Raw genomic sequence first — 261944 nt, 5'->3', positions numbered from 1 at the left:
GGGAGACACGACCTGCCATGCAGATATCAGCCCTGCTTGCAGTTAAATTTAAACCACCCTCCCTTCTGACACTGCTGCCCTCCCTCTCCAGCACACACACACACACACACACACACACACACACACACACACACACACACACACACACACACACACACACACACACACACACACACACTTGGACGTCAGTACACACAGAGCTGTGACGGAACCATATGGCCCTTGACAGAAGACTGAGCCCCGAGGAGTCCGATACTGTCCCTGAGAGGAAGAGAGAGGGAGCAGGGGGTGGGGTGGCAGATTTGGATATTCGTCGTCAGTGAGGAAATATAATGAAAAATTGCACTAAAACGTTGTGATTTTACGTGAGTGAGTATTTATATATTTGTGAGAATGTATGAGATCTGAGAATAGACTTAGACGATTACACCCCATTGTGACGTCAAATTTCAAGAGGGCCGTGAAGTTGTGAGTAGAATAGGTAAACCCCCCCTATGAAACCCCCCTATGAAATGGAGAGTAGGCATGAGTGGTGGTGGTACTGAGAAGAAAAGAATGCTGAAGATCTGGATGTGATGAGGACTTCTGGTGAGCCCAACATGGGCAGTGTGTAGTGACCAGAGAAGGTGAATAGGGTTAAGGAGGGCGTGACGAATGACGATGAATGACAGCTGACAGGAGCAGAGTTTGACAGCAGCGACATGATTGGCTGATGGAGGCACAATTTGGTTGGTTTAACTAAAAGAGTAAACACCCATAAGAAGCGGGAAGATGTAGATAGTGAGAAAGAGCAGAGATTGAAAAACGTAATAAACCAGCTAACATGATTCATGTGATTTTCTAAGGGATGCATCAAGGTTATGTTCTTGGTCTTCGTGGATTTTTCTTGATATAAAAAAGAGTACTATAACAATTTAGCATGGGATCATTGTCAACATCGCGATGGACAGTTTAAAACAAAACACAACCAGAGACACTGTCAAAATCAGGTGCCTCTACCCAGGGCCGGCCCTTGGCATCGGCAGTATAGGCGAATGCTAAGGGCGCATCAAGCCAGGGGGGCGCCGAAAATTGGGGGAAATATATATATATATTTTTTTTTTAAATGTAATTGTGATTTTTTTTTATTTAAATAAAACAATTTCCCGATTTTGGATCAACAAAGTACATCTTATTATCTTATCTTAACAGAACTACGTCTATATTGCGTACAGAGCCCATACACTATGGCGCCCCCCCCCCCCCCCCCCTTAATTCAGGTAAGTTGAACTGCCCCAGCCCCGCAGGCTGTTTATGTCCTCAAGGAGCGAGGGGGGCGGGTCAAGTGTCACTGACTGACACTTGACCTGCCGCCTTTGACCTGCTGTGACTCTGGAGAAGAAAACAAAGACGGTAATTAGCATGTCGAAAAGAAGAAAGTTATCTGGTGCCCAGGGAAGAAAGAAAAGAAAAGAGGAGGAGGACAAACGGGAGAAAGACAAAGGTACAGTAACGTTAATGTGATGATGATTAAACAAAGTCAAACAATTGATTGTAGTTACCGTTGATGGAACAGTTTTAACTTGCTAGCTTACTTTTAGACGATAGCAAGGTCGTTTGTTTGCTAATCAATAGTTACATTTAGAGTTAACGTCAATTATTACCGTTACTCCCACCTTAAAATCAGGGACATTTAGAAAGAGTTACATCACCTGCTATATATCATCTACTATATCTGTTGAGGTGAGCCAATGTTTGCCCTGCTTGTAGTAATAGCCTAATAATGATAGTCATTAAAATGCTATTCCTTTTACATCCCCTCAATAATTTATAGTTGTAGGCCTTTAATTGTATTGCCTTACAGTTTATGCTGTCTAAAGTATGTTCAATAATCAATAGTGTAACGTTTACATCAGTGTTAAAATGCTTGTCACTACTGTAAATACTGCATACCTTAGCCTTTATCTTTAATATGCTATATTACAATGTATGTAGCTGCTTCTTTGCCATCTGGTAAGTCGCAGAATATGCAGGTGCATCTAAAAGAATAACTATATCATAGAACTGTTTTTCTTTAATTTAATAAAACAAATTAATCATATATTCTAGATTCATTATGCATGAAGTGAAATATTTCAAACCTTTTTTGTTTAAATTGTGATTATTACAGCTTACAGATCATGAAAATCAATAATTCTGTATCTAGTATAATATTAGATAAGGATTTATAATACAGATATTTCGATCTTCTGAAAAGTTTATTCAAATATGTACTCAGTACTTGGTCGGGGCTCCTTTTGCAGAGATAAATGCATCAATTCTACATGGAGGCAATATATTCCATGATATTCTAATTATTTTGTGAGCTGCTCCTGTTTTCTGATTTCTATAATATAATTTGGTCTAGCAAATATAATGCATCTCTTGATGGTCACATATACTTCTCTTCTCTCTCCAGATGCACTATTGACGTTTTTTGGGCCTCATACCACCTCAGCAGAGCCCAGCCCTGCAGCATCAAGCGCTCCTGTCCCTTCCACCTCAGCAGAGCCCAGTGATACAGCATCAAGCGCTCCTGTCCCCTCCACCTCAGCAGAGTCCAGTGATACAACATCAAGCGCTCCTGTCCCCTCCACCTCAGCAGAGCCCAGTGATACTGTTAGGATCTGTCTGTGTTGTTGTTTTGTCTTGTCTTTTTCTATCTTTGGGTTTCCTGTTTTATTTTGTAAAGTGTTCACCCCCGTTTCCTGCCTGTTGCTTTCTGTCTGTTTTCCCTCCCTGATTACCCGATTGTGTTCACCTGGTGCCTCTGTGTTTTCTCCTACCTCCTCACCTGTCTCGTGTTTGTTTGATTAGTCCTGGGTGTATTTAAGTTCTGGTTTTTCTGTCTGTCTTTGTCGGTTCGTCTTGTGTTTTGAGTAATTCTGCGGTGAGTGTTCTGTTCTGTGTCTAGATATTATAGCCTTGAAATAAAGGAATTCTTTTTGTCACTTAAGTCTGCATTTGGGTCCTGTTTCCTACACAAACCGTGACAGAACGAACCGACCAGAAATGGACCCAGCAGATGCAGTGGCGTTTTCTCCCGGAGGCCAAGGGAAGCCAGGCTTCCCCTGTTTTTTCGGATTGTAGTTATAATTTAAATAAATAAATACAAACACTTTGTTTTGTTTCGATAATTCTCCTTTGCTGTGTGTTGCTGCCGGCCCGGCTCTCCCCCATTCTCATTGAGTATTTTACAAAGAGTGAAACAAACAGCGCCCCTCTAGATGTTATGGTGAAACAGTAGATTGCACTCACTGTTGCGAGAGGAGGCCAGCCGAATCTAGCTTCCCTTGGTGAAAAAAAATGGAGGGATTGACCAATCAGATGAGGCCCACGTGATGCCCCTGCCAACCTGTGATTGGTCAGGGCCATGCCAAGGGAAGCTAGCCGCCTCTTGCTTCCCTTCAGAGGCGGCTGGCGGCTGGCGATTTGATTGGACACTGCCATCCAATCAAATCACATCAACATCAGTTTTAATACTGTAACTGTCATCACCGCCGTTAGAAATTATCAAGCAAATGAAGCATTATGGAGGGTGGAGATTTGGCGTACTTAATCAAACATAACTTTACTAAACTTCCGCTACAGCAGCAACTAAAAATTAAATCAGATGACAGGCAAATGCCCGCACTCGAGCTGTGTGTACGCAGAGGAAAAAGGGAGAGAATCGGACGTTCAATGAGGACAATTATGTCCGCACGGAGTGGCTAACTGGAAGCGCTAAACTTCAGCGTCTAATTTGCTGGCCATGTCTTCTTTTTGACAAGGATTCGTGCTCCCTGAACAATCCTTGGGCAACTTCAGGATTCATCGACCTTGCCAACCTGTCACGGGCAATTGAGAGGCACGGTAAATCCAAAAATCACATAGATTGTGTGATTGTCTGCATACATTAATAAGTAAAATGCTTAAATTAATAAGGAGAGAGTTTCAGCTGGAGAGTGCGTGCGGACCTGTCGGTTAGATAACAGGCGTGTGCAAGTCCTGCATCTGTGTGATACCAATGTGTGTAAAATGATACCGGGCGCTGTAATCACTCATCTGGTTACGTTATTGACCACCCCCCGACCCAAAAAATGGGCTTCCCCTACATTTTCCCCCACGCCACGCTACTGAGCAGATGATCAATTTGAGGTGGAGCTACAGCATTTTTCCTTTTGTTTGGCTTGCTGCTGTGATTGGTGGAGTGGAGCGTCCAGTGTTCGGCAGAGGGAGGCCGCTCTGGTAGAGGCGCACCGGTTGGCTATGGAGAAACCAGACTTGGTGAAGTTCTTGCCTGGCTGGATTTTGAACTTCCTCTGGGTGTGTGATTTCCAGCCTGCTGACTACAAACGTCTCGGTGTGGTCCGTCTGGAGTCAGCCAGTGCTTCTGCCCCAGTTCCTGCTCCTGTCCAGGAGTCGTATGCTGGAACTCGTCTGGCTTATGGAGGTCCACGGAGCTTTCCGGCGGCTGCTAAGAGAAGGAGGCGCAAAGCCAAGCTAGCAGCCATGCCTCCATGCTCCAGTACCGGCCCACGCAGCTTTGCGTCCATACTGGATTACCTGGCTTACACAGCCAGGGTCCAGGCTTCCGCGCCGGACCCAGCAGCCATGATTCTGGCTTCAATTCCGGCTCCAGAGCCGGCCCATTCAGCCATGTTTCCGGCTCCAGAACCGGACCTTACAGCCATGTTTCCGGCTCCAGAACCGGACCTTACAGCCATGTTTCCGGCTCCAGAACCGGACCTTACAGCCATGTTTCCGGCTCCAGAACCGGACCTTACAGCCATGTTTCCGGCTCCAGAACCGGACCTTACAGCCATGTTTCCGGCTCCAGAACCGGCCATTACAGCCATGATTCTGGCTTCAATTCCGACCCCCGCAGCCATGGTTCCGGCCCCAGCAGCCATGGTTCCGGCTTCAGTACCGGCCCCGGAAGCCATGGGCTCGACTCCAGTTTCGGCTACAGGGCTGGCTCCCCAGCCGACGCCAGCTCCCCGAGTCTTGTCGGCGTACCGGCCGACTCCAGCACCTCGTCTTCTGCTGGCTCCCCAGCCGACGCCAGCTCCCCGAGTCTTGTCGGCGTACCGGCCGACTCCAGCACCTCGTCTCCTGCTGGCACCCCAGCCGACGCCAGCTCCCCGAGTCTTGTCGGTGTACCGGCCGACTCCAGCACCTCGTCTCCTGCTGGCTCCCCAGCCGACGCCAGCTCCCCGAGTCTTGTCGGCGTACCGGCCGACTCCAGCACCTTGTCTCCTGCTGGCTCCCCAGACGACGCCAGCTCCCCGTGTCCTGTCGGCGTACCGACCGACACAAGTCCCCTCTCCCGTTCCTACCCGAGTCCCCTCTCCAGTTCCTACCCGAGTCCCCTCTCGAGTCCCCTCTCCAGTTCCCTCTCGGGTCCCCTCTCGAGTTCCCTCTCGGGTCCCCTCTCGAGTTCCCTCTCGGGTCCCCTCTCGGGTCCCCTCTCGAGTTCCCTCTCGGGTCCCCTCTCGAGTTCCCTCTCGAGTTCCCTCTCGAGTTCCCTCTCGGGTCCCCTCTCGGGTCCCCTCTCTAGTCCCCTCTCCGGTCTCCTCGCAAATCCCTTCTCTAGTCCCCTCTCTAGTCCCTTCTCCAGTCTCCTCTCAAATCCCTTCTCGAGTCCCCTCTCCAGTTCCCTCTCGAGTTCCCTCTCCAGTTCCCTCTCCAGTTCCCTCCTCTAGTCCCTCCTTTAGTCCCTCCTCTAGTCCCTGCTCTAGTCCTTCCTCGAGTCCCTGCTCTAGTCCTTCCTCGAGTCCCCTCTCTAGTTCCCCTCGCGAGTCCCCTCTCGAGTTCCCTTCTCTAGTTCCTCCTCTAGTCCCTCCTCTAGTCCCCTCTCTAGTTCCCCTCTCGAGTCCCCTCTCGAGTCCCCCTCTCGAGTTCCCCCTTGGTTCCCCTCTCGAGTCTCCTCTCGAGTCCCCTCTCGAGTCACATCTCGAGTTCCCCCTTGGTTCCCCTCTCGAGTCTCCTCTCGAGTCCCCTCTCGAGTCACGTCTCAAGTCCCTACCCAATGTCCTGGTCCGTTGGAGGTTCCGCTGGGGGTCCTGCCAACTCCATGTCCTGTCCCGTTGGAGGCCCCGTCGACTACTCCTCTGCCGGGGGTCCTACCAATCGTATGTCTGTCCCGTTGGAGGTCCCGCCGTCTACTCTCCTGCCGGGGGTCCTGCCAGCTCCTTGTCCTGTCTCGTTGGAGGTCCTGCCGACTACTCTCCTGCCGGGGGCCCTGCCAACCCTTTGTCCTGTGCCGTTGGAGGCCCCGCCGACTACTCTCCTGCCGGGGGTCCTGCCTACCCTTTGTCCTGTCCCGTTGGAGGTCCCGCCGTCTACTCTCCTGCCGGGGGTCCTGCCAACCCTTTGTCCTGTCCCGTTGGAGGGCCCGCCGTCTACTCTCCTGCCAACCCTTTGTCCTGTCTCGTTGGAGGTCCCGCCGTCTACTCTCCTGCCGTGGGTCCTGCCAACCCTTTGTCCTGTGCCGTTGGAGGCCCCGCCGACTACTCTCCTGCCGGGGGTCCTGCCAACCCTTTGTCCTTTCCCCTTGGAGGTCCCACTGACTACTCTCCTGCCGGGGGTCCTGCCAACCCTTTGTCCTGTGCTGTTGGAGGCCCCGCCGACTACTCTCCTGCCGGGGGTCCTGCCAACCCTTTGTCCTGTCTCGTTGGAGGTCCCGCCGTCTACTCTCCTGCCGGGTGTCCTGCCAACCCTTTGTCCTTTCCCCTTGGAGGTCCCACCGACTACTCTCCTGCCGGGGGTCCTGCCAACCCTTTGTCCTGTGCTGTTGGAGGCCCCGCCGACTACTCTCCTGCCGGGGGTCCTGCCAACCCTTTGTCCTGTCTCGTTGGAGGTCCCGCCATCTACTCTCCTGCCGGGGGTCCTGCCAATCCTATGTCCTGTGCCGTTGGAGGCCCCGCCGACTGCTCTCCTGCCGGGGGTCCTGCAAATCCCGTGTCCTGGCCCTCTTCCGTGGGGGATCCTGCCGAGGCCTGTCCCACCAGCTCCGACACCGGGTCCTGCCCGGTCTCCGGCACCGTCCAGTCAGCGCCTTCCTGCCCGGCCTCCGGAGCTGTCTGGTCTTCACCCTCGAGCCCGGCCCTCTGAGAGCCGCAGTCTTCGCCCTCGAGCCCGGCCCCCTGAGAGCCGCGGTCTTCACCCTCGAGCCCGGCCCCCTGAGAGCCGCGGTCTTCGCCCTCGGGCCCGGTCCACTGACTCTTCCTGCCGTTGCCTTCGCCCTCGGGCCCCGCCCGAGACCCCTTCCTGGTCCTCTGCCTTGCCCCCTGGCCGTCCGCCCGAGACCCCTTCCTGGTCCTCTGCCGTGCCCCTGGGCTGTCAGCAGCAGGACAGAGTTTGTTCAGAGTGGACCATATCAAATGAAACCTAGTTTTATCTTTCCCAAACAAAAAGACGGGAGAAGGTGTCAGCAAGACTATTTTAACAGAGTCTTAATCAACAGAGAAAAAATCAAAAGAAGCTGGTTGATGTATTCAAAAAAGAATGATAGCTTGCACTGCTTCTGCTGCAAAATGTTTTCACAGAGAAATTACATACTCAATAGGGAAGGACTAAAGGACTGGAAAAATGCAAGTCACTTGTTCAAGGTACATGAAGAAAGCAAGGAGCACAACACAAACATGGCAACATGGAAGGAGTTAGACGTCCGTCTTGCCAGGGGGCTTACAATAGATATGCAAGAGATGGCCCTTGCTCAGGCTGAGAGAAATAGGTGGCGCGACGTTCTCACCCGATTCGTGGCAATAATTCAGTCCTTAGCAGAGAGAAACCTGGCTCTGAGGGGGTCCACAGACACATTAAACCAACCAGACAATGGCAACTTTTTAAAAGAAGTGGAGCTTATGGCCAAATTCGATCCAGTCATAAAGCAGCATGTTGGTAGGGTGGCAAGTGGAGGTGGCAGTCACACACATTATATGGGCAAAATAATTCAAAATGAACTGATTGACTCAATCAGCTCTAAAATACTGGACACAATTGTGGAAGAGATAAAAACGTGTAAGTATTTCTCCATCATTTTGGATTGCACTCCTGATCTGAGTCATAAAGAACAACTCTCTGTTATTGTCAGGATAGTATCGCTAGAAGACAAACCACAGGTTAAAGAACATTTCCTGGGCTTTCTTGTGGCAGAGCAGTCAACAGGGGAAAGTTTGACATTGCTCATTCTCAAAAGGCTGGAGGAACTTAACATCCCCTTTGAGGACTGCAGAGGACAGTCGTATGACAACGGTGCCAACATGAAGGGTAAGAATAAAGGTGTTCAGGCTAGGTTGCTTCAGCAGAACCCAAGATCTTTTTTTGTCCCTTGTGGTGCTCACACCTTAAATCTGGTGGTAGCTGATGCTGCAAAGAGCTCACCAGATGCTATAGGCTACTTTGGCTATTTAACAAAGTTGTACAAACTCTTCTCTGCCTCCACGCATAGATGGGACATCCTGCTGAAACATGTCAAAACAACCCTGAAATCGTGGTCAGAGACCAGATGGGAAAGCAGGATAAAAAGCGTTGAGGCAGTAATGTACCAGGCTGGGCAAATCAGAGAGGCTCTTCTGGAGGTGAGGGAAACAACTGCAGACCCTGTGGTGAGAGTTGAAGCCCAGTCTTTGGCTGAGGAGATTGGATCTTACCGTTTTATCATTTGCACAACCATATGGTATGACATCCTCTACAAGATCCAGCATGTGAGCAAACTGATGCAGTCACCCTCCATGCAGTTAGATGTGGCTGTCGACCTGCTGAAGAAAACAGGAGATTCCCTCACCTGCTACAGAAGGACTGGATTGTCTGATGCACAGACAACTGCAAAGGAGATGTGTGAGGAGATGAACGTGGAGTCTGTTCTCAAACAAAAGCGGTTGAGATCCACAAAACGGCAGTTTGGTTATGAGTCTCCATTGATGATGCACTTAAAAAAATGGAAATCACATTTTTGAATGTGGTTGTGGATACAGCCCTCTCTTCACTTGATGAGAGATTTCAGCACCTTGAAGAGGTAAATGACAAGTTTGGAGTGCTCATCAACTTTCCCACCACATCAAACGAAGAACTGCCAAAGCACTGTCAAACCCTGAGCTCTGCTCTGACCCATGATGGACAACCAGACATTGATGGCAGGGAACTTGCTGCAGAAATGCAAAATGTTCCACATTTGCCATCAAAGAAGATGACAAACATGGAACTATTGACCTTCCTTCATGAGAAGAAGCTGACAGAAATGTACCCCAATTTGTGGGTTGCTCTGAGAATCTCTGCCACTCTTCCTGTTACAGTGGCTGCTGCTGAAAGAAGCTTCTCAAAGCTCAAACTGGTCAAAACTTACCTGAGAGCTTCTATGGGACAAGAACGTCTCAGTGGACTATCCATCATAAGCATGTGGTCTCAAAACAGCTGTCTTATGATGATGTCATAGATAATTTTGCTTCAAGAAAGGCAAGGAGAGTCAGGCTAAGGTAAGGTGTTGAGGTGTGAGATTGAGGCCTGTAGTATTTTAATGGTTGGATTTTGGCTAAATCTTGCTTTTAACCAAGACTGAAGTGATTGATAGCAAATATTTCGGTACCCAGAAGTAGTATGTTTAAGTGTTCAGCAAAGCAGCTTTTGTTTTAAATTAGTAAATGTTTCTGGGTTGTACTTCTTACACATCCAGCTCTTAAGGTGAGGCAATTAGTCTCTCACGGACTGTATATCAGTACAGGTGGATTGTGTGCCTGTCAGCAGAGGAGCAACTTGTTGCCCTGTCTGACCTCAGCAGGGAGCAAGTGGAGGGGCCATGTGTGAATAGGCCTTTAGAAAGCACTGGTGTGTTGGCGAGGCTGCTGACTGCAATTATAGGTTTTAATGTTGTATTTGTGTTAAAATAAAAAAATCTCCCAAAAAACGTATACAGCTTCTGTGTGATTTTATTAACATTGGAATTTATTTTTTTTGGGGGGGGGGGGCGCGATCTAAAATCTCGCCTAGGGCGGCAAATTGGTCAGGGCCGGCCCTGCCTCTACCACCCATAATGCATCTCAAAGTTTCCTCTGAGATGTTTTTTGCTATTAGCTGGTAATGTAGCCTTGAGCATCTAGCATGCAGCAGAGATGAGTTGCTACTTGCTACAGCTAATTTCTTCCACACTCCACTACCCCAGATTGTTTTATGTTTGATCTATGGCTCTGACTTAATGACTCAATTGAAATCCCTTGGGGGAATTTGGTAAATGTACTAATCAGGCACATACATCAACAACACCTAGGCTCTGTAGTCCAAACCAAGAAGCTAAAGCTACAACTCCTATCTCCTCATATGTTCACATTTGGTCGACACCGGTGCGAAAAGTTCCTATGTCCCTAACAGATGAATAATCAATGTAGTTTCCCTTTAACACGTTTTTTGTTGTTGCTTAAGAGCGGGGTGTGTGTGGTCATTAAGCAAACACTCCTTTACACATTTTAAACTCAACTAATAGAACATGTGATGCGTCGTATATGACCAAATTCAGTTTGTTGTTATATATGACCAAGAAACATTTGGGATTTTTGCTAATTTTAAGTACAAAGACAATTTAACAGAAACCTCTTTTGGACAAGAGTTTGCAAAACTATATATAGATATATATATATATATGTATAGATTTGCATTTTCCTTTGATAATAAGAGGAGATTCCAGGAAATATATAACAATTACTAGAGCTCCTAAAATGAACAATAAGCATCTTTGAGCACCAGGAAAAGTGCTATAAAAATTAAATGTATTATTATTATTATTATTATTATTAATGGAGGAGCACTTTTCTAGTACAAGAAGTGTGGGGAAGAGTCTTACTTACTTACTTTCAATGTGAAACTGTTTTACAATTTTACTTTTGAATCACCACGTACATTTTTTTCAGAGAGGAGGAGACCTCTGTGGATAAGATAAGATAAGATAGTACTTTATTGATCCCCCGTTTGAAATCTCCTGAACAATGAACACTGACGTAATCCTGCTGGTGAAAACAACAGCTCCCATGATGCCACGGGACTTCCCCACACTTCAAAACTCCATAGCTTTGATTTAGAGACCCCTAGAGGCAGAAAATTACATATTGTGTGTTTAATGAGAAATCACATGTTGGTTGTCTTTAAGTATAATATACTGCTTTACAATCATTGTCTGGGTGTAAACTATTACATGTCTTTGTATTTGTATAATATACGAGCATACATAGCTGGCATTCCTCTGGATAATGTTTACACCTTGGTGATACATTTCATTAGCAGCTATGGCAAGCATTTAAAAAGCTACGTGAAATATTGTGGGAGGCTGTGGCTCAGTGGGAATAGTGCGCTGAACTTTGAATCAGGGGATAGCAAGTTCGAGTCCCACTGCAGTCAGCATGTCGTTGTGTCCCTGGGCAAGACACTTCACCTGTGGGGATTGTCCACAGTACTGAATAAGTACTAAGTAAGTCGCTTTGGATCAAATCGTCTTAACAAGTGACATGTAATGTAAGTATGTATTAACTGAAACATAATGCATTCAAACAGGACAATGTGTGTGGGAACATTGGTTTGGGAGAAGGGAGATTGACCACACATTTATTTCATTGTATTTGAGTCCAGACATTTCACAGGGCTAAGTCCAGGCTGATCTGAGTAATGCTGTAACCTCACACTGGTCACTAATCACAAACATCACAAAATTAACCGCACTGACAGCTCTGAGAGACACACAACAGAAAGTTCAGGCCCCGAAGTGTCCAACTAGCCGCCTCTCATCGCCCGAGGCTCATGTGTGCGTGTGTTTTTATCATTTGGAAAACATGTGTGCACATGTGCGTATCCCGTTACTTCACTCTCATTCTTTTCATTCACTTCCATATTCAGTCATATAGTTTGTTAAAATATCGAAACTATGTAATGTTGGCTAACTGAAACAGGAGATCAAATTCATTTTTGACATCGAGAAAAAAAACACTGTTTCATAAAAGCCCTTGCACTACATCTTGTTTTCTGAGAAACATTGGTTATTTAAAGTTTATGACGTAATAGCTTGTGGTGTTGTGTAGCAAAGAAAAACTAGAGAATGCAATTCCTGAAGAAATTGCTAGTGGGAATGCTTTATGCTGAAAAGCTGACGCTAAACTGCTATGCTGAAATGTAATGTGTAAGAAGAAAGTGAATCATTTAGATCAAAATGAAATGTGTAAGAAGAAAGTGAATCATTTAGTTTGAAATTAAATGTGTAAGAAGAAATTCAAGAATTTAGATTGAAATGATACATGAACACTGGGGGCTTGAATGTGTGATGAGAGAAGAAAAGAAAGTAAAAAGGCTTGGAAAAGCAGCAGAATATTTAAACCGCAAACTTCTGAACTAAGTTGATGGCGAACGATCTGTCGCCATGGCAACGGCATTTGATGACACCCCATAATACGCTTAGATGCGTTGATGGCTGCATCGTTACCAAACCTGTGAAGTCTTGGGCTGTTTGGAGTATTTTCACTGAAGTTATGAGATAACCGTGTTTCCAGGCGAGCATTTTGTTGCCATGGTAACGGCAATTGAAGAAATCTCAAAACTGTCCCGTAGATTTCTTCAAGGCTGGACTGTTAGCACACTTGAGCACTTTTTGAACATTTTCATAGGAGTTATAGCGACATCATGTTTTATGGCGAGGGATGTGTTTCCATGGAAACGGCATATGGTGAGATCTCAGATTTGGCGTAGAGCTCTTGAGGCATGGACCGGTGCTATACAAGTGAAGATTGGGGGACGATTGGACCGTGTCCATTGGACTTACAGCGACATCCTGTTTCATGGCGAGTGATCTGTCGCCATGGCAACGGCATTTGATGACACCCCATAATACGATTAGATGCGTTGATGGCTGCATCGTTACCAGACCTGGGAAGTTTTGGGCTGTTTGGAGTATTTTCACTGAAGTTATGAGAAAACCGTGTTTCATGGCGAGCATTGTGTTGCCATGCCAACGGCATTTGAAGAATTCTCAAAACTGTCACGAAGATGTCTTCACGGCTGGACTGTTAGCACACTGCTATCTGAAGTCTGCTGCTCTGAGCATGTCAGTTGGAGCGATGACATCATCGTGTTCCATTACACAGGTGTTTATAGTTGAGCTAACGAGGTGTGCAGAGATCAGAGGTTTCCATTGTTCTGAATGAGAGATAAACCTCTTACATGTGAACGTTTTGTGGAAGAACCGTAACAGATGTCTGTGAAATTTCAAAACGTGAAGCATGTCAAGGAAGTTGAGTGTCTGAAGTGTAATTTTTGTGTACTTTCGGGTTAATAATGTGGCCTTTTTGGCAGTTTAACTAAAGGTGTGCGGCTGCTACCGTGAGGAAATATCTGCCTGAAATTACAATGGGCTTCAATGGAGGAATTTTGAACGTTTTTGTCACTTCATGCCCTCAAGAGGCATTTTGTTTAATTATTTTTGCTTAATTATTTGTCATTTTTCAAGCTACGAGATGTTTTCCTACGTTTGTCATGAAAAATTATGTCTCAGCAATGTAGGGTTTGGGAATTATGGCAGTTTTAAAAAAATATATGAAGGCAAATGTCAAGATTCACTACCCTTAGCTGTGACATCACGCACTCTAGTTAATGTTAAAATCTGAATAAAACCTCTAAAACAAGGTCTGAACAATGTTTAATATTTCTAAAAGTAAAAATCAGATTTAAAAGTTGCTTTAGACGAATAATGTCAGAAAGATGTGTAACATTTTAAAGTTGGAATGAGGTTTCTGAGTGAAAGTATGAATGAACAGTTAGCAGTTGAAGTCGCATGAAGATTTGTTGAGTTCATTGACTTCAATTTTAAAAATGTGATGTATTAGGGGATGTATCTCTGGAATTATGAATGAGAAAAGTAATAGCCATCGATTCCCGACCGAGCTGAACATTTTGATGTTTGAACGGAGTTTCTGCGATGTTCAATGCGGGAGTAGAAGAGGGCCAAAATAAGTCGGCGGAATAATACAAATGTTGTCCGTAGAAGAACAGATAGTGGGAATGCTGTTAACTTAAATAAACTTAAATAACTTCCTATCACAGGAAAACAGAAGACTTGAAATGATTGAAACACGGCCATTTTGAGCTTCCATATTGAAGTTAGAAGGCTATATGGTACAATAGCCTGCACTATTTTGTGTCAATTAAATTCAAATACTTTGACCCTCCAAAATAGATCTACATCAGAATAATTTAGTTGAAAGTGTTGGTCCAATCAGCAGTTGTCCTGGAGCCCCAACACTTTCATCAGTCCAACGCCAGCTCTCGGTATTGAGCTGTATTAAATGACATCATTCTTTTGTTTCCCGGGGCAAACAGCTCTCTGTCTATCTCCCAGCAGTGGCACTAACCAACCCATGTTCCATAAGTCTCTCAGTAGGACACCTGTCTCTGTCCACACTGTCCCTGTCTCACATCCCAAGGCTCCAGGGTGCTGTTTTATCCGTCCCTTTACGACCCCTTTGCTCTGCCTGCTGCCCAATATGTTACATGTCTGAGCAGCTGTAAATGGCTTTTATGGGACAGGAGAGCTTTCACAGGACTGTAGATTTGTTACATGCTGTGTGCTGAGAGTGTGTGATGGTCTTAATGATGTCTGGGAGGATGTCGTTGGAAGTCTGTTTGTACGTGTGCCTGTACTGCAAATGGGGTTTAGGGGTCATTTACTTTTTGCATTGGTATCTATTCTCTCTCTAATACAAATGGATAAACAAACAAATAGAAATGAACACAAAAAAGGTGATGTAGTACATTTTTAAAAAGGTATCTTGTCTTTCTTCACTTCCACTTTAAAGACACAACAAGTGTTGAAAGACAGCAGCGTTACAGTGTACCCCCCGCTGTACATTTCCTCCCTGCAAACACACACTCATGGAAGAGACACTTACACCAGCGAGGAATGGTCGACGAAGATGAGAAAATACTTTTAAATCTGATTTGTATTGAGGAATGATTTGTCGCTGCAACGTAAAACCAATCTTAATGTTTTCCACTCCGTGTTGCCAAGTGAGTGTCATAATGCACCAGTTTATCCCACACAGCAGCACACACGCTGTTCGACCTCTTCCTCCCTCCCTCGGCATTATGGGAGCGGGCCGTTTAAAAACAGAGCTATTTACGACTCAGCACTCTCCTCTAGATTTCCTGGAGTGTGACACCGGCAGCTCAGTTTAAAGATAGACGCACTTTTGGTTGGCTATCCGTCTATTTTGTACCGGGTCCATCTGTCTGTCTGCACACCTGCCTGCCTGTGAAACTTACTCAGCATGACCGTAATAAAGAAAATCACACTCACAAGCTTCTGCTATAGAATTCCAATGTATCATAAATGCTGCTTCTAACATATAATAAACAATGTATATACTTAATGTTAATTCTAACTTTGTATGGAATTTAAGATAATTCTTCATATAAAGATAAGGTAAGATAAACACCTACAGTACATTAGAATACATTTGTCCGTTTTGCCTGCCGTGTCTTGTTTTTAGCAACCTTTAGTACTAAATGTACTCTTTCCACCACTGGCATTGAATTGTAATATATTTGTCATTCAATTGTCATCAATTCCAGTTCCTTTCTGCTCTACATACAATGGTTAGCCGCTTAGGAGTTATAGTATAAGTGCAGGGGGTCATTATTCACTATTAATATAATGTTAAAAACATTGTTTTTAATGTTGGCCTTACATCAAATGAGAAATATCTCAAGTTAAAAAGAAAATCTTCCTGTGCTGCAAAACTAAAAGCATCTGTCGCCCTCTGGCGGTCAAAGCAATACATAGCAGACTGAGACACAGGTGAAAACAATGAATCAGTGATTATAAAGACACACTCACTGCAGGTCACTAGTTCAAACTAAAGGGAGTGAGGAGGAGGAAGACACAGCAGTACTCTACCAAACAATTCTAAAGACCCAGCAGCTTTTGTTACTGGTTTCTTTTTAAGTCTTATTTGAAGTAGTGAAGAGAAACTCAGACATGTCAGACAGATGTGTTGAAATCATGAGAGACAGCCGTCAGTCGTGGAATGATATCCCAGCAGGAAGACAGCTTCTCAGAACTCCTCCTATGACCGTTGTGAAGCAACAATTACATTTTTGTAATGAAGATTCAAGTGAGGAGCAGGTGGAGCCCCAGCTGGATATGGAGGTACATTATTTAACTGCACTCTTTATCAAACTATCTTATGGAATTGCATGTAAGTTAATCTGTTGTGCTTTTACCCAACAGGCAGATACTGCAGTTGAAGATGGCAATGACCAAAATGCGACATTCAACGCAATTGTACCAAAAACAGGTACGAAGAAATGTGGCGTATATGGCACAATCTGTCAAATGTTGAGATGCTGTTTTCCTTGTTTTATCTTTTATTGCATTTCAGAACCAGAAGAACCTAACACCATGCTGAAAGGAATGAAGGGCTGTCAGCTGACGCAGAATGACTTGGAGTTTATGGAAAAGATTAAAGAAGATAAACTTATTAAACAGCTGCAGGTAAGTGTGGCTTCCTCGCTACCTGCTGTTGATTGGAACCGTGTTATTCGGTCAGATTGCAATCATTGTTGTATAGTTTGATTTCTACCAAGGTGCTGATTAATTGTTTTCTTGCTTTGATTGTCCTCAGGGTGATTTGAAAGAGGTGCAGAGGTTGGTCAGTAAAGAACTGATGCAATTAGAGCTGGCGTTAGCTTCCAGGGAGAAAGCACAGGCTGATCTAAAGATGAGTGACGAGAAGCTTATTATCTTGCGTGTGTGGCGGGGTGGTGTGTTTGTAAATATTAATAGTATAAAATAGGGGGGCTTGCACCGAAGGATATAGACACAATCATTCAGGACACAGGTTCGTTAACTGAGGGGCGGAGACGTGTTTCAAAGTCATGACCCACTTACTCAAGATTAATACAAAGGGCTTGTTTTGAGCAGATTCAGGAAGGAACTACTTTCTTTCTATTGAACTACACCAGCTTGAAAAGGAATGGCGTTCTTCTCTGCTGAGCTGTAACTAGCTAGATTCAGGATCAAATCTAGTCCATAAGAACATGCACACGTCCTTCCGTGCAGAGATGCAATAACAAGAAAATGGTTCCTTTGGAGCTTCGAGGACAACAAGCTAAGTTCCAAGGCTTTGAATTGTTTGTAGTTCTGTATTTGACCCTGTCTGACCTTTTTTTTTTTTACCATCACTATAACGCTCTCCAAATGTTCAAGCTTATGTCGGCTAAAGACATTTTTACAATCCTTTTTATATTGACCCTAAAATAGCACTGTTTTCCAAAGAATGTCTTTCCCCCCCCCCCCCCCCCCCCCCCCCCCCCCCCCCCTCCTTTAAGAGTGTATAAATGTGAAAGATGATGGATCCTTTGAGATCATTCCATTGGCATTTACAGTCTCACATTTTGATAAAAAGCTTCAAACACAAACCCGCTGAGGTCATTGTATTTTCTACTTGTGTGAACTTTAAGTTGAATTCCTCCTGTTGTTTCCCTTCAGCACCCGTCCTGTGAAGACCTCATGGAGTGGGTAAAGAAGGTCCTCAGCATGACGTCACCATCCACCCAATTGGCAGACCTGGACCTCGATTGTTTCCTGGACACGGTGACGAAAGAAACCGTCCAAAAAGCCACGGAGGAGAAGCGGATTGAGATCCCTCGGATGGAGAACATGGTGGCAAACAAGTAAATAATAGCTCGATTAAATTACCTTTTTTAATGGAGGTGTGTCTTCTATTCTGGTGAATGTATGTGCTTGTGGGACAGCTCAAACATACACAACTCTAAAGGTACTTAAACTGACATGTAATGTAATGCTTAAAAACAAAGGAAGAAGAGGGAAGCGAAAGAGAGAGGGCAGCTTGAACAAAATGTGGCCAGTCAACAGGTAAGAGACGCTCCAACTTGTGTAAAAGAAAATTAAGTGATTTCTATATAACATTTGTTTGTATCTGATTTCAGCTGAAGGTACATGGATTAATGAGCCAAATGTCAAACCTGATATGTGAACTTTCACAAGAAGAGGTGAGAATCTGATTTGATGTTCTTATAAACAACCATTTGTGGGTGGATTTACTGTTCTTTAAAGACAATATCTTGTTTAACAGGACGCATATAAGGCTCTTGAAATCCGGATGAACACTCAAGAAGCAGCAGCAGGAATGGAAGCAGATAAAGTTGTCGTCAAAGAGGAACCACAAGATCCTAAAGTGCAAGCCAAAACTCGTGGAAAGGGAAGACTGAAGGCTGTTACGTTTCAAGATCAAGCAAAGATCAAAACTAAATCCAGGCGCAAGCTCGCAGACGGTAAAACTGAGAGTGGGAAACATGATAAAGAGAAGCCAACGAAGGCTGTTAAAGAATCCAAAGGGCCACAAAAGAGAGTCCAGAAGCAAGAGGCAAGTTCCCAAGAGGCTTTGCAGTCTGTAGGAGGGAGGAGAAAGAAACCTGCAGCTACAAAACCAAAAAGTGGTGTGAAAACTGAGGAAGCTCCGTCCACGACCCGACGGGAAGCTCCGTCCACGACCCGACGGGAAGCTCCGTCCACGACCCGAGGGGATGCTCCGTCCACGACCCGACGGGAAGCTCCGTCCACGACCCGACGGGAAGCTCCGTCCACGACCCGACGGGAAGCTCCGTCCACGACCCGACGGGAATCTCCGTCCACGACCCGAGGGGATGCTCCGTCCACGACCCGACGGGAAGCTCCGTCCACGACCCGACTGGAAGCTCCGTCCACGCCCCAACAGGAAGCTCCCCCCCAGGGCAGGAAGGAGGAGACCACTGTTCTGAGGAGGTCCAAGAGGATCGCCAGCAAGTCTCACTGACACCACACCTGTTTTAATAATGGTGGATGTCGTGCCCTACAAAATCAAACACAAAAAACCTGGTGAACCCCGCTACAATTAGTATTGGACTGTAACACCCTTGACTTAGTCTTGTTGCTAAGTCACTTTCAGTAATGGGTTTGACATTAAGTTGTATTCTATTACATGTCATTTTAAGAATCTGTTTAATTTGTAATATGAAAATAAAGTGGTGATTTCATGAGACTAGTTTCACACCTGAATGTTCATTGTTGGGGGGGGAAAACGTTTTCACTTGCAGTAAAGTAAAAAAAGATAAACCTTATGATGGCTTTAATGAGAATATTGATTTCAAATGTAAAACTGACTGAAGGACAGTCTGCAAAGGGAGGAAAAACGTCATTAGTACTGAAGCCTATTCAATGTTTGTTCAATGACACTTCATATGATTGAATGCTTGTCAGCACAGGGGCCTGAAGTCAAGTTGAACTGCTATATGCACAAAAGTACACACGTTCTTTGTTTATTGATGGCTTGCATATTGGCAATTTGTTTATTATTTGCTGTGAATGATTTAAGAAGATTTGGTTAGAAATGAGTCACTAGCGCTGCTGAATCACTCCCATTTCCCTCTTAGTGATTTTTGGATGTCAGAGCGGCACTTTGGGTGTAACAATGTTCGTTTTACATTAACTCCCAATCAATGGGGAGGAAGGAAAAACAGCTCTCTTCGTCGTGGGTCTGGAGTGGGAAAACATTGTGCTGACAGCTGGAATGTTTCAAGGCACCTTCTTAAGTTACAAATGAAGTTTGAACCGACGGTCAGATTTGTCCATCATTTCTGCAGTCTTAGAGGAACATCTCTCTTACAGCTACAGTTCTGATATGTTTTCCCACCTAGCTCTTGATCCTCCTGCAATCTGGTTGGCTCGTTCTCAGTCTGACTGTAATCCCCAGAACCTGACGAGGGATTTCCCTTTCACCCCTCCAAAATATGCATCCACAGATCCCTGATTGGGGCGATGTTTAAAGGTCCAGTACAGACCAAAGTAATACAAGCACAGGGCAGGAATCATGGCTCCATATCCTGTTAAGTTGAATAGTCTACTCCAAATAAAGTCAATTTACCAGCAAACTAATCACAAGCAATTCGTTTTTTCTAGTGTGGTTTAGTTTTGGCTGCCTTTTCCCCTGTTATTTCTTCGCTTTGTCTCGGCGTTCCTCCCAGTTTCTCTGCTTGTGTTTGCCAAACCTGAAGCACTTAACTGTTTTTTTTTTTAGAATCGAGGCATGGGAACGTTACCTCAAATACGTCAAATTTGGAAATCAGATCTTGTTTACGGAAGGAGTCCAAGCAGACCGGATCCTGGCCCAAGGAATTGTGGGTCATGGATTATATACAACTGTCTTTCACCTTGTGGCGGGATAAACTTCCCTCTCTATTTAGGCACTTCTCTAAATGTTTAACTTATTTGCAAATTGGCTTTAACAGTAGCTATTGTTTGAGTAGACTCATTCATTTATTGGGTGGTGCCATAATGTACCACAATATACTGTAACTATAATAATCGTGGTACATTGCAGGTATATTAAAATATGTTTTTCCAGTGTTACGGACATTGACCCCTTGACCTTCCATTTGGAGATATGTCAACTCTTTTATTTAAATATCTGAAGGAATTTTTTGTTCATTTGTATATGTGATATTTGTGTACTAGACTTAAGTGTTCTGTCCTCCTAATTATACTAATATCAGAGGAAAGTGTTTTACTCCAATATAAATATTTTTTATTTGGTTTAGAAACGTTAAAGATGGCTGCAGTCATGAACATGTTGTATTGAATCATTTTTCAAGTGTCTGAAACTAAATAATATGGTTACCATGGAAGGAAATTAGTAGTGAGTCATAACTGCGTCCAAGACCCTTGTTACTGTAGTAGTTTGTTTGGCTCCATTGTGTAAAATCCCCCAGGATAGTAGAAGACAGGACGGAAGGAAGTCTTGTAAGTGTTGGGAAACAAACTGAAAAATACAATTCTATAGACTAAACATTTTTGACAAAGCCTGCACAGGGAGGAACTTGCTGCATTATTATCACATTAAAGGAATCATTAACCACGTCATCTATCATCAGTTTGTAGGACTTGTGATAGTTCATCAGAGAGGTTTACTCGGGCATGACCAAGGCATTGTCAGTGAGGCATACATTGGAATAATTTAGATTGAATTTGATGGGTTTTTAATATCCGTAGAAAAAGGACTTTAAAGTGTTACTTAGTAACCAGCTTCTATTTTACAGTAAATAGATCTTTGTAATTCAAAGAGACAGCAAAGAAATGAAGGCCCTGTTTGGTGCATCAAGGCAAGCTGTTTCCAGGCGTTGTGCTAAGCTAAGCTAATCAGGTTTTAGTGGTAGCTTCATATGTACCCATTGACTGTGTGAAGTGGACTTCATACATACATGTTCAGAGTCAGAGGCTGCTGCTTGTGTTTACAGTACAGTTTAGAACATGATGGAGACCTCAATGTCTGTGAATCCACCACATGAGCTTTATTGCTCAGGGTTGTGTGCACTTAAATGTTGACATCCTTGGTGGTCTGAATGAGGCACATGCTACAGCATGTGCCTCATTCAGACCACCAAGGACATTAACTGAGAGACATTAACATATACTCAATAGGCCAGCACTTTCAGAACAGCTCATGTGAAAAATGCTATAAATACCAGTAGCCCAAAAAAGGAGGCAAAGCGCCTCCACCCACACCTGCAGTCAATTAGTCCCTCGGTCCGCTGTATCTCATGTAACAGACTCCATTAGCTGAGCATGGAGTCTCACAACCTGCTGTCAAATCCTACTGAGGAGGATATTTATTGAAGTATTGTTTTGGAGTATAGTTATGGAGTTTTAAAAAATGAACAGGAAACTATTTGTTCCATCTGTTTGAGTGAGTAGTGAAGCCCATGTTTCTAAAACAGGCAGACAAACTTATGGCCCTTTGGATTTTCGCGTCTATAAACGTCCATCGTGGGTTCTTAACATCGTCTCTCTCAGTCAACACAGACGGTGTGTAATCTCTCTCCATGGAACTCAATCGAGCCAATAACAACTTGTTCTCCTGGCAAATGAAAAGAGGGCGCTCAGTCTGTTGAAGCTGGACAAACAGGGCCCAGAACATAGACCCACTGTAAAAACCAACAGGAGTATTCTGCCTTTCCTTTTTTCTGGTCTGGCTATGTTTTTATTCCGTCTCTGTTTTGAGATTAACACATCAATTCAACAAAAAATAGGACTTGTTTCTTCTTTCCCACAGACATTCTCATTTTAATGACGAGTACAATTACTAAGCATTAACCTTAGCACACTTTAACAAAGCACAATATTTATGGAATCAAGCTCGTTTTGGGTATTAGTTGGAGTCTATTAGGCATCAATGATTCAGCCTGTGTGCGTGAAGAAGGCCAGGGTGAGTTTACCCTGCTCTTCAGAGGAATGCTGGGAATTGTTTGCACTGCCAGACAGCTCAGTTTAGCTGTTTCTGGAAGCACAAACTCCTTTATTTTGCCTGTCAATATATGCATTAGAGTGTTATGTTCCACCCTGTAAAGAGCACAGTGGCCCTGGTATTATGGCTGCGGCCTTTTTGCGTTAATGGTGTTTGGGAAGCCTTTGATGGAAGTTGAAATGGATTACGTGTCTGAGTGTGTGCTTTTAAACCCGTGATAGACAGAATCTGGGATCGACATTCGGTCTCTCATGCTAGCGGACATGTGTCAACGTCTGCATGGGCCAGGCAAAAAAAGTGAGCCTGTTTTTGAAGATATTAATGCAAATATTTTGCCAGGAGCAGAAATAAAACAGGGCTACCTCTGACATGTAAGCAGGAAGGAATTCAGCTCTTTGCCTCACAAAAAAAAAGCATTGCTGTTCAACATCACACTGCAGCTTTTGACAAAGGTTCATGAAAACACACGACAAGACTCTCTAATGATACTTTGGCGTGGAAATACCTGTGGTTTGGTGTTCCTCGTAGTTCAAAGCGTGTGCTGGAGGAAGTGGCTGTAAATGCTCACCCTCCCACTACAGCGTGACCTACAGAATAGGTGGAAGGAGAGGAATCCATCATTTGTGTGAAAATGATCCCCTAAAGGAGTCTGGACACATCTAACAGCCATGGTTCATGGAAAAGAAACAAGGTTTTGGTTCTTTGTCAATTATTTCAGGCTATTATATTTCATACCTTTTCTTCCAGTGGCATGCCCGCAGACAGCTGCCATTCCAGACTCCAGAGCATTAATATAAGCGTATTCATGTGATCAATTCAAAGGAAGTGCGCACAAACCCAAATATTCGGACTAATAAAGTAATAACTGTGCTTGGTCCCACACATAGACTGTATATAAGAAGATGTAATCCCATTGGTCTGTGGACTACGGTTTTGGCACCTGGAGTTTGGCAATTTGGCGGTTGCCTTCGTTTTCTTTGGAACCAAGACATGAGAGGGTTAAGCGAACTCTGAACAAGACATTTCTAGGCACCAACCTGTCAATCACAACATTAACTCATTTGGAAATTGTTTACTTAGGTAATAAATCATGTGAGAAGTAGGCTCATTTTTTCGTAGACTTCAACACAATAGGCTCCTTTCTGCAACCAGTGAAGTTTGGTGATGTTTTAAGTAGTTTGCGACTCACTAGTTAGCTTTGTTTCTGGCAAATGAAAGAGGAATATATATATACTTCTGGATGGTGTCTCAAAGTGTGTGTGTTAGCTTCTAAACTAGCAGAACGTTCAGAACTAGAAGTAATATCTAATTTATTTATTTTTGAACATGTTTTGCTGCTGGTCAGAATTGGATGAATATAACGTGGAACATACAGTATGTGTGTTAGTTGTTGAGTTGACTCGGGACAAATGTGTTTGTCTGTAAAGCTCTAATGTGAAGTTGAAAAAAGGCCAGAACAGCTGATCCTCACATTATTAGACCTTTCAACAGAATGTAGGCTCAATGAGCCAAAGCGTCTACGAGACATATGCTGTTATCCGTCTTATTTTTAGACTTATAAGGGTGTGGGAATGCAGAGTTTAGCACTGGTATGGGGTTCAAAGCAAACATTTAGTCGATCCCCTGGACTTCTTGTTGAAGGCTAACTCCTGAGTCCACACGGTACCCCTCCCACAGAGACTGCTATTAAACCCATATTTATGTTCTGTTTGCCGTCTGGTTCCTTTTATAAGTGATTGCAAAAAAAATAGCATTAGGGTGAAAGAATCCCAACTTTTTGTTGAGAAATGTAATAATAAACACCTTTCTGTGTCCGGCTTATTATGTGTCAAATATGTTATAATACTCTTGTTTTATTTTAACAGTGTGGGCAAATACACTAAATGAATGTACTTTACATATTAACCCAAGCTATTATCTGATATATAATATTCCTATACAAGCAAAAGTCCTGCAATGAAAATGTTACTTAACTAAAGGTATGTAAAGATAATCAGGAAAATGCACCCACATGTAAAAGTACTCATTAATAACTATGATGCTAGCCTATTTAATACAAATCTGATATTTTAATTGTGCATACAAAGCAGGATTTGATTGTAGTTGGTTGAGGTTTAACTCCTTTGAAATGAAGTGGAAGTACAAAGTGGCATGGAAAGAAAAGGCTCAAGTAAGGGACTGCAAATTGTAGTAACTATAGTACTTGAGTAAATGGTTGCTGGGTGGGTGTGGGGGGGCCATGGAGAGACTTGCCTGGTCTTGGTCAAACAGCATTTCCATGAGAAACTGAACATGGGCCCCCGACATGTCTGTCTGAAGAACCTGCAGGAGAATTGCAAGTAAAGACGAAGCAGCTGAATCAGACGTCCCCATGTGTTCACAAATGTTTTGATACCTAGAAAAGAAGTTTACATAAGAAGAAGAAAGTGGAAACATTTTCCACTTTGAGCTCAAACCTAGTGTGCAAAGACTTTGGCCAGACTGCACACTACATGAACAGACAATGACTCAGGGCTTTTCAAACTGTGAGCAGGCTCTATTTTTTTGGATCCACCTAAATTTGATTAATTTACTTCCCACCATCAAACAGCAGGGGTTTCCAGTCCACAAATATTTGGCCCCCGTTCCAAGGGCAAATCAGGAATGAAATGCAAACCAAAGCGTTTGGCTCTTACTTCCAGCCAAATAAATATAACATTTGAGAGGGAGGCTCTTAGAGCTGCGGTACTTTCTCGTATACATGCAGTAATCTTGACAGATATTACCTTCGCGTCCAAGGCCTCAGAGTCGGATGACAACTTAGTTGACATAATGTGGATGAAATATGGAAAATGAGTGCAAAAGGTCTCCCTTTTAACGCCAGATATTATAAGGCAACAAGAACATCCTGTTTTATTCACAAGTTAAAAGAGCATATTCTGGTATAAGTACACAGTGAGGCGTTATACTAAGAGTGACACATTTCCCCCGTTCTTTTAATCAAATTACTGTCTACTCCAGTCCAATTTATTTCTAAAGGGTTTTGGCAAGTGTTTTCAGAGGTGTGCATTTGTGTGAGTGGATATAAGAAAGGAGTTGGTTGCTGACTGACCGCAAATAAGTAGAACAAGTAAACATTTATGCATTATGTTTGCTACTTTTCATAATGCAAGTAGTCTAATCCTGTTAGACTCCTGCCTAGAAACACAGGGACATTAGACTTTGCACAGAAGCTCTATTGATTAAGAATGTTGGAATACCTGAATGTGGTTACTTTCCCTTTTATAAAGTCTTTGTGGACAAGAAAGGTTCACTGAGTTGCATTTTGGGAAATGTAGAATGCTGGCACCCTGGAGCTTGGATTATACTAAGGAATAAAAGTCAATATATATATATTTTAGCTTCTGCAGCTTTAACTCTGCGCTGTTTTTTGAGTATGTCTCTTCATGTTGGTAGGAAGTACATTTTGCTGGTACACTTAGCATTTCTGTCGCAGTTTTGTTTTTATTTCCACTCATTTTTGGTTAAATATTGATGACCTGACACTAGAGATAGATACTCCAGTTTATCCTTATTGTAGAACAAAGCTTTTTGTATACATTTATTAGATTTGAATGTTTTAGTGATTGTCTATCAGAGAAACAAGCTAAACACATGTTCGAGGTAGACTGCTGTATTTAGAGTTTTTTAAGGTTGTACTCACCGTCAGAAAACCTTAGCGTTGATTAATGAAGGGATACTAACTGTGGTTAGCTGACTCAATGACAAACTCCCATGATGCCACTTGTTTTTGGTGTTGCATAATGGAAAATGTTGGATGCCAACAATAACGTTGCTAGAAAAGGGATAAAAGTTGATAACGACACATGTGGAAACATTTTACCTTTCAAACTGACCATATCTAGTATAACTGTTGCCCTGTAAATGTCATCAAATCGAAGCTAATCCAACCAATTAACTTCAGCCAGCAAATTGGTGTATAATCATGTATTATTCCCGGTCTGCTGAACCTAGACGATGGCGTCACTCTAAGGAAAACATCCACTCTGGGATGCATACACACACCACACCTCGACATACTGTATGTCCAGTAGTGACAGACAAAGCAGGAAAGGTGATTGGCCCTGTACACCTCTGCTGTTTCTGTCCACACATCAGCCTTCATGTTGGTAGAGGCGGTCAGCGTCTAATGATCCTTTTCCTGTGATATCACGGGGGGCTGGCGTGCTTTGGTTTGCTCTAAATTGGCCTGAAAACACGCAGTAACCAAATGAATGAACAGTATACTGCTGCGCTACTTCTGTTATGTATTAGGTTGCTGTCCCACGTCGCATGCCACAGTGAATGGCTTACTCACTGTGACATTTATTTGATAATAATATTTGAACTTCTGAGTACTTCAAATGTTTCTTAGCACAGGATTGATGTTTGTGAGGGTTCTATATTTTCTTTAAAAGTTCACCATTCAAAAATGAAACAGCTAAAGTGCAGCTCCAGTGGCACGTTTGCATGTATTTGATGTGCAGAGTAGAGTCTGTATTAGTTTGTGTTCAATTAAAGTGACAATAGAGTTCTCCAAGCTCCTTTCTTGTGTAGCGTGTTGCTGTGCCAGCAGAGAAATACATGTTGATATTACGAGCACATGTGTAGCATGGGTTACCGTCTATCCAAAACAGATTTCTTGTGATTTAATTAAATGCATATTCTTGGAAATGTTCGCAGAGCAGTAAGTCAGCTGTGGCACTGTCTCTGAACTGATTCAGAGACAGATGATGCTCCCATAACTCAAGTGCACATAGTTAGACGGTTAGACTACTTTAATGTAAGTTAAAACCTTGACTTTAAGACATCAACAAATGAAAGAATAATTTTGAACCTTGCCTCTAAAATGTGTGCCAAAAAGATCATTTAAAACAATATAAATATTATTTTAAAATGCTATCCTTTAATTGGTGTCAGGTAGCTCTCTTTATAAGGCTTATTCAAAAAACATATTGTGTAGTTACAGCTCAGTTTGATTGGTTGAGTTTAAATCAGCTGTGTTTAGTATTCTGAGCATACAGGGACACCTGATTGGTCGGGGGGGGAAAGCACATGTGATACTAATAACATTAACGACTTGTGTTATTGTTATTTCTTTGTTGTTTTCCTCTTGTTTTTGCTTCACTCATCCCTTCATTTTCAAAGTAAAAGCCAAGTTTGACAAGCACAAGTTTCCTATTGAGGTAAATGTCGGTACATTCTTGGGTTAACCTGTAACACGTTTGCGCTATAGTCAACCAATTAAGCTGTTTCTGCCTCCTCTATCTGTCAGAAAAACACATTCAAAGAAAAAGGCCAAATTATTTTTTGAAGACATCAGTGTTAGACCTTGGGCATTTCACACCGCCTGCTGGCTTTGATGAAGGGATGAAGGCAATCTGTCGTCTCCAGAATCTTTTGTATCCGGCTGCCAAACTCTCAAACCATCCACCAAAAATGGAGAGGAACATTGGAGTCGCAGAACGGATTCAAAGCGCCTCTGAGACGAAAGGATTTACAGCCAGACAGAAATATTCAGGGGTGGTCGTGAAAAGAGAAAGTCGTCACTGCACAAAGTAACTGGCTCCAGCTTGTTTCACTGTGGAAGCACTGCAGACCGTGTTGAATAATGCATAACATTTCACCGTATATCAACTGGGAACATATATACAGTTTTGCCTCATTGCATTAGGACTAATAGTCTTCTTGCCCCAAAGCTGTAACTGTTTGCATTGTTTCATTTAATGACATCCTGTAAGTCCAGGACCTGCATTTGTCAAGTTGTTTTGAGCCAAAAACCTTACAAAAGTGCTCTGCAAAGGACACAAAACAGTTAAGGTGGCTTGACAGGAATCATGAGGAAAAAGGTGCTATCAGACTTGATACATCAAACATTTAAAAAAGGTATTATTTTTGAATAGTTTAGTGTACAGACTGGGATTCAACTCACTAAGTGCAAAGAGAGAAAACCCTCTTCACCACTATTCCTTTTGCCAGGTCCGTGGTCACATTATAGAACCAGACTGATGTGAAGATTTTAATTGCTTTGCTTGTGAAATAGTTGGCTCTATTCTGAATCCTCACACTTTCCCAGGTTTTAATGAAATGCCAGCCACAGTCTTAAAACTCTCAATTATTTCCTTTCTTTAGCAAATAATCAAGGGGTGAACTGGAGGAAGGGGAACGTCTGCAGACGGCTAAGTCTAAGTCGTTAGGTGGCTTTATGACGAGGGGTCCCATTACCAGACAAAATGGACAGATGTAGGTCTACTAAGATCTGAGGGACACCCAGATCACCAATCCCTTTGTTATAATATCAATACGCTTGGTAACGTCCCATGAAAAAATCACCATGAAATACAAAAATGACTCCTTAAACCTTTGGTGGCATGAGGTAAATAACTAAAGTAAATAGGACATGCCTCTGACTATGTTCCCGTACCCCATATGTCAGAGAAAAAGGCCAGGAAAATAAATTAAAAGTGAACCCACGAAGACTCTCAGTTCTTTCCCCACTGGTTTGTTGGTTTTGGAGCATTAACACATTGCTATTTTTTTTACCAAATGGTAGATGAAAGCCATGCCCACGAATGAATTATATTTATGATGACTGGATTCGTCACATTTTATTCAATCACATAGATCAAATAGCATTAGGAAAATATGTGTGTGATGCCCATGAATAGCACCAACTTTTTTAAGATCAAAATAATGTGAACCAAGTAAAACGTTAGACAAAAACATCACATGGATTTGTTACTAACTGCTGTGGTAACAGAGCATCCACCTGTAAGCATTACTAATGAGTGCCAATCCCCCAGATGAAAGCAGGCTGATCGAGGAACAGGAAACAGTTATTTGAGCGGCTGCCAAGGTTCTCTCTGCTCATCACGTTGCCCTGGCAACTTGGCCTTGAGATCTGAGTCACAGGTAAATAACTACATGAACAGGAAGTGTGCTTGCAGACAGGAATGAGGTCAGTATTTGATCTGATTGTTGATCTCTCCGGTGAATGTTGAGAAAACAGTCTGCTGATCAAATCCAACGGACCTTGTGAATGGATAGTGTTGTCAGCGTTGGCCCTCTATCTGTGTGCATGAAAAGAAAGCAGCGACAGTCACACAGGAGTCTTCCTCCTGTCGCTCATTGTGTCCTGTCTCTAATAACTTCTAACACTGCAAACATGCTGTTCCAGTAGTGTTCCCCCCCCTCACACACATCCTCTCCCCTGCTTCTCCCTCCTTCTCATGCGTCTCCTCTCCTCTCTTGCAGCTCCACCCACCTGCAGATAAAAGCCAAACCCCTGAGCAGAGCTGCTGTTCAGCGTCTGTCCCAAACTCCTCAAAGCTCTGTGATACTTTCACCCTGCAGCAGCACACAGAGGTAAGTGATGCGTCACCGCGGACATGTTTTGGTTGGCATGCTGCTGTGCTTATAGGCCGTTTGGTGCACATTCATTAGGTTCTATGTGTTTGTCTTGCATGGTTGTCTGATTGCACTGCCTTGACTGGATCAGTTTCCCTTTTTCTCCTGGGAAAATATGACAAAATCACGCCCTTTTTGAATTCCTGAAACAATAGAGTAGCTTTTGGGATGGCACGTGAGGAAGAAGATCTCTGAGGTAGAGAGACAAAGTGTGTTTTCAGAAGACGTCCAGCTCTCCGCTGTCTCTGCAGATAACGTCTGACAGTTTTCCAAATGAAAACAATATCCAAAAGAGACACCTGGGAAGAATAACTCAGGCTTTAGCTTGTTAAAATAAATGCACGGTGCAGCATCTTGACAGGATTTAGCAGCAGTTAATGGAATTTCTTGACATTTTGGAGATTTTAGGCTGCACCTCTTTCAGGGAAAATGAAGGCATGGACGAAATGCTACGGTTATTCTGCTTTGAGGGCTATTGCACATAAATAAAAGAAAACAGGATTTAAGTCAGATTTAGAAAATGGCTCAGAGAATTCTATGCAAGTTGGAAAGTTCGGGGTTTAATAAATCTTTGAGCCAACTTTCTTTTAAGCTAAACCAGAAGTGTTTTAAACCTTTGGTATTTAGCCTGGGTCCGGTTTTTGACTGCTTCTAAAGACACATTTTCCACAGACCAATCAGATTTATAAAAGTTGACAATGCGGCGGTAAGACGATGATCACAGAATATGTGAGTGTTCACCTGCCAGGAAACAGTTGGGGAACCCTGTTTCACACCGGATGTGGATTTATGACAGCGTTTAACAAGGTGAAGCTGTTCCTGGTTTCCGCTGCGAGGACGGTGGGAATGTTTTCTGATCGCTGATACAACTTGCATGACAGCAGATTGTTTGCACTAGTGGAAAAGCTAATGAGCTTCCCAGGCCTGGTGGGGTGATAAGTGCCTTAATACAATATAAGACACCACAATGGTTGAATTGATAGAACTGAGAGGTTAGTTTTTTTGCAGCTGCTTCTAACTTTCAGCCCTTTATTGCCATTGAAAGCGATGATGTTTTTCCTTTCTTTGAGAGAAAAACACTTTTAATTAGGGGAAAATGTGGTGGGCTCACATAATTGAGGTTAAAGAAGTAGCTCAATTAAGTTGCTGATGGTTTTTGATTACCGTAAAACAGTCGTAGTGTAATCCTGGGTGCTCGGAGAGGATTGTTGGCATCAGCAGAATGTGGCAGCAGCAGCGCGGTGGAAACACACAAAACACCGTTCTGCAGACGGGAGGAAGTCACGGAAGCTTAAATGAAGAAAATGTAGAGCTTTGTGATTGTGGGCAATACATTTGGCGAATGTTTGATTGTCCTGAGAGAGGTTGTGGGTGGCTTACCCGCGGTGCTATCAACAGCCAGGATGCATGCTTGCATTTTGGGGGAGGTTGCATGCTTTTCCATACTAGAAAGAAGAAGAAAAAAAAGATTCCCCAACTTGAGAAAAACAGTAAGTTAAGGGTCTGAGGTCATTGGGTTTAGGGCTGTCACAAAATCAGACTTAACTTCACGATTATTGTAGCGAAAATATTATATATATGTCTATGCGTGTATTTTGTCTCTTTAATGGGAAATGAATTCACTCGAATACACTTTAAGTATGTGGAGAGAGAATCTGTCAACTTACGAAAGTGAACAAATAGAGCAAATAAACATCTGGATGATAACATCTGGAACATTAACGTACATTTGTTTTTGTAATATCATGATATGATTTTTTTATTCAATTGTACTATATTTTTATACAATTACCTGAATTTCTTTACGTCAGAGGATTTGACTCACAAACACGGCCACTTCTGTGTGTGTGTGTGTGTGTGTGTGTGTGTGTGTGTGTGTGTGTGTGTGTGTGTGTGTGTGTGTGTGTGTGTGTGTGTGTGTGTGTGTGTGTGTGTGTGTGTGTGTGTGTGTGTGTGTGTGTGTGTGTGTGTGTGTGTACTTGAAGCTATAATAGAGGATGTTAATGTTTCTTTCACAGTTTGTAGTGCTTGCTTTTGTTTGTGTTGAACTTGTGAAAATGTGCTTTGAGCAAAGTGTGAAGGTTACAGAAGCAGAAGCTGCCAGTGTGAGTCCCCGGTGTGTGCAGGGAGTAATCCAGAAGCTTCTGTCAGGCCAGCAGGCTGTGACTTTAAATATTTGTCACTCTGTTAATGTCTCCTGACATCCTGTTTTCCCTCTCTCTCTCAGACTCCCTCACAATTGTCACCTACTGAACAGGAAGTGTTTATGTAGCTCAGAGGGAATGTGTGTGTTGATCTGCAGCTGCAGCACTGTGACTTAAAGCCATGTGTCCAAACACACTACCACTGCTGCCTGAAAAATTGCTCCAAATATACATTCTAACTGCAATTGTGGCACTAAGGCGTTGTTATTCATATCCAAGTTTATGTAGCCATTAATCTCTCCTATTAGCTGCGGGAGTAAATATCTTAAATCATGCAGATTGACTGTAAAGTATCTCCTACCTAAACTCCCGAGTCGTAGCTCTTATTATCCCTCGTAAATACTCCAGTGCGAAACATCTGGACAGTAGGAAAGGGAGGATCATATTTGTGCCCTGAGTGGCATATTTAACGGTGGGACTGTATAACGCATTAGGCTTCCCTGGACTGTCGTCATATCCCATTACTGTCACCAGTCAGAAGACGCATGCTTGTTGCAGCACGCACTACATCATGGGTCGGCAACAGGTGGCCCGCGGGCCATTATTGGCCCGCCAGCAATACTATTTGGCCCGTAATTTTGAGAATCAAAAATAAAAAAATTTTTTTTTTTTTTTTTTAACAACATAGGACCGAGAGTCACACATCAGGGTTTCTGTTAGCCGGTAAATACCGGTTTTTATCTGGTAAAATTCATTAAAAACCGGTACATTAAAAACCTGCTGGTCAAAATGTCTGGTAATAATTAGGGATGCTCCAATCGATCGGCCGCCAGTCATTATCGGCTGATATTCACTCTTAATAGTTTGATCGGTGCTCTCTATAAAGAGAGCTGGATCTGATCGATATGGACATAAACGCGAGGGAAGTATAACCGGACCTGAGAGAGAGATCAGATCAGCTGCTGCATAATCACCTGAAGCCCCGCCCACTGTTTAGCGCGCTGCATGAGGAACTGTCAGCGGAGGGAGGGAAGCGGCGCTGTGGAAGAGCAGGGTGGCGACTGGCTAGGGAGAGCTGTCATCTTCCCTTTATAAGCTTCAAACATGTATTTATCGTGTGATTTTGGAAATAAAAGTTTCATATTCTGAAAGCCAAGACTTTGTTTATTTAAAATCAAACAAAACACCCGAACCCCGAAAAACAATTTGTTTACGCAAATCCACGTTTATTTTGAAATGAGCCGTTGCGACTTCCGACTGATTTCGATAGAGCGGGTCACATATGGCAAATGTGTGGTTGTGGGGAACCAGGTCAATTAAAGTACTTATTTAACTATTAAATACATTGAGTTTGAGTAAAATACTTGGTTACTGATTAATTTAGGTTATAATATATTAAATTGCGAAGCAAAACATGCTGTAATTTATTTATTTTGTCCTTTGATATTTTTTAAAGGTTTTCAACCTGAAAGAATCCTAATGTGTCCTTGAAAAGTTGAAATAAAGAAAAGGAAAAAGGATTCCAGTTGTCCATGCGTCCTCTGTTGCCCCTCAAGCCTCTCAAATGTGGGGAAACACTCAAATAAATGCCAAAAACCCAGAGAACTTGACAATACTTATCAGAATAAAAGTATGTTAAATAACACTGCTACCTAGTTAATAACTCTACTTTACTCAGTGGAGGCTCGTCCATTGAGGAAAGGGAGGACCATCCTCCCTAACATTTCAGAGAAAAATTAACTTTGAAGAGAACAATAAATACACCTCAATTTAAAAGATAAGTCTGTTAAAATACAGATAATAGCCCTGGCTTTGGGACTGAAATGGGGCTAGAGAGGACGAGCCTCTCTTTGGGCGGGTCTAGCCAGAGGCTCTGGATTGGGCGCCTATATCATCAGTGAACCAATCAGCGGATCTGACTGCGCATCAGAGTGTTGATGGGGAGGGTTATCAGCGATAGAGTTTTTTCGGAACCGGGGAACAGGGGCGCTGCGCCCTCTTACCAAAATCAATTCCTTGAATTAGGCTTTTATTATGTTCTGGCCCGCCATCTTGTGGCTCAGCAAACAATTGGCCCAAGGCCAAACTTACTTGCATACCCCTGCACTATATTATCCTAGGCCATTTTATCATGTCGATAAATCCTAACGTTTGCAAATGCAGACAACCGACAAGCCCCTGGAGTAGTCAGTGCATTACAGAGAGAGATACACTCCTCTGGGGAAACCATCATCAGAGTGAAACTGCTGGTTCTAAGAAACCTTGTCTTAAAGCAAACCTATAATCATCACCAGGTCTCTGCCCTCACCCTCCACACTTCACCAATTACTACTCCTCCTGAAGGTTTCATTTGCCTGCTTGTACTTTGTGTTCATGCGCTGTGTGTTTGAATTGCAAAAGCATCAATCATTGTGGTCAATTTGAGTTGGGGCTTTTTTGACCTTTCAAATCAGATTGATTCGCACTGAGTAAATATTCATGTTTCATACAGGAACACTCGACTGCAAGTAAATGCTCCGTATTCTACCAAATGTACTCTAGGTTAAAAACATCAGATTAATTCTCTAGCTAACTTTGTATTTATACAAATGTTTACATGTTGCTTTTTTATTCTTAATAGTAAAAGCCACCAGTAAACTTTCAGATTACTGTTTTGGAGTAAAATCTACAATATTTCCACTTTAATGTATGGAATCCCTTAAAGGCATAAGCAAAGGAAAAGTTCATTCTTGTTCTAGGTCTGATCTACCGGTAAATTATTTTCTCACTGTGTTTATTATTTTCAAACAGAAACATGTTTTATTGTCAGGGTGATCTTTCTAAATTCCTTAATTTCTTCTGTTAGACTATTATTATAAATATTACAGCAGAAAACACTTCTGCATCACCTGAATTGTTTTCCTCGCTTGCATTTCAGGGCTTCCATATAAATGTAGTATGTATAAGTACACCATGGTGTAAAATGGAAAAGTTGGGTGCAAGTACTTGAAAATGATTAATTGGAAAGGGTCAAAACTAAAGACGGGAGACAACTTGTGGTCTCCTGCACATTGTGTCCGGTTTTACACGGTATATCAAATATATTTATGCAGCTGCAAACTGCAGAATTCCCCACTGGAATCTGTGGTGTGAGCATAGTATCAGCGATCGGATCTGATTATTGGCCAAACGTTGTTATTGCCTATAAAAATAATCATTCACTGGAGTGTCCCTTCGAGAGCCAGAGCAAATATCAGAGCGAGCAAGAAAGAAAAAGTGTCAAAACCATACAAAGCTCAGGCGAACACTTGGAGTCAGTTTGGAACCGTCTGAAAGGCCTGTTTCCTTCCTGCTGTGCACGATAGTGGAACATGGCCGGTAAAACAAACTCTCTTCAGGGTACATTTTCAGACTGAGAAATGCATCCTTGTTTGTCATTGTGTTTCCTCTCTAAACACACAAACGACTTCTGTAAAAGTATGTAAAGACCTACTATGAAATGCTGTCCACTGACACCAGATACTCTGTTTTGACAGAACTCACAGCAAATCGGAAAATAATTCACCCCCCCCCCCCCCACTCCAATTTTTTGCCTGAAATGAAAATTGTGGGCCAGACATTGGGTGATTTGTGGTTCCCAGAGCTGTAGGAGAGGGATAATCTGTCAATGAGTGTGTGTGTATGTGTGTGTGTGTGTGTGTGTGTGTGTGTGTGTGTGTGTGTGTGTGTGTGTGTGTGTGTGTGTGTGTGTGTGTGTGTGTGTGTGTGTGTGTGTGTGTGTGTGTGTGTGTGTGTGTGTGTGTGTGTGTGTGTGTGTGTGTGTGTGTGTGTGTGTGTGTGTGTGTGTGTCTGTGTGTGTGTGTCCTAGCATTACTATACTTGTGGGGACCTACATCTGTTTACACAGTCATGTGTGGGGACTCGCCTCCCTTATGGGGACAAATTGGAGGTCCCCATAAGGGGAATCATTAATTTTAGGGTGAAGACTTGGTTAGGTTTAGGATTAGGGTTAGGGTAAGGGTTAGGGTTAGGGTTAGGCATGTGTTGGTTATGGTTAAGGTTAGGATAAGTCTCCAGGACATGCATGTAAGTCAATGTAATGTCCCCTGAAGTGATGTGTGTGTGTGTGTGTGTGTGTGTGTGTGTGTGTGTGTGTGTGTGTGTGTGTGTGTGTGTGTGTGTGTGTGTGTGTGTGTGTGTGTGTGTGTGTGTGTGTGTGTGTGTGTGTGTGTGTGTGTGTGTGTGTGTGTGTGTGTGTGTGTGTGTGTGTGTGTGTGTGTGTGTGCGTGCGCGCGCGGCGTAGGTGCAATTATGTGCTGTACGTACGTGTATGTCAGAGGTTCGAGAAGCAGTAAGCAAACACTGCGGTTGCCAATTTGAAAGTCATCCGGATGCTACTTTCTCCCTCCGTGGTTATTTGGACCATCAGTTTGAAATAAGGCTGTAAAAGTCAGCTGACCCCGCGTCTGCCTCATCGAGAACGAGGCGGTAGACGTCTCCGAAAGGCGACTCCGGCCTTCGCCCTGCAAAGAGATCAAGTAGGTGTGAAGGAATGCTGTGGAAGAGATAAATAAATTGGAGAAGGACCAAGATATTACCTTCCCATCGAAATTAGCTTTGTGGTGGAAACAGAAAGGTTACTCTTTGATTGAGGTGGGATGAATCACCTGTTGGAGACAGAAAGAGCAGCAGAAAAGAAAAACAGCTTCAGGCCCATAATGTTCTCAGACTTGTGGTTCGTGAGAATAATGCAGCATGAGACTAAGAAAACAAACACATCTGATTTAACAAAAGTCTGGGAACAAAAAGATCCGACTTTTATTTCCACTTGTGATTTTATAATCGAGCTGTATTTCTCAATGTTTCGTCCTATGATTGGTTTGTGCGCATGTATATCCCAGAATACCACAATTTGACATGATTTTTGGTATAAAACCTGATTCTTCATCAGCAGTGATTGAAAAACTAGGTCATATTGAGGACTCATACATATTTCAGATGTATCTTGAATTATATTACATGAAACAAGAAATATTCCAGCTCTGTTTAAAAACATTATTATTATTGCTGGATGGAAAATGTATAAAGTACTCTTTTTAATGCTCCACATGCAGTGAGAGCAGGAGAGTCACAGTTGTTGAGTGTTTCGCTATTACAAGTTATGTAACAACAGCAACAACTCACACACACATGCAAATAGTCACACACACATACAGGTGCATCCACAGATGTTGACTTGGCGCTTCTAATGCTTCTGTCAGCTGATCGTTGCATTCCTTTGTGTGTGTGTATGTGTGTGTGTGTGTACACGTTTTCGCACTGCTCTGAAAAGTGTATATTACATGATTTCAAACTGCTGTAGTTGCTGAAAAAATACAGGTTTTACGGGCCACTGTGAATCATGAATAACACACAATTCGTCAGCCATATGAATAGTGCGTCTTCATATAGGTACAATAGTGGTATGCTTTTCTGTTATTGTGAAAGAAAGACCCTCTGAAATAAAATACAGAAAGCCAGACGTGACCACAGGCAATTAAGACTGGCACCCGTATCTGTAAGCAATGACATGCCTCTGTTCCTCATCGTTTGTTTATCGAGAGCGAGAGTCCCGCATCTGGAATCAGTCAGAGGAACACAGAGGAGAAATGGAAATTTGATTATTTTTCAAAGCCAAGCTGGAGGTGATAAAAGACTTGTGGCTCATCACCAAGCGGGGCCCGCTATGGTTGTAAGTGTTGGCAGTGAGCTTCACTGCATCCATTCTGGAGGATGACAGTCTTTGTTGCATGGGATTGTCATCAAGCGAAGGGGCTAAGGAGGTGTCTACAAAAGTGAATGCACAAAATGAAAGAAAGAAAACAAGCAGGAAAGGATTCTTGCTCCGTCTTTGTTTTTGAGATTCAAGGACGTCACGTCGTGTAGATATTTATCGCGGAACCATCTGAATACATATACAGCCGGATGGAATTCTTTCAGTAACATGCTGCATCAATAACACAAAGCCAAAGTCAAAGGGCTGTATAACGTGCAAATATGCAGCGGTACAACTCTCCAGTGAATTGCAATGCGTTATCTTGCAACCAATGATGCCAAATCGATATGGATTTCATCCCGTGAGCAGCAGTGTTGTCTCACGAATGCCAGACTTTTGTACATTGAAGTTATGTGCTTTTGTTTGCAATTCAATTGAATTACCTTCATTGCTGGGGGATGTGTCGGCATCTGGCCGAGAAATTGCATTGATATGAGGTGTCAATGTGTGGATTGCTGAGGTGCTACTATGCAGATTAGACTGCAATCAATCATCTCGTTTAACTTTGGCATAGAATGGAAAAGTGTTGATGAGGCTACACACAGAAATTGTTGTGAGAAGAAGTTTAGGAGCTGAAAAAAAGTTGTTAACATTGTCTGGTGAAGCTGACCCAGTGGACCATTTTCACAGCAATGTTTTTTACTGCAGGAAAACATGGCCTGGATCTGTTTTTGTGTCTCGGTTCTGTTGTAGGTGACAAATCAAATAGCTTCTGATTTGCGTCACCTTGACGTCACCAAATCAATGGAATGAATGCAACTTTATTGGACATCCTCACAATTCTGCGCCGGAACGACTCACTCAGTGAACATGAAAAGCAATGGAGGTAAAGGGACAGGGAGGTGTTCGACCTCATAGTTTTGGGGTGACACTTCTGATGTGATTGAAATGCTACACTGGTTATGGCAAGGGATGAGAACAACAGACCAGGTGTGTGGTAGCCTCCCTCCCAGCTGTGCCCATGTTGATACTTTGTATCATCACTTACTAGAAGTATATTCCTGGTGTTTAGTTCAGACCTCCCTTAAGAGGAATGCAGCGGCCATTAAAGTGATCAAATACACCTGTGCTTTCCTGCGGTAAATGTCATACTTCTGAATGTTAAAAAACATCAGAGAGGAATCACTTTTCATCTGAAGCTTTGGTCTGAATATCTGAAAGTTCCGGTCATTATACACTCTCATTTCCCAACGTCATGAGCTCTAGATGTAGTTCCTGGATGATATCTTAGACTAAACTCCCCTATTTGCAAGGGAAATTCTGGTTGGAGTTATTTTGTAAGAAACATTGGCTGTACCTCAAGCATTCAATGGAATTTCAGCTCCACAGGGCCTTTACTTTAAAATAACTCAACAAATCTTGTCCCATCAGCGCACACTTGTTGTAATTGAAAGCTCATGTTGTGCTGGAGAATGTTCTTTGTGGAAATTACCTGTGACAAGGGTTGAAGGAGTCAGGTGATGGACTTCGGAAAATACTTCATTTGGGTCAAAACTTTAGCTGAACAGGGTTTTCAAACGTGTAGTATCCTTATAATTCAACCATAATTCTGTGGGTAAACAATGGCTCAGTTCCCTTAAGTGTTCCTACTCCAGGACCTTCCCTATGTGGAATGCAGCCATCATCAGACTGTGAAGTTGAAAGACAGAAATCATTCCCAGTACACTGTCTCTTTCTTCAAAGAAATACAGTACAGTTGACTACATTTCGTTTTGCTATGGAGACAGAAGGCAGCATAACACCAGATGTAATAAGTAAAATAGTTGTTTAACTTACAAGAAACCTATGGGTTTCCATGTGTAATTCAGCCAATTGCATGTATGAATTTGAACCACATGTCAAACGTGGACAAAGTGTCCTTCCATTCGCTTATATTGTCCTTAACCCATGTGTGTCTTAGACATAAGTTCACCGCTGATGAAGCTCTGAAGCTGCATCCAACTTCCAATATGATCCCTGCTACTCATGCATCTCCAGTGAATGGATCCGATGTGTTTTGTCTGCTTAATAAAGACCTGACGTATCCTTGGAAGTCAGAGGGAACATGTGTTTCAAAGCAGAGCTCTGTCCTCCTTGTTTTTTTTAACGGTGGTCGTCTCATTTCCTCGCCAAGCATATGTTCCCTTTTCCTTGTGGGAGTATAAGGGATTTTGACCTTAGAAATTATCAGCTTGAAATCCACATGTTTGAAATCATGTTCAATTAAGAAGATCAATGCTTGTGGGTTGGATCCATCCAGTGCTGGTTTTATATCTGAAAGAGATGTTTTGCTCTAGTTCTGCCTTACTAAAAATGCTGTTTAGTCTGGGCATTGAAGCACTTAAACAACTAGTTTCAGTCAGTTTACCAGATTTGTTTCAATGTAATCGTGTTCCTGTCATTTGATTGCCCAATGTTCCAGACATTAAAACCATCTCGACAACAGCTTTTAAATGTATAGTACATTTGCAATGTGATTCTGCTGGTGTTTGGATTCAGATTCTATGGGATGTTATGAAATGTGTGACCAGCGGATCAGTTGAGTCTCACAGGTAGACAGGCTCTGTCCATGGTGCTGGATCTATACATTCTTTCACTTTGAAAGTGCACTGACATTAGTGGGATGGGTGTGATGAGGCACACTGCCAAAACATTTAAAATTGACTAGTTATCATCTTAAAAGTTGAACATTGTAGCAGAACATGTTATGTATTATTACCTAGTGTCTTTACAGGATACAAAGATATAGATTTGTAATTTTAAAGTTCAGTTACATTTATTTTGATACAACCCTCCCTACATTCCTCAAGGAACGAGGTGTGTCTCAGCATTACTGTATCAAGGCCCAAATATGTCTACCAGGTGGAGATGGCAGCTTAGTGCTACAAACCCCAGGCCGCTGCGAAAGGTCACCATCTGACATCCATCGAAGTTGACATTCATATTTTCACAGGGCCAGCAGGACTGCAGCTAACACCTGGCTGCTCCCCCCGTGCATGGCCGCCGTCCTACTCGCGCCCTGGAAAAGAACCGTAAAAACGACCTAAAGTGAGGAGAAGGAGAGGAGAAACCGGACGCTGGAGGATATCTGAACGTAAGAGAATTTGACGTTTTGCACAACTGAACCATAAGAGGTCCGATTAGGACAAACTGATTCCTACTATTTGGTTTAAAGTAGATTTTTTGATGCGACCTATGTTACACACTTATTGCACTGGTGAACTAAACGCATTAGGCCTGGCACTATAGTTTGCTTTTTTAGCGATTGCCCGGAAAAATGTGAGCGAGTCTTACTTCCAAAAACCTTCATCTCTTGGTACTGTTTCAGGGCACACAAACAGCACAGCGCAGGAAAACATACATTCAACCATCCCTGTTTATTTTCACACTGTGCTCTTGGCAGCACTTTTCCAATCTCTTTAGCACAGACATGTTTAAAGGATTAAGGATTATGTTCAGTGCTGACCACCTCCCCTGTGGGGCCCCTTAATTACGATATATGTTTTAGCAGCAAGCGCTTTGTGTAATTCACCTCAAGGATATGAGACTCTGAGGCTTTTACAAAGTGTGTTTGAATAGATGTGTAAACAAGGGGAGAGCAGGAGCAAAGGAGGGTTTCATTATTTCTGACTCAGCTGTGTGATGGAGAGCACCGCCTGCTGGTGGGGGGCTTACATGGAGGCAGCTCTTAAGTTAAACTGTATATATCCAGCTTATTGCTTCTTCCCCATCTCTTATTACTTTCTGCCTAGAGAATAAATGTAACTTCAGTGAGTGGGAAGACAAAAGAATCCCTACCCATATAAAGGGAGACATCAACAATTTCTAGTTAAACTCTAAAATGTGTGAAAACACTATCCTGTTGCATTATTGGAAGTAAATTAGAATCTGAATAAATGCTTTTTTTCCCGTTGTATTATTTCAGAGCTGCATAAAAACCTTATTCACTGTGTTGCAATTGATTACTTTTACTTTCTTCTCCACTGCAGAAAAATGGCAGCTGTACCTCTCCACACTTTCTATGTAACAATCACAGTGTTCCAGCTGTGCTTATTACACCTGGCCAACGGAGGGGCTTATTACGGACCTAAGCAGCCCCCCCCGCGGCCCCAGCCCCCGCCCTTGCCACAGTATAACGATGGGTTTCCTCAGCAGCAGTTTTTGGGGAACGAGATGCCACACCTGCCTTATGGCAATGAAGGGCCATTACTGCCTCAGTATGGAAAAGATCTTCCTCCACTGCCGTTACAAAAGGGCATAGAGAGGCCACTGAATGCAGGCAAAGGTAGGTCTGTTTAGGTTAGGAAAATAGCTACTTGTCATTTAGTCACTTAATATTTGCCAGTTAAGCTAAGCTGTATACACTTTAGCTGAAATATCATAAAGACACTTTTGATTGAGTAATGGACAGGTTTCCTTTTTAAAAAATGTCGCCAAAGGGATATTTGCCTTTAAAGGTGTATTTAAATCGCATCATTCGGTTTTGTTGTACAAAAGAGGGCAACTCCCAAATGGCATACTGAAGTATTATTTGCATTATGAATTAAGGGCTGAAAGAAATGACCCCAGTTGATGGGGGCACCTGTAAAGCAATGACATAGACAAAAGGGAAACACACAAAAATACACATCTGAATTTGAATCACTGGTTACAAACAGGGAGGTTCAGCTGTGCTGCTGTTGTGTGCCTTTTCGCACGTCTTTGTGCACCTACGATGCTAAGCGCAGGTGCAACACGTCTGTCTTTATAGGATTAAACATGATCACCATTACACAAGCATTTGACATTTTCTTCAATGTTCAAATCTTCATTTGTCTTGATATGTGATCATACATTTAATCAAATGATTTCACGACTTTAGTTGTGATTGATGTATTTTATTGATCAGTGTGGATTTATTTGATCAATATGCACCTCTATCTACCAAATGTTCCCTTCTGTTTACAGGTCAAACATTCTTCAGAGGGGCGAAAGGCCCTCCTCCACCTCGTCCTGTTGAAGGTCTCAGAGAGGGACCACAAGGGATTCAGGGCCCCCCAGGACTGCCAGGACCGCCAGGACCACAAGGACCACAAGGGCTACCAGGCCAGGCATTGTCCGGGCTACCAGGGAAGCCTGGGCCGCCTGGTCCTCAAGGATACCAAGGACTCAGTAAACCTGGCATGCCAGGATTGCCAGGAAAACCTGGAGGGCCTGGATTACCAGGACATAAAGGTGACCTTGGTTCTAATGGTGGTGGAGGATCAACTGGACTTCCTGGGCCTCCCGGGCGCCCAGGTCCCCCTGGACTTCCAGGGATTTTGAAACCAGGAGGTCAGGGACTGCCAGGCCAGCTTGGTCGTCTAGGGGAGCCTGGCCATAAAGGTCCACCTGGGTTTCCTGGCCCTTCAGGTCCCAAGGGAGACAGAGGGTACGGTCAACCTGGTTTGCCAGGTTTGAAAGGACCTAGCGGACCACCAGGTCAACCTGGCAATACGGGCGGCCCCGGGTTTGGAAAACCTGGCATGAATGGTGTCCCTGGACAACCAGGAATACCAGGAAAAACTGGTACTTCTGGAGAGTCAGGACTGGTGGGGCCTAGTGGTGAAAGAGGCCAACCAGGACCACCAGGCTTGACAGGAATTGGAAAACCAGGAAATGATGGTTTCAGAGGGCAGCCAGGGCCCCCTGGAGGGAAAGGGGAACCGGGCCCTCACGGTTTACCAGGGGGTCCAGGCATGCCAGGTTTTGGTAAACCAGGGTTTCCAGGACCTAAGGGTCACATTGGACATGGTGGTCTTACTGGACCTCCGGGCCTAAAAGGCGACAAAGGTCACGGAGGTCTTCCAGGGGTCATCGGTCCTAATGGTCCTAGCGGAATGCCCGGGCCACCGGGACCAATAGGGGTTCCTGGTAGTCTCGGGTTCCCGGGGCAAAAGGGAGAGGATGGATTTGCGGGACAAAAAGGATATCCAGGAATGAAGGGTGACATAGGCCCCCAAGGTCTTCCAGGAAAGCCGGGTTTCTCAGGCGGGGAAGGACAACCGGGACCGAGAGGTTTTCAAGGACCCATTGGCCCTAAAGGAGAAGCTGGTATGAGGGGTTCACTTGGTACCCCTGGTGCCACAGGGTTAACTGGACCGAGGGGAGAGGCGGGACAAACTGGAGGGAAAGGCTACCAGGGACAACAAGGTATCCCAGGGCTTACAGGACCAGGGGGACCACTCGGACCTCCTGGGATGCCAGGGCCAAAAGGTGAAACGGGCCTACCCGGTAAACCTGGCTATCCTGGTGAAGGAAAACTAGGACCCTCTGGTAATATTGGTCCTCAAGGTAACACTGGGCCAAGTGGCCCTACTGGACTTACAGGACAACCTGGACAACCCGGACTCCCCGGTCCTCCAGGACTGCCCGCTGGATCTCCTGACATCGGACAGGTCCTCCCCGTGACCGGCCCATACCCTGGCACAAAACAAGGTTGGAAGAAAAATGGAGGCGACATAGGTGGAAATGGCGTTGAGATGCCTGCGTTCACAGCAAAGCTCACTACTCCGTTCCCGCCTGTAGGATCTCCTGTCATCTTTGACAAACTCCTGCACAATGGAAATCAGAACTACAACCCCCAAAATGGTGTTTTTACCTGTAGCGTACCAGGGGTCTACTATTTTGCTTACCACGTCCACTGCAAAGGGAGTAACGTGTGGGTAGCACTGACGAAGAACAATGAGCCAGTGATGTACACATACGACGAATACTCAAAGGGCTTGCTGGATCAGGCATCGGGGAGCGCAGTACTTCCGTTACGACAAGGAGACACCGTGCATATACAGCTGCCGTCCGACCAGGCCTCAGGACTTTACGCCGGTCAATATGTCCACTCTTCGTTTTCCGGATTCTTATTGTACCCCATGTAAAAAATGGCAACAAGAATGACACATTCATGCTATTTTGTACCATGTTTGTGTTCAAACTATTATAGTCTTAAAGGTACAATGTAGGTCTTGGTAAAAGGTTTACAATCAGGTTTGGCAGAATACACTTTTGAGATAAAGTAACAACATACTCCATTGGATATTTCTTTGCATTTCCTACATCACATACACCAATGGAGTCCATAAAAGTGATGCAGTTATTGAACGATGACCAGAGTATTTCCATTGTATGAATATATCTGGTCCTTGTCTAATATATCTAAGAGGTGTTGGAGAGCAGCGGTAAAAAAAATGTACCTCAAAATATCTCAATTCTCATAGTTATCGTATGTTTACATTGTGCATGTATTCTTATATCCATCTACACACAATATATCAGTGTTCATGTCAGGGCCTGGTAATTCCTGAAGCAATAAGGCTTTAAGTCGTATTCACTTTTCCTTCATTTTTCGCTGTATACTGGGCACATAAGAACATATCGGTTTTGATGTACAATGACTTCACTTACAGCTATCAGTACCGAACGCTGGGTAATCATACAGTTATTAAGTTATTGAAAGTCTTTTTCCATTATTTTCAGAAATGTAAACATATTAATTTGACATTAAAATAAGAATAACTACATGGTCATTTTGTACTTCTCATTTTGTCCAAGGTATTGAACTGGATATATCATGGAATATTTGCTTTTGACAAATCGATGTCATGATTTGTTTTAGTTTTTTGTTTGACATCCATTCTTTAAAAGGTTGTTGTCACTTTGTCAGTACTCTCTGTAATTTATTTGTTTGACTACTGATTATTTGGGATTGTATTAATTTGTGTGTGTTAACATTAAATGATGGAATTAATTTGAAGATGCAGATCATAAATGTTCTGTGGCAAAACATAACACAAACATTCAAAAAACATATTTTCATAGTCATACCCAATAAAACCATGTGTCAGTTTATTTTTTTATTTTGTACTGTATTTCTTTAAACTGTGGATGTGCCATTTTTGGAATGAAATTCTTATTTGTTCTTACCTATTTTTATTTCTTTTGGACAATGGTGAACAGCATTAAATGGGAAACTGTGCCTTAAATATGTGAATTGTGTTGCTTTGATTGATATTGTTCTAATAAAAAAACATTTGTCCTGACTATTTTTATGTCGTCACATTTTAGCTATTGTCTACATAAAAGGTATATTATTCTTTAAAAAATAACTTGGTACAGTTTAGTTGTAATAAAATAGCAAACAAGATCACCAGAATGTCAAAGGGTTTTTACTCTAATAATTATGTATTGCCACATATGGGTCAGACATCTTGGACAAATGACCTTTGTAACAAAATCCATCTAGTGTCATCACAAGCCAAGTCTGTGACCTCAGAGAACTGAATACTACAGTATATTCAACAGTTTACATGCAAGAAAAATACTTGCTGGGTAAAAGTACTCTAAAAGTAAAGATTGCTCATTATGCAGAAGCATTGCTTAGCTTTTTAAAGGTGGAGCCAGTTTAAACTAATGTATACACAAATCAATACATAGTAATATATTTGTTTACGACTAGAACTGTCAAATAAAGTTTATAATATGTTCCCTCTTAAATGTAGTGTAATGGTGTTGTCAAAAAGTAATTACAAGTACCACAACATTTAAAAAGTCTGAGTTACATTGATCAAAAGTCACTCTTTTATATAATACAAGAGGACAGTCAGTCTTGAACTAAACCCGACTGAAATGATGGAGAACTGCATTAGAAGAACTTTGGTGCCCTCTGCTGGAACCTCCACGTATGAGAAGGAACGAGAACCTGCGAGATAACGCGAGAAAGAGTCTGGCCAATCAGAGTTGCATACGTCATGTCGACGATGCCTTCGCTTCTTCCTGCCTACACGGTCTAGTCAGCTCAAACGTCTCCCTGTTTTGACCGGAATATTTATGATTTATGTTTCTATTCACGACAGCAGCAGATAAAAAGTAAGTGCTTTGATTAACATCGAATACGTTTCGACTTACATTACGTGACAGTTTGGCGTCTTAGCTTCTCATTTATCTCAATCTACCAAGCTAACTCTCCCGTCTGTATGACTTGCTAACAGTTAGCTTGTTAGCACAGCTATGGAGTGCATCATTTATACCTGCCGCAACTGTTTTAAAGTAACCTGCCAACGGTAATAATGTAGCTGGAAGTGAAATAAGGCTTTTGTCGTGCTAGACTTAAATGCTAAATTTAGAGGACGTTGCAAGCCAAGCATACGTGTACCATGCTATGTTAGCAACGTTGGCGAAGTGCAAGTACACTCACTGGCCCCTTCATTAGGTACACTCTAGGTTCAACTGCTAGGCATTTAGACATGTTCAAGACGACCCGGCATTAGAATGGGGAAGAAACGTTTTTAATCTTGTTTTTTTTGTCTGCTGTTTTTAAATGTGTTATGTTACAATGAAGTAAACGTGTTACATTTTGCTTCCAGATTTCCACTATGGCATCTCGAGCAGGCCCACGAGCCTCGGGCACGGATGGCAGTGACTTCCAGCACCGAGAGAAGGTCGCCTCACACTACCAGATGAGGTATGTTCATTTACAAAAGAAACATTAGATGGATGCCAACTCCTGACTAGTGAAATGCAACTGTACCTGCACTTTGATTTATAAGTGACTGTTAAGAGATTCACTTCATATTGTTAAAAACGTGCATGAATTCAGTTTGCATTTGGTACCCCTCACAGCGTGGCCCTGAAGTCTGAAATCCGTAAACTCAACATCGTCCACGTCCTGATCTGGGTCCTGATGGCAGCTCAGGTAATACAAATCCTTTTGAAAAATGATTTTCTTTGACAGTTGTAACACCCGAGCTGATGTCTGATGTGTGGTTCTCTTGTCAGGTGATTGTGAGCCAGCTGAGCCTGGTGTCCCACAAGGTGGTTTGCTCTCCATACCAGTGGGAGTACCCCTACCTGCTGAGCATAATTCCCACAGTCTTCAGCTTCTCGGCTTTCCCCCGCAACAACATAAGCTACTTGGTGATCTCCATGATCAGCGGCGGGCTGTTCTGCATCTCCCCTCTGATCTACGGCAGCATGGAAATGTTCCCCGTGGCACACCAGCTCTACCGGCACGGCAAATCGTACCGCTTCATCTTCGGCTTCGCCGCCGTGACCGTCATGTACCTGGTGATCATCATCGCTGTGCAGGTGCACGTCTGGCAGATCTACTACAGCAAGAAGCTGCTGGACCAGTGGTTCACCAGCACGCAGGACAAGAAGAAGAAATGAGTCTGCCCGAAGCACAGACTGAGAGAAGAGACTCTCAAAAGTATTCGTCTTTTTCTATATTTATATTTGACAGTGATGACATCATTGTTGATACAAAAAAAAAATACTGGACTTCTGCTGCCATCACTCAGTACATTAAAGGATAAAAGGTGGAGTCTGGGACCCCCCCCCCCCCTCTAGATTGTAGACTGCCTATCTCTTTACACTTACATGGCCTTTCTACTGTTGGTATAGTGTTATGTGCTTGTGTTGCAGAGTTAAGAGCTTCATTCATAACATTTCAACTTTGACCTTCAGAGTCCCGGCTGCGTTTTCTCCTGGTGAAAATGTCTCTCCTGGCTCCGCCCCTAATCCTCCACTGAACTGTAAACGCCTTGTGTTTGTACCTCGTTATTTCAGGTACCGACAGTGTAAACACACCAGGTCTGACTGGAAGAAGACTGTGATGACATGTAAGGTAATGTTTTGGAAACAAATAAAAATTAATATGTGATTGTAAGATCGGTTGTGGGCTCACTAAGGCTTTACTTGGTGTCTTTTTTGGGCTTCTGTCACTGGTGCAAACATTCTCTTTGCCTTGTTTGTTTATGCAACACAGCCTTCACTCTTTCCCCTAGTGTGTGTGTGTGTGTGTGTGTGTGTGTGTGTGTGTGTGTGTGTGTGTGGGGTAAAAACAAGACAAAGGTCAATGTAGTCATGTTTTTTTCAAGATGATTTATAAGTGTCAATCATTTTAGATTTTTTTTAAGAAATAAACTTAAGTTCAGGTGAGATAAATCTTTGATACCCATCGTTTAAATTCAGTACATTGATTTATATTGCAACCTTCATCTGATGGTATCAAACATTTTCAGAAGAACATCACATTTAAGAAAGTTGAAAATCACCCCAAAAATATCAGAAGAATATTTCACAATAAATAATAACATTGTATCTACATTATTTTTAATGTATTATCACACCAACAAGACAACTTCAAAATATTATTACAATTTACCATCTGTAATTGGTAAAGAAGGGCATTCAATGAAATGACACGCTTTTTATAAAAACTTTGAGAAAATGCATGTACCTTGTTTGAGAAAAAACACCAAATATTCTGAAAGATTGAACTGTGTGAGCGTCGCTGGAGCACTTCAGGTTATTTATTTGTACCCGTAGGTAGATTTAGTTTGCAGAGAAAAAGACAAGGGATCCATCCGGACACTAAAAACAAACAGACACATCTCTAATAAAAGGAGTGGACCAGTTCAGATCTCCAAATATTTCAAAAACATATTAAGAAGGAAAACACTAGTACAAAATGGACATTCATAATTAAATAAATACGCATCTGTGTGACGCTCCTATGATGTGTACATTTGTGCAATAGCTGCTGAGATAAAACTGTTGTTACACCGCTTCGTTCTACTCTGGGAAAACTAACCTCCGGCCCGAAGGAAGTGCAGAGGGTGGGAGTCATGGTCTCGTATGGAGCTGGAATTCACAGTTTGGATCAGAACTCAATTTTGAGTCAATAATTGTCCCGAGATATTTGTACGATTGCACAAATTCTACTTTCTGATTCCTGATTGTTAGACTTCATGGGGATGTCTTCTAAAATCAATGATCATGCAGGACAATGTTTCCCTTTCAGGTACTGCCGCACTTATTTCCCAGACTGTTCAAAGTGCAGTAGGGCATTCATGAATGAGGTCCCTGTACCTTTCTTCTCTGGGACCTTCAGGCACCAGCTGACACGGCAGATCCTTCTCAAAGTTCCTCATCAGCAGCTTCACAGCTTCCTCTGGACTTTTATGAGTTTAAGAATGTCTGACAGAAACGGAATCTTACATTAAATAACGTTCAGCTCTTGTGTTTCCCTTTGATTGCAGTTAAACATCTAACCTTAAAGATTACAGCTGACTGAAGATGGCAGCTCCGCATTAGCCTCCTCATAATATAATATGATATTTCTGACATATTTGTTTACATTTTTTGGACTGCTATAGTATGTTTTTTTTAACATGCGACATTTGTTCCTCTCACAGTTTTGACATTACTTTATTTTTGTACATAGAATGTTTTTTTATAAATATACTGTATATATATATATTTTTTTTTTTAGATTTTGTTCAGATTTATTTTATTTTATACTATGACGTTTTTATGAGTTTTGTGACATACTAAACTATCTTGTTTGTTCTGATATGTAAAACAGTTTTTGCGATTAAATGTAAAAAAATCAAGCTTTTCGACAAACTATGTATTTTTTTGGTTAATTTTTTACGTCAATGCAGTTTTTTCAGATATTCGTTCAACATATTTTGACTTACTATACAAGACCATTGTCAAATGTGATCTTAATCTTAAAAGCAACGACATGACTTCATTAAGAGTTGCAAAAAGGGAAATGCTTTATTTTTTACAAATATTTGATAGAGCTGCGGCCGCTCAGGAAATGCATCATAAAGTGGAGCCAGGTGGGGTGCTGGGAATCTTTTAGAACTGTAAATAAGTTGAATGAGTGGAATACGCTTTGGATCTAAAATGACTTAAAATGCAAAACTTAGGGTACTGTTAAACACATTTGTTTTGTCTTTTATCTGCACATATGAGACCATGGTAAATACCATAGTCAAACTGTACGAGTGTGTTGTGAAGCTCACCCTTCTCCATCTCCCTGCCTGCCTATCAGGAAGTCATCAAGGTGATCCAGCCGGTGTTCTTGGGGAAGATGATTATTTACTTTGAGAACTACGACCCAGAAGACATGGCGGCTCTGTACGAGACTCTGGGCTACGCGGCCGGCCTCTCCGTCTGCTCCATCGGACTCGCCCTGCTCCATCACCTCTACTTCTACCACGTCCAGAGGACAGGCATGAAGATCAGAGTGGCCATGTGTCACATGATCTACAACAAGGTCAGTAGGAGGGCAGTTCACATTATCATTGATGCTGCTTGACCTGCATGTCATGGCACTGAAGGGATGACCTTTGAATGTGTTTCTTCAACAAAAAGCCCTAAAACTACAGGTCGTATCTCTTATATCTCTATATCTCTTTCCCTCAAATGTGATCTCTTGGAAAGTGTTTGTGATCGATGCTCAGCACTAATGGCCCTTCCTCTCTTCTTCCTAGGCTCTGTGTCTCAGCAGTTCAGCCATGGGAAAGACCACCACGGGCCAGATCGTCAACCTCCTTTCCAACGACGTCAACAAGTTTGATGACGTAAGTGAAACTGAAATCTTTCAGAGAGCAGAAGGGCTGCTATTTTTTCCTGCAAAGGTCAAGGTGCTAAAACATTGCCGGCCAACAGTTTCAGATGTTTAGATTTAGTTTGTCCGACATTGGCTTCAGAATCAATTTGCCCTGGATCCACACAAATGTAAGGGCTTGTGTTTTATTTGCACTTTAAAGTTAGATCAAATAAACTTTATTGATCCCAATTTAGGAAATTAAACAGCACAACTCGTTAAGAGAAAGGAACACGTTTATTATTGTGTATGTTTTCTAACCCAAATGTAACACAATGTGTCTGCGGTGGTCTTTAGGGGGGGAGCGCGGCGGCAGGGCCATTGGTGGCAGTGGGACCACCTTGTGGGTCACATAGACTTTTCTGAAACACATTAACGATGCAAGATTTAGCTTTTTTTATTTTGTCCGTCTTATACAGATAAAGAAATAACACTTAATCCTCCCAAATTCTCCCTAAGCTCTGTGAGTGATGAACTCAGGGTTCCCACAGCCAGAGGGAACCCTTTCACCAGACTTTAACCCTCACCTTAAAGAGGTTGTCTCAGCGCTGGTCCCCTTCAGCGAGTGGTAGGGCCCTTTTTGTTTGGAGTTGGTGACAAAAGACTTGTAGGAGATTGGGGGGAGGAACATCTCCTGATATTCGGTCATGGGCTTCTTCCTGGACAACAAGGCAACAAAAACATTGTGTTGACACAAACTGGTTAAAACTCAGTATAAAAAAATGCAAAAGACAAAAAAGTTTAAATACATAAGAAAAATAAAATGGAAGATAAATATATAAAACTAACTACAACTGTCACAAGTAGCCTTCAAAGGTTGTTGAACATGTTACTTCTCTTGAAGATATGGTCCCTGACCTTTTCATAAAGAGAATGTATATCCCTGTGTGGCTTTATAAGCTAATATACTTTTGTAAGCAACATAAAAGCCCTAATATAAGTGCAATTATATATATGTTTTAAAGATACTGGGACATTTGCCAAAGCTGGAAACTAAGCATGGCATTTAGGCTACCAGGTTGTTGCAATATGCGTTTGACAGTGGGACATTATTTGTTGATGCACCGTTGGCCCTGGGGACAACAATAGTGGGTGCACCAGGCCTACATGTCCTTATGAAAGCCCTACTAGAATTGCAATATCTCTCTTTAACTAAAAGCTTCTAAATGAAGGACCTCACCCCCCAGATGTGGCCGGTTGGTTTCCCCGTTGCCTCCTCATGGTCTTACTTGTTAGCATATCCGAGCGGTGGAAGATGGGCTGTGTTGAGAGGAAGCCTCAGAGATCTGGTTATTGATGCCGTTGTCATGGCTACAGAGTTATGGCGATGATGCGCTTTGGTGGTTCGGAGACACTTTTGAATATATACAAAGTGTTCCATCACAGTTTAATGCTGAATGAAATCCAACCATTTGACTAAGGAACTTTATCCAGCGATCCAACCGTCGTATTGTTAGTTTTATAGTGATTTTTCAGTTTTCTTAACAGTATTTCTACACTGCAATTGTTTCAAAATCATATTCTTTCCCTGCAATTTCAACAATATATTTACAGCAGTTGATACCTGTTTGTTACAATTTAGATATTTGTTCAATATTATCACAGTATTTGATCTTTCGTCTTTTTTTGTTTCTTTCCAACAAAATCTGGACAGTATTATTTGAAAACCTTGTCCACTATATGTTGACAGGATTATTGGAATTGTTATTTTGTAATTGTTGCATTTGTTCTTAAAGTGGCAGAAGGTAGAAATGTAAGGACTGTAAATGTTTTTGCTGCGGTGTCTGAGTAGATCATAAGAACATGCTGTTAGTTTTGTTATTAAACTGGTCGAGCTGCACCCCTTCTGTACTGCAGAAGCCCCCCCTCTTGTTGGGAATCCCTGCTGTAGTGGATGCTTGCAGCAGGGGGCAGATTGTTCATAGTTTGGCTGATTTCCCTCTCAGATTTCCCCCTTCCTTTCCCCTTTGCTTCCTCACGCTGACTCTGTTGTTCCTCTGTCTCTCTCTGTGAGGTGTTACATGTTGAGTTCCACTGCACCTCCGCTGATCTCTCCTTGCTGTTGTTTTTCTTCTGCCGTGCTGTGAAGTACGTACCCCCCATATGATTTGTCATCTTCACCCGCCTTTTAGCTGCATGCATCCTGCTTAGTGTAAAATGAATAGGTTATGACTCTGCAACATGGCTTCCTCTGTGTCTCCCTCGTGTCCTTTTTATAGAACTCTGTACTTTAACCTTAATGCTTCGCTTTGACCTGTAATTACGGTATTGTGCTAACATGCATCGTCGTTATTCCATGCACAAGAATCCCTTTTAAGTAAATACTGTCCAATAAAAGATGAGATAAAATACAAATTCTATATACACACTTGTTTTAAGTTAAGTGCCAGCATATTGATTTGACAAGTTGTCCTGGTGGTGCAACCTGGCAGGTGGTCCTGCACTTCCAGTGGGGGGGGGGGCCTCCAGGCTGTGGTGGTGGGGGGGCTGCTGTGGGCGGAGATCGGTCCGTCATGCTTGGCAGGCATTGTGTTGCTCATGATCAAGTGAGCACCAAACATCATGATGCTGTTTGGAAGACTCTTTTCCACCTGTTCAGGTCACAGAATCCAGATATTCCATACAAGCTGATAGCGTTGCAAATGTACAGATTTACCCTGCACATTTGAACTGAGCAGAGGTCTCTACTCAAACAACACACAAGCAACACAAGTATCAAGCACACCTTTGAAAGTCATATGCTATAAGGCTATTGTTAATACATTTGGTGCTGTGTACTGTACATGTGATGGAAACTTCTGAAGCAATGGAGACGAGACTCAGAGAGACACGAGGAGAGCAGGAACTGTGATGGTAAACACCGATTGTTTATTTAGAGCTTCGGCCGGAGAATTCATAAGACATTGACACAGCGGTTGCCAAACCAATTCTGAAGATCTCTACCCCAGACCTATGTATTTAGCTAGTTCTGAGAGAAGAATCAACATGCTGCATAACAAGATAAAACCATCACACCTCTATCAGCTGATGCCAACAGGCAGGAACAGGGAGACCAAACACTGAGAGCACAGCAGGTTACAGGACTGTGCTCCAGTGAGGGCAGTCCAAACTGATACACTGGGTCAAAGTTATGGGCCTAGGAAAATATTTCCCCAACAATACATATGGTCAAGTAATAAATAATATAAAATAACCTGGTTTCTCACTGTACTGAAGTCCCAATTATCAGACGTGACATAACTTTACTTTAAGTAGCTGGAAGTGGAAGAACCTTGTAACCTTGTAACCAGTAATGTTCAAAATAGGATCCAATTTTGCTTTCACATAGAAGCTTCTTTTAAAAGTTGTGTCCATTGTTTTTTAATAAACCATTTCTGCAGTATTCATCAAATTTACATTTCCTTTTGCTTCCGTTCTCACTGACGACAGGATCCGCGGTGGGGTCTGGGATCAGGATCATCGAGGTGTACGTCTGGGAGAAATCCTTCGCTGGTAAAAACATGAAAGGCATTCTTGTTGAATTGAAGAGATTTGAGAAGTGAGCCAAGGACTACAAACCAAAACCTACAGCATAAAAAAGGACAGCTTCTACAGCCCTCCGAGGGCCCGCTACATACCTACATAACCATGATTTAGTTTTGATTCACACTTAATGTTACAGTTGGTATATTACCTTTAACAAATGTGGTCCAGATTTACACAAGTACTGGTAGATTAAGGTCATCCACTAGTTACAGTTTGAACTAACATCTTAAGAACTGTGCTTTTATTGTGAAGGATCTACTGATGTTGGCTCTGCTTTTTGCTTGTTGTCTAAATGCAAGCTTCGCTGTCTGCATTGAGTCTCTGCTCTTTAAATATTTGGTTATTAATTGCATAAACTATTTTTTAACCACACCTCAAATGCTCCTTGCATTTAGATGGCATGTAAAGATATGCAGCAGCACACTTCTGAAGTGTGACCGTTGTTTCACTTTGTTGCCTACTATGCATTTATTCACGCACGCCTGTATTGATTTGCATTGATCACATGCAACTTTTTGCAATTATTATTATAATGAATATTATTATGTCAATATGATCCCTCAAGGATGTTTTTCATGCTTTGTATTTTATACTGCTCAAAAACTGTGTTAAAATAGGTCACAAGACTGCTGCTTTATTTTATTCTCTATGCCTCATTTCTATATTCATACTCTGTGTTAACAAGCCCTAAAAACCTGCATTGGGAAATAAAATGACGTGCAATAAAGTTTAAGAGGTGATTGTTTGTATTACATTATTTGTCACTCTTCAGCGTACTAAGATAAGCCTACTAAGAACATTTGAATGCAAACTTGCTCGTTGTAAGCTTTAGGGTTATGAGTTCAATTCTTATTAAGGTAATGTGACTTTTTTGGCTCAACTCCTAAATGAATGACTTATTTCACGAGTTGCTCTTATTGCATACTGTATGTTTATGTAACACTGCCTGTCAGATGGCTTAGCTCAGTGTGATAAAGAAGCCCTCAGAAAGCATGAGGTTGTGAGTTCAACTCCAACAGTGTGCTATATCTTTATCAATTTATCGTTAGATCCAACACCAAGAGAGAAGAAATCAAAAGCTCTAACACAAATATGGAAAGCACATCTGATCATACTGATAGATGTTGGGTTAGAACAGGGGTGCCCAACCTTTTTTGAACCGAGAGCTACTTTGAAAGTTGCCAGTCTGCCGAGATCTACCAGTCCAAATAGAGAGGCGTAGCCATTACTGACAGCCTACCAGGTAAATACACACTTCTACTTGTATACAACTGACCTTTGTACGATGAATACTTCATAAAATACTGCAGATCCTTTATCTTACATCTTTCTAATCTACACACATACAAGTATTTAACTGAAGTTACACAACAGTGTTGTTGATACAGAGTTGGAGTTTATTCACACGTCACTACAGTGCGTAATGTTTTCAAGAAACATTGAACAGTGCTGCCACATATGACACAGGGAAACAAGAAAAGACTCGGAACCCTTTCTTTGCCATTATATAAAAATAGTGTTGCTACAAAAGTATACATTCGGCTTACTAATAAGACAACTCCGATCTGAAGCTACACAGGAATCTGCTGCCAAAGTGCAATAAAAAAGACTAAATTAATAGAATCAAACAATTTTTTTGTTGAATATAAATATAAATGCATTTAAAATAGGATGCAAGCAACACTAGTTTCTTAACCTGAATTGATAATAGACTATAATCAATTTAAACAGAACAGATCTTAATGTTTGCATTCTTATACCATTTTGTACAATAATTATAATGAATAAGTTCAAACAAACTAAAACTTACAGCTGATTAATAACGGTATCTAACTTGAGTTTTTATTATATCAAAAACCTGTTGAAATGCTAGTTATTTTTACTGTCCCCAAAAAGCCCGTCGGCAGCCTCCAGGAATGCTTCTTTCACAACTTCGCCGTCTTTGAAAGACTTCATGTGTTTCTCAAGAACGTGACTGATGCGATACGATGCTCTGGTTGCAGCCTTGCTCTTGTTGTTGGGCCTGGTGAAAATTGACTGCTGTGCATTTAGCTGTCCTTTCAGGCCCCTCCCCTTTTGGGAGCGTAGGGCAGAATTAGGAGGGAATTCCGTCTCGTAGCGTGTGTGCACTGTTTTGAAATGCCGCTCCTAAATTACCCTTCTTCGATAAAGCCACGCTCGCATTGCAGATGAGACAGATGGACTTTGAATTGGAATAGATACAAACATAATCATCCTCCCACTCGGAGTGAAAATTATATATTTTGGGCTTTTTTGCTTCTGCCATAATTGCGGTCTTGTGTGTGTGCGGACTACTCCTGTTGACACGGTCGGACAACAACGTCAGCGAAATAGTGCCCACTGCCCACCAGCCACGCCCCGACACATGGGGTCACGCCGGCCAATCACAAAGCTTTGATGCGTACAAGTGCATTATTCTGGAACAGGAACATTATGTTACAGGACATTAACGATAAAACAGAATGTTGTTGTTCTATTTTTAGACACATCTCGGGATCGACTGGGAATCTCCTCGCGATCGACTGGTTGGGCACCCCTGGGTTAGAAGATCTGAGGTTGTGTGTTTGGTTCCTGCTTGGGTCGACCACAAAGACAATTACTTTGAAAGGTTATTATATTGTTTCTATGAGATTTCATGGCTCATGGACTTATGAGGAAGCTCAGTAGAGCTGATGTTGTGTGTTCGATACTTAGGTTTTGAAAGTCCAACATGCAGAGGTTGTGACACAAACTCTACCAGAGACCTGTCTCAGATTTCATAGAGTGATGTTCTGAAGAACTGTAGTATTCGGTTCGATCCTCATGAAGTGCAGTGATTTTCACAAAAACAACACCCACCCAGTACAAATGTTTTTTGAAGTCCAAGACCCAAAGTGTAGAATTAGGTTACCAAGCGACACAGAGTCAACCCAGGTCAGATGGCTCACAGGGATACAACACTGCCTTGAAGGGAGGAGGTTGAGGGTTCAATGCTTATCATTGGCAGGGACTTTTAAGGTCAAGCACCCGATATAATGAATTCATATAAGCAAAGAGAACAGTTTTACATTAATATCTGGTGGTGGTGCAATTCCGTTCCATACTATACTATGACTTTCTTCACATTGACTTTGTTTCACAACCCCTACCAAGAGACAGTCTCTACCAGAAAACTGACAGAGAGCTCATGTCCTTTAGCTCAGAGTGATATGAGAAGGATCAGAAGACCAGAGGTTTTGAGTTTGATTCTTAGAGGGAGCAGTGATATTAAACATCCAGATTAAAGAAGAGCAGAGTTTTACATTTACTTGTGTCCATGGTAACTGTTCTAGGCACAGCTTTGTGACAAACTACACAATTACTTTTTTTACATTTCCTTTTTGAAACAAAGTCTTGGACAGTTGGACAATGACTGTCTCCGATCTGATAGCTCAGAGTGATACTACGCTGCTCAGGTAAACTGAGGTTTAAGGTTCGATCCCCATGAGGTGCAGGGATTTTCTGGAGTCCAAGACCCAAGTGGAAATATTACCAAACGCAACACATATGGGCCAGGGCAAATGGCTGACTGGGATAAAGCACTGCCTTGAAGACTGGAGGTTGTTGATTCAAACCTCTTTATTTCCACTGGTTTTTCAGGTAAAACATTCAAAATGAGGTAAAGAAGAGTTTTTCATTTATAAATGTTGGTGGCACAATTATGTAACTTACTTACAAGGATAGTTTTATTCAGATGGACTGCACTATGACTTATTTTATTTCCTTTTTTACATTTGTATTTGTCACATAATCTACCAAACAACAGGTCACTGTCTCAATCTAATAGCTCAGAGTGATACAACGCTGCTCAGGTGAGCTGAGGTTTTGGGTTCGATCCCCATGAGGTGCATTGATTGTTGGAAGTTTAACACCCAAAGTGCAGAACTAGATTACCAAACGAAAAAGTATTGTCCCAGGTCAAATGGCTCACTGGGATAAAACACTTCCTTGAAGACTGGAGGTTGTGGGTTCAATCTTCTCTATTTGCACTGGTTTTCAGGTGAAACGTCCAAAATGGTGTGAAAAAAGCGTAGAGAAGAGTTTTTCATTTTAAAATGTTGGTGGCACAATTGTATGACATACTTACAAGGATAGTTTTATTGGATGCACTGCACAATAACTTGTTATTTCCTTTTTTACATTTTCATTGTTACATAATTTACCAAACAACCTGAGACTTCCACAAATGAAATAGCTCAGTGGGATACAACGCTGCTCAGGTGAGCAGGAGTCTTGGGTTCGATCCTCATGAGGTCCATGCATTTGACAGTTTACACTGTTTTCACAGTCTAACCATCCAAAGTAGAGAATGACTTTACCAAATGAGATGCTACAGTCACTGGTCAATTGGCTCAGAGGGATAGAAGACGGGTTAGAAAGTCTGAGGTTGTGTGTTCGAGTCCTCGTGAGCTATAGTGATTTTTAAAGTGCTTTACTCAAAATGAAGAAGATAAATGCGCCCGGAGCACAGGTCTTTATGTACATGTGTTGGTGGCCGGATTGGGTCTGTTCTCGGCATTAAGGCGCCCGTGTCGAGTTCAGGTCTGCTGCTTAGCATGTACGGGGTTCGAGACTCGGAGTGGCTGAGTTAGGCATACTAAGTGAGGCAGGTAGTTCATACTAAGTGAGGCAGGTAGTGCACAGTAGATGAGGCAGGTAGTGCACAGTAGATGAGACAGGTAGTTCATAGTAAGTGAGGCAGGTAGTGCACAGTAAGTAAGGCAGGTAGTTGAGACAGTAAGTGAGGCAGTAAGCGTAGGGTAGGAGTGTCGCATAGGAGAGGCAGGTAGCGTAGGATAAAGAGAGGCAGGTAGCGAAGAGTAGGCGAGGTAGGATAAGAGAGGTAGGTGGCGTAGGAGAGCAGAACGAGTAGATCAAGATTTTAAAAAGCAGAAAATCTTTTTTTTTGCTTTTTTTTCAGATTTTTGCTTCTTTTGGTCCTGAAAAGCAGCACCGCAGCCGCAGGGGGGATTCGAACCCTGGCATCAAGGATTCTTCCTGGCTCACTGTTCGCCTGCCCGACCAGGTGAGCCACTGGGTCATACAAAGAAGGAAGGTTTAAGTTATATTTATCATGACAAGTAATAATCACCTTTAAAAAAAAAAAAAGACATACATTTATTTTATATGTCATTATTAATGACCTTTAGAAACTATTTATGATTTTCTAAAGGCATTTCACATTTTAACAACATTATTTGCTAATTATTGTGGATTTAATTAACTTTTCTATGACTTTTTGCAGTTTAATGATTTTCTGCTCTGACTTTTTAAACAACTTTTTATGAAAAATGTAATTGTTTTTTGTAACTTCTCTTTGGCAAACATTGTAATTAAATTCTTGTGACTTTTAATCATTCTTATGAATTTGTTGCTATACTATATACTATGACTTTCCTATGACTTTTATTAAGGCAAACTATACTATGACTTTTTCTGACACTAAATTACGCATGGCGCAGTAAACTATTATGGCATTTCTAAAGTTTTTACTTTCCTAAGACTTTCTGAACACATTTAAAGGTTTGCGCTTACTAAGGCTTTTAAATGCCATACTTTACCACGAGTGGAGGAAGAAGAGCAGAAGTGAAGAAACCCGGCCGTCCTCAGATTTGTTCCAGAAACTCTGCACTCATCTTGAGGACAAATTAAGAGAGGGAAGACAGCGTTAGGATTATTCTGGTTTAAGACATTTTAAAAACTAGTTTTTCCCTCTACTTTTTCAGGTATTTATTGTGCATTTTTTAAATATTCTTCACCTCGGGAAACAAATATTTCGTCAAAAAAGTAAGGCGTACAGAAGGGTTGATGTTATCTCAGGGACTGATGGCTGCTGTATTTCTGTATGTGGTTATTCTTTCCCTTTTCATTATTTATAGAATATTTAGAGTGGTTAAATGTATTCTTTCTGCATTAAAGGTGGGGTAGGTAAGTTTGAGAAACCGGCTCGAGATACACTTGTTGTTATATTCCATGGAATGCTCTTAACATCCCGATAGCAATGAATATCTGAAGTGCTTTGACACAAAATCCATAAAAAAAATGTAATCTGTGGAAGCCGTGGCGCTGTAAAAAGCACGACCAATCATCTGAGCCGGCCCGGCTAAAATAACTGGACGGCCTACCTGCCTGTCAGCCTTCCATCTGTGCACAAACTTATCTCGTGCCCTCATTGGTCATCTGCGTGTTCGTGTGTGTTGGAGGAGGGGCTCTGTGAGGGTTTCTCCAAAATGACCTACCCCACCTTTAAGTACTTAAGTACTTTTTACTGATTAAACATATATTTTCTCAAGAAACATCAACATGATTTTTTTATGACAAATACAATAATACATTTGTCACGGTTTCCTAAACTATGAAATTAAATCAAGCCATTCTACATCAGCTCACCTTCTACTCATACTTAAAATAAAGCCTCCTCCCCCACTGGTTTCAGTGAGTGGAAGACGATAAAACACAGCTTTACATTTGTCAAAATACCTGTCAGAAAATAGAAGATAATGAATCTCGTGTATTTCAACAAGTAGCTTCATAGATGTTACTAAAAGTGTTAAAAGTAAATCCGTTTCTGAACACATTCAGGAGCCTGATGCACCACAGGAGATTTAAATTACCTTAGTATTCAGGACAACAAACATGTTGGCACATAAAGCTTTTAAAATTAAAAACATAAAAGGTAAACATTAAACTATATAAATACAATATACATGTAGTGTCTTACATAAAACAGTACTGTTTACGCTACGCCATTGTGAGTTTGTAAACACGGAAGTGGAACGTGACAAAAACACTTTCAGACCTTTCTGATAAAAGTTAGCGTTACTGTGAGTAAACCTGACCCACGCGTAAAACAACAACACTGTCTACTAACAGTATTTACTTACCAATGTTGACGGGATATCAGAATGCGCAGGTTGTTTGTAGAGAAAACGTCAACAAGTTATTCCACACCGGTGCCGTGCTGCTTCTCTGCACGATGACACTTCCGGGGTGTTTCCTCCAGTGACTCTTTCCTGCAGAGAGGCTCAGCTGCTGAACGCATCACATGTAAACAACGTAGTAAACTATAATCTAGTAGTTCTGCAGCAAAATTGTGGATTAAAAGGGATACAAATTAATGTATGGAAGATTCATGCAACGCTGACGCATGCGTAAAGTGGAAAGATCGACACATTACGCACACCTTTACCTCGATTAAAAAACAGGTAGGCAGTGAAAAGTAAGTATTCGACCAATCACAAACACGGAGAAGCATACTGACAGCGTCATACTTCCTGAATGAAAAGTCAACTATAATATTAGACATATGAAGAAGTTAAACTTTAAACATCCATGACTTAAACAATTTATCCAGGATCAAAGCCACATAGCTGCACCTGCAAGGTGAATACAGCTGGTAAAAGAAAAAGTGTTTGAATGCGTACATTAACAGGTTTATGATATCACTGTCTAAGACACGATCTGACTTTCATTACATTTGTCTCGAGTGTTTCGTCAACTTAATGTGTTGCTCAAAATAATACTTCTGAATACAGTATGTGACACTGTGAGTGTTGCACGGCCAGATACGGCTCAGCTGACTCAGATAAGGACATATATGATTATGATGTGATATGCCGCGGACTGTAGGCCTACTTAATGTTACTCTGATCCGGTTACTTATGTTGTGGCAGATATTTAATTAAGCTTTCTTAACACTAATGTTATTATAGTCAGATTGCTCTGAAGATGGGAGGTGATATTCTATTAATGTTCACGTTCACACAGTCAGTTGATTTTTGCCGGCTGTCTCTTTCTGTATTTCCTTTCTCCTGTAATATGACTTGATCGCTTTAAACTCCGCACACTGAGCTCTGATTGGTCAGCAGGCAGTGCTTTCACTGAGTTGAGCTCTTAGCCTGCAACCTAACCTGCTCCGGGGCAGGTTAGCCGCTCAGCATAAATTACCATGGAGATCTAGCCTGCTAAAAAGAGAACCAGCGTCGTAGGACCGGAAACCCCGAGTTTTCGCTGAAGTTAGCCGACTAAGCGAAAATCCTGCTTCGTAGTAGGCCTACAGGCCTCTGGTGTCACGTGGGTCACAGGTGACTTTGTTGTTATTGGTACTCGAGCTGCGCATGCGCGCGATGGACATATCCAGTGCTAAAGCACGAGACTCATAGAGCCAGTTACAGCCGTAACTATCGTTTTATATGTACAAATAACTATGAGTGTTAAAATAAACGAGTAAAAATAAACAATATTTACCTCTTAGTGGAGTAGAAGTATAAAGTAACATTAAATGGAACTACTTTTTTACTTAAGTACTTCAGTACAATAGCCTACTTGTACTTACTTTTCACTGCGCACCTTCATCGAGGTAAAGGTGCGCGTAATGTGTCGATCTATCCACTTTACGCATGCGTCAGCGTTGCATGAATCTTCCATACATTAATTTGTATCCCTTTTTAATCCACAGTTTTGCTGCAGAACTACTAGATTATAGTTTACTACGTTGTTTACATGTGATGCGTTCAGCAGTTGAGCCTCTCTGCAGGAAATAGTCACTCTGCAGGAAACACCCCGGAAGTCTCATCGTGCAGAGAAGCAGCACGGCACCGGTGTGGAATAACTTGTTGACGTTTTCTCTACAAACAACCTGCGCATTCTGATATCCCGTCAACATTGGTAAGTAAATACTGTTAGTAGACAGTGTTGTTGTTTTACGCGTGGGTCAGGTTTACTCACAGTAACGCTAACTTTTATCAGAAAGGTCTGAAAGTGTTTTAGTCACGTTCCACTTCCGTGTTTACAACCTCACACTGGCGTAGCGTAAACAGTACTGTTTTATGTAAGACACTACATGTATATTGTATTTATATAGTTTAATGTTTACCTTTTATGTTTTTAATTTTAAAAGCTTTCTGTGCCAACATGTTTGTTGTCCTGAATACTAAGATAATTTAAATCTCCTGTGGTGCATCAGGCTCCTGAATGTGTTCAGAAACGGATTTACTTTTAACACTTTTAGTAACATCTATGAAGCTACTTGTTGAAATACACGAGATTCATTATCTTCTATTTTCTGACAGGTATTTTGACAAATGTAAAGCTGTGTTTTATCGTCTTCCACTCACTGAAACCAGTGGGGGAGGAGGCTTTATTTTAAGTATGAGTAGAAGGTGAGCTGATGTAGAATGGCTTGATTTAATTTCATAGTTTAGGAAACCGTGACAAATGTATTATTGTATTTGTCATAAAAAAATCATGTTGATGTTTCTTGAGAAAATATATGTTTAATCAGTAAAAAGTACTTAAGTACTTAAAGGTGGGGTAGGTCATTTTGGAGAAACCCTCACAGAGCCCCTCCTCCAACACACACGAACACGCAGATGACCAATGAGGGCACGAGATAAGTTTGTGCACAGATGGAAGGCTGACTGGCAGGTAGGCCGTCCAGTTATTTTAGCCGGGCCGGCTCAGATGATTGGTCGTGCTTTTTACAGTACTACAGCTTCCACAGATTACATTTTTTTTATGGATTTTGTGTCAAAGCACTTCAGATATTCATTGCTATCGGGATGTTAAGAGCATTCCATGGAATATAACAACAAGTGTATCTCGAGCCGGTTTCTCAAACTTACCTACCCCACCTTTAATGCAGAAAGAATACATTTAACCACTCTAAATATTCTATAAATAATGAAAAGGGAAAGAATAACCACATACAGAAATACAGCAGCCATCAGTCCCTGAGATAACATCAACCCTTCTGTACGCCTTACTTTTTTGACGAAATATTTGTTTCCCGAGGTGAAGAATATTTTAAAAATGCACAATAAATACCTGAAAAAGTAGAGAGAAAAACTAGTTTTGAAAATGTCTTAAACCAGAATAATCCTAACGCTGTCTTCCCTCTCTTCATTTGTCCCCAAGATGAGTGCAGAGTTTCTGGAACAAATCTGAGGACGGCCGGGTTTCTTCACTTCTGCTCTTCTTCCTCCACTCGTGGTAAAGTATGGCATTTAAAAGCCTTAGTAAGCGCAAACCTTTAAATGTGTTCAGAAAGTCTTAGGAAAGTAAAAACTTTAGAAATGCCATAATAGTTTACTGCGCCATGCGTAATTTAGTGTCAGAAAAAGTCATAGTATAGTTTGCCTTAATAAAAGTCATAGGAAAGTCATAGTATATAGTATAGCAACAAATTCATAAGAATGATTAAAAGTCACAAGAATTTAATTACAATGTTTGCCAAAGAGAAGTTACAAAAAACAATTACATTTTTCATAAAAAGTTGTTTAAAAAGTCAGAGCAGAAAATCATTAAACTGCAAAAAGTCATAGAAAAGTTAATTAAATCCACAATAATTAGCAAATAATGTTGTTAAAATGTGAAATGCCTTTAGAAAATCATAAATAGTTTCTAAAGGTCATTAATAATGACGTATAAAATAAATGTATGTCTTATTTTTTTTTTTAAAGGTGATTATTACTTGTCATGATAAATATAACTTAAACCTTCCTTCTTTGTATGACCCAGTGAAGAATCCTAGATGCCAGGGTTCGAATCCCCCCTGCGGCTGCGGTGCTGCTTTTCAGGACCAAAAGAAGCAAAAATCTGAAAAAAAAGCAAAAAAAAAGATTTTCTGCTTTTTAAAATCTTGATCTACTCGTTCTGCTCTCCTACGCCACCTACCTCTCTTATCCTACCTCGCCTACTCTTCGCTACCTGCCTCTCTTATCCTACGCTACCTGCCTCTCCTATGCGACACTCCTACCCTACCTTACTGCCTCACTTACTGTCTCAACTACCTGCCTTACTTACTGTGCACTACCTGCCTCACTTAGTATGAACTACCTGCCTCAACTACCTGCCTCACTTACTATGAACTACCTGCCTCATCTACTGTGCACTACCTGCCTCACTTAGTATGAACTACCTGCCTCACTTAGTATGCCTAACTCAGCTACTCCGAGTCTCGAACCCGTACATGCTAAGCAGCAGACCTGAACTCGACACGGGCGCCTTAATGCCGAGAACAGACCCAATCCGGCCACCAACACATGTACATGAAGACCTGTGCTCCGGGCGCATTTATCTTCTTCATTTTGAGTAAAGCACTTTAAAAATCACTATAGCTCACGAGGACTCGAACACACAACCTCAGACTTTCTAACCCGTCTTCTATCCCTCTGAGCCAATTGACCAGTGACTGTAGCATCTCATTTGGTAAAGTCATTCTCTACTTTGGATGGTTAGACTGTGAAAACAGTGTAAACTGTAAAATGCATGGACCTCATGAGGATCGAACCCAAGACTCCTGCTCACCTGAGCAGCGTTGTATCCCACTGAGCTATTTCATTTGTGGAAGTCTCAGGTTGTTTGGTAGATTATGTCACAATGAAAATGTAAAAAAGGAAATAACAAGTTATTGTGCAGTGCATCCAATAAAACTATCCTTGTAAGTATGTCATACAATTGTGCCACCAACATTTTAAAATGAAAAACTCTTCTCTACGCTTTTTTCACACCATTTTGGACGTTTTACCTGAAAACCAGTGCAAATAAAGAAGATTGAACCCACAACCTTCAGTCTTCAAGGCAGTGTTTTATCCCAGTGAGCCATTTGACCTGGGACAATACTTTTTCGTTTGGTAATCTAGTTCTGCACTTTGGGTGTTAAACTTCCAACAATCAATGCACCTCATGGGGATCGAACCCAAAACCTCAGCTCACCTGAGCAGCGTTGTATCACTCTGAGCTATTAGATTGAGACAGTGACCTGTTGTTTGGTAGATTATGTGACAAATACAAATGTAAAAAAGGAAATAAAATAAGTCATAGTGCAGTCCATCTGAATAAAACTATCCTTGTAAGTAAGTTACATAATTGTGCCACCAACATTTATAAATGAAAAACTCTTCTTTACCTCATTTTGAATGTTTTACCTGAAAAACCAGTGGAAATAAAGAGGTTTGAATCAACAACCTCCAGTCTTCAAGGCAGTGCTTTATCCCAGTCAGCCATTTGCCCTGGCCCATATGTGTTGCGTTTGGTAATATTTCCACTTGGGTCTTGGACTCCAGAAAATCCCTGCACCTCATGGGGATCGAACCTTAAACCTCAGTTTACCTGAGCAGCGTAGTATCACTCTGAGCTATCAGATCGGAGACAGTCATTGTTCAACTGTCCAAGACTTTGTTTCAAAAAGGAAATGTAAAAAAAGTAATTGTGTAGTTTGTCACAAAGCTGTGCCTAGAACAGTTACCATGGACACAAGTAAATGTAAAACTCTGCTCTTCTTTAATCTGGATGTTTAATATCACTGCTCCCTCTAAGAATCAAACTCAAAACCTCTGGTCTTCTGATCCTTCTCATATCACTCTGAGCTAAAGGACATGAGCTCTCTGTCAGTTTTCTGGTAGAGACTGTCTCTTGGTAGGGGTTGTGAAACAAAGTCAATGTGAAGAAAGTCATAGTATAGTATGGAACGGAATTGCACTACCACCAGATGTTAATGTAAAACTATAATAACTTGTACTGTCATTATATCGGGTGCTTGACCTTAAAAGTCCCTGCCAATGATAAGCATTGAACCCTCAACCTCCTGTGTTCAAGGCAGTGTTTTATCCCTGTGAGCCATCTGACCTGGGTTGATTCTGTGTCGCTTGGTAACCTAATTCTACACTTTGGGTCTTGGACTACATTTTTACTGTACACCATTTTGGATGTGTTACCTGAAAACCAGTGCAAATAAAGATGATTGAACCCAGAACCTCCAGTCTTCAAGGCAGTGTTTTATCCCAGTCAGCCATTTGACCTGGGACAATAAACCTTTGTTTGGTAATCTAATTCTGCACTTTGGGTATTAAACTTCCAAAAATCTATGCACCTTATGGGGATCGAACCCAAAACCTCAGCTCAACCTGGCGAGGCTGTGGTTTATCCCTGTGAGCCATTTGTCCTGGGTTGACCCTGTGTCACTTGGTAACCTAATTATACACTTTGGGTCTTGGACTTCAAAACACATTTTTACTGGGTGGGTGTTGTATTTGGAAAAATCACTGCACTTCATGAGGATCAAACCTAAGGCTTCAGTGCTTCAGTGCTTCAGGACAGTCTTGTATCTCTCTGAGCTATCAGATATGAGGTATCTGGTAGAGTTTGTGTCACAACCTCTGCATGTTGGACTCATTTATTATGGGTGTTGGACCTTAAAAACCTAAGTATCGAACACACAACATCAGCTCTACTGAGCTTCCTCATAAGTCCATGAGCTATGAAATCTCATAGAAACAATATAATAACCTTTCAAAGTAATTTTCTTTGTGGTCGACCCAAGCAGGAACCAAACACTCAACCTCAGCTCGACAGACCACCCATCTTCCACTCTGAGCTATATGACTGAACACACTTCACAGTCACAGGGACACATTTGTTCTTCTTCTGTGGGAAATTGGATTTATAAAGTTACTGCACCAAGTATGAATCAAACACACAACCTCAGATCTTCTAACCCAACATCTATCAGTATGATCAGATGCGCTTTCCATATTTGTGTTAGAGCTTTTGATTTCTTCTCTCTTGGTGTTGGATCTAACGACAAATTGATAAACATATTGCACACTGTGGGAGTTGAACTCACAACCTCATGCTTTCTGAGGGCTTCTTTATCACACTGAGCTAAGCCATCTGACAGGCAGTGTTACATAAACATACAGTATGCAATAAGAGCAACTCGTGAAATAAGTCATTCATTTAGGAGTTGAGCCAAAAAAGTCACATTACCTTAATAAGAATTGAACTCATAACCCTAAAGCTTACAACGAGCAAGTTTGCATTCAAATGTTCTTAGTAGGCTTATCTTAGTACGCTGAAGAGTGACAAATAATGTAATACAAACAATCACCTCTTAAACTTTATTGCACGTCATTTTATTTCCCAATGCAGGTTTTTAGGGCACAGAGTATGAATACACAAACTGTTCAACTGCAATATTAAACATTTGAGGAAATGCATGAAGAATTTTAAAATAAAAACACCAAAATGGAACATTTTAAAATACCAAACATGTTAACTAACTGATTTCAAAATATAATAATAAACAAAACTCTTTCACTTAACCAAAGAACTAAAATCTCTTAAAAACTGTTTTATTAAAAGAAAGAAAACACCCACAACTATAAAAACTTCTCAGAAATAATCATAAATCACCCAAAACAAATATTGATTTACAGAGCATATTCCCAATCCTTAGTGTTAATAAACAAAAGAAAAATAAATTCATACCCTCACTTTCTCCTTGAGCATTACATGGTAATGAACAATAAGCATGTTTCACTGAAACAACCAGCATCTGCCTTTTTTGGCAAATAATATAATAATAGATTGGACTGTCTGACTGACAGTGTTTCTGAGCTTCACTTAAGCATGTAAATATTTCCTTTCAGCAACTGCTGCACCTGAAAGAAATGTAAGAAATCAGATCAGCAATTAATAATTAGATGTTTCGACAACTTACACTTCTACACACTTATACTTAATAAACAAACAACCTATTATTGCCTTTGTTTGAAGGGATCAGAATTACCTTTTCCCCAGTGGGTCCTCTGGGCACCAGCTGACACGGCAGTTCATTTTCAAAGTTCCTGGCCCCGGGGTCCGCACCTTTCCTCATCAGCAGCTTCACAGCTTCCACTTGACGTTTATGATTTTGCAAAGAGCTGACTATGTGCAGGGCCGTGTTGCCGCTGAATGTCTGAAACGTACAGAACCGTACATTAAATAACGTGCAGTGTGTGTGTGTGTGTGTGTGTGTGTGTGTGTGTGTGTGTGTGTGTGTGTGTGTGTGTGTGTGTGTGTGTGTGTGTGTGTGTGAGTGAGTTTCCCTTTGATTGCAAATACAATGACTAACCTTAACATTTACAGCTGACTGCGGCTGGTCCAGGAACATGTTGAACAGCTCCATGTTGGCCTCCTCGGCAGCCATGTGAAGACACGTCCTTCCACTTTTTTGATCCTGCACAAAACAATGCAAGCTTCAAAGTGATGCGACATGTACCATGTACCAAAGTCAAATGATTTGAATAGTTACCTTCGTCCCACTGGAGGCTCCCGTAAGCAGGAGAGTCTTGATACACTTGACGTACATGTGTGCCCTCTGCGCCAGCTTCTTTGCCATATATGAGCACAGATTTTCCAGAGTCCTCAGCTCTTTAACCACAGCGTTGTGAGACAAGACAGCTGCATGCAATGGAGTTAAACCTGTAAAACAGAGAACAGCAGGATTAAATCACAAGGACACTTCCTACAAACCAGCTTTAAACTTCAATAAAACATACTCACCATCATAGTTGAACATTTCAGTATCCACCTGCTGACCAGTCACCTTTAAAGTCCTGCAGATGCTCTGTGGAAATACATGTGTTGAAAATAGGTCAGAAAAAAAGTAGCTTTAAATATTTTAATGGGTGCACAAGGGATAAAACGTTATGAATTTGAAATGAAAACTGTTGTTATTAATTGCATCGAGATGACACTGCTGCAACAGTGTTATGCATTTTCAGTTATTTCATACCTGCAGGCTGAGAAAATGTCCTTTCTCTGCACACAGATGCAGAGGGGAGCGGCCCCACAGGTCCCTGGTGTTGATCTGAGCTCCGTGCACCAGCAGGTCCTGGACTATGAGCTGCTGGTTGGTGGCAGCTGCTATCTGAAGAGCCGTCTGTTAACAAAGGTCATCGCTTTACTCATCTGCATTTGATGTGTGATGAACACAGATAAGCTACTTCAGTGTTTGTACCTGCCCATTGTGTTCTTTGATGTCCAGAGAGCCACATTGAGACATTTTGGTAGCGATCACAAAAGCCAGAGCTCGCCTCCCTTGTGCTACTGCTATGTGAAGGACTCTGGCCGTTGGGAAAGAAAAAGAGCAATCAAAAATAAATTCACATGCACGTTACGTCCATAATGTTAAGGTTAATTTGCTTAGGATTTGTGTCAAGGCAGAATTATAATATTTATTGGGATAGAATAGAGTGACTTGAATGCCAAAGGTCAACAAAATACCTTTGGGAAATAATAAATAACAACTTTATTCTAATTGAATCACAAATTATATAATGTAACAGTTATTTTCTTTAAATATTATTTTATTATTAATAACTTATCATCATAATATTACAACTTTTTTTCTGACTACTCTCATTAATTCATGACTTTATAAAACCAATATAAAAAAATGTTCAAGTCAATAATTTCTTCATATTTTTAATTCTCCTAAAAATCCTTACGATATGACTAACCAAAATAAAAATATTCATTAGAGAACGAAGCCATATAGGATATGTTTTTGAATATGCACACATTTGAGCTATTTCATCAATACTTACGTGTCTCCATCGGCGTCCTGCATGCTGAGCAGCTCAGGAGAAGCCCCCCCGAGCCTCTGCGCCTGCTGCTGGATCTGCCAGTGAAATAAAGTGAGCTTCCCTCCATCAGCAGGAGTGGGATGTTGCAGTTGTTGAGGGGAAGTGTGGCCATTTTCAGGAAAACCATTACTTATATGGGGGTATCCTGGAGGGCCAAACAGCTGAGGGCTCACGTCGACGTCAATTGCTTCAGACTTTGCCGTTTTGAATTCATGGATGAAGTTTTTGTCGTCCTGCAGGCAGTTCTGTTTCTTAAAGACAAGCGTATGAATGTATTTTAGGGGATTTTGAAGACACATTTGCCACTGCCTGCATTTGTATACTAACAACTTTCCCTTGTGGAGGAATGCTTATCCTCTTCCTCATACTAACAACTTTCCCTTGTGGAGGAATGCTTATCCTCTTCCTCATACTGAAGGAACTTCCTCATAATCAAAACTAGAAGAAATAACATGTAACATTTGAGAACACGCAATTAATTAAGTTGATTGCAACATATCCTGGGAAAAAAACAAACCCTACATTAACACTTGCTTTAAAGCTATCTTAAACATGTCTTGTCATGTTGCTGTGACTTACAAAGCGCCTCATCATGAGCAATTCCTTCACAGTCTTCTTGTGCATGGCGTAGGCGTATTCTGGTGGCCCGGGATCAGCGATAAGGAAGCCTGAGAGAAAGAAAAGGCCTGTTTAACAATCCTCAAAAGCATACATGCATTCAACGTATTGGGCAAACAACCATGGGTGAGACAGACTCTAGTTGCTCAAGTCAAAGTGCTGAAGAAATTGTTGATTACAATTCCAGCAAATGAAATTGTCCCTGTTAGTGTAAGTAAGTATAGGGAGAAACGAGAAAATCAGGTAATCCCTTTCTAAGTCTGATGTCAATTGTTTTCTCTTTTGTGTGTATGATTTAAAAACAGGTTTAAAAAAGTCAGGTAATATATAATTATAGTTTGTATCATCTAGTTTTTGCAGATGATACACAAACACAGAAGAGAAAACTCGAAATGACCAGACCTAGAAAATCGATAAACCAATCAAATGTATTCAGGGTCCTTTATAGAGCATACAAACAGGGAAGAACGTGTATAGTGCCGCGTTACTGATGGGGTGCGGCTGCGGAGTGATACTGTGTGTATACAAGCCCGCATCTAGGATCCATGTATGTATCATGGCTGAAGACCTGTTAAGTAAATAAAGATGCTTCATACAAAGGTCTACGGATACCTTATTACTCTCCATGACCTGCGGTCAACTATATAGCATAAAGGACTATTACAGAACGTAAGTCTGTTATATATGAAGGCCGAGGCTATATACAGGACGGTCCTGTACACAACGCCAAATGGCTATATACAGGACCGTCCTGTACACAGCTCTCTGAAATGACTATATACAGGACGGTCCTGCACAGAAGCCCTGAAATGGCTATATACAGGACGGTCCTGTACACAACGCCAAATGGCTATATACAGGACCGTCCTGTACACAGCTCTCTGAAATGGCTATATACAGGACCGTCCTGTACACAGTTCTCTGAAATGACTATATACAGGACGGTCCTGCACAGAAGCCCTGAAATGGCTATATACAGGACGGTCCTGTATATAGGGTCTCTGAAATGGCTATATACAGGACCGTCCTGTATATAGCCATTTCAGAGAGCTGTTTACAGGACGGTCCTGTATATAGCCATTTCAGAGGGTTGTGTACAGGACGGTCCTGTATATAGTCATTTGGCGTTGTGTACAGGACGGTCCTGTTTATAGTCATTTGGCGTTGTGTACAGGACGGTCCTGTTTATAGTCATTTGGCGTTGTGTACAGGACGGTCCTGTTTATAGTCATTTGGCGTTGTGTACAGGACGGTCCTGTTTATAGTCATTTGGCGTTGTGTACAGGACGGTCCTGTATATAGCCACTCCCATATATGAAATGTATCTGAATGTGGAATATAAAGTGATAAGTAGCAAAAGATTAACATATTAAAGTGTAACTTAAACGTATCCTGTTCAAATACAGAGTTAATCAAATGTAGAAAGTGTGTAGTAAAAATGTGGTTTATCATTTTACGTATATCACGTGTTTACTTTTGGGTCTAAAAAATTCGTCTTTCGCCAGAAGGTTAAAGTCAAGTGTGAAGTGTTCTCTAATGTCGAGTGGGACAAACACAACACACATACTTCCTCATTCCCCTGTGTACTCAACGCAATGCATCAAATGTTCAGGAACAAGCAGATAAAAGAAGTATGTGTGTGGTTTTCATTCTTTCATGGATCTTATCATTTCATCTGACCTGGATTCTGGTTGAAGTTGGCCCCCATTGGTAGAAACTCGCTCTTTCTCGGATCCAACATGTGTATGGAGTTTTTTTACTGGACTTTTCCCTTGTCCAATAAACCTGGAAAGCAAAGTGTGTCTGTCAGCACAACAGAAGTGTCAAACACAGGGTGTGATAATACAATTAAAAAAAAGACTGACTCAACAACAGATTGAGGAACAACTGCTGCGAAACACCTGGATCTACTTCCTGGTTTCACAGGTTCCAAAGATGAGTTCACTTAATTTCAAAATAAATGTCCTAAACATTTAAAAAAATAAACCATGGAGCTAATCCTATAGGGTGAATTCAGTTGTCTCAAATGACAAAAAGTATGTTTTTCCCATTTAATTGTAAGCTGATGCTCAAATGAGGATGTGCTTCTTCTTTTTTAAAGAATATAAATTAAATCCTGCTCTACAAAAAGTATGTGCATATTAATCACAATATTAAAAACTCAAGTGAGTTTAAAGTCCATTTATTCAGCGGAAAAACAGGGCATAAAGGTTCAGTTAATATGCAAATGAGCTCAATGTGTTGCAAAACCACGGTACAATACAGCCTTTATAAGTCAATGAGTAACTCAACTCCAGATCAGATAGAAAAGTCCTTTTAGCGAAGTGAAAGCATTAGTTTTATATTTTTAAACAACATTTCTCTGCTAGTTTTCAATAAAGCACACAAACAATGCTTTTTATAATGACAAGTGACATTTAAAAGCAAACAGAGTAAATGAGTGGTAACACTTACTTCTCAAGTTCTACAGAGTGAGGACCCGCAGGCTGAAGCCTCCGTGTTGTAGAGGTGGAAGACTACACTAGTGAAAGAGCACGAGTTGACTAACATGCGTGTGTTGTTGGCACTAACCACTCCCCTTGTATCAGCTCCGGTGTGTTGCCCATATATAACCCTCAAGAAAAGCAGGTTAGGCTTGGCTGCAGTCCAAAAAAAACACCAGCGTGTTGTGTTGGCACAGACAGAAACCTTCTGTTATTAAAGTGAGAACGCATTAGCAGGAATTGGAAGCCTTCCCAAGTTCTGTCACACACACGTCTTATGACTTTGTTTATGCTATAATATTTCTTAATAGCTGGCTACTCACTCACCTTTGTTCCTTTTTATATAGTTGTTATATTATGAAATGAGACCTTATAAAATGTTTCATTAGTTACAATTCATTATGAATATGTATCAGGACTTGTCGCTATAATGATGTACCGCTACAAGCAGAGTATAATGCATTATAGACATGGGTGTCATAGAAAGTGTTATATCTTTTGTTTTTAATTCAATTTGCACAATATTCATATTTTCGTGACAATTACTCTTCCATAAAACCTGTTTCTCTACAGAACCACACACCGTTTCATTTCTTCTAACCCAGCAGTACTTTTATTTCCTTTACAGTTCTGTGAATGAGTTGAAGGGAATGACACTGGCACACACATTTTCATTGTTCCATATGTTCATCATCACAATCAACAGTTTCACAGTTAAAAAGTCTTGGTTTCATACATTCTAGCATTTTAGGTCTGTCTCTCTAATTTGAAGTGATTTCAATTGTGTTTATATCCAAAAGAGCACTTTGTGTGCAGTTTTAGTTACACTTTTCAGTTATGCAAATAACCTGATGAAGTATGGAGCAAGTACTATCAAGTACAACTCAGATCCCAAGAGAAGACAAACATGATGAAGGCTGGGCAACAGATAAATAGACGCCTCCTTAAGATTAACTCTTCAAACTATGACTAAGAGGCCTATGATTTAAAAAATCTCCCTTTAAATTGAAATACATTATTTAAGCGAAAATGCAATCCAAACAGAATTGCACATGTGGCACTAATCTTAGTGCAATTCACTTATTGGAAGGCAGTTATCTTTACGGATGCATAATACATTTTTGCATTTGAATATTTTGCCTGCAGTGGAAGTCAGCGTAACGTTTTTGGGGAACATTTCAGTCCATTTTCAACCTTTTTAGTCGACAAAATGAAACACTTATGAACAGCTGTTGCCGTTTGTTTCGTTGAATGTAGGACCTAGGTGGTTTTGGAAGCAATTGACAGAAATATACACTCTTTGTTTCCATGTCTTCATATATTCTTTTCCAACACATATCAAAAAAAGAATTAGCTTTTGACCTCCGTGGCATGTTTGCCCATTACACAATACATTTTTGCTGTTTAAAATTATTACAGTATGTACAGAAAAGTCACTTTTTCCCAAAGAGCAACCTTCACCCCCTCGCCTTTGTTTTCATTTCAATACCAACTGATAGAAAAATAATAACTTAGACTGTTAGTTCACACCTAACAAACAAAAATAAAATAAAGTGCTCTGCCACAACAAAGAAATAGCGTATGACAGTGAGTTTCTCTTTGACGACAACCTGAAGTACCTTACGGTGGAGTTTCTACATAAATAATTTCAGAACTTCATACCATGTCAACAGTGAAAAAAAGAGAATACTGCATGCACACTTAAATTAATCTCCAATACACCCATGTGTGCTGTAGATAAAAATAATAACAAATAATAAAGTTCAGTTAGTTATTCCAAACTATAGCCATCTTCCTGTAATGCCTTTTTGGGAAAAGAAAGCACCGAGAGTACAGGTGGTGGTCCAGATGGTTCCTCTTTGCTTAAATGCCCCCTGGAGCTTAGTTGTTGCCTGATGAAAAAAAGCATAAAGAAGATTTTAATTAAGATCTTTTACTCGTTTTCAAGTGTATTAACCACATGTAACACCTGTGCACAGAGAACACAGAGAATGCTTCATGCACACACTGACCTGCGAGGTATTTGGCACCGACTAACATCAGAATGCTGCCGATGATGTAGAAGCCCAGGGGGACGCTGCTGAAGATGCTAGTTTCACCTTTGGGTCAGCAGACAAAGAACAATCCGTACCAATTGGTTATTGATTGATGAAGTCCTTTTTTCAAGATTTAGTTTTGAGGTACGTCCCAACCGAGTTTGTCTTTTAGCCAAGTCTGGCACAGATTTATTCAGACAAAATCAATCATTTACAAATCATCTGGTGTATTGGAAAGGTTGTGCACGTTAGGCCTCACATGCTTTGAAAACTATAAAAAACTGTTTTAGAAAAGGGATCCAGTATGGACAGTAAGAAAGACAATAAGCTATATAATAATCCTTCCTGTGGGAGAAACTTCTGTGAAGCAATGCAGGAGGAGTCACCGACTCAGGAAGGAGACACGGGGAGAGCTGGAGCTTTGATGTCAAACACTGATGGTTTATTTATTTTAGGTTTATTCAAGTCAAGAGTCAGAGGTTCTGACTTCACGGTAGAGTTGCCACATCAATTCTGAAGCGCCTCTCTCTCGATAGACCTTTTCAGTTCAGAGAGAGTAATCAACATTCTTGGGCAGATAGACTAAACAGCTGGGGGACACTGAATTACTTGCGTCTGACGCTTATGGCCTCGAAGATTTCACACCTTGGAGTCCATAAACCCCAAGAAGGAAGCGTTCCTTCGTTGTCCACACCCACAACAATAAACCATTTGTGATCGAGAGTTGCCCGGTCATAAACTGGGAACAACAACATATGGCTGAAGCAGCCCCTTCCTTAAGGGAGATAACAGATGTCAGGGTTGGTCATAAACGTCAAAGGGCAAAAGGTGGATATCTAGGAGAATTATTCCCCAACACTTCCAATGCACATATGGACATGCGATTATTGGATTGGATATTTGGAGAAATAGCTCAAATAACCCTCTCTTCCAAACATCTAAACTATCCCTATAAGATCCAAAATATCCTTAAGTATTCTGGTCCACTTAAGTTTTCTGATCATGGTTCTAAAAATATTTCTACTGACATGGGTCACAAGAGTCTGAATTTGGTTCCTTTTTGGGTTGGGTAATTTGGAGACAGTTCATATATCACATTATTTTCTACAACATACCATGATGTCTAAATGCAATATTGTAGGATTGACCATCAGTGCTTTAACAAAATATTTGCGACATAACATTTTAATAATCAGGTTTGTTCGTATACTGACATTTATATTGGCCATATCAAAAATCTAAGCCAATTTCTAGTCTCATATAATGATATGGATACAATATTGATATATCGCCCAGCCCTAGGTCATAGTGTGGTTCCTGCTCACCGTTTCCGTTGCCGACCGGCTCCGTGGTCTCCCAGTTCATGGATTTCTGAACCGCCTTCTTCCATCGAGCGTAGCGGAACTCGCTCTCTGCAGATATAAAGACAAGCTTTTACATTTCAGCTCCTGGAGACGTGTGCTTCTCTCCGTGTGACAGAAGTCAGTACCTTCAGGGTTGATCTGAGGCTCGAACTTCTCCGAGGTGACTTCACTCAGGTCCTCTGGCTTCAGACTCCACACGCTCACCCCCTCGGCTGACCCCGCTGCCATCGCTGCGCCCAGAGCGGTGGTCTCAGGCATGGACGGCTTCACTGCAAAGCACAATCAACACCATGTTTACGGGTAAGAAAAACAAGTTGATGCATCTTTATGGACATATTCATGGGACAAACACAACAAATATATTGCATGTTGACCAAAATACGTACATTTCCAAAAGCTGCAATTTCTATTCATTTTCTAGTGTTTGTTATTCAGTGTGTCATCTATTCCACTTTATGCAAGCAGATGGTATTAATGCTCAGTGTAGCACCATCACAGTTTGATGCAGGCTAGAAAAGGACTTTTATGTTGATAAAAATGTACTTTGTGCACCAAAACCTTTTGTCGTATGTATGCAAGTCCACCGACCTACTGCCAGAGTTTCTGAGTTTTCCGCACCCACACAACAGTTTCCCGTTTAGCATCACCCTATTGAAAAATATGATAAAAGGATCTTGCCGACAGGGATGCAGAGGATGTCGGCCTGCAGCTGCATCAGCAGCTTGTTGGACGTCATCCCTCCGTCCACCTGGAGCTGGGTGAGGGGAATACCGCTGTCCTGGTTCATAGCGTCCAGGATCTTCAAAGAAAACAGAAAAACAGTTATCACACAAATACCTACATCTAAATTAAAAATATATACAAATCTACCAAACGGATTGCTACATTGAGTATGTATTAGACGAGTGTGTTGAAATAGTTTTGGGAAATTGAGCACCTTTCTCACCAACATCAGTGTGAAAAGTGTGGAAATACAATATGCATTCATGTGCTTACCTCCCGTGTCTGGAAACACACAGCTTCCAGTGCAGCGAACGCCACGTGATACTTATTAGTGAACTGAGTCAACCCGCAGATGATCCTGTCAGAGAGTATCGAGTGAACAGAGAGTAAGGACGGTGAAGGATTTTAGACACTGATCTGAATTTGTGTCTTCTTCTTCTTACCCTCTTGCACTGGGCTCCCAGTACGGTGCGTAGAGGCCCGAAAAGGCAGGAACAAAGTAACAGCCGTAGGAAGTGCCGACTGACGCTGCAAACTGCTCTGCAGCGGGGAAAACACAAACAGGAATACATTGCAATACATAGACAGGTAAGATATCACCAACTTTGATTCTTAAATATGAAGATTCAAGCAATCAAAGATCAAGATACCCCTTTAAAACAATAAGATTTCATTATTGCTTGTAAAATTTCAGCACATACCGAGCTCTTCAGAGGATTTGATGATTCCCAGATTGTCCTGCAGCCAACGAACCACAGCGCCTGCAATGGCTACAGAGCCCTTGGAAAAAGCACCAGAATAACACAAAAGTATGATTTAATAATGTCGTGAAAATGTGTGTATTTAAGATTCTGTACCTCCAGTGCGTAACACGCAGGCTGGTCGCGGCCAAGTTTGTACGCCACAGTGGTCAGAAGGCCGTGTTCGGACATTACAGGCTACAAAAAAAACACAAAGAGAGAAATGCCAGTGTGTGTCTGCGATATTTGAAGGGATGTGAACTGTTCAAATGCAAATCTGACGTATTGTACCTTAGCTCCAGTGTTTCGCAGGAGAAAGCAGCCAGTTCCATACCTGAAACACATCAGGAAGCAAACTTTCAGCAGGATTTATAACGCTAACAAAACATTTAAGAGAATACCTATAACATGAGTCTAGTCGTTTTTTAGACATGTTAATGCAGAAATGACTCACGTGTTTTTCGCCTGCCCCTCCTGGAAACACATCTGTCCAACAAGCGCTGCTGACTGATCCCCTAAACACTGTTTTTTAAATCACACATAAACCCATCAGGTGGAAACACTGCAAATTTCTCAAATACCTTTTAAGCATTAAAACTACATAGACAATATTGGAAAGGAAAACAGAGATGAACCTACCCCAGAGATGGGGATCCCTGAGAGGGCTCCACATTTCTGCCAACAAAAAAAACATGTTTAATAAGGGAACTGTGTACGACACATTAAAGAGCATTCCAACATGTGTTGACATATATTTACTGTTTATTATGAAATTAATTGAACTAATTCAACAGAAACAAATCACTATGAGCTACATGCTACACAACTGAAAACAGAGGGAGGATTCCTCATTATTTGACTACAGGAAGCCAAATAACAAACACACACTACCACTTTGTTTTTTACAGAAAGTATACTGTAGCAGTGAGCGTGAATAGTAATAGTAATTTACATTGAAATGTCTTCACTCCTACTCATGTTCTCATGAAGACAGAAAAATAAGGTTGGTGGAATCAGCGTGTGCCAAAGAGTGAAGAGATTTGAGGACTTTGCAGAGGAAGATGGCCGGCCAATGGCATGCCACGAGAAGCAATGATAGGAGGGGGGGGGGGGGCATCTAGTACATTTCCAATGCAGCGAACACGCATACCATAATATGTGTGTGTGGTTAAACTGGGTTCAAATTCAAGATAAAACTTGGTCAATCTTTTTGTACACTCATGTCTCTGCTGTCCATTTGGTGTGTTATATAGGTTTGTGTGCATGTAAATGGTCTGCAAAGACTAAAATCTCTGTGTTCCCTTCAGAGGGAGTTCCTCAAATATTCACTTTCATTCCTTAAGGATATTTGTCTTTTTAGCTCCCATAGGTCGGATCCATTATATTCCCTAACGTACATATGATATTGAGAGCCTTGACTGCTGCATCTGGAGATATAAAAGCAGCAGAAATGCAGGCAGGAATACCAAAACAATAAGCATTACAAACAATAAAGCCTCATAGATCATTGGAAAAGTAAGCAGTAGCAAATGTACCTGGTTAGTTAATAGTTAGTGACCCCAATGTGACCCGTTTAAACATTTACAATCAGCAATAAGGCAAACTAAGTTAACTTTGTAGCTAATAAATCATTAGCCTTTGTATGAATCTTGGAAATGCACTGTGTGATGGTGTGTGTGTGCTTTGGCCACGGAGAAGCGGGACGGGTTTAAAATGGCGAGTATTACTTACCCGGCTAGAACATAATTTCTACCATTGAGAGAAGAGAGACAATGGCTCACAAAAAATGCCTACAAATGCTTTTTCAGACAACCTTTATGCATGACATCAGCTTAAATCTGTGGCATGAGACATGGTTAATTAAAACACCCATTATAGGGTAAATGTAAGTAGACTTGAATTTGTATTTTGTGTCCTTACCATGAGGCCATAGATTTCTGAAGAACTCCTCACTTTTGGCAAGATCTCCATGGGAATACCAAAATATCTGACGGAAATCAGAGGAAAGGCCAATGAATAACGAAGACAATTCTGCTTCTCTTACCATTTTCAGTGATATTGAAAAGGCAGTACAGTGGGATTTAAGGCCATGGAAAGTAGGTGCCATACGTGCAGAGTTCTGGGTCCCAGTCCAGAGTGTGGATGTTAAACAGCATGGTTCTGCTGGCGTTGGTCACATCTGTGCAGTGGACGCCGCCAGACTTCCCACCAGTCAAACACTGTTGGAAATCCATCGGAAACACACTCCAATGGTCAGTTTTTCACCATCATCCCATATGTACATTTGAATGACATCCACACCGTTACCGACCCAGATGAGCCAGGAGTCCACGGTGCCGAACATAGCGCGATGTGACACCACGGCATCGTGGACCTCGTCCACGTTGTCCATCAGCCAGCGAAGTTTCACCGCGCTGAAGTAGGTGCTGATTGGGAGCCCTGTTTTATGCTGCAGGGGGACAGAGACATACAGAACTGTTTTAATGCTGCTACCAAGAGTGGGATCAGACTGTATGTGTCTTTAAATTGCAACAATGGTGCTTCAATTAACATCAAATGTGTAGGAATGAAAAAATCCTCAAGCTTTGTTATGTTGATATTCAGTGCATCGTCCTCTTAAGATTTTCCTTCAGGCATTTTTTATTTCATTCTCAATGGGAAAAAGGGGGTGAAAATGAGCGTGTGTCACGTTTCCATCCCTGCAGGGCTGGAGCCGGTAAATACCGTGACCACTGCAGAGTCATTTGTCCCGTGGAAGAATGTAGAACAATGTAGAACATTTTACTGATGACAAAAGCCAGATGTTAGCCCAGAGGCCCATTGTCCATCTGTGCTCTCTAAAACCAACTGTACCTGGTGCCCCGTCAATGGAAAGCTAAAATATTAAGTGCTTACCTTTAAGTGGTTCTTATTCCTTCCTGGAGTTTTGTTGATTAGACGTTCGACTGTTGATTGAGTCCGCAGGTCCAACCAAACTGAAGGAAAAACAACATTATTTCACAGCAGCCAAAAATCTGTTAAAATACAATATGATTGTGTCTGCGTACTCTTTAAAAAGGCACAGATTAGTGCTTATATAAATGGAAATAATAAATCAAATAACATTCAACTGTACCTATTGCATTGTAGAGGGGCTCCCCTGTTTCTTTGTCCCAAACAAGCGTGGTCTCTCTTTGGTTGGTCACTCCAATAGCTGCACAGATTCAAATCATTTCCACATTTTTAGATAATGAACGCCTTACTATGATATAAATGAAAAGGGCCTCATCGGTAACATGTGAGCTTGCGTACCTTTAATGTTTGAGATGTCTATGTTTAGCTGGGTGAGTTTTTCACACGTCCGCTCCATGCACTCGTAAACCGACTGCAGAATTTCTTTGGGGTCTTCCTCCACCCATCTGAAACAGATGGCAGTGTATCACAATTAATAAGATTACATTTCCTAAATGTGTATGCATATTTTAGGAATTGTTTTGTATCATTTCACAAACCCTTCTTTGGGGAAGCTCTGTTTGATTTCCACCAGATGATGGCTGAGGAGCTCTGCTGTTTTCGCATTAAACACCTTTGAAGAAGGAACATAGCTCTTTAATATTTATGCATGGTACAATTATATCAAAACAACACAATGAAATACCTACTTTTAGCAGAATTGTTTTTACTATGCAGGCTTTTTGCACACAACAGCACAGTTGCAACTATGCCTAGGCACTGTCATATTTTCACAGTATAGTAATCACAGCATGGACCATTTGATGTTAAAACATTAGGATTGAAGTTATTATAGTAGGACAACAAGAAGGAAATATAGCATTTTAAGTTGTGTTTGTGTGTTAAAATATTAAAAAATATGTCTAGTTTTCAATTGGTAAGACAAATTCAAAGAATCTCCACCTAAATCACATTTCCCCCCCATTTTGTGTTTTTTTTTTCTGTGTAAAAAAGCTTAATGTGTATAGTTACTACTAGTGCTTGAAGCTGTCAGATAAATGTAACATAGTAGAAGTATAATGTTTCCCTCTAGTCTACATGTAAAGACTTCAGTTAAAGGTGAGGTAGGTACGTTTGAGAAACCGGCTCGAGATACACTTGTTGTTATATTCCATGGAATGCTCTTAACATCCCGATAGCAATGAATATCTTAAGTGCTTTGACAACAAATCCATAAAAAAATTCATCTGTGGAAGCCGTAGTACTGTAAAAAAAACGACCAATCATCTGAGCAGGGGCGGCTAAAATAACTGGACGGCCTACCTGCCTGTTAGCCTTCCATCTGTGCACAAACTTATCTCGTGCCCTCATTGGTCATGTGCGCGTTCGTGTGTGTTGGAGGAGGGGCTCTGTAAGGAAGTAGCAGATTTCTTCCGGCTGTGTATTTTTAAAAATTCTAGCGCACTCGATCTGGTTTCTCCAAAATTACTTACCCCACCTTTAAGTACACATATCAAAAACATTTACAGCACTTGAGTGAAATGTTGTTAGCCTTCATTCCACCGCTCTAAAGGGAGCACTTGAATGCAGCATTCATTCCACCTCTCTAAAGGGAGCACTTGAATGCAGCATTATTAGTTAATTAGCAGCTCTTTATCCAGCAGTAGTGAAACAACACCAAACACTGACAACAACCGTCCCTGTGGTTGCAAGAGTACACGGTGGAAGACACACCACCCAAGGACACCTTAATGAGCCAGACATTGAATGCAACACAGCTAGCTGGTTCGTCTTACCAAAAACCGAGTGGAGCTCGTGCCCTGGTCAATGGCAGCCACCAGCGGACCCATCGTTATCCGGTGTGAGGACGCAGCCATGGTACTGTTCATGGGAGGCCCGGGAGCTTTGCCAACGGACTAGATAGGAAACCGATTATCAACACCGGCAAATGCTGCTCAGGGTAAACCAAAGGCGGACCTGTCGCAGGTTAACAACGTACACTTCGTTCTGGCGCTCAGAAGTGACGTTGATGCAAGTTGAGTCCTTGCATCAAGAGTGCAACAAACATTAGCTTCATTGCACTTATCCAACACGTTTTCACCTAATATCTAACAATGCGTTTAGATTACTGACCAGTTCTGATGATTTGTGAATGTTAGAAGGGTTTGTGATTCAACAACGACTATAGGAACATATTATTTGTCAAAACGGTAGTTCCCATACCGGGAGTCGAACCCGGGCCGCCTGGGTGAAAACCAGGAATCCTAACCGCTAGACCATATGGGACCGATGCACAATTCTGTGCCATCTTTTTAATATAAATCTATAATAAGAAAGTTACTATAATGTTTTCTACTTCTTTACTGACCGTCTGCATACAAATATATGCCCCAATTATTTGTTAGGCACAGGGTTTCTAATTGTCATAGTCGGTGAGATGTACAATTTGTTCAATTAATTTAAATAAAAAAGAACCTCGAGGGCTCGTCTCTACGGCAACTGGAGATGACATCATCAGAAACGGACTCTGTTGTTATTCATGAAATGTGGGAAGCTGTTGTCATGTTTGGTTCGTTTGAAATTATTTCGTCGTATTTTAACCACTAAAAACCTAAAATGTAAGTAAGGGGATACATGAAATGTGTCTTTATTTCAGTTAATGGTTTGTTTTATAAAAGTAATACAATTATAATTAACCCTGGGCAGAAACTTAGCCGGCTAGCGGCGTTAGCTGTACAAAGCTAAAGGAAATGTACCTGTATTTCACAAATGTTTAGTTCCCTAATGATAGTTTGGTTCATTTTCAGGACGGAATACTGGAAATCACAACCAAGGAAATTTTGCCAGTACTGCAAGTGCTGGATTGCGGACAATAAGCCTGTGAGTATCCCAAAAGATGCAGATCATGTTGCAGAGGGCAGTGTCCGATATACTATGCTCATTTGTCTCGCTTTGTTTTCCTCTGCAGAGCGTCGAGTTCCATGAAAGAGGGAAGAATCACAAAGAAAATGTGGCTGCAAAAATCACCGAGGTATTTACTTGTATACATATGTTTCCCTTTTCTGAAGAAACAATTTGAACACTCAACCTTTTTAGGAGTAATATGCTGATGAGTTGTAATTTAGTACATGGTAGAATCCGAATCAGCTGACCAACTGGGCTTTTAACATACTACACAGCCATGAAAAAACGTCTTGGCACCATCTTCAGGACTGGAAGGAGAGATAAAGTCCAGACATCACACTCTGTCTCTTATACTCGCTTCTTACTGGCAACTTTGATGCTGCCACTCAACCCACTGTATCTGTCCTGCTGCAGATTAAAAAGAAGAGCATGGACAATGCGAAGCAGGAGGAACGCATGTCTAAAGACTTTCAGAAAATGGAGGAGGCTGCGATGAAGGCATATCAGGAAGATCTGAAGAGGATAGAAAAGGAGTCAGGAGGTAATTGCTTGGTATGCTATTGATATCATGTGCAACATACAGGCTTAATTACATTGAATTCTACATTCATGTGTTCTTGTTATAGGATCAGGCGTACCAGTCGAGACAACAACACAAGAGGAAACACCTCCGGTCATTAATCAAGCCAGATCTCTGGTGGGGCCCCAGGCAAAACCTAAAGTGGGACCCCAGGGTGGACCTCAGGGTGGACCCCAGGGTGGATACCAGTCCGGACCCCAGGGTGGACCCCAGTCCAAAAAACAGCAGAAGAAACAGAAAGCAAACCAGATGCCCAGAGGTCAAATGAGAGCGCAGGTCTGGGTTAAAGGACAGACTGAAGATGGAAACGCTTACTATTACAACACAATAACAGGAGGTACACCAACATCAGCCTGTATACCAACACACTACCACAATTGTTCAATCTACTTTTTCTAACTTGATTTTATGTTTTTTTTTTTAACTACAGAATCTAGATGGGATAATCCAGAGTCTTTCCAGGGAGCAAACTCAGCCCCGGCACAGCCCGAAGTAAATCATTTTAGTAGCATTTTTAGTGTATTGACTTGGCTTGCCGATGACAAGCATTTATTTTGATATTGTGTTTTTCTTCAGAGATCTTCAGGGGGTCTTTGGACGGAAGCTGTCAGTCCCGAGGGTCACAAATATTACTACAACTCAGAAACTAGGGGTAAGCATTGGATCTAATATCAGTTTATTATTTTCCATTTCTTATTTCTATTGGGTGATCTACATGCTCCGTCTCCCTCACCTCACAGAGAGCAGCTGGGAGAAGCCAGCGGGATTCACTTCAGGGAGTCAGGAGGAGGCCCCTCAGCCGGAGCCCCCGGGGGTAGAGGAGAGCTCCAGCGGGGTCCCAGCATCTCAGGAGCCTGGAGTCCCTGAACAAGCCCTCCAGCAGCCCCAATACCCAAAGATCAACTTCAGGGTGAGAGGACAGTGAATGAGAATCAATAAAGAATATCACTTTTGAGAAAGTCCTCATGCGTTTTCTCCCTTTATCAGAAAAGGAAAGCAGAGGCCGAGCCCTTAGAAAAGGAGGGACTAGATAAAGAGAGCGAGGATGCTCCTAAAGGTGAGGCTGAAGAGATGGTAAAAGAGGAAGTGAAAAAAGAGGAGGATGTCCAAAGCACAGCAGCTGCACCTGAAGAGAAAAAAGAGGAGGCACCAGTGAAGATACAAATCAGAATAAGACAAAAATCTGCCAATCCTTATGGAGCCTGGGAACAGATCAAGGAAGAGGTGGATCCATAGTAAGTGATGGCTGATTAAGACGCTGAATTAAATGCAGTTGACAAACATGTGCTGGTAGATAATGGTTCCTTTTTCTTATCCTCTCCAGTTCCAAGGTGGACTTACAGCTTCCCAAGGTGGAGGGATACACTGCCAGCGCTCCAGCCTCTAAGCCGCCGCCGGAGCCAAAAACCAAGTTCAAGGAGCGCGTCATCACTTCCCTCGGAGAGGAAGGTGGGTCTACTTCATTCAGGAAGAACAAGACACAGAACGGCAAATCAAGAAGCATCCGACAGAGAGAGGACGACGACGACGACTGACCAAAGAAAACCGTCACGCAGGAGACTTTCACACAAACACAACTCTTCTTCATGCCTCTCTTAAACCTCACAACAGCAGATTCTCTGTCAGCTGCAACAGACAGGAACTTTAGACATTTTGAGTTTTGTTGTTTTTTTAAATGTATTTAGAAGTGTTTTGTTTTGTCGAGAATGATGACCAATTGTAGGACACCTTGGAGTAACCTGAAAAGTAAAATGCTGTTTATTTCCATCTGCCTTTCTCTGTTTTATTTCATATTAAAGTGAATATCTTTGACTAATTAAGACATTTACAGTCATCACCATGTACTTATTTTTAAAACCCACATAGTTAAATCAATCTAGACAAATTGAAAATAATTGGTAGTTGCAGTCCTATTTTAAATCCTCCCTTGTTTTTCTACACAGAGCAAATCAAATATTTTTTTGTATTTTCCATATTTGTATTTTTTCATCATTGTGAAAGCAATTCTGTGGAACCATACCTGACTGTCATACTGAAAGAATAAAGGTGATTAAAGACCGGTGACTACGTGTTTTGAAATGATTTTAACTGAATGGATGTAGACATTAAAAGATGTAACATGAGTAGAGAGAACATCCTGTGGGCATCCTGTACATGTATCTGAAAGGTATAGTTAATATTGAAAAAGACATGAAAATGTACAGCTGATATGATTGGTGGATCTGGTCAATCGACAAATATGTTAATTGTGTAATTTAACAAGGAAATATCATAGGTGACGATTTGGTGCTTTTCTATTTAAATGATTTTGCTTTATCTAAATCCATCTAATGCTTGAATATATACAGTAACATTAGAACAGTCACAGCGGCATATTACTTTTAAGTACAATTTCCTGATTATGTGTGGGATTGTGGAGCTTCTGTTCAACCTGAGCCTGAAGCAAGGGAGGGTACCACAACTGTGGAAGACGTCCTGTGCCAAAGACCCCTCACCCCAAGGAATTCCACAGCTACCGGTCGGTGGCGCTGACATCACAGCTGATGAAGACCCTGGAGAGGCTGGTCCTTGGACACCTCCGGCCCCTTGTGAGACCACCAATGGACCCGCTGCAGTTCGCCTATCAGCCTGCCATCGGGGTGGATGATACCGTCATCTACCTGCTGCAGAGGTCCCTCTCCCACCTGGAGAAGGCTGGGGGCTCTGTGAGGATCATGTTCTTTGATTTCTCCAGTGCCTTCAACACCATCCAGCCCTCGCTCGTGGGGGACAAGCTGCAGCTCTCGGGGGTGGATCACCACCTCACCTCCTGGATCCTGGACTACCTCACCAATCGCCCACAGTACGTGAGGACCAGGGAGTGTCAATCAGACACCATCATCAGCAGTACGGGGGCCCCCCAGGGGACGGTGCTGGCACCGTTTCTCTTCACCCTCTACACTGCAGACTTCACCCACAACACTGCAACCTGTCACCTGCAGAAGTTCTCTGATGACTCCGCCATCGTTGGCCTCATCTCCAACGAGGACGACAGGGAGTACAGGGAGCTGACGCAGGACTTCACCCTCTGGTGCCAGAGGAACCACCTTCAGCTCAACGCATCAAAGACCAAGGAGCTGGTGGTGGATTTCAGACGGCGCCAACACTCCCCCCCCGACACCAGTGAACAGACATTGAGATTGTGAAATCTTACAAATACCTGGGTGTTCATCTGAACAATAAACTGGACTGGACTGATAATTCTGCTGCTCTGTACAAGAAGGGACAGAGCAGACTCTTTCTGCTGAGGAGACTGAGGTCTTTCGGGGGCAGGGGGAACTCCTTCAGACCTTCTTTGACTCTGTTGTGGCATCAGCCATCTTCTATGGTGTGGCCTGCTGGGGCAGCAGCATCTCGGCTGCTGACAGGAAGAGACTGAACAGACTGGTAATGAAGGCCAGCTCTGTCCTGGGGAGTCCTCTGGACACTGTGGAGGTGGTGGGAGACAGGAGAATGGCAGCCAAGCTGTCCTCGCTGCTGGACAATGTGTCCCACCCCCTCCAGGACACCCTGTCCTCACTGTGCAGCACCTTCAGCGACAGGCTGCTGCACCCCGCTGACTCACGGAGAGATACCGCAGGTCCTTCCTTCCTGCAGCGGTCAGACTTTACAACCAGCACTGCCCCTAGTAGACCCTCCTACACACACCACAACACAGACTATAACACCCCTTGCCGCTAAATACAAACCAACTTTGTGCAATATGTGCTATATGTGCAATATATATATGCCATTAATAACTGTGTAATTTATACCTGGCTACTAAACCCATGTTACTGTTACAAGGTATGTATCTTGTATTTTGTAAATTGTGTAACTTGCTGCTGTTAAATACCGTCAAACTATGTGCAATATATACTTAATATACATATGCCATCTTTAATAACTGTAATTTATACCTGGCTGCTAAATCCTAAGAACTACTACAGGATTTGATTTGTAGATTTGATTTGATTTGTTTTTGAAAATTATGTAACTTTTAATCTTTTTTTAGCATATTGTTTATTATATTATAACTACTTTTTTTAAGGCATGTAAGATATGCAACACTAAGCTGTGGCTCTTTCCTGCTGTAACGCTGCAAATGTCCCCTCTGTGGGGCTAATAAAGGTATCTGATTCTGACTGATTATACTTCCATACTTCCATAACATTTTCACGAGGCATTTTTTAATAGAGTATTTTCACACTGCGGCATTAGCTCTTTCACTAAAGTAAAGGATCTGAATGCTTCCTCCACCACTTCATACACTATATCTTTATTATAAAAAACATTTCCAGTATATATGTGCAGCTCTTAGCTAGTAATAACTTACTACGTTGATAAGCAAATGCATTTACATTTCAAGTATTGATAATTTATAAAAATACATATTCCTCAGTTTGTCTTCCATGGCATCCTTTGAAATGTGACTATTGCATACATTCATATTGATATGTCAGCTCCGATGTGCAGTCACAGTACTTGTTGAGTATATTTGACTTCAGTGTGCAGTCTGTCAGGACGCTTTCACGCCGCGGCTCTCCACCACCTCCAGCACAGCCTCCCTCTCTGCATGCTCATGCACGTCAGAGATCAGATCCTCCAGATCCTCGCCTCCTCTCATGAACTCCTACAACATGGAGCAAAACACATTCAACTTCCAGGAAATAAAGCATGATACAATAAATATTCAAAAAGAAAGTGTGCTGGTTTCTTATGATTGCGGACACTCCCTTACCTTAATGTCTCTCGTAACATACCCAGTCCTGTGGTCTGTGATGCGATCCTGGCTGAAGTTGTAGGTTCGAATCCTCTCTGACTGAGAACGTGTGCCCACCTGTAGTGAATGGGGGAAAACAGATAAGAAGTTAAAAAGATTTCTGAATATTATATCTGTGTTCCTTGTCAAATTGGGAGTTCACTTACCTGCTGCTTTCGTGCCGAGTGCCTCTGCTCAGTGTCTTTACTCCTCATGCCCTGGTAGAGCCGGGCCCGCAGCATGCCCATGGCAAGGTCTCTGTTCCTCAGCTGAGAGCGGGTCTGCTGGCACTCAGCTGTTACACCTGTTGATAAGCAAGAGAATAAACTATAAGGCGTGATGTTGATACGACAGGAGGGATGAAATACTCCTGCATGTTTTACCGGTGGGAAGATGAACGATGCGCACTGCGCTGTCTGTTGTGTTGACGCTCTGGCCCCCGGCGCCCCGAGATCTGAACGTGTCGATGCGAAGGTCCTTCTGTTCGATGTGCACGTCAAACTGTGAACACGGGAGACAAAAATAGAGAGGCATGTAGAACAATTTCATGTAATAACTTCCTGAAAATTCCATAAAATGTCCCTTTTTTGTGATATCAATTATTTATTTGGTTACTATTTACTGTCTCTTCATGCTAGTAAACACCGCCTGAGGAGTAAGCAGAGAGTAGAGTACCTCCACTGGCTGAGGCAGGATGATGACAGTCATGGTTCCCGTGTGGATACGCTGCATCCTGGAGGAGAGGCCCACCTCGGGGATCCTCTGCACCCGGTGTGTCCCCCCTTCATGCTTCACATGTCTGTACACATTCTCCCCTGCTATTCTCATGGCTGCATGGTGCAGGCCACCTGAGAGACACAGTCTAAATTATTAAATGAAAAATGATATCTATAGAAGATGTTGGCCATATGAAGCAGAATATACAACATTAAGGACAGACATTTCAAGCTTCATTTGACTAGATGATAAAAGAGTGATACAAACAAAAATGTGACTTACCCATCTCAGCAGTTGTGTAGTTCAAAACGTCAAACTCCCAATTCTTGTAAGAGGCAAAGCCCTGGTACATGTCAAACATTTCCCTTGTGAACTGCTGACAGATGTCCCCTGAAATCACATCAACGGATATTAACGTAACAAACGGGATGTTATTTGACATCTTTATTTGATACATAGTGAAGATTCTTTCGTACCTCCTGTTGTCCGTCCTGATACAACCTCCATCACAACATTACTGGAATCCAGAGGGTCGACAGGAACAAGAGCCCTGATTAACTGGAGAGAAAGAGTATCATGTTATTAACTGTTCTATAACACATTTTTACACATGTCTGATCGTGCCCTTGTGTTCTCACATCTTTTCTTAAGGCCAAAATATTGTGTGAGATTTGCGCTTCCTCGTCTTTCAACAGCTGGGTCAACTGTTCATCTTCATCTTTGGTACCTGCTGAACCTGAACAAAGCAATGCAGAAATCGCAGATATTTTCATCCCAACTGCATTAACTGCCTGAAATACACAATGAATGTTCTGACAAAATAAAAAAAATACATTATATAGGCCTATAGATATTTTGTAATAGAATATTGACCCTTAGTTCTTATTTATCGACAGCAATACCTATTGTTTACTTGAAAGACATTCTGAAAGAACCTTATATTCTTAGTTGCAAGACTTTGTCAGACTTTAAATGGACTCCTACACAACCTAAGAAAAATATATAAAGGATCAATGGGGCACTAAATTGTGAGTTTATTAGTTATAGCATGTAGCTACATGTTGATAATTGTTTCTGACATAAATATAATAAAATACTCACTATGCAGGAGTGAAAGGATTTCCTCAAGGTCTTTCAAGGCTTGTTGAATATTCTCAAACACATTTGCCAGAGGCAGCAACTCCTTCTGCCTCTTGATGAGTATTTTCCTCTCTGATTCACTGAGTTGTGCATGCTGTATCTTCTTACTGGAGTCCTTGTACTCCTCCATGAGCTGCTGGAGAAACCTCTGAACAGACTCAGTCTTGTACAAGTCCCCAAAATCACTATGAGAGAGGCGTTTTGGTGCTACTGTGCCCCAGTGTTGTTGCACCTGTGTGATGTTAGCATATTCCAGACTGGTGTGTCCTGTAAGTGTCCTCCAGCCTGCTCTTCTTCCTCTGCTGCTGTAGAATACACGGCTACACAAAGAGCACAGTCGAGGCAAGCGATTTACGAGCATTTTACTACTTTTAAAAAGGGCCATTCATAAAGCAGAACAACTGTCACTTCCACTGTAGCTACCCTCCTGTCACACCTCCTAGCTGTAGCTAGCTGTAGAGACCGGATGTAGCTTTGGAAACGTAACCAGGTCGAGCAGAGGTGACCTCTGGGAACTGTAGTTGTATTGTTTACGCAGTTCGTTGAATTATATAAAATATTAAATAATAGCTCTCTAATAATTTCCTTAAGTAAAAAATGCTCGTAATTTAATATTTTATTATTAACTGTATTTCTTAGACTCAGTGACTTAAACACTCAATACCATTTTTATTGTCAGCTACATCAATTAGCACGTCATTATAATCATTATATCAACGAGCTTCTCGCTAACATAACGTTAGCTAACTGATGTCAAAATGTCATCATTTGAAGCCAGTGAAGATGGTAATGTATTAACACAACAAATATAGTTAAACATGTTCACTGACAAAAGATTAATAATGTTGTGGAAGTTTGTTTAACTGAGTTTTTTAACTTTTATCAAAAACATTAACGCTAATATTAGGCTAATAAACTAGCAATTGTAGCTCCCTTGAGACCTGCTTTGAAACTTTGAACTTGCTATTAACTTTATATGCTGCTAGTTAAGCTGTAGCTATAACTTAATTAAAGGTTTGTTAAGGTACGTGTTTAAATCCCTTACATTTTGTTATGCGAACATTTACAGTTTCTTCAATACACTTGTGTTTACTGTCCCCCAGGCCCAGGAGTACAGGAGAAGCCTAGGTTTTCATTAACCAAGGCGGTGCAGGATGTCAGTCAACACGGCTATGCCCAGGCTGAGACCCTGAAAGACAAGCAGAAGACACTCATCTCCCTGCAGGTTTAATTTAATATAGGGTTTAATATAGTATATGGCTTCATCTAAACCTGCTTCCACACCCAATCTGTTTTCAAAGTTTTCACATTTCCATTAGATAAGAATTAGTTTGGATGAAAGAAAGGGGATTGTGTTGATTAATGCCACTGCAGGTGTGCCACTGCAGTTATGGTAATGCTAAATAGAAAAGGCAGTAGTTTTACACAATTATTATTGCATAACAATTAGTAGGGGTATAATGTGTTAGAACCAAACGTACATGTGTAACAAAATGTCTATTTAAATGGTAGTTTTTGCACATACTTATCGTTAATTATTAAGGAATATGCTTCCATGCAAAAAGGAATAGACATGGTTTCTAATCTCTCAACGAGATTAAGCTGTGAGTGTGATTTTATGTCTCTTTCAAAACACCTTTGCTTCACAAAAAATGAATTATTGGGGATTAAACAGTGATTTGGACATTTTGGTTTGCCTCCCTTATCAGGCAGTTCTTTCAGGGGTTGAGAAGAAGGGCGAGGTGTTAGAGCGGGACCTAAGATCTAAAACTAGGGAATTCCTAATGCTGGAGGGTGAGATGGAGCACCTGGAGCGGCAGACAAAAGTCCTGTATCAGCGCTATGCATCCATCAGCAAGGAAATAACAGATATCCACATTGGCACAAGTGAGGAGGAGGAGAACGCTTGCATGGCACTGGCGAGATTCAACACTTACCAAAGCAAGATGGAGGGTCACAGAGCAGCTGTTCTGCATGCAGCGAGCCAGACGGAGGCCCACAGAGAGCTGGAGGAGAAGAGAGTGCTTGTCCAGATGCTGCGAGAGAAGAAAGAGGCGCTGAAGGCAGATTTGGATAATCCGAACGGGAACACAGTGCAGATGGCAAAGGTGGAGAACATACATTAGAGGATAATTAACTCTTTGAAACTTCAAACCTACCATGTTGATTGTATCCATCTCTTTTCTGCAGAGTGAGAATGAAACTCTGAAGAGGGAGATCTCTGTGATGAGGGAGTCTATAGCTGCGAAGAAAGAGCAAGTGCGACAAGAGTTTTTAACTCATGCCCAGATAAAGAAAGACATAGAGGTATGGGAGAGAGAAATGGTGACTTTATCGACAAGGGCCACTACTAACAATTATTTATTATGAATCTACAGATAACTGAAAAGTATTGATGACATTAGTTTGGCCAGCTAAAACGGTTCAATGTCTGCTATCATAAAGAGTATCTCTATTTCCAGTACTAATATACATTAAATGCTTTACTTTATACAAAAACAACATGAAGGTTAAACTAACTTTGTGATAATAATGAAGACATTTCCTTTAGCCAATATTTGCAGATGACCTAAATGCAACACCGGATGGCTGACTGTTACACAACTTATTTTAAAATACAAAAGCACCAATCAGGTATCAGGTCTCAAGGCCAAAATGATCATTTTTGTTTCCGTTAATGTTTTTTTCAGATCCAGAACAAGCGCTATGAAGCCATTGTGAAGCGTCTCCACTGCCAACTGAGCAGGGCCCAGGCTGTGCACAGGTAAACATAGATCCAATACAACTCCAGTGATTATACTGTATTTACAATAAGGTGCTTTGTTTAGATTATGATTTGAAATCTATGGACAAGAGTAAAAGTGGAAACACTACATGCTTATGAGCTTTAAAAGACAGAAAACAAGGATGTTTTTACATTAAACAGCATCACACCATTATGGATGTTTTTTTGATATCTCTGTATCACTTCATAAATCAATACATATTGTAAACAGCCATAACTGTATCAGTTGTAGCCATGTTTTAAGGAATAATGTTTCCCTAGTCTTAAGAAAATGATTTACTGAACCACCCAGACGTTTATAACTCTATCTCTTTTTAAAGGGAGTTTTCTCTCTTTTGGTTATTTACCAGAAGGCTATTTAGAGGTAAGGTTCCACATATTTAACCCTGCCAAACTGTTTGTGCTTTCCATAGGCAAATGTCTGAGGAGGTTTACCACATGGAGAGACAGCTAGCGGAGCTTAAAGGGCAGCGGGGGTCATCTCAGGACTCAGCGGTCAGTGTCTTGTTCAAACTGGATAAACATGCTTCATCAAATCACACTGATAGCATTGTTTTGCTATCCCATTTAATAGGTCTGGTTGTAGGAAGAAGTGTGGTTGTTACTACATTTGAACAGCAGGGGGCAGCAGTGTCAACTAAATGTCCTAGTCCTGTTTGACTTCATCACAAAACCCTCACAGCAGTTTGATATTAATGTTTATAGCAGAAAGAGTTCCCTGTGTGAAAGAAATATCAGTAGAAACATAAACACGCCTGTGATCACATTGTTTGAGTTCCTTTAATAACAGGACAGCATTGCACGTTCTGAGACTTAATGAGGGGCAGCATCAGCAGTGCGTGGGATGGGATTTTGGGGCGGGTGATGACAGTTAATCGGTTTGTCCAGTGTCCACTACAGCGTCCCGTGCAGAACAGAAGTGTGCTCTAACTGTCGCTGTTGTTTTGGAACACGCTGTTCCAGCTTCCGCTCCAACGGGCCCCTGATGCTCCGCGAGGTGACAGCCCCACTGCCAGCTGACAAGGGCGTGACTGACCCTGCTACTTCAGCCAGAACTTAAAACTAATCACACAAACACACTGTCTTTTCAGAAAACTGTTGGCATGTATATTTGATAATACAAGTACACTGCGTGGGTACTTCTTTGTGTAGATTTTGGATCATCTGCAGAGATGATATGTGTGCGGCCAGCTTTCCAAAGCCATCCTAGCATTCATATATAATTTATTGAACCACTTAATAACACCATTTCAACACGAACACATGCACATCATTTTAAAGATAATTAATTTAGAAGCTAAATGAAGCTGTCTTAAGCAGTAATAAATAGGATGTATTTAGAGTGTGTTTGAATCCTCAGAAAGCCTCAAAATGTATTCAATTTAGTGATCTAAAAATAAGGCCTTAATTGGAATGGAAATGTCCTAAATCTACATTTCAAATGCTGCAAAACTGCAAAGACATGGGAAGTTGGATGTTATGAATCTTATAACAAAATGTGACATTGCAATTAAGTATCTTATAATTAGTAACATTATAATTTTTTCAATAATGTAGAAAATACCTCAAAGGGTAGCAAACAAAAAGCAAGAACACATTTGAATTGTATTCTGAGTGGCAAAAATAGAAATACATCTACCTCATTTGAAGATGAGATAGAACCCTATTTATTTGTATTATAGTGTTGTCAGGTGAGAAACATAAAATGTCCCATACAGTATACTCAGAACATCTTTACTGGTCAATGAGTGTCATGTAAGTCCTTTCAAATGAATGATCTATGAAGTTCCACACGCTATACTTGCTGACATCACAGGGACAGCGTGTGCCAAAAGCGAGGAGTCATTCCTCACTAAACCACACATTCTAGTTTAGTGGGCCATTTCCTTAAAGGTGCTTTTTGGGGAGTGTATGCAGTCTGCCTGCTCGACCGCAGCACTGCAGTGACCTCATTAGCATGTCCTCGGCCCCCGGCTCCCTCAAACTGTCCAACACAAACAAAGTCATGGACAACAGTGCAGCAAGCGGGCCCAAACATCCTCTCAGAGAGGACCGGCCCATATAGACAGAAACATACAGGCAGAGGGATTTATACTTCCCCCTTTGAGAGGTCACATTGTTAGCAACACACACAATAACAGCATGACCTTTTACAATGCACAATACATATTTTCTAAACCTACATGAATTTATGTTTTTCATCTAGAATTAGACAAAAGTCACTATAAAACAATCAAAAAATAAACACCAAAACACACTGACTCAAATAGAAATCCTACCAATGCATGATAATAAACACACAACTTATACTAGCAGGTCTAAAAGCTAAAATCATTATTAAATATATAAAATAATAAGTTAATACATGATAAGAAATGAGCCAGTAATGCAAGTTATAAATAGTCACACGCATGTCGAGGGGTCTCCACTTTCCTTTATAAGAAACTCTTGAAATAAATGCCTTTCCTCTCCTCCCAGTGTAAGCTTTTCAAGCCTCACTAATTAGGGAATGCATTTATCACCAGCCCTCAACCACATGCTGCTTTTATTTACTTGGCTTGCAACGCATTTGTCTATTCCACTTTGGCATCAGCGATGATTTCAAAATACACTTGGCTGCTGAAACATAGAGGGGGAGTTTGATTAACAAAGAAAAAACTGATGATAATTTAGATAATACAAATCTGTTGTTAAAAAGTGTAACTGTATCATTTTAAACTGGCCTGCCAATCAGAAACATCTCGTTCACCTTGTGTTGTTCACCTCTTGATAAATGCCCATAAAAACACATTTTCTTGCTATCTTACTCTCTCCTGAATCCTGTGTTAGAATAAACAAATCCATTCCAATGATCCACTATTGTGCCACGCCCACATGCACTTAGACTAACTTCACTTTTTTCTCAGCAAAATCAAGTAAATGATTCCCCTAGAGAGAATGTTAAATCTGTTTCTAAAGCTACCAAACACCAACAAGCCAACCTTCCTTTACATCAGGGACTGTTTCAGCACCATAAACAGGGAATACAATAAGCACGTAACACCTGCCAAATACAGACTTATTGTTGGCTATTGCAGGTTTAAATGTCAGGTCATTTGTTACCTTGTGTCATCCCTGAACAATCAATGCACGTGTTTCAATCATACTGTCTCCAGCATCCCGACTACAGCTCTGTAGATTAGTTGTTCCCCTGTTGCTGCTTGGCAATTACATGACATGTCATTTGTTAGACGCTTTTATCCAAAGCGACTTACATACATTCAGTACTGTGGACAATCCCCACCGGAGCAACTTGGGGTGAAGTGTCCCAGGGACACAACGACATGCTGACTGCAGTGGGACTCGAACCTGCTACCCCCTGATTCGAAGTCCAGCGCACTTCTTAGCAGACATCATTTTGAATAAATACTGCATACTGTACAATCGCCGACGTATGCATCTCAAATGCATACAACAGCAGAAAATGTCCTTCTCCAGATTTGAGCGGATTAGAAAAAAACCTGAGCTCCATTTTGTTTTGGCTGGTGGTGAGTAAATGCAAATCTACCAGCCTGCTGCACATTATACCAGCAATTGGCTGCAAATGGTTCTAATGTAGTGCCCTGCCTCTGCAAGTAAGGTTGTACTCTAGCTCGTGCATGATGGAGTGAGTGTGACACCCCATTGGCTGGCTGCCGTGCATGTTGCGTGGAGACAAACATGGCACACCTGAGAAATCGTTATGTGCATGCCTCTAGTGCAGTGTTGTGTGTAATAAATTCCTAGCTCCTGCTACTGTAGGTTGAGGATATTTACGGCCAACATAGCTGTGGAAAAAACGAATGCATCATGGGAGTGTGATTATTTTGGTGCCATTCGGTCGTGTGTTTCCAAGTGCTCCTGTCTCTGTTATTGTAGCTCAAATCTTCTGTGACAGCCATTTAAAAATGTCAATGTGAAGAAGATAACCCCCCTCTTGTGAGAATATGTCGTTCGTAAGTGTTGTCACTCATCTGCTTCCTCGCTGATGTCTATCTGCTCACTACAGCGCCTGACATTTTACTTTACATTGACAGCTGGGGTGTCTGCTTTCTCACAGCCAAGCACATGTGGGGACCGTGCAGCAAGCAGGTTATTTAAACGGAGAAAACACTACTCCCTTTTGCGTGAGTCCCAAGCGAGGTTCCATTTGAGATGCTTCCAGGTTTTAATCAGGAAAGTCATCCAGATATAAATTCAAATGAACCTACAGAGACTGAATTTGAATGACATGTTTTTGTGTCTAATGTGGACAACAATTGTTACACTGGTCCTGGATTGATTTAGGACTCTGCAGATGGCAGTTCCAAAACAAGCTGCATTGCTAAGCATCAGGGCAATTTGCCATCGTCAATGCACATGCACTCAAAGTACTTATTATTATTAAACGTGTCTGACAGCATGATTTAAAGGAATCTATAGCGTGAGAACATGTTTTTCTTTGTCATGTGACTTGGAAACGTGACAGAAATTTGGAAAGAAGAGTGCTGGGTGTGGCAAAGTGTTATCTAAAAGATTTTTGATTGTCATGTCTAAATATTTTAGGTCTGTTCTTAACTAATGAGATTTTAGTTGACTCTGTAAAACTACTTTCCTCCACAGACAATAATGTCAAATCATACATTTCAAGTTTGAGATGTGCTCAAAAGTTTTCTTGGGAATACGAAATTAAGAACAAATAAAGCATTAATAAATGATGCTAGTTCTCTAAGACCAAACAACCAATAAGTAGGACTTATCCACTAAAAGGGGGCAGCCAAATGGTGTTTTACTGTGGATGTGGGCGATTTTGATACAGAGAGCAAAATTCAAAGGAAAATGCTGAAGTTCTCTATCCATAATGTTGTGAGACCCTCATAATAAAAACCTGCGCCTTTTAGGTGGATGTACACCGACAATACAAGTATATATACTAGTATTTTCTCAATTTCAATTTCTGAAAGTCTAGTGCTCATTAATCATACAAAAACATGGAGAAGTAGCGTCCAGGTTACAACCGACTTCCACGCTGCAGCTGGTGGGCGGTTGGTGGTACTCGACCTTAAATGACTCAGGTGATTGTGTTCAGTCACACCCTATGGTGGGGTGAGCTTTCCGAGAACAAGAGCTACGCCCTGAATGACCGTCCTTCCTCAGGAGACAATCCAGGACGGGTTTGCACTTGATTTCAAAAAGATGGACTCAGCTTCAGAGGCTGATCCAGTCCCACAGAAATCTCCCACTGCTAATTGTTTTTGCTTTGAGAAGCTTAGTGCCTCGTAGACCCCCTCAGGCGACAGCTCAGTCAACTTGAGTGTAGCTTTGCCTCCCGAGAGAGTTTACTTACCTCCGTCTGTTTACACAAGTAATTACTGTCTCTGTAAATGTATCCAGAGAAGGTCCTTTCTCACAAAGGTGACTCATCCTGACCTGTGAAACGGCTCCCTCGTGGGTGTGTGTACAGGAGGGGGGGAATAGGGTGCCGTTTGTGTGTGGATAAGCAAATTAAAAAGAAGGAATATCCCTGAACACACACACACACACACACACACACACACACACACACACACACACACACACACACACACACACACACACACACACACACACACACACAGGAAACCACTCTGGCTCCTAATTGCTCCCATTGCTTCTTGTTAGACTAAACAACACCAGCTTGCCAGTTTACCGACAGACATGCTGACTTCCAAACAAACTTTAAGCACCGTTATTTCAACGTTGCTCGTGACTCATTGATGACTAAAAACATTCTCGGGGGGTCACAAGGGCGTTCATTTTCCAGAGAATAGGAGCTGTGCCCTTTCCACACAGAAACCAGGTGAAGGTGTTCACCGCTATTAGAGGGTGTGGTCAGGAATTAGGCTGAGGAATGTCTAGATTTGCACCGGCTTGAAATCTCGGTTTGTAGGAGGAAGAACTCAAGAGCATGACGTGTCCCAAAGGGTTAGTTGACTAAGGAAATAGCCTTTGCCAAAAATAGATAATAACCAAAACCTTTAACCCACCCCCACACACACACACACACACACACACACACACACACACACACACGCACACACTCCTGTAACGGAGCCCCACCTCGCTTAGTACCTGAGCAACGCAAACACATCGCCGTGCTGGTATCCATGGCAGTAAACAGGACGTTTTAGGACACATTCAGCGAGTGTTTGACCTTAAACCAGCTTACATAATACAATGCATGTGGGCGGCGTGAAACTGCTAATAAATACATGAACACTTGCCCACACATAGAGACAATAATTGAGGCGAATAGTGATTTATTTAAACTCAAAGTAATCATGATTCCACCTCCACACACAACAGTATGAACAGGATTCTGTATATGATGTATCTGGTTCCTCTTACGAACATAATTGGATTTTCATTATTACTGACGCATCAGTATGTCAGCAGTCTTTTAATGATGTAGCTGGTATTTATGATTTAGTTGATTCTCAGACAAAACAAGACATTTAAGACGTTTCGCCAATTTCTGGCTTTATTCAATTCAATTCAAAACCTTTATTTATCCAGGTAAAATCCCATTGAGATCAATGATCTCTTTTTCAAGGGAGATCTGCAGCAGTAGGTTCCACAAGAAGACATAAACAACAGAACAACAAAAGGACATCATACAGCAAAATGTACAGGGATTACAATTTACATATTTAACCACAAGTACAGGTACCAACAGCATCTGATTTTGTAGCATCCAACCGAGCTTTAAAAACATGTAGTGGTACTAGCTTGGTAATTTTCCATTCTTTTTGCAGACTGTTCCATGTTAGTGGAGCTGCACATCTAAAAGCTTTCTTCCCTAAGACAGTCCTAGCACTTGGTACATTTAAAGACCAAACAACAAATTCAATACTCCAATCCGGCAGCCCCTTGACAATGCATTCTAACATGTGCTTAATATACGTTTTTTAATACCTTCATTTGCAGGAAAATAGAGCTAGCGCAGTAATAAGGACAATATGTCAATGCAATGTAATTTAGACCAGAAAGCATCATATATTTAAAAGGAAAGTACAAGTAGCTCGGAGTTGTATTTGAGTACATGGATAGTGATTCAAAGTAACATTTGCCAATGTTTCAATACGTCGCAGACTCCTGAGTGTGCACTAGATGTTGTACACCTGTCCTACAGTTCAACTTTGCCAAATACAGAAGACACACTCGTTTATTTTGCCCCTAATCTTTCTTGTTTGTAATCCGATCACACGTGCCTTTTCCAAAACGTCCTACATTTAAGGACATGAACTAACATTAGCCTGGCGTCTGTATGTTAAACCCAGGTGGAAAAACGCAAAGCCTTAAAGTTTTATAGCAGCACATTACTTATAAATAGCGTGGTAAATAAACAGTGTAATCTAGGACACTGGGTGCTTCACATGCCAGATGCAGGCGGGCTAATGAGCTCGGGCCTGCTTTCAAACTGCCGCACAAGTGATGAGGAGGCGGTTTAGTTCCTCCGCAGATAGAAAGTAGGGCAGTGGGGGCAGCAGGGAGTCCCGGGTCACGCACAACGTCAGGAGAACAAGTGTGCGTGCAAGCAAAGAGGAGGGGGGGTTCATTTGTTTCTTCTGTATCCACACAGAGAAAGTAAATTATGAATGAAAACTGAGAGGGAAGCAACGTTGGGAAGGAAGTAGAGCTCAAGTACGCCGCCCCCTCTCCTCCCTTCCCTAATGTATTTTTCCCCCTCGCATATACAGAGATGGAAAGCTCCGCACTGTCCCGTACATACTGTTCGACTGTTCCCCCTTTCACAAGCACAAAGAAACCACAGCTGCAGTTTTATCGCTCTTTCCTCAGAGCATTGAACATCGCAAATAAAAAACATGAGCAACTTCCTCCCGTTTACCCGCCCTATTCTGTTCCTGAAATGTTCCTATATGACTGAGAACACACTGACCTCGTTCTATATACGATTGTTTTGATTGTGCAGTATAACTGTCAAGTTTAATGGAATTGTGTTTCATGCAATTTTGCAACCTACCTCCAACGTAGCGTAGAGAAGCTAACCCAAGATAACGATGTGCTGTTGATGTTAGCTCTGCAGGTTTATTGGTCGAAACGTAACATTTTAGTAACCTTACGTAGACCTCTTTCCTATTTCTCAAGTTAACACGTTTAGCTATTACCCGTGCCCAGTGCTCAACATTTCCGCAGAACTAGCTTGAAATCCACAAAACTAGCTTGATAATAGGAAAATATTTAGCATTTACCTCAAATCACGGCCAAAGGAGAAGCTTTACAGAGCTGCGATTAAAGCTGCACTGTTCTTTATGTATCCGTGGTCCAAACTTAGATGACCTACATTAGCTGATAATATATATTATATATGATGATTTCCCCTTTCGATGTAAAACCACCCGCACATGACGATATAAAAGGCCTGACTTCATTTTCCACTAACCCCCCTTTCAAGCACTTGAGCCGTAGCATAAATCTAGGACATTTACAACATCCCATTCGCTACAGGCTGCAGAAATAAAGGCAAAACAAGCAGCCACTCTTGATGTACTTCTCCGATGGTTCGTCTGGGTTCATGAAGACGAACCCAGCGGCCTTTTACACCTCCTGCTTGTTTACCCCCGTACTGTACACCAGGTGTGTGTGGGTGTTTAGACGTCAATATTTGCCTATTTCCTGCTGCTGTTTGCTTTTTTAAAGTGAGTGGCTGCAGGCCTCAGAAACCATTTGCTTTGAGCCCAACCTAGAAAGTCCATGGCAGTAAATATGAACGCTGTTTTTTGCTTTGTCCCGAGGCTGAGGTGTTTCATACCAGCATGTCACCTTGCACCTACTCCCTGGGGCTATAATCCTTCAAACACATTTCACATTACATCACATCTCTCTTTCTTTCTTTCCGACGTGTCTTTTGTTGTCAGTGACAGTTAGCCTAGGAGTGTAAAAATGACAAATGACAGCTATAAAACAGACATTTCGGAGCTGGCAGAAACCTGAACAGCCAATGGTTGTCTGGTGTAAAGATTTCACACATTGTGCCCACTCTCTGCTGTATCGTGACCGCAGCTGAAACACGGACCCCTCCTCTGCCTTTGTTTGCTCTCTATGGATTGCGTGCTAGCGTGTGTGTGCTTCTTTGTGTACATTTACCAGTCTGAGGCGCTGAGAGTTGTACTCAGCTTAAATTCCCACATTTCTTAAGTTACAGATACAGCGTTTGTGTCAATGTTGATTAAAGGAGAGAAATAAGATCTTGTTTTGGATAAAGAGAGGAGGTATGAATGAGTCTGGAAGCTCGGGTGCTTTAAATCAATGTGGCGAGAGACAATTCACACAGGTACTACTACGGAGGAGGAGGAGTGTTAGAGTCAGGTAAAGGGGGAATGAGAGGAGAAAGACTGTTTTATTAAGAATGTTGATCAAATAAAAATGACTAATGAATAAATGAATAAAATCCCAGGAGATGCATTTATTCTTTATACGTTATTTGCAACGGTTGAACTTAGTTATTTAGTTATTATGGATGTTTCAACTTTTTTTCGACATTTACACTTTATTCCAAACGTTTTGATTTCATTCTCAACATTTAGTTGTATTCTCCATGATAACTAGATTCTGATTTTACTACCTTTTGATTATTTTTGTCATCTTCCTTTGCCTGGCAAGAGTGCCAACGAGACACTTCAAGAATGTATTAATGATTTCTTTACGAGAAACTGCTAGAGCCATGACGTACTGTAAGTGGCGACAGATATATTATCTCATGGCTAAAGTTCAGGAGGTATAATTAGGAACAATTTAGAGCTATTAAGTATTTTTAGGTTTAAAAAAAAACAAACGAATACAGTACAATGATTAAGAAATTGCGCACTGTTTAAAGTCTATATCTTGCAATATGGATTGGAAGGCAAACAATATATTCTGTTACACAATAGGGAACTGTTGCAACTGCATTAAAGAACATTACAGAATACAGACATTACTACACCCCACACTGCTGCACCCTTTGTGTCCCACGCTAATGTTTAATCTGTGTTCTAATGCAGCTCTGCACCTGCCCTGTTGGATGAGGACACCGTGTCCTATTTGGCCAGACTGAGGGCGATATCAGAAACAATGCACAGAATGGGAACGTCTCTGTGTGCATGGCATCGATGCGCATACATTGTGATGCGTGTGTGTGCAAGTCAGCTGTAAAGTATATGTACAGACTGTGCTGGAACAGCCTGTACTTCTCCTAAAACCCCTCAGCTAAAGATAGGGGGGGGATGTGTGTGGGGGTGAATAGTACCCATATGATATTTAAATGATAGGCTGTATTAGTTGTGAAAGAGGGGGGAAACAGGAAAGAGAAAACTAACATATATGCATTTATGTTGGTGCCTATAAGTCAATATGAAAACCCCATTCAAAAAAAGTTATTTTAAAAATGCCTTATGCAGGGATGTAGATCACATTCACAATTAAATGTCATCAAATAATTTGCGATTGCATCATCTAATGTGGTCGCTGAGTTTTTAATGGCACCCTGAGTATTTCTGCTTTCCTTTTTTTGATGGCTCTGCCTGCACTTTCTTCCTGCTTCACGTGTCTGTCTGCTGCCTGAAACCGGACTGAAAACGTGAGGTCGAATCCATTTTGCAAGCAGGAAAGAATTTAAAGGAACATGTCGAATTTTTAAAGCGGGAGATCGTCTTATCTCAACAGTCAAGTTACGGTCAGGCACGAGACTGTTGAATAATTCACTTTAAATTCTGATATATTATTAAAGAAGTGGAGCAAACAGCACTTATTTGATTCTATCCATGTTCCCATCATTGAAAGGCATCATTTGAGAAATATTTCTTACGCTAGCTTAGAGTTGGCAAGTTTTCAAAAACATAGGAGCCTCTGAAAATGATTCTGTCAGTTCATTTCATGTTCCTGTGACACTTAACTGCAACAAAAACTAGTCTTTACATGAAGAAAATCCATATTATTCTTTAATAAGACAATGTCCAATTGAATTGTCTGTCCAATAGGAACAAAGCCAACTAAACTGGATTTATATGTCCAAAAACGATATGGAAGACAAATAAATGCAGATGCCATTATAGTCAGTGCAATGTGGATTAAAAATATAAGTTGCATTTGTTTCCACTGCCCTTTTCTGTAAGATATTGGAAGTTGAAAGAGAGACCTAAGGTGAGCTGATTTTTCTTCCTGTCTCGAAGAAAAAGGAAGCAAACAGGAAACAGCGCGGCGATAGTAGAGGCTGACCTCGTTGTACCTTGTTTGTATTTGCGCGTGCGGTCGAACACGATGTACCAGACGCAGGCTGAAAGTTTGAGGACATGGAGGAAGCACAGAAATAGTTTCAGAAGCACTGAAGAAACACGCTAGAAAGCTAGCTCCAAGTATCTCACTTACAGCTGCAAGAGAAGAAGGCTTTGTTGGGTCAGTGGAAGCTTCCTGAGTTTATTTAACTCCGCTGTGTCACTGAGCACACCCACTGTCCGTCCTGCAAACAGAAACGTGGCTCTGGGAGCTTCTCTGCAGATGTGTCAGGAGGACAGGCAGATGTCAGCCACATGATGCCTTCAGCTGCTGATTTACACAAAGCCTCCAGTATCTGGGCTGATCTAGGCCCTAGATTCTAGGGTCAGGTCAGCTTGGCCGAATCTCTGTAGGTCAACATGTATTCCTATGGGAACCTCTGTGGTCTCGTATTAAGCGGCTGATCAATCAATCAATCAATAGTTTCCAGTCTTCTTTAATACAGCATGATGTCCATTTAGTAATATATGGTTGAATTTAGGGTAAATTAGACAGTAAAGCAGGGTATGCTTTAGGGCGGGGCTACCTTGTGATTGACAGGTCACTAACACAGTGTTATCCAGTTGCTGTTCTTGTTTCCGACATAGACGTTTTAAAGTGTGTCTTACTACATGAAAGTTGATTTAAAATGTCTAATGTCTTTTCAGCGTTCGTTGTACTTGGCTCCAGCCTCCTTTTCATGCCTGGTTGCAAATGGTCCAAACGGCGAGGGCCAAAACACCAAGATGGCGACCGGAAAGAAAAAATCCAAGATGGAGTTGGCCACAAAACAAGATAAAGTAGGCTAATACCAAGATGAAGTCAGCATAAACAAATAAAGATAGCTAAGGCTAAATATCAAAGAGAAACCCAAAACCAAGATAGTATATTTAACAAGATTGTATAATTAAAAAGAATCTAGTTCAACACATTTGAACTTGAGTAATAACTTACAACCTTTCCTAAGGACTGCTTCTGTCTTCAGTAATGCGCATATTCCATGACACTATGTTTGACCTGAAGATCACCACCGCAGCTCTTTCTCAACTCAAGAACGTTGGAGCTATTTCCGAGGCTGCTGTGGTTTTAGGTCCCATTTCTGTCCCACAAGGTCGAGACTTCTGTTTCCTCCCGTCTGATCTCTGAGTGCTGAGTGTCCATGCAGAGGCAGAGGAAGGACGTACTAAATGCTCACGCTGGCATTGTGACAGTCGCACGTACACCCTGATAGTCAGCACATTGTCTGCAGAGAACACGCTGTCTCCACTTCATCAAACCGTCGATGTCAGTCTCTGTGAGGATACAAAGTCAAATACTATTGATGCCACAATGGGAAGCAATTATCTGTTCGCTGAGGACGTCTTTCAAGCTGTCCACACACATGCAGTCCACAAGGACAGAGAAGGAGACAGATTATTGTACATTTCTGTCAGTTTAGAAACAATGAGTCCTTGGTTTCGGACAGATGTAAACAAAAGCCGCCACTCTCTTCCATCTGCCAATCATTGACTTGCTATACTTCACCCCCAAAATGACTTGATTTAGTCAATATCTCACTTTGTGTACGTTTCTAGGAGAACTCAACACAACATGTTGTTGGCAAAGAAATGATAGTACTCCTTTAAATGTGTAGTATCAGCCTTGCTACAGTCCAATGCTCATCACCGCGTGTACGTCTTTCTGTACCTACTATTCTCCTCAACTTCAAGAAATGTCTATACGTTTTGCACAACCACTATTTTACTATAGTGACGACCTGAGTCGAATTTGATGGTCAAACGTCCCTGTGATCTCGCAAAACACGACAAGAATGAACACGGTAATTATGACGATCCCATGCAAATATCTATTAGGATACAGTTATGATATGAGTTCATTTTGGACAGACATGACTGCATCTATGGATTATTACATCTTAGTGGCTGAAACAAACCAAGTTCATCTCTGTCTATCCTGTCAACCAAAGAATCATTTAGTAACAGAGGCCACAGTTAACTTGATATAATCTTCTTGCATTGAAATACGTATTTTAGTGTGCCAGGCTAACAAAGAATCCTCAAATTAGAAGATAAAATGAGCAGCCAATCCAGGAGTAAACCTCTCTCGTGATATTTAATTATCTCATGTTTTGCACTCCTCACAAACCGTCTCGCGGGTCCCAAACTCGCACCATAAAAGCAGCGATGACAGGCGTTCCTGCAGAACCAGATTTACATGATAAAGAAACAATCGAGACGGAAAATCATTACAGTCATGGTCGTGATTTAGGGATGAAAAGTTTTGAAAAACTCGTAGGGGGCAGGAGAAGGTGCATAAGGGAGGAAAAGTGGAGGATCAGTGGGCTGTAATCCCCCATAATCCCCTTCCCCCCCCCCATGGGGCGCCAGTGACCAGACTATGCTTCTGTCTGCGGTTTGTTGTGGGATTTCAGAGGGCTCTCGCTGGGGCACGTGCCGCGGGGGAAAAGGTGACTTTGGGTGGAGGACAAGGACAAATTTAAGAGCTGACCCTGAGCAACAGAAGGCCAGAGAAGAAAACAGCAACTGTGGTTTGTACAGAAAAACAAATTCAGAACTCTTTTTCAGAAGGAAATGCATCCCTTTATTTGTTGACTCAAAGAGAAATGCGTGTAATGACTTACATCACGGAGCGTAGTACGGTGGGATGAGCAGGAATGCCCACACATGTGTCCACAGTTCTCCCGTTAGCATCACATGGTCCATCAGACCCCCCTCTGTCTGCGCCCATGTGTGGCAGCAGCTGACTTGAGTTGAGAGTTGATTGAGAGCTCGTGTGTAGCAGAAACTCCACAGGCGATCTGTTTCTGTGAAAGACTCAAAACATTACCGCATTTAATGGATTCATTAATGTGAGTGAGATCAAAGGAACAGAACATCAGATTAATGTCACACACAAAACTATGCCTGACCCCACTATTCCCACATGGCCCCGTTAAAAGGAGGACATGGCAGAACAGCCTCATATTTACAGTTTGGGGGAAGTCGTTTTGGCCTTAAAATACAGATAATATGAGAATGTTTTGGGTGGTAGTTGTCATTTGTATTACTTAATTGAACAACCTTTCCTTGGCATCAGTGGAAAACATGATGGGGTCAAGGAAAGATGGGAAAAATGTGTGGATGTCCAATTGACCAATCAAAGAACAGGGACGTCCAATTCCTACATGGCTAGCTAGCTACATTGCGCTATGTATGAAATTGAAAAATAAATGTATTACCTTACTAAAATTCCCTAATCAACGTCAAAATCATCTAGTTAACATCTCCTAGTTTAAGCTACAGCTATGTTCCTTGTTACTGTTTGATAAGTGCAAAATAACTTGTTTTTAAGGATGTTTCAGTTAGTATTTAAAACACTTTTAAATACTAACAGCTTCTGACTCACTCTTGCATGTGAGGCTATAAGGAATATAAAAGGAATATTCAGTCTGATTATCAGGCTTACAAATGTACAATTAGGAAGGCGATCATACATTGTAATTTGGGGATTTCCCATCTAACTGTTCGAACTACAGACTGTAATATTTAGAGGATGCAACCAGCTCTAAACACAGCGGCTATGTTGAAAGGAAGCCTGAAGTGGTTGCCTATTTGCTTTCAAGCACTGTTTTTACTTCAAGGTGATATCGCCTGCTGTGGGGTCGGATGCTTCAAATCTGCTTTTATCCGCAGTATATTTAGGATTGCACGGCGATGAGAGCGCTGTTAACAGGTTTTTTTGTTTGTTTGTGTGCAAACATGAACAGGTTTTCCATGTCCAGACATAGAACAGGCTTATCCCCTTGTACTGTAACATCTCCGGTGGGGGGGAGGGTCTCGGGGCACAGAAGATGGGGACACTCAGGGTTTATTACAGCACAGAGGGGGGTCCAGTTCTGGGGTGTAAAGAGGATTTTGGGGGTCGATTTGGGGCTAGATTGGATTTTCATGTCTGGAAGAAATAGGCCAGAACTAGAGTTTGTATGCATAATATGTTATCAGTTAATGTGTTAAAGACAGCCTACAGCTGGCCTGAAGACTTCCTCGATAAATCACGGCACTGAATGTAAATAACCAGCGTCTATTTTTGTGCTTTCCAACATCAGCAGCGGCAAAAATAGACAGGGTTAATCCACGCGTGATCCCCCGGCCTCCGAGAACATCCTGTCCCCGCGGCGGCGAGCTTGAAGAAAACACCTTTTGTCAATGAAACAGGATTTGCGAAAGTGCCATCTGGACATGGGCTCCGTCTCCACAACAAGTCTGATCCACGGAGGTCGAGGGGTGAGGCTGACCCCAGGGAGGAGGGAGGAGCACAGGGAGGGCAGGTGGAGTCCCTGGGAATAGATATACATTCAATCAAAGAGCTCATTTAATTAGATTCTCTACCAGGACACCAAACTCTGTCCTTTGTGTGAAATGTGCATACGGACTTCAATCAGTGCGGTTCCTTTACATGTTACATTTGCAGATCTGTTATTAGAATCTTTGCTCAAAGAGGCAATGGTGGTTGGAATACATCTTCACACCCTATTGTATAGTGTTATTGGAAAAGTTCATTTTAAAATACATTAAAACTGGTTTAAATGTTATTATTAAGGCTTTGAAAGATAGCTAGAACTCCAGATGTTATCTACTGGAGGAAGACAATACAATAAATGCCATTTTGTATTTATAGAAGTCCTTTTTGTTCCTATTTGTACATTAAATTAAACAAATAAATACTGCCTGTCCTTTTTGTTATATTTATTTATTTCCCTTTTATTACATATTAAGTGGGTTGTGATGGCTACAATGCTCATTATTTTTGTAATGTAATTTCGTATTTATAGTCTACCCTTATTAAATAAAGATGTGGTTTCTTGCTTGGCTGTGTTGATTTGACTGAATAGACTGCCTCCTGGTTGTATAATATGGGCTGGATGATATAGGAAAGCTAAAAGTAGATCAGTCACATTGATCAGCAGCGCGGTTTTTCTAAGGCTTTACATTAGCATGGAGCTTCTGTACATGTTGGGAGGAGATTATAAAAACATATACATTAATCCTATGTTTCATAAATACTGTAGACATCCCAGCAGAAAATAAGGAGAGACTTTGTATGTTAACAGGTTAGTATAAGAATGTAATATTTGTAGCTATGCAAGTGATATTCCTAATGTGTTCTTTTCCTGTAAATAGAAGCTATGCATGTAATATTGCATCATCCCCATAGTTATATAAATAACATAGTAAAATAATAAATATAGTGTAATTAACTCTAAGCGTTACATTTTAAGGCGTGTTTAACGTCCTTTTAAACACAAAAAACCATCGTGTTTACTATGTTCAGCTTTACTAAACTCCTCCACATGACGTCGTCTTATATTCCCGCGCGCTCTCGTCCGCGCGTCCTCGCTATCAGTTTGCAGGTCCACATGCGGTGGGCGGAGCCACCGTGAGATGGCTGTGAGGCTATTATCATAGACTGTATATAGGCTATTATACATCCATGCTGTGAGGAGGCTCGGTCCCTTGTAACCAATGAGAGGACAGCATAGGTAAATATTTACATGGCGATCCCCTTCTGCGCATGTCTACTGATGTATAGGGAGGAAGCAGCCACTGGTGCTTTACACTGGGAGGTATGGGAGGAGGCAGTGAGGGTTATTATTGGCTAGAAAATGAGAAGAGGGAAAACCAGTTGTATTTCTTACATAGTGGAGGTTTATTTGTGGTCAAACTACATTAAATTATTTAATGCAGACGACTGCAGCTGATTCAGAACGCTGCTGCACGTGTCCTCACTAACACCAAAAGAGTGGATCACATCAGTCCGGTTCTGAAATCTATACATTGGCTTCCAGTCGGCCAAATAATTGATTTTAAAGTACTATTGCTAGTTTTTAAATCATTACATGGTTTAGGACCAAAGTATATTGTACATACATAATTACGAGCCATCAAGGTGCCTCAGGTCTTCTGGGATGGATCTGCTATCGGTTCCGAGAGTAACAACAAAACATGGAGAGGCAGCTGTTATGCCCCGACACTCTGGAACAAACTACCCAAATCACGTACGTCCGCAGAAACGCTTACTATTTTTAAATCGAGACTAAAAACATATCTTTTTGCCGCTGCTTTTAATTGAGATGTTCATATTCGAACTACAGTATGCCTTTTAAACATGTATTGTATACCTGTGGTGTTTATTTTTATTATTTTATTATCTTTGCTTTGTAATGCCTGATGTAAAATGCCATTATATAATGTGTATTTAATGTATGTATTCCTAAAAAGTATTTTACATTTGTTTTGTAAAGCACTTTGAATTGTCGCGTACAGAAAAGTGCTATATAAATAAACGTGCCTTGCCTTACTTAAAACTAGAGAGGTATACATGGTTCCTTCCAGTAAACCTGTCAGACTAATGTACTCTGGGAAATCTAAACTGGAACGACCCCTGAACACAGAAAAACATCAACGGCTATGACCTTAAAATCCAAGATGAATTCCAACAATTCAACAGGGTAAAAACTGTATTGTAAATGAGGTAACAAAGTTGCCTTCATTAAAAAGAATAACACAATTAAATTAATTTCATAGCTCAATTCGATAATAAATACTTTATTTCATGTTGTATTATAATCGTTAAATATGGCATGATTTAATAGTTTGTTTTATATGTTAAACCAATATGCGTACGTGTTTGTCGTTTCTTGTGCCTAGGAACTAATGTTTGTTCATGTACTGGTACTGCGTGTTTTGTTGGTACACTGGACTACTCAACGTCGTGTGGTCTTTATTTGAAGCTCTGCGACAAAGTTATACGGAAAAGATACTTTAAGATTAATCTCCTTTCACGACAAGCGGCCCACGAGGTATTTGTTTTATGTTTTCATGTTTCCCATTCTCATTCATTTATGTGTAGCACAATATGCTAATATGTTTGGCTACGTGTCATTCGTGTGTTGTAGTTCTCACGGCGTAACGGAAGAGGGGAGGCTACAAGATGAAAACTCCAAGAAATAAACGCCGGCCTGTGTCGTGAGGAGAGCTACATGTATTAATATACCGATTATAAGCACTTCTTTCTACGATCAGTGGAGCACTCCGTGTGCGATTTCTACCAGTGGACATGTTTAGACTTAAATAGAACTGTGACGTCCCAGCTCCGATTTCCAAGTACAAATTGAATGCACCATAAAACCTCAAAACATTACATTTTTGAAAAAGAAAGCCAAACAGTTTTTACTTTTTTGTTTTCACTTTTTATTTGAGGTGCAACTGTCTAGTGCAATTGTAACGTCACATTTGTGATGGGCTGAGGAACATGCACAAACATCCACATATTCGGCTAGGCATTTTTCTCATTATTGTGTTCAGCGCTCCAGTTGCACAACGAGCCACTCAAAACACTCGGCTGTACAAAAGACCAAAGAAAAAATAAACCATCCTAAAAAAAAATACAATATCACTTGTCTCCAAAACGATAAAGAGTCCAGATCATTAGAGCGATAAGCGTCGGCGAGGAGAGTTCACATACAGTACGAGGCTGTGTGTCACTGCAGAGACAGCATTTAGTGTCGAGGTTAAAGTCCTCGTGTTGCCACCCTGAGTAATGACATCACAGGTAGTTCAAAACCTGGCAAACCATAGATATATATATATTTACATATATATACACATGTTGAATAAAACAACTAAGAAAAGCTTGTATATATGTATCTATGGTTAGAAACCAGGCACTTGGCAGAGTTTAATTGGAAATGTTTACAGAGTTCATCGTCTAGAAACTGATTTGCCTCTCCTTTAATTACTTTAATATATCACAAGGACATTGAGAACAACAAAAACATAAAACAGACAAAAACTTCCCCTAGAAAAACGTTTGATTCCCTGCATAATGTTAACGCTCCATCCAAGAAAGAAAGAGTGCGCTGAGGGCGGGGCGAAGAAAACTAACTTCTCCACGTGAAACAATGAGGCGCAGCTTATATATATATATTTATTTCATAATTCGTTAGACCCCCCCCACATCTTCAGATAAAGAAAAGTTCACATTCCAGATGGTACGGATCTTTATAGTCCGTCTGAAAAAAGTTCATGGATTGCAGCACTGAGAAATGATGTGCTGATGGAGAGGGCTGGGTTGAGGGGGGGGTGAAGATGATGGCACACTTTTCACGAGCGAGGGATTCATGCTCCCTCCTGATTGGCCGAGCCCTGCGTTAGCTCCTTTCCTCCGCTGGAAAAACGGCGGTTACTTCCTGTCAGCTGTGCCATCACGGCGATGAAGACGATTGTCTGAATCAGGTCATAAAAGCGGTCACCGGTGCGGCTCTTTCGGTTAAATTAAATGTGCAACAAAAGAAAGTACGTGCCCCCCGGTGCGCGGCTGGAGACGGTGGCATAGTCGGTGTCGATGCTAAAGTCGCTTCACAGTATGGCGAGGCTCCTTCCTCCTCCTACAGCTCCTCTTCCTCCCCTCATCTCTGATCCTTTAGGGGCTCTGCATTGGTTCACCGTTACGCAGATGTGCCGGAGCTCTGTGTGGGGGGGAGGGGCTGGAGCGGGGTCCCGCCCGGGAGGGGCTGCCCGGGGCCGGTGGGGGAGCCGGTCTGGACCTGAGCCTGGAACTGGGCCATCTGCTCGGGGCTGGCCAGGTTCTTCAGCAGGTTGTTCTCTTGCTCCAGCTGCGTGTTGCGCTCGATCAGCTCCTTGATCTGCTCCTTCAGCACCTCCACCTCCTCGCGCACCGCGTACATCAGGTGGCTCTTCACCAGGTCCTGAGGGCGGAGAGGGGGGGGGGTTAGAGAGGATACATCACTTTCCCCTGTGAGGACACTATTTGTTCAAACCACATGTATGTTTCAGACTAGTCACACACAACACAAACAAAGTAACATGTCTGTACCTAATAGCATCTTTTCATTATATTAAGGTTTCTGAATAAAGCTTAAATGTCTGGTGTCACTTTACAACGTCAACACCCTTTAAAAAATGTTGGGGAATTATTCATTTTGTTGTTATATTGGTAATATAAATGTAATGCATGGCGCTGTTAGTTAGTAAAGGTGTGTGCCCCCCTTTGTGTAAAGGAAGAACTATTTTTTTTTACCTCAGTGAACATTTTGTTTTTAAAAAAAAGACTATACGCCAGCTAGTATGATGAAGCAGAATATTTGGTGGGACAGAAACGGGTTGTCAATCTTGAGCAAATAAATGTTGACTTCTGAAATTAACACTGGAGTTATTGGAAACGTTTGGATCACACAGTGCTATCAGCTCTCACTGGAATATATCACTACAAATAAGATTATACTAATATTAGTGCAGCCTAATCTTTACCTGCACAAATATCAGCTTCAAACTGAATGAATTTATTTTACGTCATGTATTTATTTGTATTTTTAAAGTCAAATCACTATAGAAATAAACTTTAATTCATTGAGGTTAGTCAGGGAAATACAAATATTTGGTTTCACAAATTAATATGTTTTTGTGCTGCAGTGGAAAGAAAGCAGTTTAAGTCTCATCTGCCTGTTGGGAATTCTGACTGGCATTTTATTTATTTATATGTTGTACTTTGAAGGCTAAATCAAATTCCTCAAATCAATTAATAGAGAAATAAACAGCAGATAAAAGGATGCAGCCCAATCACACATCCCATGATTCATTCGCACACTCTGGATGACTTCTTTTTATTAAATCTAATTTGGTACGCCTTGGTTTTTATTTAGACACGTAGTAACCACAATAGACTTCCTTCTAGCATAAAATAAATAATAAACTAATGACTCAAGAGCGTGCTGATGGGGAGGCAATGTGTGTCACAGCGTCACAAGCAAAGGCTATTTCCATCGCTTCAGTTTTGCACAGCACATGCCAGCTGTGTGTGAAGGATGGCAGGGAAATATGCATGAATGCCTTCAGGAAGAAAAAAAAGGTGTCTTTAAAAAAGGCTGTGTTATTCATTCCCATGATGCAGCTGGAGCAGTGTGCAGTAGGAGGATTTAACACTGTGGGCCCGCCCCCCTCCTCCCTGCCCGGTACGCAGCTTGAGAACAAAATGTTCTGCACCCGGGTGGGAGGAGCCAATCAACGGCAGAGTTATTTATACTGAGCCGCGGGGAGGCTGCTGCTTGCCTAGCAACACGGGACGGAGGGGGGGTGAGGGTCTAATGTGTGTTTATGCATGGGAGAGGGGATGGCGTGTGAACCCTAGCCTTCCCAAATCGAGGTGCCTGCAAGCCGGAGGTCATCGCTCTAAACCCGTGACAGAGCAGGAAACCCCCGCCCCCTCGAATGTATAGACCAGCAGGTGCATATATGCGGGGAAATGTGCCTTTTTTCACCAATATGGCGCTGGATTTGTATTAAAATGCACACAAAAGCACCTGCATGCATTCATTCTTATGCCAACCTGAGATTCGCTCTGTTGAATATCTTAAAGCGTTTAAACCCTTTCCAAACAAAAGCTGAAGGGGATTACGCTTACATAACGCTGCGTTAACACACATGTCAAAGCTATTTACCAACACTGTGAGCGTGATATAGGACAGGATTCTTACCATTGCTTGTTCAATCTTGTTGTCAATGGCCACCACACCTGCACCGGAAGAGCTAAAAGACAGAGAAAATAAGAGGTTTATTATCACAGCATATGAGATGATGCATTAGGAATACTGCAGGGTGGATGGGATGAATCAATGGGGTTTCTTCACAGACGTGACTGGCATTTGTTTTTTTTAAAGCTACGAAATCAGAAAGAAATAAAGACTTATGTAACATTATGATGCTGTCATGAGTAAATAAAACATCCACAGGAAATCTGCAACAAAGCAAATGGAGGTCGAGAAAGCAGGCATTGACTTTGATGGCGGAGAATCAATGAGGCGACATAACAAGCCATGAAGCCCCATTTTAAATCCGAATAAAACAGTAATATAATGCGCAGAAAGGCTTGTGACGTTACCTATTGTCATCCCGGATAGATGCACCCTCCTTCCCCAGCACAGAGGACAGAAACGATATCGAGAAATTCCTCAGTTGGCAAACGCTAAGATCCATCGCCACTGTGTAACATTGGGCATTCATGCTATCCAGCCCATTGAAACCCCCAAAGGCGATTCTTCGGCTGTACAAACTGGACACCCAGCGGTATAAAAGTAGAAAATAAAGCGCATTATTGAGAGCAGGATGTCTGGTCTGCTCTCCGGGCGACCGCAGAGCTCGCAGACGGGACGGGAACACAAAAGACTGAGCGGTGGGTTGCAGCTCCGCGCTGCCTCTCCGGGTAATGAATGCAGGACAACAGCGCGAGCGGCAACGTGATTGGTGGAGGCGGGAGCTCATTAACATAATGTATGCCGCAGCGGCGTCCCTGATTGGATGAGAGGTTCGCTCGTGGTAATAAATTATGCAACATCCCTCTACCTGCTGCTGTTCTCTATAAAAGCCCGCATCCACCCAAGGAATGAAAGAGGGGACTGCCTCGACTTATAAACGAACATTAAAACAGCCGGCATTTTGCTTTTAAACTTCCGTTTAGTGTTGAACTGCGATATAACTGCACTGTGTTTGTTTATGCTCAAATGTGTACTGCAGTTGATGGGGAAACTTTGTCTGATGCAATGTCTCCACCTATTGGTTATAACTCGTGCTTTGAAGGGTCACACACACAAACCACAAGTGGACCCTCACATACATTGAATCATTGTCATTTGAGACAATCAATAGGCCACAATGTGTGTTTGTGTGTAGCATAGGCTGACCTCTGTCCAGTTGGGGGGTAAATAAAGGTGTTAGAGAAGTAACACAAAAGAATGGGAGCTCCTTTGTCCTCTCCATCAGTTTGGATGTTTGAAATGGGAACACGGCACGCTGTTCTGTATTTGGCTGCATCACAAATTATTTACGAGTTCCCTTAAGGTTTTTATTGTCATTTCTGTGATGTGTGATAGAGCTGATACAGGGATTCAATCGACGGAACATTTTGATAATAAACGATTCGTCAAAGTCATTTATCAAGAAAAAAGGCCAATGTTTTCTTGTTTCAGCCAGCCGTATCTGAGGTTAGACATACATGTATGCATTTATTGTTTTGATATATTTTGCCTTTGGTATTGTTAGTCGGACAAGATATCAATATCAATTGATTACAAAAATTAACCATTAGTTGCAGCCTCAATGTTAAGCCTTGCATAGCTTAGATTAATGTAATACACCAATTAAGCTTATAACACAAAGGCAGCTTTTAAATGATTATTTTCAGATCATTATTTATCTTTAAGCACTAAACAATAATGTGATTTGTTGGTGTGTATGTGCACACTGATGTCGTCATCATATATAGTTTAGATAAGCACACGGAGAAAAGGAAGTACATTTAGAGTAAACTGTTGGATGTTCTGGACACATACGAGCAATAAAGCAATAAAGATTAAAGATCTTGATTGTACCTCAGGAGCTCCTTTAAGCACCTTGGCTGTTCTATCCGGCTCTGGTTGGAACATTTGTTGAATCAATTTCAGTAAGTGGAAGTGTGTCAACTTTGTAGTTTGGACATCAGAAACTGGAGGAGTACCCCGCTCATGTATTTAAAGGCTTGATTGAAACAAATGCTTGGAAGTACTTTAGTCAAGATAATAAACTTGAGAAATTGGGAGTTGGGTATAGATTTAATGTTTTGGCTTATTGTGTTTTGGAGACTGAAGTCTATGAGTGGCGTGATAACTGAGCAAAGGGAAGCAATAATGTGCTGAGTGGATCTATGGAGGAACTGGAACATGATGTTATCTCTGGCAGTTGAGATTGGAGGGAAAAGTTTAAGTAGTAAAAAAAAAAATGGACAGACAAGTTAAAGTCTTTGTCTGGAGCTCAATGCAGTGAGTGAACATCAGACTGCCACGCATTCACACTCACATGCACAACTTGCATGTGCAGAAGCAAGTACATTGTGTCCTCAAAACACACAGATTGCTTTAGGGCTGCTGAGCAGAGTATGTTCATGAGGTGATTATCTTTTTCGTTACATTTACTGCAACCCTGAAGTAGGATAGACATTATCCGGATGTCCCGTTGATCCCACGTGTGCTCATTGTCTGTAGGATCCTGCCACCATTTTAAGCGTTGTTTCTGTTCTCAGGAATTAACGTGACGCATGTTGAAAAGCAAGTATATCTTCGGCCAGTGTAAAAAATGTGAAGAATTGCAATGGACTTGGTTGTTAATGAGCTCAAATATGAACCATCTACGAGACTGCGGCATCATGTCCGACCCCCTGAAAGCCACCCATGCGCCACCTATCGCCTAAACCAAACTGAGTATTTCCAGTACTCGAGAATGCATCTGCCATTGTTAATATCCTGTTGTGTGCTACATGTGAGAAATGTTAACTTCTGACAATGTCCTGCACTGATTCTGGACATTGTCCGAAGTCCGGAAAGCTTCATTAGATATGAAAACAACAACAGGTGTGAACTTTCCTGGATAAATGCTTGGATAACTGCGGGCCTTACTCTAAAGGACGGCAAACATTCAATCAACTGAACGCAACCACAACGATCAGAAAACAACACAAAGCCCCTCCTTTAATCCCCAGGCAGCTGCAGTGGCGCTGACCCCCGCTCATCACCGCCGACCGCTAACAACGTGACAACACTACAGCCATGGTTACCTCTTCCGATGCTTCTCCAGCTCCCAGAAGAGCAGCTTCAGGGCGGCGGCGTCCATGCCCTGCGCTCCTCCTGCCCCGGCCAGCCCCTTCTCTCTCATTGATGCTCTCAGGCTAAACCACACTGTCCCGACCAAAGCCCAGGGCCCTCATTACGGCCCCAACGAAAACACCCTAAAACAAAACACCACCGTCCTCCTGACCTGCACCCTTTGCCCCAGATCCCTCAGATTCACATAGGGGAGCCTGACCAACAATGGAAGATGGGGATGGGAGAGTGTGTGTGCGTACAACGGGAGTGCAAGCCCTGCTGATCGCGAAGCCTAGAGCACAGATAGACTCTCAGACCATTGGGTGCATGGCGAGGGGAGATAGGAGGGCGGGTTGTGATGTCACTGCTTAAGGAGACTTGTCACCTCCCCTTCTGTTGTTACATAAACACTCGGAAGAGATTAGGGTGATCCGTCCAATAGGATGAGCTACTTTTGACCACACACCCACTTGATCCAACCTACAAGCCCCTCCATTCGGTCAGCAACCTCTCACGTGTTTCCTTTTTGATGACTGCAACATCTCCTCAGTTATGTTGCTGGAACAGAAGTAGTACCCTTTTTTTTTTTTTATAATTCTATCCACAGTATTTTTCCTTAAATCTCCTTACAAGACAAAATACATCTATCTTCGGCATCCCACACACTGTACCCCTCCTTAAGATATCTCAATGTGTACGTTGTACCATGCATGCATTCAGCCGCCTTGTCACTCCTCATCAGTGGACGCTCACTCTCTCTCTCAGCATGGGTCTCCACTGGAGCATGGCTCACGTGTACCTCCATGTTTGGCTGTCTCCCATGCATTGCAGTCTGAACAAAGACCATCACAACAAAGTGCCTTGAGAGATGAGATGGGAAAAAGAGCAGAAAAACTCATAAAGGGATGGGCGACCCTGAGCATAAATGATGCACAGTTATGGGGAACACAAAATGGCGGCGAGGGGCGTGCGGAGCGAGTTTGTTGGTGGGATTGAGCTCGATGCATGCAGTGAAATTATTAACCTCGTTAGGTGGGGGTCAAAACATCTTTTGTTCACTCTACTGTATGTGTCGCTAATCCCACAAACAGTCGAGGGTCATAAAACACGAGCATTGAGAGATTTTAAGAAGATAATTAAAAGTGATAGAACCTGATAAAAATGTCTCAACTTGTTTTTTGGTGACGTTCAACTCTTTTAAAACTACCATTATTAATTAGTGTCAATTACTAAGTTTGTTTATACATTGGAAACAAAGCTCATTAGATGCTGCTAATCTGTACATCGTGTACTCGCCATCTGTACATCGTGTACTTGCAGCTTTGGGGTCAGTGTACGCATGCCCGCTTGGAACAAAAGGCTCGGAGTTCTTCTGAGGCGAACACTCACTGATGTGGAGACCATTTCAGACTCTAAGCCAATCGCTGATATGGTGCAGCACCTTCGGCTCAGCCAATAGCGAGAGACCTTGACGTCAACAGACATCACAGATGGGTTTTCATTCATTCACGTCCATCTAATGCTTGCATGTCTGACATGTGTCAAGGCTTGACCCATATATTACCTAACCACTACGGTAAAGCTTACTGTATGCTACACGTGGGAGACGGATCAGGAGGAGTAGTGATAGCGTAAGACTTTAAGTCACTTTGATGCCAAATAAAAATGGTACTCTTCGGGCAGGCTGCTGTGTTGATGTTCTGCCAAGCTATTAGACTTTATTAGTTAGGCACACTGTGCCAAACTGCAGATAAAACCATTAACAGGCTTCCTTAGGCCTTTTGCAGAACAGTCACCCATCACAAAATGCTTTCTAATAGGACCCATTGACTGTGGACTTGAAACTGCACAATTATTATAGAAATAAAACTAATTCGACGCTTAAGACTGTATACAGAGGATGTCTAAAAGTAGACTGACTCAGTATTAACTAAGAATAATTGTCATGATTACAAAAAGATGTAGAACAGTCAAAGTGTAGTTAAATTGTGTTAAAAAGAAAATGTGCAGTACCCTAAATACAATTATAAAAAATATTTAAAATAAGGTTGATTAACTAATATAAAAACAAAATCAACACTATTGTGCATATGCGTGTTATAGCACTCTGAAAAGTGCTGTAAATGTCATGTATTATTTCATTTATATTCACTCTGACTGACAAAACATTTTTAGCAAATAAATGTATAAGATGTGTACAAAATAACTAATGTTAATCATAAAGATTATTAGCTAATCTGAATAGAATGTAGAGTCCATCTTTGCCACACCCTGTGGAGCTTACATAAGGCTGGATGACGTGTAGCCAGTGTGGCAGCAGACAATGTGGAGGAATACAAAGAGCAGATGGTGCTTGCATTGCGTATATATATATAATATAAAGTTTCATGGAAAAGCAAGGAGTGAACGGCATTTGAAGTGACACCTATCTTTAAATCCTGGTTGTTGTAGCCTCTCAGTTAAAGGCATGCTATAATTAGTAATGCTTGGACTTTTCTCTATATGACTGAAGGGGGAAACTCGGGCAATAGCGTTGATAGAAGCCATTGAAAAGTGGGGTAGCTAAACCGAGGAGGCTTGCGTGTAAATTCAGACATATCTTGAGGGTGTTAAGGACAATATGTTCATCATATAAAAACATATTTTGAAGTTTAACCAGCTATTAATAAGAGCAATACAAAGGAGAGAAGAAGCTCCAGTTGTGAGATGTCAAATCAATAGTGCTCACAGAGACCTAAAAGCCTTCTTGTGTATTTGCTGTACATACACAAGATTTCTGCCCCCCGCCCCCTCACCCTTTCTACCGCAACACTCCCTTTATCCACATTTTCACAGAAGCATCCAGCTGAGTGTAAGTAACACTTCCGACTAGCTTTATTGTGCAGATTGAGTTTGAATTGCTGCAGTGTGTGGATCCTGGAGAGGATCCAACTCCACCACACTGGAAATCATATGAAATGGGGAAGGGTTTTAATAACAGGCATTATAAAGCCATACAGGAAGTGACTGACTACAGCAGATGAAGTCAGACATTACATTTCGGCTTCCCTTTTTACATCCCTCCTCAAATAACGCTTCTCTCCTGTTATCCCTCTTCTTTTTTTTGTTTCCCATCAGTGTGTATGCCGCACTGTCATTGGCCCGCCTCCTTCCGCATCACTGGTACTCAAGCAGTCGGGAGACATGAGCTCATGCGTGTGTCCCGTTTGTGTGTGAGGCTATGTTTGCAAACTGGCGCGATCCGGTTTCGGATGCTTTTGAGCACTGGCATTTTACAAAGAGGAGAACCAAGGCCGACGGCAAGATCAACGCCACTGCGCGCGCACAAAACACACACACACTTCACACAAGCAGAAGAGTGTGTTCATTTAGAACTAAAAATAACAAAGGTCAAGAAATTAACTAGATTGGTTGAAACTTGAGGCAATCATTAAGGTTGCATGAAGCATACACTGGTAGCAATGGGAAAGAACCTTTGACTTGCAGCGTGGGAGAATCTACCTAGATCTTTGTTAAAACAGAGAAAACAAATATGCCCCAAACCTCAAGCAGCTCTCATGGCATCACAGAGCTCCAGGGCAGCGGCTCTGTGGAGCGGAAGAGAATGTGTCTCTGCCATGCACGCAACGCCTTACATAACCAGCCTCTGTGCCATACGGGAGACGAGAGAGAGAGGAGGCTCAGACGTCTCTAGTAGTCGTTAGGGCTGCGCGATATATTGTGTCGTGACGATAATCGCGATATGCATTCACATCGCAGGACGTGCACATTTGAATTATTTTTTTTATTTATTTATTGTTAGGACGTGCGATATTAAGTACGCAAATGAACTCAAACACGTCATGTTACAATTATTTTTGCTGCTTGCTACAAAAGGAAAACTCGCGCGGCTCTCATGTCGGGGGTACCTGAGTGAGTGACATGCCGGCTCTGCATGCACAGCAAACCACCAATCACAATCAAATCTCCAAATCAAAGGGACCCGGTGATTAAAGGTAGAAACACTGAATGAAGTCGTTTCCTGTGTTTCTCCAGTTCGGCGCTGCTAACCGAGCTAGCTCAGCTTGTTGCTCTGATAACTTAAGATCCAGACGTCCGTGACTAAAATCCTTCATCCGGTTAAATATAGTTAGAAAAATACCAATTGTATAGCATTAAAGTTCAAGAAAGGATGGTTTGCAGTTAAATAAAACGGTATTTTCATATCAGAATATATATCGCCTGGGGGGGGGAAATCGCAATGTCAGTTCTTTCTAATATCGTGCAGCCCTACTAGTCGTGCCTTGTTCCTGTGACGCATGAGATGTTAACTTTCCCCACCCTTACACATTCCTCTCCTACTACTATTAAAAGACATTTTTAGCAGAGCCAAAAAGAAACTAGAAAGGTATGCGAGATAAAAACAGCGATAAGATGTTAACAGGAGCGAGTATAATGCCTGCAATATCTCCCAAAGCCTGACGTGACTCTGGAGCGTTTGGACAGTCTACAAATATATTCAGTTCACGATCACACAAAGCATATAGGGCGCATAGAGAGCAAAGTCCACTGCTTAAAGAAGGACATACTGAGTACAAAACAATATGAGTAGAGTCAAATGTGTGGGAGCCAATAGAAGCTGGAGTGTTACACAGTGATGTCACAATGTTATGGAAGTAAACAAAGGACTAGAATAGAGGCGTTTCAGGCAGGGGTGAGTGTGTGAGAGAAACTCTGAACGCAGGGATTTTACGACTAAATCGACTTCTACATTTCTAGTGTCATGACATCCCTGAACTATATGCCACAACAAATGGCGACGAGGCTCCTCGTAACGTCTGGCTCTCTGACTATTTTCACACAGAGAGATCGGCAGCCCGAAACTCTCTCTTACCCGTGTTAAAATAAATATTATACACTCAAACATTACGCAACGTCACGACACAGTGGCAACATTAAAGCGTCACAGGGAGCCGTCACATGGCCCCGCACAGCGGTTCTGTTTTAGGGCTGTATGTAAACAGAGTCAGATGGCTCACTGTCGGAGCACCAACAGCCAGGATGTCTCTGCAGCGGTTGAGAAACTTTGCCCGAGGCTCTCTGCAGCGTGCAGGCTTCACACGGAGCCCTGCGTGTGTTTTCACAGTAGGAAGGGTCGAGGCTGTGACACAAAACAGTTAAAGACTGGCTTTACGCAGAAATATTATCGTGTCTCTCACTCTCTACCAGGAAGCGTCACTTTAAGGGGGATCAATGTTTCTCCTTGACAGGCAGAAGAGTCGTCACGTTACTGTTGACGAGTTTGACAGCTTTCCAAACTAAAATAAATGTGTTTTGACTGATAATGGAGGCTGTATGAGCATGATACTCTTATATATTACTCTTGCTCAGCTGGAGACTTTCAGGTGTCACCAAAGATCCAATCATAGGACTTGAAATATCACATTTCTCTCCTTTACTGTGTTTTCCTTTAGAAGTAACAATCATATAAGAGGGAAATGACAGAGAGAACACAGGTGTCCTAACCGCTATCATGGCACAGCCAGTTAAAACGAGTTTATACTGCCTGCCTCTGCCGCCGCTTCTCCCTCACTGTGCATGCCTGAAGGGGAAAGAGCAGCATTATAAAGCGCTTTACTGTAAACACCTAACATTCCACACATGTAGTCTACACGCAGTAAAACACCCTGACAGGCAAGCTCATGGACTCATATCAGATTCTCTCCTCAAGGATCTGCAGGAAGGCACAAGGCGAGCAAACGTGATCTAGCTGGGGGACTCAAACCTTACGGTGTTTGAACAAAACGTGCACATGTGATGCAACCATGAATAATACAGTCAGACTACTAACCTGCAGAAGACTGACAAGATCTTCAGGCTCCAATTTACTATCATTCTCGTGATGGATTCATCTGATTAACTGTTCTAAAGTTCATTGTACTATTTATTGAATTTGCTTTTACATATAGTGCTGCAACTAATGATTACATGTATCGATAAAGTACCAATGATCTTTCCGATCGATGGTTTGGTCTATTAACTGAAACTAAATACTGAAACATGTTCATTACAATGACTCAAAATGGAAGATGGTGTCTTTAAATGTCCAGAACCCCAAAAATTAAATGTTGATTTGATTTAAAATAGTGAAAAACAGGAAATATTCAAACAGGAAAAAATATATGATTATTATTTACGATTAATCGATTGTTATTATAAGTGTGGATTGTGTTTCCAGGTGACCTACTCATTGTTTAGCCGGTTAAAAAAGAATGAATGGTTAAGTCAATGATCAAAATAGTTTAAACATTTCCCTTTTTGCAACAAAAAACACTTTTCTGTTATCAATCAGCCTCATAATGGGTAGTACAAATATATTGCAATATAATGGAAACTATAGTGCCATAGGAATCCATGTAATAGCTAAATAACCATATTCATCAGATCATTGTCAAGATTGCCTTCTTATGGACTTATGACGGCATTAAACTAAATATGTTGCAGTAGAACAAATAAACGGACCTCTATGACAATGTTTCCCCCCATAGTCTGACTCATGGGAATCATCCTTCAAAATAAACACTCCTCCCGAGTTACAAACCCTGTCAAAGGAAATGTGATATCCCCACTGAGGCGCTCTGCAGCCAGTAACCGCACTGAGCCGAATCTTTACAGGCATTTCTGAGGAAAGCACAAGAAGAGAAGACACAGAATCACGTGGTGCAGGAAGGGCCTTTCCACATAGCTGCCAGGCACATTTTAGGTCAGTGAATCTCAAAGCACCATAGAGTTATATAAAGAACCAGGCCGGGAGCTTTCATGACGCAACGCCGCCACCTTGTGGGGGAACAGCAGAGTGAAGAAGAACATAGAGAAAGTATTTAATGTCACATCTTATTAACACACTCATCTACCCTCAGATGTATTGCTTTTGACATCCAGAGAATGACGCCCAAGAAATAAGAAGCGTATTGTCTTTGAATCTGTCGGCTGGATATATTCTGCACGCATGAGAGTTTCCATACGAGCACATGTGTTTCTTGTCTAGGTTAAACTACCTGGGGTTTACAGAGATGCGTCTCATGCGTAATAAACCCGCAGCACATGTGCCTGCAGAGACTCTTTAGGTCTGGATGTCACAGCGTTCAGAAATCAAAGCGACTAGTTCAACCTGCATCATTTCATAAAGCTCACGAAGTGAATTCTGTAAAGCTTTTCCTGCTAACTGAATATACAGGATGAGGAGAAGTGACTTTAAGATGACGTGTCTCGTATAAACAGATTTAAAACCACTGTGCTTCACAGATATGTTTGTTGTTAGGCATTACTCACTTTGTTTATGTTGTAAATAGAAAGGTTACGTTCTTGATCTTAACACTCAGTAAAAAGAAGTCTTCTCTTACATCATAACGTGAGCTTTAGTTTGGGCAGTAGCTCCAAACACCAATCAGCCGTCGGGGGCTCCCTCCAACAAGTAAACAGCTCAGAGTTAGTTCTCCAGTTAACTGAAACAGACGGTATAACTTCAGACCAACATTAAACACATCAGGAATGGTTTAAAGGAGCAATATCTAACATTTTAGCTTCAACTTATAAAGTAAAGGACTTTCTACAAAGTACAGGCGGTAGACTATTGACACCATTGGGGTATCGATTGGTTCCCAAGAAAATGATGTCAGCTTTCAAGCCCCAAACTCCCTCATCATCAAAGGCTTGCAGAGAGCTTTCAGTAAAGTGGAACTCAATTGTTTAACTCAACTAAAGCTAGCTAAAAACTAGGGCTGCACGATTTGGGGAAATAATTGAATGATTTTCAGATATTGCGATATTTGTTTTGAAGCGACCCAACAGGAGTTTATTGTAAAAAGCGGCCATATCTCCGGCTAGGAAGGTCGTATCAACGTGCTCCCGTCTCTAGCACCCCGAGCTACGAGTGAAAGAACTAAACTTACATGAAACTTCCGTTGGGTTGCTTTAAAGTCAAGCTTCAGTTAAAGATTCACCCTGTAATGGAAACATGTGATGGAGCATTGCTGACCTGACTCAGAAAGCATCTAGGAAAGCTCCATTGGAAGCCATTTGGAAAGGGCAGGCACTTTCAAAAGCACTTGACAGGTGATTGGATCAATCTGTCTATCACTCTCTATCATGGGCCACTTCTGATTGGTTAACAATGGCTGGTACATGTGGAGCACAGCACTTCTGATTGGTGTGGATGACTGACACAAGAAGAACAAACAAAAACAAAAATCGCAGGCTTTGCGATTTGATAATTGCATCATTTCAAATCGCGATTTCAATTTCAAATCGATGAATCGTTCAGTCCTACTAAAAACTCAACAAAATAGCATTCAACTCGACTGAATTGCTAACAACTCAACTAAAGCTAGCAAACAATTCAACCAAATAGATAAAAGCTCAACAACAAAGCTGGAAGTAAAGTAACTATCTCCAAGTTGCTCAAACTTAAGAAGCGAAACTGTGGAAACCCTACCTTGAAAAACATCGTCTTGACTAAGCTAATATACAAAAGCTACTTCCTTATTAATACCACAACGGTTTCATTCTGCCTTTACCCTAGCACATCAGGGTTTGGAGTGCTTTGTGATTCATAGTGCCGACGATACTGTTGCTTAGTCTTCTTGTTCATTTCAAATGAAGGGACTTAAAAGTGTAATCGACATCAGATTTGGAATCAGATTTTGGAAACATATGCAGTATGCCTCATGTTCTGAGGATAATGGAAAGCAATGGTTGTCTTAGCAACCGGCTAGTGGGCGAAATTGGAAAACGTTATAAGTTTTCACATCAGTGGTATGAGAAAGGGAAAGCCAGCATCGGCACAACAAAAAGGATTCTCGACTCTCCTTCGCCTCCTACTTCGGCTCGCCAGCTGACAGTCAAATAGGTTTTTACAGCTCTATGATTATCACCTTCCTGCAAACTCGTTGCCCGTTGACCCCTGCTGCACATGTTTAGGCTACTTCATTTGGCAGCACTATAAAACGCTAAAGAGAACAAAACAACGAGAAAGCCGCTCGCATAAAAGTGCAGAGAAACGCTATGTGCGAGTTTTACGAGAAGAATAATCAATAAAGATTGCAACTCTAATTTGAATGACTCCCTACAGATAAATACACGTAATAAAACCCAATGTTCTATGACATTTACTTGGCCGGAGAATACACATTATGGTGGTTTTCACAAACAACTTTACCAATGGGATAAATGTGTTGACTTCAACAGAACATCTGGCATGGTAATTTATTACAAAAATAATGTATATAGTGGTTTTGCTCGAAGAAAGACACTGATTGTGTTTACATGTGTCACTATTACTGCGTCAAAACAACTTGCAGTATTTTGTATTAGCTCTATCGCTTTTTAAAAAGGGACTATTTTTTGTACAGTGCATGGTGTTTACGAGTCCACTGTAACCAATACAACAAATGCATTCTCTGCACCCTGTGAGGAAAGTTGTTTTTCTTTGTAGTTGTTGAAAGAGTTGTGATTAAAAACACACACAACAGGTTTATCATAAAGTCAAGGTGTGTGTGTGTGAAAGTCACGAGTGCTTCTCCTCTACTGTGAAGCGCTGATGGCAGCGATCCAAAAGTCAAATGATTTGGGCATCGGCCTGCAGGCTGAAATTCCACCTGCGGAGAGGCACGAGGCTTGATAAGAGTTCTGATTAATAACACTGCTCTTACACAACTTCCCCTGACAGATATAGGAACTGGCAGGTAAAAACACACCCTCCCTGTTTGACAACATGACACTATTCATATACACAGCTGTGCTAGCTCAGGCGTTGTCAAAGTCATGAGAGCTGCAACGTGATGCGTTTGAGAGCCAAGCTGCAATTGGAAAACAAGAAACTGCGACAGAGCTGATGTGTGCCTTTGATGCTACAAACACCCTGGACAACTACTTGGTGTTGTTTAAGGCACTTAGGGACGGGGGGGGGGGGGGAAGTGATTTGTTGCAAACATTTAGAGCCCAGTCCCTGTCTTCCTACCAGAGTAGCATGGATTAAATGTCTTGTTTAAAGTTGACTTGAATTATAAAAAAACTGTTTTAGAAATCAATGAGTCATTTAGGTCAAGCTAAAAGTAGTGTCAGCTTCTCAAATGTCTCATATTGTCAGCTTTTGGGGTTTAAATGATAAACCTAACTGTATGCATCGTATCCAGGTTTTGAGGGTTAACCGAAGATGAAAAAGCGCTACGTGTGAAAAAGGTTTTTACATTCTGAATAAAGTCAGACTTGATGCTATGTGTAGAAAATGTCACTAGTGATACAGGTGTCATTCTTTAAATAGTGAGACTATACCTAAGAGTACCGACTGCTCCCGTTCATTTGTCAGTAGAAAGTATTGCTCTAAAGGCCGCATGGTGAGAATACAAACCTGTAAACTTCACTATGGCTGGATGCAATTAACCAGGAGAAAACACTGGAATGTATGCAAGGGGAAGCAGTGGAACAGACTTAAAAGAAAGGGGGTAGAGGAGACGCGGGAAAAGAAAAAGAGGGTGACAAAGGGGGAATAGGAGCCAGATTGCAGAATGACCGTGACAGCATGTCAAATACACGTGCCGTCATGATGGGGTGCCATGATGGCTGACAAAAGCCTCCACACTGAGCACAGTCCGGCTCAGTCTGCAGCTGAACATGACTATGACTATGTCAACATTAAACCAGCAGCCTCTGGAGCTCGGACACCGTCTGAACAGCTGAAGACACAGCTCTCCGGGGACCTGCTGTGCTGATAATTCAATTAGACCAATGTTTACTGGTTCGCTCAGCAACTGTTGTTTTAATCATGGAACTATGGCGTTACTTTTCTCCAACTTTTTGGACGGTTTGAATTTCTCTCAAGCTGCTTAACACACAACATTCTCCAGAATATTTGTGCAGTTGTTGGGTGAGGCTGACAGTCAAACTCCCTCCATACCCTACCGCCTTGTTAGTGTACTCACAACATGAAACTCCTGCTAAACCAGAAGAGCACAGCGCCAACACTAGAATGCTGCCTGAACTGCTCCATTCCTCTAAAGAGAGTTTATCAAATGTATCTAACAAATCGCAGAAAGAAGAACACTGCATCTTCAAAATGGGGCACGGATGTCTTTTCAGAACAACATTTTTAGTAACCACCGGCAACTGCTATAGCCACTTTTGAGCAGAAACAGGGGCAAAGGGTTGAGTAATTGTACACATAAATAAACCATGGCACAGCTCCCTTAGGGTGGTACACAAATCAACAGATCCAGCTTCTAATAAAAGACTGAACTGGGGGAGAGGCGCAAATACCGACAAGAAGGATAGTGTGAGGAGAAAAGCAGCCTCACTGTCACACAGAGTCCTGAGCTAATGGAGGTGGGTGTGTGGTGGCAGAGGGGTCGAGCAGGACAAACAGCTGCTGAGTCACCATGCTCTGTGACTCAGCGAGTCCAGCCACTGATATTTTCACAACAACAAGTCAATTGAGCTGTTAATCAAGCGCCTTTTTCTGCAGAATGACATAATGAACACAGGGGCGGAGATAAAGCTCGGAAGAAAAGCAGTTCCGGGATGCAGATAGAAGCACGGCTGCAGCTTGTGATTATTTTCAGATTCTGTGCATTCCTGATAAATCAATTGGCCAATAAAACGTCAAATGACTGCGACAAATGCCCATCCCAGGTTCCCTAATTCCAAAATGGCTGTCTTTTAATGTATTTCTTATTAGATGTTCAGTAAAATACGATAATAAAGTGGAAAGTCTCCATATACGGAGAACAGCATTTTCTGCTATTCTTCCATGGAAAATTACTTTAACTATTAATAGATTATTATAATAGTTGTTGTTGATCGACTATCTTTGCAGCTCTAGTTGAAAGCAGAGAAGAACTGTTAAAAAGGGTGAAAACTAAAACCGACATCGATAACCTGACTTCACTCACATTGTCTAACGATATGATGAGTACATCAAATATATTTCACTGCATGTTGAGCCAAATGGCATTAGGGAAGAAATGGCACAATGCAAAGCAGCTTGAACTTGTATGTTAGCCTAGAAACGTATTGAACATTTTCGCATGCACAGGCTTGTGTCCTCACCTGTCCTCCTCTCCTTCAGCATGGTGGGTCCTGAGGCCTGCAGCAGCCACCATGAAGGCGCTTGCCTCCGCAGACATCCCCATGTGAGCCAGCGATCCTGCAGCACCTCCGGCCTCTGCAGCCCCGTCTCCACCTGCTGCCATCCCGAACCGGGGCAGACCCAGCAGGCCTTGGTGCTGGAGCAAGATCCTCTGGGCGTCCTCCAGCTGCGATGTTCTAAAGGAGCCCCCTCCTCCGGGGCCCTGGGTGAGGGTGGCTCCCAGGGTGAGGAGAGGCTGCAGGTCAGCTTGCAGGGCAGTCAAAGGCATGTAGTGGGTCCTGTGGCTGGGTGCTACTGGGATTGTAGCAGTAGGGGGCTGTGTCAGGTGAGTGGGGAGGGTGTGTGGCTGTCCTGTATAAGGTGCCTGGGTAGGTGGGGCTACCTGACCATGATGGGACAGCTGCTGGAATATATTGATTGGGGGCTGTGGAAGTGGGTTGCTGGAGATTCCCGCTGCACCGTGTGGTGGAAGAGGCTGGACCTGGGTCTGGAAGGGTGCAGTGGGCTGGATAAAGTCTGGCTGACGCACACTTCCTGGAGCATGGAACTGGGGTGCAGGGTAACCTCCCTGGGGTGGAGCCTGGTGGGGGTCCACAGTGTAGGGCAGCTGCTGGGGTATCACAGAGGGCGGCTGATTTACACCAGCCTGTGGTGTTGCTGTAGGGAGAGTGACAGGAGCTTGCTGCATGTGGGACCCAGCAACAATCTCCTGGGGTGAAACATAGGTCAGAGGAGTGGTTTGGGCCTGGGGCGGGCTCTGCACCGCTTGTGGGCTGGTGAAGTCCTGGCTCGGGGTCTGATAGGGCTGAAGAGTGTGAGGCGGCTGTACAGCAGGTACACCCTGATTTATCCCGGCATTACCTGCCTCAGTCTCTACAGCAACCTCTACACCTTTTGGTGCCTCAGATGCAGCTACAGGATGGACCTCCTTCTCATAATACTCTGTACACATCCATCTTCCTTTGCGGAATGGCTCAGAGTTAGTGTCTAGTTTGACCACCCTAAAACGAGAGCCGGTGGCCGTTTGAGTTTGGGTGTGCTGGGTTTGAGTGTTGGGGGCAGCAGATGGGGCTCCAGCAGAAGCTGCTTGCCCATTCACATTAGTGTTGTCATAACCTGCAGGCCCAGACACAGGTACTGCAGCAGCAGTGCCAGCTGACACATTCGAAATGCTCACACTGCCTTGCAGATGCGGATCAGCGGCTGTCCCAGCAACAAAAGGGGCTGCGGGCTGAGTCGTCCCACCTGCAAGTTTACTGTTATCCAACATGGGTAGCCTCTGCGTCTGGTTGGGCCCAACTCTGGAAGCCATAGCAGGGCTGGAGCTAGCCAAGGGAGCAATGGGAAGGCCTGGCAATGGGGGCTCACTTCCTTCCAAGCTGTCAGATTGCTGATGGTTGGGCTGCTGAGGGTAAAAATGATGGTGCATGGTACCATTTACCATCGAGGTGTGCTGCTGAGACCCCTGAGGGACGGAATGAGGGTGAAGAGGCTCGTTGGGTGACACGATTCCAGGTGTGTCAACCCCATGGAGACTGTTGAGTGTGTCATCAGAGGAGCTTCTCTCCGGGACACCTGTATCCGTGGCCCTGGACACGGAAACATCCAGCATATCAGAGGAGGAGAGGTCTTCAGTGTGTGACTCATCCATGTCATCATAGCTCTCCGTATCATCTGCCAAACTGTTGTTGCCGCTCACGTTGATCTGCGCTGAGGTGACACTTGTGATCTGGAAGCCACTCTTCTTCTTCACCTGAGCTCCGGATGCTTGGGACTGGGGCTGGTGGTGGAGTCCGGGAGAATTGGATCCAGCCTGGGGGGGATTGTCGTCGACCGTGTTGGAGCCACTGCTACCGGCTGCGGGGGAGCCAGGCGCACCGCTGCTACCCCTCCTGTAGTGGAAACCCGCCTTCCTGCTCGCGGTCCCAGGTGAGTCTGCAGAGAAGTCCTGGTGGTGCATCTTTACCGTCAATGAGCGACTAAAGGCTGGCTGGCGGCTGTTGGTGCTACCTGCTAGCTAAAGCAGATGCTAGCTAGCTGGGTCAGCTGCAGTACCGCGATACTAACGAGCCATAAGTGAGAAGTCAGATGATTTATGTCCTTTAAAGATCGAGCTAGATGTTCAAGGATGTAGTTACACTGAAATACTAGCTTATAAGCGGCGATACACTTACTAAATAACGTATTAATCCAACTTCAGTAGGATAAAAACACAGCTAATTAAATAAACAAAGAATGTTAAATGCAGCTAGCCGCTGGTTAGCTTGGAGCTATGTTGGGTCGCCAGTAGCGATTAGCCACACTCTTCCATAACTTGGTTTCTCCTCAATACTTATCAGGACTATTCTGCTGTAGTTAGTGTCACACAAAAGCACACATAAATAAGTGTAGCTCAGAATAGTTTAGCTTTACTTCACAGTGAATGTGAAAGCTTCTGAGCTGCCCGTGTATGTCGCAGGAAATCAGACGTCGCACAAATTCCTCCCCTGTACGTTGAGTCTCCTTTTTTTACGAAGCAAAAAATATCCTAGCGAAGAATTGACTCCTTGTGTTGTCATTAGACAAGGGTGTCTAAATAGTATCCGTCTTTGTAGTGGTAAAAAGTGCACGCTAAGTCCATCTCGGTGTGTCTCACTGAGTCCGTGTTTGCTGTATCATTGCCGGTGAGCAGCTAACGGGCTGTCAGTCTCAGAGGAGGGAGGAGGAATGCAAACACTGCGACTGCGCATGCTCTTGTCTGCCCATTTCTTTAGACCTTTGCAACGTTCAACGCTCCACTGTTAAAACGAAATGTACATAGCCTACACAGGTATTCAAGTAGAGCTAGTACATCGTGTCGTTTTCCTTAAAAAAACATATCTAATCTAATTTGAACCCATCCTCTTTATCCAAACCATTTTACTATTATAAAGTGGGCATTTTCGAAATAATGTATCAATTGTCCTAAAAGTCCATGATCAGAATGTCCGTTTTACAATATTTACACAGCGATGAAGGCAGCACTGGCCTCTGGGTTGTGTTGATTTATTTTTCTTGGACCCCACTGTTTGGGAAGTGCTACTATATATAAACTAAACCGTTATGAATAATATCTTTGAAGCTGCTTTAATCAACAATATTTCCCTTATTTATTTGCTAGCTACTGGTGAATACCACAGATGTTAAAACATAACGAACATTCAGATGTTCAACAACATGTGCAATATAACTTCTCAATACTATGTGGATTATCACTTTTAATGGCAATTTTCTTCAATAATGTATTTAGTTTTGTAAGCTTTTTTACAGTTAACTGTTAAACTAAATGTGTCATACAAAATCTACTTTTTATACACTTTATATGTAATACTCAATTGTTTTTCTATTCATTGTAATTGTATAGCAATTTCTGTGACAAGGATTTCCTTCAGCATTAAAAAAACCGAATTACTTTCTTCTTATTTTCTACACATGAATTATAAACAAAATTCCCTTAACAAATACAGCCTATTGCATTTAAGAAGCTTTTAAGCCTTCTGTATTCATATATCCTTTAGAATGAAAGGGTAAGAAACATGCAACAAGTCTTGACATGAAGATGAAGTAGAATAATCTGGACCCTGAGTCTGTAATAAAGTGTTCATTCATTCATTCAATCTCCTCATATAGGACCAGCTTTACTTGACGTTTATATAATCCCCCTATGGATCTCATGCATCAGAAACCACTCCAACCTGTATATGTTTGTTGTGCCTGCCTTCTGGCAACAGATTCTCTTGTTAAACATGACAGCATTCAAAGAATTGAGACACGCCTCACTTCCGACATGTCAGCATCATATTCATAAACACATCACATGCACCTGTAAGGGGGGGGGGTGTCTGATTCCAAAGGTTGCATAATGTTGAAACCGCAGAAGGTAAACAGAGAAAGTAAAGCCATGCTTTCAACTGGAACCGGAACGTCAAGACTGATTCTAGACAGCCCGACCTCTACGGAGTTTAGATAGTGTTGAGCCAAATGTACAAACATTTCAATTCATTCCAATGTATAAAAGGCTTATAAACACTGAAAAGTATCCTCTTGATCATTGGATATTATGCATTCATGCTAAAAATAACCAATAACAGCAAACAAGTACAAGCGAACTTATTATACATATGAAATGTCATCATAAACCATTTCTCTGCACTGGTGGCGGTTAACCTGTATCATTTCTAAATAAAAACAGGGTGTGAAAGAAAGACCCGCATCTCCTTAAATATAAGGTCATTTATTCAGACAAATTATCCATTTGATCCATTCAGTTGTTTCGAAGTACGGTTATATGATCATTTCTGCACAATATAATCTACATGAAGAGAAACACTTTAACGAGTGTGATCCTCCGGTTCATGTCTCAGTTGTGACGTTATTGACATTTAATCTGAAAAACGTCAAAGCCATGAGCGTGAGGCCTTATTATGGCAACAGAGACATGACATAGACCCGCACTGAAGTGACCAGTCAAAGGAAAACATATAAACACTTCTGTGAATAGTACAAATGCAAAATTGAGTCAATAAACTAAAATATTACATTTCACTCAAAATTGTCTTCAGGCAATAGAGAGAAAAACTGTATAAACGTATCTGCACAAATCGTTATCAAAAAGAGAAAAACCAAATCACCACCAGATGGCGATCACAGTCCTCCAGTATATGGAAACAGGAAATCCAGAGAAAATTAGGGAAATGAATTATTAGGGAAATAAATGTAAACATAAATACATTAACCATGAAAATAATTATATATGAATACAAATAAATACAAAAATGTACCTGCACATGTATTTAATAATTGAGGCTTTTATTTCTGAATATCTCTCTTATTTATTTGTTAGGTTATGAGTCAATATGGCCGAATTTTGTTCTCCATACACCTAAATACCAGCATACTAAAAATAACTAACTAAATAGTACATTTTAGAAGACATATTGTCATCTACGTATTACATAATCATATTGACACTGACTCAACTAAAAGCTAATGTACCGAAGAAATATCTTTCAAACGATGTTTAAAGCGAAAACGGAAGTTTACAGACAGGAACCCTCTTGCTCTGGTTTAGCTAGCTTTTTTAATATACGTGAGTCGTATTTAAGGTTGCACAGATGTCTGATAAAACTATGAAACGTCCAAGAGTTGGGGTCGGGGTTCTGCTAACAGACTCAGCCCACCCCGGGTGTGTTCTCCTGGGGAAACGGAGAAGTGCAATGGGCCAAGGGAAGTATCAGCTCCCCGGCGGCCACTTGGAGTTTGGGTAGGTAACATAAGCAGCTAGTTAGCAAGCTCCACACACAACAAATAAACCCCATTACAATGAAATAAAAACGTCTTTGCAAGTTTGTATAGAGCCGAATTATCCCAAAGTGTTCAGCATATATGAAAACATCTTTTAAATGTGCATTATTATACTTGCCTGCCAAATAGGTGTGCACAAATACAAATGTGTAATTTTTAAATGCACCTTGGTGTTCAGGAGTGTGTTTTTAAGAACCTTGTTTCTTAGACATTCAGTCATGTCAAAAAAGGTCCTGCAAGTGGATGCAGTCGTCAGTATAATAACTGTTTATCATGCATATGATGACTTTAATTGGATGTGACACTCATGTCTATGTCATTGAAAGAGAGACGTGGGAGGAGTGTGCTCACAGAGAGGTGTTGGAGGAAGCAGGGGTGTGTTTGGTGAACGTCTGCTATGCCTCTGTGGTGAACTCCATCAAACTGGAGGAGCAGTACCACTACGTCACCATCATCATGCAAGGAGAACTGGACAGGAAGCAGCCAGGAGAGCCAGAGAACCTGGAGCCAGAGAAAAATGAGGGTATGTGAAGCCGAATGGATGTTTTTACAAGATTTAGATGGAAAAGTTTCCTACTTACCCGACATATGCTTTGTTCTCTGCCTGACAGGTTGGACCTGGACTCCATGGGACCAGTTTCCTCCAGAGGAGCTGCTCTTCTTGCCGTTAGCCAACCTGAGACAACAAGGCTTCCAGCCGTTCAGGAACATAATAACCTCCAGCATTGAAACTCAGCTTTAAATGTTTGCATTGGGAAACTTCCAAAGCAAAAATACCTCTTCAAAACTCAATCTCTTGGTTTACAACGGTGGATGGATAACATGTAGTTTCTAAAACATAAAACACAATTTAGAGTGGCACAAGGACTTGAAATGTTTTGAACACACAACACAAGACACGTTTAAAAGTTTTTATTATTTTGTATTGCTTTTTGGCGCCAGATGTTATTTATATGTCGACATCGTCATATTCAATTAAATTAAAAAAAGATTTGTGGATATACTAATGTGTCAGGCATTGCCTAAAATAAGATTTGTATTGAAGTCTATGATTAATTGTAGATGTATTTATGTATAATAAATAGAATCAAAGGTGCATTGGTATGTATGATGCATTTACATACTTTTGCTCATAATTAATCTACAAAAATGTATAGCTTAAAAACTGGAGCTCTCCTTGAAACTAACCTAACATACGCAAGATAAATGCAACTTAAAGCAAAACAGCAGGAGTTATTTCCCCCCCCCCCTCCCCCCCTCACATCAGGGTGGTGCCGGTGACACCCAAGGCTAACAGCATGCTCCACAGGGTTGCAGCGGTTGCAGTGGCCCCACTAAAGGTCTTGTCGTGGGCGTAGGTGATGATGTGCAGGGCTCCGCTGTAGGCCTCCTCGCAGGTCGGCTGGATCTGATCCTGGGGAAGTTCAAAGCCAAACGTCCCGTTATCTCTCAGCTCAAAGGTGTAGGTTAAGGGGATCCCCTGCATCCGGGCCCAGTCTTGGGAGGAACCAGAGTTGGCGTCTGTAGAAAGAGGGTACACTGCTGTTTTTCTGCTAGCACGGCAACAAAGTCAAATACATCTGTGACCAGCTGTGATGTGTGGACTTACACAACATATCCGGTGAGGATCCTACGGTGTAGTCCTTCCCGTGCACGCTCCGAATGGCGTCTGCTGCACCCCTACCTACCTTCCTCTGAAGAAACACATTAGCTTTTGTTATACAGTCATTGAAAGCATCTGTATTAGCTCCATGTGCTTTACTTTTTCTTCAGTTTAAGAAAGAAAACTGAAATTAATTGTCTCAAAATGACCCATAATGACTGCAAAGACATGCAAAACAACAGAAAAATGAGCACTAAGAAAGGTTAAACATCTCAAAATACATGCAAAACAACTAGGCCTACATGAAGATGTAAAATAACAAAAAAAGACTTCCAGCCTGTAACCTTTTTCCTCTCAAGGGCCATTTCAATTTTTACAATATCCTCAGAGGGCCGTACAAATGATTGACCTCTGCTTAAAAAAACTAAAATCACAGCCCATTCATTTCATTCTGTGCAAAGAAAAAACAACCTCTTAATCCAGATATCTCCATGACTCGCGTATGCATGCACGTGCACGGTGTGGCGTGACCACCAAGACAGAAAGATATGGACACAAGATCTGTGCAAATGTATTTAGTTTCCTATCCATGTGAACATGATTTAAGTGGGGGAAGAAATGTTGAAGTTAAAAGCATCAATCTGGTGCACTTTGAGAGCAACATTAGGAGATCTATGGATACATCTCTCAACACCCAGATGAAACAGAACTGTAAACAGATTTATTTTTCTTTATGAATATTTGACAAATAACTCCCCTTTCAAACTGTATTCTTCTTTATTAATAACAACTTTTTTGTACTGTCATATAGTATTTTATACCTGTTTACTTTATTCTCTTATTTGTGTATAACTATAATGATCATATAAAGATGTGCCTTTACCTCACTGGTTGTAGAAAAAGCTTCTTATATTCGTTAGCATAGCTAGCTAAACAGATGCTAATAACAACAAAGTTATTGACTGTGTGATCAGTATGTCAGATGAACAGATCGCCACTGGGCTTTCAACTAAAGACGCAGAAACTGCGGCATGTGTACGGCTCCTTATCGGTACTGCAATTTCTGAAGTGGCGTTCTGGTGCTCTCCGTCAGAACTGCACCCCTGTCAGTCGAGACCATAGGGTCGAGACCTTATACAGTCTATGGTCGAGACTATGGTCGAGACATTATACCACGTGATGACACGCTCGTGTTGTGTTCAAGGACCCTGACCTTGGCCAGGAAAAACAGGCACTCGCTTGTTTAATTTTTTTGCGGTCTAGATTTCTTACATTCTTTTCTTTTTTGCGTGTTTATAAATTACCTCGAGGGCCGTACCAAATTGTCTCGCGGGCCGTATATGGCCCGGAGGTGCCCCACCCCTGGATTAAACGCTTGACTAAAACCTTTTTTGCCTGGTTGAGCTCTTGAGTCCTATTTTTGCTCGTGCCCGTACTTGTGTTTGATAGTACGAACTGGCCAGCTCAGGCATCCTGTTTTGGTGGATTCTGGCTCAGATGCTAGTTTTATAGACTTGTATAGAATGTGTGTGTGTTCATTGCAGTGGCTATATATGCTGTATGATTGTTGCTACTGTTGGGGGGCATTTCCGCGATTGGCTGCTGATGTAGCCTACTCCCCATTATTGTTTGTTTGTTGCAACAACTAAATAATAATTATTGATCAGCTATGTCTGTGTTTGTGTTTTAGTGATTCCTCTCTATTTCATTATTTCCTGTTGTGAGTGCTAAATCGCCACAACAATAGTACGAACTGGCCAGCTCAGGCATCCTGTTTTGGTGGATTCTGGCTCAGATGCCAGTTTTATAGACTTTGAGTTGGCTAAGAAGCTGAACCTTGAGACCTTCCCCCTTCCAAGACCAATGGAAGCAAGTGCCTTGGATGGCCGTCTTCTCTGTAGGGTAACTCACCACACCCAACCTCTTCAGCTAAATTTCCAGGACGGTCATACTGAGCTTCTCGTCTTTCATGTTTTTCGGTACCCCGAACACCCAATCATTTTGGGGTACCCCTGGCTTACCCTACATAACCCCCACATAGACTGGTCCACTGGCAAGATTATTGCTTGGTGTAAGGGATGTTTAAGTACCTGTTTTCCATCCAAATGTTCCCTGGCTGCCCCTCCAGCTGTCCCTGTAATTTAAGATTTCAGATCCTGATTTCCCTGACATTTCCAAGGTCCCTCAGTGTTACCATGACCTTAATGAGGTTTTTAACAAGGCCAGAGCCACCTCGCTGCCCCCTCATCGTGTGTACGATTGTGCTATAAACTTGTTACCAGGCTCTTCACCACCCAGAGGTCGTCTTTATTCCCTATCTGCTCCAGAGACACGGGTGATGAAGGAATATGTGGAGTCTTCACTAGCCGCTGGATTAATTCAACCTTCTTCCTCTCCCGCTGGAGCCGGATTTTTCTTTGCGGCAAAGAAGGACAAGTCACTTCGCCCCTGCATCGACTACCGTGGTTTGAACGACATTACCATCAATAACAGGTACCCCCTTCCTCTTATGTCATCAGCTTTCGACCAGTTACAAGGTGCTAAGATCTTTACCAAGTTAGATCTTATAAATGCTTATCATCTGGTGAGAATAAGGGAAGGGGATGAATGGAAAACTGCCTTTAACATCCCATTTGGCCTCACAAATGCTCCAGCTGTGTTTCAGACTTTGATCAATGATGTACTTCGAGACATGCTTAACATCTTCGTGTTTGTGTACCTGGATGACATCCTCATCTTCTCCCCTGACGAAACGACCCACAGAGATCATGTACGCCATGTCCTATAGCGCCTCCTGGACTACAACCTCTTTGTCAAGGCCGAGAAGTGTGGGTTTGATGTTTCCACTGTTTTATTTTTGGGCTTTATTGTGTCATTGGGCAATGTTTTGATGGATCCGGCTAAGGTTAATGATGTCTCTGAATGGCCTGTCCCTGCAAACCGCAAGCAAGTGCAGCGGTTTTTAGGGTTTTGCCAACTTCTATAGGCGGTTCATAAGAAACTTTAGCACTGTTGCTGCTCCATTGCATGTACTAACCTCCCCAAACACAAGGTTTCAGTGGACCTCTCAGTCGGACCAAGCCTTCCAGAGGCTCAAGAAAGCCTTCACCACGGCCCCTATACTGATCCTCCCGGACCCACATCTGCAGTTTGTGGTGGAGGTGGACGCTTCAGACGTGGGGGTTGGTGCTGTGCTCTCCCAGCGCTCCAGAGAGGACAACAAGATTCACCCGTGTGCTTTCCTCTCCCGGAAGCTTTCCCCTGCTGAGAAGAATTATGATGTGGGGAATCGAGAGCTGTTGGCCGTTAAGGTGGCACTGGAGGAGTGGCGTCACTGGTTAGAGGGAGCTGAAGTGCCATTTTTTGTGTGGACCGATCACAAGAACCTAGAGTACCTGCGCACAGCGAAGAGACTCAACCCTCGTCAAGCCAGGTGGGCTCTCTTTTTTAATCGGTTCCACTTTTCACTGTCTTATCATCCTGGTTCTAAAAACAGTAAGCCTGATGCTCTCTCCCATCTCTTTGATACAGGCTCTGACCCTTCTCCCCCCACTACCATCTTACCTCCCTCATGTATGAAGAAGGTCAGAGAAGCAAATGTTGGTAACCCAGGGCTGAGTGGTTGCCCTCAGAACAGGTTGTTTTTGCCCTCTCCTCTTCGCTCTCAGGTCATCTACTGGGCTCATGCGTCCCCTCTCTCCTGCCATCAGGGGATCAAACGGACCATGTTTGTGGTCAAGCAACGCTTCTGGTGGCCCACAATGGAGAAGGAAGTGGGGGGAGTATGTTGCTGCCTGCCCGGTGTGTGCTCGGAACAAGGTTTCTCGTCTGCCTTCCCTTGGTCTCCTACGTCCCCTTCCTGTACCTACTCGACCCTGGTCGGACGTTTCTCTGGACTTTGTAACGGGTCTTCCCCTGTCCCAAGGTAACACAACCCTTTTGACCATTGTCGACAGATTCTCGAAGTTGGTGCACTTTGTTCCTCTGCCCAAGTTACCCTTACACCGTTAGCCTCTCCTCCGGTTATCACCCTCCGTCCAACGGACAGACCGAGCAGCTCAAACAGGAGTTAGAGACCGGTCTGCGCTGTCTCATCCCTCAGAACCCCACTACTTGGAGTAAGAATCTTATCTGGGTTGAGTATGCGCACAACACATTGCCTTGCTCTTCTACTGGTCTTTTCCCATTTCAGTGTGCTTATGGCTACCAACCACCCCTGTTTCCATCCCTTGAGGGAGAGGTCAGGGTTCCTTCTGCCTTGGCACTGATTCGGAGGTGCCGTCGCATCTGGACTGGGGCTAGACAAGTGCTGCTTAGGACATCTGCTCGGTATAAGAGGGCAGCAGACCGCAGACGGATCCCTGCTCCCACCTATGGTGTCAGCCAGAGAGTATGGCTCTCCACTCAGGACCTTCCTCTTAGAGTCCAGTCCCGTAAATTGGCTCCGAGCTTTGTTGGTCCCTTCCCTGTCTCAAAGATTATTAATCCTGTTGCTGTGAGACTCAAGCTTCCCAGGTCCATGAGGTCGCACCCGACTTTCCATGTGGCTCGGATCAAGCCGGTCAAAGAGAGCCCGCTGGTCCCTGCCTCCAGACGCCCACTGCCCCCCCGGTTCATCGATGGAGGACCAGTTTATTCTGTCAAGCGGCTCTTGGCGGCTCGCCGGCGGGGTCGTGGACCCCAGTATCTGGTGGATTGGGAGGGCTATGGTCCTGAGGAGAGGGAATGGGTATCTTCAAAGAACATTGTCGACCCAGACCTCATCCGGGATTTCCACAAGCATCATCCAGACGAGCCTGGACTGTCCGGTGCCGGTCGTTGAGGGGGGGGGGGGGGGGTACTGTCACATCCTGGCCCTGGCTGATCATCTCACTCCCTCACCTGGTGTCTTTTCCTTCCCTGTTAATCACCTGCCTGGCCTCAATGAGCCTCAGCTGTCCCTAATCATTACTCCTCTCCTGTGTATTTAGTCTGTGCTGTTGCCTTGGTCAGTGCCAGTCGCTTTGGATAAAAGCGTCAACTAAATGCAATGTAATGTAATGTCTTGTCTGTCAAGCAGGTAGTGCTCCAAGATACTCTCCTAAAGTAAGCTATAGTTTTAGCTGTTTAGCGTTTGTACCAACTTAGTTGGTTGTTTTTTTGTTGCTGCATTAGTATTTTTTCCACCATTTTTTCGTTGCTTCCAGCCTGTACATTTTTTTGATCTTTGCCTGTATTATTTTGCCTTATGGATTAAACGCTTGACTAAAACCTTTTTTGCATGGTTGTGCTCTTGAGTCCTATTTTTGCTCGTGCCCGTACTTTTGTTTGATACTGTGGCGTTAACGTCTTTCCAAATGAACAGCAAACAGTACTCAGCTGTCTCCGAACAGTGAGTTCATGCTTGTGAAGCTATCTTTAACAACCACTGTGGTGGGGAAGTGTGAAACACCTTTGCAACCAGACAGTGAAATACTGTAAGTGTGATAATGATTGTGCCTGTGTTCGTCGTCCATAACATACGCCTGCCCATACCATAAACCCACCACCATGGGCCACTCGATTCACAACATTACCCTAACCCTACCCCTCACACCAGATACTGACTGGTTTTTCGGACCCCCCCAGACCCCCCCAATAAAGCAAAAATGCACGTTTCAGAGTGGCCTTTTATTGTGGCCAGCCAAGGCACAATTAAGGCACACCTGTGCAATAATCATGCTGTCTAATCAGCATCTTGATATGCCACACCTGTGAGGTGGGATGGATTATCTCGGCAAAGGAGAAGTGCTCACTATCACAGATTTTTTCAGATTTGTGAACAATATTTGAGAGAAATGGTTATTTTGTGTATATAGAAAATGTTTTAGATCTTTGAGTTCATCTCATGAAAAATGGGAGCAAAAACAAAAGTGTTGCATTTATATTTTTGTTCAGTGTAATTGAAAACCTTGTCACATTATCCCTGACATGCGGATGTAATAGACTTTGAATCCTGACTGCCATGCCAATATAAATGCTGCTGTTTATTTCCCTCCGCCAGAGTTTTGCATAATTCGGTCTGAATTGTGGCCACATTAGGTTTTTGTTACCTGGATCCACCTCCCATCTATAAGCAAGCAGCCATTTGTTCTCCATTATCAATAGAGCTGTAACAGATTGCCTCTTTTCCTGTGTATTTGTGACATGCATGAGCCCAGTTTCTATGGCAATATGCCTTATTCTCTTGATTAATGTAGTGATAATCAGCCACAAAATATGCACATACACTTTTCTTAAATCCTGAATTGTTATGTGATGTTATGTTGAGTATATATTGTGTATGTTCATAATCAGCCATGTGTAAATCATGCATCATTGTGTGTGTCGATGTAAATACCAGCTCATTGTAGTTGCTGGCGATGAAGTTGGGGTTTCCGAATGGAACCAGGAGCATCTTGCTGTAGGAGTGGATGGTGAGGAAACACAGGAAATCTTCTCTCCGGTTTCCTACGAAATAAGTGACGGCCTGGGCCTCGGGCTCGGACACAGGTTTGATCCCGCAGAAGGTGTTGTCGCAGCAGTCGAAGGAAACCCCAAGCGCTGTGGAGGCAGCCAAAGAAATTGAATTATCTAGTGGTGAGCACGTTTTATATTTACCGGTTCAGTGTGTAAGATTTAGTAGCTTTTGATAGGAAACGTATTTTTTGTGATGCGTCAAAAAAAAAATCCTTTCCATCGCAACATAATTGAAAATGCAGGTCATTTTTAGGAGGCAAAACCAAACCTGGGGCTTTGGAATTTGAAAAGATTGTTTAAGGGTATTAACTTATGACAAGTAGTGCATCAGTTGCATTGTGGTAATTGTAGGATGCCAGCATTGTGGCGCACTACAACGCTCTTTAATACCCCTCTAAAACAAATTGTTCATTGATTAGACATCTTCAGTAACATCTATGTGTGATACCCACTTACCCATGATTATCAGAGCAATACATAGAGCATAATGGCTGTCTAAATGAGCAGGTGGAGAAGCAAAACAACACTCACTGCCCCAGTTGGCGTTAAAGTTGCGGTTGAGGTCTGTGCCGTAACAGGTGCAGTTTAAAGGTCCCGGTGACCTGTTCTTCCTCCACAGTCGAGTCTACGGGTCAAAAGGGTTCACTCGGTTACATCGGTTGGTTCCGGAGGTTCTATTAAGAAATGAACAGGGCACTTGTACATATTTCCATACTGCCTGGGATTGCTGTTTGATATCATTTTCCATTCATCTTATATGGAAAACGAGATGATTTGGTACTCGTGTTGAGCACCATGAATCAATTTATTCACTCATTGAATTGTAGCTCACTGTAACTTAACTGCCTCTGCTTGAATAGGACTATCATTCTCTCATATCCTGCTCTTCTGTGGCTCGAGAGCTTGAGGCTTAACCCAGAAAGGTAATTTGATAAAAAAATCCATCAAACTCAAGCACTGACTGTGTTGTCCTTCCAGGAGTGGATGTATCCGTCTATGTTGAGCACGGGGGTGACATAGAAGTCCATATTCGTCATCATCGCTTGCATCTTTGGGTCCGTTTTGTATGCTTGAAGGATCTGATTTGAGGAAGTGCTAGATTAATATATTGGAAGATATGACGTACAAAATCATTTTCACCTAAAGGAAAATTATGTTTTTTTTTTAAATTACCTCTCTGACAAAGTACTGACAGAAGGCCGGGGCGATCCATTCTCTGGCGTGTATACCACAGTCCATCCAGATAGCTTTCTTTTGCTCCCCTGTATTAACGCCGATCTGGAACACAAATTCATATAGCTTCTTATTTGGCTACTCTAGAACACAAACACACACAAAACAATGATACCCCAGTATCATTATGGTATTTGCTCACTTCTGATCTGTTTCAGAAATCAATGGTAAAAGTGGCAACAGAAAACCTTTTTGGTTCAACTTCTCATTCTGAAATAAATGTTGATTGCACAACGTGATGGTAATTCTGTAGAATTCATCAGCCTTCAGAGTGGTTTCCCATGAGCCCAATGCATTTGTGTCTGGGAAATTATGGCTCAATTATGCCTCACAAAAAATGTTTTTCACATAGAGTCAAAAATGTGGTTTACCTTGAGCAAGCTAATATTCCTCTTCTCATAGGTCTGTCCATATTCCACTATAGTCACAACTTCAGGGTAATTATTCGCAGCCTGAACCATCCAGTCTGTGATCTGTAGGGTGGAATACACACAACACACATTAGATTCTGTGTGTAGTGGTCTGTCAAAATAAAAAGTGTAAGAGCGAGAATCTGCTTTCTCACCTCTGGCATTGGATGGTATTTGTAGTAGTCATACTCCACCCTGTTGCACATCCAAATACATGAGACACAGAGGAACAAGAAGACATAACATGTGCTAATCAACCATTTCGGAGTCTTCAAAAGTAAGGCTTGTTGCATTCGCCTTCTTTAAGTCAGTATTGGACCCAAGATGTGACTCACCTCTCCACTGTGGCTGCTCCCACCACTGAAAGCAGCACCACAAGGCTCAGACCCACCGAGAAAAGCATTGCCACTTTTTGAACGTAAACTCCTTGTTTTTAACTGTTGCCGACACTGACCAGCCTTTATAGAAGACACGCATCAGATAAAGATACACCTTTCCCTCGACTGTGGACTACTTACGCTGTCACTGTGTTGGTTAATGGTTCATCTGGGCTGAGATGCTTTCCTTTATTCCTTAGAACACGAGGGGGGTGTTTATTAATCTTAGTAGTTATGATTAGTCATTGTTTTGTTTTGATCAGGGTCAGATGGTTTACAATTTAAAAACATAGCCGTAAAAATACTGATCCCACTTTTAGTAACAACTTTCTTTCTCTTGGCGGGATTATCTGTTCCAGTATGACCTTTTGTTTTCTCAACTGCTCCCTTTTCATCGCATCCCCTCCAGGTTTCCTCAGCGTGTTGTGATTTCTCGTTTATTATATTTGGCTGTAGCAGTGCCGCCCGCTATGAAACAAAAATATTTTGGCTTTTGGAAATCAGTTTGCTCTTTATTTTATCCCGGGTTTTTAAAATATGTTGTTGTTCTATCTAGAGTTTTGGGCAACGTAACACTGTGGATAAAAGGAAGAGAAAACTGGTTTCCAAAAGCCAAAAATATTTTTGTTTAATAGCGGGCGGCACTGCTCCAACCAAATATAACAGACGAAAAATCACAACACGCTGAGGAAAGCTGGAGGGGATGCGATGAAAAGGGAGCAGTTGAGAAAACAATAGGTCATACTGGAACAGTGGAACAGATAATCCCGCCAAGAGAAAGAAAGTCAATTCATCCATTCATTAGAAGACTCACCCAGAACCACAGTCTGGTACAGTCTTTTTTTAAATTATAAAATGCAACCTGCACCCTTGTCTTATATATAATACCATCATGTTCAGCCACACAGGAGAATATGTCTGACAATATGAATATAAGAGGGAGAAGATAAGATAAGGCACATTTTGTAAAGAAGGCATGAACGGAAAAAACAATGGTCTACACAGATTGTGATAAATGCAGGTTCAACACAGGTTCCTCTGTTTAAATAAAGGCATGTTGATACACTATCAATAAAAGGCTGTCCAGTTGTATGTGTGGGTAAACAGGGACTTTACATAACGTACGTAACACACATATATAGACCCAAACAATGTTCATTTACTGCAATTTTTAATAGCCGTTTTAAGTTTAGTGCTAATTAGCTAAACTAGCATGCAAACACTTAACTCAACATGAAAATGGCTAGCTTTACAACAATCTGTTTATCATTTATGGCCCGATTCCATACATGCATTTAGGTAATTATTACCTAAAACATTTGTTGTAGCTTGTTCAATTATTATTGGATACCATTGATCATCATCATTATATAAGACCATGAACTGGACATGGTGTCATTGCGTTATCTTATTTTCCATTACCAGGTTGGCAAGCTTTCACATAGACTATCAGTAAATGTGGCCCAGTAATAGGTTATTTGGCATTTAAACAAAACTAGATTTAGGTCTGTATACCAGAGGCAGAAAACATGTTTTATTCATCAGTGAGAAAGAAATGTCCTGGACTCACACCTGACATCATGTCCAACTTCCGGCCAATCTCGAATCTCACCTTCCTATCAAAACTACCCGAACGTGTTGTAGCCACCCAACTGAAATCCCACCTCAGCTCCAATAACCTGTTTGAACACTTTCAATAAGGATTCCGCACAAAACATAGCACAGAAACAGCCATCCTCAGAATCACTAACGACCTCCTCCTCTCCTCAGACTCCGGCAACCTCAACATCCTCATCTACCTCACAGCAGCGTTCGACACCATCAATCACACCATCCTGCTGCCCGCCTGGAATCATCACTTAACATCACCGACACTGCACTCTCCTGGCTGAAATCATACCTCACAAACAGACATCAGTTTATCCACATCAATAACTGCACTTCCTCCACTGCCCCTCTGTCCCAAGGCGTCCTCCAGGGTTCGGTGCTTGGTCCCCTCCTCTTCATCCTCTATGCTCCCCCTTGGAAAAATCATTCGCTGCCATAACCTTCAGTATCACTGCTACGCGGATGACATCCAACTCTACATCTCCACAAAAACCATCACTGCCACAACTCACTCCACACTCACGTTCCCTATTGGGCTAGGTGGACCAAAGGGACACGACACGACCAGATTGGAATTGGTATATGTTACCGGTGGTTTATTTGTAACCAAAACAATGAACAGAATAATATACACGAACAGCCTGGACCAACAACAGACCAAACTATTACGATCTAACAAAAGGAGAACTCCAAAAGAGAGTTGCACAATATGATACCAAAATAAAGAACATCCCTCACTTCTAAAGTGGAACAAACAATAAACAAAACAAGGCTGTGTGGGAACACAGCTGTTGCTGATCAACAGGTGTTAATCGCCTGGCTCTAAGCAATACTTCCACAAATGCTGATCTACAGGCGCTAAGCTAACCTGGGTCTAAGCTGTTTCACAATGTCAATAATTCGAAATGCTGTTCTACAGGAGCTAAGCAACCTGGATCTAAGCAATACACACACACCCTATACTAAACACAGAACACTACGACACACTGCTAATCAGTGTACTCACACAGAAACCCTACTGAACACACTGCTAGGCAGTCTAACGAGGCACAGAATACACACTGCTAGGCAGTCTAAGGAATCACAGAAGATGGCAGTATCACAATGAGAGGCTTGAGGCGTCTGTCCCACAATACAGAGCCTCCTGAATGATGTCTGTGCCCGGCCTTTGTACTCCTCCCCCGGATGACGTGGCAGAAGTGAGCGGGGATTGGGTGACGTCCGTCCAATCACCGCGGATGTTGCGAGGTCGGGACGGCCAATGACAGCAGAGGAACTGCACAGCTCATTTACATATGCACACACAAACAGAGTTAATGGCATAACGAAAGTAGCGGCTGTAACACTCACCAACTGTCTCTCAGATATTAAATCCTGGATGCAAACAAACTACCTTCAACTGAACAGAGACAAATCAGATATTATCATAATCGGACCCACATCCCGCACCAACACCACCCAGAACTTCAATTTCACCCTTGACAACACCACTCTAACCCCCTCTCCTCACATTCGCAACCTTGGACTAATTTTTGATAGCCAGATCAAATCCGATAAACACAAACCTTATCACCAGGACCGCCTTCTTCCATCTAAAAAACATTGCCCGCCTCCGCCCCTCACTCGAGATGGGTCTGGCTGCAGACCGCAGCAAGGAGGCGGATCGTATAGGGGCGGATCGTATAGGGGCGTTTCCTAACTTTTTTTATCCAATAGAATGACACTCAGCAGAAATACATACGGTAGGTGACAGTAATGCAATTTAAGGGATTCCAGCTGCTTTTATAAATCCTCGCAGAATAAGTCATTCGTTCTTTCACGATGGCCGAACAACAAGTTGAAACAGCGGTAATAGTATTTTCCAGAGATGCATGTTTATATTTATTGTAATGTCATTTTTCTTAACACACAATTGTCTCGTTATCAAAGTACAACATCGACTGTCCAACCTCGTTACAGCGTTAATAAAGTAAATAATAGTTGTATGTGGTAAAAATGTTTGTGGTATTAAATGCTAACTTAGCATGATGCTATAAAAACGTTGGCCTATAGTCCCGTTTGCAACCAGGCCTACTCTACTGTTGTAATAACGTTAAGCTTAGATAGGTCAATAGATTATCAGGCTCGGTAACAATACTGATTTGTGTTACCAAAGCTGATCATCTAATTGACCTAAGGTTAGCGTATATGCTGTGATGCTAACCAGCACTTAGCATGATGCTAGTGTACTCTTGTATTATCTTGGAAATATAAGTAGGCCTGCCCTACATACTGTAACTTAATCAAATAATATGGTATGGATTCGGATAGACAACATGGCTAGCTTGGTTGGTTGAATTGAGTAATAAGATGTGCGGTACTGATTAAGGTTGTAACTGTAACAGTTTGTAACTACTAGTTGTAATGAACCAGACGAGAGACGGACGCATCCTTTCAGTAAATGTCGGCTGCTAATCAATATGTAAAAATAACACTTCGGATGTGTCTTCTATAATTATGTAACATTAGTTATGGCATCATCAGAAAAGATGAGCTGGCAGGATTCTGCAGCATTGACTGTTTCTATGATGCTGGAGGCACCTTCCAAGAATAAAATGTTTGTTTAATAAAGACTTTCCTCTTTGTATGTACTGTATATATTTTTTATTTTTTTATTAATCTTACCACCAAACACAACATGAACAAATGAATGATACACATCAGGACAGTAACTTAAACTTCAGTATTTTAGGTGTACAGAAACCTCTACTCATGTTGTTAAATGATATACAGCAATATCTTCCATAAAACGTAGTTGATTTGAATAATAATTACTACCACTCAAGGGCGCCGGAAGCGGGGGGGCCATTGCCCCCCCCCCCCCTCACTTTACGGCCCTGCCCCACATTTTCGCAGCAGCGGATGCCGCGGAACACTGTACACATCCCGTTTCAATAATTCCCCTAAAGTCGCATCTAAAAAGAACGCCATCTGATCTAGTAGCTGTGTATATTTTGTTATTTTTGATTGTTATATTCAATCTCATTAGCTACAGGCATTTGTGAAGCTTGTAAAGGGAAGAACACAGCTTGCCTCTCACTCGCCACTCTGCTCTTCCACAGCGCCGCTTCCCCTCCCTTCGCTGACATTATGAATGTAAGGCATAGTAATCATAGATAACACCGCAGGGTCCGTTACAGTTTGTTTTCATCTGATTTCAAATAAACAAAGTCTTGGCTTTCAGAACATTAAACTTGTTTCGGCAAATTCAGATGATAAATACAGCTTTGAAGCTTCGGCATAATTACAAGCGGAGAACGGAGTAACTTAACGTCACAGCAAGCATAACAACAGTCGGTGTTTCTCCTGAGAGTTTTACCCGGGAAACAAACGCAAAAATACACAAACACACACACTCGCGAGCTTCCCCCAGATCAGTAATCCAAACGAAAATATCTTCCCTCCGTACTACTTTGATCATTTGCTCCGCTAATAATCAATCAGATCGATCCAGAGAAGAGGAAACTTTAAAGGCCTTTTTCTCAAAATGATGACTCAGTGACAGTCATTATATAATGTGACATATTTTTCTTAATATAGTACAAAAACAATCCTGATATAATTAGAAAGCTAGAAATCTCCTCTTTCCAATAGGCTACAACTCAAAATGTGTGTTCGGATCAATGCGACTGACTTCGATGGAGCAGCAGGTCACTTTGCATTAGGTAAAATACAGCAGGCACACATAACAGGAAGAATATGTACATTTTAATCCAATCAAATAGGACATTGTCACACCATTCAAATGTATCCATGTAGCCTACATTACAACCAATAACAAAGCTTAGATGTGTTTATTTGTTACGTTGTTTACGTTATGTGTTAGGCTACGTTGTTAAGTGTGTGTCAGCCGTTAACCTAGATAGATAAACTTGCAAACATGTCAGAAGAACCGGCGCATAAGAAAACAAAATACAGTCAAACTAAGCTGAAATTCAACAACTTGAATGTCACATCCCTGACATCCACAACTCCGGAGCCTGGTCCTTCAACCATAGAACCAGCTCCAGAGCCTGGTCCTTCAACCATAGAACCAGCGCAGCCAGATGAACCCCAGCAGCAGCTCTGCGGCCGCAGAGGCTGTCAAAACCGCCGCCGCCGGCATCGTTGAACCGAAACAGGCTGGTTCCGACTGCATGGAGGTTTGTTGTCGGGACATTGTGACGGGCCAATAAAAGCTTATTTGGGCAAAGAGAAGGTACTTCAATGCAGAATGGTACAAAAACAGAGAGTGGTTAATTATTTGCAAAACCACTAAACGAGCCTTCTGTGAAATATGCAGATGTGCTGCTGTCAAACGGCTTGTAACTTTCTCCAAATGTGGAGATGACAGCTTTGTAAATACCGAGTTAATAACTGGAACTTTTCACAGCGCTTACTTCAGTCAAACACCAGTCAACATTCAGCTTGTCAAACAAGAGCGTAGCAGGGAAAAAGAAGAGATGGAATGAGCAACTGCGCTGTCATATGTGGGCTGGTCTGTATAGTTTAATGTACAGGAAAGGAGTGAGCAGAGGGTTGAGTTGTCCATTCTTGTTCTGTTTTCTCTGACTATCTTCCTCCTGAAGACCCTCTCAGACTTTCATTTGCTCACGCTATACTAAAGAGACACGTTACCATGGACACCAAACAATGGTGTAGCTGTATTGAAGTCCGAGTGGAAACAGTAACATTTGGTGCGTTATGTTAGAATGAAACAAATCAGATTTAGTCAGAAATCGGGAGAAATGCGGGATAAATATGACCCCGGGAGGAAAACGGGAGTCTCCCGCGAAAATCGGGAGGGTTGGCAAGTAGGCTTTGTCACATAGGCCTACACGCGCACTTTTTGCCCCCCCCCCACTTCTGAAATGAATCTGGCGCCGCTGCTACCACTGCACGAACAGTGAAAAATGATATGCCTACAATTTATGAATTTGTCTTCTCTGTGGGTTGTATACTCTTCATTCTTTATGCAAATTAATTATAATTATTATTTTTCAAAGTTCGTTTATGATTCATTCAAAGCATTAAAATAAATGAGAAACAGAGAGCGTCCTATACCTTTAAGAAATACGTGGGGGCGGGGTTCATAACCCTTTAGGAAACGCCCCTATACGATCCGCCCCTATACGATCCGCCTCCTTGCTGCGGTCTGCAGCCAGACGCTATTGCCTCACTCTCCTTCCCGGCTGCTGAAACCCTTATCCACGCATTCATCACTTCAAGACTAGACCACTGTAACAGCATCCTGTATGGCTCATCATCCAACATTCTAAATAAACTGCAATATATCCATGGACGTGGGAAGGGGGGGGGGGGGTACTGAGGGGGCTGCAGAAACCCCATCTGTTGGCGGAGAGTTGTAACTGCAACGCCAAAAAGTTCAATACTTTAAAAGTTTTAATTTGAGTTACTATTTTTGAGTTAGCATTTTAGTGTAAGCAGTCTATAAAAAGCTTCACTAGATAAGAGAAAGTGATAATGCGGTGTGCTTCTTCTGTGTGTGCTCGTCAGTGCTGACAAGATCAGGGATGGGAGTTTTGTGAAAGGAGGGTTTAACAACTGGCGAAAGGCAGGGGAAACATTTAGGGAGCATGAGAAGTCCCATCAACACACAGGCCGTCAACAAACTAGCAGCATTAAAACGAACACCAATGACACACTGTTGCTAAAGACCAAATGACTGCATTTAATATGACGATATTATACAGGGCCGCCCCTCCCGCAGCCTGCGCGGGGCCTCACCTTGCGGACGGGGCCTCATTTTGCGGAGGGAGCGTCATCTGAAGCGCAAACGCTGCGCACCTACAATGTAAGCGCGCCACAGTTTTGACCAAAACACACCTCACACTGGCTTTTAATTTGTGAATTATGTCGTGTTGCTGTTTTAATACAATTTGTATTCTATTACCTATAATATGTGTTGCTGTTTTATTAATTTTTCATTCTATTTTATCTCGTTTTATCACCACTGTAAAGCGTCTTTGAGCACCTGAAAAAGCGCTTGGAAATGAAATGTATTATTATTATTATTAAATGTAGCGGTGCTCAGGTGGACTGTACAACATTATAGGTTCAATCCAATCAGATATTCCATTTTTAGAATACCAAAGCAGGGCCGGCCCTTGGCATAGGCAGTATAGGCGAATGCTAAGGGCGCATCAACCAATGGGGGGCGCCGAAAATTGGGGAGGAGGCGCGAGGGGAGTGGGTCAAGTGTCACTGGCCGAATCCCAAACCACGCCCTACACCCTACACACTACCCCTCCGTGACGGAGTGAACTCCGTGGAGTGTCCTGTCAGATGGAGGGAGTAAATACAGCGGCAAGCTTTGGAACAAACTCCCCTCTCTCCGTCAGAAACAGGAAATGCCGTAACTGAATGTAACAATCAGCATCTCTTACGACCCGGCTACACGGCAGCGTGCGTTGCAGCTTCTGCCCATTCACTTTGAATGGGGTGATGTCACGCTTTGCCGAGCTGCATTGTGGTTCCGTCGCTTCGCGTTGCTCGCTTCAAAAGTTGAGCATTGTTCAACTTTTGAAGCTTCGACGGAAGCGTCAGCCAATCAAATCGTATGCCAGTACAAGCTCTAGCCAATCAAACCGCGTGCTTGCTTGTGTGTCCGGGGCGGGAGATTCATGTGATTGGTTGGGATCGAGTTTCAGGCTGTGGAAGCCGTGGCGCTGTAAAAAGCACAACCAATTAATTTAGCCAGCCCGGCTAAAATAACTGGATGGCCTACCTGCCTGTCAGCCTTCCATCTCGTGCCCTCATTGGTCATGTGCTCGTTCGTGTGTGTTGGAGGAGGGGCTCTGTAAGGAAATCTGAAGGAAGGGGCAGATTATTTTCGGCTGCGTAGTTTCAAATTCTAGCGCACTAGAGCTGGTTTCTCCATTCTTACCTACCCCTACCTTTAACATCGCAATTTATCAGTGGATGTTTGCTGGAACTACTTGTAAACAGCGTGTTTCCTGACGGACACACACAGCGTTGAGTCTGGTCAGGTAGTGACCGGTCTCAAGTCAGCACTGATGCAGACTCGCTGTTTGAGGGCTTGATAGCCCACTCCCCCTCCACACTCGTTGGTTTGGAAGAGCACTTAATGTGGCGGACCCTCCACAGGGTAGTGTGTAGGGGTAGGGTGTAGGGCTTGGTTTGGGATTGGGCCTTGATGTGGAAGTAGATTACAGCCCTCTCTTCACTTGATTAGGACAGCTCCCTCTGCTGTAATTAATGTAAATTACAGTAAAAACCAGAGGTTTATGTGAAATAGTTCTTTTTTTTAAATAATGGTTTTTGTGTGAAATTGTAGGTCTTAATTTTGTATCTGTGTTAATTCAAAATAAATCAAACTCCCAAAAAACGTATACAGCTGCTGTGAAATTCTGTGCAAAGCCCAACAGTCTTTCTGACATAGAAGGCATTGCACTCGATGGAGATTACTTACTTGGACGTAATGAAATATTAAATGTGCTGCCACTATGGTAAGGTCAATGGACAATGGGCACAGACATGCTAAAGGCCCCATTATTTCTCTGACAGAAGAGACAAGACACTCAGTTTTAATAGCCTATTTTTGTATTGTTGCATCACATATCTATGAGATTTTGCGTTATTTTTTTAGTCAGTTTGCGGTCGTTTTCTTCATCTCTTTGTAGTCATTTTGAGTCTCTTTCTGGTTGGTACATGTCTATTCGAGTGACCTTTTGTAGGTAAACGCCAGGAGGGTCCCTAACTTCAGGGCCCCTGCCTGTTCAGTAATCCATTCATGGTTGACAGACGTGGTAGTCAGTCATTTGACTGTCTTTCAGGTGACATCATAAGGCAATGTGCATTCACCATGGACATGTCCACTCATTTGAAAGTTCATATATGTTATTATTGTGAAAAAGTGGTTAAAACAATATAGACACACGTTTCAAATATTCTATTATTTTGTATTTCTCTTTGGCGCCAGATGTTATTTGTATGTCGTCATATTCAATGAAATAAAAAAAGATTGGTGGATATACTAATGTGTCAGGCATTGCCTAAAATGGTGGTTGCAGCGGTGGTGTCTTGTCGTGGGCATAGGTGATGATGTGCAGGGCTCCGCTGTAGGCCTCCTCGCAGGTCGGCTGGATCTGATCCTGGGGAAGCTCAAAGCCAAACGTCCCGACATCTCTCAGCTCAAAGGTGTAGGTTAAGGGGATCCCCTGCATCCGGGCCCAGTCTTGGGAGGAACCAGAGTTGGCGTCTGTAGAAAGAGGGTACACTGCTGTTTTTCTGCTAGCACAGCAACAAAGTCAAATACATCTGTGACCAGCTGTGATGTGTGGACTTACACAACAAATCCAGTGAGGTTCCTACGGTGTAGTGCTTCCCGTGCACGCTCCGAATGGCGTCCGCTGCACCCTTACCTACCTTCATCTGAAGAAACACATTAGCTTTTATTATACAGTCATTGAAAGTATCTGTATTAGCTCTGTGTGCTTTACCTTTTCTTCAGTTTAAGAAAGAAAACTGAAATGAGTTGTCTCAAAATGACCTCAAAGACATGCAAAACAACAAAAAATGAGCACTAAGAAAGGTGAAACATCTCAAAATACATGCAAAACGACTAAAAGGATATGTAAAATAAAATAAAATTAACACAAATATACCCAAAATGACTACACAGACATACAATTGATGCTTCATGATTACATAGGGACACAAAATGACTCAGAGTTAACCCTTACATTTGTGTGTCTTGTTCCTATGTAGACAGGGTGGGTAACCTCTCACATGTCTGCGCCCAGGAGCCCATTATCTCACAGTCCCTTCATGTGCATCAGTCTTAATGACAAGAATCAACGCTCCTTCCTCATGTCTGGGTGCTGGGGTGTTAGCGTCTTTCCAAATGAACAGGAAACAGGGCTCAGCTGTCTCCGAACTGTGTGTTCATGCTTGTGAAGCTATCTTTAACAACCACTGTGGTGGGGAAGGGTGAAACACCTTTGCACCCAGACAGTGAAATACTGTAAGTGTGACAATGATATGGGGAGTGGAAAAGTGATCCAGCAGAATACCATCTGTATGTGTCTTCTTTTAATTCAATTTGATCTAGAGGTTCACTTGCGCAAAAATAATCTCGTGAAACATTTTAGCCCCATTTAAACAAAAAAATATCCAGGCAACATTTTCAATTAGTTCCGAAACTAGAAACACAGGAGAAAACAGATTTATTGTCTCAATTGCCTCTCGGGCTTCTGTACCAATCCATATCTACAATTTTAGAGTCTCTATGTTCATAAACAAGTTCCGCTTCAGGGTTATAAACATGAGATTAATAATTTAAAACCTTGTCACATTATCCCTGACATGCGGATATAAGAGATTTTGAATCCTGACTAGCATGCTAAAATAAATGCTGCCGTTTGTTTCCTTCCGCCAGAGACGAAAGGACATAATCCTGTTTTGCATAATTCGGTCTGAATTGTGGCCACATTAGGTTTTTGTTACCTGGATCCACCTCCCATCTATAAGCAAGCAGCCATTTGTTCTCCATTATCAATAGAGCTGTAACAGATTGCCTCTTTTCCTGTGTATTTGTGACATGCATGAGCCCAGTTTCTATGGCAATATGCCTTATTCTCTTGATTAATGTAGCGATAATCCGGCACAATATATGCACATACACTTTTCTTAAATCCTGAATTGTTATGTGATGTTATGTTGAGTATATATTGTGTATGTTCATAATCAGCCATGTGTAAATCATGCATTATTGTGTGTGTCGATGTAAATACCAGCTCATCGTAGTTGCTGGCGGTGAAGTTGGGGTGTCCGAATGGAACCAGGAGCATCTGGCCGTAGGAGTGGATGGTGAGGAAACACAGGAAGTCTTCTCTCCGGTTTCCTACGAAATAAGTGACGGCCTGGGCCTCGGACTCGGACACAGGTTTGATCCCGCAGAAGATGTTGTCGCAGCATTCGAAGGAAACCCTGATCGCTGTGGAGGCAGCCAAAGAAATTGAATTATCTAGTGGTGAGCACGTTTTATATTTAACGGTTCAGTGTGTAAGATTTAGTAGCTTTTGATAGGAAAAGTATTTTTTGTGATATGTCTGTGGCAGTAGCCGCAGAGGGGAGGATAGGTGAATGTATTTGTTAAAGTTGGTTTGATTACACCATTCATCCTGCTACACATCAAAATAAATACCATTTCCATCGCAACATGTCGTTTTTAGGAGGCAAAACTGGGGCTTTGGAATTTGAAAGATTATATTCACTTATGACAAGTAGTGCATCTACTTCATCTACATTTTTAGGAGGCAAAACCAAACCTGGGGCTTTGGAATTTGAAAAGATTGTTTCACTGCTTGTCCACTTATGACAAGCAGTGCATCAGTTGCATTGTGGTAATTGTAGGATGCCAGCATTGTGGCGCTCTACAACGCTCTTTAATACCCCTCTAAAACAAATTGTTCAGTGATTAGACATCTTCAGTAACATCTATGTGTGATACCCACTTACCCATGATTATCAGAGCAATACATAGAGCATAATGGCTGTCTAAATGAGCAGGTGGAGAAGCAAAACAACACTCACTGCCCCAGTTGGCGTTAAAGTTGCGGTTGAGGTCTGTGCCGTAACAGGTGCAGTTTAAAGGTCCCGGTGACCTGTTCTTCCTCCACAGTAGAGTCTACGGGTCAAAAAGGGTTCACTCGGTTACGGAGGTTCGGAGGTTCTATTAAGAAATGAACAGGGCACTTGTACATATTTCCATACTGCCTGGGATTGCTGTTTGATATCATTTTCCATTCATCTTATATTGAAAACGAGATGATTTGGTACTCGTGTTGAGCACCATGAATCAATTTATTCACTCATTGAATTGTAGCTCACTGTAACTTAACTGCCTCTGCTTTAATAGGACTATCATTCTCTCATATCCTGCTCTTCTGTGGCTCGAGAGCTTGAGGCTTAACCCAGAAAGGTAATTTGATAAAAATCCATCAAACTCAAGCACTGACTGTGTTGTCCTTCCAGGAGTGGATGTATCCGTCTATGTTGAGCACGGGGGTGACAAAGAAGTCCATATTCGTCATCATCACTTGCATCTTTGGGTCTGTTTTGTATGCTTGAAGGATCTGATTTGTGAAAAACACAAGTGCCAGATTAATATATTGGAAGATATGTCGAACAAAATCATTTTCACTTAAAGGAAAATTATGTTTTTTTTAAATTACCTCTCTGACAAAGTACTGACAGAAGGCCAGGGCGATCCGTTCTCTGGCGTGTATACCACAGTCCATCCAGATAGCTTTCTTTTTCTCCCCCGTATTAACGCCGATCTGGAACACAAATTCATATCACTGTAAAACATTTCATGTCAGTTCAACTTGCAAATGAAAGTTCACCTGCTGCCTTGAAAAAGCAAATCAGGTCAACTTGAAGACAATCTTTGTTTCAACTCATTAATGCAAGTAAATATAATAATAATATAATAATAATAATAATATATAAAATAACTCGTCTACAAAGACAGGTAAAGTAAGGCAGCTCACAACAAGAAGAGAAGGACAAGATACTACACTCAAAGTGCGAACACAGCACAACAGGACAAAAGATCTCAACACGTGCAGAGTTGGGAGTAGGAGAAGTTGAGTCAGAGAGAGCGCCGAGAAACTGCACGGCTGCAGCTTAAAATGCTCCCGTCTCCTCAGGTGGAGGACCGGACACCTGTTCAATCACGCGCAGCCACACAAACACAGAAGGAGGAAGAAATATCTGCACACAATACACATAACGACCCAGGGTCGTAACAATTATTATAACTCACACTTTCAAGTTCTGCATTTATATAACTCATCATTTCAAGTTAAGAAGATTGTAATAATACATTTATTTCAACTTAGATCTATTAATTATATTGACTTCTAATTGCAAGTTTACATAAACTAAGAATAATTCTTGTTTGTTCAGATATATAATATTTATTTCAAAAGAATATGTTATACATCAACTTGAACAAGGCATTTGACCTCAGCCATGCCTTCAAAACAAGATTATCCATAACCATGTTGGACATTGTTTCAAATCAAAACGTTTAAGTGTTTACACATTGGTTCAATAGTTTCCAAACAGTTTAAGAAAACCGACTGAATATGAAAAAGAGGGTTCATTGTGAAATGGTAACCAGATATAGCTTCTTATTTGGCTACTGTTGAACACAAACACACACAAAACAACAATACACCCCAGTATCCTTATGGTATTTGCTCATTTTTGATCTGTGTCAGAAATCAATGGTAAAAGTGGCAACAGAAAACCTTTTTGCTTCAACATCTCATTCTGTAGAAAATGACATCATCAGCCTTCAGAGTGTTTTCCCATAAGCCCAATACATTTGTGTCTGGGAAATGATGGCTCAATTATGCGTCACAACATTTTTTTACCTTGAGCAAGCTAATAGTCCTCTTCTCATAGGTCTGTCCATATTCCACTATAGTCACAACTTCAGGGTAATTCTTCGCAGCCTGAACCATCCAGTCTGTGATCTGTAGGGTGGAATACACACAACACACATTAGATTCTGTGTGTAGTGGTCTGTCAAAATAAAAAGTGTAAGAGCGAGAATCTGCTTTCTCACCTCTGGCATTGGATGGTATTTGTAGTAGTCATACTCCACCCTGTTGCACATCCAAATACATGAGACACAGAGGAACAAGAAGACATAACATGTGCTAATCAACCATTTCGGAGTCTTCAAAAGTAAGGCTTGTTGCATTCGCCTTCTTTAAGTCAGTATTGGACCCAAGATGTGACTCACCTCTCCACTGTGGCTGCTCCCACCACTGAAAGCAGCACCACAAGGCTCAGACCCACCGAGAAAAGCATTGCCACTTTTTGAACGTAAACTCCTTGTTTGCAACTGTTGCCGACACTGACCAGCCTTTATATAAGACACGCATCAGATAAAGATAAAAACCTTTCCCTCGACTGTGGACTACTTCCGCTATCACTGTGTTGGTTAATTGTCACGATCTTGATGTTTTTAGTTTTGTATGTCTTGTTATGGGTGTTGTTTTGTGGTTCTGTTCTCCCTGTCTCTTCCTGTGTTTTTCCTCCTGTGTCTGATTGTCTAATTGTGTTCACCTGTTGCCCTTGTGTTTCTACCTCCCCTGCCCAGGTGTTTCTTGTCCCTTGATTACCCCTCTCTGTATTTAGTCTTGTCTTTTCCTGTGTTTTCTCATCGGTTCATTGTTTGTTTCTCCTGTCTCCCTCCATGTTGGTCATGGTCAGTTTTGTGTGTTTTACCTTGTACAATCTATGTTTTATGGATTCATGCCATGTTTTTGTTTTTCAGCTTTTTAATAAAGCTCGCTTTTGTTTATAGACCTTTACTTTTTTTGTAGTCTGCTTTTGGGTCCTACCTTTTCTGCAATCCGTAACAGTGATCTTAACAGAATGAACCGACCAATTATGGACCCAGCGGATTATGATTTTGATTTGCTCTCCCTGGATTACTCCCTTCGATGTCTTTATGCTGAGTGGAGTAGAACCTCGGCTAAAAGGGACAAAGAGGCTGTCCTCAAAAAGGCACAAAGGGAGGTGGACAACGTGCCATGGTTGAGAAGCTCGTTGCCTGAATTGCTCAGAGTTTTCTCACGTAGCCCGGAGTGCCAGTCTCCATTTTCTGACCCTCTTTTGGGATCCCGCCTGGCGTTTGGAGGTCTACGGAGCCTCTAAAAGACACCTAAAAAAAACGCAAGGTCAGGAAGCCAGCTCGTACTCAGGTACCGACCCCAGCAGCCATGGTTCCGGCTCCAGAACCGGTTCACACAGCCATGGATCCGTGCACCAGTACCGGCCCACACAGCCATGCTTCCGTGCTCCATTACCTGGCTCACACAGTCAGGGTCCAGGCTTCTGTTCCGTGCCCAGCAGCCATGGTCCCTGCTCCAGTACCGGCCCACACAGCCGTGGTTCCGGCTCCAGAACCGGCCCCAGCAGCCATGGTTCCGGCTTCAGTACCGGCCCCAGTAGCCATGGTCCCGACTCCAGTTTCGGCTCCAGTACTGGCTCTCTGGCCGACGCCAGCTCCCCGTGTCCTGTCGGTGTACCGGCCGACTCCAGCCCAGCTGCTGTGAAATTCTGTGCAAAGCCCAACAGTCTTTCTGACATAGAAGGCATTGCACTCGATGGAGATTACTTACTTGGACGTAATGAAATTTGAATGAAATATTAAATGTGCTGCCACTATGGCAAGGTCAATGGACAATGGGCCGCTGGGCACAGACATGCTAAAGGCCCCATTATTTCTCTGACAGAAGAGACAAGACTCTCAGTTTTAATAGCCTATTTTTGTTGTTGTATTGTTGCATCACATATCTATGAGATTTTGCGTTATTTTCTTTGTTTACTTCGCCTTTTTTAGTCAGTTTGCGGTCGTTTTCTTCATCTCTTTGTAGTCATTTTGAGTCTCTTTCTGGTTGGTACATGTCTATTCGAGTGACCTTTTGTAGGTAAACGCCAGGAGGGTCCCTAACTTCAGGGCCCCTGCCTGTTCAGTAATCCATTCATGGTTGACAGACGTGGTAGTTTTTAGAACAGTTTCATCTGACCAGTAGATGTCAGTACAACGCTGACTTGAGATCAAAGATAATCAGAGTAAAATATGTGTAGAGGAAGAGTGCTTGCAAAGATCTTTGCACTCATTAAAATATAAAAACAAAATACTGCAATATCGTCTGTCAGAGGGATTCAATATTCAGAAGTGAATCTGGTCAAAAATACTTTATGTCACCTGCTTAACTTGAATATTCCTTAAAAAAAAGCCAGACTTTTAAGATCTTAAAGTTGAATCCCTTTGAGATTAGTTAGTGTAGGAGAGCAGCTTTCTCCTTATTCAGCTTTCTTAGTCTGGCTGCTGGTTATACCATGAATTTAAAACACTTGCAACTCTTTGTTCCCACTTCTTTGCTGACATGCTCATTTTGTCTGTTCACAAGCTGCTCATAAGACACAGAGACAAGACCTGTCTCAGTTTCGGAGCTGTGTGCACAAACCCAGTGTGTGTCCCAGACAGAATCAAAGCTCACATCATGGGCTGTTTCTTCGTAATGAAGGATGAAAGCACTGATGCTTTTAGACGAGGAAGGCAGGTCGCTCTGTTGCACTCAGACACACGCTTAAAATGTGTCTGTGTGCACGCAAAACCTCGCTCATAGCATCTTAAAGTTTGGATTGGGGAACACGCACCGCCGAGATAACATATTTTTCCAGGGCTTTACGGCTGAATTCAGACATTATTTGCTACGTTTTATGATCACTTCCACAGTTGATTTCTGTTTTATTTTACAGGGTGTAGTTAATTGAGTGCTTGGGGTGAGGAAAAGCTGTCAACATCTGGACGGACTGGAAAGCAGAGGGTATAGCACACTTTTGGGTCATGCATTTCTCAGGGTCCTTAGGGTTATTATGGGTCGGGTTTAAGTTAAGTTTCTGTTGCTGATGACAAATATTGACCTGCTGTTCAAAGGCCTTAAGGGTTCTAAGATTGACCCCTGTGGAACACCACACGAGACCAATACTAATTTGATAAGGTACCATTGATACAAGGTTATTTTACCCATTAGTTTCAAATGTATGACAAATTGTATGTTTACTGAAAATTGGTAATTTACAAGTGACAATTACAGAGTATAAATACTTGTTCCAAAATGATGTAGTTACGTAGAATCAGTTAGAGTCAGCCATTTGACTGTCTTTCAGGTGACATCATAAGGCAACATGCATTCACCATGGACATGTCCACTCATTTGAAAGTGTATGTATGTTATTATTGTGAAAAAGTGGTTAAAACTAGGGATGCCAGCGATTATTCGATTATTCGTTACAGTCTCCATAATCGAATATTATTTTTAAAAATCGATTTTATTTATATATTTTTTTATTATTATTTACGTTTTTTTTTTTTTTTCTGGCTTAGTTTCAACCAAAATATAGACTAATGCTAATAATAGTAATAGTATTAACAATTGTAAATGGCCATTGGTCACACCACCAGTTTGTTTTACTGTAAACTTGGAGGAAGCCTGCGTGCAGAGCAGACTGCTGCTGCAGCACGCTACACACCGCCCCCGCCCCCACCCTCCCTCACACGTGCGACTAAAGATGAACAAAGCGGAAGGTAAAAAGAGTTCCTCCTCGTGGAACTACTTCGAACTTATAAGTACAAAGGAAGTGAAATGCAAGCTCTGCGAAAAGACGTTGGTCTATCATAGCTCAACCTCAGCAATGCGTTCGCATTTGACAGCCTACAGCCTGTATTAATAATAGCATTGCAATAAATAAATTGCTATAATAATATTTATTGCAATGCTGCTATCATTAACACAAGCCGTAGCCTGTATTTAATAATGGCAGCATTGCAACAAATACATTGTGCGCGCATAGCGCATCTCCAAATAAAGGCAATGGCAGGCACTTTAGAAAATAACAAAAAATAAACCAACATCATGTTGATGTTGGTTTATTTGTCGCTTATTTTGTTTGTACTGTTAAACATGTTCCAGTAAAGAAAACAACGGAATTCCTTTTGTCTGAGTTTTTTTTTTTAATTTTTTTTTTTTTTTTAATATATATTTTTTTGGTTTGTCCCGCGGGGGGGGGGGGTCGATTAATCGATTATTATTCGCCAGGGCTGCCGAATAATCGATTTTGATCATGGTCAGTTTCTGGCAACCCTAGTTAAAACAATATAGACACACGTTTCAAATATTTAATTATTTTGTATTTCTCTTTGGCGCCAGATGTTATTTGTATGTCGTCATATTCAATGAAATAAAAAAAGATTTGTGGATATACTAATGTGTCAGGCAATAAGATTTGTATGGAATTCTATGATAATTATAGATTTATTTATAATACATTGAATCAAAGGTGCATTGGTATTTACGATGCATTGACATACTTTTGATCATAATTAATCTACAAAAATGAGGATAAAAAACATTTTGTCTTAAAAACTGGAGCTCTCCTTGAAACTAACCTAACATACGCAAGATAAATGCAACTTAAAGCAAAACAGCAGGAGTTATTTCCCCTCCCCCCCTCACATCAGGGTGGTGCCGGTGACACCCAAGGCTAACAGCATGCTCCACAGGGTTGCAGCGGTTGCAGTGGCCCCACTAAAGGTCTTGTCGTGGGCATAGGTGATGATGTGCAGGGCTCCGCTGTAGGCCTCCTCGCAGGTCGGCTGGATCTGATCCTGGGGAAGCTCAAAGCCAAACGTCCCGTTATCTCTCAGCTCAAAGGTGTAGGTTAAGGGGATCCCCTGCATCCGGGCCCAGTCTCTGGAGGAACCAGAGTTGGCGTCTGTAGAAAGAGGGTACACTGCTGTTTTTCTGCTAGCACGGCAACAAAGTCAAATACATCTGTGACCAGCTGTGATGTGTGGACTTACACAACACATCCGGTGAGGTTCCTACGGTGTAGTGCATCCCGTGCACGCTCCGAATGGCATCCGCTGCACCCCTACCTACCTTCATCTGAAGAAACACATTAGCTTTTATTATACAGTCATTTAAAGTATCTGTATTAGCTCTGTGTGCTTTACCTTTTCTTCAGTTTAAGAAAGAAAACTGAAATGAGTTGTCTCAAAATGACCCATAATGACTGCAAAGACATGCAAAACAACAAAAATGAGCACTAAGAAAGGTTAAACATCTCAAAATACATGCAAAACGACTAAAAGGATATGTAAAATAAAAAAAAGCCTAACAATTACTTGAAGTTGCAAAAATGACAAAGGATCTTCCCAAAATGACCACTAGGAGGTGCAAACACATAACTAATCGCACAAAACAACCACAAAATGACCACATCTCAAGCACCAAAAAATAGACTCAAAACGACCCTTACATTTGTGTGTCTTGTTCCTATGTAGACAGGGTGGGTAACCTCTCACATGTCTGCGCCCAGGAGCCCATTATCTCACAGTCCCTTCATGTGCATCAGTCTTAATGACAAGAATCAACGCTCCTTCCTCATGTCTGGGTGCTGGGGTGTTAGCGTCTTTCCAAATGAACAGGAAACAGGGCTCAGCTGTCTCCGAACTGTGTGTTCATGCTTGTGAAGCTATCTTTAACAACCACTGTGGTGGGGAAGGGTGAAACACCTTTGCACCCAGACAGTGAAATACTGTAAGTGTGACAATGATATGGGGAGTGGAAAAGTGATCCAGCAGAATACCATCTGTATGTGTCTTCTTTTAATTCAATTTGATCTGGAGGTTCACTTGCGCAAAAATAATCTCGTGAAACATTTTAGCCCCATTTAAACAAAAAAATATCCAGGCAACATTTTTAATTAGTTCCGAAACTAGAAACACAGGAGAAAACAGATTTATTGTCTCAATTGCCTCTCGGGCTTCTGTACCAATCCATATCTACAATTTTAGAGTCTCTATGTTCATAAACAAGTTCCGCTTCAGGGTTATAAACATGAGATTAATAATTGAAAACCTTGTCACATTATCCCTGACATGCGGATATAAGAGATTTTGAATCCTGATTAGCATGCTAAAATAAATGCTGCCGTTTGTTTCCTTCCGCCAGAGACGAAAGGACATAATCCTGTTTTGCATAATTCGGTCTGAATTGTGGCCACAGTAGGTTTTTGTTACCTGGATCCACCTCCCATCTATAAGCAAGCAGCCATTTGTTCTCCATTATCAATAGAGCTGTAACAGATTGCCTCATTTCCTGTGTATTTGTGACATGCATGAGCCCAGTTTCTATGGCAATATGCCTTATTCTCTTGATTAATGTAGTGATAATCAGCCACAAAATATGCACATACACTTTTCTTAAATCCTGAATTGTTATGTGATGTTATGTTGAGTATATATTGTGTATGTTCATAATCAGCCATGTGTAAATCATGCATCATTGTGTGTGTCGATGTAAATACCAGCTCATCGTAGTTGCTGGCGATGAAGTTGGGGTGTCCGAATGGAACCAGGAGCAGCTGGCCGTAGGAGTGGATGGTGAGGAAACACAGGAAGTCTTCTCTCCGGTTTCCTACGAAATAAGTGACGGCCTGGGCCTCGGGCTCGGACACAGGTTTGATCCCGCAGAAGGTGTTGTCGCAGCAGTCGAAGGAAACCCCGAGCGCTGTGGAGGCAGCCAAAGAAATTGAATTATCTAGTGGTGAGCAAGTTTTATATTTAACGGTTCAGTGTGTAAGATTTAGTAGCTTTTGATAGGAAAAGTATTTTTTGTGATACGTCTGTGGCAGTAGCCGCAGAGGGGAGGATAGGTGAATGTATTTGTTAAAGTTGGTTTGATTACACCATTCATCCTGCTACACATCAAAATAAATACCATTTCCATCGCAACATGTCGTTTTTAGGAGGCAAAACTGGGGCTTTGGAATTTGAAAGATTATATTCACTTATGACAAGTAGTGCATCTACATTTTTAGGAGGCAAACCCAAACCTGGGGCTTTGGAATTTGAAAAGATTGTTTCACTGCTTGTCCACTTATGACAAGCAGTGCATCAGTTGCATTGTGGTAATTGTAGGATGCCAGCATTGTGGCGCTCTACAACGCTCTTTAATACCCCTCTAAAACAAATTGTTCAGTGATTAGACATCTTCAGTAACATCTATGTGTGATACCCACTTACCCATGATTATCAGAGCAATACATAGAGCATAATGGCTGTCTAAATGAGCAGGTGGAGAAGCAAAACAACACTCACTGCCCCAGTTGGCGTTAAAGTTGCGGTTGAGGTCTGTGCCGTAACAGGTGCAGTTTAAAGGTCCCGGTGACCTGTTCTTCCTCCACAGTCGAGTCTACGGGTCAAAAAGGGTTCACTCGGTTACGGAGGTTCGGAGGTTCTATTAAGAAATGAACAGGGCACTTGTACATATTTCCATACTGCCTGGGATTGCTGTTTGATATCATTTTCCATTCATCTTATATTGAAAACGAGATGATTTGGTACTCGTGTTGAGCACCATGAATCAATTTATTCACTCATTGAATTGTAGCTCACTGTAACTTAACTGCCTCTGCTTTAATAGGACTATCATTCTCTCATATCCTGCTCTTCTGTGGCTCGAGAGCTTGAGGCTTAACCCAGAAAGGTAATTTGATAAAAATCCATCAAACTCAAGCACTGACTGTGTTGTCCTTCCAGGAGTGGATGTATCCGTCTATGTTGAGCACGGGGGGTGACAAAGAAGTCCATATTCGTCATCATCACTTGCATCTTTGGGTCTGTTTTGTATGCTTGAAGGATCTGATTTGTGAAAAACACAAGTGCCAGATTAATATATTGGAAGATATGTCGAACAAAATCATTTTCACTTAAAGGAAAATTATGTTTTTTTTAAATTACCTCTCTGACAAAGTACTGACAGAAGGCCAGGGCGATCCGTTCTCTGGCGTGTATACCACAGTCCATCCAGATAGCTTTCTTTTTCTCCCCCGTATTAACGCCGATCTGGAACACAAATTCATATCACTGTAAAACATTTCATGTCAGTTCAACTTGCAAATGAAAGTTCACCTGCTGCCTTGAAAAAGCAAATCAGGTCAACTTGAAGACAATCTTTGTTTCAACTCATTAATGCAAGTAAATATAATAATAATATAATAATAATAATAATATATAAAATAACTCGTCTACAAAGACAGGTAAAGTAAGGCAGCTCACAACAAGAAGAGAAGGACAAGATACTACACTCAAAGTGCGAACACAGCACAACAGGACAAAAGATCTCAACACGTGCAGAGTTGGGAGTAGGAGAAGTTGAGTCAGAGAGAGCGCCGAGAAACTGCACGGCTGCAGCTTAAAATGCTCCCGTCTCCTCAGGTGGAGGACCGGACACCTGTTCAATCACGCGCAGCCACACAAACACAGAAGGAGGAAGAAATATCTGCACACAATACACATAACGACCCAGGGTCGTAACAATTATTATAACTCACACTTTCAAGTTCTGCATTTATATAACTCATCATTTCAAGTTAAGAAGATTGTAATAATACATTTATTTCAACTTAGATCTATTAATTATATTGACTTCTAATTGCAAGTTTACATAAACTAAGAATAATTCTTGTTTGTTCAGATATATAATATTTATTTCAAAAGAATATGTTATACATCAACTTGAACAAGGCATTTGACCTCAGCCATGCCTTCACAACAAGATTATCCATAACCATGTTGGACATTGTTTCAAATCAAAACGTTTAAGTGTTTACACATTGGTTCAATAGTTTCCAAACAGTTTAAGAAAACCGACTGAATATGAAAAAGAGGGTTCATTGTGAAATGGTAACCAGATATAGCTTCTTATTTGGCTACTGTTGAACACAAACACACACAAAACAACAATACACCCCAGTATCCTTATGGTATTTGCTCATTTTTGATCTGTGTCAGAAATCAATGGTAAAAGTGGCAACAGAAAACCTTTTTGCTTCAACATCTCATTCTGTAGAAAATGACATCATCAGCCTTCAGAGTGTTTTCCCATAAGCCCAATACATTTGTGTCTGGGAAATGATGGCTCAATTATGCGTCACAACATTTTTTTACCTTGAGCAAGCTAATAGTCCTCTTCTCATAGGTCTGTCCATATTCCACTATAGTCACAACTTCAGGGTAATTCTTCGCAGCCTGAACCATCCAGTCTGTGATCTGTAGGGTGGAATACACACAACACACATTAGATTCTGTGTGTAGTGGTCTGTCAAAATAAAAAGTGTAAGAGCGAGAATCTGCTTTCTCACCTCTGGCATTGGATGGTATTTGTAGTAGTCATACTCCACCCTGTTGCACATCCAAATACATGAGACACAGAGGAACAAGAAGACATAACATGTGCTAATCAACCATTTCGGAGTCTTCAAAAGTAAGGCTTGTTGCATTCGCCTTCTTTAAGTCAGTATTGGACCCAAGATGTGACTCACCTCTCCACTGTGGCTGCTCCCACCACTGAAAGCAGCACCACAAGGCTCAGACCCACCGAGAAAAGCATTGCCACTTTTTGAACGTAAACTCCTTGTTTGCAACTGTTGCCGACACTGACCAGCCTTTATATAAGACACGCATCAGATAAAGATAAACACCTTTCCCTCGACTGTGGACTACTTCCGCTATCACTGTGTTGGTTAATTGTCACGATCTTGATGTTTTTAGTTTTGTATGTCTTGTTATGGGTGTTGTTTTGTGGTTCTGTTCTCCCTGTCTCTTCCTGTGTTTTTCCTCCTGTGTCTGATTGTCTAATTGTGTTCACCTGTTGCCCTTGTGTTTCTACCTCCCCTGCCCAGGTGTTTCTTGTCCCTTGATTACCCCTCTCTGTATTTAGTCTTGTCTTTTCCTGTGTTTTCTCGTCGGTTCATTGTTTGTTTCTCCTGTCTCCCTCCATGTTGGTCACGGTCAGTTTTGTGTGTTTTACCTTGTACAATCTATGTTTTATGGATTCATGCCATGTTTTTGTTTTTCAGCTTTTTAATAAAGCTCGCTTTTGTTTATAGACCTTTACTTTTTTTGTAGTCTGCTTTTGGGTCCTACCTTTTCTGCAATCCGTAACAGTGATCTTAACAGAATGAACCGACCAATTATGGACCCAGCGGATTATGATTTTGATTTGCTCTCCCTGGATTACTCCCTTCGATGTCTTTATGCTGAGTGGAGTAGAACCTCGGCTAAAAGGGACAAAGAGGCTGTCCTCAAAAAGGCACAAAGGGAGGTGGACAACGTGCCATGGTTGAGAAGCTCGTTGCCTGAATTGCTCAGAGTTTTCTCACGTAGCCCGGAGTGCCAGTCTCCATTTTCTGACCCTCTTTTGGGATCCCGCCTGGCGTTTGGAGGTCCACGGAGCCTCTAAAAGACACCTAAAAAAAACGCAAGGTCAGGAAGCCAGCTCGTACTCAGGTACCGACCCCAGCAGCCATGGTTCCGGCTCCAGAACCGGTCCACACAGCCATGGATCCGTGCACCAGTACCGGCCCACACAGCCATGCTTCCGTGCTCCATTACCTGGCTCACACAGTCAGGGTCCAGGCTTCTGTTCCGTGCCCAGCAGCCATGGTCCCTGCTCCAGTACCGGCCCACACAGCCGTGGTTCCGGCTCCAGAACCGGCCCCAGCAGCCATGGTTCCGGCTTCAGTACCGGCCCCAGTAGCCATGGTCCCGACTCCAGTTTCGGCTCCAGTACTGGCTCTCTGGCCGACGCCAGCTCCCCGTGTCCTGTCGGTGTACCGGCCGACTCCAGCCCAGCTGCTGTGAAATTCTGTGCAAAGCCCAACAGTCTTTCTGACATAGAAGGCATTGCACTCGATGGAGATTACTTACTTGGACGTAATGAAATTTGAATGAAATATTAAATGTGCTGCCACTATGGCAAGGTCAATGGACAATGGGCCGCTGGGCACAGACATGCTAAAGGCCCCATTATTTCTCTGACAGAAGAGACAAGACTCTCAGTTTTAATAGCCTATTTTTGTTGTTGTATTGTTGCATCACATATCTATGAGATTTTACGTTATTTTCTTTGTTTACTTCGCCTTTTTTAGTCAGTTTGCGGTCGTTTTCTTCATCTCTTTGTAGTCATTTTGAGTCTCTTTCTGGTTGGTACATGTCTATTCGAGTGACCTTTTGTAGGTAAACGCCAGGAGGGTCCCTAACTTCAGGGCCCCTGCCTGTTCAGTAATCCATTCATGGTTGACAGACGTGGTAGTTTTTAGAACAGTTTCATCTGACCAGTAGATGTCAGTACAACGCTGACTTGAGATCAAAGATAATCAGAGTAAAATATGTGTAGAGGAAGAGTGCTTGCAAAGATCTTTGCACTCATTAAAATATAAAAACAAAATACTGCAATATCGTCTGTCAGAGGGATTCAATATTCAGAAGTGAATCTGGTCAAAAATACTTTGTGTCACCTGCTTAACTTGAATATTCCTTAAAAAAAAGCCAGACTTTTAAGATCTTAAAGTTGAATCCCTTTGAGATTAGTTAGTGTAGGAGAGCAGCTTTCTCCTTATTCAGCTTTCTTAGTCTGGCTGCTGGTTATACCATGAATTTAAAACACTTGCAACTCTTTGTTCCCACTTCTTTGCTGACATGCTCATTTTGTCTGTTCACAAGCTGCTCATAAGACACAGAGACAAGACCTGTCTCAGTTTCGGAGCTGTGTGCACAAACCCAGTGTGTGTCCCAGACAGAATCAAAGCTCACATCATGGGCTGTTTCTTCGTAATGAAGGATGAAAGCACTAATGCTTTTAGACGAGGAAGGCAGGTCGCTCTGTTGCACTCAGACACACGCTTAAAATGTGTCTGTGTGTGCACGCAAAACCTCGCTCATAGCATCTTAAAGTTTGGATTGGGGAACACGCACCGCCGAGATAACATATTTTTCCAGGGCTTTACGGCTGAATTCAGACATTATTTGCTACGTTTTATGATCACTTCCACAGTTGATTTCTGTTTTATTTTACAGGGTGTAGTTAATTGAGTGCTTGGGGTGAGGAAAAGCTGTCAACATCTGGACGGACTGGAAAGCAGAGGGTATAGCACACTTTTGGGGCATGCATTTCTCAGGGTCCTTAGGGTTATTATGGGTCGGGTTTAAGTTAAGTTTCTGTTGCTGATGACAAATATTGACCTGCTGTTCAAAGGCCTTAAGGGTTCTAAGATTGACCCCTGTGGAACACCACACGAGACCAATACTAATTTGATAAGGTACCATTGATACAAGGTTATTTTACCCATTAGTTTCAAATGTATGACAAATTGTATGTTTACTGAAAATTGGTAATTTACAAGTGACAATTACAGAGTATAAATACTTGTTCCAAAATGATGTAGTTGTAGAATCAGTTAGAGTCAGCCATTTGACTGTCTTTCAGGTGACATCATAAGGCAACGTGCATTCACCATGGACATGTCCACTCATTTGAAAGTGTATGTATGTTATTATTGTGAAAAAGTGGTTAAAACTAGGGATGCCAGCGATTATTCGATTAATCGTTACAGTCTCCATAATCGAATATTATTTTTAAAAATCGATTTTATTTATATATTTTTTTATTATTATTTACGTTTTATTTATTTTTTTCTGGCTTAGTTTCAACCAAAATATAGACTAATGCTAATAATAGTAATAGTATTAACAATTGTAAATGGCCATTGGTCACACCACCAGTTTGTTTTACTGTAAACTTGGAGGAAGCCTGCGTGCAGAGCAGACAGCTGCTGCAGCACGCTACACACCGCCCCCGCCCCCACCCTCCCTCACACGTGCGACTAAAGATGAACAAAGCGGCAGGTAAAAAGAGTTCCTCCTCGTGGAACTACTTCGAACTTATAAGTACAAAGGAAGTGAAATGCAAGCTCTGCGAAAAGACGTTGGTCTATCATAGCTCAACCTCAGCAATGCGTTCGCATTTGACAGCCTACAGCCTGTATTAATAATAGCATTGCAATAAATAAATTGCTATAATAATGTTTATTGCAATGCTGCTATCATTAACACAAGCCGTAGCCTGTATTTAATAATGGCAGCATTGCAACAAATACATTGTGCGCGCATAGCGCATCTCCAAATAAAGGCAATGGCAGGCACTTTAGAAAATAACAAAAAATAAACCAACATCATGTTGATGTTGGTTTATTTGTCGCTTATTTTGTTTGTACTGTTAAACATGTTCCAGTAAAGAAAACAACGGAATTCCTTTTGTCTGAGTTATTTTTTTTTTATTTTTTTTTTTTTTTAATATTTTTTTTTTTGGTTTGTCCCGCGGGGGGGGGTCGATTAATCGATTATTATTCGCCAGGGCTGCCGAATAATCGATTTTGATCATGGTCAGTTTCTGGCAACCCTAGTTAAAACAATATAGACACACGTTTCAAATATTTAATTATTTTGTATTTCTCTTTGGCGCCAGATGTTATTTGTATGTCGTCATATTCAATGAAATAAAAAAAGATTTGTGGATATACTAATGTGTCAGGCAATAAGATTTGTATGGAATTCTATGATAATTATAGATTTATTTATAATACATTGAATCAAAGGTGCATTGGTATTTACGATGCATTGACATACTTTTGATCATAATTAATCTACAAAAATGAGGATAAAAAACATTTTGTCTTAAAAACTGGAGCTCTCCTTGAAACTAACCTAACATACGCAAGATAAATGCAACTTAAAGCAAAACAGCAGGAGTTATTTCCCCTCCCCCCCTCACATCAGGGTGGTGCCGGTGACACCCAAGGCTAACAGCATGCTCCACAGGGTTGCAGCGGTTGCAGTGGCCCCACTAAAGGTCTTGTCGTGGGCGTAGGTGATGATGTGCAGGGCTCCGCTGTAGGCCTCCTCGCAGGTCGGCTGGATCTGATCCTGGGGAAGCTCAAAGCCAAACGTCCCGTTATCTCTCAGCTCAAAGGTGTAGGTTAAGGGGATCCCCTGCATCCGGGCCCAGTCTCTGGAGGAACCAGAGTTGGCGTCTGTAGAAAGAGGGTACACTGCTGTTTTTCTGCTAGCACGGCAACAAAGTCAAATACATCTGTGACCAGCTGCGATGTGTGGACTTACACAACACATCCGGTGAGGTTCCTACGGTGTAGTGCTTCCCGTGCACGCTCCGAATGGCATCCGCTGCACCCCTACCTACCTTCATCTGAAGAAACACATTAGCTTTTATTATACAGTCATTTAAAGTATCTGTATTAGCTCTGTGTGCTTTACCTTTTCTTCAGTTTAAGAAAGAAAACTGAAATGAGTTGTCTCAAAATGACCCATAATGACTGCAAAGACATGCAAAACAACAAAAAATGAGCACTAAGAAAGGTTAAACATCTCAAAATACATGCAAAACGACTAAAAGGATATGTAAAATAAAAAAAAGCCTAACAATTACTTGAAGTTGCAAAAATGACAAAGGATCTTCCCAAAATGACCACTAGGAGGTGCAAACACATAACTAATCGCACAAAACAACCACAAAATGACCACATCTCAAGCACCAAAAAATAGACTCAAAACGACCCTTACATTTGTGTGTCTTGTTCCTATGTAGACAGGGTGGGTAACCTCTCACATGTCTGCGCCCAGGAGCCCATTATCTCACAGTCCCTTCATGTGCATCAGTCTTAATGACAAGAATCAACGCTCCTTCCTCATGTCTGGGTGCTGGGGTGTTAGCGTCTTTCCAAATGAACAGGAAACAGGGCTCAGCTGTCTCCGAACTGTGTGTTCATGCTTGTGAAGCTATCTTTAACAACCACTGTGGTGGGGAAGGGTGAAACACCTTTGCACCCAGACAGTGAAATACTGTAAGTGTGACAATGATATGGGGAGTGGAAAAGTGATCCAGCAGAATACCATCTGTATGTGTCTTCTTTTAATTCAATTTTATCTGGAGGTTCACTTGCGCAAAAATAATCTCGTGAAACATTTTAGCCCCATTTAAACAAAAAAATATCCAGGCAACATTTTTAATTAGTTCCTAAACTAGAAACACAGGAGAAAACAGATTTATTGTCTCAATTGCCTCTCGGGCTTCTGTACCAATCCATATCTACAATTTTAGAGTCTCTATGTTCATAAACAAGTTCCGCTTCAGGGTTATAAACATGAGATTAATAATTGAAAACCTTGTCACATTATCCCTGACATGCGGATATAAGAGATTTTGAATCCTGACTAGCATGCTAAAATAAATGCTGCCGTTTGTTTCCTTCCGCCAGAGACGAAAGGACATAATCCTGTTTTGCATAATTCGGTCTGAATTGTGGCCACAGTAGGTTTTTGTTACCTGGATCCACCTCCCATCTATAAGCAAGCAGCCATTTGTTCTCCATTATCAATAGAGCTGTAACAGATTGCCTCTTTTCCTGTGTATTTGTGACATGCATGAGCCCAGTTTCTATGGCAATATGCCTTATTCTCTTGATTAATGTAGTGATAATCAGCCACAAAATATGCACATACACTTTTCTTAAATCCTGAATTGTTATGTGATGTTATGTTGAGTATATATTGTGTATGCTCATAATCAGCCATGTGTAAATCATGCATCATTGTGTGTGTCGATGTAAATACCAGCTCATCGTAGTTGCTGGCGATGAAGTTGGGGTGTCCGAATGGAACCAGGAGCAGCTGGCCGTAGGAGTGGATGGTGAGGAAACACAGGAAGTCTTCTCTCCGGTTTCCTACGAAATAAGTGACGGCCTGGGCCTCGGGCTCGGACACAGGTTTGATCCCGCAGAAGGTGTTGTCGCAGCAGTCGAAGGAAACCCCGAGCGCTGTGGAGGCAGCCAAAGAAATTGAATTATCTAGTGGTGAGCACGTTTTATATTTAACGGTTCAGTGTGTAAGATTTAGTAGCTTTTGATAGGAAAAGTATTTGTTGTGATACGTCAAAAGAAATACCCTTTCCATGGCAACATAATTGAAAATGCAGATTCGTATGTCGTAGGCTAAACTTGGGCTTTGGATTTTGAAAGATTATTAAGGGTATTCACTTATGACAAGCAGTGCATCAGTTGCATTGTGGTAATTGTAGGATGCCAGCATTGTGGCGCTCTACAACGCTCTTTAATACCCCTCTAAAACAAATTGTTCAGTGATTAGACATCTTCAGTAACATCTATGTGTGATACCCACTTACCCATGATTATCAGAGCAATACATAGAGCATAATGGCTGTCTAAATGAGCAGGTGGGGAAGCAAAACAACACTCACTGCCCCAGTTGGCGTTAAAGTTGCGGTTGAGGTCTGTGCCGTAACAGGTGCAGTTTAAAGGTCCCGGTGACCTGTTCTTCCTCCACAGTCGAGTCTACGGGTCAAAAAGGGTTCACTCGGTTACATCGGTTGGTTCCGGAGGTTCTATTAAGAAATGAACAGGGCACTTGTACATATTTCCATACTGCCTGGGATTGCTGTTTGATATCATTTTCCATTCATCTTATATGGAAAACGAGATGATTTGGTACTCGTGTTGAGCACCATGAATCAATTTATTCACTGATTGAATTGTAGCTCACTGTAACTTAACTGCCTCTGCTTTAATAGGACTATCATTCTCTCATATCCTGCTCTTCTGTGGCTCGAGAGCTTGAGGCTTAACCCAGAAAGGTAATTTGATAAAAATCCATCAAACTCAAGCACTGACTGTGTTGTCCTTCCAGGAGTGGATGTATCCGTCTATGTTGAGCACGGGGGTGACAAAGAAGTCCATATTTGTCATCATCACTTGCATCTTTGGGTCTGTTTTGTATGCTTGAAGGATCTGATTTGTGAAAAACACAAGTGCCAGATTAATATATTGGAAGATATGTCGAACAAAATCATTTTCACTTAAAGGAAAATTATGTTTTTTTTTAAATTACCTCTCTGACAAAGTACTGACAGAAGGCCGGGGCGATCCATTCTCTGGCGTGTATACCACAGTCCATCCAGATAGCTTTCTTTTTCTCCCCCGTATTAACGCCGATCTGGAACACAAATTCATATCACTGTAAAACATTTCATGTCAGTTCAACTTGCAAATGAAAGTTCTCCTGCTGCCTTGAAAAAGCAAATCAGGTCAACTTGAAGACAATCTTTGTTTCAACTCATTAATGCAAGTAAATACCGTTGACATGACTTAAAGATTCTAGTTGTGTTAACATTGTTTTTTAAGTTGTCTAAGTTGATTTAACTTTACACTCAGAGTTGAAACAGATACCAATCTTACATTATCAGTGCAAATAAAACCTTATTTACCTAGTCAAATAAACTCACATTTCAGTATTATTATAACTCACACTTTCAAGTTCTGCATTTATATAACTCATCATTTCAAGTTAAGAAGATTGTAATAATACATTTATTTCAACTTAGATCTATTAGTTATATTGACTTCTAATTGCAAGTTTACATAAATAAAGAATAATTCTTGCAGCGCATTTGTTCAGATATATAATATTTATTTCAAAAGAATATGTTATACATCAACTTGAACAAGGCATTTGACCTCAGCCATGCCTTCACAACAAGATTATCCATAACATGTTGGACATTGTTTCAAATCAAAACGTTTAAGTGTTTACACATTGGTTCAATAGTTTCCAAACAGTTTTAGAAAACCGACTGAATATGAAAAAGAGGGTTCATTGTGAAATGGTAACCAGATATAGCTTCTTATTTGGCTACTGTTGAACACAAACACACACAAAACAACAATACACCCCAGTATCCTTATGGTATTTGCTCATTTTTGATCTGTGTCAGAAATCAATGGTAAAAGTGGCAACAGAAAACCTTTTTGCTTCAACATCTCATTCTGTAGAAAATGACATCATCAGCCTTCAGAGTGTTTTCCCATAAGCCCAATACATTTGTGTCTGGGAAATGATGGCTCAATTATGCGTCACAACATTTTTTTACCTTGAGCAAGCTAATAGTCCTCTTCTCATAGGTTTGTCCATATTCCATTATAGTCACAATTTCAGGGTAATTCTTCGCAGCCTGAACCATCCAGTCTGTGATCTGTAGGGTGGAATACACACAACACACATTAGATTCTGTGTGTAGTGGTCTGTCAAAATAAAAAGTGTAAGAGCGAGAATCTGCTTTCTCACCTCTGGCATTGGATGGTATTTGTAGTAGTCATACTCCACCCTGTTGCACATCCAAATACATGAGACACAGAGGAACAAGAAGACATAACATGTGCTAATCAACCATTTCGGAGTCTTCAAAAGTAAGGCTTGTTGCATTCGCCTTCTTTAAGTCAGTATTGGACCCAAGATGTGACTCACCTCTCCACTGTGGCTGCTCCCACCACTGAAAGCAGCACCACAAGGCTCAGACCCACCGAGAAAAGCATTGCCACTTTTTGAAAGTAAACTCCTTGTTTGCAACTGTTGCCGACACTGACCAGCCTTTATATAAGACACGCATCAGATAAAGATACACCTTTGCCTCGACTGTGGACTACTTCCGCTATCACTGTGTTGGTTAATGATTCATCTTAAGAGCTGCAGCTGATTCAGAACATGAAGGGGGCGTTTATTAATCTTAGTAGTTGTGGTTAGTCATTGTTTGGTATTGATCATGGTCAGATGGTTTACAAGTTGTTAAAAACACATGCAAATACTGATCCCACTTTTAGTAACAACTTTCTTTCTCTTGGCGGGATTATCTGTTCCAGTATGACCTTTTGTTTTCTCAACTGCTCCCTTTTCATCGCATCCCCTCCAGCTTTCCTCAGCGTGTTGGGATTTCTCATTTGTTATATTTGGCTGTAGCAGTGTATCAGTTTTCTGGTTCTTTTATCCCGGGTTTTTAAATATTTTTTTTCTATCTAGAGTTTTGGGCAATGTTAGAATCCATTCCTTAGAAGACTCACCCAGAACCACAGTCTGGTACAGTCTTTTATTATTTAAAATGCCACCTGCACCCTTGTCTTATAGTAATAATACCATCATGTTCAGGCACACAGGAGAATATGTCTGACAATATGAATATAAGAGGGAGAAGATAAGATAAGGCACATTTTGTAAAGAAGGCGTGAACGGAAAAAACAATGAGGCTTTATTAAGGAAAGAGAGCAAAGGTCCACACAGATCGTGATAAATGCAGGTGCAACACATGTTCCTCTGTTTAAATAATAAATGACTTCTTCCTTCTGTCTGTCTGTACCTGCGTACTCTCATGTTCCGAATAACCCAGCTTCCCCCAGATTTCTTGTTTCTGTCTATATCTACGCCGGGATCCTGAGTCGTGGCTGATCTTGTTGCTGTGGTCCTGTATCCTGCATCCTGCATCCTGTGTCCTGGATCCTCTATCCTGAGTCCTGGACTTGGAGTCGTGGCTGAACCAGTCACTGCGGTCCTGCCTGACTCATCATACTGCTTCCCTGATGGCTCCCACAGGACTGTTGACATCCTCGTGGATTCATCTTCTTATTACAGACACATGCATTTCCAAACATCTGGTCTACCTACGCTGTAAAATGTATTATCTCTTCAATTTACACACGGCATCTATTGCACGTCTGTCCGTCCTGGGAGAGGGATCCCTCCTCTGTTGCTCTCCCTGAGGTTTCTCCCATTTTTCCCTTTAAAACTGTGGGATTTCTCTGGAAGTTTTTCCTTGTATGATGTGAGGGTCTAAGGACAGAGGGTGTCGTATTTTCATACTGATATTCTGTACACACTGTGAAGTCCACTGAGACAAATGTAACATTTGTGATATTGGGCTATATAAATAAACATTGATTGATTGGTTGATTGATTGATAAAGGCATGTTGATACACCATCAATAAAAGGCTGTCCTGTTTTATGTGTGGTTAAATAGGGACTTTACATAACGTACGTAACAAACACACACACACACACATATATAAACCCAAACAATGTTCATTTACTGCAATTTTTAGTAGCCGTTTTCTGTTTATCTGTTTATCATTTATGGCCCGATTCCTTATTACCTGAATCATTTATTGTAGCTAGTTCAATTATTATTGGATATCATTTATCATCATTATATAAGACCATGAACTGGACATGGTGTCATTGCGTTATCTTATTTTCCATTCCCAGGCTGGTAAGCTTTCACATATCAGTAAATGTGGCCCACTAATAGGTTATTTGGCATTTAAACGAAACTACATTCAGGTCTTTATAATATACCGGAGGCAGAAAACATGTTTTATTCATCAGTGAGGCGGAAATGTAGCTATGCTCAGGTGGACGGCACGACATTATAGGCTCAATCTAATCAGATTTTTTTTAGAATACCAAGGTATAATGGTATCCTTGCTGTGTCCTTCTGAAGAGTCCTTATTGTGGTCTTTGAATCCTGTGTTTGCTTTATTTCGGTTTGAATTCCCTCCCAAGATCACCTGTGAGGCAGCCTTTATGTCTCGTTCCAATGCTCTTTTAATGGGTTTTCCAGCTGTGGTTGCGATTATTGCTCAAGTACAATTCTTAAGCTGATTGTGGTCTATAGCTGTTACCTGATACCTCCCGAGTAACAATTCTACCCAGGAAACATTGAATAGCCCCCCTTTCCTGTAATGCAGCCAAAATGTTGCAGAAATGGCCTTTCTTTCCCCACTTTTCTTTGTACTTGTGTTTACTTTCCTCCATTGCAGCATTGCCCTTTTTGTTAGTGGCAAGCATTAAGACTTGTGCTGAGGTTGCAACATTCTGGGGTTCTGAGGATGTGATTTATTTGAAAAGAAATCCACTATGAAATTCTGTGCAGAGCCCAAGACATAGAAGGCATTGCACTCAATGGAGATTACTTACTTGGACGTAATGAAATTTGAATGAAATATTAAATGTGCTGCCACTATGGCAAGGTCAATGGACAATGGGCCGCTGGGCACAGACATGCTAAAGGCCCCATTATTTCTCTGACAGAAGAGACAAGACTCTCAGTTTTAATAGCCTATTTTTGTTGTTGTATTGTTGCATCACATATCTATGAGATTTTGCGTTATTTTCTTTGTTTACTTCGCCTTTTTTAGTCAGTTTGCGGTCGTTTTCTTCATCTCTTTGTAGTCATTTTGAGTCTCTTTCTGGTTGGTACATGTCTATTCGAGTGACCTTTTGTAGGTAAACGCCAGGAGGACCCCTAACTTCAGGGCCCCTGCCTGTTCAGTAATCCATTCATGGTTGACAGACGTGGTTTTTAGAACAGTTTCGTGTTTCATCTGACCAGTAGATGTCAGTACAACGCTGACTTGAGATCAAAGATAATCAGAGTAAAATATGTGTAGAGGAAGAGTGCTTGCAAAGATCTTTGCACTCATTAAAATATAAAAACAAAATACTGCAATATCGTCTGTCAGAGGGATTCAATATTCAGAAGCGAATCTGGTCAAAAATACTTTGTGTCACCTGCTTAACTTGAACATTCCTTAAAAAAAAGCCAGACTTTTAAGATCTTAAAGTTGAATCCCTTTGAGATTAGTTAGTGTAGGAGAGCAGCTTTCTCCTTATTCAGCTTTCTTAGTCTGGCTGCTGGTTATACCATGAATTTAAAACACTTGCAACTCTTTGTTCCCACTTCTTTGCTGACATGCGCATTTTGTCTGTTCACAAGCTGCTCATAAGACACAGAGACAAGACCTGTCTCAGTTTCGGAGCTGTGTGCACAAACCCAGTGTGTGTCCCAGACAGAATCAAAGCCCACATCATGGGCTGTTTCTTCGTAATGAAAGATGAAAGCACTGATGCTTTTAGAGGAGGAAGGCCGAAGGCAGGTCTCTCTGTTGCACTCAGACACACGCTTAAAATGTGCCTTTCTGTGTGTACACGCAAAACGTCGCCGAAAGCATCTTAAAGTTTGGATTGGGGAACACGCACTGCTGAGATAAAATATTTGTGCAGGGTTTTACGGCTGAATTTAGACATTATTTGCTACTTTATGCATTTGGGTTCTCTTCTTTCTAGACTTTTACCAAACATTGCATCATCCGACAGCTTTTATACTACATTTTATGATCACTTCCGCGGTTGATTTCGATTTTATTTTACAGGGTGTAGTTAATTGAGTGCTTGGGGTGAAGAAAAGCTGTCAACATCTGACTGGAAAGCAGAGGGTAACTGGCACACTTTTGGGGCATGCATTTCTCATGGTCCATCTTATGGGTCGGGGGTTTAAGTAAAGTTTCTGTTGCTGATGCATTGACATATGAGTGTCAAATCAAACCTTGAATGTGGTTCAGACTCCTGTCTACTTTACTCTGTGTCCCATATTAGTATTTCAAAGCTGTAAACAGTAAGGAAATCATATGGGGAAATAACAATCATAATAAGACAAGAGATTACAGTAGTCAATATAATGCCTGCATGAAGTTGTATACTATTAAATAATCATATAGAAATTAAAATAAATTATTTATTTGCAGGGGAACCTCTGACACCCTTTAAGGAAGAATTTCTTGCAAATAACATTACAAAATTGCAAAACAAAGAATGCACGTAAGATTTAAGATTACATAGGACTATACTATCCCGACAGGATCAAAACTGTTTTTCATTGCTTGGACTCAGATATACTACACATAGTAAACAAGTCTCTTCAATCAGGTGTATTTCCACAGGCCCTGAAAACTGCAATTATTAAACCGCTCCTAAAAAAGCATAACCTAGACGCAACCATAATGAATAACTACAGGCCAATATCAAACCTTCCCTTTTTAAGCAAATTTATTGAAAAAGCTGTTTTTCAACAGTTGAGTAATTTCATGTTTTTGATGTGTTTCATTCGGGCTTTCGACCTAACCACAGCACTGAGACTTCACTTGTTAAGGTCTTAACACTAGAACCGCCAACGGGTAAATTTTACCCGCAGCTGTTTTTTGATTGTATACGTAACTTTTTTTCAATAACATATTAAAGTCTCCCAGTTCGTGACTTTTCCTGAAAGTGTGTTATGTAGCACCCTCTGTTGTTAGCAATTGTCAATAGGAAGTCAGATTGAAAAAATCGGCAAAAAAAATGCCATTTATACCCATATCCGCCAGCGGGTAATATTTACCTCATAGAAAATGCAGCGTAAACATGACGTGCTGCTATAGCAACGCCTTTTGTCTACTGCGGTTCCTTATAGATAGAGAGATAGATTGAGAGAGATAGATAGATAGATAGATAGATAGATAGATAGATAGATAGATAGATAGATAGATAGATAGATAGATAGATAGATAGATAGATAGATAGATAGATAGATAGATAGATAGATAGATAGATAGATAGATAGATAGATAGATAGATAGATAGATAGATAGATAGATAGATAGATAGATAGATAGATAGATAGATAGATAGATAGATAGATAGATATATTGATAGATGGATAGATGGATAGAGAGAGATATAGACAGATAGATAGTTATAGATAGTGTAACATCTTGGAGAATACAAGATCTTGGATGACTGAGCTCACGTTGAGGACGTAATGCATGTGTGCAGGTTACGTGCAAGTTGAATAAAGATGGACACTCGGAATGAGAGAAGTAGTCCGGGTCGTCTGTTTATGTAGACAATTATATGAACATAGAACAGAACATTACGGATAGATCGATAGATAGTTATAGAGAGATAGAGAGAGAGAGAGATAGAGAGAGAGATTTGTACCTAAACAAAACACAAGTCTAACACCAAGTGTTTAAATCAGCACTCTTAGCGATATTTTATACTTCATGCTATCTGCACAAACTATATCATATGAAAAGCTGAGAGTCCACAGATTCTATTGGTATAGGTTTCATCCCTGTGCGATCAAAACTCACTGTTCTGTATGATAAATAAAAGAACATTGTACCTTGCAAATCAATAGCGGGTACATTTTACCCGTTGGCGGTTTTAGGTATACAGCGACCTCTGGCGGTTCTAGTGTTAAATGACATCCATTTGAACACAGACAGTGGCAGAATATCAGTGTTAGTATTATTCGTTCTCAGCGCTGCCTTTGATACTGTTGACCACAACATATTGCTAGACCGTCTAGAAAACTGGGTGGGAGTTTCAGCAACAGCTGGTTTAGTTCCTACTTAAAGTACAGAACAAACTTTTGGGGCGTTCACACCAAGTTCTTTTCCCACAATAGTTCATGAGAACTCTTTTCGTTCTGATGAACTAAAGCAGATCGCGTTCACACCGCAATGAGTCCCTGGGGGTGGATTAGGCAAATGAAGCCGCTGACGTCACTTCTTCTTCTTCTGCTTTGGGTTTACTGGCAGGCCGCAAACAACTTCACGGCGTATACTGCCAACCGAAGTCCCCGGCCGGAAGTCCCCGGAGTAAATTCGCCAGAACGCCGACACCTCCTCATCTCCACCGCTCCCATGTTTTATTTTGTGTTGCCATAAGTTTCTGCGCTGGGCTAATGCTAATGCTAATAATGCTAATGCGAGGATAATTAAATGGCGGCTTCACAAAACTTTTTGGGATTTTTACGGGGCGTGGTTTGCATTCCGCCCAGCCAATCAGACATAGGAACCTTTTTCTCCCACGAAAGTCCCTGCTCTCTAGCAGGGACTGAAAAGGGGGTACAAATGGTTCTGATGAACTAATTTAGTTCAGGGGGCTTTTTGGTGTGAACGCAAATATATCTGAGTTCTGATGAACTATTGTGGGAAAAGTACTCCGGTGTGAACGCGCCTATTGTCTCAATAGGCAATTACAAATCAACCCTGATAAATATGTCATGCGGGGTTCCTCAAGGCTCCATCTTAGGACCTTTGCTTTTTAATATTTATATGCTACCTCTGGCTGAAATTATTAAAAAGAGCGATCTAAGCTATCACATCTATGCAGACGACACCCAGATTTATTTTTAAATTACACCGGGAGACTACTCTCCGATTAGAACACTGAGCAAGTGCATTGAGCACATCACTGACTGGATGACTCAGAACTTTCTCCAATTGAGCAAAAAAAAAACTGAGATCATTGTTTTCGGAGCAAAGAAGGACCGATTAAAAGTAATCACAGAGCTTCAGTCGGCAGACTACAAAGTAACTCACAAAGCAAGAAATCTGGGTGTAGTGATGGACTCAGACCTGAATTTTAACAGTCACATTACAACAGTTATTAGATCTGCATACTACCACCTGAAGAATATATCAAGGATTAAAACACTAATGTCGCAACAGGATTTAGAAAAACTTGTCCATGCTTTTATTTTCAGTAGACTCGACTACTGTAATAGTAATTCACAGGGCTCACTAAAAAATCTATCAGAAAGCTGCAGCTGATTCAGAACGATGCTGCTCGAGTACTCACTGACACTAGAAATCTGTTCACAAAAATGTTCAAAAAGAGGTAACCACAAAGCAATATTTAACTGAAAATACTAGGGAAATGTTTACTCAGAATTTGTCTTCCATACTTGCCCCTGCTAACATCTGTACACCCTGCTGTGTGTATTTATTTATTTAATTTCATTATCTTTGCTTTTTATGCCTGTTTTTAAATGCCATTTAATTATGTATTTATGCTGTATTTGTTCTTAAATGTCTTTTGTTTTTATTTTGTAAAGCACTTTGAATGGCCACGTGCTGAAAAGTGCTATAAAATTGCCTTGCCGTTGCGCCTTAGGCAGTTAAACAAAAGCTTCTTGCTAATTTCATACATTCATTAGGATTCTATTCATAGCGATTTTTATCGGATGACAGATTAAGACAACCCATACGAAAAATATTGACCTGCTTTTCAAAGGCCACACGAGACCAATACTAATTTGATAAGTACCATTGATAGGTTATTATACCCATTAGTGTCAAATGTATGACAAATTGTATGTTTACTGAAAATTGGTAATTTACAAGTGACAATTACAGAGTATTAATACTTGTTCCAGAATTATGTAGTTACGTAGAATCAGTTAGTCAGTCATTTGACATCATAAGGCAATGTGCATTCACTATGGACATGTCCACTAATTTTAAAGTTCATGTATGTTATTAGTGTGAAAAAGTGGTTAAAACAATATAATAATCATGCACCATTCCACTGCCGATGCAGCAAGCAATTATTTGAACAGTCAACTTTAAGTTATCCTGTTTCTAGCTTGAGGAAAAATAGCAGACTGAGCTTTCCTGTGCCACTTTAAATTCTTAAAATGCTCGGGCTGATATTCCTTTTTTGCAAATCGCTAGCATTAGTGCTTCATATGGGCTGCCTTTTGCAGGGATTTCAGTTCCTCATCTCATCGGACTTGCTAGTCATGACCTGTGTGCAGACACAGTGAAAGAAATCAACGTGAAGTGGCTGCCAAACTTGCCAAACAACATTGGAGGCTTCAGAGGAAGCAGAAGGGAGCGACTTCTGGCATCGCTTTAATAAGCTGTTATCTTCAAAAACGTGAACACACACACACACACACACACACACACACACACACACACACACACACACACACACACACACACACACACAGTACAAAAGCAGTAACAACAGCAGTAGCAACATTTGTTAAAGCCTCAGTAGGACTGACAGCAGCCATCAAACAAATCACAAACACAAAAAGTGAAGCCCTTCTCCTCCGCTGTGCAACCTCACTCCCCCGCAGCCTCCAAAACATTTTCAAAGCATCTGTATAATTTCTCAAGCGGTAACACATGAACTAAACCTCAAGGCACTTTCAGATCGTTTCCACATAAACAAAGCCATCACGCTGCACATCATGAGTCCCATAACCTCCCCCTTTGCTCCTGCGGGTCGGCCAAATAGTCAAAAAAAAAAAAAAAAAGTAACAGTTGTTCCACAGGCTACATAAAATCTCCAGGACATTCTCAAGTTTAAAACTAATAATTTGAAACAGAAGCAGACCCTCAACAAAAACACAGGTTGTACAATATCTAATTCTGTGCTAAAATTGTCACAAGACACTTTAGGAAAATATATCTGGTACTCACCTCTACTCTTGCAGAATTGCTGCTCTTTGTCCAACTGATGATCCCCTCTGACGTCCAGCATCCATCCCGGAGAAGTAGAGATTGCTCCGTTATCGAGCCGCTGAAATGGAACATGAAATTGAGACCATTTCTTGAAAGAGGATTTCTGACAAAACCAGTGACACTGGTGCTGTAATTGGGCAAGGGCAGCCTCCTCAGAGTCACGTTCCCATACAAGGGTCAAATACATTTCGGGGAAACGTATTTTCTCTTGGATTACATTTTGACGACCACCTAGAACAAATACGATACTAATCAAAGACCGCAGTCGTAGGGGGAGGTCTGGGTGGAGCGGTGGGTCAAAAAAACATGGGACATTCACCAAGGAGACTTCAATAGCTTAACAACAGGGCTACAGGAAGGGCTTGTCTAAGCTTGTATTGCACTGTGACATTATTTCGTTGGTAGCACCTTTTGTCCACATCGTGTCCCCTTACATTTTTAAGTAATTATATATTTCCCTTCTGTTTTCCACTGTTCGCTTCTATCGCTTGCATCTTCACACACTTAACAACTCACAAAGGGTTTTATGGGGGGTTTTGTTTGTATAATTGTCATATTATCTCAATAAGTACAACATTGTGTCTTTAGCAATCTAAGTTTTGTCCAAAAAACAAAACGTTGGGGGTTGTTCCTAATAAATAATTTCCAACTGTAACTCTTGAGAGTCTTAAGTGGTTTGGAATATGCAATTACATCCCCCAAAGCTCCCCCACACCAAATGTATTTCCACACACTCACTCACACTTGATTTATACCCCAGCAGCACAATCAATTAATCCATGAAAAGAGGAAAGAGGAAACCTTTGTAGGCGTTTTCGGGGCCCTGAGGGATTGGACACTGACGGGTATCCTAAATATAAAACAGCGAGGGTGCAGTGGAGCGAGGTATCTACTGTACACTCTAAAAACAAATGCCTTGGCTCAACAAAGAAAATCAACGCAACAGTTTGCATCGATGTTTATTGAGTTAAGACAACTTCTAATTAAATTGTCTTAAAGCAACAAAGTTATGAGTTAGGGGAGAAGGCTTTTCCTCTACAATCAGAGGTGTTTTTAATTTACCACTTACTTAATAATTGGTATTATAAACACAAGTTTTGAAGTTGATTACTCAAAAGATTAAGTTGTTCCGACTAGTTTTACCACATGATTTAAAAGGAATTTTAAGTAGTATGTACTTAATTACCATCATTATGAACACACGTTTTTAAGTTGACAACCATTTATAAATTAAGTTGCTCCAAATATATTGTATTCAATATTTTTTTTTCTTAGCTTTTTCATGTTTTTGCCTTTAAAGAAAGAAACTAATTGATTCCACAACAAAAATATTAGGCAATTCACTTTTTATTTTGAACTGCAGTTGTTTATTTCAACACATGATGTTTCAATCAGGAGAGACTTTATTTAGTTTGAACATTTATTGACACATGCCATATGATAAGGTGCATGAACACCTGAAATCACAGCTGACTGCAGGAGAGAGGAGAACCATTTTAAAGTTTGGCTGCAGCTCGTTGATTGGCTGCTGGAGAATGAGGTGAAATGTAATAGGTTAAAGAGAACGCCTGTGATGAGCTGATTATATGCAGCTGCGGAGTGAATGTATATACACCCAGTCTTCCTGAAAGAACTTGCGCTGAGCTTCATTTAAATTGAAAAAAAAGATAAATAACACAAATTGAAATGGCCCCACAAATAATGAATAAACACATTAGCCATATTACCATGGGAAATGGGGACACAGCAAATAAATGCTGCCATCACAACGAAGTTAGAGGCCTGTGCATATTTAAAACCAGTGCCAAATATGTAAAATCTGTAAAGGTTTTGTAAAACTACAGAAACAAACTCTCAATGGCCACCAGTCTGCAGATCACACACATCCATTTTACAAAAGATGTAACAAAGATGTTTACACTGCCGACAGTCATTATTTCAAACAGTATGAAGACATTTAACGCAGAATGCTCATTCATTTGTTTCCCTCGACCACGATGGTTGCCATCATATGGTCAGATCCTGGGTGGACCGGTCACTGATGAAGGCGATATTCATGTCCTTTTGAAGCACATTCAATAATAGGTTAGCGCATCAGAGATAATGAATTAGGTAATTGCATACTTTTTAAATTGTCACTCTTAGCTAATTCAGAGCCATTATTACCAGCTGCTAAAGCAACGCTGCTATTGTTTTCACCTATTGAGTCTGCATGTGTGTGTCGTCATGGCAATGTGGTCCTGAAGACACACAGAGGTGGTTTTGAGTACATGTGGACAGATTTTGTCAATCCCAACCGTGCAAGTTTTAGTGTATTTTCGCATCTGTTTTGCAGGTTCCATACAATATTTGAAGTGGTTAAGTGAAGAGCAGAAGCCACTTTTCAAATGTTACACAATCCTTTTCCCATGCCATTGCTGTCAACACCTATCCATGCTGAACGTTGCTAAGATATTATTGATTGGGGTGTGGCCAAAAGTGCAATATGCTTCAAAATGTAGCTGACAGAGAGCAGTGCTTTTGTCCTGTGTCACTGGGCCCGTGGATTTTATTTTATTTCAAGATTTTGAATTACGTCGCTAAACTCCTTGAAAAGGTCCTTTTCCTTTTCTCCAAGGTACACGACAAGGCAGCGGATGGCTATAGTTCTCTGCGTACTTCAATTGTATTGTGCTATTTTTGAATAAGGAAAAAAAGAGAAATTACCTAAATGAATATATTCTGACTGCCAACAACTTGCATTTCAATGACAACTCTAAATAACGATCTTACCTCAAGAAGCATGTCCTTGATCTGCTTCACCGAGATTAATTTTGAATAAAAAGCGATATCACAATAGTAACGAAAGTATTTGTACTCTCACAGTAGCCTCTACTACTTTGTATCCTCTCACAGAACTATTCACAGTTCAAAGGCTGCTAAGTTTGGTCAAACAGCAATTTGCCTATACAGTGCAACCACAAGGCTATCTACTGTATCTGAATGACAAAAGATGACACTCACCTTAAAATGTCCTTTGTATATTTCTATTTGTCTTAACTGTCGGAACTTGTCCAGGCATGTTAAGTGGGAGTGGACTTGAAATCCTTAACTCAAGGTGTAGAACAATCAAGCCAATTGCATTACTTACTACAACTTGTTAGTTTAAAGTCAATTAATTCAGAAATCAGAGTTCAAATTACTGACAATATTAAGTTGCTGTAATTACCAACATTATTACGTCAACACAACTTAGAAATTAATGTTTACAATTTAAAATGTTTATCTAAATCAATTAACTCACATTTTTATCTTGCAACCATGCATTTAATTAAGTGGAGGTGAAAGGTCGCCTGAATTCGTTTTTAGAGTGTATCTAAAACTTGAAAGTACTTGAATTTTACTTGAGTTTTTCTATTTTAAGGGCATTTTCTGAAGAACAACTTTTTAACATTACAAATAAAATACTAGAATACTTAGAATGTCTAAAATAAGAAGGATTTTGAATATGCGACTGGTTGAGTATTTCTTCAATGTGGTTTCTGATTGCATGTCTTTCTGTCTGAAACTAGCTGCTAACAGCTGTTTGGTGCTGTTCAGATAGTGTGAAGTGTGTTTTGCAGCTTTCACGAAAAGCAACTGCCAAACGGCTAAATCAAGTGAACCCACAGTAAATTGGTTTTTGAATTGGATCCTGGACTGCTCACAAACCTTTCTGTACCTTGCTACAGTCATGCAACAGTACTTGATGCCTGTCGACAAAACACTCGCTTTGAGGCAATGTATTTAACCCTCTGCCCCTTCCCTCCAGAAAGTGGATGGCTGACATGATTTCAGTCGTACAGACAGAAAAGAAACTCTTGAGAATGAACTCAAAACGATAAAAGATGTGAATTTGTCCCTACTAACCTCTCTTCTCCCACTGCTAAAGCAACTGCAACATAATCAGTTTATATTTGATCTCCACTGTCACTTCGGAAAGAGCAATGAACCTGAAGTCCCCCCACCTTGCATATAAGAAGCTTATTCATGCAGAGGTGGAAGCAAGTAGCATTACTACAAAGAAAAATACTCAATCCTGCATTCAAAATGTCATATTTAACTATTGTATTGCAATTATTAGGCATTATTAGTTCATCACTTGAATGTTGCAATTGATAAATGTGGGGTTCCTTTATTGCTTAGCCTACAAATAATATATAATAATGTATCAGATGATTTATATTTGGTTTTGATAACATTAAACTGCTAAATGGGTAATGCAAATGTGATAGAGTAAAAACAACAACATCTGGAACAATAATTAAATAATAATATTTTTTTAAAACGACCCAATTAAACGTGTGCAAAATGCAATTAATCCTCAAAGTGTCTACATCTCCATAATTTCATCAAATCTGTATCTGATGTTACACGAGAGAAGAGTAATTGTACCGAGTTACATTCTGTATCACGTCTCTGCTGTGACTGAACTGTACAGGGACACAGGAGAGAGAGAGAGAGAGAGAGAGAGAGAGAGAGGAGAAGAGAGGAGAGAGAGAGAGAGAGAGAGAGAGAGAGAGAGAAGTAGAGAGAGAGAGAGAGAGAGAGAGAGAGAGAGAGAGAGAGAGAGTAGAGAGAGGGGAGAGAGAGAGAGAGACAGGGGGTTGCCCTAGCAGCGCAGCTTCATTCCTCCACAGCCGCGCTTCAGTCCGGTGCAGTGCGCGCGTCGCGGCGCTTCATCTCTCTGAACTTCTTCACGGACCTGTTATTCTCCGTTTATTCCACGTTGTTACATTGTTCTATTCACTCAACTGCAGTGTTGGGCTTTTTCCAAGTTTTCACAACGCCCCTCTCGGCTGTTATGAACTAACAAGATACGGGCGACTCCAAGTTGATTCCAGCGCGGCTCCAGTTTGAGGCAGCGGGTATTTATCGTCCCTGTCACCGGAGAGGGATGGCTCTACAGGCGGGGAATGTGAGCGTGCTGCCCGGGGAGGTGTCTGCGGGCTGCGCGGAGCAGGGGAACCTCACCATGGAAGTTACTGACTATAATAACAGCTGCAAGAATGTCTCAGTCCACCCCAGAGCGAGCAGAGGAGTCAAAGGTATTTTTTTTATATACCATGAATAATGCGAGCTGAGGTGTGAACAGAAGGGGTTGAAAAAGGTGTTGTTATGTTAAAACTGTCATCCTTTCTAAATAACCTGCAGTGAAATGTTTAAAACAAGTCCTACAAAAATAAAAACACCCATCTCCTGGTAAAAAAACATGCATTAATTCCAGCTTAAAGATGTTGTTTGCTTCTAATTACAAGCTGCCACCTTTGAGTGATTACCTGCTTAAAAATGCAATCAGTACACCATCATGTAATTTGATCTCAGATGTTGAATTTGTAAGGCAACTAAAAAGCTGCTCTACCTTCTAACCATGACAGATTCTCATTTTTATTTTACCCCCTGCATGATTTATGTGTTGTGATGTTAAATTATTGTTGCAAACATGGAGCTGTTTAAAGTTCCTCCGCCTCATTACAAGAAATCAATCACCAGGCATCCTAATATGCTTCTCTCTGCAATGCTGTGTGTGCAGCTGTGTTTTCATTCAAAATGTGGATTTTGCATGCAATAAAGTGTCTAAATGCTGAGTCCCCGTTAAAGGGATTAAACCCAACACAAGGAGGATAAGGCCTTCCCAGCTTTGTCTCCGGGACACCACTGGGAAATGATTAGGTAATGAGGTCTATACGTGGGCGTGAGTTTTCTTTTTTAATGTTTTCTCCCTGCCGCTGCTGCAGTATCGAGAACAATTTCAAATATTTCCCCCACTAAATTATTCACAGCCGTTCCTCCTTCTGTGCTGCATTACTTTTATTGACCTTATACGGCTGCAACAGTGTATTCTCTAGAGCCATCAACCAATGAGGGGTGTGTGAGGTGTTTGACCAAGAGAAATGACCCCATGACAGAGAGATGCCTCATTCCCTCTGCAACCTTAATCCTCAGTGGACATTTTCCTCTACTGTCTCCGTTCATGCAGCTGGATTCCTCTCCCAGATGTGACGGGCAGGATATTAAACCACTTGTGGAATCACTGCCCGATTCATAGATAGAGAGATTTAGTCCTGCGCAGAATGACATAAAAACAATAGCTTTAACATCAGCTTACTTTAAATGAATAGAAAAATGTCAAGTAAATATATTAATATATGTTTCTATGTTAGATGAGAGTATAAAACACTAAAGAAATTCGGTTTTAAAATCAAAATACGGGACATTTTGTATTGATAATTGTTCATGCACTTTGCTACTGATACATGCCTTTAATATTTGTTTGGATCAAAATAGGTCTAAGTTTGTAAATGAAAATAAGCATTTATACATATTTGTACATTGTGTAAGTGGAATAAGAGTACTGAGCATAAAAAACAATGAGTTTAAATATAATATGATGCAGAGACGTTTCACATTAGAAGTTCTTTTCTATAAAAAGGTTGAAAAATAAGTTGGAAATTGCCAATCAGTTTTGCATAGCCCGAGGTGACATCTTCAATTTGCTTGTTTTGTTCTGCCAACAATGTCAGAATTGACATTTTATAGCAAGAGAAAGGAAGGAAATGTTCCTATTTGAGAAGCTGGAACCAGTTTTTTTTTTGTTGACATTTAGGCTTTTTAAAATAACTGGAACTTAATCAAGCCAGGTTAGTGATGGAGGAACAATGAGAAAGAGCTCTCTTTTTAGGCTGAACTCAAATCATGCATTCTGTTCTCGTCCTTTGCTTGGAGATTAAATACACAATCAGAGGATCAGTTAATAAATCGCTCTCCAGCTGTGAACCCTACGACTAAAGGCCCTGACACACCAAGCAGTCACCAGAGGACTCGCCGACGCCGGCTGTTGCGTCGCGGTGTTCTCCTGCGTCTTGGCCATGTGTCGCACGGGAACACACCGCAAAGACTTCAGTGCGTGAGTGGCAATAACTCTCCTTACCAGCAGGCGGCGGTAGTGTGTATTCGTCATTAAAAATAGGCAACAACCGGAAGACAGAGAATAAGAACAGACTGCGTAATATAAACAACAACAAATAGCGTGTGCAAACTGCAGCCTGGTTATGATCCACTGCTGTCTGCCCGTCTATGGTGCTCCACAACTACCCGAAGGGGCAAGTCTCCTGTACCGGGTGTACTGGGTTCGCAGATAATCCCACTTCTTCCTCAGCTCTTTCTCTGAAGCACACAAATAAACGATGTAAGCATTGTGGCTAGTTAGCATGTCCAATTCATATTATGCAGTGCCAAACTGCACAGCTAGCAACAGCTAGCAACAAGATAACAACAAAACACAAGGTTGAAATAACAAATTACATTTCACGTTAAAGTCACTGTACGCTGGCAAACAATAAAAAGCCAACAATATCTGCTAAAGAGCTCAATTGATGAAAAAGATAATCTTACCCGAGAAACCAAGTTGCGTTTCAATCTCTCGCCAGAGTCCGGTTTTCACTACTCGGTTCGAGTACCTTTTCTCTGTGATGTCGTACAGAGCTGGCCTCTCCTGGATCAATGTGATGAGCAGGTCTTCGTTTGTGTCATTCCAGATCGCCATGATGAGATGAAAATGAATATCAGTCTGTGTGTGCCTTCTTAAATCGTTTGTTTACGTCCCTCACTTCCGTTTCGCTTCTCATGCACTGATTCGCTAGCTGAACAGCCAATCAGAGTGATTGTTTGGTCTGGCAGTCCAAATAAGGCGTGTCACGGTCGACGGTTCGGGACACACCAAATTGAGTTTGGGCGACAGGACACGCTTCGTCTCCCGACTTACGAAAACAGCCGAAATCGGCCTGGTGTGTCAGGGCCTTAAAGGCGACGAACACTTCCTTTATATATCATCTACTCAAGCAACTCTTGTCCCTGACGACATAAGAGGAGGGAGAGTTGAGACTATGACGCACGTTAAAGTGGATAGACACACAGGGATCTGGGGAATGATTATAATTGATTAGTGTACAAAACATTCAATCGATCTACTCTCCTCAAAGGCAGCATTGGCAGAAACGGTCAATTAACGTCGCTGAATATAACTCGAGGAAAACTAAATAAAACTCCTAATTTTTTCCACTGTCGTATTTTGACTGTTTACTAACCCTAGCCATTTTGTGACTTTGACGGTAAACATAAATCATTGTTAATCAGAAAAAAGCCAGAAAAAGCTTTTAACATTTCCTCATTATCAAAGCAACACAGTGGAAGTTGTTTGTACACCCATGGGTGCATTGCTAAGAGAACTTGGTAATAGCTTATTCTGCAAACATTCACAACATTAACAAATTATACTGTAACAAGTAATAGAGGTATCCGCCTCAAGGTTAAACGCCATATGTATTTACATGTTCATGCTCGAGACGCAGGCTTTCTGCAGTGTTTGATGCATTTGAAGGATCAGCTGACGTGAAATGTAACAACATCAGACATGCATGACATTACAGTAATCTTCCGGGGCTCTGGAGAGGAGTTGAGTTGCACCTTGCCTCGGCCCGGACCCCCTTCATTCCCCGCTGATTCAAAGTGGCACTTTGCTGAGCTCGCCCTGTCTTTTTGAGTATGTGTGAGCTATCATGAAGCGGATATCGTAAGCATTAAGTGAGCACCGGTTCATTTCTAGGAGAGAAAACAACCTGTCGCCCCCGCCGATGCAGAGAGAGTTTCTAATATCCAACCAATTTCAGCAAGGGGGTGAAATTATCATCTTGTTCCCTCTGGCTTTCAACACGGTGATGCAGACTGACATAACATGATCGCGGTAATCAGATCAAATAATTGGGAGCAACCTGGTGAGGCGGAACAAACAGAGTGTGCAAAACATTTCCCTCCGAGCAGTAAGGTTTTTGCTTTTTGACGTTCAAAGTGTTGGTCCTCCATTTCAGCAATGGGTGGCTTGATTTCCATTGGAACTGTTTGAATTCAACATTGTTGCCCCTATTTGCCACCTTTGTTGCTTTACGTAGCTGTCAATCAATCAATCAATCAATCAATCAACAGGGGTACTATTTTACGAAAAAAAGCCATCATTTATTTAGAACTAAAAGCCTGTCCTTGGCCAAAACCAACACAATGTTTCAAAACCATTGTTTTTTTAGACCGATTGAAGCACATCTTTAGGAATTCAGTACCACTGCTTGTAATTAGGGACTGTGTGGAATATTCTTGAGACGTCTGCTCACCTTAGTATAGATTTACGAAGACAAATCAATATGCCATTTTGGCTTTTTATCTGCATTTATCTCCTGACTTCTTTCAACGAAAACTGCCCATATTTCCCAGATGATGAGTGTGTCGCCTGTAGAGTAGACAGCCCAAGTAAAGATCCCCTCAAGCGTGCAGAAGTTATATTGAGCCGTAATGCCCTGTGTCTGTCTGCACAGCGGGTTTATTAACTCCACACAGAGGAGGATTGGGCTGCAGTGTTATCAGACAGACTCAAAGCATATGATGGAGGACTCGGTTAATCCCTACAGTAAGTCATGTGACTCACCAAGTGACAAACAATACACCCCTCGTTTTCAGGGCTCTGCACCCTGTTCATTATAAGCTACATTAATCATACTGAACTGTTTATTTTCTGATTTATTACACCTTCTTGAAGTCTGACTTAACGTCTCTATAGACTGGGGCAAAGTCTAATTGGTAATTGAACTGCATTGGGTCCCATTTACAAACACCAACACTTGGCTTTGTTAACATAGTGATTTATGGGAATTAAGTGGCAAACACCTCGACTGAATGTCTAATTCAATTAGGAAATCTCTTAAGGTGCAGCTACAAGTTGCTTTTAATGCAAATGCGGAAACCCCTTTATAATCAATGTTCACAAATGATGGTCAGAATAGTTGATTTCACTTCCTGTAAATGAGCCTTTGGTAATTACAGCAATAAGAAAACATATTCCTCCGTTGTTTACATTACGAAGGCTGGAAGAAGTGATTTTGTGGATGATTTGGCCTTGATTGACCGGTGCCTCCACTTCCTGGTTTCAGATAAAACTCCCTAACAGTGGGTCATACCAACTAACCAAGAACTCCCTAATCATGTTTTGGATTTCCTTGGAAACACTCATGTGGAAACTTCATGCCAAATGCTTTAGCTATAATCCATGCTCTTTTATTTATGAATTTCTTGCAGTTTGTGTATTCTAAGCCTAGCAAATCGCTTCTTTTTAACTGGATAGGGTTGAAGTCGCTATTGAAAAGCCTTATTTGCAACATGTATTCATGTAAATAGTGGTTGCTGATCAAACAATATTCTCTTTTCTAAATATATCTCAACTAAATGTCAAGTCCTTGGAACCAAATGTTCTTTCTGTGTACTATTAGCAGCCCTATCCTATCTAGTTATTTGCATAAAAAAAAAACATGTTTTCCAGAGAATTATAAACTTAATTTCCTTTTTTCAGGAAAGTGTTTAAAGGAATATTCAAAACGCTGTATTACCCATTAAGAAATTGCAAATGTGTTGTACTTTCATTGGCTCAAAGCTGTGACATTCTTATTTCTTTGTAGTGAACCAATTATCTGCATAAACATACCATAGTAACATGTATGCACACGCTCGGAATCCAAAACACAGTTTGCAGCCAGCCTGCCTTTTGAACATTTGCAGGTAATGTTTACAGAGACAGCAAAGTGGACAGGGATTTACTGAATTGGTCATCCTCAAGAGAAGCTGCAGTGCAGTCACTCTGCTAAATGCCTTTCTTTAAATAGCTCACTTTTTATTTTAAGTAGTCTCTTAGAAAAGTTAATTCCATTCAATGAAAACGGCATTGGCAAAAAACATTACGAATAGACCACTGTTTGTGTCCCAGAAGCTATATTTATCTTACGTAACATCAATAACGTAATAAATGTAATATTTTGAGCCTAACCATGAAGATGAACTGAACCTCACTAAGTCATTTTGTTGCCTTATTATTTAGTTTGTTCTCAATTTAGAAAGTCAATTTGTTTTAAAAACGGCAACCATGTTTACGTCAAATTGTTTTAATAGGAGACAGGGTTAAAACCTACAATCTTTCTTTCTATATATAACCCCCTACTTGTCAGGACCTCGACACAAACTGATGGACCCAAATGCACCACCCAGAGACAAAGTCTTAAATGTAAAAAAAGTATCTTTAATTCCAAAGATCAGGAAATCCCTCTTAACTGAGTAGGTACTGGAAATAACAAAAAGCTCTCACAAGGAGGAAAAACTATGCATAACAAAAAGAGAACTTAAGAAAGAAACTTAAGCATAAAAAAATTGACAAAACAACAAAACCTGACATGAGTGAAAGCGATCTTTTCTTAGCTGAGGCTTGGCACGACCATTCGGGGAAACAAACAAGACAAACTGACACAGGACAGGGGAGAGGCAGGCCTATTTAAACATGAGGTGAGTGGGAACAGGTGGAAACAATCAGGGACTGATGATGGCGGGAAAAACACACAAGGGGAGGAAGAAACAGGGCCTGAAATGAAAGACAAGAGGCATTAACATAACTAACACATTTGACGAGACACAACACTACTGCCCATCACATTTGCTTATTTGCCATGCTTTCAAGTTCAAGTATTCACTTTAGAATCTAACAATATGTTAATGAGGCAGAGTTTGAAAGACTTAATGGCATCAAAAGCGAACATGTGCGTCTAACAAGACCTCCTGGGTGATTGAAAATGTGCTGAGCTCGTTTGCACACTGCAAACAAGCTTCTCCCAACTTCCAAAAACATTTTAGGGTAATGAAGGATCAATATTATGGTCTTGTGGGAATGCGGGCTGGGACTCATTTAGTGTAATTGTGCTGACTGTAACAGCAACTGCAGGCAGATATGGGCTGGGCTCAGAACAGTCTCATAATACACACATGCACACAGAAGGATGACACTTGTATTTCATGATCCGCAAAAGGATTCACACTTGTGTTTTTCAATGCACACACACACATGTGTTCAGTTTCATATGCATGTAAATAAAATCTAATTACAGAAAAAAGTTGTACATGTGTATTTTTGATCCTCACATATTTGTTTTCCGTTTAAATCCTCTGAACCTGCAAACACAAACCGCTTTCTCCATAGCCGCGGGAAGTCATTTTGCTCAGGGGGTGCTGCCAAAAGTGAGGAGGGAGCCGCTTAAAAAAAAAAAAAAAAGGCGGTGCCGGGCCGGGCCCAGCTGTCACCATACATTGTTTGTTAAAGGCGAGACACGGCAGGCAAAAACATCGTTTTTCATGCACTGGTCAATTTTGAGATGTTGTACTATTTTGATTCCATAACATGTTTTCTTTAAGGCTTTTGGAAGTAAAACGTACAAAATACACATTTAAGTGTTCATTTTACTATAGTTGGTCTATTTGCGTCTGTATATTTCTCCTAAATTCACCAAAAGTTAGCATTCTAACGTAACATAAAGTACCGCGACCGCTGTGTGCACCATGTCATCGTTGGAAAGCTGAGTCTCGGATCCAAATATGGTCATTTCCTTTGTGTCAGCAACCAATCGTGAAAGTACAAAGGGGTCTTAAACCAACAAACGAAATCACATTGGCTCGTGTCAACTTCTGACAACGTGATTCGTTCAGATGCGTCACGTGATGTGCTAAAACACTTCCTGGTTAGCTTTCCGCTTGAAATTTAAATCTCAAAATGGCAAAGGAACGGCGAAAAAAAACGTTCACAGAGAAGACAACAACAATTGTCACTTGCACGAAGCAAGGTTATACAAAACACAAATGACCCCGAACATGAAATACCTTCACGGAGTGCGTCGATGCGCAAGCTGTCATCCAAAGAACAGAGGGTTTAGCTAGCGCCTCACTGCAATCTTTAAAGGTCCTTTTCTCAAAATGAGTTTTTTCTCCTACTCTGAGTTCGAAATTTCAACTTCAGTTGCACGTACATACACCAAACCTTCCAGTTATATTCCTATCAATATTATGAAGGCTTTTACAGAAGGGTTTGTTCATAGATCATTCATAGCCTGAATTATATAAGATGTTATACCTAGAAACATGGCGAAAATTGATATTTTAGGGCTGTTGACAGTATTTTCTGATTTATGGAGTGATAAAAAGAGATATCCAAAATCCCTTCTGTAAAAGCCTTAGATGCTAATATGACTACAAAATGAAACGAGCATTTTGAACCTGGCTTTATCCAAAGTTCAGATTTCGGTTCCTGAAATGTGTTAAAATATGCGCAAATGTAATGAGATAATGGCTCATTTGCATATTCATAAAACTTGTAATATAAGAAACAATTGCCTTATTGTAGGTAATTAACTGGAGAAATTACCCTATTCACCTGGGGTGTCTCGCCTTAACTTTAATAAACCATTATAGACCTTAGCAACAGCTGCACATGCCCACATGCTAACTATGGGTCTTACAAACCTACATAACATTACAAATAGTCAGAAAATATTATTTACAATATTAATAAAAAAATGAATTCAATTTTAACTGATTGACAAGGCAAAACACTGCACAGCGGCAGCAGCATTAAAGGAAACATCGTCTTACCTTGTGTTGGGGCTTCACAAAACTCAAAATGTAGCCTGGGGTGGCACTAATGAAGACCCTCATTAGAGCAGATACATCCACATTGTCCAAAATGTTACTATGGACATGCATTAAAGTCAGATGTGTCAGTCTCTTCTGTGTCATATTACTCTAGTTGTAGAGGTGGTGGGCTGAGGAGTAGCTGGTGGTCCACTCTTTTTATTGGGTTGTTTGTTGGAGAAAAAAATCCAAAATCCTTTTTTGCGCCATTCTATAAAGTTGTCACTCTGCAGTGTGTGTGTCGCGTCAATTACGTCACTCTCCCACGACCTATGACCTAGATGACTCGGATTTTATTTATTTGGAAAATAAATTCAAGCCACCTGATATATACAAATATATACTATGACTATTATATGCTACTGTATACAGCTAATTTTATTTTAAGTAAAATCATAACTATTTTATGTAGTTTAATCATTTTTATTTAGGTGGTCACTCAGTTTTTCAAATGTACACCACTCGCCAACAGGGGGTGCTGCAGCACCCCCAGCACCCCTACTTCCCGCGGCTATGGCTTTCTCTGCATGGATCGCTGTGCATTCGTGTGTGGGTTTTTGAGACTCCCCTGACGGTCAGCCGATTCGTACTTGTAATTTTTTTCTATCTATAGCCAATCAGATGTCTCCTCCATTCTAAGCCAATCACATGAGCGCGCCCCCACGAGGGTAGATTTCTTGCGTTCATGACGTAGCGCTTCATGTACGCATTTTGCGCAGTCCGGAGCTGACAGCTCCATGGAGCCTGCCTGCAGGCGCTAATGTCAGGAGACCTCCACTCTCAGTACAGCGCCACTTTCCGAACAGGAAATGCACGCAAATACAAGCCTTTATATTATTAAGGTACAGCGCCACTTTCCGAACCATTGATGAATGCTTGTGTACACAAAAACGGCAGGCAAAACCGTTTTAAATGTGTGTTTCCTGTGTGTCGAATACAGCTGCTTTATTTATGTCTGTATGAAGTTGAAGGGGGATAATGACCGCCGGTCATTATCGGCCGATATTCACTCTTGATAGTTTGATCGGTACTCTCTATAAAGGCCGATCAGGAGAGCTGGATCTGATCGATATGGACATAAATGCGAGTGAAGTATAACCGGACGCGAGAGAGAGATCAGATCAGCTGCTGAGTCTGACGGAGACAAGCAGCTCTGCATGATCATCTGAAGCTCCGCCCTCTGTTTAGCGAGCTGACCGGACAGCGCAAAATGCGTATATATGAAGTGTCATGAACGCAAGAAATCATACCCTCGTGGGGGCCAGTGGCGTTTTCTCCCGGAGGCCAAGGGAAGCCAGGCTTCCTCTGTTTTTTCGGATTGTAGTTATAATTTAAATAAATAAATAAAAACACTTTGTTTTGTTTCGATAATTCTCCTTTACTGTGTGTTGCTGCCGGCCCGTCTCTCCCCCATTCTCATTGAGTATTTTACAAAGAGTGAAACAAACAGCGCCCCTCTAGATGTTATGGTGAAACAGTAGATTGCACTCACTGTTGCGAGAGGAGGCCAGCCGAATCTGGCTTCCTTTGGTGAAAAAAAATGGAGGGATTGACCAATCAGATGAGGCCCACGTGATGCCCCTGCCAACCTGTGATTGGTCAGGGCCATGCCAAGGGAAGCCAGCCGCCTCTAGCTTCCCTTCAGGGGCGGCTGGCGGCTGGCGATTTGATTGGACACTGCCATCCAATCAAATCACATCAACATCAGTTTTAATACTGTAACTGTCATCACCGCCGTTAGAAATTATCAAGCAAATGAAGCATTATGGAGGGTGGAGATTTGGCGTACTTAATCAAACATAACTTTACTAAACTTCCGCTACAGCAGCAACTAAAAATTAAATCAGATGACAGGCCAATGCCCGCACTCGAGCTGTGTGTACACAGAGGGAAAAGGGAGATAATCGGACGTTCAATGAGGACAATTATGTCCGCACGGAGTGGCTAACTGGAAGCGCTAAACTTCAGCGTCTATTTGGCTGGCCATGTCTTCTTTTTGACAAGGATTCGTGCTCCCTGAACAATACTTGGGCAACTTCAGGATTCATCGACCTTGCCAACCTGCCACGGGCAATTGAGAGGCACGGTAAATCCAAAAATCACAGATTGTGTGATTGTTTGCATACATTAATAAGTAAAATGCTTAAATTAATAAGAAGAGAGTTTCAGCTGGAGAGTGCGTGCGGACCTGTCGGTTAGATAACAGGCGTGTGCAAGTCCTGCATCTGTGTGATACAAATGTGTGTAAAATGATACCGGGCGCTGTAATCACTCATCTGGTTACGTTATTGACCGCCCCCCGACCCAAAAAATGGGCTTCCCCTACATTTTCCCCCACGCCACGCTACTGGTGGGGGCGCGCTCATGTGATTTGCTTAGAATGGAGGAGACATCTGATTGGCTATAGATAGAAACAGCGATCCGTGCACAGAAAGCGGTTTGTGTTTGCAGGTTCAGAGGATTTAAACGGAAAACAAAATATGTAAAACTTTTTTCTGTATTTGGATTTTATTTACATGTATATGAAACGGAACACATTTGTGTGTGCATTGACAAACACAAGTATGGATCCGGAAATACAAGTGTGAATCCTTCTGTGTGCAGTGCATGTGTGTATTATGAGACTGTTCTGAGCCCATAGGCAGACACTCACATTTAATTGCTGTCAAAGGAATCATTTACCAAAGAAATTCAAAGTGCAGTTAAGAGCTGTAAGGAGAATGTCAAATATGCAATTAGTCATATACAGCTCTGTAAAATATTAAAAGCTTTTACATCGTGTAGGTATGTGTTAGAGTAAAATTCATATCTTTGTCTTATATTGTTAAACTTCCAAATTCCAAATAATTTGTTTTGTCAACTGTACTGTAATCGTACAATGTGTTGGAGCGCTAGCCAATAGAAGCGTGAGTGTTATATAGTGATGTCACTATGCTACGGAGGTGATCAAATGAGTCCAATATATGGGGTGTTTCAGACGAGGGGGGGGGATGTGTGTGAGAGGAACTACCTTTGCAGACCACATGCACACACACCTATAACACACTACAGGAAAGGGAAACTCCTAAAAACATAATAGGGCCTCTTTAAACACATAGCCTACCTATAAAATGTTTATCTTCTAGATAAACTAATAATCAACCAGTTGTCTCTTAATTTGTTCCAGCGCTAAATAAGAAACTGTATTTTTGTTATTAAAACTAAAGATTCAGTTTGATCCCTTTAGTCTATCAACCTTACACAAAGTAAAGCTTGGCATTCAGTGACCGTGCCTGTCCTCTGTGATTTAAAGGTCAAAAGCACAATCCCTATCTTTTGATGGGGTCTGTTAGCATGCAAGACACGGCGTCAACTCTGGAAACTTTCTACTGCGATTTAAGAAGAGGCACGACTGATTAGCCGTGACAAGCAGCGAGAGAATGATAGGGATTACAGCCAGCGCTGTGTGATGTAAGATGCTGATTTATTGGCAGTGTCGACACATTTCTGGCATCGAAAACAACCTCCCCCTCCGAGGAAACATTCATACCGAGCATGTTAGTATTCCAATTTGGAGTGTTTACTAGTTAGGGATGAAATGACTCCAAAACACCACCATTAATGGCTATAAGGAAACACATGTGTAATAACAAGCCAGTAGTGTACTTGGAAAGCCTTCGAGAAAAAATCGATTATTCGATTTCAAAACATAGTCAAATGGAGCCAATTTTTTGTATGTGTGCTAGCTAGCGGATAAACACCATAGAAGGTAAATGACATCTTACAGCACAACAATCTGATGGTTGATTTGTTATTATTTTCTCTTCCTGCAAAAATGATCACATTTGATTTCACAAGTGAATCAAATGTGAAAATGCAATCTAGCTACTGTATTGTTGGATCATCTTATATTCTATTCCTCTGCTGTCACTGAGGGATTACACCGTCCGGGATGTGGGAACATTTTGACATTGATATATTTGTTTGTCTCTTGACTTGAGGACTTTTTATCTCTAAAAAATATGTTTTTCTCCGACTTTCCGAAAGAGTCTCTTTGTAATTATAATGGAAATGTATTTTAACGATGTTTTGCTCTCAACAGAATAGTGATCTATGAAATGTAATCATATGTGACTGATTTCTGTAATATTAAAGCTGCCAAACTGAATATTAGGATGATGTGTTTGAACATATCAGCGTTATAGCTTTACAATTTAAGCACATTTCTTTCCAAAAACCCTTCAAAAGACACATTAGAGACACACCATTAACTCATCATCAGTGGACCATCATTAAACTGGCAGCTAAACAATGTACAATTTCTGAACAAAATGGGGACCAACTCTTAAAAGAATGGCCCAAGAGTGCAACTAGTGGTCAAAAGTTCTGTAAAGCATGTTTGAACAAAAAATGACAACAACAGAATGTGGAAATACTGGATATTTGTGTTCAAAATGGTGCTGAAACAAACAGTCCATCGATTGATCAACAGTCAATTAATACCATTCACCAGGACAAAGAGTGCTCGCACATTCACTGAAAGTACATTCAGGACTATGTCATATAAGTTTGAAATAACATAATTAAGAAAAGGGAATTAGTTGCAGACTCCCAAAAGTCCAGGTCTAATTTCCTGACTCGTGTCTAGTGCTCTACAGGTTCATTTCCAAAGGGCTTTCTGCTCACTTGTAATAACGAATAACATTAGATCTGCACGGCATTGACAGTCATTTCTACAATTTCATCATCTCAGAGGGGCTGGGTATAAAATATTGCTTAAAGGCAGTTTTGATTAAAAGGTAGTTCAGAATTGTGACATCTCAGTCATAGCCCAAGATTATTACTGATCGTTAATGATCTCAGACAAAGTGGTGATTTTTCTTTCCTTTTGCAAGCAGAATAACAGAAAAAGTGCTAGCCTGACTTTCATGCTCCTCGGTTTTAAAGGGTGTAGCCACATTCGCATTATGGTTGCACTTAAAGGGCCGGTTGTAACTTGTAAGTGACATTTTGAGAAAAGAAAAGGAAAAGGTCAAATTCTAAGAAAAAAGTCATATTTTGAAGAAGAAAAGTCAAATTCTGAAACAAAAATGCATATTTGAGATGCATTATGGGACATGTAGTTTATGGGCAACATGCTTCTGTAAATCGGCATGTAACCGTATAATAAACATATTATATTCTTTGCAAGCTCTTGTGGGGCCCAAGAAAATGAAGTCGCGGGCCGGATTTGGCCCCCGGGCCTTGAGTTTGACACCTCTGGGGCCTGTACTACGAAGCTGGTTCAACCTAACCTGGATATGTTTGAGTTAGCCGGTTGGCCTAATCCAAAACATACGCGCTCTCGCTAAACTGTACTACGACGCGGGTTATCAAGTGGATCGCTCAAGCCAGCCGTGCCCTATGTAGTTAGGTGCGCGTTCACATGAAAGGGGTGGTATTTGGAGCATTCGACCAATCACAAATATGGAGAAGCATACTGACAGCGCAGCGTCATACTTCCTGAATGAAAAGTCACCTATAATATTAGACATATGAAGAAGTTAAACTTTAAACATCCATGACTTAAACACTTTATCCAGGATAAAAGCCACATAGCTGCACCTGCAAGGTGAATACAGCTGACAAAAGAAAAAGTGTTTGAATGCGTACATTAACAGGTTTATGATATCACTGTCCCGTCTAAGACACGATCTGACTTTAATTACATTTGAATCGAGTGTTTCGTCAACTTAATGTGTTGCTTAAAATAATACTTCTGCATACAGTATGTGACACTGAGTGTTGCACGGCCAGATACGGCTCAGCTGACTCAGATAAGGAAATATATGATACATTATGAAGTGATATGCCGCGGACTGTACTTAATGTTACTCTGATCCGGTTACTTATGTTGTGGCAGATATTTAAGTAAGCTTTCTTAACGCTAATGTTATAATAGTCAGATTGCTCTGAAGATGTGAGGTGATATTCTATTAATGTTCACGTTCACACAGTCGGTTGATTTTTGCCGGCCGTCTTTCCTGCAACGGCAGCTTTTCTGTATTTCCTTTCTCCTGTAATATGACTTGATCGCTTTAAACTCCGCACACTGAGCTCTGATTGGTCAGCAGGCGGTGCTTTCACTGAGTTGAGCTCTTAGCCTGCAACCTAACCTGGTCCCGACCAGGTTAGCCGCACAGCATAAGTTACCATGGAGATCTAGCCTGCTAAAAAGAGAACCAGCTTCATAGGACCGGAAACCCCGAGTTTTCCCTGAAGTTAGCCGGCTAAGCGAAAATCCTGCTTCGTAGTATACCCCCCTGGTGTAGCATAACCTTTGCATGGGAATGCCACGTGACAGGAATGTTTTGTTGGAGTGGGATTGAACAGGAGTCTCTTCCACATCCCTAAATAAATGCCTTTATAAATGCCTCGTCGTGTCTTTAAAGTTGTGCTAATCCTCTCCTAAAGATAACACTAAGTGAAGTGATGAAACTTAATTACAGTTTGCATGGCAGCAGCTGAAAGGATACAGAGCAAAAGTAAAGCAAACAGTGTTTAAATAAACAGCCACAACCCTCAGATAAACAGCGTTGATCTCTCCGCCCTGGGTCACGGCGAAAATGTTCCACGTCAACAACTCCTGCTGCATATAGAGGCCATCTTTCTAAAGGCATGTATTTATAGAGGATTTGAATGCAGCTGTCACGCTTGGTCAAAGGATCCAAAGTGAATTGTCCTGCAGTCCTTAAGCCCAGGGGAGCCAACATAGCGCTGGTGCTCAATGAATAGATAATTCCATTTCCACTAGCTTATGATCCAACATAAAAGAAGCTGCGGTGCCAGTAGGGGCTACCTGCTCTGAGTTTGTGTAGGAAGCCTCCCAAGCGAGTGCTGATTATGCATATCCCCCATAATGCTTTTGTGTAAATCAAAACTCTTGTCACCTGTGTTTGAAATGTATCTGTCAGTGAGTGAAACAAGGGAGGATGTTGCTTAGATTAACTGGACCGTGATGTCAATCTTCTGATGGAACTGGTCCCAGAGCCACCAGAGGATTCTCTCATCAAAAGAATAATTCATACTTGCAGTTGAGGGGGACTGGGTGTCTCTGACGGCAGAGGTGATTAACATGCATCCCTGCTCTTGTCCTAGGTTTAAATCCCTCACCTGCTTTTATCTTTGTCGTTTCCTCTGCAGATTGTAGATAAACGAAACTTGCAATAACGTCTTATTCCTTATCCGTTAGATATGTATTGGAGACTGACGGTTTCCCTCAAAGGTGTTTAAAAACATCTGCTATTTTATTCATAAGGACCAATGCTCAGGAATCATGTCTGTAAATAGGCCAGTGTGTTTATGAGTTGCAGGGAGAGTGTGTATTTTCTGCAGGCTGTGCTGAGGACAGACACTGTCCCTGTCTTACATCATGGATCTGACCATGTCCTGCATGTTAGATACTCTCATTCACATACAGACTCGCAGTGACAAGCCGCTGTGAGGGAAGGGAGCATCCCAAAAACCCTCCGGCTGGCATTATGCTCTCACTGATGCTCAACTGTGTGGCAAAAACAAGGGAGCCATGTGAAAAAACTATATTTGTTTTTTATCAGAAGAGGCTATGATGCTTTTTGGGGGGGTTTTCCTTTCCTGTAGTGTGTTAAAAAGGTTTTTGTGCATGTAAATGGTCTCTAAACGCACTTTCTGAACATGAAAGCATGTACGTGACAGTAGAAGCACAAAATACGAATATGAACCTGAAATGTGTATAATATTTAAATTTGTAGTTTTGCTTACATGTCCAACAGAGTAATTGTTCATGTTGGGTTATTGCTATGACACTAGGAAAAGGAAAGATGTTTAAATATTTTTAATTATCATATTTGTTTTCCATGTTGAGCTCGTTTCCCAGGACACCACCTGATCATGATGTTGTTTGTCTTCATATTGTTCTGATTATTATGCTGCTAATTATAATTTGGCTCACAGCCGGAGCAGGAAAGTATTGTCACCAGCACAATTTGTTGATTATGCAACGTTTATTTTGTCTGGTACGACACTAGCGCCCGGAGTGTAATTTCCCAGGTGAAAAACCTGAGCATGTTCTCTTCGTATATTGATGTCTTATTTTATTAATCGAGGTGTCGCTATCTTGTGGGTTTCTTGAATGATTACAAGAAAGAGCACTGACACCTGCATACAGATGAAGAAAACGTTTTGGATTTGATTATGTTCAGTCTCTTGTGAATTTGTTGGAAGTCTTTTGTCAGCAAGTATCTCTCTCTTCTGCCTCCTATTTGTTCTTCTTCTTTTATTTATTTCTGTTCCCAGTTACATTAAATATTTAGTGGTGACTCTTGAAACCCAGAGAAAATGGCACAGAGATGTTTTGATGAAATAAATAAATATTGTCTGGCAGAATTCAATCTGTGTTTCTCATTGATCAGAAGCTGTGTACCTCACTTCGACAAATGTGCTTCCTTTGTTTCTAAGATTCTAATCAATCTTCCAATCTTCCTTTTTCAGAAATGGACTCTTTCCGCATCCTGCTCTACTCGCTCATCTTCCTGGTCAGCGTCTTCGGGAACCTGCTGATCATCGTGGTCCTGGTGCTGAACAAGCGCATGCGGACCGTCACCAACTCCTTCCTGCTGTCGCTGGCGCTCAGCGACCTCATGATGGCCGTCTTCTGCATGCCCTTCACCCTCATCCCCAACATCCTGGAGGACTTCATCTTCGGAGCGGCCATGTGCAAGACCGTCACCTACTTTATGGGTGAGAAAAATTCACTTCCCTGCCAAGAGTTTGTTGCTAGGGGGATTCAGGCTGGCTGTTATTTGTCACAGTCAATTCTTAAATGAAATGCTAGTTGAGTCGCAGGAAATTGGTCTATTATTTTCCAAATCACACTGAACAGAGCTGTTCGGGAAAGGCAAGATTAAATGAATCCATTTGTTATGTTAAAGAATGATCAGGGTTAAAAAGCTTATTATCCCAGAACAGAAATATGTGGCTGTCAACCGATCAGAAACTGCTCCGGCTTTAGAATCCTGCCGGAAAATTGCTCGATATCTTACAAGAGCTTTTCTAGGGGCTTCATTTTGCCTGTCAGAAGGTAACCATCATGCTCAAAGAGCTCGAGCAGTCACACGTCTTCAGGAGTGTGACTGAGCGATGAGCTGGCTCCCATCAGGCCGGAGTGAAGGTGCCACGTGAGGCCTGAGTCACACCGGCAAGACACGGCAAAGGAACTTTCCCGGCCTCACTTTGAGCTTGGTATGGTTGATCAGAGCTATTGAACGGGGAGGTCCGCAATCCTATTATTGTCCAGGAAATGCGATGCACCATCTGTGAAGAAAGGCTTCTTTTCAATTACTGGGTTCTCTGAGCTGTGATAAGAACGAGGAGGAGGAGGGGGCAACATCCTCAGACTTTAAAACACAAACCTTTAGTTATTTGTCCGCTTTGTCCAACACTTTTCATGTAAACTTGTAATATATTCAAGTTAAGTGCTAAACTGATAAGTAATGATTTTTAGACAATGAATCACTTCACCATATGAACACTGGCATTTTATTAAACTGTGAATAATGACTTGGATATCCTCCACTGCATATGTGATACTTCCTTTAAGCCCCTGTCACACTGTCCCGAAATTGACACCCGATGGACACACGATAAAGGAAATGTTCAAATTCGGCTGTGATCATAGCAACATCAGGCCATTCGTGAGGGCATCTAAGCCATCGTATGACCGCCAGTGGAGTTTCTCAGGCTCCGGCAGCAACTTCGTGAGCGGCAACTTCATAAGGCACTCGTGAGGACATCTTGTCAAATCGTGTCATCTTCGTATTATCATAGGTGCCATCGGGCATTCGCCTTCACTCTGATCGGGGCGAATGCCCAATGGCCCCGATGATAACAAGATGCCCTCACGATGGCCTTACGAAGGGCACAATTGACACACGAATTCAACACGAAAATGAACCTTCGCAAGGTCCTTCGGCAATTTGTTGGCATGCCAAAGATTTTGCCACTGCTCACAAAGTTGCTGCCGGAGCCTGAGAAACTCCACCGGCGGTCATACGATGGCTTAAGATGCCCCCACGAATGGCCCGATGTTGCTACGATCACAGCCGAATTTGAACATTTCCTTTATCGTGTTGTTTTATTGCACAACAAAATCATGTAAACATATTATGTAAATAACCCAATTTGTGTTCTGTGAAACTAAAAAGGATATAATATTATATTTTGAAGGACAGTTGACAGGAAGTTGTTGTTGTTATGGAAACAACATTACGGAGAAAACGTAATATTTTCTACATATAAAGACGGATAAAGTAAAGAACAAAGTCTGAATATATCAGTACAGTATCATAGTACTGTAACATAATTGTTTTTGGTACTTTCATTGCAGTTGTATGTCTTAAATGTAATGTAAATGTTGCCTTCGTGTGTGGTTCGGGGCCATCTTCGTGCGAAATTCACAATTCCATATTCGTGTGTCCATCGGGTGTCAATTTCGGGACAGTGTGACAGGGGCTTTAGCAGCTACCTCAGAACAGCAACAACACAATGTTATCTGCAATGTTTAAGACTTTCATTAGTCTAGGTTTGAATTAAAAGTTGATGAAAGAGCTGTATTTGAGGTTCATTCAACAAGGATAAAATGATGGGGAGACCCATTAGCAGCCATAGCCCCCGAAAGAATAAATGTTAAAGGGGACCTATCATGCAAAATGCACTTTTCTATGTCTTTTATACATAAATATGTGTCCCCGGTGTGTCGGGGAACTCACGCAGCGTCAGAAAATAAAACCCTCTCTCTTTCCCTCCGTACCCAAATCTCTAAAAACGGGGGTACAACGGAGCTGATCCAGATTTGCGTCCGATATGACGTAAAATCTGAAATGTAGGCTGCCTTTACGCCCACGGACCAATCAGAAACTGCTATCAAAAACAATGCTGACTGTTTTGGACGTAATATGGTCGGTGTTTACATTAGCATCGCTAACACTCAGAGCTAACCTGTACTGGAGAGCATGTGTGTGAAGAAGCAGGAAGTAAAAAGGAACTCACCTTGTGGTATAACCGGCAAGAGAGAAAGCCTTTGAGCTCCAAACTGTTTCAGAAAGAATCCTTGATAATCCATGATATGGCGTTTCATCACGTCAGTATTTAGTTTAGACAGTAGCTGCCGGGTCCCGCATGAGCTCAGCCCCCTCCTTTTTTATTTTTATCAATTTTTATTTATTTTTAAAAGCTGTATACCCCAAATCAGCACTTTTGAAACAGGAAGTGAAATAGAGGGATATGAGGCATGGCTAGAATGGGTGATCTGTTTGGTATTTTGATCAAAACAATTCACAGAAATGTTTTTTATATATTTGTATATATCTGAGACCTATGCTATTGCCTAAAAATAGCATGATAGGTGCAATTTAAAGAAAATAATTGCAAATGATCTGGTTCTTAAAGCTTGTACAGTAAGCTATGTGTACTATTTGCATTTGAGTCTATTCAGAGTTGAAGGGGGAAAACTAGTACTAGTGAGCTTTCCGACTGTCAGTTAGACCAAGAGCCGGTCAGCAGCTGGAAGAAGGAGACCAGCCTTTAAAAAAGAGCTTAGTTCAGCTGGTATAAGCAGGAATTTTCACAAATACTACAGTCTCTCTGGGTGTTGCTTCGTGTTTTCTGCCCATAGTTTTCATTCTCTAACAATTCTCTTACAACGTTCTGAATCTTGTTATGTATGACCTTTAAACAGTAGTGTTTGGTGGGCCTTGGGATTAGTTACCAAGCATGACCTACCTTCAACAATGCTGGCCTTAGGATGGGATCTTTGTTGCATGTCAGGACTGGACTTCACCCTGTGAAATATATGGAAAATGGCAAAAATAAATTGTCAGTCAAGTTGCAGTTCAATGCTAGTCCAAAATAACATCATTAAAACCTTGTGGACATTATTAACAACAATTAATTAATTATTGCGTTATGGGCAAACACTTCCAACTACAAATTCTAATCAGTTCATCCATGACATTTGTGCCAAACTTGAAGAAACACCCTCAAGGCGTTCTTGAGATATGGTGTGCAGCAGATGGTCCCTGAAAACACAATGCCTCTGGCCATGGCTGTCACAGGCATAGGCATGAAAAAGAGGCAATTGTAGTCCAAGCACATTTGTCTCTAGACCAGGGCTGTCCAAACATACAGAAAAACATAAGAAGGGCTGGGCCACTCACTAGAGGTCAGTTATATTGCCTCATAAATTAAGTTATAAATTGGAGAATTCAATCCGATGTAGGTAAATTATTCTACACTGAACAAAAATATAAATTTATTTTTTTTTTTTTTTCATGAGATGAACTCAAAGATCTAAAACATTTTCTATATACACAAAATAACCATTTCTCTCAAATATTGTTCACAAATCTGAAAAAATCTGTGATAGTGAGCACTTCTCCTTTGCGAGATAATCTATCCCACCTCACAGGTGTGGCATATCAAGATGCTGATTAGACAGCATGATTATTGCACAGGTGTGCCTTAGGCTGGCCACAATAAACGGAAAAAAACGGAATACATGTAACGGCGTTACGTAATCAGAATACAAAAATCAAGTAACTGTATTCAGCTCGCGTTACATTTGAAAAACGAGTAATCTGATTACAGTTACTTTCGTAAACCTGAGGTGAATACATTTTGGATTACTTATTGGAATTATTGGTGGAAAGATTTCCTCAACATTTAATATGCATTACTAAAGGTACAGCCGAATCATCAAAGCCCACAAAACCTATTACCGCCGCAGATGGACCAAAAAAGCGGCTGGAAAAAAATCGCGGGTCCACTCGCTCAGTGAAACAATAACAACGAAACATGGAGGAACAAAAGTCTGCGTTTAAATCGCGTGCGTGTGTATATATATATAGGTGTGTGTGGTTAAAACACATCAGCCTGCGGTCGCTCTTTAGCCTTACTAATGATTATTTCTGAAGGTATACACAGTGAAGGCGGTGCGTGAAAGGCGGTGCGTGAAAGGCACTGCGCGGCGCGCTCCTCTTCTCCGAGGCGGAGTTAACCCTCCCGCTGCCTCCTGGTGCTGCAGAGATTTCATGAAGTGAAGGAGGTTTTCCTTCTATAAAGCAGCTGTGGGCAGCAGGTATTGTGAGTGTCACAGACATGAATACATAGATCAAGGCAGACTGGTGCACACACTCTCCTGTTTTGCCAATCCGGTGCTTAAACAAATATAGCTCTACACCCCTGGCCGACATGTCCTTAAAATTAAGTCCGAGTTCGACATTTTAATTCATGTCCTGCCAACACTGGTAGGACAGAAGACGACACGCCCGTTCTAAGCCGTGTCCCTCACTCCTCACATCCCAAGCTGCATCCCCAAAAAGTGTATTATGTTGTTGCATCGTTTCAGATGTGATGTTTCAGTTGTGCTCTTGATAAGCCATTAAAACAGTAAAAACACGTTCAGTTTCCTTTTGCTTTTTGTGTCTCCTGTTCACCAAAACATACCCATCTGTGATGGAAAAAGAAAGTAATCCAAAAGTAATCTAAAAGTAATCTGATTACGTTACTTTTTTTACACGTAACTGTATTCGGATTACTTTCAGAGCCATGTAATCAGTAATCAGCAGTGTTGGGACTAACACGTAAAAAGTAATGCGTTACTGTAACGCATTACTTTTTATATTCAGTAACTCAGTTACCGTTACTACATGGTGCGTTACTCCGTTAGTTTTTTTATAGTCAACAGCCAGGCGAACAGAGATGAGAACTGTACTTAAGTACTTGAGTAAATGCAGAGCCCTAGAGAGATAAGAGTTACGACACTCTTTGATGTCGCCGCCAGCCGGTCACGTGGTTTATGTATGCCGGGATAGTTCAAAACGCACTTCCGTTGCAATGCTTCTCTATGGCAAAAACAGCACAAACATGGTCAAAATAGTCATAGATTAAACCAACGCTGTTATTTTTTAAAGATTGCTTTCATATTTACATGATGTGGTTACACTTTGTATGGATTGGCACTATTTAGAAATTTCGTTATTTAACGATATTTTGAGGGGAAAGTGTGGTAGCACAAGCAGGCTATGTTGCTGTCACTGCCAGGGCAGTCACGTCCGTAGTATAGTTGCGCTGCGCTGTCATGTTCTTCTATGGGACAGACAGACAGCAGCGATTGCGTTATTGAATGGTAAATATATATATATAAAAAAAACACACACCCAAGTACTTTTTCAGCTGTAATTGCATTATTGCATACTTTTTATTGACAGTTTTAACTAAAGTCTGATTCAACACTTGATTAGATTTCACATCATTCATCCACATCTGCAAAGTAACTAAAGGTATTACATAAATGTAGTGGAGTAAAAGTACACCATTTACCTCTGAACTGTAGAGGAGAAGAAGAACAAAGTAGCAAAACATTGAAATACTTAAATAAAGTACAAGTATATCAAAATTGTACCCAAGTAGGCTATAGTACTTGAGTTTATGAATTTAGTTACTTTACACCAGATGCCATAAAGATAGAAAGACTAAGCCTTGCACAGAGGCATGACAATAGATTTTCAAAATGCTCAAGAGTGCTGCCAAAATTATAAACTGACTGCTACACAATTAAAATAAATGCTTTTATATATTTCGATTAGATGTGACTCTTTAGCGTTTCTGTTATTATTAACACTGCTGCTTTAGTTGTTTTGACTGCTAAAATCCTCTGTTATTCCTCATTTTAAAGCCGATATTCCGTGGGGTCGGGGGGCTCGGGTCCTTGTCACCTTTTCCATACCTGATGAGTTTGCATCCCTGATAATACTTAGTAAGGAGGCCATAATAGGGCAAGACACTTCACCCCAAATTTCTCCTGTGGGGATTGTCCACAGTATTGAGTATGTAAGTCGCTTTGGATAAAAGCGTCTAACAAGTAACATGTAATGTAATGTAATAATATTTTTGACTCATGGCTGAAGTTAAGTTTCTCCAGCTCTCCCCAGGTTGGCAAAAAAATGCATCTCAAAATGCATCAGATTGATGCTTTAAAATATGGAATATTCAAAATGTTCTTCTGGGGGAGCATGCCCCCGGACCCCCCTAGAGGGATAATATCCTTCTCACCTTTTTCACCCCTGACCCGTTTTCATGCCTGTACTTAGATACTTTTACATTTTTGGAGGGAAACGTTTGTGTTCATGTTAGCATGATCATGTTAAGACTATGAATATCATTTTACCACAACAGTGGATGAACAATTGATATATGTGTTTGAACAAGAACAACAGGAAGAACAAAGTAAAAGGGACGAACAAATGTGTGAACAAGTATTAAGAACAGTGTATGGAAAAAGTGATGTGATGTGGGATGTGTGTTAGAACAAAACAAAGTAAAATGAATGAGAAGGAGAACAAAGAGGGTTAGGGTTCAACAGAAAAAGATTAATTCAGCCAAAAAACACAATTTTGATTAATCTAAAGTGTAAAACAATCTTCAACACAGACCAAATTAGTGCCCTTGGACAACAAAACATATGGTGGGGCAAAGAAACGATAAATTAAATTGAGAGAGTGGGAGACTAAAAATGATTACTATGATAAATATTCAAACTATTTACAAAACTATTTACAGAAGCTCCTGTTGAACCAGCAACAAAAACAGGTTTGTCAACAATAACGAGGCCACTTTGCCAGGGGGAGGTGATCCAGCGACGAGACAATAAAGCAATTCATATTAGGTTCTGTTGAGACACTACAGAATATAAAACCTTCCAAGCCATGACCTCTCAGCGGAGAATGCAGCACATCAAACTGGAGTCAGGAGTGTGAATAACACATTTTGACCAAAACAAATGGTTGCTTACCAATACAGTGACTGAACATTGGACACCAAAAAGTTTGACCTCATGTCGTCACGCAACACTGTTACTGCCCTAAGTCATTTCAAGATGGAGGAGTATGATAAGGCCATCAGCTTCCTCCGGGACTCCATCCATCTGTTTCGGGGCCTGAAGATCGGTCCCAAGGGCAGCTGGAAACCAGTCCAGACAGGACTGGTGATGGCCACAACAACAATCCTGGAGGTCCAGCATGACCTGTTGAGACAAGGGCACAAATTTGTTCTCACAAGCCGCTTCACTCAAGACTGCCTGGAAAACACATTTTCGTCCATTCGTCTGAGGAACTCTGTCCCAACACCTGGAGAGTTCCAATATGCTCTGCGCGTTGTCACTGTGGGTGAAAAAAAAAAGTGCTAATTATTTTTTTTAAAGTGTTTATTTTGTTAAAAATAAACATTTTGGATGCATGACCATGTTTTAGGCTCATCCTTCATTCACTGCTGTAGAGTAGCCTATTCAGTAGGCTATTATTTGTTTAAGACTGAATAATACCTTTGAAGAACAATCATTAAACTAGTGTGTATATTACAATACAAAGGAATCTATCCTAGCATGCCATCAAGCATGAGTAGCGCTAGGCTAGTTGTACAGTACAGATGAGTTAACACGGAACAGTACCAAAAAAAACAAAGTACAGTCAACATGTCACATAATGAAATGTTAGTATATCCCAAAATTCAATGAAATATGAAATGAAATATTTATCACAAACGCCACCTCATTTCTACTAGTGCTAGCAGTCAAGTCATATCATACAGAAAAAGCCGACTAAGGATGGCTGACACGATCAGGTTCAGCGGATAAAAACCAAAATAACAATAAAAACACATAATCAATCTAAATCCTGCTTGTTAGTTACCCAGCATCATTGATATATAAGCTGCTAGCGATTCATTACTGAAATCTTACCTTCAAAGCTGACGAAGTCGCGCTAGCTAACTAGCAGGCAATGCTAGCTAAATTGGTTGTAACAACCAAGATAAAATATAGATAATTACGCTGTGCATATACAAATGAAGACCAGTATAAGCATCATAAAGGGCCTCTGATACAATATAGACAGTTGACAATTCAAAAGAGTTCGATATTTCAGCCACTTACCTCTGGAACTAATCGACGCGCCGTAATGTAAGTGAATGAGGTCCAACGCCCAAATGACAATATTTTGAACTATTTCGATGTCCATACCCCGGAAGTAGGCGCCGCCATTTTTTACAACGGAGGTCTATGGGAGTGTTGTAACTCTTATCTCTCTAGGGCTCTGAGTAAATGTACTTAGATACTTCCTGTGTCACATGCGGAGACGGGCTGTGGGCGTGTTTGTGTTGTTTACTAACAAGACTATCATGGCGGCGGCGGAGCTCAAGTCTAGTTTCTCCACCTGGAGATATTCTCACTATTTCACTTTTGTCGAGCACAAAGAAAAGAACGTTTTAGTTAAATGTAAGTTGTGTCTTGGCGGGTCAAAGGTCCTATCTACTGCCCAAACTAGTCATTCAAATCTCTTAAAACATCTGCAAAAACAACATGCTGGGACGAAGCTAGTAGCTAAGACCACAGAGACTCAGCCGACGCCACTCCACCTCCACCTAAGCAACAGCGGCTGGATTTTAACCAAGGGACTGCTAGCCAGGGAAAAGTGGATAAAGCCATTGCACGGTATGTTGTAGAACACATGCAGGCTATTGCTACAGTGGAGTCACCCGCTTTCAGGGAGCTAGTTAGCATGATAGCATGTCCGGGCGGCACACGGCATATGGGACGGAAAACTTTTTCCAACTACCTGGAGAAAGAATATACAAAAATGGAAAGCCAGCTAATATCGATGCAATCCAGATTGCATATAATGCATGTCAAGTTGATCAACAGATTGTATTATTCTCCAATGCAATAACAGTACTGAAATGAAGGCTATAAGGGCAGTAATGGGAGAAATATTTTTCAAGGAACATAAACGTTACTTTCAACAGTAACGCATTACTTTTGGGTGTAAGTAACTAGTAAAGTAACTGCGTTACTTTTGACATGAAGTAACTAGTAATGGTAACTAGTTACTGGTTTTCAGTAACTAGCACAACACTGGTAATCAGTAACTGATTACATTTACAAAGTAACCCTCCCAACCCTGTTCACAGCTCTCCAGAGGGTTTCAGTTATTGTGTTAGAAGCTCATTCCTTAAAACAGAAGCCTCAGATTGCTTATCATAAGAGGAAATAGGAAGGTTATATTTCCAGGTTGTTATGGAAATAAGTTATTGGGGCTTTTTTCTTATCAGCTTAGATTTGTTAGAAAATGTTTCCAACTTTAATTGACTGAATTTATTTGAAAATTGGGCGATTTAACACATGAATACTGTGTAATATATTTGAACATATATATTTAAGAAGTACAATATAAGGCAAGCAGAAGTTTAATTTGTGGGCCATGTTTCATTATACTTTTTGAATTAGCTGAGGGCCGATTCAAAATGGTCTGCGGGCCGTAGTTTGGACACCCCTGCTCTAGACCATGGCTTCACCAATAAGTAATTCAGCCCCAGAAGGACAGCATGTCTGATTCTGCCTTTGCAGTGAACCCAGAATCATCGTAATTCTTGATGTGAAAATTGTTCATTTAAATTCTACAAATATCAGCCTAGCTTGTAAAATCCGTATCAATCAAAGCTCCCTGTGATCTGAGCATCTCATGAGCAAGGCCTTCCATCAGCCAATCAATACACAGGATCATCTTGACCGTCCTCACTCATTCAACCTGTTCGGCAAACTCATCTATCCTTTGCAAACTCATCCGTTAGCACACACCCTTTGGACATATAATACGCCATCCTTCCTTCCACTGTCCATCTATGCATCCATCTATCTGTCCCTCGCTCGATAATCATGTGAATAATAGCCCGCTTACTGTTTCGCTGGCAGTTACCAGATCGATGTTGTAATATTCCGCGTGCAGTTGTGTATGTGTGCGGCCTTCGAAAACATCCATGTTTGTGTTTTTCTTGCTGATCGTATGATGCAATCACTAACTTACTAGTGTGTCAGCTCCCCCAGAGGTGCAGTATGAATAATGTATTTTAATTTCCGTGGCTTATAGCAAACTTTTTCAGTACTGTCTGCAAGCGCGTCTGGCACCTATAGCACATTAATTCCACTTGTAGAGTTGTTTCTGCCTTTTTATGGAAACCTGGGAGAGTTTGGTGAAAGCTGAGAAATAACAGGCGCAGTTTCAGCTGAGGAATGTAAATCTTTCCCCCTGGGTTGAGGTGAGCGGAAAGACCCTCGACTCCAGGCTTCACTCAAAAGCCAGTTATCAAGAAGTGTGGAGTGTTCGCCCGACTTAATGAACAAGAAAAAGGATTAGAGCTGCTTCCTCCCGAGGAGAGAAGATACAGCGCAGGGGCAAAATGTGAGCATTTAGTCGGTTAGTTGGCTGGTAGTTAACTTGGCTCCAACTTGTTCATAATCACAGCAGAATATCCTCCCCTCTAAGATTAGCCTCTCAATACTGCCAGGTTCCAAGGGGGTGAAGCTTTGATCGGCACGGCTGTCAGAAAACTCAACTAGAACATACTTTCTGCAACAATAACAACAAAAATAGAGACATGCGTATAATGGGTCCTTTCTGTTCAACATGAGCAGTGTTATTGAAGAGCTGACTGCCTCCTATAGAGTATTGATACATTCTACAGTTGCTGCGGTCCATTTAAAATGTGTTAAAGATGTCCATAACTCTTCTTCAGAGGCCAAACAAAACAAATTGCTTTATCACTGCCGCTGATCTCTTATCAGTGTTGACTTCCCCTTCCAGTAATAAAACAAATTGTCATGTGAACCAGGACTGAGGTGCTGAGAGGTTTGATGAATGCAGGTCCTATAATGCTCCTGGACAGGAACATAATCCCTCAGACTAGATGCACACTCGTCTTAGAGCTGTCTGCGTACCTTTTACTGTGTCATCAATTCAAATCACTGCGGTATCAGTATGAAAGTGCACAACCTCCGAGCGATCAGTCTTTATAAGTCTAGTAGGGATTGAAAACATCGCTCATTTGGAGACGTGGCTTTTTTGTTTCACACAGGATGCGACGTCTAATAGGGCTCTCTGGGCTAATCTATCGCCTCTTTTTCATGTATCCTGCATTGAAAAATTGCATTTTAATGTGTGTTCTGCTAAAAAATAATGACTTTGATATGCCTGTTCAAAATTGTCTTTTAAAAATAACAGAATGCAACAAAACTAGGGTAGAAGTTTTACACTAGCTAGTTTCAGTGACGTTGATAGGTTTTCCATTAAGAGTTCTGCAGGGATAGTACATATATTTTTGTAGGCTGACTTGGGATTTGGCACTTCCATGTTCTGTTCTGCAGGATAATCTTTACATATTATTGAAGCATAAATGCAATTGCCATAAGTAAAATGCTAACGTAAGGCTATAAACAAACTACATCACGGTTGTTTGGCTTTGCGTCACCACCACTAAGCTAAAGGCGGCTAATGTTTGGTGTGGTTGCCATTTAGTAGAGTCATTTAGATATACTATCCGTTTCGCCTGTTACCAGTCTTTATGCTAAGCTAAATAGTCTTGTGGCTGTAGCTTCATATTTACCTGACACACATAAACTACTAGTGATCTTCTTGTCCAACCCTCTGAAAGAAGTGAACAAGCTTTTTCACATTCATTAAACAATTCCTTTACAACTTCTTCTATGCAAGGCCTTTAAAAGTGTTTCTTTAATAATACATTTACCTACAATTGTTTGTAATGCTCTCTGTATAATTCCCTGTCTTTTAATCCTGCAGTCTGTTTGCTTTGTAAAGCACTTTACAAAAGTGCTGTATAAATAATGCTTTTTGTCTTTCATCTTCTACTCATTATTGTTATCGTTCCTTTGAGGAAAAGACAAACCATTCGTACCTTTCTGCGTTCGGCATTTTCACAATCTGTGTAAGCCGGCGCTGCGGCTGGGCATGACCGCCTTCAAGCATCAACAAAAGAAAACCCCCAGTGTGTGATTTGGTCTTTCTCTGTGTCTGTGCCTGTGCTCAGCACTTGAAAGAGACGTGTGGGTGTGCGAGACTTATTGTGCAGGACTCATACAGTGCCGGTGCACTGTTGAGATCCGCATCTGTTGACTGTGCCACCCACCTCCTTCTGCTCAGTCCGAGCTGGAGCTGGCTATTTTAGTTGATTGGTATCGGACAGGATTGTGTCATGGAAAATTCTGGAAGGCTTTACTGCTGCGTAGACAGTGAAGGCTCTTTGACCAAAATAGAAAAAACGTGTTCCAGTATGGAGCATTTTAACAACCCATTCTGCCTTTTAATGTAAGCCCCAAGCCTGTTTTTCAGGTTTCAGGCTTGCAAATGACATTCCCAGAACAAATGACCATATCTTCCCTTCTAAAAGGGTTAATTTAATAATCTTTTTTCTCAAAGTAATGATAAACCTGTGAGTTGGATGTAGAAAAGTCAGATTCAATATAGATGTTTTTTATTTTAAAGAAACTTCAGATTGAACATGGTAAAAAACTGTAAATTATAGTGTCCGTCCAAAAAATATATTGTACTTATAGTGAAAACTAACCTTGGATGATGGGTTAGTAGACTAAAAGCTTTAGGAATCCAAAGTACAACATATAATAAGTACCCTGTATCAAGATTGATGCAAAACAAGTGATATTTGACCTTTTTAGACAATGGCATTCTGGGGCCATTTGGGTGGATTTTCCTTATCTCTGGCCCCCCTTCTTCGATTTTGACATGTGACTCTTTCTGACCGTTAGAGCCAATAGAATCAAAGGGAAATCGTCCCGCACACACTCATGTTTAAAAAAAAGGTTCCATCTTTACGCATTCAATCTTGCTAAGGAGCGTAGGAATGGCCTGCTCTGATATTTTAAAACGGAATTGCAGTGTTATTGCTTATAGATCATCAGAACATTTCAAAGGGGACACAGACACATTGGATATTAACCTATGGATTAACTACAGCATCGTTGTTATCATTTTAATGCCATTGAAGACCAGTTTTGACCAGACAAAACCAGGGCTGCCAACACTCACGCATTGAGCGTGAGAGTCACGCAATTAACCCATATCTCACGCACTCACGCCACACTTGCCTTTCCTCACGCTAAGTTTTCGTCCAAAATAAATGTATATAAATATAAAAATAAAGTGAAGGAACAGCAAACCGAGCGGTCTACGAAATGAGACGGTCTTCTGGCTTAGTTCAGTAAAGTTGGAACGATATTGGGAGATTCTGATTTCACGGATCAATAACTCATGAACAAAACATTATTCAGACACAAATGACGTCTCCTAAGTACCGTGGTAAGGTTGACAACGAACTACAGTCACATTTTGATCAAAAAAAGCCAATACGCGCCGTCCTCCGAGCTGGACACATTACATTGGTCTCTATCTGCAGCCGGAGAAGAAACGAGTGCTCAGGGACCGTCTGCAAAGTGCAACTCCGAAAAAAGAGAATACAATACTATTCAATCCCTATTATACAGCTTATTACCACCAAACTCACCACACACATCAATAGTCTCCTGGTGGTCATACTACAGCAGAGAGTTTGGAAGAATATACTTTTGAATAATTTTGGGGAATATTTATAATGTAAAATCTTCAATAAATATGGCATCATCTTAAATAACTTTACTATTATACAGTATATTTCTACCAAACTCACTATTTGCATTGTTGTTGTTAGCATCTGGTTAGCTTAACGGATATTAAAAGCTGTTTCTAAAACAAGGAAAAGGAGAGCTCTGTCCTGTCAGACTGAGAGATAACTACAGCTCAGTGATGTAAGGGACTCTGTTTAGATAGTTAACTTTAGTCTAGTTATCTCAGTGGGTCTCAAACGTTTTGGTCACCATTTATGAGAATAAATGAAAAACAGTTATGAAATACTATATGACAGTAAAACAAGAATACAGTTTAAAAGGTGAGTGATTTGTAAAATATCCATAAAGAAAAAGAAAATCTGTTTACCATAAATTCATTTTGCTCTCAAAGTGCACCAGGTTGATGCACCAGGTTGATGCATTTAACCCACTTGTAAAATAGCACTTTACCTCTGCTTACACCTATATGCCATTTGATATGCTGTGAGCTGATTATCGAGCCTTCATTGTAAGAGTCGCGGGTACACTGTGTATGTGCGTATTCCATTGTAGCGCCCGGTACATTCATGGGAAACCCTAGTTTGTACATGTTCAATACATTTGTAACACTGTACACATGAACGTTTCTTTTTTCGGTTCACCAAAAAAAATCTCACTCCAAGCTGAACTCAAATGTTGGCAGCCCCCTGACAAAACCAAGGTAAGCCATGTTAGCGTTGTAGGCTACCTAGCGCCACATGTTTTTGATGTACGTTTTTGTTGATAACGTCGCGAGTTTGTATCTTTCAGTGTTTAGGTGGGCACCGTTAGATTCTGTGTCTTTACGATCATAAACGATGTGTTGGATGTGCAGCTAGGATAAGTAATAAGGGAGCTAGGAGTGATTTTCGGTGCAGTAATAGGGTAGCATTTTTCGCTCGGGGCTAATTCAGAGGCTCACTGTTAGCATTGTGTGTTTTTTGTTTTTTTTAAATGAAAAAGATCAGTTAAATTAGTTTTTCCCCGTTATATGGATATAACATATTCATAGTTTATTAAATATTAAGGTTCCTTAGACGTTGTTTCCTGCAAATGACGCGATTTCGGCCCCGGAACCGGGTCCGTGGGGCTTAAGAGGGGTTAAGCCATTAAATTGACCATTAGTTGTTACCGGTGCTGACAATTATCACTGAATTACTTTAATACTAAAAGAAAATACAAAAGTAATGATTCTTAGCCAAGTTCAGGAGTTATAAGGAGTTTGTTCTATGAGTGGATTTATCGATAATCATTGGCATTCTCATTATCTGTGATTCACCACATCAGAGATAGACATAGCTTTGGAGATTGTTATGTTACAATTTAAAATGACCATGCTGAGATTTCAATTAGGTAAGCATTCAGGCGGTACTTTTTCTGAGGCAAACTGAAATCAACTGAAAAGTGTTGGTAAACGTGCTATATCATATAACTTTAGTCGTCTTCACCTCATAGATCATCAGTGCCTCACATCGCTCTCTGGATGTTAGGATTCACAATTTGAAAACCCCAAGTTTAAAGCCAGTGAATTTGGTTCGATGCAGTATCCTGTCAGGTTTCATGTAAGTGGAGCAGCAATCCAAAAAAAGTGCCTTCTCACAAAGAGCTGAAATGCTTTTAATAATTCACAGCAGAGTCTCTGTCTCAGTTTGGGTTTGCTCACGGAGCATAAAAGGCATTCAGACGTCTTTTCGCGATGATGACGTTCTCTTTGTTCTGGAGTATCCCTAGTAGTCAGCTCCTTTGTTCTGTAGGAGCATGAATATGATGAAGCCGTTCTATATCTGACTCTACATCAAATTCTCACATTTCCCTTTCTTTTCGTAGTTACACATTTTGCAGTCGACAATATATCCTTACTCTTTTAGCTTCGGATAACAACGCTTATCATAATGGAAAAGGATTGGTTTGCAGGAAAGACCGCCGCCAAAGGCTGATCCAGGGAATGCATTGTTCTGTATAGTCATAGACCACTCAAATAGTTAATATGGCTGCTGTAGATTGAGTCGCAGCATGAACATAGGAGTATGCATAATGACTTCCTTCCTTGAATGGTAACGCAAAGGTATGGTTTGTGAAGGACATCTTCTTTCCATTGTAAAAGAACAAGGGCTGGGGATTAATATGTGTTTGCTTTTCATGGCGACGGAGAATAAGTGTGCTGATGTATTCCCGGGGGCTGCTGCAGGTATGGGTTTATAAATGCTATTTGCTATTTGTCCTCACCCTCAGACGAAAGGCTTGCTTTCCCCTTCTGCAGATTATGCATATTCATACATGCAAATAAAAATTGGCCTTGTCTCTGAAGGAGTTTAACTTGCACTGAACCCTATGGAGCAGTGTCCTTGGATAATTAATTACAAAGGTGCTAACCCTATTGTGGGAAATAGATTTCATATTCCAAATGCCTTGAACTGTGTTGAATAGTTTAAGCCTGATTGACATGGCGGTGTTATTTGCGGTATTTGACAAACATTTCTTATATGGTAAGGGTGTGTTCATTGTCTTTGAAAGTCAATGTGGATACTCTATTTGAGCTGTCGTCAATGAGGCTTTACTGTATCTGTTAATATGTGTTACTGTGCAAATGCTTTCACAGCTAATCAAATATTTTTGCAAGGTTGACTTGAGATGTTCGGATGCACTATGTGCACAATGTGTAACGTGGCAGATTTCATTATCTTTAGACACGGCCACGCCTCATGGCTGCCGATTTAGAAGTCCTGAATAGACTACCAGAACAATTCTCTAATCGTTTTTCTTGTTGTCTTTTCTTTCCTGCAGGGATCTCAGTTAGCATCTCCACCTTTAGCCTTATGGCCATTGCCATCGAGAGATACAGCGCCATCTGTAACCCGCTGAAGTCTCGCTCGTGGCAGACCCGGTCCCACGCCTACCGCGTCATCGCTGCCACGTGGGTGGTGTCGCTAATAATCATGGTGCCCTACCCAGTGTTCAGTGCCATCAAGACTTTCCCGAAAAGCAATGGTACTGTTGGCCACATGTGTCGCCTGTTTTGGCCAAGCGGGGCCTCTGAGCAGACGTGGTAAGTACTGGTGGGACTACTTTCTGGCAGGAATAGGTACATTAATCAGCTAGACAACATTTTTTTGATTTGATTTCAATTATAAACATCTGTTTATTTTGTGGAAGTGCCTCAATAATCTCAACAGGGCAGAGTCAGTAAGAAATGAATAGACTGAATCACTTGCTGAATTGAAAACAATCTGCTTGCCTCTGGCTCCAAATGTGTGAAAACAATCTAAATGCAGTGAAATTGTGTAATTATCATGTGCATCGTCAAGCAGAAAGTTGCTTCATATTTTAGAGCTGTGAAATCGCACCACGTTTACACTGATTGCTCACAGTGGGAACATAGATTGCTTGCTGATTTGGTCATTTGGATAAAACTGTTCAAATTTCCTCCACAGACTTTCAGCAGGGCAGTAAATTGAAACCGTGTTTGTATTACCATGTGAGTTTGGATCGGTGCTAGGTATATATTCGTTTTGCGGAATTTTGGAACTTAATACATTAGTCAATTCAAATGGTATTGCAGTTAAAGGAAAGTGTTGTGTCAGAGCTAAGTGACGTAGCAACTTCTTGCAGAGCTTGTCAGTTAGCTACTATAGCTTGACACTTTTAAAGGACAGCATTGTAAAGATGGGATTTGTTTATTATTTATTCCAATGAATAGACTTTGCCTCAAAAAAATCATGGTGTGACTGGACCTTTAGGATTTATCCCTCTAACTATCCAAGTAGAAATATGCCAGGGGGCGGGCAGAGTCTAGCTAATGATGGATAAAAGAGTTTTTCAATCTTGTCCTGTAATGCTTTGACCCCTGGGCTAAAGCTGTAAAGGTGGTTTCTGGGAAATGAATTAAATAATTAGGAGGTGACCAAGCAGTAAAAAACAGAGCCATTATTTAGCATGGGCAAAAACATAAAAAGCAGAGTCAATGGTACGGAAAATAGAGATATCGTGAGACTAAGACACTGTAGATAATATCTGTGTCTGTGATATGCCATCATTTTAAATTAACATGATCATTTCCCTGCTCCTCGCTGCACAATAAAAAAGGCAGAAGAGTTAAGCTTGGGCAAAAGGCCAGGAGATAAACGTTTATTGCTGCTACAGTCTGGATTGCTCGGCGTTAGGAAAGTCATCCATCGTTCTACATGCCCTCTGAGGACCGATACATGCTGCTTTGTGGCTAAACCCCCCCCCAAGTAGATGGATACACAGCCAAAGACAAGATTTCTTAGAGCATCACGGGAAATACTGCTCAGGGATGTTCCTAGATCTGTCCATAAAAAACACAAGGCCCTGCAGGATTGCGCAATTAAAATGAAGAAAGAAGCAGAACATGGCAGAGCCTTGTACATCTCCCTACTTTGACAGCCTTTTGTGGTCCAACGCTCTCTTTTCTCTGACTCTCTATCAAACTGTAAATCTTCTCTGGGAAAGATGAGACTGTGGGAGTCCAGTTAATGAGTCTGCTCGGTGAAGAGGAGAGGAGAGCATCTGGGCTCAGAAGTCAATAGTCCAGATGTGTCGCTAAGCATCAAGACCTTTCCAATTTTAATTTACAGTTCCATTTTTACCCATCATGGCTGTATTTTACTTGAATCTTGGATTGAAGAGACATAACACCTTTTCCATCTACCTCTTGCTCTATGAAAATGACACCTCTTTTTTTACCTAATGAAGCCGTGCACTGACTCACTTGAGCATAAATGTATAGTCTGAGATGATGAGCACATTATTCAAGAGCCATGAAGTGCTTAATAATACAATTTAGTCAATTTAATGATTTTCGATTGTTGTAATCATTCTTATGCATGGTGTGCATTGACGATTTCACGCACACTGGAGTTAACATTAAAATGATCATAGCAGCAGAGGTACTCCGGAGGGAGGAATTATCGTATTCCTTGAGGCAAATCTCACTAGGTAATAACAACATAATCATTTGACCAGATGTCATTTTGCATAAAAAATAAAAAACTGGCTCCTAAAACCCAAAAGTAAACTCCTTCCGGTTCCTTCGACAAAAACGCAATGCAATTTCTCCATAGGATTTAGGAAAATAGCTGGAAATAAGGTCAGTGGTTGAAACACATTTAAGAGACGGTTCACGTTTGGTTCAGCCGGATAATATCCACATGTCTATCCTACTTTCATAATTTTCGAATCATAAATCTAATCGCCAGAAGCAAAATGCTAACGTTATGCTATAAACGAACTACAGCAGGGTCGTTGCTTCAACGTCACGCCACCTTAAGATCCATATTCAAAAATACAGATTCTAAATTGTTCAAGTTGAAGCGTTTGTTTGAACAGTTTGCAGGAGGCAGGGACTTGCTTTCAAGCAGAACACGGCAAACAAACTTAGCGGAGTGTTTACGTGTTTGGCGTAATGACGTACAACGTCCTCGACAACTTCTGTAGTGCTATTCAGCCACTTGGTAACAACCATCGTTTTTCACCATATATACAGTCTATGTTTTTCACACACGTAAACTCTTCAGAAATCACCAGTGGGGTCACTGCTGATGTATTTAATGTCGTAAAACAAAACGTGATCTGTCTCTTCAATGTGTCTCAACCACAGACCTGATTTCCAGCTACTTTCCTAAATCCTATGGAGAAATTGCAATGCTTTTTAGCGAAGGAACCAGAAGTGGTAAAATGCTAACTTACTTCCGGGTTTTAGGACGCGTCACTGTGGCACTCAATATATATATTTTTTTTTTTAATTGATTGAAGTAAGAGGTCTGTGCTTTACTGATTGAGACTGATGTTTTAGGAGAATATTAACAAAATTATCTTTTTACATCAAAAAATGCATAAAATGTTGCAGCTTATTTAAACAATAAGTAATGGCTGTAGACTTTTTCTCAGGCTTTGTACAGCCCTCTAAAAACCTCCAAGAAATGGGGAAGACAGTCTGTAGCCTGAGAGTCTAAATCCAGGGTAAAGGATTCAAAAGATTGGACGGACGTATAATGATGTCAATGTAAAGGGAAGAATCGGGCTCATTGTACAAAATGTCATGATAATCCAACTAATCAAAGTATAATAACAAATGCAACTTGGTACCAAACAAAACTACGTTAAAATTGCTATTATGTAGGTTACATACAAAACAATTAAAGGTGGGGTAGGTAAGTTTCAGAAACCGGCTCGAGTGCACTAAAATTTGAAAGTACACAGCCGAAAAGAATCCGCCCCTTCCTTCAGACTTCCTTACAGAGCACCTCCTCCAACACACATGAACGCGCACATGACGTCAGCAGACTGGTGAAGGTGGCCGCCTGTTGCTGGCGAGTCATTGAAGTACTGCTGCAATGCACGCCCAATGAGGGCACGAGATACATTTGTGCGTGCACGAGATGGAAGGCTGACAGACAGGGCGGCAATCCAATCCGTTTAGCCGGGCCGGCTGATGAAATGTTTTTATGGATTTTTTTGTCAAAGCACTTAAAATATTCATTGCTATCGGGATGTTAAGAGCATTCTATGGAATATAACAAAAAGTGTATCTTGAGCCGGTTTCTGAAACTTACCTACCCCACCTTTAAAATTGCATATTTTCCAGCTAAGAATTACACAAAACTCTGCAAAGTTATACAATGATCCACTCCCCTCATCTCCCCACAACAGGATGTGTTTATTGGTGTTTGTAGTATCAGGCATATGCATATTATTTCCTTTGATTATGAATCTAAACCCAACACACCTTTCCTGTTGATAATCATGCAGATTTCAGGTGATTTGGAAACAGTCCACAGATATGAATATTCATGCCGTCCATCTGGGCTTCCCTCTGAGACAAAACAAGCTCAGATATCCACCATACCCTTCTGGTTTTTCTCCTACATGTTTACTTCCTGACAGCTTTTGTCAAACACATTTTCCACAGTATCAAACAGCTATCTGATGAGAGGCTTTGACTGAATGCGGAGTGAAAGAGAGGGGCTGAGAGTTCAGAGGGTTGTCCAGGAAGACATTAAAATATCACAGACATCCGTGCGTTTGAGATTATGACGGATCAAAGTGGAGATGTGTCTGGTAAAGATTTATTCCGATCAAAGTGACACCTGTACAGGTTCTTTAGCGTATTCATTCATGGGTTACTCTTTATAGTTTTTCCCTGATACATAATGGTGATGCTCCCTTCAGTTCACTTTCACTTAAAGGTTTCATTCGTTTGATGCGTATAGGACACACATTTAGCTGTTCTCGGCTCAGATGCAGGACATGTATTTTTGTCTCATTTAAGGCACAAAAATTTCCGCCAAGAAATGTTAAATCACAACTTAAAAAATCTCAAATCTGAATATCCAAATGAATAAAAAATGTAGAAATATCTGGCCAATTATCTTCTGGCCCTAATAGAGTATGTACTTGTATATGTTTAATAAGTCATTCATTGCCCTTAACAGCATATTTAAAGTGTTAGATGTCTCATACAGAATATTTGCAGAGTGGTTTCTGCAGTCAATTACTGACAAAGGCTTTGAGCCCTTTGAATTTTGTAGACTCTTGAAAAACTCTCCTCAGTCAATATTTGCTTCAGTTTCCATGCACTTAACTCACTTCACTTCTTTTTCTTTGAGGTGCCATCAATCCAGGCCCTCGAGAGCACCATGATTATTATTTTCTTTCTGTGGCAGAAAACAATTGAACATTTATGATCGGAAAACAGCCGAGTACACAGCCTGGAGCGGCATGAACATCTCTCAATTGTCCAAATATGTCATACTTAACAATGTCATTACAGAAACATCTTCTGGTGATGTCTCCTGTTATGTATAGTCATTTGTGACGTCTGAGAACAGTCTTTCTATATGTGTCAATATGCACTGTTACTGTGTAAACTGCCAATATGTTAATGTGAAGGTTGTGTTGAAAGCTTTCTGTCAGTCAAACAGGATGGCTAACACTTTCTTAGAGAACGTAGTGTTTTCAACGTTAACACCTGCAGTAGCTAACTGGTCCAACTGGCCCGCATCACTTTGCAAACTATGAAGACCTGATGTAGTCTCGTGTTTGGAGGGCATGAACGAAACTTAATGTTTGTGTGCAGCGTACACAATGTGCCTGGTCACATGTGCAAAATAAATTAGGGCAGCATTTCATCCTTTTTCCTCGATCCATACAATATAAATGTACGGACATTTAAAAAAAAAAAAAATCAAGAATGGATTTAAAGCAGGGCAAAAATATGCAGCAAAAGAAAAAATCAAATATAGAGAAGGAAGGTTAAACCACAGGACGCTGAAGAGTTTGATAGCCCGCAGGTAAAGGGGCAGAACTGGCCTGGGGTACTGCAGTACCTTTTGCCAGACACCACGGGGGTAAATGGGGCTGTGGGGAGGGGTCAACCATCCTCAAGACCCCCAGCAGCCCCAACATAGCCAAAGGCGTATGAGGAAAGAAAGTAGCTAAAAAATCAGATGTGTTTGTTTTGGTTTCAGGGGTTGATTGCACACCATCACACCTCTAAGTTGTTTTTCTCTTTTCCACTCTGGCTGTCTTTCAGGTATGTGCTGCTGCTGTTCACTCTGTTCTTCATCCCGGGAGTTGTGATGATTGTAGCCTACGGTCTGATCTCCAGAGAGCTCTTCCGAGGCATTCACTTTGAGGTGGGCCAGAACAGAGGGAGCACCCCCACCGGTGAGATCCATCGCAAATCCAATCCAAACTGCAACAGGCTTTTAGCTTGCATTGATTTAATTTACTCTGAGGATGAAAACGTCTTTTACACTTTCATAAATCAGTATGTGAATGACATTCGAAAGCAGGGTCTGGTTAAACATGGCAGCTGCCAGTAATGATAGAACTCCATTAAATACACGTCTGCACCATTCTCAGGCGCGCAAATAATGCAGCATGACTGTGAAAGGACGTTTTATTGTTTTGCCTCAAGCAGAGACATACTTTGTCGCAACTACAGGTACCGCACCTGTCATGTACAAAAATAGACTTCTTCTCAGTTGTCATTTTTATGTGTTTGGAATTGTCTGCAGCCTTACAGCTAGTATTTTCCATTAATTAAGGACACATATTTTTATTATAGCTGAAATAGGGTCCCTTAAGGTGAATTATAACTGCTGTCGTAACTGTTTCCATGGTTGAGACGATCTTAAATAGCCTTCGGTAGCAGCTGCTATCTATGGCTTAACATGGGGAAATGGGGAACTATTATCTTTGGTATTTAGGCAGTGTTTTGTTCTTGTTGTAATTAATCCTCCCATTTATAATGATCATTATTTGATGTGTTAAAGGGAAAGTTTTAATGTTTTGAAGTGGGGTTGAATGAGGTACTAATCCATAGTTAATCTATTTCTTTCACCATGCTATGTTTAGAATATTTACACCGCTTAACCTTGCAGTCAGACAGCCCTTTGGCACAAGAGACTAAAGCTTTTATTTATGCTTTCTTTTTAATCCACCAGCCTCCACTGAAAAGAACACCGCTGCCTTGATGAGTTAGTTTGTTTGTGTTATAGTTTGAATTTGCATTTTAAAGGGTTAGTTTGGATTAACTAGAGGCACACAATAACAACAAATTAGTGTTTTTGTCAATCCAGTATGATGGCTTTGAAGAGAGGACTGTAAACAGAAAGTTCCTCACCTTTAGGACAGGTCTGACAGAAAGGTGAAGCAGTGCAAATATGGTGAATACAGTGTATTCTTACATTGATCTGGATTTATTAGCTGGCCCTTTCTTTCAGGTGGCTAAAATCTATTTAGCTGCTGCCCTCCTCCACAGCAGTACATGGCTTAGCCATTGTGTTGCTATACCTGTCGGTTTCTCCAAACTGGAAGTGAACGGAGGTCCAAAGACTGACTATCCAAATGTCACTTAAAACACTGAACACTGAACTATCCCTTTAATTCTTGGTAACCCTATGTTGAAATCCACCCAAAGCTCTTCAAATGTAAACTTTTTGATCCTCCACAGCCCAGAAGAACGGTGTAGGAAAGACGGTTGCAGTATCCAACGATGACGACGATGGTTGCTACATCCAGGTGTCTAAAAAACCCACCTCCGCTGTGGAGCTCCCCACCCTCTCCGCCGCCCAGGCCAAATCTGAGCGCGCCCGGAAAAACACCTCGGAGGCCAAGCTGCAGGCCAAGAAGCGAGTCATCCGCATGCTGATGGTGATCGTGGCACTCTTCTTCATCTGCTGGATGCCGCTGTACTCGGCCAACACCTGGAAGGCATTCGACCTGAAGTCAGCCTCCAAAGCCCTCTCAGGGGCCCCCATCTCCTTCATCCAACTGCTGTCCTACTCCTCCGCCTGCGTCAACCCCGTCATTTACTGCTTCATGAACATGCGATTCCGCAAGGCCCTGTTGTCCACCTTCGCCTGCTGCTGCCGCAACCGGCTCTGCCGCTGGTGGTGCAAGAAGAAAGAGGGAGGAGAAGACGGCATCAACGCCACCTCCATGGGCACGTCCATGGCTACCTCCATGTCCAAATGTAGCTACACCACCGTCTGCACCACCGCCACCTGCTGAGCCTCAAGCAAAGCTGGGTGTTTGCATCAGTCTGTGTCAGGGAGCAGGGCTTACTGTGTGCACCATCTGTTTTCTCCAATCTTCAGCTTAATATGATATGAGTCATTCTCTGAGTAATGTCCCTGCCCTGGTTTATGAAGCTTTTTCGCAAAGGTCTCCTTCAAGTTCTGCGTGCATGGTTGCAGAATGTGAGGCGAATCGGTTTAGTGACATTATTTGTCTTCTGTTTAATCAGCAGCATCCGCTTTGTTGCATCCCGAAGAGAACATCAAGTGCCTGTGCTCTTTGTGTGGCTTGGTTTGTCATGGTAGTTTGTTCACTGGCTGACGGACATTTTAGCGACGTTGAAAAATGGGAATCCTGTGTACTTGTAAATACTGTCTTTATGTTCTTACTGTGTCAAAGGTATATTATTGATGGAGACATACTGTTGAACAAGGAGGACTCATTACCTCTGTAAAGAATCAGTATGGATTTCATTTCCTTTTGTGTTTAATGTGGTTCGATCTTTAGTCATTCAGGGCATCTCTCGCAGTTATCAGAATTATTCTACGAAAGGCCACTCTGAAAATCGTTGGGTTCTTAGTAATCAGTCTATTATACCAAAACATTTCAAAAGGGAACAGTGGCTGCATTTTATTCAGGACACACTTCCTGCTTAACTCTGACTTAGTGTTTTGCTTTTATTGAGTTATGTTTCATCACTTCTTGTGTGTACAGCATATGTTCTGCTTACGCCAACATGTGCAGCACCGCTTCTCGGTTCAGTTTGAAAAGGAAGGTTCATCTTGACGATAAACATCTAAGGGCTGTAGCCTTTTTCTTGGCACAGCACAAATGAGAATGTTTTGAATCTGGCAATTGTCTTGCGTTGCACCACCCTGCAGCATGGAACGTCAAACTAAAGTCTCCTGTTGCGACTGCTACACATGTCTGTTGAATACTGATGAAGACATTACCTTCAGGATTTGAGTTGTTAGAGAAAAGCACACATAGTCAATCTATGAAAGGTTGATTGCACTTGCCCGTTGCTCCAGTCTGCCCCTGCTACACATGGCACGGAGTCAGACTCACCTTTTCTGCTCAATTATCTCTGCGGTGTCTTTTATGAACCAGCGCTGCGTTCCGCTGCAGTGCTGCCAATTACTCTGAACATTACCTAAGTACAAAGAGCCCGTTTCCAGGCATAGACTAACGAGGTGTTTCTCAGGGACCCTCTCCTCTCCTGCAAAACTCATGGCTATGTCTTCAGAAAACTGATGACAACTAGCCCCTCTGACGCTGCACATCTGAGCCTTTCGAATCGTTAACAACAACAACAACATAAATAGCATCTTTCATTCGAGACAAGGAACTCAACCTGAGCTACTGTACAGTTGAAAAGAGTTGTTTGTCAAAAACAAGTCCTGTATTACATGACATGTCACTTGTTAGACGCTTTTATCCAAAGTGACTTACATACTCAACACTGTGGGCAATCCCCACAGGAGACATTTGGGGTGAAGTGTCTCAGGGACACAACGACATGCTGACTGCAGTGGGGTTTGAACCTGTGTATAATAATAGAAATACAGCGATTACAATAAAAGTGAAAGCAGTAAAGGCTAGCTCAAGACAGTCTTTTTACAAGACAAACAGCCCATTCGCTTACTTGCTGAGAGTGTGCTAAATATGAAGTAACAGCCAGCAGCTGGTTAGCTTAGCTTAGCATAAAGATCTGGTTTGCTGAATCAAGCATTCAAATAACATGGAAAGTAGGATTATCTAATTAAGCTTACCGCTGTCTGCAATATTAAGATAGTCTTGTTTTGTATCATGATTTCTAGGTCCATAAGCAAGCAGTTGATATTATTTTAAAAACAGGACATGTTGTTCTCGATGAAACTACAAATTACTCATTACCTAATTTGAATTCAGTGAATTCGGCCAAAATATGGCCATGATGCTGTTGCAGTGAACATTGTATAAATATATAAAGAAGACTCTGAATGTTACCGCTACAGCTCAAACATATCTGGATTTGTGTTAAACAGTATGATGTAATACTTTCTGTCCTACATATGAAGGCTGTTGTTTCATCACTTTTAAGTCTGCTCCTCTTCTTCTTGTCCTCCATCACCGAGCATTCACGTCCCTGCAGCCCCCCACCCACACACCCACCTCCCTCCTGTGTATCCCTGTCAGTGCAGAGGCGTATGAATACATCAATGGGAATGGCGTGTGGGTGACAGCTTAGATTAGCAGGCGCCCAGCGCTGTCCGAGAGCAGTTTACAGGCGGTAGCAGAGGGGGCAGGAGGGCAATTGGCACTCAAAAATCCTACATGAAGGCTGACTGTAAACACCTCATCTGGCGGCCTGCACTCCATGTGCGCTTTTGTAATTAAGGCAGGAGGCAATTTCCATATCTTTGTGAGCCAGCCTCGTGAATTTAGTCAGGATTTTCTTTCACTAGTGTACTTTTATCTTTCATCAAATATTTATTTTTTTACAGGTTTTTTTCGTGTTACAAATTGGAGTAACACATGGTTAAGGATCTTACAGCTGAGTACAAATAATAACTATAAGCTTCTTATCCAGAGCTATTTTGTAATTGCTTTGCCTGTAGATTCATACCTTCACTAAGTACATCTTGGTGCATTATGGATGAGCAGTGCATACACTTTCAGGTGACCTTGCTCACCTAAAGTGTTGGTAAAAGCTCCCAGAGAGGCAGAGATTTGCTCTCTAAAATGAACTGTTTTTGTTGAATATTATTTTCTCTTTTTATATTCACCTCGGCAGGCTAGCAGGTTATGAATTATTAAAAAGCAGCAAATCTCCACGATGCTCGCCTCGTCCAAAGTTTAAGAAAGTACGCCTTGCATTCCTTAGCTTAATAATGTACACGTGATATCTTGTTTGTAAAAACACAAGTTGGAGTAAGGGAAAGTTTATCAGACCGTAAAACATTTTAAATGAACCACCCTGCCAACACAAAGCGGTATTAAAAAAAACAATTCCGTACCGTGTTTTTAGAAATGATTAAATAACATTTTACTTGGGATTTTAAACCGTAGGGCTAGCTGTATCCCCCTGCTTCTACTTACTAAGCTAACGGTTGCTTTACTAGGGCAGCTTAATATATCAGATTATTGATATACTGTAGCAAAATATGGACAAGTGCAATATCCAAATCGCAGTAATATGTGAAAATATCTAAATTCATTTTTTAAATATTTTTGTTCAATGATGTTTCAGATCATATCACAATTGCAATCAGAGAATTTAAGAGCGATTGGTTTTCTTTTGAACAAATCATGAAACCCTACAATAGACGATCCAATATGTCTAATTATTCCTTTAAGGATATATGGAGCACCTCCACCACTGCAGTCCTCTGGTCAGTACTGTAACTTTAAAAAGCCGGCTACAAAAGTAATTGATTATTTACCAAGTTAGTTTACGGACAAATCCACTTTAGGGGTGAGGAATCAAGTTCCTACCCTGTCCCCAGAACAGTGCCTGATGCAAATTGAAAGTGAAATGAGACGGAGGCACGGGAGCACAGCCGCTTCCTCTCTTATCTCCACCTCCCTCAACAAGAATCCCATTAGGCGCTCCAGGCGGCACAAGGAAAAAAAAGAGTAAAACACTTTACGCCAAACAAACCATGTGGAACAATTTGTGACCGTCTCGAGGGGACACTAAAGAAGGGACAGCACAAAATATCAACTGTAGCGTCATATTTCATAAATGTCACTTTTCTGAATAGGATCCGTCTGTGGTGATTCATGGGGCCGGTTCTTTAAGATGCTCATTATCATTTTGCTCGTGCTATGGAGGGTTTTTATGTATTCACTGAAGAATTACACAGTCGTTCTAAGCTTGCAAAACTTACAAATGCCACAAACAAAGCTGCTTTTCTTCATTCCTGAAAAGTGTTGGGAGATGTTCCCGCCGGTAGACAAATCTCTCATAAGTAAATTAGAAGAAATTGTTTCTCAATTATTTATAATGGCTTCCCGGGGAACGGCTGCCCGTAAAATGTGCCTCTGCTAGATTTGTATTTTTGTTCTTCTTGTGGAATAATTCATAATTGCGGCGAGTGATTTTTGTAGTTTTATCTCAGGCACAGAATGAAACATTTCGTTTTTGGTCTACAGGTTTTGCACCTGAGAAACATAGCTAATTGTTTCCACGTTCATGTTTTACTCAGCCTTACAGAGTACCTCCTTGTTGAAAAAAAAGGGAAATTGTGTCTTTGTTAGCTTTCTTTTGTCGATTTTCTTTACGGGAAGATTTGAGTTGTTTCTAACACCTTTTGAGGAAAAGTGTTAACATGTAAGTCTCAGCCTTTTGAGAGAAGAAACGGTAAACAAACTGAGCAAGAGGTGAGGAAATCGTATTTATGGTGTTGGACATCCTTCCCTGATGGTGAAAGATGTCTGTGTGCTTCTACATGCTCTAAATGTTTACTAAAGCAGTCTCTGCTGAATTATTTTTACATTTGACCACATCTGGTGCCTGCTCGTGCTACATTGTAATACTATAATATGTGTAAATGTCTGTTAGTTGAAACAGGGAATACTGTCATGGCTGTGCAAGGTTCTAAATGTGAGGTTATTGTGTTTGTGATGTTTTGCTTTCACTGTATATCCAGTCTGATATAGTTATTATGGTTACTGGCTACATGTGCAGTATTTTCATGACAAATGTCCATTATTTAACCAAAATAAATATTGGGGGAAAACATGATGTTATGTGTGATTTCTTCAATAAAAAAGTCTAGGGCTCGCCCTTTCAACTTTCAGATAAAGGCATAACAATTATCTTTAAAAAATGGATTCTGGTATTAAATATGCAGCGTGATAAACAGTATGTGCCTGCGGACTCTTCGCTCTCCACTAAAGTTTGAAACACTTTCACATCTTAAGCAGAGGCGAGCTGGACTGTGAGTATTCGGAGATGGGAACTAAAAAAGGAAGATGAATAATAAAACAACAAACAATGGCAAGTCCGCTTCCCCAGCGTACATGAATCAAATTCCTCGGCGGACAAGAAGCCCTGAGGAAGTTCAAACTCGCACTTTCTCGTACCGTGATGAGTAAGAGGCTCGGGAGTGATTGCCATAGCAACAGAAGCTGCCATAACTTTAAAGCGCTCGTCTTTTTTTAGCCTTCAGAGACGTAGACTTGTGTAGAAGCAGAAAGTATTTGTTTTTTTCTCGGGCCGTCCACAAGCCCATGAAGCTTTTAAAATATTTTACCCAGTGAGAGCGCGCACAGGAATACGCCATGCTCCCTGAATATCAATGAAAGCTGTTGACTGTTGAAATGGATATCAGTTAGAGGATACTCTCTGGGTATGAGGAAGAGCAAAACCTCATATATTTGGTGGAAGATAGGGACTCGGGTCTCTTATTAAGGTCAAAGTACCTATATATTCATTTTAAAATACTGCTAGCAAAACTGCTAGTAAAAATACTATAAGCCAATTTAAAGTAAAAGTACTTCAAAATGTGATACAAATATATATATTTGTATTATAATGTTTCATTAAGTAGCATATAAGTTACATTCTGATCCACAAATGATTCATGTTTACGACTTTCTTTGTTAACCTTTTAGAATACAAGATCATTTGTTCCTCTTTGTACCATAAACAGTTAAATCGTTCGAGATGCTGCATTACGGAAAATGTAAAAAAATCGCTTTAAAATGTATTATAATAATTAGAAAGGAGGAGGAAATAGTCAAGTAAAGTATAAGTAATTCAAAATTCAGGGATCGTGAGTAGGTTCCTCTTTTATTGTTGTACTTTGGGGATGGGCTTTTGGAACAAAAAGAACAGGAAATACACAGATAATGAGATAATGAAAGAATTCCTACCCATAAAAAAGCCTTAACCTTTCCAGTTTTAGGTTTTTAATTAAATCTATCAGCAGGTTGAGATGCTAGGAGACAGCAGATAATTACTACCAGCTGTGCGGGTGCACTGAGCTTCATGGCCTTACGCTGATGATGTCACAGGGCGCTATTAGTCATAGTCAGGAAAGCACAGGTGTTGCTAATAACATTAACGATGGCTCGGAAGTGTGAGAATGGAATTCTATTTGTGATACCTGGACCCTGGGACTCAGGCAGCTCATTTGAATTCAGTTGTCATTTATATTATATTTACACCAATGTGCTTAGTGTTTAGGTTCACCACCACTGCCTTCATTGTGCTCCAGATCAAGACAGCAAAAAAAACAACCACTTCTGTCTGTACTGGATGTTACTCAGCTATTCAGCTATATTATTATATAATAATAATACATTTTATTTCTATAGCGCTTTTCTGGGTTCAAGAAAAGCGCTATAGAAATCAAATGTATTATTAGTAAGGCTACAAAGCTCCACACTGTTAAGTCATCTGTAATTCCAGCTACTGTAACGACGTGCTTCGTCCGCCCCTCATGCCGCAGGTGCCCCAATTGTGTTATGTATGCCATTACCGATTCCTACACCATTTGTCATGGCCGCCTTCAGCCAGGGTTCAGTAATGGAAGTCAACACTGTAACGTATAAGAAAATGGACACGGCTTCTTTGTCGAACCCCCCCCCCCCCCCAACAACACAGACAGCTCGTTTATCTTTTCTCCAACCCTCCAGCAGGTGTTCTTAACCCCTGGTCCATTTCTCTTCGTCCTACCATGCAACACAAACCATAGGGAACACGGGCTCTTTATATTTGAGAGGCCTGATCAGCAGGTTAAAGCTATGATATGGCCTATTGCTTTTATCTGTAAAAACAGGCAGGGGTTGTTGCATTTGAGAACCAAGAGAAAGTACAGCATAATACCGAGCAGCATGAAGCCTCGGTCCAAACAGCATAAAAGAATGAAAGGGACTGTATTGTATAATAAATCCATGTGTTGCTATGGACGTTAGTGAAAAGCTGATTTAAGTAGTTTCCCATTTCCAGACGACGGAGTATATATATATATATATATATATATAGGTATTTTCAGCTCAACTCTTAGAGCTCTTTTGTGAGCAAAGCTATAAAAGCCTTAAGGCCATAAATGATTCTATTTATTTTTTCTTCTGTGTAATTCACCCAGCCTTCTGTGTGAGCAGAACATGGCGCCCTGATGAAAGGTGCTAGAAAGCTCAGTGTGCCATGGGAGGATAATCCAGAAATAATAAAAGGTTTTCAATTTACCTTTGGAGTGATATAGATCCTAAGAGTGAAGGGTGTATTGAGAAAGGTGACCTTTCAGAGAGGGACTCAAATAAAGCAGGAAAGGGTAGGATAAAATCTCAAACCCAGGCTGGTCAAATACGGAAATATCAACCTCTTTCACAGGAGCTTATTGTGTCTTTATGCTTTGGTAAAAGAGCCAAACGTGGTGCCAAATATGTCTTCATTTAGAACAAGCTAATGTTAGTGGTGCCGTTTGTTCCTATTTTCTATAAGCAATTAACCTCTATCACAGGACGCAGGAGTCAGAAATCAAGCTAGATCAGACAACATGAGCTCTAAATTAGATAAGTGTGATTAGTCTTCAATATATGAGTATTATAAAACCGTTTCCTTTTTTAAACTAGTCGAATAATCTAAGTATAAACATAAACAACGTCCTATTAACAGCAAAATGTGTCCTTAAGAACATCTCTTGCTCTGAATGGGACAAAGAAACACTGGAACCTCACATAAATCACCTCAGTAACTTTGACCCTGCTGCTTTTTGCACTCCCCAAGTGGCACATCCTTAAATAGTTCATATTAAACCAATATGTATTGAATATCCTGCCGATTCTGCATTATACATGTCTGGTCTAGATATGCCTGAAAAATCCAGTGCATACAATGGTTAAATAAAACTGTAAGCAAAAAAGTATGGTTTTGGGGTAAACACACTGTTGAACAACCTTCATTCACTCATTTTAATTCAGTTAACACTCCTGACCGGCAAATTCATTATGTCCTTAAGTTTTGATGGTTCAGGTTTTTGTATGGGAGAAATGTCATTTAACAGTAACTGAAGTGAAAAGGACAGTTTACCCGGTACAGTCTGACATCTTCCTAGCTGAGAGGGGGCGGCTACATCTCAAGCTAAAATTTGAAGCATGACTTACAGTAGAGTGTAGGGGAATGTAACGTTGCATGCAAACAAAATATATAGTGTATATTACATTACATTACATTATATTTAGCTGACGCTTTTATCCAAAGCGACTTACAATAAGTACATTCGACCAGGAAGACACAACCTTGAAGAAAACAGAATCATATAAGTACATCAGGTTTCATAGAGCCAAACATTTCAAGTGCTACTCAACTGGCTTTAGGTAAGCCAGTCCTTTATTAGTATATAAGTGCTTCGTTAATAGTTCTATCGCTCGAAGTGGAGTCGAAAGAGATGAGTTTTCAGTTTGCGCCGGAAGATGTGCAAGCTATCTGCCGTCCTGATGTCAATGGGGAGCTCATTCCACCATCTTGGAGCCAGGACAGCAAACCCACGTGTTTTCGCCGTTGGGAACTTGGGTCCCCCTCGCAGCGAGGGCGCAGCGAGTCGTTTGGCTGATGCAGAGCGTAGTGCACGCGCTGGGGTGTACGGTTTAACCATGTCCTGGATGTAGGAAGGGCCAGATCCATTCGCAGCATGGTAAGCAAGTACCAGTGTCTTGAAGTGGATTCTAGCAGTTACCGGAAGCCAGTGAAGGGAGCGGAGGAGCGGAGTGGTGTGGGAACATTTAGGAAGGTTGAAGACCAGACGAGCCGCTGCATTCTGGATGAGCTGCAGAGGTCGGATGGCACATGCAGGTAGACCAGCCAGGAGGGAGTTGCAGTAGTCTAGGCGTGAGATGACGAGAGCCTGGACCAGAACCTGAGTCGCTTTCTGAGTCAGCTGGGGACGTATCCTCCTGATGTTGTATATCATGCTAATTTCCTGTGTCACCGCCTCAAGACAAGACATGGAATTCCAAATTGACAATTTGTGGGAATCTACTCGAAGCAGTTTTCTGTTTGCTAATGGGATTGGCACGGAGTCCATTTAACTGCAGGAAGTCATCACTCGGCCTGTGTTATGGGAGCTAATAGTAATGGGTAGGGACTTTATTTGGCGTTTGTGTTGTCTGTCCTAGACACTCCAAGCCTGGACCAACAGCTTGCTGTGCTTGGCAAGAGCTGTGCATTAATTGCCTGCACCAGGGGGAAGTGTGAAGAAGCGTCAGTGTAACAGGTTTAGGCTCTCATCTTCAGCACGGCACAGTTCTTTTCCTTTCTGTAGACATGTTGTGTGTTTGAGTTGATTGGAGCCAACCAGCAAAGGGTCAACCTTAAACTGTTTCTTCAAAACTGTAACCACCGTGAGACTCTGCTTCACAGTAGTTCTCTGGAGAAAAGTCTATTTATGTGATTGATGCCTCAAGTTGCAGCAGGCTTGAGAACCCAACAGAATTCTAAATGATCTTTAAGGAAATGTACTGTCAATAGGATTCCTCACATGATCATTTTTACTGTTTCATGCAAGCTTTAAAAGGACTTTGAAGTTTTACTCTGATTTTAAATGGATGCACGGCAGGAAAAAAGGATAAAGATAAAACAAATAGATTATGCGAGGTTGTCTGATATCCTCAACTGTCTTTGCTGTTAGAAATATCAGCATACAGCTTCCTAATTAAAAGTGCACATAATAATCAGGCTAAAAGCCTCTTGACGTCTTTTGGCATTGGTATGATCCATGTGCAATGAATCAAAAGTGTGGCTTCTTATGGTAATTTGGCAACAAAGGAAGGAACCAAAAAGGCTGTTTGGTAGAACGGTATTAAGCAGATTCAAAGGTAAAGCGTTTGGAAAGTCACTACCATTTTACAAGTGTTGTAACATTAACAGCTATAAACTGCTTCACAAACTGAAACGTTTTAAGCTTTCTTTTCTCTAGTAAGACTTAGTTGTATGACATGATGTACAATTTTCAGTAAAATACCGGAAGAAATTCACCAAAAAGTACACTTTCTAGCTTTAGCATGTTTCCAGCTTGCAACCATGATAGCTTTGAGCATGCTTTTTACAGTATTTATGGACTACAATTGTTTGTAGTCCATAAAAGGCTGTTATTAGTTGTGACAATATGGAAAGTTGCTTCTAGATGCACAAACGGATCACTAGTGTAATAGACTGAGTGTTTACAACCCATATAGGGAGTAGGGAGGGAATACAATAACAATTTCAAACAAAGCCCAAGCCAACATGAATTTACATAACAAATATATTCAGTATCCAAACTGCTAGACTCTGGAGTTCTAAGTATAAGATATGTATGCACTAAATCACAAACCTAGTTAATGGGCTAAAGCTCAGGAGAAATGCATCTGGTGGGCAGGATGCAATTTATTTAAACTCAAGTAGGTATAGAGAAGCGTATTTATTACAGATGAAGCAACAGTATAAACCTACGCCACAACATAGACAACCCTCAAGGTAAAATTCACAGGCGCTGGCAAATAAATCAATAATCCTGACAGACCATTAGCTCATAGAAGCTAAAAGTAGCCGCTCCACATTAAGGGACTACTTCCCCATAACCGATAATGAGCGTAATCATCGGGGTCGAGATGAATATGATCATTACAGAACCAGTAATCATTATTGTGACAACATCAGGGGCCTAATCTGTAACATCTTGTTGATCATTTGTTCTCACGAATACTCCGTGTTATGGTTTTGGATGTATGTTGTTTTCATTTTCCACCTTTTATTTTGAAATGTTTTCCTCCTTGTGTCTTGTCTGATCCTACTTCCTGTGTCTGCCTCCCTGTCTTTAGTTTCCCTGGTGTGTCTGATTGTGTTCACCTGTTGCCCTTGTGTTTCTGCCTCCCATTACATTACATTACATTGCATTTAGCTGACGCTTTTATCCAAAGCGACTTACAATAAGTACATTCGACCAGGAAGACACAACCTTGAAGAAAACAGAATCATATAAGTACATCAGGTTTCATAGAGCCAAACATTTCAAGTGCTACTCCACTGGCTTTAGGTAAGCCAGTCCTTTATTAGTATAAAAGTGCTTCGTTAATAGTTCTATCGCTCGAAGTGGAGTCGAAAGAGATGAGTTTTCAGTTTGCGCCGGAAGATGTGCAAGCTATCTGCTGTCCTGATGTCAATGGGGAGCTCATTCCACCATCCTGGAGCCAGGACAGCAAACCCACGTGTTTTCGCCGATGGGAACTTGGGTCCCCCTCGCAGCGAGGGCGCAATGAGTCGTTTGGCTGATGCAGAGCGTAGTGCACGCGCTGGGGTGTACGGTTTAACCATGTCCTGGATGTAGGAAGGGCCAGATCCATTCGCAGCATGGTAAGCAAGTACCAGTGTCTTGAAGTGGATTCTAGCAGTTACCGGAAGCCAGTGGAGGGAGCGGAGGAGCGGAGTGGTGTGGGAGAATTTAGGAAGGTTGAAGACCAGACGAGCCGCTGCATTCTGGGTGAGCTGCAGAGGTCGGATGGCACATGCAGTAGTCTAGGCGTGAGATGACGAGAGCCTGGACCAGAACCTGCGTCGCTTTCTGAGTCAGCTGGGGACGTATCTTCCTGATGTTGTAAAGCGTGTATCTGCAGCAACGGGTTGTAGCAGCGATGTTTGCAGTGAAGGACAGGTTGTTATCTAGGGTCACACCCAGATTCCTTGCAGTCTGAGTCGGGGAAACAACTGAGGTGCCGATGTTGATTGTTAGGTCAAGAGTGGGACAATCTTTTCCCGGGAGGAAGAGCAGCTCAGTCTTGTCAAGGTTGAGCTTGAGGTGGTGAGCAGACATCCACTGATAGATGTCAGCTAGACAAGCAGAGATGCGTGCGACGACCTGGGTCTCTGAGCGGGGAAAGGACAGAATTGGTTGGGTGTCATCAGCGTAGCAGTGGTAAGAGAAACCATGCGGGCTAATGACTGATCCGAGCGAGTTTGTGTACAGGGAGAAGAGGAGGGGACCAAGAACAGAGCCCTGAGGGACCCCCGTAGTTAATTGACAAGGGTCGGACTCAGACCCTCTCCAAGTCACCCTGTAGGTACGGTCTTTCAGGTATGAGGTGAGGAGGGAAAGTGCAGAGCCTAAAACTCCAAGTTTTTGGAGAGTGCGAAGGAGGATCTGATGATTCACCGTGTCGAATGCAGCAGACAGGTCCAACAGGAGGATGACAGAGGAGAGGGATGCAGTTTTGGCAGTGTGCAGTTCCTCCGTGACAGCAATGAGAGCAGTTTCTGTGGAGTGACCTGCCTTGAAACCAGACTGGTGCGGATCCAGAAGGTTGTTCTGATTGAGATAACAGGAGAGTTGTTTAAAGACAGCGCGTTCAAGTGATTTAGACAGGAACGGGAGGAGAGAGACAGGCCTGTAGTTTATAACATCAGACGGGTTGAGAGTGGGTTTCTTTAGGAGAGGGTTTACTCTTGCCTCCTTGAGACTGTTTGGAAAGCAGCTCCCCTGCCCAGCTATGTCTGTCCAGTGATTACCCTTCTGTGTATTTAGTCTTCCCCTGTCCCTGCTACCTGTCGTCTCTTCGTGTCCATGTTCCCTGCCACGCCTATGCTCGTCTATGCTTGTCCGTGTCTCCTGCCTCTTCCCGTCTGTACGTTTGTTCCTGTCTGTCGTGCTCCCTGGTTTTGGTTTTGTTAATTAGTTTCTTGTTTTTCATGTCTTCGGCTTTTTTTTAATAAAGCTCGCTTTTTGTTACCAAACCTTTTTGTATTTTTAACTGCACTTGGGTCCTATACCCCAACCTGACACCGTGTTACTTACGATACAGTCTAGAATCCAATAATTGGTCGGTAATTTGATCGAGTCTTGACTCATTTTAATTATCCTGATGAGAGAAGGGTCATAATAAGTGTCAGAGGCATAGCTGGAGGTCAAATTCTCCAATTATCCGGCTATGTAAACACTGCCATCTAAGTTATAGTGGTTTTAATGATGCCAGGGGCCACTAGCTGAATACTAGGAGACATGTTGTATGAAGACATAAATACAAGACAAAACATTAACACCACGATGAACAATTACTGAAAAGAGAAAACGCATAGCAGATGGTGTGTGTGTGTGCGTGTGTGTGTGTGTGTGTGTGAGCAGTGGATTAGATTTGTAAATCTATTAAACCAATGTTTTACAATGAAAGTGTTCAAACAGAAGGAATCTGCTGAGAAAGTGGTGGGAAATGAAAACGGGGGCTTCTGAGAGTTGCTTATACCGATAACATCTGCCAGACAGTACATTTTCTTTATGAGGCTAATAAACAATAACGTTCCAGCAGTCAAATGTGAATGATCGAAATGAATAAAAATGTGATGTTTTCATTCATTAAGCATCATGTCATTACAATGGCCTTCTAGTGAATCTCAGGCTCAAAGAAACAGAGCTCTGTGTATGCAACACGCACCTGTAGCTGAGACATACTTGAAACCACTGACATTCAGAGACAATGTGTGAGGCAAAGAGGATGTTGCAGTGAAACAACCTGGTCTTACAGTTCAATTAATACTTGTACTGGCTCACCACACAAAGAATAAGGAATAAGGTAATTAGAACAAAATAAATGAGCAGATCATATTGATACTGGCAGTAACATAGGGGCCTGTGGCACATCTTCGCGCCTGTGTGCCACAACTGATGTCTGTGTTAATGGGGAGAGATGGAAAAACATGCGACGCAGTCACGCTGAAAGAAACTCCCACATATCCTCTGCTCTCTGATTTCCTCCCGGCCCTGTTTGCCAAGTCTCTGCACCTTGGAGACCAAACTCAGGATGAGAGGAGAGACCTCATCCGTCATCCTCGTTGACACCTCATTAGGAAAATGTTGATCTCCGAGGCCAGACCACATGCTCGGTGACACGGTCCTGCTCACTGCTGGTCTTTGATTTCTAAGAGAGCCTATTGGCCTCAGAAATGTGGGAGAATGTGTGTGGAAAAACAGAGGGGAATAATAGAAGGTGAACATACTTTCGGACTATAAATCACACTGATTTGACATGCACTCTGGCTGCAGCCTAGACATACACACAGACAGCACATGCTGAGAATATCACACATGCCTCAGAGCTTCCAAAGCATTTCTCAGATCGAGTCTAATGCGGCCCCTTGGGTTTGGGTTCTTCCTCGTTCCCAGTGCGACATCAAAGCAGCAGGATTAGGTGCTGATTAAAAGAAGCTTCACGCAGAGACTCCAATGATAAAGACGCAATGAAAACACACTCCAATCAATAGAAAGACTATCAGAGGTGGAAAGTAACTAAGAACATGTACTACCATTTTGAAGTACTTCTAACTTCTAACATAATGAATCTCTAACAGAACTTTGCGTGTCTACATCAATAAAATGCTACTTGATGCAACAATATTGTCATATATTTAATAAAATAAAATGCTCATAAAAGGTGTTTTATGATTTTGGAAAGGCCTGTGTTCAGACTTTGTCCTGTGTGCATATAAAACCTATGTAACCTATATTTTGGATGGGATGGATCTGAGCTTCTTTGGCGTGAGATTTTCTCCAAGCAGTGTGGGAGCGGATGTCTCACTTCAAGAGCTTGACAGCTGGCAGCCATGCTATTAGCTTCATACGGGACGGGTGACGCAGTGGTCTGTGCATCAGATCAAGGGGGGTGCTGGGGAACTCCAGTTCGAAACCCGCTCCTGCCGCCACTGCGTCAGGCCGTTGTGTCCTTGGGCAAGACACTTCACCCGGATTTGCTCCTGTGAGTAATGTCCACAGTACATGTATGATATCAATGTGTACCTGTAAAAGCGCCTCGATGACCTCGAGGCGTGAAGATGGACGGTGTGGCGCAGTGCGCTGTGCAATGATCATCAGATCAAGGTCTGCGTCTGTAAAGCCGTTGTGTCCTTGGGCAAGACACTTCACTTGAACTTGCTCCTGTGGGTATTGTCCACAGTGACCATTGCATGTATAAAAAATATGTGTAATGTGTATTTGTAAAGCGCTTTGAGCATCTGGAAAAGCGCTATAATAAATGTAAGGAATTATTATTATTATTCATCACCGCAGGGATGTTCCTAACACAGGGATGTTCCTAACGCCATCCAAGCTCCTATTGATGTTTTCAAATTAAGCTTTCATCGTTTTTTATGACGGTACAACCCCAGAAAGTAGTTTGTGATTGTGTACAGACTGAGCGACATATTTAACGAGATGACTATGTGAAGAGCAAACACAGACTGTCGTTATGATGAGGAAGCTGTAGAAGACAAGAACTATTTAGTAGGGAGGGATTCTTGCCTAAATATGAGAAGATAGACGCCTTTTGGAAACAGAGAAATAACCCCTTTTCTTGGGGAAAAGGAACAATTCAACAAGCGGGATTCAAACACACCACATTATGTTGTTATTTACATTATTATTATAGTATTGTATACAGAAAACATTTCTAGTGTCATGCTAAGAAAGCCGTGTTTTATTGCTTAGGAATTACAAATGTAAGTGGAAGACGTTGTTGTTTGTTTTCTTAAAAGTTTCACTTTCACCTCAAAGGTTCCCGAGTCAAAATGGAACATAAACACACATATAACAGGCATGGATTGTGTTTTGTTCTTCCATAGTGACTGTAACTATAGTTGTTTAACATTGGGTCACAAGTCAACACTAAGATTAATAACTGGATTTTCTTTATAGGAATCTCATTTAAAAATCTGGCATACTTCCCCCCCCCCTAAATCCACAAAGAAAAACATAGAGGTAATCGCAATGATCATTTCTTGTAGAGTACATTTAAGGAATTTTGGACTTCAATTTAGTTTTTGTACAGCAGATGCCAAGAGGCCCAATCAGTGTTTTGCATGAAAGCCTTTCAAAACTAGAGATCAAGTTTGGCATTGGGCTAAAACAGTCACGAAATGTGTTTATACCTGTTTTTGATAGAACTGCTGATAAATCTCTTCTACAACTCTTTTGTAAAATGTCCCAAAGAGACACTTTCCTTAGAGTGGCACATGAAATATGAAACGTTATTTTACTCCCCTGAGAGAAACATCATTCTGTGACTGATCCAGCAGGGTGCCGTGAACCTGAGTCGCCCTGCGGGAGGCTGTCGATCATCCTGACAGGCGCAGTGAAATGTGGATCTCTGACAAGTCAGGGATCAACCATCTGCCAGCAAATGATGGCCTATGTCTATCGAGACGTGCCAGAGCCAATTTGAGAAATGTTCCATGGCAAAATATTGACTCATTAGAATTATTTTAATATGCAGATTTGAAAGTCAATAATAAAACGTGATTTCCTAAAGCTAGTTTCACATTATTATCCGATCCTGAGGAGAGATCTGTAAAAGATTTTGGGAAATAAATGTATTTGCTTTCTTGACCAGAGTTAGATGAGATCGGTGTTTCTTTCTGCCCTCGGCTAGCAGCGTTAGCATTCGACGAGTGACAAGTCACATGCCGGAGCTCTTATTTCACTGTGCAAATATCTTTGTTTGTGCCCTTTAACTTCATGGAGTATCATGCTTGAGGTTAACTTTGTTATTCAACAAGTCATAGCCAATATAGTTCCTTAAGTCAATAAGCCTGGTTTGCTTCAAATATTTGTTCATGACTTTGTTTTGCAAATGTTCTTAAAGTTGGTTAGCAAGGCACGGCAGGTATGTCATTCTTTCTTCGACAGCTTACGCAAATTCAGTCCATTCGTGAACAGAAATGCATTGTTGGAGTAATGGAGGAGTTCTAGGTACAGTTTACTCCCTGAAACCACTTCATGCCATTTTGGAGAATGTATCTGCTCTTTTATATTTGACGAAGTGGGAGAAAAAAAACTGTGGCACGTCTTTGAACTCGATGAGCAAAATATGTCTGGCCTTCGTTTCTTTAAAACGTTTGGGCTAGAAGGTCAAAGCCAAAATGAGCTTATGCCTCACAATTAGCTTTTGAGTGGATGAGTGGAGTGGATTCTTACGACTTCTCGGTAACAGGCGGTACTTAAGAGGGGTATCAGTCAGGCGATAACGTGAAACTTCGTACGGGTTATCCATGCAGGCAGGAAATCTGGTTATCAGAGTTAGAATATGCCAAAGAACGAATGTGATGAAGAAAAGAGAAAATAAGGGGATTGAAATTGTATAATGGACAAAAATAACACAGTCACTGAAAAAACTATGAGCAATAATAATATGCCTGTATATGACACAACAATGAATAAGCAAATATGTTTTGTAACGTGCATTTTCAGCATGTACTTACACCCGTCTAGAGACTATTTGCATGTATGATCTGCTTTCTGTACTATATGTGCATGACTGGAAGTTCACAGGATCAAACCTCCAGATGGTTGCACCATATGTACAGGAACTACTGAAACATGTGAGAGCTTTTCAGTCAAGCTCAGAACTCACACTACATCCCAATTTCAGCGCTGTGGAAGTAAAATGCCCCAAAATGAGTTGTTCCTTTCCAAGTTCAAAGAAATATGATAATTTCCTGAAATTTCAAAGGGAAGATAATGGCATTGTTTGCAATGTGTATACAGTTTCCTTGGGAAAACAGAGGACGCATGGGCACTTTCACAGCCTAACAAATCCACAAACAGTCTCTTGAATTAAGTCGCCTCAAAGTGATTTAGCTCCGCGTTTTGAAGCTCTCCTTTACCTATTATTCTCCTGTCTCTTTCACTGATGGGACACACACAACACAGTGACCAATTACAACCTCTGATTCTTGTTGTATCGGCCAGTATGCAACATCTAATGCAAAAGTGTCACTGGCTTCTATAGAGAGTGTTTTTAGCCTTAGTGTTGATAAGCTAGCCATTTTTAAAGCCTGCTTATGTTGTGTCTGTTACAGCAGGTGATGCTTTATCTGTCTGCACAGGATGCGTTCAGGCACAGTTACGAGTGTAGGTCACCTGCGTTGCGGCATGTTGATACATCGCATCTCCCCCTCTCTATGATGGCCATCTTTACACTCCTTTTAAACATTGCTGTTTTGGACAGCAATGAACGACCGGCTTGTTGGACACTTACACTTTTTAACACCTTGTTTTTCTGGCACAGCCTAAACCTCGTCAGTTAGTCCAGCTTAACCTCATTTCAGACGGCTACTTGTTTTCTAGGAAATACATTCCTAACAAGGCTGACTTAGTCTGAAGAAACAGACCCCAGGCAGAATATCTGACAAGGGGCCAAGACATATTTCTGTCACTCACTGCTCCAAAAAGGCTATACAGAAAAATATGGGATTCACATTCTGCTAAAGTGTGTCACTCTTAAAGAGAGAAGGCTTCAGAGTCGAGGACTCTCTTTAGACCAGCACCTCTTTACCAATAGTGGAAAGGTCGTGTGCATCCCAAAGACAGCTTTAAAATCCGCCTCAGGTCGCAACGATAACACCTTCTTGCTCATTTTCCCCAATCTTTGCTCAGACAACACAAATATAATTCAAATGTATTACGATGACCTTTCTGCATAGACAGATAAACTATGCTACATTTGGCCAATTTATATATCTATGACCAGGATAACAAACATAGCTCTTCTTCGTTCATCACATACATTTCCTACAATGTTAACACCTAACTGGAACCATATTGCTGTGACACAGAGGGGAATATTATACAAAGAGAACATGAGGTTTAATTACAGTTAACGGTTCACCATCTGTTCCATGTGTGACCACAGGCGTTAGTAAACCATAGCTGATTATGCTTTATGTGTAATTGTCATATATTTTGAAATTCTTATATTCACACTATCGTTCTTTCTTATGTGTGTGCAAAGGATGTGTGGGTGTGTGTGGGTTGTTTTGAACTACCTTTGATTCGTTTCACACCTAAGACACACAGCCCAATTTGATTTGGCAACACAAGATTTGTTGTTGATTATGCAAGTTTGCAGAAACAGAAAACAAAATACAGTGAGTTAAAAGACACAAATAATGTCAAGTCAAAATAATGGGGTGAATGTTAAAATGTTGTAGATGTTAGTGCCAGGCCCAATTTGTCAGAAGAAATATGTGGCCATGCTGCCTTTAAGCTAGCTTAGAGAAAAGCAGCTTTACCCAGACAGGAAGGAATGATGCAGATGTGGACTCTTTAATGCTCACACCTTTAAACAGCCGTCAGTTTATGATGCTTTTTCACTTCAAGCACCATTAACATTCAAAGTGATGTCAGCTATCTCAGGCGCCATTTCACCTGCAATTTCATCTCTATTAGAGGAGATTCCTGTCCTTGCAGACGCAGGCCTTGTTCCAAAGTGATGAATCAAGCTAATGTTCTCACTGTCAGATACCTTCTTGGTTTGGAACACAATAATGGCTTTTTGTTTTTTTAATGCGTCTTGCAGTAAAATGTGTTTGGCCTTCAGCCGTGGTTCTGAATTCATTGCTGCAACAACACAAGAGAAATAAAAAGGAACTAGCTTTTTGACAGTGGGCTTTTTCGCTAATGGGTTCACATCGTGTTGTTTTAAAGGATAGACCTGTTATGGAAATAAGGCAGTGCAATTGTTCCCTCCATCCCTCTTACCTTGAATGATTCTGGTTTACTTTCAACGCAAGTTTGCCTGTTTGACTGTCTGTCTGCCAGCCTGCTCATATTGACTGTCTTATTTTATAATGACACCATGGTTGTTGGCAGGCGATCGTTTAGCTCACCAGAGGAGAGTAATTAAAAACTCCTTCCTCCTGTAAATTGACTTTTCACATGCTTGTTAAATCTGTTTTTTATTGCCTGTGCTTCTCCATTATCCTCTGTATGCTAGAAATAAAAGATGCCTTATATGCTCAAAGGACTTTCGTTAGGAGAGGGCTTCAGAAAACACAAACTCCCAATGTTGAGTGATGATTTCATCTTATTCCTTTTTGTGACTTTAGAAACTGATTTATTTATGAGGAAAGAGTCATAATTCAAACGACGAGACAGCAGCTTCCTGAGCCTGCACGCTTGCAGCATTACCAATGGCTTCCAACTGATCACTGTGCTCAAAATAAAGTCATTCGGGAAATAAATCGAAATGTTTTGTACTGATACTTAGGATGCAGCTATTTTACCCTCAGTTACCTCACTTTCTTCCAACCTCTTAAGAGAGCAAGAGTACTCCAAAGCAACCTGACTGTGAAGAGGACATCCTGAGCTGTTGGACCTGAAATAGCCACTTTGCCACTCTTACTTTGTACCTGAAAAATCTCTGGACCTTTTACCAGAGATGTTTTAAACAACACATGTCCCAGATCTTGTTTTTCTTGCAGCAAGTGAGATGGAAAGGTTCAAAGTCATGTCAGAACGCTAAGGGCAGAGTTATCATTTCAACATCTGTGATTATGCGTAACGTATATTAAGCAGATGCAGCTGTAATATGTGACAGTCTGAACGGCCACTCAGCAACAAGTAATAGCGATGCGATCTACTGGCCATATGTGGAACGCATCTGCAAAGCGGACAGTATAAAACAAACTAGCATTCAAGTTATTTCCAGCTGCCCATGTGGAATCCATTTGCGAGTTTAACCAAGGCTTAAATATGATTGATATGAAATCCTGATACCAGGAATCCAGATAGCAAAACAATTCAAAATGCATGATTCTCAGTACCATTTGATGCTACTGGTACTACCAAACCAACTTGAACATACTTCTCTGAATTCTGATTTATAATGCGTGGTGTAAAACGAAATGTCGGTGAGCCAAAGCATTACCTTTGACTTGTTTTCCTACACTGTTAACCTTAATCCAGGACCAAATAAGTTATAAGTAAATGACTCCTGTATAAAACATCTGTAATGTACCACGTATGCTGTTTTTCTGTTCATCTCCTCAATCTGGCCACAGGCCAAGGAGCTGAGTTATTTAGAGTCAAATTACTTTTATCGACGGAAGGAAATGATTTTAAGATGAATGAGTCATTTGCAAGCATTCATTTTCCCGGAGAAGATGTATGGGTTTTGGAGAGGGGGGGCGAAGAATCTCAGTAAACAAACACAGCCATATTTCATCTCCCACTGTACTGTACTTTTGTTTTTTTTACCAAGAAAACTGCATTGAACAAGAGCTACTTGACTTGAGTCAGAAAGCAGCTTGTATTTACATGCAGTCCTCGTCTCTCCACGCCTAACACTCCCCTCTGATCCTCACTCTTTGGCCCCTGCCAGATTATAATCAATGTGTGTGGGTGATGGTGGCTTTCTAAGTGTTTGCAACCTGTTATTTGTCCGTCCCCTCCAGGTAATCAGGATGCCTCAGCCTCAGCCTCAGCTCATCGCACGCAGCACACTGTCCTGCATGCTCAAACTCTCCCTTTGTGGGGAGAAACCATTAATTCCATTGATTGTGCGCTATTTTTGCCCGTGCGCACATGTCGTAATCACTGAAACACACCAATTACATTATTTGATTAGCACCCATGAACTTTTCTGCTATTTTAGAGACATTTTTCAGATATTTTCCCAGCTTCTAATAAGGAACTGCATTAATAATAGCTGTAATTTCCCCCTGAGTAAAAGCCTGAATGTGAAGTCATTAAACCTGGATTTCAATTGGACAGATTCAGGTGACAGCCCATTGACTTCACTTTATCCAAAAGAATGAATTACAAAGATTTGACACCCGTGGCTAATGGGCTTTTCAAACAGACGGCTGACTTTAAATCAGAGCATGGTTAAGTAACTAAGTGGTTGACTTGTCATAACTCTTTGTGCCAGTGACAGCTCCATATAATAATAATAATAATGTAATAATAATGCATTTGATTTATAAAGCGCTTTTCACAACTCAAAGACGCTTTACAGTATGAGGGAGGGTAGACAAACAAGGACAGGCAAACAAGTAAGTAAAAAATAAAAAGGCAGTCAAGAGGAAGTTGATTGAGAGGGGGGGGGCTTATGGGTAGACAGAGTTGAAAAGATGTGTTTTGAGGCAGGACTGAAAGACTGTGAGGGACTCAGAGTCACAGAGATCTTGGGGGAGGGAATTCCAGAGCCTAGGAGCTGCCACTGAGAAGGCTCTGTCCCCAAAGCTGCAGAGTGTGGATGTGGGAATGGATAGGAATCTGGCTGCGGTGGATCTGAGGGACCGTGGGGGTTGATAAGGAGTGAGAAGGTTTGTGAGATAAGGGGGGGCCAGATGGTGGAGTGCTTTGTAGGTGAGGACCAGAACTTTGTAGTTGATGTGATGGGAGACAGGAAGCCAGTGGAGGTCTTTGAGGACTGGGGTGATGTGATGCCATGATTTGGTATGCGTGAGGAGACGTGCAGCTGCATTTTGAACCCGGAGTCTATAGAGGGATGTAGTGCTGATGCCGTAAAGAAGTGAGTTGCAGTAGTCAAGGCGGGAGGAAATGAAGGCATGGATTAGTCGTTCGGCTGCGGGGCAGGTGAGAGAGGGTAGGATTTTTGCAATATTGCGGAGGTGGAAAAATGAGGTTGAGACTGTTTGGCGGATGTGAGGTTCGAGGGAGAGGTCAAAGATTACGCCAAGGTTGCGTGCCTGATTGGAGGGAGAAACAATGGTGCCATCGATGGTGAGAGTTATGTTACCTTGCTGAGGGTGGATTTGGAGCCGATTAGGAGGAGTTCTGTTTTGTTGCTGTTCAGTTTGAGGAGGTTATGTTGCATCCAAGTTTTAATAGCTGTCAGACAGGAATCGATGTGGGTAAGGGGTGGGTCATGGAGGGATTTGGTGCTGAGGTAGATCTGAGTGTCATCAGCATAGCAGTGGAAGTCGAGGTTGAAGTGGCGGAGTATCTGACCGAGGGGGAGGATGTAAATGATGAAGAGGAGGGGGCCAAGTACTGATCCTTGAGGAACGCCTTATGTAACTAGCATCCTAATTCATAACCTGCTTTATTTGACAGTAAATGGGATCAAAGTTTACTAAATAAATATTATGCTTTATTGAAAAAGTGTAACAAAAAAAGGCACGTTTTATCTTAGAAATCTATACAATCAGTGGAGACGCCCCCTTCTGGATATTATATTAGAGAATTTGGGTTTAAGGCATTGGCTTCTTTTTTATCAGATCTAATCCAGTGCGGGAAAAAACCTCCCTTATTTTGAATTATCCAAGGCTAGTTAGAATAGCAATTTACAGTTTGTATTTGTTGGATAGCTTCCGGAAAACGATAGGAAGTTACCGGTGTCGAGAACTCTAAATACTTTAGTTGGCTTTTACTCCCTAACACACATACATCATGCATGCTGCAAATGAAATGTAATGTCACACTGCAGCAGCGGAACAAATGAAGTACACGCTGTTATTTCTGTGTGCCAAGTTATATGCCTTCTTATCCCTTCTTGTAATTAATTTCTCGCTGCATCTTTATTGTGATTATGCTGCTGAGATTTGCTCTCCCCAAGAAGGAGATGACAATATCAAATTATTGGTCAGTGGCAGTGTGTGTGTGTGTGTGTGTGTGTGTGTGTGTGTGTGTGTGTGTGTGTGTGTGTGTGTGTGTGTGTGTGTGTGTGTGTGTGTGTGTGTGTGTGTGTGTGTGTGTGTGTGTGTGTGTGTGTGTGTGTGTGTGTGTGTGTGTGTGTGTGTGTGTGTGTGTGTGTGTGTGTGTGTCACTTAAACACGTGATGAATGATTCATGCTTTAAAAATACAGACGCAGCGTAAGGCAGGTAGAGGGGAAGATGTGTGATATCAGTTAAATGTCTGGAGCCGGCAGCGTCTCACAAGCCATCTGGCAATTGTGACTTTTTACAGATTCTTGAAAAAAAATAAAAATGTGCTGGACTGCTCGTATTACATTGTGTCAGTTCAAATTCAGATAGAGCCGCTACTGTTGCCAACAATGCAGAAGAGAGTGTTCACAGCTTGCCAGACTCCATTAAAGTCAGTTTGTGGTTTATATCAATAAACATCCAGGAATTCATACAGTACAACATTCAGAGTGACAATCATCCTGTGCCTTCAGGGAATAAAGCCCAGAATGCATCTCTCATCATAAGAACCCTTATCCTCGCCTTAAAAATTAAGCCACCTGTGATCAGACAGTGAAAAGAAACATCACCTTCAGAGGGTTTCCCATCAACATGACCTCCACCTTCTGCAGGACTACTGATGACTGCATCACAACCAACAGCACCCTGAGCACACTACAGGTGAATAGGGTAAATCTTCCCCAGTTGATATCTTCAATAAGATAAATGTTATATCTATTACAAGTTTCTTTGTATATATGCAAATATCGTATTATTTGCATAGATCTCCGCAACAGAAAAGTGGACATTAGATGAAGCCAGGTTCAGAATTGTTGTTTCTTTTAACCGATATATTACAGGGGTAGACATTAAGGGTAAAAAGCCACTGGCCCTCCGGGCCGGTGGATTTGTATTGTCACTGGTCCCACCATTGTAACCACTGGCCTGGAGCATTCGTCCGAAAAAAATCGACTAATAATGAAGAAAATTAACACATTTGTTGCAATAGTAATGTATGCACAAACTACATTACTACTTGTACTACAACATTTGAACAATCAGTTCTTCCTCATTTTCCTCAATTGTTCATATTTGGTTTATTAAAATAATGATATTGTGGTCATTGTTAAAAAATGTCTGCTATTATGAGTATTATTATTTGTATAATGCACTTTCTGCCTTGCTGTCATTAGGAGTTAGAAATGTAATGGCTATAGATTAGATTAGATTAGAACCTTCATTATCCTAAACTGCTGGGACATTTCCCTCTAGCCAATACCTTTATATTCTCTACTCTTCACTTACTTGTCAGCATAGGTCGGCATTGATGTACAGAGCCGACAGAAGACCTTGTTTATATTGGCATCATATTGAGAGGTGCAGCCAGTGACGCGTCATAAAACCAGGAAGTAAGCTGCTGGTTCCCTCGACAAAAAGCAATGAGATTTCTCCACAGGGTTTTGGAAAATAGCTGGAAATAAGGTCTGTGGAAAACAAACCTGTTTGATAAATGCACGTTTTGTTCAGCCGGATAATCTCCACATGTCTACCCTACTTTTATAATTTTCGAATCATAAATCTAATCGATAGATTATAAAAGGGTTTTAGAATGCGTCACTGCACCACTAGAAGCCAACTCCATCGATCAAGCTGAAACTTTCTCTCCCTCTTCTTATCATGCTCCCTGTCACTCTCCTTTAACTCCTCCGGTGACTTTCTTTTATTTGAAGATTGTTTTTTTGCCCGGCGCTTGGCCGGTTACCGCTGGTATTAAAAACATTTTTGGCGAATGGTTAGGTGGCGCGATAGTCTGTAGTGAAGGAGCGCGCTCACGGGAGCCTGCTCGCGCTGCGCTCCGCAGCAAACAGCTGTTTTCTTTTCACCCAACAATGACAAGCGACTCACGAAACGCTATGTTGTAGCGTTAATAAACGAAACAATTTAACTAAATTGCTAGTCAAAATACCAATACCACAGGAAACTTTTTTTTTAAACAATATTTTTAGTGGCCCGAGCGGGCAAGTGGAAAGTACGTTATGCTGGCCCGGGGTGTCTAAATAGTGCTTCCGGGCCAGCGGGCCATTTATAATGCCGAGCCCTGTATTAGAGTCAAGTGAAATGTAATACTTCATAAACCAGAAAATGCTGCCAAGAACAGAACATTTATTTTTGCAAAAGGTACAATGATTAGGGCCGTGAGTGCTATGTGAACAAACAGCTCGGAAAACCTTCAAAATGATAGATCGTATACAATCAGATAGGTGTGGGGGGAACTTCTGTGTAGCAATGCAGTGGGAGTCACCGACTCATGAAGGAGACACGGGATGAGCAGGAGCTTTGATGTCAAACACTGATGGTTTATTTAGTCGTTTCGGCGGGAAGATTCCCATCACAAGTCACAGCAGCCGCGGTCTGACTGCACGGGAGAGTTGCCACGTCAATTCTGGAGCGCCTCTCTCTCGTTAGCCCATTTAACTGGTTTCACAGAGAGTAATCAACATATTTGAGAAGATAGCCTAAACAGCTGGGAACACTGAGTTACTTGCATCTGACACTTATGGCCTCGAAGATTTCACACCTTGGAGTCCACAAACACCGAGAAGGAAGCGTCCCAGTGTACCCACAACAATAAACCATCTGTGACCTAGGGTTGCCCGGTCATAGAATGGGAACAATAACATTATGGCTGAAGCAGCCTATCTCCTTAAAGGAGATAACAGACGTCAGGGTTGGTCATGCACGTCATATAGGAGTCTAGGACAATTATATTTATTTCCTTAACAATAGGGATCCATTTTGAAAGTTATCTTTCCAAAAGTCTGAAAAAAGAAGCAAAAAAAGCCTTTAGAGAAGTAAAATAACAAAAGGCTCCAGGAGCTTGTTCGACAGAGTGCACAAGACAGATGGGAAGTGTGTGACCAGAGGGTGCACGACTGCAGAGTCACTGGACTTCAACAGAGTGTGTGTGTTTCAGTGTGTTTTTACACTTCCCTCAGGCATAAGGGATCATGTCAACACATTATTCTCCTTCAGTGCGATGTCAAACAGCCGAGCTCCTCAGGCCAGAGTACAGTATAACCCCGCAGCTGTTCTTCCAGGATTTATGTCCCGCCCCCTCCTGATTTAGTTGCTGCAGTTGGGTGCACGAGCCCAGGCCTTGTTGGCGATGGTAGCCGAGGTGTTAGATGCCAGTTTGTTCGATAAATAAACTGGTATTGAAAAGGAAGTGGGCAGTGAGAGGATTAGATGTGGGAGGGATTCTGGCATCTCCGATTCATTTAGAGTGATAACCAACCCGGTATCACGGCAAGACGTGAACATGTGACGGTTTACCATGCTGGGAGACGTGAAGATGTCACGGGTTCGTCCCCTTCAAACGTGACAGCTACACGGTATTGTTAACCAGTGGAGAAATAACCGGAAATACCAAGCAAATGCTACCCCGACGTAATGAT

The 261944-nt window shown here is 41.6% G+C and overlaps 16 protein-coding genes, 2 long non-coding RNA genes and 1 other non-coding gene across 28 annotated transcripts; 9 read left to right on the top strand and 10 right to left on the bottom strand.

Annotated features, from left to right (window-relative positions):
- The first annotated feature begins 15890 nt into the window (after positions 1-15890).
- si:dkeyp-34c12.1 (uncharacterized protein LOC570187 homolog) lies at positions 15891-19067 on the top strand. Of its 3 annotated transcripts, none has more exons than XM_034217104.1 (8): positions 15891-16174; positions 16256-16322; positions 16407-16519; positions 16650-16664; positions 17516-17700; positions 17845-17902; positions 17977-18039; positions 18123-19067. In XM_034217104.1, the coding sequence occupies exons 1-8, from the start codon at positions 16004-16006 to the stop codon at positions 18840-18842; spliced, it is 1392 nt and encodes a 463-aa protein (XP_034072995.1). In that variant the 5' UTR covers positions 15891-16003; the 3' UTR covers positions 18843-19067. The 3 variants fall into 3 exon arrangements, with proteins under 3 accessions (XP_034072995.1, XP_034072994.1, XP_034072996.1); XM_034217103.1 differs by having other exon boundaries at positions 16650-16745; positions 17519-17700; XM_034217105.1 differs by lacking the exon at positions 16650-16664.
- Positions 19068-29627: 10560 nt separating this feature from the next.
- LOC117546756 (collagen alpha-1(VIII) chain-like) lies at positions 29628-45724 on the top strand. Its single transcript, XM_034217126.1, has 4 exons — positions 29628-29708; positions 40621-40761; positions 41657-41952; positions 42615-45724. The coding sequence occupies exons 3-4, from the start codon at positions 41661-41663 to the stop codon at positions 44558-44560; spliced, it is 2238 nt and encodes a 745-aa protein (XP_034073017.1). The 5' UTR covers positions 29628-29708; positions 40621-40761; positions 41657-41660; the 3' UTR covers positions 44561-45724.
- A 700-nt stretch (positions 45725-46424) lies between these two features.
- LOC117546716 (protein jagunal homolog 1-B) lies at positions 46425-48345 on the top strand. The gene is made up of 4 exons (XM_034217064.1): positions 46425-46547; positions 47045-47142; positions 47301-47373; positions 47457-48345. Exons 2-4 carry the CDS (start codon positions 47054-47056, stop codon positions 47844-47846), a joined length of 552 nt encoding a protein of 183 aa, XP_034072955.1. The 5' UTR covers positions 46425-46547; positions 47045-47053; the 3' UTR covers positions 47847-48345.
- Positions 48346-48504: 159 nt separating this feature from the next.
- On the top strand, positions 48505-55339 carry LOC117546717 (multidrug resistance-associated protein 4-like). The gene is made up of 3 exons (XM_034217065.1): positions 48505-50748; positions 50966-51055; positions 54511-55339. The coding sequence occupies exons 1-3, from the start codon at positions 50563-50565 to the stop codon at positions 54583-54585; spliced, it is 351 nt and encodes a 116-aa protein (XP_034072956.1). The 5' UTR covers positions 48505-50562; the 3' UTR covers positions 54586-55339.
- A 3376-nt stretch (positions 55340-58715) lies between these two features.
- On the bottom strand, positions 58716-63194 carry LOC117546718. 2 transcript variants are annotated; one of them, XR_004569067.1, is made up of 4 exons: positions 62981-63194; positions 61530-61658; positions 60207-60281; positions 58716-59679 (listed from the first exon to the last, which is right to left on the bottom strand). It is a non-coding gene; the product is annotated as an uncharacterized LOC117546718 (long non-coding RNA). The 2 variants fall into 2 exon arrangements; XR_004569066.1 differs by lacking the exon at positions 62981-63194 and having other exon boundaries at positions 61530-61710.
- Positions 63195-68529: 5335 nt separating this feature from the next.
- nfkbiz (nuclear factor of kappa light polypeptide gene enhancer in B-cells inhibitor, zeta) lies at positions 68530-74395 on the bottom strand. Of its 2 annotated transcripts, none has more exons than XM_034217062.1 (11): positions 74127-74395; positions 73353-73457; positions 71634-71722; positions 71016-71305; positions 70427-70532; positions 70202-70348; positions 69970-70033; positions 69719-69888; positions 69539-69643; positions 69215-69382; positions 68530-69086 (listed from the first exon to the last, which is right to left on the bottom strand). In XM_034217062.1, the coding sequence occupies exons 2-11, from the start codon at positions 73411-73413 to the stop codon at positions 69045-69047; spliced, it is 1242 nt and encodes a 413-aa protein (XP_034072953.1). In that variant the 5' UTR covers positions 73414-73457; positions 74127-74395; the 3' UTR covers positions 68530-69044. The 2 variants fall into 2 exon arrangements, with proteins under 2 accessions (XP_034072953.1, XP_034072954.1); XM_034217063.1 differs by having other exon boundaries at positions 71016-71299.
- Positions 74396-74740: 345 nt separating this feature from the next.
- Positions 74741-84024, bottom strand: LOC117546713 (glycerol kinase-like). 2 transcript variants are annotated; one of them, XM_034217060.1, is made up of 21 exons: positions 83746-84024; positions 82510-82583; positions 82310-82416; positions 82134-82211; positions 81914-81993; positions 81330-81467; positions 81128-81237; positions 80939-81005; positions 80750-80767; positions 79658-79693; positions 79473-79540; positions 79310-79352; positions 79136-79216; positions 78980-79058; positions 78722-78818; positions 78552-78636; positions 78234-78354; positions 77681-77824; positions 77517-77603; positions 76168-76254; positions 74741-76047 (listed from the first exon to the last, which is right to left on the bottom strand). In XM_034217060.1, exons 1-21 carry the CDS (start codon positions 83836-83838, stop codon positions 76037-76039), a joined length of 1704 nt encoding a protein of 567 aa, XP_034072951.1. In that variant the 5' UTR covers positions 83839-84024; the 3' UTR covers positions 74741-76036. The 2 variants fall into 2 exon arrangements, with proteins under 2 accessions (XP_034072951.1, XP_034072952.1); XM_034217061.1 differs by lacking the exon at positions 80750-80767.
- Positions 77788-82880, top strand: LOC117546719. Its single transcript, XR_004569068.1, has 3 exons — positions 77788-78866; positions 78973-79087; positions 81072-82880. It is a non-coding gene; the product is annotated as an uncharacterized LOC117546719 (long non-coding RNA).
- A 139-nt stretch (positions 84025-84163) lies between the features above and the next one.
- On the bottom strand, positions 84164-84235 carry trnae-uuc. The gene has a single exon. It is a non-coding gene; the product is annotated as a tRNA-Glu (tRNA).
- Positions 84236-84435: 200 nt separating this feature from the next.
- On the top strand, positions 84436-87497 carry wbp4 (WW domain binding protein 4). The gene is made up of 10 exons (XM_034216803.1): positions 84436-84567; positions 84757-84829; positions 84918-84980; positions 85268-85394; positions 85480-85770; positions 85864-85925; positions 86010-86085; positions 86174-86343; positions 86421-86668; positions 86758-87497. Coding segments are annotated over exons 1-10 (1323 nt in total). The 5' UTR covers positions 84436-84565; the 3' UTR covers positions 86969-87497.
- Positions 87498-89708: 2211 nt separating this feature from the next.
- On the bottom strand, positions 89709-92556 carry mtrf1 (mitochondrial translational release factor 1). Its single transcript, XM_034217070.1, has 9 exons — positions 92032-92556; positions 91569-91666; positions 91407-91488; positions 91213-91320; positions 90889-91061; positions 90597-90714; positions 90381-90517; positions 90193-90291; positions 89709-90084 (listed from the first exon to the last, which is right to left on the bottom strand). Exons 1-9 carry the CDS (start codon positions 92453-92455, stop codon positions 89971-89973), a joined length of 1353 nt encoding a protein of 450 aa, XP_034072961.1. The 5' UTR covers positions 92456-92556; the 3' UTR covers positions 89709-89970.
- Positions 92557-92559: 3 nt separating this feature from the next.
- Positions 92560-110532, top strand: LOC117546725 (coiled-coil domain-containing protein 122-like). The gene is made up of 7 exons (XM_034217071.1): positions 92560-92856; positions 93174-93295; positions 93780-94178; positions 94261-94377; positions 94761-94834; positions 95269-95350; positions 110250-110532. Exons 1-7 carry the CDS (start codon positions 92829-92831, stop codon positions 110262-110264), a joined length of 837 nt encoding a protein of 278 aa, XP_034072962.1. The 5' UTR covers positions 92560-92828; the 3' UTR covers positions 110265-110532.
- Positions 110533-113377: 2845 nt separating this feature from the next.
- zgc:65895 (uncharacterized protein LOC393546 homolog) lies at positions 113378-134640 on the bottom strand. Of its 3 annotated transcripts, XM_034216822.1 has the most exons (4): positions 131913-134640; positions 120537-120691; positions 116697-116748; positions 113378-114911 (listed from the first exon to the last, which is right to left on the bottom strand). In XM_034216822.1, the coding sequence occupies exons 1-4, from the start codon at positions 133910-133912 to the stop codon at positions 114902-114904; spliced, it is 2217 nt and encodes a 738-aa protein (XP_034072713.1). In that variant the 5' UTR covers positions 133913-134640; the 3' UTR covers positions 113378-114901. The 3 variants fall into 3 exon arrangements, with proteins under 3 accessions (XP_034072713.1, XP_034072712.1, XP_034072714.1); XM_034216821.1 differs by lacking the exon at positions 120537-120691; XM_034216823.1 differs by lacking the exons at positions 120537-120691; positions 131913-134640 and adding an exon at positions 117101-117441.
- A 1235-nt stretch (positions 134641-135875) lies between these two features.
- Positions 135876-138277, top strand: nudt15 (nudix (nucleoside diphosphate linked moiety X)-type motif 15). The gene is made up of 3 exons (XM_034216820.1): positions 135876-137233; positions 137601-137797; positions 137886-138277. Exons 1-3 carry the CDS (start codon positions 137085-137087, stop codon positions 138014-138016), a joined length of 477 nt encoding a protein of 158 aa, XP_034072711.1. The 5' UTR covers positions 135876-137084; the 3' UTR covers positions 138017-138277.
- A 131-nt stretch (positions 138278-138408) lies between these two features.
- LOC117546578 (carboxypeptidase O-like) lies at positions 138409-147519 on the bottom strand. The gene is made up of 9 exons (XM_034216819.1): positions 147333-147519; positions 147153-147192; positions 146959-147060; positions 146528-146632; positions 146317-146433; positions 145886-145979; positions 145236-145438; positions 138884-138968; positions 138409-138795 (listed from the first exon to the last, which is right to left on the bottom strand). Exons 1-9 carry the CDS (start codon positions 147398-147400, stop codon positions 138533-138535), a joined length of 1077 nt encoding a protein of 358 aa, XP_034072710.1. The 5' UTR covers positions 147401-147519; the 3' UTR covers positions 138409-138532.
- Positions 147520-157274: 9755 nt separating this feature from the next.
- Positions 157275-161936, bottom strand: LOC117546567 (carboxypeptidase O-like). The gene is made up of 8 exons (XM_034216793.1): positions 161803-161936; positions 161623-161662; positions 161429-161530; positions 160220-160324; positions 160004-160120; positions 159579-159672; positions 158777-158979; positions 157275-157415 (listed from the first exon to the last, which is right to left on the bottom strand). Exons 1-8 carry the CDS (start codon positions 161868-161870, stop codon positions 157275-157277), a joined length of 870 nt encoding a protein of 289 aa, XP_034072684.1. The 5' UTR covers positions 161871-161936.
- Positions 161937-165746: 3810 nt separating this feature from the next.
- On the bottom strand, positions 165747-171100 carry LOC117546745 (carboxypeptidase O-like). Its single transcript, XM_034217106.1, is given in 10 exon segments — positions 165747-166352; positions 166441-166525; positions 167949-168151; positions 168742-168835; positions 169167-169214; positions 169216-169284; positions 169384-169488; positions 170593-170694; positions 170787-170826; positions 170967-171100. Coding segments are annotated over 10 exon segments (1077 nt in total). The 5' UTR covers positions 171035-171100; the 3' UTR covers positions 165747-166089.
- Positions 171101-174908: 3808 nt separating this feature from the next.
- On the bottom strand, positions 174909-219078 carry LOC117546699 (carboxypeptidase O-like). 3 transcript variants are annotated; one of them, XM_034217026.1, is made up of 13 exons: positions 219017-219070; positions 218214-218246; positions 217880-218110; positions 213811-213869; positions 188434-188533; positions 179635-179674; positions 179441-179542; positions 178402-178506; positions 178185-178301; positions 177755-177848; positions 177112-177314; positions 175603-175687; positions 174909-175514 (listed from the first exon to the last, which is right to left on the bottom strand). In XM_034217026.1, exons 6-13 carry the CDS (start codon positions 179641-179643, stop codon positions 175252-175254), a joined length of 978 nt encoding a protein of 325 aa, XP_034072917.1. In that variant the 5' UTR covers positions 179644-179674; positions 188434-188533; positions 213811-213869; positions 217880-218110; positions 218214-218246; positions 219017-219070; the 3' UTR covers positions 174909-175251. The 3 variants fall into 3 exon arrangements, with proteins under 3 accessions (XP_034072917.1, XP_034072916.1, XP_034072915.1); XM_034217025.1 differs by lacking the exon at positions 218214-218246 and having other exon boundaries at positions 219017-219078; XM_034217024.1 differs by lacking the exons at positions 188434-188533; positions 213811-213869; positions 217880-218110; positions 218214-218246; positions 219017-219070 and adding an exon at positions 179815-180009.
- Positions 193132-239840, top strand: si:dkey-1h24.2 (uncharacterized protein LOC100137117 homolog). The gene is made up of 5 exons (XM_034217023.1): positions 193132-193541; positions 210523-210771; positions 227354-227615; positions 233121-233254; positions 234546-239840. The coding sequence occupies exons 1-5, from the start codon at positions 193391-193393 to the stop codon at positions 235103-235105; spliced, it is 1356 nt and encodes a 451-aa protein (XP_034072914.1). The 5' UTR covers positions 193132-193390; the 3' UTR covers positions 235106-239840.
- Positions 239841-261944: the final 22104 nt, after the last annotated feature.

Source organism: Gymnodraco acuticeps, unplaced genomic scaffold (genome assembly GCF_902827175.1).
Source record: "Gymnodraco acuticeps unplaced genomic scaffold, fGymAcu1.1, whole genome shotgun sequence".
Classification (NCBI taxonomy): domain Eukaryota; kingdom Metazoa; phylum Chordata; class Actinopteri; order Perciformes; family Bathydraconidae; genus Gymnodraco; species Gymnodraco acuticeps.
Note: the sequence above shows the minus strand (reverse complement) of the source record. Positions and strands in the feature narration are given on the sequence as shown.

What these genes read in the sequence shown, in the direction of transcription:
- si:dkeyp-34c12.1 (XM_034217103.1), top strand. Translation starts at nt 16,004, where the DNA reads ATGTCAGACAGATGTGTTGAAATCATGAGAGACAGCCGTCAGTCGTGG. An exon ending in CGCAATTGTACCAAAAACAG is followed by an intron (nt 16,323 to 16,406) that starts GTACGAAGAAAT and finishes ATTGCATTTCAG; the next exon opens with AACCAGAAGAACCTAACACC. An exon ending in GAGAACATGGTGGCAAACAA is followed by an intron (nt 17,701 to 17,844) that starts GTAAATAATAGC and finishes TTAAAAACAAAG; the next exon opens with GAAGAAGAGGGAAGCGAAAG.
- LOC117546756 (XM_034217126.1), top strand. Translation starts at nt 41,661, where the DNA reads ATGGCAGCTGTACCTCTCCACACTTTCTATGTAACAATCACAGTGTTC. An exon ending in GCCACTGAATGCAGGCAAAG is followed by an intron (nt 41,953 to 42,614) that starts GTAGGTCTGTTT and finishes TTCTGTTTACAG; the next exon opens with GTCAAACATTCTTCAGAGGG.
- LOC117546716 (XM_034217064.1), top strand. Translation starts at nt 47,054, where the DNA reads ATGGCATCTCGAGCAGGCCCACGAGCCTCGGGCACGGATGGCAGTGAC. An exon ending in GCCTCACACTACCAGATGAG is followed by an intron (nt 47,143 to 47,300) that starts GTATGTTCATTT and finishes TACCCCTCACAG; the next exon opens with CGTGGCCCTGAAGTCTGAAA. An exon ending in GGGTCCTGATGGCAGCTCAG is followed by an intron (nt 47,374 to 47,456) that starts GTAATACAAATC and finishes TTCTCTTGTCAG; the next exon opens with GTGATTGTGAGCCAGCTGAG.
- LOC117546717 (XM_034217065.1), top strand. Translation starts at nt 50,563, where the DNA reads ATGATTATTTACTTTGAGAACTACGACCCAGAAGACATGGCGGCTCTG. An exon ending in GTCACATGATCTACAACAAG is followed by an intron (nt 50,749 to 50,965) that starts GTCAGTAGGAGG and finishes TCTTCTTCCTAG; the next exon opens with GCTCTGTGTCTCAGCAGTTC. An exon ending in ACGTCAACAAGTTTGATGAC is followed by an intron (nt 51,056 to 54,510) that starts GTAAGTGAAACT and finishes CACTGACGACAG; the next exon opens with GATCCGCGGTGGGGTCTGGG.
- nfkbiz (XM_034217062.1), bottom strand. Translation starts at nt 73,413, where the DNA reads ATGTTGGATCCGAGAAAGAGCGAGTTTCTACCAATGGGGGCCAACTTC. An exon ending in GAGCCTCCAGTGGGACGAAG is followed by an intron (nt 69,644 to 69,718) that starts GTAACTATTCAA and finishes TGTTTTGTGCAG; the next exon opens with GATCAAAAAAGTGGAAGGAC. An exon ending in GAGGACCCACTGGGGAAAAG is followed by an intron (nt 69,087 to 69,214) that starts GTAATTCTGATC and finishes CATTTCTTTCAG; the next exon opens with GTGCAGCAGTTGCTGAAAGG.
- LOC117546713 (XM_034217060.1), bottom strand. Translation starts at nt 83,838, where the DNA reads ATGAACAGTACCATGGCTGCGTCCTCACACCGGATAACGATGGGTCCG. An exon ending in GCCCCTCTACAATGCAATAG is followed by an intron (nt 81,994 to 82,133) that starts GTACAGTTGAAT and finishes TTTTTCCTTCAG; the next exon opens with TTTGGTTGGACCTGCGGACT. An exon ending in TGCGAAACACTGGAGCTAAG is followed by an intron (nt 79,217 to 79,309) that starts GTACAATACGTC and finishes TTTTTTTTGTAG; the next exon opens with CCTGTAATGTCCGAACACGG.
- wbp4 (XM_034216803.1), top strand. An exon ending in GGATTGCGGACAATAAGCCT is followed by an intron (nt 84,830 to 84,917) that starts GTGAGTATCCCA and finishes TTTCCTCTGCAG; the next exon opens with AGCGTCGAGTTCCATGAAAG. An exon ending in CAGCCCCGGCACAGCCCGAA is followed by an intron (nt 85,926 to 86,009) that starts GTAAATCATTTT and finishes GTTTTTCTTCAG; the next exon opens with AGATCTTCAGGGGGTCTTTG.
- mtrf1 (XM_034217070.1), bottom strand. Translation starts at nt 92,455, where the DNA reads ATGGCCCTTTTTAAAAGTAGTAAAATGCTCGTAAATCGCTTGCCTCGA. An exon ending in CTACACAACTGCTGAGATGG is followed by an intron (nt 91,062 to 91,212) that starts GTAAGTCACATT and finishes TGTGTCTCTCAG; the next exon opens with GTGGCCTGCACCATGCAGCC. An exon ending in CATCGTTCATCTTCCCACCG is followed by an intron (nt 90,518 to 90,596) that starts GTAAAACATGCA and finishes GCTTATCAACAG; the next exon opens with GTGTAACAGCTGAGTGCCAG.
- LOC117546725 (XM_034217071.1), top strand. Translation starts at nt 92,829, where the DNA reads ATGTCATCATTTGAAGCCAGTGAAGATG. An exon ending in ACACAGTGCAGATGGCAAAG is followed by an intron (nt 94,179 to 94,260) that starts GTGGAGAACATA and finishes TCTTTTCTGCAG; the next exon opens with AGTGAGAATGAAACTCTGAA. An exon ending in AGATAAAGAAAGACATAGAG is followed by an intron (nt 94,378 to 94,760) that starts GTATGGGAGAGA and finishes TGTTTTTTTCAG; the next exon opens with ATCCAGAACAAGCGCTATGA.
- zgc:65895 (XM_034216821.1), bottom strand. Translation starts at nt 133,912, where the DNA reads ATGCACCACCAGGACTTCTCTGCAGACTCACCTGGGACCGCGAGCAGG. An exon ending in GCTGAAGGAGAGGAGGACAG is followed by an intron (nt 116,749 to 131,912) that starts GTGAGGACACAA and finishes TCTGTCTTTTAG; the next exon opens with CTCTTCCGGTGCAGGTGTGG. An exon ending in ACAAGATTGAACAAGCAATG is followed by an intron (nt 114,912 to 116,696) that starts GTAAGAATCCTG and finishes CTCCGCCCTCAG; the next exon opens with GACCTGGTGAAGAGCCACCT.
- nudt15 (XM_034216820.1), top strand. Translation starts at nt 137,085, where the DNA reads ATGTCTGATAAAACTATGAAACGTCCAAGAGTTGGGGTCGGGGTTCTG. An exon ending in GGCGGCCACTTGGAGTTTGG is followed by an intron (nt 137,234 to 137,600) that starts GTAGGTAACATA and finishes TGTCATTGAAAG; the next exon opens with AGAGACGTGGGAGGAGTGTG. An exon ending in GGAGCCAGAGAAAAATGAGG is followed by an intron (nt 137,798 to 137,885) that starts GTATGTGAAGCC and finishes TCTGCCTGACAG; the next exon opens with GTTGGACCTGGACTCCATGG.
- LOC117546578 (XM_034216819.1), bottom strand. Translation starts at nt 147,400, where the DNA reads ATGCTTTTCTCGGTGGGTCTGAGCCTTGTGGTGCTGCTTTCAGTGGTG. An exon ending in GTCAGTACTTTGTCAGAGAG is followed by an intron (nt 146,434 to 146,527) that starts GTAATTTAAAAA and finishes TCCTCAAATCAG; the next exon opens with ATCCTTCAAGCATACAAAAC. An exon ending in CTTTAACGCCAACTGGGGCA is followed by an intron (nt 145,439 to 145,885) that starts GTGAGTGTTGTT and finishes CTGCCTCCACAG; the next exon opens with CGCTTGGGGTTTCCTTCGAC.
- LOC117546567 (XM_034216793.1), bottom strand. Translation starts at nt 161,870, where the DNA reads ATGCTTTTCTCGGTGGGTCTGAGCCTTGTGGTGCTGCTTTCAGTGGTG. An exon ending in GGACTATTAGCTTGCTCAAG is followed by an intron (nt 160,325 to 161,428) that starts GTAAAAAAATGT and finishes TTTGTGTTCCAG; the next exon opens with ATCGGCGTTAATACGGGGGA. An exon ending in GTCAGTACTTTGTCAGAGAG is followed by an intron (nt 160,121 to 160,219) that starts GTAATTTAAAAA and finishes TTCACAAATCAG; the next exon opens with ATCCTTCAAGCATACAAAAC.
- LOC117546699 (XM_034217024.1), bottom strand. Translation starts at nt 179,882, where the DNA reads ATGCTTTTCTCGGTGGGTCTGAGCCTTGTGGTGCTGCTTTCAGTGGTG. An exon ending in GGAGCAGCCACAGTGGAGAG is followed by an intron (nt 179,675 to 179,814) that starts GTGAGTCACATC and finishes GATGTGCAACAG; the next exon opens with GGTGGAGTATGACTACTACA. An exon ending in CCAGCAACTACGATGAGCTG is followed by an intron (nt 175,688 to 177,111) that starts GTATTTACATCG and finishes GTGTTTCTTCAG; the next exon opens with ATGAAGGTAGGTAGGGGTGC.
- si:dkey-1h24.2 (XM_034217023.1), top strand. Translation starts at nt 193,391, where the DNA reads ATGGCTCTACAGGCGGGGAATGTGAGCGTGCTGCCCGGGGAGGTGTCT. An exon ending in AGCGAGCAGAGGAGTCAAAG is followed by an intron (nt 193,542 to 210,522) that starts GTATTTTTTTTA and finishes TTCCTTTTTCAG; the next exon opens with AAATGGACTCTTTCCGCATC. An exon ending in GACCGTCACCTACTTTATGG is followed by an intron (nt 210,772 to 227,353) that starts GTGAGAAAAATT and finishes TCTTTCCTGCAG; the next exon opens with GGATCTCAGTTAGCATCTCC.